This window comes from Manis javanica, chromosome 11 (assembly GCF_040802235.1).
Source record: "Manis javanica isolate MJ-LG chromosome 11, MJ_LKY, whole genome shotgun sequence".
NCBI lineage: Eukaryota > Metazoa > Chordata > Mammalia > Pholidota > Manidae > Manis > Manis javanica.
In genome coordinates this window covers 55,258,993-55,547,350 of record NC_133166.1, presented here as the reverse complement: position 1 = coordinate 55,547,350, position 288,358 = coordinate 55,258,993, and the positions used below count along the sequence as shown (strand labels likewise).

At 40.5% G+C, this 288,358-nt stretch overlaps 1 protein-coding gene and 1 long non-coding RNA gene across 7 annotated transcripts; one reads left to right on the top strand and one right to left on the bottom strand.

The window, feature by feature from the left end:
- The first annotated feature begins 83,896 nt into the window (after positions 1 to 83,896).
- Positions 83,897 to 128,937, top strand: LOC140844426 (uncharacterized). The gene is made up of 3 exons (XR_012122680.1): positions 83,897 to 84,156; positions 121,222 to 121,261; positions 128,370 to 128,937. It is a non-coding gene; the product is annotated as an uncharacterized lncRNA (long non-coding RNA).
- TRIM44 (tripartite motif containing 44) lies at positions 88,526 to 238,909 on the bottom strand. Of its 6 annotated transcripts, XM_073216407.1 has the most exons (7): positions 237,706 to 238,909; positions 199,213 to 199,290; positions 157,137 to 157,379; positions 154,402 to 154,478; positions 142,817 to 142,836; positions 96,960 to 97,016; positions 88,526 to 93,044 (listed from the first exon to the last, which is right to left on the bottom strand). In XM_073216407.1, the coding sequence occupies exons 1-6, from the start codon at positions 238,804 to 238,806 to the stop codon at positions 96,994 to 96,996; spliced, it is 1,542 nt and encodes a 513-aa protein (XP_073072508.1). In that variant the 5' UTR covers positions 238,807 to 238,909; the 3' UTR covers positions 88,526 to 93,044; positions 96,960 to 96,993. The 6 variants fall into 6 exon arrangements, with proteins under 6 accessions (XP_073072508.1, XP_073072507.1, XP_036875924.2 ...); XM_073216406.1 differs by lacking the exon at positions 96,960 to 97,016 and having other exon boundaries at positions 237,706 to 238,907; XM_037020026.2 differs by lacking the exon at positions 96,960 to 97,016 and having other exon boundaries at positions 92,959 to 93,044; positions 154,402 to 154,483; positions 237,706 to 238,904.
- Positions 238,910 to 288,358: the final 49,449 nt, after the last annotated feature.

Sequence of the window (288,358 nt, the reverse complement as noted above, 5' to 3'; positions counted from 1 at the left end):
ATCACCCCATGCCCCTTCCTATATAACCCAGAACCTTTCCCTAATAAAGCGGATTTCTCCAGTGAATTGCTCTGTGTGTCGCTCCTTTCCTTTCACTGGTTATCTTCCCTTCTGGACAAATAAAACAGAGAGGTTCCATATCATTCAAATAAACGTGTTTGGACACACATCCCTGCACCATCACAAGAAAGAATAGGTGCCAAAGAAAGAAATGAAGAACTAGTTCATTTACCCCTGTATCTCCTTCCCCATATTTTTCCAACTACACCCTGGCCTTCTATAGCTCCAGAGAAAAGAGGTCACAGCCAAAAGCAAAGAGTGAGTGAAGAAATTAATTTTGGCTTGTGATTCCAGGATATTGTTTTAAGAATAATTTTGATCCTTAACTTTAAAGAAATCGCTCCTTAAGCGTTTACTTTAAAATCTGTCACCTCCCTGTCCCATAGCCCCTTAAGACCTAAACTAAAAAACAGAATTCTTATTACTCTCTTAACTCCAGGGCAGAAGGCCTACAGATTGAACATTGGCATTCTCTGGCTGCTAGATCACAGACCCTGTTTTGTAGTCTGACGTCTTTGACATCAGATACCAGACCCCTACAAAGAGATTAGAGCTGACATGGAAGTTCTTGTTCACCAAACCTTATTAAAATACCCTAAGTGTTTCTAGTTTTTTCCACCTGATTTACATCTTTTCTGCCCATCAGATTTAGGTGGTCATCCCAGTGGATAACTATTGTCTCTGAAGCTATATCCTTCATGGCACCTAGAGATAAGAATTTTCAAGGATGAATATCCAGTTTAACAACCATCACTGCCAACTGCATGCTATCACTATTTGCACAGTTTTTTCTTTAATGTGACACATTTATTTTCATTGCATTTCATTACAGTGTCAATGGACAATGGCTTAGCAGAGTGGCACGGTCCATCCCAATGCTTGCTTAGTGATGTGCTAGGCCAAAACTTCCCAATAGAATTTTTGGGATGATATATATCTTCTCTATCTGCATTGCCCAGATGGTAGCTACTAGCCACCTATTGCAATAGCATATGACATGTGACTGGTACCACTGAGGGATGGAATTTTAAATTGTGTTTCATTTGAAGTGATTTACATTTAAATGTAATTGTCATGTGTGGCTATTTGCCACCATACTGGACAGCACAATGCTAGACACCACTCACTTACAACTTGTGCTAGATCAGTGCTGTCCAAAGGAAACAATGTGAATTGCAAATACAATTTAAATTTTTCTAGAAGCCACACTAAAAAAAAGGAAAAAGAAAGAGAGGAAATTAGTTTCAATATTTTATTATTTTTGACTATTCAAAATTCTATCATTTCAACATATAATCAATAAAATATTAATGAAATATTTTCTATTCTTTTTTTATATTGTCTTCAGAATTCAGTGTGCATTTTATAATGATAATACTTCTCAGTTCAGACTAACTTATCTCAAGTGTTCAACAGCCATATGTGGCTACTGGCTATCATACTGGATATAATGCCAATACTAGTTACCCTGTGGCTAACTTTTCCATCTTTAACACAGGCACGTTTACAGCAACTATAATAAAAAATACACTTGTGTTTAACTAGGGATGCTAAAGAATCTTCAACACAAAATGTTAAGCATAAACACTGAACTCACTATATTTTACCAAAGGATACATAGTTATGCAAAATATTTGGTGTTTCCTTTCCTGTCTAAAGACGTTTCTTGTTCTTTTGCTTTGAATTAAATTAACAATTTTGCCAACATGTCAATATTTACTTCTAATTATACAAGAACAGTTTTACAACTTAAAGAAATGCAATGTGATTGTGTATCATAGAATTCTTTAGCTCAGTGCCTAGTAATTTCCATATCAATCATTTCCATTAGTGCAATGAGTCACAATAGAAAATGCCCCTGGAATGAAAAAGGCAAACATAGGGAATCATTTGCCAGCAGAGTAGATAACCAATAAGTCAATGACCTGATCAGTGGATATTAGATACATTAAATGCAAAAGATGTTTCAGAAGTGCCCATTAGCAGAAATTCTAACATATAAATTAGATAAAAATAATCAATACAGCTAGCTGAGAATGTAACCTGTAACAGTGGATTCAGAAGCAATTTCAAAGATTTGCATTGCTCACACTTCAATGCCTTTTCCAGTTTCCCACTGCAAGCTACACCTCCTCCCCCACCTTAAGCCCCTTCTTTAATGCTCTTTATAAATTGGCTTGTTTCATCCTTACCATGTAGTCATGAAAAATGGATAAAGACAGTCAAGTGGATTTTCTGTTTCTCCAGGACACACCTTGATGAAACATGCTCAATATTTGCTAATGGCTTTGGAGGCAAAAGCTATAGTACAGCTTTTCCTTTTGAAGGCAGAGGCAGAGAGAGGAAAATTGAGAGGGAGGAAGCATGGGGAGAGAGCTGGGGGACCAGTTGTAAAGACAGGATGGATGCCTTTAAACTTGGACAGGAAAATTGTTTTGTAATGAATGTCCAGAATGTGAGCCTGGCTCCTGACTGGAGAAAAGGAAGCAAAGTACAATTGCTGTGGCTTTGTACTCTGCCAGACTAATCAGAATCATTCCTTCCACTTTACAACAGTTAATGTAGTTTGATTTTGTATGTCTGATAAGCGTTTACACATTACAAAGTTAGCTGACTGGGAGAAGACAGGATAATGATACAACTATTATGTATTATTTAACTGGTACTAAGCTTTCATTTGCTTCTCTGGCAGAAGCAAGATATTGCTTTGCTTGGGAAAGTGAGCAGGAGTGGGCTACGAGCCATACTCACTTAGGAATAAGTTGTCCTGCTTTTAAGGAGTTTGATCCTAGGGTAGGGGCAGGGAATCCAGGAGCCTCCTAGTCTTTTCTCTCTTTGCTCTTCATGGCAGGGCAGGAAAGGAGACAGAGAGCTGCCATTTGCTGAATACTATGCTAAACACAGGTAGGTAGTAACAAATTGCATTGACTTTTTTTCCACAAAGTCATTACCAGTGGAAGTGCATTATTTTGAACATAGAGAGGAGAAAACCCTCTGCCCATCCCAGTAGCAAAATCCTGGAAGCCCAAGATTCCAAGAGAAAGTGTCAGCAGGGCCCATTGATACGTTTTGTTCCTAACAAGGAAATTAATCTAGGGACAGTGAGGCAGGGCTGTTACCTGCCCTTCTCTAATGCTAAGGCAATGGTTGTTGTGTTACTGGGTGCCAGGATTAAACCACTTAAAGTGCGATGATGAAAGCAAGAACCATTGCCCTGTCACAGCAGCAAATAGTATTAGGTCTCAAGAGGCGCAATTTCAATATTTCCTAGGGGTAATTTCTGGAAGAGGGAAAGAGCCAGTTAGTTACGCATGTAATAGTAACACACCTGATGCTTTGAAGAGAAATGACAACATCAGCATTTATATAAAAGTGATGATATTTTTAAAGGTATGATGACTCATACAGATATAAAATGAACATGTGTCAAAGATTTTATTTAACTCATTTATTAATTAAGGAACCAGTAAGATGATACAACAGGTTCAAAGAAGAATGCAAAAAGCACATACACACACATATAGGCTGATACCAATTTGCCTAATAGATGCAAAACTGGCTTGAGGGAGGATAGTGGGGATGGTTTTCAAAATTCACTTGCATGTTGTGGTAGGCAGAGTTGTGAGATTCCTGCCTCCTGGTGCATCCATCCTGTCTAGTAATCCCCTCCACTTGAGTATGGACAGGACTGTGAATACGGTGGATTTCTTCTCATGATTGGGTTACATTAGGTGACAAAGGTGAAGCGATTTTGCAGGAAAATTAAATCTCTGAGACACTGAATTAAGGGTGTGACCTCAATAGAACCCTTGAAAGTACTGGACCCTTTTTGAAGGAAGGAGTTTAAAGTATGAGAGATTCTGTTGGCCTTTGAGAAACAAAACTGCCAAGTTTTGGAGAAAGCCAGGTGGCCTCTAGAGCCTGAGAACTGAGAGCCAGCAAGAAAGCAGAGACCTTAGTCCTGTAACTGCAAGATGAAGTCTGCCAGCCCCCAGTGAGCTTGGAAGAGGAATGTGAGCCACAGATGAGACCAGGCCAAAACCCTGAAGCCAGCCTGCTGAGACCCTGGGCAGAAGACCCAACCAACCTTTGCCTGGATGCCTGGCACACAGAAAATATGAGACAATAAATTTTCACCCTTGTGGTGGTTTGTTAAGCAGCCATAGAATGCTCAGACACATACGGCAAAGAACGCTTTGCATTGCTATGGGTTAGTTACAACTCACAAAGTTGTTTACAAAGCTCAAGGCCATGAGAGTGCAGCAACCTCACAGAATCAGATAACCCCTAGATTTTCATTGAATGTACCCAGTAATCCATGTGGTCCCTACCATGAGAAATGTTCATTTGGTAACGTGCCTGTGTCACAGACAGTACTGCTTGATTTTATTTTGTATGTAAAGGAAACCTTTTATTCTTCCCTCGAATGGATTTAGACTACACTTCAATTTGCTTTCTGGATATATGAAGGGGTGAGCCACCAGGAGTGACACAGTGGAGACCTAAGTCGGCTGCAGAAAAGTACCTGCAGGCTTGAGCCTCACCACGCACCAGACACTGCTGAGCAAATGGAACTGGGCAGAAGCCAGCCTGGACTGTGAGGCTGATATTCTCTGCTTAGTGGAAGTTAAGGCTGACTCCATCGGTTTATCCACTGATCTACGAAATAAGCCAGTCCAGAACCCAGCTGGTTCTAGACAGGGATACAGAGGTGAACAAATGCCATACAGTCCCCGACCTCACACAGTTTACATCCTTAAGTGGGGAGAAAATAACCCAGATTAGGAGAGCTATGCTAAAAAGTTCTAGATTTGGAGACCTATACTGATTGACCATTGTAGTTAGCCATGAAGAATTTTCTGAAGGTAAAGGTTGAGACTATACCCGTGGGAAGAGCTTCAGAGAGAATTCTGTTGTTCATCAGATCCAGGTACAAAGAATGAGGGGGTGGTACTGGGTCCTGGCCTGGGGTGCCATGGCTGTGCAGATGCTCAGAGCCCCAAGGAATGCAGACTTGATAAGGAACTGCCCTGGGGCTGAGACCAACCTTCACTGGCCACGTGGAGGCTGCCCGTGCCCCCAGATAAATAAATATAGGACATAGGAGTTAGTGAATTTATATTACGTTGCTATGTTTATTCTGTGGTTGGTAATAAGAATAATAGCTAACACAAGCACTTACTAAGCGCTAGTCATTGTTCTAAACACTTTACATGCAGTAATTTATTCAGTGTTCACAGTAACCCAAGGAAGTAGGCACTATTATTATTTCCATGTTACAGAGTAGGCAAGTGATGCGGAGAAGATTCAGCGACTTCTTCAAAACCCCACAGCTAGTAGTGTGAGAGTATTTTTGCAAATCTGTCACTTTCTTAAAAACGTCTTTCTTCATCTCTGATCCTCATTTCTGCTTTCCTCCTGCAGAAATGTGGTTTCCCTCCTGCCTTAGAAAAGTATACTGCTCATCTCCCCACTAGGATTCAACCCCCAGGCCTGAGCTTGGGGATGGGGATGGCGAACCCCCTGCAGCTGCCCTCAAACAATAAGTAATATACAAAGGGCTACTGCCGGTTTCAAGTTTCCTGTTTACAGCCTTCTTTCAATGGGGATCTCTCTGGGAGAAATGGAAGGCTGGCAACAAATTAACAAAGGTTCAGTTATTTTACAAGAGAGAACAATGGTTCCTCTGACCACTTTTGATTCATTCCATTCCTGGTTTCCATGGAGCATCATAAAAAGATCTATGTGCGCGTGGAGAGAGCGGAGGAGAGCAGCAGCCCAGGCAGAGCAGGGAGTGGCGCTGCGGAGTCTCCCGCCCACCAAGGGCGTCCCCAAGGCTCCCTCTCCAGGTCCTGAGGCCCCGGCCTGCTGGTCACTCTGCCTGGGGAGACAGCGATGACGACATCGGACAACACAGCACCTGTCAGGCGGCCTCACCCTTCCCTTCTCAGGACATCCTTGCCTCTGGGTTCTGGTCCCTTCATAGGCTCTCCCTTGCCTCGTCTTTCCCCGTTTATCGCTAGTAGTTGGAAAAGCTGCGGAGGAAGTCAGATGTGCTCACTGAACAGCCTTTCTAGGGGAAACAGTTGAAGAATTTTCTGGGGCTGACCCTGGAAGTTAACGTACTATTGGAGACACTCCGGGCTTTTTGGCTGTCAGGAAGCCATTCCTCCTTCTTTGGACAATTCCACCATCTCTTTCACCTACTCAGTCATGTGAATCTGGAAGGAGTAGACCCCAGCTCAGGAGAGCATGTGATTTAGGCCTAAGCCGGACTGTCGCTTTCTGTGATAGCAAGACAGTTCCAGCGACTGCAGCCTCGCACCTCTCACTCAGGTGCAGCCAGAAGAGAGGGAGAGTCTCCTCGCCCACAGAACACCGCGTAGCTCAGCCGCCAAAGATTGGCTGCCAATGTCTGTCCTTGGCTGCCAGCGATTGGCTCATTGACGATTACGTGACGTAATTAGAGCCATTTGGGGAGGCACTGAGAATTTTGCTGCGAATCCTGGGAAGGAGACCGTCTCTCTAGCCTGAATGCACTTCAGTGAGAGGTGGGAGGCCAGGGACGCTGGAACTGTCTTGCTATTAATAGGAAGCGCCAGTCTGTGAATCCCGACAAGCCCAGAGGAGGACAAGAGAAGCGGGGCCCTGAGCCCCTGGGGTTTGAGCCCCTGAGTCAGTTTATGTCTGAAGCAAGTCTTGTTTCCAGATGCCTGGTTACGTGATTCCATAAATGTTCTCCGGGCCTGTACTATCTTGGGTTGGATTTGTTTCTTGCCCCTGAAAGAGCTGTCAGTTTGCCAACGGGAAGTTGAGAGTAAGCTCCAAGAGTAAGAGCCGCCCATTCAGCTAGGAAAGCGAGTCTTACCTGAGGGTGTTTGTCCCTTTCCATTTATCATGCGAAGCAGAACCTGCAAAGTATGCTTTTAGAGCCATTAGCCTTTCCATTCCCTTCCATCTAAAACTGACACTTTTATGGAGGAAAACCTGTCCAGTTTATTATTCAAGTGATTACTGGGCCTGCTTAAAGTGAACACGGACATGGGTTGAATTCTTCAGTAAAAGCCATGTCTTTTTTTTTGGTCACCATGCCTTTTAGGTGCTTACATTGTCCCCTCAATTACACCATCTTTCTAGTTAAGGGAGGGCATGTGGGGACATTTGCCAGGGACCGGAATCACCTGAATCCTGCCTTGGCCTACCAACCCCACCTCTTTATAGGGCCTCCTGCGGGCAATAAATAGCACTTTATTTTTAGAGAGGCCTTTGGTCCAAAACCTTAATGCAAATTCAGGTAAGTAAGGGTGGACCTCATGTTCTCTTTCCTCATTAGTCAGTTGATTCTCATATACAGCTTGTTTGGTTGTCGAGGTCCATGTCTTCTGGCACCAGTTGACATGTTTTGGATCAGGGGCTTTGTTGCTGGTTTGGTGTGCTAATTTTTGGTTTTCAACATACATCAGGGGAGGATAAAAGAGCTTTTTGCCACCTTTCCCCAGAATATTTGCCCAAGAAGCTGCCCAAGTCCTATGGTGAAGAATAAAATTCAACTGAGTAAATTTTAAAGATCTTACAGGCTCTAGTCAGCCATTCATGAATCAGGCAGCATCTGATCGAGCAGACAGAAAGAAGCTCCAAACTGCTCTCCCACAGCAAGAACAGGGAGTTATGCTGGGCATCTGCTCATTGGTTAAAGTAGGGTTACTTTCCTTACCTGGAGCAAAGGGAAATCTTGATTCAGATCAGGTCACTTGTGCTGAGCAGGCAAGGGCTGATTGGTGGATGGAGGCCTTCTTTTTCTGAGAGCTGAGTCCAGAAATTTAGCTAAGTTCTGGTTTGCTGACATGGGGCTTAGCTTGAGGACGAACTGGGCCCAAACTAAATTACTTCAGTATTTACCAGGCTGAGTCAAGAACTCTGAACCTGCCTCCAGGTGGGAGGATAAATGTGTGTCCAAGGTGAGATCAAACACAGGAGTGGGGAGAGGGGTACCTAGGATTGCCCTGCCATTCTGGCCTCAAGGAACAGAGAGAAGACGAGACTATACCTATGTTACACGTGCCATAACCTTATTTCTGTTGAAATGTCCACCTTTAGAAAAAATGTGAACCAGTAAGTGTCTTGGAACTAGATCGATACTCTTTCTCAGAAAAGAACAAGGTAGGAAATAAAAAGAGAATTTCTAAAAACCATTCTTAAGAGTTAACATTATTATATCAAAATAATGCTGGCTATGATAACAAATCATCTCCAGAATTTCAGCAGCCCTAATGCAACAAACAGTAACAATGCTGCATACCTACACTTAGGGTTCCTTCTGTCCTAAGGCTCCACTTTAAAGCAACGATTTTCAACCTCTACTGCCCTTTGTACTTGCCTAATGAGCTTTAAAAATGCTAATACGTGGGCTGCACCCAAGGAGATTCTGATTTCATTGGTTTGAGTAGCATCTTGGGCATCAATCTGTTTAAAATACCCCCAGGGGAGTATAAAGTCCAACCAATATTTCACTGGGGTATTGTTCTAGGGCATTGTTCCCAAAGCATGGGCCCCAGACCAACCGCAGCACCAACATTTGGAAACTTGCATATCTTCAGATCCCAAGCAGATCTGCTGAAACTCTGGGGCTGGGGCCCAGCAATTTGTGTTTTAATAGCCTTCTGGATGATGCTGATGAATATTTGAGTGTGAGAATCGCTGCTCTCAGGCCCCAAAGTTCTGTATATCCAGGCAGAATGGGAGAAGAGAGCTTGAAGGGGCCCATGAGCTTCTTACATTGGCCCTGCAAGAGGCAGAGAGGACTAGGAAATGAAACCCTGACTGGGAGTCTGGTTCTGCCACAGTCATGCACTTTTGAGTTGTCTAAGCTGACCCTGAATCCCACACCGATTCAGGAGTGAAGGAAAATGCAAAGCAACATGAAGTTCTAGGTGCAGTATACATGGTCAGGACTCCCAGGTATTAGGAGAGTGAGGCTAAGCAGAAACCTGTAAGAAGACATACCAATTACTTATGTTGATGTAGACTAGAATGGGCTCTTTCAGATAGAAAAATTAACACACAAAAATCGCACAATCTATAAGCAATATATCATGCCCTATAATAGTAATTTTTCATCAAAGTGTTAAAAATCTCTTGAGTTCCCATTCTGTCTAGATCTCTTTGTGCTCTGCCTCCTTCCAATTCACTTCCCCAAACAGCTCAACAAGTCTGAGGCAAAGATGGGAGATTGTGGATCTGTAGACAGGAGATCACTCAGGAGCTAATGCAGAAGGGATCCCCCTACCCAAGACTCTGCTGCACTAAGATGTAGAAAACAGAAACCTTAAAATTAGGCAGATTAAGGTTCATGTCCTGGCCTTGCCATTTTTTCCTGTGTAACCTCTGGGCCTCAGTTTCTTCCTCTCTGAAAGAGACGAAAGTCCTGGCTTGTCAAATTATTGGGACAACAACATGAAATAACATAGGTAAAGATGTTTTTAAAACCTTAGCTCTCCTAATCCTTGCCTTTCCCTACACTCAGGGTGAGAATAAATGCACAGAACACATGCAGATGGCATGGGCCAAATTCTGGTTGCCGTTCCAGGAGAATACCATTTGGTTCAGTTTGGGCTGCTTTGCAATGACAGAAAGAATTCAGGCCATTCTTGTGTTCAACAGTCCACATACTGGAGAAGCACCTACGATGCTTTGAGATTGTCTGAGGATAGTTAAATACAACCGATTCTTATTACAGCTATTTATAGTGAGAAGCCATTCAGGTCAGGCCTGCCTTTCCCATCTGCTTCACTGCAAGGTGTGGGCCCCAAGCTCTATCTGTTCCGTGTTCCTTGAAGTTTCTCTCTGCTCTGGTATGGAGGTTTGTTTCTGTCACACTAGATGCCAACGGCATGATGAGGTCCAGTGAGCTAAGGAACAGCCTGGATACCTGGGGACCTTGTGCTGTCTGTGACACTTCAGAAAGTGACTCAATTAGCTAGTGGTACAGACACAAAAAAAACCTGTGGACCCTTTGTCCATTTGAGAACAGAGGCAACTCTGCCCATTTGAACGCTTGAAATATATACCAATCCGTTGAAAGCTAAAGGCTGATTTGGGCTCCATGATTCTTCACAGAGGTGGGAGGGGTGGGAGTGGGGGTCGGGGCTGACACCAGGAAATTACTGGCATTTGCAATTTTGTGCATGCAAATTAAAATGGACAGTCCCTAAATGTTTTCCGTTTTAATATCTGGATCTCAGAGTCAGTTCAGAGTTCATAACTGTACAGTGACAACTGTAATAAACTCTCATATGTATAGTGCTTTCCGGTTTACAGAACATTTTCATACACTGTAGGAAAACTGATGCTTTCCATTTCCTGAGAGCACATAACTTATCCCACATATTTGTCTTGGTCAGAGATCACTTGGTGGCATGGAAAGCAAACCCACTACAAGGCATCAGTTGCTTTCCCTTTCTAAGTACAACAGCCCTGCATCAAAGTGGTGTTTTTCTCCTCTGTCTCGCCTGAAGCTAAAGCTTAGCAATCAATTCCTGCTGCCAAGTTTACAGCATGGTTGGGATGGTGTGAGCTCTACAGAATTCATGTGAAAGGTTATCCACATTCCCCCTCTTGCAGCTGCCCTGAAATTTATAACACGTCCCTACATGGAGTCTCTGGATATTGGGCTAAGATTGCCACATGTCAATAACACAGTTCAATTCTGCAACTTAGCTGATTAGAAAACTTGATTCAATTGCAAACTTGTTATTTGGCAACTACATCAGCATCTTCCCAAAATATATTCGAGTTGCCATTGACAGATGGTCTGAGATGACCCAGGGAGGCTGCTGATAGATATCTCAAGATGGATCTTATTACATTGAGTATCTGAAGAATGTCCCATGGGAAATGTCTTCACAGGCCTGGATACTGACAGAACAAGACGGAAGCTTCCAAGAGAACTGCCAATGAAGAGGGTGAAAATGGGCACCGCCTTCTAGAGGTAATTTGGCAGTAGGTACTGAGTCTTAAAACATTCATACCCTTTGACCCTGTATCTGCCTTCTCAGGCGTTACCTGTAAGTGCTGCTCAGACATGTGTGCAAAGATTTATGTATAGAGATTTTCACTGTGCATTAAATGTAACAATGGTGAAGAATTGGCGATCACCTCAAGTCCCACAAAGGGGGACAATTTGAATACACTAGGTATATTTTATCATTCATACTGTGATAAAAAACACCCATCAGGGTAAAGAACTGTTTGTGTAGGGTGATCTAAGGTTAGTAAAAGGAAGAAAAGACTGGAAAGGGAACATTTTCTAAATGTTAATAGTGAGTATCTCTGGTTAGTGAAATATCAAGGAAGTTTTTGTCATTTTGCTTTTCTGTATTTTTAGTGAAGTTCCTGGGACATGTTACTTTCCAGGTCAGAAAAATATAAAATTAAAACATTTTTAATTTATGTAAATGACCATCTATGAAAAGTTTTGGATAGGGAAAAGGCTTGGCTATAATCAATGCAACTATTTACATTTTTATATTCTAGGCTTCATATCTGTACATGGAAATCTTTTTAGACAGAGAATACCTATAGTTTTGTGTTGTATGTTTACAATCTAAATAAGAATAACACACAAAGAAATCTGATGAACCTAGAAGGTATTGTGTGTATGTGTGTGTGTGGTGTGTGTAAAGGAGAGAGTATACATGTATACATATTACAATATAAAATATTAATTTAATTGTTTGAAAATTGATAATCAACACATGTAGGGTAATTCTAGTCAGAAAATCAGCTTATCTGATTATAATCAGGTATATCACAGAAATACCTCTGTAGGCTTTAAATCAGGGATATAAAATTAACCCCCTGAATTTCACCAATTTAGATTTTTGAAAACTTTGAGATTTCAAAATATTTAAGAACATCAGATTTAAATGTAACTCAGTCCACAGGAGAGAGGGAATAATTGATTTAAAAAACCAGTGGGGGAAAAATCAATTAAACGTTAGGGAGCAGCAACAGTGGTAAAAATATACATGAGGCAGATGCAGATGTGAAATTGAGGAAGACGTTACATCACAAGAGGCTGCAGCTGAGGCACTGACGTGACGTGACGTCCACGATGACACTGACCTCAGGGAAATTTGGGGAAATATGCAAATTCAGTATTTAAAACCAAGATCAGGACTGATGCAGAAAACGAATCTACTGCCTTCCACAATGTGAAGCCTGCAGTTTTAGTTCAACAAGGTCTGCCTCACACAGTTCGAGTCAAAATATTACTTTCATCAGAGAATTATTTTTGTTTTTCTATGAAACAGCATAGGAAATATGTTACGAAATTCCTTGCCAAGGTCAAGAAAATTCATAATCTTGACAGGAGGGATAAAAAGAGAATAATTGGGCCTCCATCTAGACAGGTCGTTCTCAGCTGGGAGTGATGTTGCATCTTGGGGGGCATTTGGCCAGATTTGGAGACATTTTTGGTTGTCACAACTGCGGGGCTGGGGGAAGGTGCTACTGGCACCTGGTGGGTAGAGGCCAGCAATGGTGCTCAGCATAGCACGGTGCCGCCCCAAATGTCCATGTGCCACCACTGAGCACTCCCGGTCTGGACAGTGGCAGATGATCTAGGAGGAATCACCAATACAGCATACCTCCTGTTCTGTTCTCTGTTTGGTGGGTGAAGACGGTAGGGCCTGCAGGGATGGGACTCACTTCTCCTCCAAGCCCGCCTCTGGTCTGAGGCCAGAAAGAGAAGGAATGGCTCCCAGCTTCTGATGGCTGAGGCCTCAGTTGTATCTTTCATTAGTACTAAATGAAATAATTTAACCCTGGTAAAACCTTGATGTAACTGAAATTTATGTGGCAAAACTCCCAGTTTAGTGGATTTTTTTTTCAATACAAGGAAAAAGGGGCAAAGAGCATGGAGGAAAAACTTGTTTAAGGAACTTCAAAAAGATATCCTAGGGTCAAGTACAAATTCTGCCCAGTCTCCTGTTTTGTTTTCTGGACAATGGAAATGGGGTTCTGAATGTTTAGCCTGAGTTCCAGCCTGACCCTCAATGTCAGAGAAGCATTAAATCTTATTTGGAGTAAACTGTCCTTCTTAAGGCAGGAAACTTGATTCATACCTTTCAGTAAGATTTTCAACATCAAGGGTTGATGTTAAAAGGATTTTCTGGTAAACTGTTGAGATAACCTGGAATCTCACATTGCCTTGGCATTTTGACTAATTGGAGTTTTCCTGTAGTTCACATTCCTTAAGATGTTCTCGACGTTGGCAAGGTTTAGAGGAAGGGCTATTGACAGTATTAAGAACTGCCATCCAGATTTTCTTTTTCTACATTTTATGTGTGTAACGTTGGAATGCATTAAAATTAGTGTGTAACATTTCTTTGAAATTAAGAAAAACAAGTCAACTGCTTTGTTGACTATATAAAACCTACATAAAACAAAGAAAACATTCAATAGGTAGAAAAGAGTTAACTGGCCTGCAGGACAGCAGTGGGACAGGATAACATTTTGGTTTTGACTAACAGCATATTCCAAATCGGCAGCTCTATGGTCTCAGTCAGTTTTGAGGAGTTTGGAAAGTTTGATTTTAACAATGCTTGTCTTGCCAGGAACAAACCACATTAAAGTGACTGGTTTTGCCTGAATGTATCATTCTGACAGTTCCTATCCAGGCTGGGAACAGTCAGGACTAACTCTTCCCCAACATTGTTGCCGATTGGCAGTAGTAGACAGTATGTGAGTTTGAATATGTGAAAGATGGGAAAAACAAAAATGAAGCAAACTCTAAAACTCCAATCAGTTTTAATTAGTCCAGAAAAATCAACAGCTCTAGAATGTACACCTACTGAGATAGTGGGACCCAGATGGCTACAGAGTGTGTCTAGGTCCAGCTAAGGATCTTGCACTCAGCACTTAACCTTCTCTAGCTTTTGGTTTTTCCACCTTTATATATAAGGTGTTAAAAGATTGCTACCCTCTGTTCCTACTAGATGTAGCAAAGCTTAATTTAGAAAATGCAGAAATATCCTTCACAGGTCTGAGGCTGGGAGGTCATTCTCGTCCTTGTGTTTTTCCCTGAATATACAGAATATCCTAGTGCACATACTAACAGTCGGAGTCAAAAGTCCATTAACCACAATCTAGCTAACAGGACATCCAATCGAGGCACTTTTTAAAAAAATGTGTAACAACATGGAGTAGTAAAACCATCATAGCTTTGGTTTTCCTTAGACCTGGGTTTAAAATCTTCCTCCATGGCTTTCCAGCCATGTGAAACATAGCAAAATCTCTGAGACTCAGCTTCTTCTTTGGTAACATGGTTTTATAGTGATTGCTGCATAGTAGGTGGTGAGGATTAAAGTAAACAGTAGATGAAAAGCAAATAGTTGGAACTCAATATATGTATCAGTCCCATTCTCTGCCCCTGTAACATGCAACACAATATACAGAACTCACAATTATTCATTGTTTTTACTGTTGAGTGTTTTGCTTAAAGGGAAAGCAATTAAAGCATTAGAAACTGAAGCAATAGCAAGGATTAAACTGAACAAAGGTAATTTTTGTACCAAGTTCTGGGGTAAGCTTATGACAGGTCTGACTCATTGTCTTCTGTTTTCTACACATGGAGTTCTGACTAATATGAACTGGAAGTTCTTAATGATGACCCTAAAATTCTGCAGAATCTTCAGTCATCCCTGAAAAGGGACGCTGTGTTTTCATATATCAGGTAGGATGCTTTGGTTGCAAATAATGTGACCTCCCCCACGTGAGCCTGGATCTGTATTTGGATATGTGTGTGTTGGAGAGGGAAATTGTAAGGTGCTTTAAAGAGCCAAAACTCATGTCTACTTCTCTCTGTATATATCTATCTCATCTTTACCTTCCCCAACATCAGCTTGTGCTTCACATTCCAAATGGGAAAAAACAGCTGCTTGACAGTTCTGAAGATTTTGTGTTACAGGCCCAAGCATGTGAAGGTACTGATGCAACCAGATGGCACCCTCCGTTCACATTCCTGGGAAGAGAAGCTGGTTGGTCCAGTTAGGGTCTGCTGTGCACCTCCACTGCCATCATCTATGACCAGTGAGGCAGGAGCCCAGTACAGACACAGCTGCCAGGGCTTACTCCTGCCATCCTGAGGATGGGGATAAAGGAAGACATTTCAGAGGGCAGAAGAGGAATGTCATTATGTGAAGATATACCAAAGATGTCATTCCATTTTACATGGTGGGTGGTGGGTGGAGGGGAGAGTGAATTAATACATTTACAACAATTTTCCATAGCCAAGGTCAAGATCTAAAAGATTTTCTGCATGTTCCATGGTTAAGCCAGAAATTCAGTTCAGCCAGCTTATTTTGCTCTGCATCCCAATTGTAGCAGACACAGATGGTCACCTACCTAAGAGGCTGTTCCCCTTTCTTCCTAGGTGGCAGAATCCCATATTTATTTGGGTGTTCAATCCTCTGTCATGTCAGTCATGGAAAAGTGACCCTGTCCCCGTGGTTAGAAGTACATTGGTCTAATGGTTGCCTTGTGATCCCCTTTGTCTTTCTAGTGATTGGTTTAGGCATAGGTGTCTGACACAAAACTGTGACCAATGGAACATGATGAGGGATCTGCTGAGAGGCCCTCTGCACAGATTTTGCTTTCCCCACTGATAAAAAGAAAATCAAAGGAACACTCTTTTCTTTAACACTTTAGTATCTGGGAATGATGTTTGGAACTCCAGCAGCTATGTTATGACCATGAGGGGATTTAGCATGAGGATGGAAGAGAGGAAAGATGGAAAGAACTTGGGTCTTTGATGACCCATTGAGCTACTGGGTGAATCCCTCTGGTACTGCTTTACCTCTGGATTCTTATGTATTTATTTTTAAAAATTGAAGTATAATTGACATCTGTTACATTAGTTTCAAGTGTACAACATAATGATTCAATATTTGTATGCATTGCAAAATGATCACCACAACAAGTCTAATTAACATCTGTCACCATATAGTTACAGTTTTTCTTGTAATGAGAACTTTTAAAATCTAATCTCCTGGCAACTGAAATATGTCATACAGTACTATTAATTATAGTCACCATGTTGGACAATACATCCTAGATTCTTGTTACTTGATAAAAGAAATATTCTTATTATTTAAACCAGTTGAGTTGATTTCAAATTTTTGTTACTTGCATCTCTAGATATCCTAATTAATATGTCATGGAGCCACAAATAAGACATGCTTTAATAAAAGCTGACTTAATAGCATGGAGAATAATTCTGCAAATGCTTAGGAGATGTCCCTTAGGCAACACTGACATGACAGCGAGATCATAAATAATGTCTAATGTTCCTAGAGTCTTATCAAAACACAGCAGTTTGCAAGCAGAACATTATTTTTTATATTTATAAAAAACAACTTTTATGAAAAGTAGTTTTTTTCTGTTTCAAAGTCCTTGTTCCTTTGGACAGGGAGTTGGACAAGTTTAAAGTGGTTTCATTGTGCGTTCAGCTTGCTCGGGTTTGATAGGCCATGTTCTCATGACAGGTCTGTCCCTGCATTGAGTGTCTGAGATGCTTTGATGTGGCTTGCATTCGGAAGGCCTAATACTTAGGGGAAAATGTGCTGAAATTGAACAAGATTGCTTTCTGCCCAGCTGTTCTCCAAAGGCTCAGACATTTTTAGCATTGAGCAAAGAAGCTTGTATTTGTTTTGACAGTCTTGGCAGAGAGAACAATGGTTGATTATCCCAGCACTTTACTAACAAATAAGACTGTCTCCAGCAGCGATAAAATATGGGTCTTGACTTGATTGCATTTCATGTCCAAGGGAATTATCTTCTATTCATTCTGATGCCCCTTCATTATGCTGTGTATCTTTTTCTTTCTTTATTCTTGCCCCACAAAGTAACCCATCGCTTTCACTCTGAGAAGACAGAGTCCCCAAATCACCATGGGCTCAGTGGTTTGATTATCATCTAAAACATGTATTTGCACTTCTTCAATTTGATTTCTTAGAAGCTAATTTTTTTGTTTGTTTTTGGTTCTCCAGATGTGTATGGTTAGTTTCTTCTCTGATTTTCTGCCTGCTTGCTTGTAGTATTTGTTTATGTTACTGATACTGTTCCAGCATAGAAGTCTTGGATTTTATGCCCTTCCTACATGTGAAAGGGCTGTCCCAGAAGCTTTTCTTCACCCACACAGTGAGGTGTTTTAAGCAGAACAATTAGGTTTTCTTTAAAACAAAGGGATTTATAATATTTTCATGAAAATGTTTCTTTTTTTTCTCTGTTGGTCATCCAAAAGATTTTAAGAATTAAACATTTTTGTGAGGATAACATATATACACATAAATATACAGCTCAATGCATTTCACAAAGAGAACATAATACCAATTTAACCACTGCCCTCTCACACCCCTCCCAGTCACCATCTCCTCTTCTCTTGTCACTACCTGTTCCTCCCCAAAGGCAACCACTATTCGTCATCACAGATGTGTTTTGCCTCTTCTTGCTCAATATTATGTTTATATGATTCAATTGTGTTGTCATGTACAGTGGTAATTTCTTCATTTTTACTGCTGCATACTATTCCATTGTAAGATTATACCACAATTCATGTTGATGGACATTTGGTTTTTACCCACTTGGGGCTATTACAAATAATACTTCTATCTCATTTTTGTGCCTGTCATTGGGTGAATACACACACACACACACATACACACACATATGTATATATATATATATACACAAACACTTTTTTTTAAAGTTATATATACCTAGAGGCAAAATTGCTGGGAAACTGGGTATTCGTATGTTCACCTTTGGTATACTGTCCCAATTTACACTCCCACAGGAGGGTGTGGAAGTCCAGTGTTAATTCAAGCCCTTGTTAGTGCTTGGTATTATTGGCCTTTTAATTATAGTAATTCTGTTAAATGTCTAGTGACATCCCATCATGGTATTATTTTGCATGTTCGCAACGACTAATGAAATTGTGTATCTTTTTATGTCTACTGGCTATTCAGATATCTCTGCAAAGTGCCTTGAACAATTTTTGTCCTTTTTCTATTGAGTGTTATATATATTTCTTATTAATTTGCAAGACTTGTTTATATATTATGGAAACACATTCTTTGTTGGGTATATGTGTTGTAAATATCTTCTGTTCTGTGGCTTGCCTTTCTACATTCTTATGGAATCTTTTGATAAACAAAAATTGTTCATGGTTTTAAACTTTTTAATTTGAAATAATTCTAGATTTGTAAAACCATTAGACTTGTCAACATAAGAGTATCTCCTTCACCCAGCTTTCCCTAACAGTAGCATTATATAACCATGGTACAGTTACTGAAGCCAGAAAATTCATAGTACCACCGTGCTAGGACCTAATCTGCAGACCTCAGTCTCATTTTACTGAAGGTCCTCTACTATCTTTTCTGGGGTTCGGATCGCTACCTTCGAGGATCCCTACATCGCCTTACATTGTCAGGTCTCCTTCATCCCCTCCAATCTGTGAAAGTTCCTCTGTCTTTCTTTGTCTTGTGTGACCTGGACACTTTTGAAGTTATTTTGTAGAATGTTTCTCAGTCTGGGTTTGTCTGATGTTTTCTCATGGATATCAAGCATTAGTAACTATTAACTGCTGAACAGTTAGTTGTTCAGTTAGTCCTAGTGGATGTCTCTTTTATCATTATGAAACATCCTTTCTTTGTAATGTTTAATATACTTAGTAATATTTCATCATCTGATATATCTATCTTTGTTTTCCTTGATGTTTGTATGCTATATGCTATGATTTTTTCCATTCTTTTACAGTCAACATTTTGATGTCCTTATATTTAAGGTGTGTTTCTTTTGAGAAGTATATAATTGAGTTTTTTAAATTGTCTCACCATCTTTAAATTTTAATTCAAGCATTTAGTCCCTCTACATTTAATATTGAAATTACTATTTATTTGTTTCAAATCTACATCTTATTCTTTTTTAACTTGTTCTACTTCTTTGTTGCCTTCTTTTGGATTACTCGAGTGTTTTTTCTTTAGCATTCAATTTCTACTCCTTACATTCTTTTCAGATGTTACATTCTTTTAGCACTTTTTTTTTAGTGGTTACTCTAGAGATTATACCATACGTGCTTGACTTAAAACAGATGAATATAAACACTTTCTCTACTTCCTGGACAGTACAACAATTTCAGTAGAATACTTAAATTCATTTATTCCCTCTACCCAGGTAGATTGTGGAAGGCAGTTATGAAGATATTACTAGTTTGCCAGGTAAAAAACAGGGGGAATTCATTCCAGGTAGTGACAGCAGCAAGCCTGCGTGCTCTCCCCTCTCTGACCCATTCTCTCTTTTCTCTGTGACCTGTAAGGCTGACCACTATGTCTGTGTCCCCAAGTGGTCTTTCCCCCTGGCTTTCTGTTTTGTATGCAGCCAGTGGAAGGTTAGAGCTGTTAGACTATATATTCTCATCCTCACCTGCTCCTTCTATGCCTACCATAGTCCTCTGATAGCAGCTGCACCCCCACCCCACCCCCATCACAGGGCAGCCCCTCTGTTGCTGGTCCCCAGGTGATTCTTCACCGTCCTTGCTGGTCCCCTGACCTGACCCTCGCCTCTATCTACAGTCCCTAGGCTAAACTTCCTGCAAGGCTGGAAGTTTTTTCGTGCTGTGATCTTTGATGTTGCTCTACCAAGGAAAGAAAAGTAGGGGGTACACAGGAACAGGAACACAGCTGAGTGTACTCTGACCATGGAGCTGAGATGAAAGAGGCCCAGGGACAAGCCTGGAGAGCTCGGCAGAGTCCTCATCGTGAGACTGGACTCCACCATGCGGGCTGTGGGAGTAACTGGTAGTTCTTAGAGTTAAAGTGACATGGCCTGGTGTTCCATTGACAAGGGTCACTCTGGTGCAGTAGAATAGTGGGGGATTGGTAAGGAAGAGACTGAATGCAGGGAGATTGTTCTGGAAACAGTTGTAATAACTACACCCACTGGCTTCCCAGTGCACAGATAATACAATCCAAACAAGGTCCTAGTTGATTTGTCCTCTGCCTGCCAGTCTGATCTCAACTATGCTTCCCCCTTGTTCGTTGAGTCTTTGTCAAACTGTCCTTTCCTCCCCTGTTCAGTGAACAAGTCAAGCTCTTTCTAGCCTCAGAGCTTTGCAATTGCTGTTCCCCTGCTGGGACACATTTCCTTTCTCATCATTCAAGTCTCACATCAACAGTTACATCCTCAGGGAGGACTTTGACAGGCATCCTCTCTAACACAACTTCCACTGGAAGCCATATATACTGGAGGTTTTCTACCCTAGATTTACTACTGTCTGAAATATTTTCTTTACTTAATTGATTTATGTATTATCTTCTTCCTGCTTTAGAATGTAGAGTTCACCAGGCAGGGACCTTGTCTTACTCACCAATGTATTTTTGGCTCCTAAAAGACTGCCTGGAACATACTGGATGCTCAGTCACTATTTCTTGAATTAATGAATTAATGAACCTATCTTTCTGTTTGGCTCCCAAACATTTATCCCCATACATATCCCCATCCTTTATGATCTCTACCACATTCCTACCTTTCACTCACCAATAAAATAAGGACTTTTTCAGCAAAGATTATCACTGCTAATGAGAAAAGATGACTCATTTGGGGGAAGCTTCCTGCAGGAAGTGGAATTTGATGTGGATTTCAAAAAGGGCAGGGAGCTTCTATGTGAGGAGCCAATCAGCAGTGAATTCAAGACAGAATACCAAAATCCAAACCTAACCAAAAATCCAGACCAAAACACTCAAAACTCGAAAGCACTTAGATATGGTTAGTTTTCTAGTGCTATGTAACAAACACTTAACAGGTTCAAACAAAATCCACTTACCCTCTCACAATTCCATAGGTCAAGAGTCCAGGCAGGTTGTCCTGGGCTCTGCTCAGTGGGCCTCAAGGTTGAAATCAAGGTGTTAGCCACCAGGGCTCTTATCTGAAGGCTCTGGGGAAGATTCTACTTGCAAACTTATTCAGGGAGTTGGCAGAGTCCTTGAGTTTGAAAGACTGAGATGCCAGCTGCTGGCTGGATGCCAGTGGGGGGATCTTTCTCTCAGCATCTTAAGGGCACTCATCCTCACGCAGCCCTTCCATCTCCAAGCAACAAATATTCTCTGACTTCTGCCTCCCTTTTCTACTTTGAAGGTCTCATGTGAGTGTACTGAGCCCACCAAGTCAACCCTGGGTAACCTTCCTATTTTCAAGTCAACTGATTAGTCACCTTAAATATAACTGCGAAGTCCATTTTCCCATTTAACATAACATATTCATGGGTATAATGCCAGAAGAAAAATTCACAGGTACCAAAGTTCCGTCTACTACAGATATAAACAAGAAATAGACAAAAACAGCTCTTGGAAGGGATTGAAGGACCCCAGAGAAAAGCCAGCTCTCGGTAAGGATGAAAATGCAACTGTTCTTTTGATTTTGTGGACAAGTTTTACCTTCATCTCTCTTTTTAGAACTTCTTCATCTTTGCAATGGAAAACAAAATTTTATGTTTGACTGGTTAGAGGTAACCAGTCTTAATAATTCTTCAAGGTGTGATAAGCATGAATTGAGCCCCCTGACTGGGCTGCTTTTCTTGACTGCCCAGAGCTTTTGTTAATCCAGGGCTAATGGATCCATTCTAAATGGCAATTTTCTTTCAGCTTCTATGAGTGTAGTCAGCACATGGCTTACACATGCAGATTCACTGGAACACTGAGGGAATTGGAATTGCTGGTGTGAAACAGGAGTCTGTATTTCCAACTCATTCTCCTGGTCATCTTTAAGCCCTCAAGATGAACCACATAGCTCTCTTCTTGCCCTGGTATTACGGCGAAACTCAATCATCCCAAGTGTCAAGAGGAAGTCCTAAACCATATCCTTAGAGAAATGCAAGGAGAACTAACAGATTTTAGCTCACAAGGAAGCCATTGTGACTTCTATGTTAAGGCAAGGGGATATGTCAGACACTGGGATGAAGGGGCAGAAGGGCCCGAGGAGGAGCTAAGATGGATGTGTGCATGCTATGTACAGGAAGGAAGGTTCCCACCTACACAGGCAGAGACAGGCAAGGAGATAGGTACACAGTACCAATTTCCCTCATTTCACGATTTGTCCTGAGGCTAGCTGTCTGAATTCATAGATGGGACTCTTTCCTCTCCTGACAGACAGGAGAGAGCTTTCTCCCCATCTCTTCTGACTTTCTGCTGCATCCCAGGGAGCCAAGTCAAGCCCAGTGGCAGGTTCAGCCTCAGGGATATCACAAGGACAGGTGCCTCTGGGTTTAGGGAACTTCTGCCTTGAAGACGGAGCAGCTGGGGTTTTTTCCATCCCATTTATCCTGCTTCCCCACTGCCTGCTTTGCTCACTCCTCGCTTACCCAAGGCTTGTGGTAAAGTGCATTGGCATAAACTTGGGTGCAGGTAACAGCTGCCTGGAGGGGCTTGGGAATGTGTGAATTCAAGGCTGCCACCTCATTCCCTATTTAGGCAGCCAGCCAGCACCTGGGTGATTTTTCTGGATTTGCCAAACACACATCTGAGAGCTGAGAGCCGGTAGAGGGTGGCAGGCACAGAAGCAGTTGGGTGCCTTGGAAAGAGGGCTTTGGAGGGCACATGCCTGCCGCTTCCTGTGTGGCCAGGGCAAGTCATTCAAATGCCATGGCCCTCAATGTTGTTACCATTAAGAGACAGGGCTTTGATCTATTCCTTGCAGGTTTTTTGTGGATTACATGAAGTGTCCGCTAAAATGCCTTCATTTATGTTAGGGCATTCTTCCAATATTAAAAACCTGTTTGGCAAGTTAGTTAACAGCTCAGTGCCTCAGTTTCCCCATTTGTAATTCAGGGAGAATAATAGGACCTGACAGGGTTGTTGTGAGGCTTAAATAAACTAATACATGCAAAACTCTTTAGAACAGTGCTAAGCACATAGAAAGTTTTCAAGAAGCATGGTTGACGAATTACATGCTTACACGGTGTCTCCATCTCATTTGGGGTTATAAGGAAATGCTCTGGAGAAGGCTGAAAATCCAGAATCCCAACTGTCTCGGTCTCCCAGGCATTAGAAAGTAACTACCATTCTGATTTTGTTGACAAACCCTCCTTTCCTTCTAGTATGGAAGAACCTTTCCTCTCTGAGGAGGCCCTGCTAACTCCCTTGTCTTACTACATAAATTCAAGTGTGCAAAGTATATTAATTATCTACTGCTGCATAATTCACTACCCCAAAATTTAGTGGCTTAAAATAAACAATTTATTGTTTGTAGGTTTCTTGGGGTCAGGGACCTGGGAGCAGCTTAGCTAAATGGTGGTGGCTCAGGGTCTCGCATAAGGTTGCAGCCAAGGTTGTGGCCAGAACTACAGTCATCTGAAGGTTTGACTGGGAAAAATGGATCTATTCCCAAGACAGTCACTCATTTGGCTGTTGGCAGGAAGCTTGAGTCCTCACCATGTGGGTCTCCCCACAAGCTTCTGGAGTGCCTTAAAGCATGACAGCTGTCCTCTCAGGTGGGAGCAAGGTGGGGGAGAGAGAGAGGAGGAAGCTGTAGTATCTTTATCTCTCATGGCCTCACCTCAAAATGAACACATGATTTCTGCAATACCCTGTTAACTTGAAACTTGTCACTAAGACCAGCCCATACTCAAGGGGAAGAGAATCTGGCTACATCTTTTGAAAGATCATTGACAAAGAATTTGAGGATATTTTTTGAAACCACTATACCATCATACCGATAATGATAGGTGCATGTTAGATGAGGGAAGGAGGTTGATTCCCAAAAGAGCCATTGTCATTGTTCTTTGTTGCTTTAATTACCCAGTTTACCCCCCCTGGAAATAGATTTGGAATTTCCATTTTCCATCAGAGTTGAAAATATTCCCAGAAATAGAACAGAAAATGATTATGGCTCATACCACAAATTCTTATTAAGTGCCTTTTGTATGCCATATCCTATATTGGGCATTAGAAACAAAGAAGTGATTAATACAAATCTCTGCACTCAAGGAAATTGCTGTCTCATAGAGATACAGAGGTAAAGAGGAAGTTAAAGTAGCATAAGGTAGTCTTCACTTCTGATTTTCCATTTCTATATCTTCTTTCCAAGTACTTATTACAAATACTATTTCCTCATTTATTTCCTTATTTTGCCTGTTTATTACCATTTCCTTCCACTGTATCCCCAGGATCTAGCACATGGCTGCTATGTGAACATGCTCAGTAAATGCTTGCTAATGAATAACTTTGATGTGGTAAGCCTAGTGAACTAAGGTGGCAAGTAGGAAGGCCAGCCAGGCCAGCCTTGAGGGAAGGCTCCCTGGACAAAGCAATCCTGTGCTGAGATTTGAAGTATGAACAGGAGTCAGCAAGGTGCAGGATGTGTGTACTGTCCCCATTCCCAGAAGTGACATCCTGAGCTGGAAGGGGCTGCAAACATTTCTGTTTGGTGAGAAAGTGGTGGTGGCCAGAGAGGGGAGTGGAGGGCAGATTGTAGAGGGAGCAATGAGAGATCATAAAGATGCAGTAGAAGTCTCAGTACATATTGACAACTGACCTTGTGAGAAACTCTAAGAAGTACGGACTTTATCATAAAAGCAACAGGTGAACTATTGAAGGTATTGAGGTAGGGGATTAAGGAAAGGCACCAGAATCTTTGATGTTCATGCAAGGATGTGAAGGGCCAGCCAAGGCCTGAGAGTGGGGGCTACACGTGCCCCAGAAACCCAGTCCAGAAGATGGAATTGCAGAAGCTATTTCTGGATCATCTTTCTGCAGAGTGCACAGGCCCCCACCCAGCAGCCCTCAGAGCTTAGAAAAGGCAAACCCTGCACTTCCCCGTTCTCTGGCTCCTTTTCAGAAGCAGCGATGGAGTGGGTGCCTCAAACCCAATCACTTGAGCACAGAGACAATGAGTTGGAGAACACATTTTCCCTGGAACATGAGAAAATATGCTGCTTCCTAAGATTCCCCCCACTGGAATCATGCATGGAACGTGCAGAATAACAGGAAAACCATTTTCTTGTAGAGTCATATGGCAAACAGTTTATTTGCTTGGAAGAAAATCATAACTTGTTTTTTTTCCCCCCAGAGGAAAATTAAAACTCTCACACATTTAGTCTCTTCAATCCCTTGTTTGTCTTGTGCCTTGAACCAAATGCAGGCATGGGGAAAGTGTTTGTTGGTGAACCGAAAATCTTAGTAGGAGGGCTGGTTCCACAGGTCAAACTATAGGAGTTCCAAACTCAAATCACCCCCTGAGGGTCTCTAAGGCAAGAAAGGGGTCATCAGGCCACAAAGCCAAAGGAAATGTCTTTCATAGAAGACAAGAGGGCATAGATCACATAGTGTGTGTATTGTGGGGGCAAAATAACAGATAATAGCAAACTGAAAAATCTGAATGTAATCCTCAAAGTAGTCTTGAAATAATCCTTCCTTTAGAGGCCTGATCTTCCCAGTCAAAATGAAAACAAAATAAAATGACCTGTATTTCATTTGATTCATTGATCCAGGAAATGGGTCCCAGGAAGATGAGGCAGAGCTGGGTGTTTGAGGGAAATGAAAGGAGCTGGGAAGCATTTTTGGAGGATTTCTTCTGCCCAGAGCCTCCTCCACCTGGTCTTTCCCTCCCAGGAGACCCCTGGAGCTGCCCTCTCCTTCCCTTCAGCAACCCTCTTTGAACAACCTCAGAAGCTCTTTTCTTGGAAAGATGAGAAACCACGTACAAGACTTCAAGGATACATTCTGGATGATGACTTATGTTAGGTTGTTCACAGCCTCCCCTCCCCACCAGTAATTCTTCCAGAGACCATTTAGCTGATTTGGAAAAAAAAAGTATACCAAATGCCCCAGAGAATAGTGCATAATAACCGTGGATGAATATAATTCTGATCATTCTCCAAATGCTCGAAGCTTTACAAACTGAGTAACACAAATGCACAAAAAATTGCTTGCCAGCTTGTGAAGAGAAAGTTGATTACCCCTGAGGGGAACTGGGAGAAGGTGGAGAGATGGAAATGGACTCTCTGGATAGGCCACTTGAATAACCACCTGGGTAAGTAAGACTTAAGTGAGCCAAGTTAATTATGCCTTCCTCCTTAAAAAACATCTTACTAAGCACCTAATATGTGCCAAGAGCTTTACTCAATGCTTGTAAAGATTTCCAAAAAGCATGGCAGGGAACCCTGAACAAAGGAAACATAGGGTGAGCCCCACATTCAGTCTAGCTTTCTGCCAGGGCACACCTTCCAAATGGCAGCACAAGCAAGTGGATCCCAAAAGACAGCAGTGATTGCACTGGGTGGAGTAAACAGCATTCAGAGCTCAGGCTGCTGATGGCTGCAACTTATGGGGTAGCGTATCAAAGAAGAAAGAACTGAACAGAGAAGGTGCCTCAGAAGTCTACATTCAGGTCTCCTTCAGAATGAAGGATGATGGGAAAACATGAAGCTGTATAACACATGTGTAAGGAGAAGAGAGGAAAAACTGAGGCAAGAAAAAAAAATGGAAGAAATATCCAATATTTCCCCAAATCAGCTGAAAAAAATATCTACATACAGGTCTAATAAATTCAACAAAACTTATTCAAGGTAAGTACAAAGAAAACCACACCTAGGGAAATCGTACTTAAGTGACTGAAAAACAGAACATTTTAAAGCAGCCAGAGGAAAAAAGATAGGTTACATACAAAGGAATAATGATAAGAAATACTCCTGATTTCTCATCAGACATAAAGCCAATCAGAAGATAATGGGATAACATATTTGAAATGTTGAAATAAAAAACAAACAAAAACAGCAAAAGATCCCCAGCCAACCTAAAATTCCATATCCAGCAAAAAAGCTTTACTAAAAACAAAGGTAAAATAAAGACATTTTTAGGTAAGCAGAAGTTGCAGTAACACCAGTATACATGCATAAGAAATGTTAACGGAAGTTCTCCAGACAGAAAGAAAATGACTCCATATAATATCAGATCTAATATGAAGAAGAGTATTAGAGATAGACAATATGCACGGTATAAATATTCTTCTCATTCTTTAGTTTCTTTAAAAGACATTTGACTGCTTAAACCAAAAATACTAGGGAAGTATTGTCAGGCTATAATGTATATAGAAGCAAAACATATGGCAATAATAGCACAAAAGGTGAAAAGGAGCAAATGAAAATATAGTGTGTAAGGTGGTTATATTATATATGAAGTGATACAAAGTTGATTCAAAGTAGACTGTGATAACTAAAGTAAGCTCATTTTAATCCCCAGAGCAACCACTAAAAATTAAAGCAAAGAGGCATAACTAGAAAGCAAATAGAGAAGATAAAGTAGAAGGCTAGAAAACAGTTATTTAATCCAAAAGAAGTAAGGAAAAGAGAGAAATATGAAACAAAGCATGAATGGGACAAAGAACAAAGAGTGAAATAGCAGAATTAAACCCAACCAAACTATTAATTGCATCATATCTAAATAGACTAGACAGTCTAATGAAAGAAGTAATACTAATAAAAGAAGTAATACTGCTTTAAATACTGGATTTAAAATACTTTTTAAGGATTAAAAAAATGAGACCCAATTATATGCTCTTTCTAAAAGAAACACTTTAAATATGAAGACACATACAAGTTAAAAGTAAAAAGAATAGAAAAAGATAGCCATGTAGTGATTATTGTAAAACATGGCTATATTAATATCAGATCAAGTCAAGGATAATTACAAGGGATAAGGAGGGACATTACATAATGAGAAAAGAATCAGTCCATTAAGAAGACATACAATTTCTGAATGTATATACACCTAACAACAAGCTTTAAAATACATGAATACAAAATTTATAGAATTGAAATGAGAAATAGATAAATCCTTAATAAGAGTTGGAGAGGTTTGCCAGCTCTCAAGAATTGATAGAACACAAAAGCAAAAAATCAGAAAAGATATAGAAGATTATCAATGAACATAACTGATGTTTTAGCAAACACTATTCAACAATTGCAGCATATGTATTATTTACAAATGTACTTGGAACATTCACCAAAATAGACCATAAACTATTTTGTACTGAACAGACCAAAACAGGTCATAAAACACATCTCAGTAAGTTTCAAAGGACTGCAGTCATAAAGAATGTATTTTTTTGACAATAACAAAATTAAAATAAAACTCAAGAACAAAAAGATTTATAGCAAAAATTAAACCACATACTTCTAAATAACCCATGAATAAGACATCACTAGAAAAATGAGAATGTTTTGACCTGATAATAAAACAACAACATATATAAATTTGTGAGACTGTGCTAATGAAGTAGAGTAAAATGTATGGTCTTAAATGCCTGTATCAGGAAAGAAGAAGGGTTACAATCAATTTTCTAAGCCTTACTTAAGAACTAAAAAGAGCAAATTATACCCATAGAAAATATAAGGAAATAACAAATAGTGTAAATCAGTAAAATTAAAAGTAAACAAACAATAGAAAAATTTAAAAAAACCAAAAGTGTTCTTTGAAGAGAGTAATAAAATGGATAGACCTCAAGCTATACTAATCAAGAAAAAAAAAGAGAGAGAACACAGTTACCAATATCAGGAATGAAAGATGGGACACTGCTATGGATTCTGTAATAATTAAAAAACAAATAAAAGACTTTATCTAATAACATCATATCAATCAATTAGAAAGTTAATTAGATAAAAGTAACAAATCCTTTAAAAGATGCAAATTACAAAACTCACAAAATAAGATATAAATAACTCTATATCTGCTAAAGAAATTAAATTAGTAATTAAAACCTTGCCACAGGAAACTCCAGGCCCACATGACTTCCCTGGTGAATTCTATTAAACATTTAAGGAAGAAAAAATAACAACATTACACAAACCGTTTCAGAAAATAGTGAAGGAGGTGACACTTCCTGACTCATGAATCATGCGTAACTCTAACAAGGAATTAAGGACATTACAAAGCATTGCAAGGAAGGAATCACAGATGGGTATCAATCTAGTGCTTATATGCAAATTCTTAACAAAAAAGAAACAGACTATTTCGAAAGAACATAATATATCATTACAAAGTAGAGTACGTCCCTGTTATGAAAGATTGCAAGATACTAGCTCAATATACAAAAAACAACTGCATGTATATAAAAGAGCAACACAGTTGGAAAATAAAATGAAAAACTCAGTATCACCACAGCATCCCCAAAATAAAATACTTACAAAGTTAATGAAAGATGTAAGACCTCTGTGCGAAAACTACAAAACACTGATGAAAAACAGTAAAGATCTAAATATATAAACATTTCATGCTCAATGATGGGAAGATTCAACATTATTGAGATGTCAGTTCTCCCCAGAGTAATCTATGGAAACATCACAATTACCATTCCAGCAGTTTTTTTATTTCTATTTTTGGTAGAAATGGACATGCTGATTCCAAAATTTATATGGAAATGCAAAGGTGCTAGAATGGTCAAGTAATCTTGAGACAGTACATAGTTAGATGACTTATGCCACCTGATTTCAAATCTTACTCTAAAGCTATAGTAATCAAGACAATATAGTATTGGTATAAGAATAGACAAATAGATCAATAGTGAAACAGAGAATCCAGAAATAGATCCACACATATGGTCAATTAAGTTTTTATACCAGAGCTAAGGCAATTCAATGGGGAAAGGAAAATCTTTTTTTAAGGTGCCAGAATAGCTGGGTATCCATATGGCAGAAAAAAATGAATCTTAATTCACCTTACGTCATACCCCAAAATTAGTTCACTGTAGATCATAGGCCTAAATTGAAAAGTGAAAACTATAAAGCTTCTGGAAGAAACACAGCAGAATATCATTCCTAATTTGAGATAAGCAAAGATCTTAAAAAAGACACAGAAAGCACTAGCCATAAAAGAAAACTTCAATTGGATCTTATAAAACTTAAAACTTTCACTTATTAAAGATACATTTAAACAGTCAAGAGGCAATACATACACTGGAAGAAAGTATTGCTTATATATATATATATCAGATGAATTCAGAAAATATAAAGAACTACAACTCAATAATAATAAGACAATCAGCTATAAATAATGGCCGAAACACTTGAACAGTCACTTATAAATAATCAATAAACACATGAAAAAAGTCTCAACCTTCTTAGTGACCAACAAAAATAAAACCATAATAAGAATAGTCCACTACCACTGTGGCTAAAATTTAAAAGTTTGACAGTACCAAGTGTTGATATAATTTTGGAAAAGTGGTACTCTCATCCATTCCGGGTAAGTGTGTAAAATGGTACAAACATTTTGGAAAACTGTTAGTTTGAGAACTTTAGGTAATTTCTCCTGGCTTCTCCCTATTCCCCCAAACCTGCCCACCTTACAGACACTCTAGGATGAGATTTTTAAAAAGGAATTTTGATAGTGTAACTTCCCTACTTAAAACATTTCAAAAGACTCCAGTGCCCTTAAGATAAAGTTCAACTTAATAGGCTTACAGGGCCTTTCATGATTAGGTCTCTGGTTTCCTTTCCAGTCCCTTCTCAGGCTTCTCACTGTTCACTATATCCCTCAGCCCTTGTCTCAATAATGCAGCATAACAAACCACCCCCAAACTCAGTAGTTTTAAACCAGCAATTGTTTGTTCTCATGATGTGAAGGTCAGCTGTAGCAATTCTGCCTCAGGCTGTGGCAGCTGGGGTTGGGTGGTCTAGACTGGGCTCAGCTGAGTAGCTCTACACATAGATGCAGTTCTGTGGACTGGTGTGAAGGCTCTGTTTCATGTCTTTCACCCTCCTGGGGCAGGCAAGTTGGGGCTTGCTTTTCCTATAGCAATGGCGCAATATCTTGCCTGAGGGTTTTGGCTCCAGGCAAGTTCACTGTGTATTCAGTGAGATGGAGGAGGAATGACAATGGAACGTTCTTGGGGTAAAAGTGTTTATCACCCAGCTTTATTCTGCCTGTGATAGGAACACGCCCGCGCTGGCAGTCTACAGGTCCCTAATCCACCTCTCCTTGCCGCTCTGCAGAGCACTGGGCAGAGCTCTTTATGTAGTGACTCAGACAATAATAGTTCATTGCCTAGGGTGTGGGAGCAGTAGTAGCCAATTACATCATCATATAGTTTAGGTTCACGTGAGGATCCTGGCCATAGAAACCTCCATTTTCCCCACACAGAAACACAGGGATGTGAATGTAACATCCAGTGCCTGAGACCTAGTCTCTAAAGATGCCTCTTAAGATTGACATGTCTAAAAAATTTCATGGTCAAGTGAAAGCCAGTGCAGAAAGAAGCACTCTTCACCCTGCCATGGCAAGGCTGAGCCTGCAGAGTGGTGAGGAACTGGGGCCGACTGTCTGACCTACTCCAAACCCCTATGCTCCTAGCCAAATGAACCGCTTCCAGCATCCCCTTCTAGGTATCATATACTTTTCTTCCTGCTTTCAGACATCCCACTCTTTTTTATAGACTGCCGACTTCTCACCCACCTTGACTCCTCCTTGACCCTTGCTGAGTCAAGGTCAGGCGAGGTGCCCCTGCTATGTGCTCCCATAATACCCTGCGCTCCCTATCATGGCTCTTCTTACACTGTGCTTGGCTGTTCACTTGTACATTCTTTCTACCCCTTATCTGCTTTCAAGGTTTAGGGGATCTTGTCCTTGACGTGTGAGGTAGAGATGGGGTAAGTTTGTTCCTATGTATAATCTTTAGTTTCTGAAAATAGAATACTGGCTGTTTAATGTGTTGGACCTGAAAGCTTTGGAAGGGCACAGTTTCACCTGGGAAGGCTTGCACTTTTCTTTGGGTTACAGACAGAAACTAAAGCATAATGAGTATCTGTTCCTTTTGTTTCCCCACATGTTGATGGCCTTTCAAATATAATAGCAGCTGGCATTTGGGGAATAACTCCTGTGCTACTGTATACAGGCTTATCTGCTGTGTCCTGCATCCTCTGCCTAGGTCAAGTTGAGCTAATTAGATGTTTTTCCCCAGCAGTTTGAAATCAGGTTTAGCAATCTGATGAGAAAATAATTTGAACATTTTCTCAAAGGCAATTCTTTGATGTGACTGTCCATTCACTAGTAGCTACTGCTACCCAGATTCCTAGAGCTACTGAGGTTCCTACTTTTGATGAAGTTAAGTTTAGTTTTTCCTAGGATTCTCTGTGCTGTCATAAAACCTTTCAATAAATGACTGTAATCTCATTTTAATTAAATTAACCAGAGTCAATTTCTATTATTATTAAAAATTATAATTGATACTACAACAAGATGCTCAGCAACTTCAGACCCCATTCTGTATATTTTCTTTTTCTGTCCACTAGGAGGTGGGAAGAGCGGCTACCAGCTCTTATTTAGGGTAAATTGACCTTTGAGCTCTTGGAAAGCTCACTTTGAGAGGCAAATCTCTGGAAAATATAAGGCTGTCAATAGCTGAGAATCTCTACATGTAGGCATCTTTTCTTTGCCAAAGAGGAAAAGAAATGTCCTCTGGCAGCTGGAATAACAAGTGGCTACAGTGTACCAATTCCTGCACATTAAAAATGACACTTGCAGAGCAGTCTTTTCAGTATTCTTAGAGCTTTGGGAAAGGAGATGGTCACTAGAAATTACCAGGGTGGATGAGCTAGAAGGTGGTCTGGGAGCCACCGTGTTCCATATCCAAATAAATCCCCCTACTGAGGACCTGCTCATTCATTCATTTATCCCTATCTATCTATCTATCTATCTATCTATCTATCTATCTATCTATCTATCTATCTATCATCTATCTATCTATCTATCTATCTCTATCATTAGACTTGAGTGCATGTTCATAGGCTGTGAGCATTTTCACATTTTCCATAAGCTAGACAGCAAGTAGCCAGATGCCCTAACATGGTAGTTAGCCTGGCTTGATGAAGAGAAGGCCCGAGGTGCAGCTCACAGTGGGCTGGTCCTCACTTTGTGATTAAGCTCCCACTTGCTGGATAACACAGGAGAATATAAGCACCCCACCCATAGTTCCCACTTGCCAGAAACTTACTCTATCCATGTAAAAATAAAGTTTGGAATCCTGTCCTAATTTGGGACAAATGACACCTTTAGTTTATTCTTAATTGTTCTTCTATGCAAATTTTTCTTTTCCTTCCTAATTTGTCATGTGAAAAAAGTTAAATTAGCCTGAGCATGTGGGAACAGACTCTACTGATTTTGAGCTCTTCACTTCCTTCCCTTAGGCATTTAATCAGTTCTATTTTTTGGACTAGATTTGTTTGGCAAGTCAGAGAAGGTAACAAGACTGGGGGATGGGGAAGCAGATTTTTAAAGACAGAAGTACAAAAGGAGCTGCCAACTGAGGTCTCAAATTAGTATGGAAAGCACATTCTCTACAGCTATATCTTACCATAATTGAAAATTTAAACAGAGTGGATTTTATTTGAATCAGAAGACTGCAATCAAATTTATTTTTCTAAGAAGTGCACTCTTAGTATGTGATACAGTCTTAATGCTTGTTCTTCAAAACTAACTTGGAGAAAAGGGTATACTTCATTGTGAATATATTTCATTTTAAGAGTATATTTCATTTCAACATAAGGATTTTTGAGAGGCAGTGAGGTACAGTAGGAAATGCATTAGGTTCTCAGAAGACCTGAATTCTTCTCTGCCTGATGCTTATCTACTGGGGTGATTTTACATAAGCTCCTTACCTCTCTTAGTTACAATTTCTTCTTCCATAAGAGAATAACATCTGCCATACCCTGTCTAACCTACAGGGCCCTGAGCTACATGAAGGGAAAGTGCTTGGGAAATGTGAGCTACTCATAGGATTCGCGAGCCATGTTAATTGTGAGTAGGACCCACCATTCCCAGCAGACTTGGACAGATTCAGGGAACTGGACTAATCCAGAATGTGGTAAGAAACACAGCCTTAGAGTCACCTGGGATCGACTTCCTGACCACAATTCTGATATATGTCACTATGTATACTGTGGGAAGATAAGTTGGCATAGCTTCTGGAGGACACTTGGCATTCTCTGTTAAAATTAATATACTTACATTTGTACTTCCATCCTGCTGAGACAACTGCACAGGAGCATAAGAAAATAATGTAGTTGTTACTATTACTGATTGCCAGGTTCTATCTACATATTAATTCATTTTGTCCTCAGAACTACCCTCTGAGGTCATTATCCCCATTTCACAGATGAGGGAACTGAGGTGCAGAGAAGCAAAGTGAACTTCCCTGGGTCACAGAGCTGGTAGATGACTCTCAGTCTATTTGGACTGCTATAACAGAATTCCGTAGACTGGATGGCTTATTAACAGCAGAAATTTATTTCTCACAGTTATAGAGGCTGAAAGTCCAATATGCAGTTTCTAGCAAGATTGATTTCTAATAAGGACTCTCTTCCTGGTTGATGAATGGCTGTCTTCTGGGATTGACTCTCAATGAATCAGTTCTGTGCACATGTCCATCCCTGAACCATTCACTAAGGCCAGAAAGATGAACTAGATTCAGATCACCTCCGGATTGGAAGGAGGAGTCAGTTTCACCCAAACCACATGGGGTAAGCATTGTGGGTGGAGGGAAAAGGGATTCAACCAAGGAAAATCGAGGTGCTATTACTTGAAGATGAAATAAGGGACAGTGGCTGGCAAGCACAGCCATCTACCACACATGCATTCCATTTACAATTTTAATGGGAGAGAGAGTTTCAAAAAGAAACAGTGTGCATTGTCAGGGGAAAAAATCTCCAAGCAAGTGAAATATCTTACTCTTTGCTAGTAAAGCAAAATAAAAACTATTGACGACAACAATTGAACCCACAGTAGAGAAAATTATTTTCTGCTACCTTTCCAAAAAAAAGCTATAGTTGCATTTGTTTGCTGGAAGAATTAGGCTGATTGAATAATTAATGGTTAATGTTGGGTTGAATTAAATAAATTACGTATATCCATATGATGCCGAATAGGCAGCTTTTAAAATGCTGTAGTAGATGACTGTTAATATGAAAAAATCTCCCATAGTTACCTTTAAGGCAAAAAAGCACACTGCAAAATGATATCGACAATACAATCTCACACTTAAGAAAATATGCATGTATGTGTGTATAGGAGAAAGACACAGAACTAACATAGCAGGGTATCATCAGTGGGCTTTTCTGGGGTGATATGTTATGAATAGCTTTATTTCATTCTCTTTCTGATCTGTATTTTCTAAGCTTTTTCCAATGAATATTTATTACCTTTTAAAACAGTTTAAAGTTTCATCAAAGTTATTACATACTCTAAAAGGTCAACTAGTTCTATGAAGCCACAGTGTGCTCACTATCCAGTCGTGTCTTCTCTTATCCTCATTTCCAGATGCAACCACTTGGACCCTTCTCAGTGCTTCTTCTAGTATTTAGTTCCATTTTTCTAAAGAACTTGTCTATATTGCTTTTCTTGATTTTTCAGATTTAGGGAACATATGTTGACTTCCTAGTAAGGAAGATGAAGATTTAACTTGGATACAGCACCCTCATACATTTAGTGTCTGATGGACATCTAGGAGAGAGGCATTACACTGCTGCGTGGAAGTTCTCTGCTTGTTGGTGTGACTTGTCAGCTGCTGGACTCTCCTGTAGACACACTGGGCAGGACCTGGCTGTTTCAATGGGGACTCCTGGTTGTTAATATTATCAAGCTACTTTTCTGGGCTTATTAGAACCTTCAAGGCTCCTGCCTAGGGTGAGATGGGTTAAGTCTGGCAGCCAGCTTTATGAGATGCAAGTGGAGGCCGTGTAGGAGGGTACAACTTTTAGAATGTAAGTTCTGTGCTTTAACAGGCATCTTCCTCCATTAGCTGTGCCCCATGCCTACAATTTACCCCACCAGGAAGTAAATCCCCCATCTCTGCCAGGGTGAAGGGGTGGTTGCTGGACGACAAGAGCTGAGGTTGGAGATCAGGACATCTAGAGCTCCTTTGTAAAGGTCAATCGTTTAATTGGACACTGTGTATTATGTTTTAATTTAAGAAAAAAAACCACATTATTTTAATGGGAAAAGGCAATTACACTCCACTTAAATCAAACTTAACCTCATTAAGACCAAATTATTCCAAGAGCACACACACCCTGGCACTGCAAGATATCTATTGCTCACCAAGAAAATGTCCAGTAAGCAGAGAGCCATGGCCAACTTCTTGAACTCTGGGTTCAAAAGAACAATGAAAATAGATTCCCTGAAGACATCATATCCCCATCATCACTGAAGTTGCTTCATATATTATCATGGCCCCAACTTCCTACTCCATTATGTCAGCCAAAGGCTACATAGTTGTCCTTCTGTGAATTAAAGGTGTGATTAACAAAGCTGATTTCTGGCCACCATTTATTCAGCACTTGCTAGATGTCAGGGGCTTTTAACACATTATTTCATGACTGTATTACTACATTTATGCCCTGCACAATCTGTGGGCTGTCACTTACTTTGTAGCTTGTATCAGTGGTGGCCCCCTCAGTGTATGCAAGTGTACAACCTGAGCAGTAATACATGGAGGCTCTGAATTAAATCCTCCCAATAATTCAGATTCTACAATAATTCTGAGTTATAGTCCAGATCTTTTGATAGATGGTGAAACTGTGGTTCAGAGAGACTAAGTAATTTGCTAAAGTTCTCACATTTTCTGAGTGATGAGGCTGAGATTCTAATCCCCAAACTGCCTGATTCTGAAGTGGGTGCTCTTACCAGGATATTTTCACTGTGTTCTCAAGCTTCAACCACTTACTGTTTTTCCAATAGCAAAATAGCTTCTGGTTATATATTTCCTGCTCTAAGTCAGACACTGTGCTCAGCCCTCTACACGTGCTATCTCACTGACCCTTCCCAGAAACCCAATAGAATAGATATTATAGCCAATTTACAGGTAAGGAAATTGAGACTCAGAGAGGTAAAGTAATAATATACCAGGGGCTTCCTTGTTTCTAACTGGTCAAACACACATGGGCTCATTTAAATGTATTCATTAATTCAACAAATATTTTATTGAGCACCAACTAGGTTCTAGGCACTACTCTTATTGATGGGGATATTGCAGTAAATAAAATAGAAAAAAATCCCTGACTTCATGAAGCTTACGTTCATCAGGGGAAACAGATAAACAAACAAGTTAACTAGTAAAGTATATCAAGTGTAAACAATAATCAAGGATAAGGAGGAAAAAATAAAGCAGGAAAGGAGCATCTAAATAGTAGTTTAGAGTAGCTGAAACTCCAGATAGGGTGACCAGGGAGCACATTGTGGAGAAGGTGACATTTGTGTAAAGACCCACAGGGAGTGAGGGGGCAAGCCATCCCTCATGCTGTTATCTAGGGAAAAGGTGTTCTAGGCAGAGGAGACGCTGCAAAGGTTCTGAGGAGGGGCATGGCAGCTGGGATCAAGGACTATTGAGGAAACCAGCCTAGCTGGAACAGAGGCCCCTCGGGGAGACCCATGAGTACCATGCGGCTTCTGCTGATAAAACAAAAATCTGTGTATTGTCATTGCTGTACTTCTGTCCAAGCACTTTCACCCTACAGCACATTTCTGGCATCTTTCCCTAAAGTCTATGGAGATTGGAAGTTGGGTTTTGCCCCTAGCAAAGGAGGGAAGGAACCTCTAGAACTGCACTGACGTCCACCTCGGCTGAAGGAACCTTCGGGGTTAGAGGGTGGGCGGCAGGTCCAGTGGGGAGGGAAGAACCTCAGCCCTCTCATTGCCACGGTGTTGCCCTCAAGTACCTTGGCCGCCAGCCCGGGAGCAGCCTGCAGGTCTCGCACAGTTATACCTCTGTAGTCCTGCCTTTCTCCTCTTTGTCGGAGTCAAAGAGAAGCCCTGTATAATTCTTAAGACCGCATATTTAGCTAACCTACTCCGGCCTAAGTGCTATTTTATGAGGAATTAATCTAATGGCTGATCATCTTTCACACTCTGACAGTGGCTAAAGCGTCCTGGGGAGACCTCGCTGTGAGCGAGCCTCTCCGCTCCTGGCAGGCCTGGGCCTGGGGAAGAGAAACAGCCCACATCTTGGCTCCAGGCACAAGCCAACTCTGGAGGTTCTGGAGGACTTAAGGAAATCAGGGCCAACCCAGAGAGAATCAGACACAGAAAACAAAACAAATTAAATTTTTTGAGGAAATTGTTTTTTGCCTCTCATGTCTAGTTTCCATTTATTTGATTTTGGGCCTCTATATGAGTTAGTTATAAGAAATCAACTCAGTATTATTATTTCCATTAATATTATTAATTAACATTATTGATATGAATTATTAAATTAATATCATTTACATCAATCAATAACTATAAAGAATCCAATTTTTGGATGGCTGGTGGGCCTGGATAGCTGCAGTTCCAGCATACCTGCTATGCCCCCCAAAACCTTCTGGGGTTCCTTCCCCTAAGCTGTGCTGGAGGCACCTGTGACTCCCATTTCTCTGGTTGTAGGGGATTGGGCCCCTTGCCTAAGGACAACTGTCCAGACATTGATCATTAACCTCTGGGGTGGTCTTGAGTCTGGTAGGGACAAGGGTGACTAATCTCATTCCCTCAGTGGGAAAATTTGCCCTCAAAACCTGGGGACCTAAAGGCACAAAGAGAGGCAAAGACAGAGTTGCTGAGGCTTGATAGAGGGTTAGGGTAGCTGGTTACAAAAATGTGCTGGATCCTGGAGGACCTTGGGCTCTCTTCCACTCCCTTTCTTTCTAATCCTTTTGCTATCTTTTTTCCTCCACTCTCCAAGCTCTGCTTCCTTAATGCATTCATACCTTCCAGCAGCAAAAAGGAGGAAAAAGAAGAGAGGACTGGTCCCAAACCATATAAGCTCTAGACCCACATGACTGCAGTTGGCAACTCCAGAAGAAGAAAAGAGATTCTCTCACCTGGAGCCCATGTGTAAAATCCCAGGGAATACCCCTGAATGGTCTGTGGATCACACACCCCTCTCACTTGGAAGATTACTATGGCCGGGGGATGGTTATTTGATTAATTTGGTTTAGGTCACATGCCTGGACTCTGGGCCAATGATGATAGAATGGTAGCCTGACCTGTGTGGGGGTGGAGTATGAAGAAATGCCTCCATGAACATGGGCTCAGTGGTCAAAACAAACAGGGATCTTGTTCAAGGGGTAGTGAAGTAAAGACACCCCTAGCCTGGACAGCCCAATTAGTTAGACCACTAACTGTGGGCCCCACTCTTAGAAATAAGGGCTGAATTGATGGTAGGGTCATGGCTTCCGTTGTAGGAAGGGCAATAAAGCAGGCGGGGTGGGGGAGGGGCCCAAACATGGTTTGGCAAGCTCCACCCTTGGAATCAAAGTTGAAAAGAACTTCAAGATATCGCCACAGAGGCTGTCAGGAACTAAGGCCTAGAACCAGAAGACAGAGGAAGAGAAGGGCTCTGAAGAAGATAATGCAGCTCTGTACTGAATACATTAACAGGAGAATAATGGAGAATAATAGATGTCCCTTTGACTCAGTGAGGGCCTCTGGATTACAAAGCACCCAAATGATAGAAGACAACGGTATCCAAATACAGTTAGGAGGAAGGAAGTTTATCCAGGTCTAGGATGAAATGGAAGAGCCACTTGAAAGTGGGAGAATTGGGAGTGAGGAAGCCTGGCCCACAGACCAGTAGGTCTTTACCTGGAAACCTAAAACAGGAACTTTTATGGGACTCTTTTATGTGCCAAGTTCTTTATACCTTCTAATCAGTGTAAATGTGGACCTCCTGTACACAACCTGGTCACTGCCCTAGGTGATGGGGCAGCAGTGGGGAGAAAGAGGCCATGCAGCACTGGGGTACCGGGGATAAGGTGCAGGCAGATGAGAACCTGTCCTGGGAAGGTAGGAATGTGGTGGAAGGGGGGACCATGTGTGAGCTGAGGTGCCAAGCCTCATCGAAGTGGAAACCCATTGGTCTTCACTTATAAAATACAAATTAAAATATGAAATTATCAGGAATTTCAAGAGAGTGGCTAAACAGCATTACCCCAGGCCTGGCCCTTCCAGGTATGGGTTGTGTGTAATTACACTGGTTGCCGGCCTGGGAAGCTGCCCCCACTCAACTGTCACAGAGGGGTGAATTTTAGTGCCTTAGAAGCTGGCCCTAGAATTCCTCTTTGAGAATGAATTATATTTGACTTGAAGGCAGTATCCCAGGAACACAGGTGTAGGCAAGAATCAAGGTGACAAAAGACAAAGCTAGACTGCTCTGAGTGAGGCCAGGAGAGAAAGTCTGTCCGTCTGCTCATCCACCCGCCCATCCATCCATGCTTCTCTCTCCTGTTAAAGTACACTACCTCTCAAACCTTTACAGGGCTCAAACATTCATTCTGTTCCATCTTTTCCACCTGCCATCGACCCTTGGAAGTTCACTTTCTCTCCAAGTTCAAGCAAATTATAAGTGTGTAAAGTGGTGCAGATATGAGCAAGCTTGTGCCTGCCTCTTTTTTAGAGAGAAATTTTTGCTCTTGCTTTATGTCCTTGCTGTGCTGCCTGAAGTAGGAGGGTATTTTTTTCTCCCCTTGGATTTGAGCTTTCACAAGTGTTCAGAACAAAATTAAACCAAATAGAGAATTAAACTCTCCTCCTTTTTCTTGGAAATATCCTGCCATTGGGCCATGCTCCCTGGGAATTAAATAAGTCTTCAAAAGGAGATTAGAAATAGACTTCTCAGTGGGGCCTCTAGACGCCAGTAAATGCATTTACGGAAAATGTGTTAGGTTTGGCAAATTCTAGACTGTGGCTGGGTAAGTGTGCATTATGTCCATGCAAATAACCTTCTTTTTAGCTTTCTCCTTCTCCATATTCAATTGGAATTCCTCCTCCTTAATGTCCTGCTTCAATTGTCCTTCCTTAATTTACCTAAATATCTCCTCCTCTTGAGGCTGTGGATTAGAAAGGGGGAGGGGCAGATCACCAATGTTTATTGTGCTAAATGCTTGAGGTATGTAACAGCATTTATATTCCTTATTTCAGTGGCATATATTCCATCATGTTCTAATAAGAGAGCATTATTGGATGTATAAACTCTGAGCCTCGGTTTTCTCATCTGTCAAAATGGGACAAAATGTCCCTATCCTCTTCTGCTACCAAAATGAAATGCCTTCCAAGGGGCTGTCAAGGACCTGACAGCACCCCACACTGGTGCCACCAAGGGAATGACCACTTTGCTAAAATGTAAATGCTCCCTAGGAGTTCTTCCCTCCCTCATCAGCTTTCCTTACTCACTAATTAATGTATTAGTCAGGTTAGGAGGCCCAGGAGGCTGTGGAATCCAGAGGGGCTGGGTTTGGATGGAGTCTGCGGAGCAGAGGAAGGTGCACAGAAGCTGCAGGAGGGAACCCGGAAGCCGGGCCCAACGCGGGAGATCCTGGGGACTCCGGGTGGACCGAGGGCCGGCTGGCAGGGGGCGGCGAAGGAAGAGAAATCCCTTCTCTTCCATCTCTAGACCACTTGGCTTGCTGCGTTCACAGCTGGAAGCCTTCTGTGACTGTGAGACATGATGGTGTGCGGAAAGTGCTTCTCCTCACCCAGGACCCTCGGTCTCCTTTCCCGTCAGGTAGAGCTGAGCGAGGGAGTCGACAAGATGATGTAACCGTGCCTGTGTGGGTGTCTGCCTTCTCTGAGGGGCAGTCAGGCTGAGTAAGGCCTCTCCTGATGCCAGGACTGGAAGGCAGAGAGAGGCTCATACCGCCGGCACCTGGTGCGAGGGCAGGACGGTGACCTGTCAGCCCTGCTCACCTGCTGACCTGGAGGAAGTGTAAGTTCACAGCAGCAGCAACCTCAGTGTTTACTTGGGGCCCAGCACTTCACATGCAATACTTTGAATAACCCACTGGAACAGGGACTCTTTTGAGTCCCATTTTATAACCTGGAAGTGGAGGCATGCAGGAGTTAAGTAATTTCCCCAAAGCCCCAACGAGTGGGGTAATAAGGATAGAGTAGGGGTGACAGTGGACAAACAGCCTGCAAAGCCTGCAGTACTTCCTGTTCAGTCCCTTACAGAAAACAGTGCACCGACTGCTGCAGCAGAACAGAGCTCCTGGCCCTGATCTCTCTCCCCAACCTGGTTTCGTTTTTCTTCAGAGCCCTCAGCCTAATCTCATGGTATACATGTTTTGTATGCACACATATATGTATTTTATATATGTATAAACACACGCACATACATAGTATATACATATGCATGTGTGTCCATACACATGTACCTATGTATTTGTTTATTATTTTGCACCCACCCTGTGGTCTTACTCATTACTCTATCTCTTGTACCTAAAACACCAACCTGCTCAAGTCAGGCACTCAAAAAATGCAGGTTGAATGAATGAGTGAAATCATGTTAGTAACTCTTAACAATTTCTTTGGCATACCCCCATTCAGACAGAATGTTTGTATCCCTCCACAATTCATATGTTGAAATCCCACCCCCCAGTATGATAATATTAGGAGGTGGGGTTTTGGGGGCACTTTCATGCAGGGGATGAATGCCCCAAAAAAAGAGGCCCCAGAGAGCTCCCACCTTCTGCCACTTGAAGACCCAGTGAGAAAATGGTTGTTGCAGCCCAGAGGGGGGTTTTCACCAGAGACTGATACTGCTGGTACCCCAGTCTCAGCCTTTCTGGCCTCTGGCATTCAGAAATAAACTTCTGTTATATAGGCCACACAGTCTACGGTGCTCTGTCACCGCTTCCCGGAGCGCGGCCCCTGCCGGCGCAGCCAGAATAGCACTTTCACCCCAGACTGCTCTGGATGAATGAAGGTGTTTCTGGTGCAAGTTTCTAATAAGCAGAGCCAGGATTGGGATCCCTAGCCTGGGAAGGGCCCCCGATCCAGCGAAATTGATGGCATTTTCCCCACCCCCACGCGCTTGGCTCTGTCCCCCACCCTGGGTTTGCTCCCGCTTGCAGTGAGCTCGCCCTTCTCATTTCCTCTCCCAGGGGCCTCAGGTGGCAGGTGTACGGGACCCAGCAGCTGCTCCGCTGGCTAGCACCACAGCAGGGGAAATACGTGCAATTTCCTCAGCAACACACAAGGAGAGTGAGAGTCATAAAGAAAAGGAGAGGGGAGTTATGAAGCTGGCTGGCAGCTTGCTGGCTTCATTTCCTGGGGACTCCAGCAGCTGGCAGAGAACTAGTGAAACATGATAAAGGAAAAGTTCCTCTCAGGCCCTGTGACTGGACGTGTCCTGGGTGAGAACTGATGACTGGCTCCCAGAAGGGCAGAACCATCCGTATCTTTCAGTGAGGCTTTCCACAGCTTCTGCTGTTCTTAGGGCTCCACTAGAGGACACCTCTGCATCTCAAACAGCTTTTTCTAGCTAGTGCTTGAGGCGACAGGCCTAACACAGGTGTAGCCAGGCCCCAAATTACCCACACTTCTTTTGAGGGTGCAAAGAAAATGTAATTTCTTGATTTGTTCAGAACTAGTCTAATTTCCCTGTAGGCCACTAGCTGCTGGGTAAAATATTTTCTAGTTCAGTCCTAAACTTAGTTGATACAAATTTTTAGAAGTCACAGTTAGACTCTTTAAGTAAAACAAGCAAGCAATAAAAGAAAAAACCTCTGGGTCTTCCATACTGTCCTCCTGCTCCCCTCCGAGGCAGTGCCCAGGTGTGTGGAGAAGGCATGTGGCCCTCATGTGGCAGTGGGGACAGGGTCCTGGCTCCTCTAGGCTGCTCCTTGCACTGGGCCTAAACTCACTACCTCAGAACCTGACTGCACTTGGAGACAGGGTCTTTAAAGAGGTTAAAAGGTTAAAATGAGGTCATTACAGTGGGCCCCGATCCAATAGCCTGTGTCCTTATAAGAAGAGGAAATTTGGAGACACAGGGAGACAATACCACAGGTCGAGGCACAGAGAGAAAACTATACAAAGACAGAAACCAAAGAGAGTGGCTTCAGCTGAAACCAGCCCTGCCAACACCTTAACCTTGGATTTCTAGCTTCCAGAACTGTAAGGAAATAGATTCTGTTGTTAAACCATCCATTCTGTGCTCATCTGTTAATGCAGCTAGAAAAATAGCACTGCTATAGCAGAACAAAGCTACCATTAGAAGCTCAGGAAGGCAGAGAGGGAGTGAGGGGAATAAATACTGTGACTGGTTTTTCTTTGCATTGCTGATCTGGTGCTGGTGACCCCCCTTTGCTGGATGCACCCAGAAACCAGTCAACACAGAAGTCTGGGTGATTCAAACAATCAAGATTAGCCTCTGAGGGTGTAGAGCAAGGCAAAGACAGAGGATGGATCTAGAGGCAAAAAGCAGAATGACCAGCAATACACAAACAAGTTTGGAGAATGCTATGATGTACCCATCACCCACCTTCAGCAATTACCACCATTTTCCATTACTGGGTCATCTCTATCTTCCCACTTTTTTTTCTAGAGTATTTTAAAGCAAATCCCAGGAATCATATCACTTCACCCAAAAATAGTTCCGTGTGCATGTATAATAGCAAAGGACTTTTTAGAATATGTGGCAATGCCTTATTACACATAATAAAATTAATAAAAATTCATTAATGCCATCCTCCTCAACACTCAAATTTCCCCATTGTCTGAAAAATATCTTTTAACAGGTGGTTTGTTCTAATCAGGAGCCTAAGTTCACACATCACATTTGTTTGTTAAAAAACTGGGTTATTTGTCCTGTTGTAAAATTTCTCACATTCTGGGTTTGCTGATTGCATTATTGCCTTGTTGCTTAACTTGTTCCTGTATCCCCTAACTTTCCTGCAAACTGATAGTCAGATATAAAGGGGTGATTAGGCTCAGTCTCCACATTCAAGAACATGGCCTTACTCAGCTCTCTGCAATGTTGAGAATGATCACTGGGTTCAGACATGTCCACCCGATGATCTCTCCATTATCAGGCCTTTTATCTGATAGGCCTTCCCTATCAGCCTTTTATCTAATCATGTTAGATATCAGTGTCAACTGATAGTCATTGTCAAAACTTTTATTTCATTCAGGTTTGTAAAATGGGGATGCATCAGGGTTCTTCAGAGCAATAGAACCAACAGGTCTCTCTCTCTCTCCCTCTCTCTCTCTCTCTTTACACACACACACACACACACACACACACACACACACACACACACTGTGAGATTTATTTATTATGAGGAATTGGCTCACAAGATAACAGAGACTGAGAAGTCCCATCATCTGCCATCTGCCACTGGAGACCCAGGAGAGCTGACAGTGTAATTCAGTCTGAGTCCGAAGGCCTGAGATCCATGGAAGCTGACGGTGTAAATCTCAGTCTGACGGCAGGAGGAGACCAGTGTCCCAGCTCAACAAGTCAGGCCCAAGAGCAGCAGATTCTTCCTGCCCCTGCTTTTGAAGGAGGGCCCTCAGTGGACTAGATGACGCCCACCCACGCTAGGAAGGTCAACCTTCCTCCCTTGGTCTACTGACTCACATGTTGATCTCGTCCAAAAACACATTCACAGACACATCCAGAAATAATGTTTAGCCAGGTCTCTGGGCACTGCAAAGCCTGATCAGGTTGATAAAATTAACTATCACAGGCAAGTTTCTGAATCTATCACTCCTGAATTTATTAGGTAGAAATTCTTCCATAAAGAACTTTCCATCATCAACTATTCAATGCCCCTGAAATATAATTTTTACAGAAAAGACTGAATAGATACATAATTCTTTTTCTTGATTAGCTTTCAGAACTGAGTTGGCAAACCAGCTACCAATGATTTTTTTTTTTGTATCCTTAAGAACTCGTGTTTAAAAACAATACTGGATCTATTTAAATCTATTTCCAGTCAATATTCCTTTTGATGCCTAAATTGTCCTGTCTTTGGCCAATGGCAACCCCTTCAAATTGGCTCCTGTGTCTTTTAACATGAGACCTTTAGTATTTAATAATTTTCTTGCTTTCTGACAACACGATGTCCCAGGCTGATTGTGTGTATTTCTTTCTCAGACCAGCAATCAGCCATTTTTCCAAGAAGCCTTGTGCCGAGGCCCCACCTCACTAGGAAACAGAGGCCGAGGGAAAAGCACACATGCTCACACTTACCTGGGAAGGGTGCAGGGAAATGGGGAGGATGAACAGAAGTAAGTGATGCAGTGGCAGTGGGGTGAGAGGAAGCTGAGGTGAGGTGTCCTGAGCTTCACAGGAAACAAAAGCAATTGCCTGGCTGGACAGCACCTCTTGAGATGGGAGGTGTGAGACTGCTGTATCTCACAACAGCCTGTTGTTGGTGAGGGAAGGAAGAGTGACAGTCCGTTTCTGTGTTTTTCCTGTTTGCTCTCTCCCATGCTGTGACTCCCCCACTCCCCACCCCTGACACATCCCCGAGCTGTATTTTCTGGCTCCTGTCACAGGTGGAGGGGAAGCAGAGTCTCCATATGTCAAGTGTGTAGTCAGGGTGGTCTCTCCTTGTCAGTCACAGCTGTGCCCGGGGACTTCTCAGTGTGTGCTGAGGGCAGTGGTCACAGGCAGTTTTACAACCAAGACAATGGTGTAGGTTACTGTTAGGGCTGTGCTGGCCAGGAAGCACGGCAGTGTGCGAAGCCCATTGTGTAGGTGGGCCAAGGAAACGTGCCCTAGTACATTAACTTGGTCTGGTACACCCAATCCTTCTGCCTCTAAGACACATAACTCTTACAAGTTTCAGATCTTACAAGGAATAAATCACCCTCACTTCTTTCCTGAGAGGGGAGGTACAAGTCCAGTGGTTTCTGGTAATGTTCAGTTTCACTCTCCTAAAAAAATCTAAAGAGGTTTAGCAAACCAAGCTACAGTCCACAGGGAAACAGTGGTCTGTGAGAAAAATAATATATTCACCAGCTAACTCCTTCACCACCCAGTGTGGTTCCAGTCCAGTGGACTCCTTACCATAACCTTTGTGAAAGCTTCCCCGTCTGGGTTCCCAGACCCCTAATCCAACATAATCTATGGTGGCAGGAACAAGAAGCTCAAATTTTGCATGTCTATTGGGAGTGAGGGTGAGCAGGCCAGTGCTATTGTCAGTACTTGGTTTCTGGACACATGCATTTTAGCACTGTGTATTGGCTTGATTCAGTGTATGTACTACACTCACTGTTGCAACCCTGCAGTGTATCCTGAGCCAGCCTTCTAGCTGAAACTTCACCAGACCTTGCCACCATTTTCTTTTATCAGGCTGGTTGCCCCTGGTGATGAGGTACATGGAAGATTAGTGATTAGTGATCTGTGGTTTGAGCCCAGTGTGTGAGACCTGCTTGGTAGTTAACTGTGTTCTTTCATCTGTGACACTCTAGTGTAGGATATCATGTCAATAAATAAAAGGTTAGGACCCTAGAATGGTATATGGACTACCAATAAGCTGAGCCATTTGCTACTGACAAGGAGTCAATATTTCTATACATTAAGCCCAAGTACTGATGGCAACTCTGCTTGCTGGGAGGATTTCCTCCACTTTCTGGGGGGCCCTTTCTAAATGGGGCTGTAACATGGCAGCAGTACACTGCTGGCTAGAGTCAACCTTGTATTAACGCTTCTAGAGCCAGGCCCAAGTCCTACTGGGTGACTCAGAGGGATGCCAGTTTCAAGTGGGGTTCAGAGCAAAAAAGGGCTTCTCTTCACATCCAGGCAGTAGTACAAGCTTCCCTGACTCTTATGCTGTAAGACCCAGCAGATCTGATCATACCAGAGGCTTTACGGCAAATGATGCTGTGGGATTTCTAACAAACTTTAGTAGGAGAGATGCAGCACTAGAGTTCTGCAGCAAGACCATCCCTTGATTCTTGGCTCTATCAGAGACCAAATGCCTGACCACAGGACAAGAAGTGATTGGAAATGTTCATTATGATCCGAGTATGAACAGGTCCAGTGAGTCATGAAGTTGAGTGGATATAGCAGTAATCCACTGCCTGATAGAAGTGATAACCTGGGGATTTGGCCTGACCAGACCCAGATAGCACAAGTAAGTGACACAAACAGGTGGTCTGGATTCCCATGGCACCTACCACTTTTGCACCAATACATCTTTCAACAGAAGACCAATAGTGAGGGTCTGTTGCTTTCCTTGCCACATAAATGAGAACTGCTTTTGACCTCCCTATTATTAGGGAGAAAGAAAAAATAATCCACCATAGCAACAGCCCCATATCAAGTGTCAGAGATACCACAACTGGCATAACAGCTGTTCTACAACTGGGGCTACCACCTGATTAAGCTCACAGTAACCCACCACCATTCTCTATGATGTGTCTGGTTTTTGCAAAGGCTCGAAATGTGAATTGAGTAGAGATGTGATAGGAGCTACTATCCTTGCATCCTTTAAGTCTTCCATGGTAGCATTAATCTCTGTGATCCCTCTTGAAATGACATATTGCTTCTGTTTTACTATCTTGACTAAGATAAGGGATGGTTTCCACATGGACCTTCCTATCAAAACGACTTCTACTCTATCAGCCAGGGAACCAATGTGGAGGATCTGTTAAGGACATTCACCCCATTTATGCACTCTAACTGGAGTTATAATTGGGATACAGAGAGATAGGGGGTAGGTCCACAGACTTTTCCTCCAGCATACATTTCCCCTAGCAAAAAGCAACAGGTCCTTTTGGAGAAAAACTGGTGAACTATGATTTACTCTATATACTTGAAATGGCATTACAGGGTCCTTATTCAAGGTGTTCCAATTTCTTCTTCTGTGGCCTACTGGTTTGTGAACTTACTTAGATTTGGAAACTGGATAAGGGACAGGCCCTTCCCACTATGACTGCTGAAATCAGACTTCTGCTCTTAAGCTGTAGTATTTTTTTCATTATAAAAATTGAGCAACACTCTTATCATCTCCCTAAGCACTAGAAACACCATGGTCTATTAGCCAATGTCACAAATCCCTGCAGGTTAAGGCACCCCGAATGCCACTCTGGCCCTCCTGACAATTACAGTAATCATGTCTCTTGCCTCTGGTGCTGCTGTGTGGTTTTGCCATTCCAGAACCCATCATTCCTAACATATTAGAAAGCCGAGTTCCATGGTGGCCTCTCATTGTCAGCCTGGCTTTCAAAGAGGCCAGTGCACTTCTCACTAGTGAAATCTCTGTTGTCTTAGTGAATGAACCATTGTCTGTGGTTTCCAGGAGCACATAGTCAGGCGATGGGTTCTTGGGTCTTTTAAGCCCATTCAACCATTAGTATTTTAATGAATCTATTGATTTCTTTAATATTCTGCCAAGGAAGTTCTGACATCATTACTGTATGCCACTATCATATCCTTTTTCACTGTATGCCACTGTCATTTCAAGGAACCGTTCTAGGTAACTAAACTGGCTCTATCTATGTCAAAACTTTGGGTCCTAAGTCACAGGAAGTCCTGAGCTTATTAGTTTCCCTTTTCAAAGTTTCCAATGCCCTCAAAATCAGTTACTCATGTCACAGTCTTTGTAATTTCATCACCCTTTTATTAATCTAGTGCTGCATCCACCTGATAATTGAAAACACCATCTCACAACAATCAGCCACAGGTGCAGCTTTAGTAATTGTATCATACTTAGCAGGGGGTCCACTACCCAGGAGCAATGGCAGGCTTACCGCCTTCGCTCTGGCAGACAGGCCAACACCAAATTCCCGTCCTGAGGGGCTGCTTTTTGGGAGCCACTTCTTGTAACAACTCTCTTGGCCTGAGTTTGGTAGAAAATAGAATGTATGCAAACATTTATACTCTAACAATTTACTGGAGTGAGCAATCCCAGGAAAGCAAGAGAGTTAGAAAAATGGAAGAGAGGCAAGAAAAAAGGGGAGTAATCACAAAGGGATAATTACTGAGCTAGTCTGAGCTTTGCAAGAACAAAGCACAAGACTGATGGTTGCCTGGTGTCACTGGACACATCAGAAACTGCTGCAAGTCTGAACAGTCCACCAGGAAGAAAGGCAAGCAATTTATATTGAGGCTCCTTCTCACTTCTTAATCTTTGTTTGAAATGTGTGCTGACACATCTAGGTAGTGGGTCCCTCCAAACAGCCGATGGGGAGGCTATAATGTCCATGGGTCCAATTCTGGCGGTGCATAGATCATCACTGTCTCTTAATGTCAGTCGGTGCTGCCCGTCAGCTGGCTGTCCCTGGGCGATAAGGCCTGTGCAGGCTAGTGTGTCTTTGCTAGAGTCCAGGGCACCACACCACAGTCAGTGCCGCCAAGGGCTCTCCTCACTCTGGTGGACGTGGTAGCACCAACAGTGAGTGTATCTTTGTAACCACAGAAACGGTAGGTGGGCGTCTACACAGGGATGCCCTGGCCAGGAAGCGAGGCCCGCAGCTGAGGCCCAGAGTACTGCGGGTAGACAGGTTTGAGCAGGTCGGGGTACACATAAACTAAGTCAGGAACACCTGGTGCCTTTTAGAAGGAAATGGTATTTAAACCACAGTTTAGGCACTGGATGCTATCATTGCTCCAAGGTTGCCATTGCTTCTGTACCTTTTTATTAGACAGGATATTTTCATCTTTGTTAGAAAGATAAATCATGAGTTTATATTGGTATTTCCTATTAAAATGTAAGATATCAGTCTTACTTAGGTTTATAGTTGTATCTTTTGTCTTTTATACTGAAAATCCTGGTTTGTAACAACATCCATGAAAGTCCTTGTTTGTTGATCCTACAATATGCACGGGATGGTTTCAAAATAAAAATATTAGTCATCCTAGCCTCTGGGCTGAATTCTATTATTGTTCAGAGATTATTGGTGCCAATCTCTGTAGTGCTTCTTGCTGAGAGAGGATTATATGTCCTTAACCTTTTGAATTCAGATTGTGTGACTTTCTTTGTCCAGTAAAGTTAGAGTGGAGTTGGAGTGCTGGTCACTTCCAGGAGTAAATTCAAGAGCCTGAGTATCTTTTCCTTCTGCCACAGTGACTGGCTAACTCTTTCAGACATGCACTCTTCACTCACTTAGACACCTGAATTGTTTTACTACTACAATTATTGACAATGGATATACTTGTGTTACATTATTTTACATTCTTACCAGTTTATTTTTTTGAGACAGATTCCTAGAAGTGGGATTGCTGTATCAAAGGTTAGGAAAATACATAATTTTGCCAGGTAGGCCAAATTCCCTTCCATGGCATTGTACTGTTCCACCAGCAACTGAGGAGAGAACCTGTTTTCTGGAAGCATTTTAACAGCTCTTGCTCTCAGACTTGGCAATTTTGCCAATCTGATAGGTGAGAAATGATACCTCAATATCGTTTTAACTTGCCTTTTTCCTGTTCTGAGGAAATTGAGTCTCTTATCGTGTACTTAGTGCTCAGAATTTGCCCCCTGCAAACCATTCATATACTCTGCCCATATATTTCTGTAAGACTGCTGTTTTCTTCTCAATTTTTGCAAGTTCTTTATCTTTTAGAAATACTTATCTTCTGTTTCTGATAGAAGTTGTATTTTAGAGGATGCAAAGTGGTATGACCCCTATGCAGGGGAATTTGGGAACATCTAGCAAAATTACTAACGCATCTCCCATTTGACCCAAAAACTGCACAGAAACATGGGACCTGATGTTGCTAAGCTGCTGACCCAGTGACGGCCTACCTCTGGGGTTCTGGTTATGTGAGAAAAAGAAATCTCTTAAGTTACTGTACTCACTTTTTAACATTTTCTTGTTACTTGAAGATGCTTTCCTCCTTAAATAAATACCTCTGTTTTCCTATGTATCAGTCTATTGTAAATATTCATTTAAATGTTTCTTCCTTCCACTAGGCAGGTCAAGAATATCTATTTTTTTTCTCCCATCACTCTGTCCTCTCTCACTTATCTCCTATATTTTCTTCTATTTTTTCCCACCATGATGTTAACCTTATCCAGTGTTCCAACTATGAAAAAGTAAGATCTGATGCAGCGTCTAATGTAAGGAGGCAGAAAGGGGACCTGAGTGGTTTAACCTTTCCTCCTTCCTCTGGAATGAGCACTCCAAGGCAGAGTGGAAACCTCAGCAGTCAGGGCAGCATGCTTGCTGAGCTGTCTGCGCTCTGGAGATGTCTGAAGAAACTGCGAATTGACTGTGACATGTGCCGAGGCCGGGCCCTGTCTGGCCTCCTCTTGGGCGAGATCAGGCCCCTCTTGGCTCTGTGTCATCTTCGGCTACCATCCATCCCCTTGGGTCTATAGATGGTGTATCTTCTCTCTCTGACTTCAGGAGAGATCACATATTTCAAGAGCATGATACTTTGGTTTAGCTTATGGCTGTGCTTATCATTGCATATGGAGGGCTCCAGATTCAGCACTAACGTCCGAAGACTCCATGCCGTAGAAATAAAAGCACTAGTACCGAAGGATTTATATTCCAGGATATTTATTGCTACAACATGTGCAGTGGCCAAAAAATGGAAACAACATAAATGCCCATCAATACAGCCAGTAAATGATGGTATATTCATACAATGGGGCATTGTGTTGTTCCTAAAAAATGAGTAAGGGCTGGCTCTACTGGCCTGGAGAGATGGCAGTGATACACTATACTTGAAAAGCTGCTGCAGTGGAATGTCTACTGTGTCCCACTTTTTCTATACATATTTTTTAAATGACCAAAAAAACCCCCAAAGCTTCCTTTGTTTGTGTGTTTGTATTTGTTTATATTTTTGAATTTTTTATATATGTTGGGCTTTAGCTTCTTCATGTGTAAACTGAGAATAGCACTAGTATCCCCCTCATAAAGATGTTGAGAGGATTAAATGAGCTACAGGAGGTGATGTGGTAAAAACAAGTATTAAGTGAATGCTTGCTGTTATTATTACTATTATTATTTTAAGTGAACACAGAAAGATGAGATGTTCTCAGGTTGTTCATACTGGTTTTATTGTGGGGAAAGAGAGATAAACTGTGATTTTCACAAATTGGAAATATTATTTATGGTGAAAATTAAAACAAAAATGTGGACATTAACGTTCTAAGTTCTATCTATAATAGCACAATGAATATGAGAGAACCCTATATGTATAAATAAAATAAATAAAAGTGGATTTAATTAGGTGACTGGAGTGTAGGCAATTTTTATCTTACATCCTGTGGTTATTTCAATGTTGTTTTTCCTATTAGCTATTTTAAAAGAGGGCCTCATAGAGCTTCTGGCACATAGGTGCTCATGAAGTGCTAGCTATTGCTCAAATCATTTGAAGAACTGCTTCCCTAACAGCTTCCCATCATTGGGCTCCCTCCAAGCACCTGGGCCCCTCACAGAAGCCCTGAGCCCCTCTCTGCCCCACTGCATATCTGTGACTATTACTGTTTGCACAGTTGTTTGGTCCTGTGACACTAGGCTACCAGGAACCACAGCTCACACTGTTGTAATGACTGAGCTGCAAAAGGCAGTCATGCCTGGTGCTGAGGTCCTGCACCTACTAGAGTCTCCTCATCTGCCATGGACATGGAAGGGATAGCCTACTTAATTTTTTTATACAACTTAGAGACAATTGTCCAGATTGGAGCTCCAACCCCAGGTAAGTCACTGGAAAAAAGATACAATTTTGGTGTCAAATTGTTGTCTCCCATTTACCAGGTGCAGCATACTGAGGTCTAGGGAGGTAGAAGTGCAGGCCAAGGGCAAGGGGAGCCTGGAATGGGTGGTAGAAGAGGGAGTGATGAATGTCAGCTATGGCGTGGGGCCAGCACGCTGGGGAATGTAGCCTGTTCTATTAATCTTCTTGCCTTTGGTTTTACTGGAAATTCAGACTGGCCGTGACCATGGAGGGACTGTGATGGACTAGATTTTAGCCTCACCCTCTCAGGGAGGAGTGAGGACATCTTGTTCTCAAAAATAGAACGGCATGCTTCCGACTATAATCTAGAAGAGGAAACAGTGGCGGGGGGGCGATGGATCTGAGGCTTCAGTGCTGAAATGTGTTGGTGCATCTAAGTACTTCCTTGGGTCTTCTTCACTTTGCCAGCTTTCTTAGATTCTGTTGGTTTCACCTGTGATCTGTCTTGGCATCACTTCCAGACTCATATACAACATCACACAAACAGCATAGGATCAGGCTTTCCAAATAACGCTCAAAGGGGCCCAAATGATGCCATCCAGAAATGTGCAGGGATTACCTCCACATGGGGCAAACTTTGATCAATGAGAAGTAAGAACTGGGAGGGAACCCAATGGATAAATCCTGCCTCATTCCTCCCATCAATTGACTGCTCCAAGAGACAGTTTTTCCATAAAAGCTGTCTGGAGACTTCCATGTGGCTGAACAATTCACCTGCTGAGCAACTTGCTTTTCTCAGTTCATCCCAAGGCAGCAGTCAGCTCAACAATCATCATCTTGCATTTCTTTGCATTCTTGCTGCTATACTTCTCTTCCCGGACCCCTCCCCATCTTACTGCTGTAGGTTAATATATACAAAAATAGTAAAATGATCAGTACATAATCCTTACCTCAGGAGCCATGTTCTAGGGTACTGTGGTAAGCAGAGTAGTGGTCCTGAAAGACGTCTCTGATCTAATCACTGGAACCTGGGAATATGTGACTTTACATGGTAAAATGGATTTTGCAAATGTGATTAAGTTAAGCATCTAAAAACAGGGAAGACTAGCCTGGATTATCCACGTGCACCCAACGTAATCACAAGGGTCCTGTGAGAGGGAGACAGGAGAGTTAATATTAGGAGAAGGTAATGATGGCAGAAGCAGAGACTGGAGAGATGTGCCATGAGCCGAGGGATGTGGGAACATGTAGAAGCTGGGAGAGCAGAGGAACTGCCTCCCCTGGAGTCTGCAAAAGGAACCCTAATACCAGTGTCCCATAAAACACATTCCAGACTTAGGATCTCCAGAACTGTCAGAGAAAGAATTTGTTCTTTTTTTTTTTTACTATTTCAAAAATTTATTTAAACTGAACTGGTAGTCAATGCTCAGGAATCTTTTTTTTTTCCCTTGGTATCATTAATATAAAATCACATGAGCAACATTGTGGTTACTAGATTCCCCCCATTATCAAGTCTCCACCACATACCCCATTACACTCACTGTCCTTCAGCATAGTAAGATGCTATAGAGTCACTACTTGTCTTCTCTGTGCTATACTGTCTTCCCCATGCCCTTCCCTACGTTATGTGTGCTAATTGTAATGCCCCTTTTCCCCCTTATCCCTCCCTTCCCACCCACCCTCCCCAGTCCCTTTCCCTTTGGCAACTGTTAGTCTATTCTTGGGTTCTGTGAGTCTGCTGCTGTTTTGTTCCTTCAGTTTTTGCTTTGTTCTTATGCTCCACAGATGAGTGAAATCATTTGATACTTGTCTTTCTCCGCTTGGCTTATTTCACTGAGCATAATACCCTATAGCTCCATCCATGTTGTTGCAAATGGTAGGATTTGTTTCCTTCTTATAGCTGAATAATATTCCATTGTGTATATGTACCACATCTTCTTTATCCATTAATCTACTGATGGGCACTTAGGTTGCTTCCATATCTTGGCTATTGTAAATAGTGCTGCGATAAACATAGGGGTGTATATGTCTTTTTGAAACTGGGTCCTGCATTCTTAGGGTAAATTCCTAGGAGTGGAATTCCTGGGTCAAAGGTTATTTCTATTCTGAGTTTTTTGAGGAACCTCCATTACTGCTTTACACAATGGTTGAACTAGTTTACATTCCTACCAGCAGTGTAGGAGGATTCCCCTTTCTCCAAATCCTTGCCAGCATTTGTTGTTCCTAGTCTTTTCTATGTTGGCCATCCTAACTGGCATGAGGTGATACCTCACTGTGGTTTAAATTTGCATTCCCCTGATAATTCGTGATACAGAGCATCTTTTCATGTGCCTGTTGGCCATCTGAAGAGAAGTGTCTGTTCATATCCTCTGCCCATTTTTTAATAGGGTTATTTGCTTTTTGGTTGTTGAGTCGTGTGAGTTCTTTATATATTTTGGATGTTAACCCCTTGTCAGATATGTCATTTACAAATATATGCTTCCATACTGTAGGATGCCTTTTTGTTCTGCTGATAGTGTCCTTTGCTGTACAGAAGCTTTTTAGCATGATGTAGTCCCATTTGTTCATTTTTTATTTTGTTTCCCTTGCCCAAGGAGATGCATTCAGGAAAAAGTTGCTCATGTTTATATTCAAGAGATTTTTGCCTATGTTTTTTTCTAAGAGTTTTATGGTTTCACAGCTTACATTCAGGTCTTTGATCTATATTGAGTTTACTTTTGTGTATGGGTCAGACAATAATCCAGTTTCATTCTCTAGCATGCAGCTGTCCAGTTTTGCCAACACCAGCTGTTGAAGAGGCTGTCATTTCCCCATTGTATGTCCATGGCTCCTTTATCATATATTAATTGACCATATATGCTTGGGTTTATATCTGGGCTCTCTAGTCTGTTCCATTGGTCTATGGGTCTGTTTTTGTGACAGAATTTGTGTTGTTTTAAGCTGCTATGTTTGTGGTAATGTGTTACAACAGCCTTGGGGAACTAATGCAGGAACTTTGGCTAAAAAATGTCCTAATACCCTGGTTTCCTACATCATCATATTTTGCATGACAAAAGCTGAATTTCACATTGTACTTTCTCTTTGCATTCCTTCTGTGAACAAATTCTAATCTCTTCTCAGGCAGATAGATGCTCTGGGTGCATTGGGGCAAACACTGATTTGCAGAACGGCAACTGTTTGCATATATGTGTACATATACACAAACAACAAAACAGGAAGACAGGAAGGAGGTATTATTGACAGTGGCAGCAGGTGACTTATTGTCTTGAACTTTTGTGGATTTTCTAAATTATCTCTTACATATTTCTCACATTTCTTTGACAATAAAGAACATCATTTTAAGTGTTTAGGTATGAAACAGTCTAAGTATTTACATCATTTGCCAGTACTCTAGAAGTTAGTATAAAGGACAGACCACCACAATCTGGGGAGTTTAGGAAGGTCTCACAGAGGAGGGAAGAATCTGTGCAAGACTGAAATGATGGGTATTGGGGAGGGAGAGTAGCAAGAGGAAGGAGGCAAGATGTGAGCCAAGAAAAGTGTATTTTCCTAGGTTAATAAATAAACTCATTTGACTTAGGGGGAATGTTCTGTAGAGAATATAACAGTACAAGGAAAAAGTAATTTATCCACCATTTACTTTTTGTTGGATACTGTACAAAGGCTTTAGCTGGATTATCTCACTTAAGCCTCCAAGCAATCTCATGAGAAAGGTTTAGAAATATCCTAAAGATATGGATAAGGAAGTGGAAGAACACGGAAGCCATGTAACTTGCCAGCAAGTGATAGAGTCCAGATTTAAACCCCACAATCACTCTGGAGCTTATGTTTGACAGGTGGATTGGAGGAGTAGGCTGAATAAGAGCTCTTAAAGCCTTGAAATATCAAATGCATTAATTGACTATCGCTGTATGCAATGGACTGAATGTATCTTGCCCCAAAATTGGTATACTGAAGCCTAATCCCCAACATGATGCCACCTGGTGATGGGGCCTGTGGGAGGCAATTAGGCAATGAGAATGAGAGCCCTTGGGAGTGGGACTGGTGCCCTGGTAAGATGAAACATGAGAGCTTTCCACCGCGGGGGACACACCAAGACCTCCACCTGCAAGCCGTGGAGAGGTCTGAACCGGTGGTGCCGGCACTCCGAGCTTGGACTTCCCAGTTCCCATAACCATGAGAAACAATTTTCTGTTGCTTAAGCCACCCAGTTGATGGTATTTTGTTAAAGTAGCTTGAACATTCTGTAGCAAATTATTTAAAATTTAGCAAATTAAAATGACACCCATTTATTACATCATAGTTCTATAGGTTTGGGGCCTAGCTATGCTCATCTGGGGTCTCTGTTTAGGGTATTACAAGGCTGAACTCACAGTGTTGGCCAGACTGGGCTCCAATCTGGGGAAGAAATCAGCACCTGAGCTCCTTCAGGTTGCTGGCTGAATTCAGCTCCTTGTGTTTGTGGACAGAAGTTTCTGCTTCCTTGCAGGCTGCTGTTGATCCTCTTCATGCCTCTAATCTCTGATTTCCAATTCTGCCAGCTACAGAAACTTTTTTGCTTTTAATGGCTCATCAGATGAGATTAGACCCATCTGGATAGTCTCCCATTTGCTGTATTTCATAATTATGGGAAGGACAGCTCATCCTATATTAATAGGTTCCACTCCATTCAAAGGAGAATGGATTGCACAAGGATGAGTGTCACTGGGTCATTATTAGAATTCTGCCTAGTACTACCAGGCTAAGAATTTTGGTTTTTGCTCTATTTAAGGAGAATCAGTGGAGTTTTTGTAGAGGGGTGCACCTTGCTGAATAGTGGGCTTTCAGAGGATTACTTGGCATTAGTGTATAGTTGGGACTGAGGTGAGAAAAGAGTGGAAACAGAGAGTCAGGAAGCACAGGGGTGAAAGTTGATGGCCTAGATTAGGGGAGGCTCAAGGGAAGCTGAGAGAAGATAGATGAGAAAGAAATTAAGAAGAGAGGCTTACTGGGGCCTCGTGATTCATCCTGTAAGACTTCTAACCTTTTGGAACACCTTTGCATTCGTTATTTCATCTGATCCTCATCACACACCTGTGAGGGAGAAGGCATTATTCCCTCCATTTTACAAATAAAGAAACAGGCAAGTCCCAGAACATCTTTGTGTTTCAAAGGTCACGCTCTGAATCTGTGGTCCTGGCTACTGAGTCAGCCCTATGCTTCCTGGAGCACAAGAGTTAGAAAGTATGTGGGAGAGATTTATGGTCTTATTATGTGCCACCCCTGTACCTGTCATCAACCCTTGCTGTGCCCATGGGCAGTTACTTCCCAGTGAACCATGTAGGGGAATGTGATTGACAAGCATGTGGCTGAGGACAGTAAAATTCCTTTCATACTCTCGGACCCCCAGATTCTCAGTGAGGCTGTGAGGAGGCAGGAAGGAAGGGGAGAGAGGGCAGCAAAGGAAGGATTTTCCCCATACCTGTTAGGTAGAGAGAAAGGACAGAAAGAACTTTTCACATTTTTATATTTAAAAAATCATCACTTTGAAAAGGGAATGAAAGTAGAAAGAGAGGGTGGAGGGAATGTGGAAAGGGAGTGAAAGTGGGTATGGACTAGTCCAGTGACACCTATTGATTCTAAGTAGTACAAGCCTATAGAAGAGAAAATGAGGTATTACAGAGGAACAAAAAAGGAAAAAAAGCCAGCCACTCAAAACCTCACCAGGCAGAAATAACCCCTTTTAAAGCAGTTTCCAAGTTTGTATGTGAACATGTGTGTCCGGTAACAAGTACCTACTGTTCTAGTCATTTGCTTTTGTGGTTGGGTATGAGTTATGACAGTTGTCAGGGTGGGTCCCTGGGGCCAGAGTGGGTGCCTCTCCACGCAGATTCCTGCAGGGCCTACACCCCAACACTCTTCCCCCATGACAGTGGGCAGGCATCAGGCAAGCCCTCTCCAGGAAAGCAGTCCACTTAACCCGACCTAGGCTGCCTATTCTTTGGAAATAAATCACTTAAAAAAAATCACTCCATTAAGAAATTCAGCCCAGTAATCTCAGCCCTCAAATGCTTGCTTTTTCTTTACTCTGCCTGAATAGGAGAAAAGCCAAAAGAATTTTAAATGGCACATATTGATTGGCTGGCTCACCAAAAGAAGGTACTTTTACCAGCTTTTCAAATTATAATTTGTTCAACAGTGAAAAAGTAACTCAATTTGAGAAAGAGCTGTGACACCCCTGAGGGGTTGCTTTCTCACCACTTAAATTATCTCATTATCATTGTTCACCTCCTCATTCTCTGGAAGCCACTGAGCAAAGCACAGTTGTTGGCACCTAGGAGGCAATCAATAACTGAAGGGTGGTTGAATTAATGAGACTATAACTGGCAGGAAGTTCAAAGTCCAGAGACTTGGGAAATTCAATGTAGGATGAAATGAGGTGAACTTGCAATGTTTATCCCCTTTGGTCGGTACTGGGAAGATCACAGGGTTGGACTGAAGGAACAAAATTGCAGCAGACTCACAGACTCCGAGAAGGGACTAGCAGTTCAAAGGGAAAGGGTTGGGAAGGCTGGGTGAGGAGGGAAGGAGAAGGGGATTAAGGGGCATTATAATCCACAATCGCAATATAGGTGGGTCATGGGGAAAGCAGTACAGCACGGAGAAGATGAGTAATGACTCTATAACATCTTACTATGCTGATGGACAGTGACTGCAATGGGGGGCGGGTGAGTGCTTGATAATATGGGTGAATGTGGAAACCACAACATTGTTCTTGTGAATCCTTCATAAGACTGTATATCAATGATACTTTAATTTAAAAAAAAGAGAGAGAGATCACAGGGTTGGTTAGAATCAGCCCAACTTAGGTTCAAATACTGCCCCTTGTTATTTTTGTGAATACATATCTCTGAGCCTTGGCTTCCTCATCGGATAGGGTAGACATCTCTGCTGCATGTTTGTTGAGAGGCTTCAAATAGATGCTCCCCATCAAATGCAGCTGCAGGACGAGGTCAACTACCTTTGGAGGGTGATGCCTCTAGATCCTGTTTTGCTGGAGGCTGGAGTTTGACTTCCCAAATGGGAGGCGGTTGTATCATGAGTCCACTAAAATATTTGCTGAATTTTTAAAAATGTTGGTTCTCTTTACTTCCAATTTCCTCTTCCTTGGCTGCAATTCTAGAAACTGCCACCAGGGCGAGAGCGATGTGTCAACTCAGTATTGCTGAACTACCCTTGGCCCTCAGTGTGCAGGATGTTTTTAGACATTCTCTTCCTTTCTTTTCTATCTTCAAATGATCTGAATTTCTTTACCCTCAATAAAAGGATGCATTTGCAGATTAATTTCTCAATTATAGATCTTCCTTGACTTGTGATGGTGTTACTTCCTGATAAATCCATCATAAGTAGAAAATATTGTTAAGTCAAAAGTGCATTTAACGCACCTAACTTCCAAAGAATATCGTAGCTAAGGCTAGCCTACCTTAAACATGCTTGGCACACTACATTAACTTACAGTTGGGCAGAATAATCTAACACAAAGACTTTTATAACAGGTGTCGATTAGCATGTAACTTACTGAAAGTGAAGGACAGAATGGTTTATGGGTACAGAATGATTGTAAATGGATTGGCTGTTCACCCTCGTGACTGTGTGGCTGATTGGGAACTGTGGCTCCCTACACATGCCCAGTATTGCGAGGGAGGATCACACTGCGTATTGCTAGCCCAGGAAAAGCTCATAATTCAAAATTAGAAATACGGTTTCTACTGAATGTTTATCACTTCTGTACCAATATAAATTTGAAGTTGTGTTGAACTATTGTAGGCAGGGAGCCATCTGTACTTCATTGTCAAAGTTGGGGGCATGCATCTTTGCTTGGGGCTGTCAGTTGCAGGTGAGAAAGAGGAAAAAACCCTTGAAAATTTTTGGGGTCCTGCATTTGGGAGCAATTGATGACAGTTTGGGAAAGATATTCTGCAAAATGTTCTGGGATGCTTAATTAGTCCCCAGATGTAAAGGGTTAGCTCTCAGGTCAAACATTAGAATTGAAAGGTCAGAGTGGCCTGAAAAAGGATGTTTTTCTTACTTGCATAGGGCTTGCTTTCATTTTTAATCTTCTTTCATTCAACTCATGTCATTCCATTTTATTTCATTTCTTTGTTCATTATTTTCATTTATTTCAAACATTCATTGGGTGCTATTTTGTGTGTAGCACCGTTATATTTAGATCCTGGGGATATACCTGGGAACAAAACAAATGAAGTCTTTGCCTCATGGAGTTGATATTCTAGTGACGAGACACACAGTTGAATGATAAATAAATACAAGATAAAGGCAGACATATAAAAATGTTCCAAAGAAAAATCAAGCAAAGTGTAAAGCTAGACCATTATGGAGGCAATATTTGGGCCAATTAACAGAATACAAAGGCAGAGTAAACCTTTGTACATATCTAGGGATGAAGGACTGCACCAGGTAAAGGAAACAGACAGTGCAAAGGCCTGAAGGCAGCAGCGTGCTTTGAGGGTATAAGGAGCCAGGAGGCTGGTGGGACCACAGCACAGTGAGCAAAGGGGAGGGCGGAGGGAGAGAATGATGGAGACGTGGCATGGCCCAGATCACATGGTACCTGAGAGCATGTGGCAGTGACTCAGGACTCTATTCCAAGTTTGCTGTATAAGGTGCTATAAAAGGGCTGAATTGTACCACCCATAAATTCCTGTGTTGAGGCCCTAACTCCAGTACCTCAGAATGTGACTGTGTTTGGAGATGGGGCCTTTAAATAGATGATTAAGTTAAAACGAGGCCATTAGGGTAGGCCCTCATGCAGGGGACATTTGGACAGACGTACCTGAGATGCAGGTGCCTAGAGAAAAGACCACATGAGGACACACTGAGAAGGTGGCCGTCCTCCAGCCAGGGGGAGAGGAGGAGGAGGAGGAGGAAGAAAAGGAAGCCGAAGCCGCCCACCCCTTGGTCTTGGGTGTCCGGCCTCCAAAACTGTGAGAAAGTGCATTTCTGTTGCTTCAGCCACCCAGGCTGTGGTATTCCCAGCAGCTTTACAAACTAATAAAAAGGGTATTGAAGAGTATATTGCCATACTCCAACTCTGATTTTCAAATGATCGCTTCTGACAGGAGAAGAAGGCCACAGTGGGGAAGAACAGCTAAGCAGACTGGCGAAGAGGCTGCGGCGGTGGTGCCGGTGGTAAAAGAGACTGGTGGGTGGGGCCGGACTAGTGGTAGAGAGGTGGTGAGAGGTGACAGGAGTCCAGAGAGATTCTGTAGGCAGTGCCACCAGGTGTGTGGGAGCAAGAGGAACTAGAGATGCTGGCAAGGTCGGGGTTGTCCAAATGCCCACTCAGGCCCTGGCCAGAATCATCCAGCCCTGGTCCCGTAAGAGGTTCTGGATACTGTGACAAGGTCCTTTTTAAAAAAGGTCCTAAGATTTTGGAGCCAAACCAGTCTTAGAAGGAGCAAGGAGCAGAGGAGATGCTAGAAGGGACCCCAGTATGGTTCTGCAGTCGGCATTCTTGGGCTCACATCCTGGATCCCCATCTTATGTGTGCTGAAGGGCAACTTATCTCAATTGTCTCAGTTTCTTCATCTATGAAGTGAAAATGACAGTATCTACTTCATGGGCCTGTTGTGAGGAATTAAATCAAATATTTATGTAAAGCTCTCAGCACAGATTTGGCCTATAGTGAATGTCAATAAATGTTACGCATTAGTTAGCCTTGTGTTAACAACCCTTTTCCCCAAACCCAGTAGCTCAAAATAAGAAGCATCTCTTGTGGCTCACAAATCCACAGATCAGCTTTTTTGGGGGGGCTGGTAAACAAGACTGAAAGACATAAGCTCTGTTTCTAAAGGGCCTGTAAACCAGGCAAATAGTGGGAACACACACACAAAGTTGACAAATCTTTGCACAGGTTATGGGGCTTTGTAAGTGTGGACTAGGACTGGCTGGGAGACAGGAGCTCTGGTTGGGTGGTGTGGTTTGGGACAAGTTCCGTCCCTCACTGTGCTTCAGTTTTCTCATGTGTAAGGGAGGGATTTGGATCAGATGATCTTGAGGGTTTCCTCCAGATTTGAATTCTCTTGAATATATATAACATTACTTACCTACATATGGCCTAAACGATAGGGGGTTGTGTTATACAAATCCAGAGTTAAGCAGTCCGGGATCTACGTGGCAACTCAATGATCATAAGAAACAAGCCCTTTTCTGTCTGTTCTGCTATCTTCAGTGTTGGCTTGTTGTCTCATGGTCCCAAGGTGGCCACTGGGCCTCCAAGCATTACCTCTTCATTCTAAGCAGATAAAGGGAAAGGGCAGAAGAGAACGAAGGTTTATACCAGTGGAGTCTGTCCCTGTTTATAAGGGAAGCAAGGACTTCCCTGGGAGTCCCATCCTGATGATTTATGCTATGTCTTCTTAGCCAGAACTATTCCTGATGGCTACCAAACTGGGAGGTGGCCAGTCTGAATGGGCGTTCAACCAACTCATGGTGTCAGCTACGAACACTAGCTACAAATTCATGTAGTCCTGAGGGAGCACTTGGCCTTTATACTCACAGGGAGCTCTGGCCAGTCAGCTGGCTTCATGATAGCCTGCAAAGAGGTTGGCTCTCTGCTAACATTTCCCACATGATTCCAAAAGGCCTGTAAATTCCAAAAAGACAAGGACATTGTTTGCTTTATCTCACCTGGATCTTCAGGATCTAGTTCAGGTCCTGGTATATTATCGCTGCATGACAAACATTTGTGAATGAACAAATTGCCCATTAGTGTGTATGGATTTCAAAGGATTGGGCACTCTGGAATGAGGGATCTAGATAAGTGGATTTTTTGACAGCCTGAGGGTGAAGCAGAAAAGCTTATGATTTCAAATAATCCCAGAACACTGAGAGCCTTCTACATCCAAAGCACCAAGGTACATGTGTATGATGGTCAGGGACTCGGCAGGGACGGTGGCGCAATCAGGGAGACTGAGGTGAGCTTAATGGCAGACTACTTACAAAGGTGTGGCAGGGTTAGGGGAACTCTAAAGGGTGGTGCAGTCCCCTGGGGCTAGCGATGCTGTGATGCTGAGGAGCCGTGGGACAGCCCCTGGCTGACTGAGGAAGGGAAGAAAGTGGGTCCCCAAAGAAGACGAGAGCAACAGCTAGAGCTGGGTCCCACAGACTGCCTGGGGGAGCTGTGGCCGTGCATAGAGGACACTGCCTCTGGCCACAGCCATCATCCGTGGGCCTGACACAGAGGGAGCAGGAGAATGAACACCCAGCCCTCTCTCCCCTTTTACCCCCTGCTTACCCACTGGTGCATCTCATTTGCTGAACCCTACTGGGGACCAGAGCAGGGCAATCTACTGAGATCAGACTCCAGGGCTCAAAGCAGGAAGAAAGATCTGGGGTGAGGTAGATGGAGAATATCCAGCATGGTGTATGATTTTACACTCTCATGATTACTCTTTGAGGTGCATATTATTGGTCTACTTCCAAATTGTAAAACAGAGGCCCAGAGTAGTTCAGTCATTTGTTCCAGTTCACACAGCATTAGTGGCTATGTCAGGACTAGAGCTTAGACTGCCTGACTCCCGTTCCAGTGCTCCTCCTGGTTCCATGCTACCTCCTACACCAGCCTACTAGGGAGAGAGCTTGCCCATTCTTTTGGCTTCTGAATTCTTTCTCAGAATTATGAGACCAGGGTGGGAAAGAACTGCCTTTTGTGTAGGAGAATGAATTCTGCAAAGTATGTGACTGGAATCTGGATGTCAGGGAGGTGGGTTTCTGTTTAAGCCTTTTTAGAGTGGAAAGAGAACAGGGTCAGCAGTCAGCAGGGCTGGATTCTTAGGTGGGCTCCCACTATCAATAGGCATTATTTATTGAACCTCTGTTATGTGCCAAGAATGTGCTACATACTTCATATACATCATTGGTAACCCTTAAAGGAACTTATTATATCCATTTTACTGGCCTAAGAAAAGAAGCACAGAGAGGTTAAATTACTTGTTAAAAGTAGAAATAGGGTTCAAAATCCAGATTGTCTGGTTGCAAAGGCCAAGCCATTTCCTTTACTCTAGTGGTTGCCCTCTGGAGGCCTACAGGCCAATTTTGAGCAACTAGGATCCCAATGAAAATTGGAAAAAAGAATGAAATCAGTATCTAACATCATAAAATGGTGCAATTTCACATAAAAACCTGCATTTCTGACTTCTATTAAAAACCTCAAAGGTTGGAAACTATAGGCCTGGATTCTTGTATGGCAATGATTGGCTGAAGCTAAGTAACAGCTGCCTCTTTAAATGGGGGATTTGTTTGCATTTTGCCACAGTCCCCACCCCTCCCTACTGTGCCCCAACAGTGAGGCTGAGAACCAATTGCCATTTCTCATCTGTTTGTATCATTGCTTCTCTTATGTTCAGTCCAACCCACTCACTTATGTTGCCTGCTCAGCTCCAGCTAGGTTTGTGTCTCCAGTGTCCATTTCATTGATGGTTCAAGATGACCTACTGGCGGGAGAGAAGCAAACATCGAATCTTCTATTAATTGCATCATCCACTCCTAATGTTTATTTTTGCATTTTATAATAAACTTAATATATTAATGCAATAGTCATGGTTATATTTTATAAATAAATTATGCATATACATTGAGGGTATTTGCTCAAAATCATTTTTCTGATAGGGCTCTGAGATAGAAAATTTAAAGATCACTACCTTGATAATAGCTATGAGACATTGTAAAAATCCCTTTAACTTTCCAAGCCAGGTTTTTTTTCATCTGGAGAATACAGATACTGACACTTGAAGAGTATCCACCTTGAAGAGTTGTTGAAAAATTCTAAACACCCAGAAAACTGTAATGTGCTGAGCATAAAAGCAGAAAGCCACCCTGGGAGAAGTCACTGGGCACAGCCAGCCATGCAGTGACTGCTCTGCTTATGTTAATGTTGACCTGGAAGGGGGATTGGAAGATTCCCTGTATGGGTGAGTCATGAAGCCCAGACTGCCTAAGGACCAGTTCCAACCCCCTGGGCAGGAACAAGATTGATTTTCAGGTTCATTAGTGCTGTTGCTGTGCTCCTGAGGAAGATGACAGCTCTGCTCTCATTAAAAAGCAGCAGCTGCCCCAAATCTCTTCACCTTCCCTTCACTCCCAGCCTATACCTGGTGTCCTGGAGAGAAGTTACCCTATTTCCTTCAGCCTCACTGGCTGCTTTTGTCTTTGGGTTCATTCTGGGTTGGGAGAGTCAAGATTCAAATGGGGACTTAGAAGCACACGGGAGATGACAGTGGGGTGCTGGCCCTAGTGTGGTCGTGTCGGATTTCCCTCCTTACTGGAAGGGAGAGATGATCCTGGGACCAGGCACCTCATAGCTTCCCCAGGGCAGCTCAGCCTGTGAGTAGGGGCTGAGGCCTCCTGAGGGGTGGGCCATTCAGTGGCCTCAGGGGTCAGGCAGACCCTGAATGTTGACTAAGTTCTTTGGGACAGGGTGCTCCAAGCACTCACTTCTTTGTTTCCAAACACCAGGGATGACTGCAGAATTGCTCAAATCTCCATGGTATGGAAAGTGGAGCAAGGATGAACAATGCCCTACCTTACCTGTTCTGAGAGGTTTCCTGGGATGTGGGACTTTCAGGGCTAAAACTGGGACAGTTCAGGACAAACCGAAAAGGCCTGGACAGCACAAATGGAGCCAGCATTCAAACCCTTACAATCTGTCTCCAAATCCCATGTGCTAAACTGCTTCTCTCCAGTGCCTTGAGGGAGGACAGTGAGAGCCAGAGGTGGGGGGCAGTATGTGTGGCGTGACAGGCAGTGAACATCTGGAGGAAGAAAGAGAAAAAGCCTCAAACATAGGAACACATTCTCTACTGTTTCTCTGTCTTGGAGTGAGGCAGGAGAGGGTAGAAATGCTAGCTCCATACCCTGCTTCCAAGAAGAGATTCTAAGCCAGAGCCTGCACAGATCCTAAGAGCTACTGTTTATGGAGCATCTTTACATTTATAACTTTAGTCCAAACACTTGTGAAGTAGGTTTCCACAGATGAGGAAACCAGAGCTTTGAGAGGCTTGGGAATCTGTTCAATTCCCACCTTAGTCCCTTGGGTCTGCTGTAACAAATTACCACAGACTGGGAAGCTTATAGACAAGAAAATTACTGCTCACAGTTCTGGAAGCTAGAAGTCTAAGATCAGGGTGCCAGCACGGCTGGGTGAGGGCCTCCTTCCGGCTCACAGACTTCTCACCGTATCCTCTGTGATGGAAGGAGCTAGGGAAGTAGGTGGATGTCCTTTTTAAGAATTCTAATCCCATTCACAAGGGCTCTACCCTCAAGACCAAATCACTTCCCAAAGGCCCCACCTACGAACACCATCACCTTTGGGGGTATGGATGTTAATTTCAACCTTTGAATTTGGGGGGTGAGGGGGATGCAGTCATTCAGACCACAGCAGCCCCCTACTTGAAAGTGGTAGAGTCTGCACTACACATTTGGTCTGCTTGCTTCCAGTGCCTGTATTTTTAACCATTAGACAACACTGTCTCTTTCAGGAGGACTTTCTTACAACATCAAATCATTTCATATTATTATTATAACTCAGGAACTGGGCAGGAACTGCCCAGTTCGTGGGTGGGCATTTTGTTCAATATTTCTATCCTTTTTGAGTATTCTCAGCTTTCCACTATTGGTTGGCTGGGGTTAAGGCAGGGAGAGTGTAACTTGGAGGGGGTGGGGGAGAATCCCAGGGCAAAATACCTTTGAAGCCAAAATCAAAGGGAGAAATAAAGAAACCCGTTTATTTCTTACAAGCAGTCCTCCCATCTCTCTCTGGACCAGGCTGCAGCAGAAGAGAGCTCCACCCAACCTCTCCAGTCCACATAAACCCTCACAAGCCCTTACAATTACCTATTAATATGTAGATGCTAATTTTCTCCACCCCTTGGAAACACCTATTGATATGCAGATGCACTAAAGCCAGGTGAGAGATTCTGGAAATAATGCAATTTTACCCCCAGAGAGTGAGCCCAACTTCAGTGTCTCATACTTCCAACTTCTTAACATCTGGTCAGGAGAGAAGGTCAAAGCTGTTAAGTGCAAAAAGGTCTTGGAGGTGTCTGTGGACTTCAATTTAACCCCTCCCACTCACTCCCCACCACTGGGGCCTTGTCAGGGCCCTTCAGGTGTGGTGGGAGGTGTTGCCACAATGCGAAAACTCTGGGTTTAATTTATCAGTGTTACTGATTGAAAAAAAAAAGGTTAGGCTTTGCAACACTGCTTATGGGCAAGCACCAAAATTAAAGTGTTACTTTTAAAATACATGAGAGAGACCGACAGTTATTTAAATAGCTTTAAAAGGTATGAGACCCCATTGACTGCGTGGGAGGTCCATTCCAAATAAAAGTTTTTTCCCAGGTCCTGAAAATCCATGCAGCTGCAGTCTTCTCATGTCTGAGCAAAAGTAATGCATTTATTCATTTATTCATTTCACAAGCATTTATTGAATGTATCCTATGGGCCAGGCCCTATGCTAGGTGCTCTGAGGATATAAAGATGAGATTTGACTATGATCTTTCCCTCATTAAATCCCCAGGTCATTAAAGGAGGTAAAATACAAACATTAATATGCTACTGGGTAGAAATGAAGAGAGAGCATTCCACGCAGGAGTGGCCTGAGCAAAGATCTAGAGGATGGCCAACTGGTACACTTGGGACAAGGGAGGAACCTAGTTTGGTTCTCAGGAAAACGAAGGAACAGAGAATGCAGCTCTGGGCAGGGAAGAAGTACCCCCTGGGGCCAGACCTCATTCCTGAGGATATGTAGATGATAAACCAGAAACAGGCTTCAAGAGGACCTGACAGTCAACAGTAAGAGCTAAATGTTGATAAATCAAAACCCAAAAAATGACACACACTCGGGGAATCGCCAAACCTAGGACGCGGATGACGGGCGAGCAGTTCAGCGCTGGGAGCCTTGGTACTGGCGGGAGGAGATGTCCAGCGTTTCAAGGGCAGAACAGGAATTCAACCTAGAGATGAGCTTTGGAGGATCCAAAGAATTTCCTGGGTGGGAGAGGAGAGCCAAGGGCATTCATTGTGAGCAGAGGAACTGCCAAGAGCAGTGGGGAGTGGGGAAGGAGGTGTACCTGGGCTTGGTGAATCTTCGGTTCGACCAGTGCAGAAGCGTCCTGCTCTAACTTGTTCCCCTTCTGGACAAGTGGCAGACAGGTGTGATAAAGGGTTGCCCGGGTTTGGGAGGCAGGCTGATCCGGGTTGGGGTGACCTCCAGCTCTGTCACTGATGCATTTTAAGGCACCCCTCTGCATATCCTTCAGCCTTGACTTCCTTCCTCATTTGCAGAAAGGCCTTTACTAGGCACCCCTGGTGGGTCTGCTGGGAGTGTTGGAGCCCTATGTTGGAGCCCTTTGAGCGCGAATCACGGTCTGTCGCAAGTTGCCTTGCCTTCTGCTTTGCACCCCCAGGTTGGCTTTCTCCTCAGGAGCCTGGGTCACATCCACGTGCCATCTGGGTAAAGAGGAGAGACAGGGCCTTTTCCCGGCTTTCCGGCAGGCGTGAGGACATCTCCCAGGAGGCCACACAGGTGAAGGGCACAGTCTGAGCCCCTCGCTGCTGAAGGGGGCGGGGCTTCCTGGAGCCACTGGGGCAGGCTGGTCTGGGCGTGGGTCGGCTGAGGGAGGGGGGGCTTTTCCCAGAACAAAAGGGGGCAGATGCAGGTGCAGGCCCAGCGCAGACACTGACACAGTTTGCAACTTGCCCGCATAGACATCTGGTTCAGGCCACAGAGGTCGCAGAGGCCGCAGATAACAGGCTCAAAGTGCTTCCTTAATTGTGTCTGGGTCATTAAACCTAGAAATAAAGGAGGGGGAGAAATGGAGATTCTGAGAGAACTCAGCAGCCCAGAATGGCTGGCATCAGAATTATAATGTTGTTTATAAAGTTCTTTTAAATCCATATTTCGTAACTTAAAAAAAATCCATATTGCCCACACCGCCTCCCGCCCCTCCACCGCACCGCACAAGGTGTAACATACCCCTTTTCCTGTATTCCTCACAACCATCCCGGCTTCCGTGGGGTGTTGCAGATTCTTTCTGTTACCTCTTTGTGCCATCTGAGGTCTGCTGTTGATGCTCATAGTGATCTGTGAACCTGCTGGGGCCCAGGATACCTGGGTACAAGTCTCAGCTCCAGGGCTTCACGGTTGTGTGTGTGGGCAAATTGGTCTTTCTGTGCTAGTTTCCTCATTCGGAAAAGTAAAAGTACCTAGCTCTTTGGGTTGTTATGATGGTTCAAAAAGTTTGGTCTTGTCTGGCAGAGGTGGCCTGTTGAAGATAGGGAGAATTTGTGAATCCTGCGGGACTGGATTCTTGCCACTTCCGCCAGCTAATCAAAGAGGCAAACAGAATCGGGCTGTGTGAGGGAAGCAATGTGCGACTTGATGAAAAGCATGTCTTTTCATCATGGAAACTAGTATATTACTTTCCAGCATAGCAACACTATAGAAACGGATACTAGTAAGTAAAATTAGGTTATCTGCTGAAAAAATTACAATTCATAATAGGGCGGCATTATATAAATGTTTGCACATGTAAAATCCTTTAATATACATGGACTTTAGTTCCTATGTTGGCATGGAAAATTGCCAGCTCAGCCTTTACTCTCTCTGTGGTCTCAGGCAACTCTTCTCACCTTTCTGAACCCCAATTTCATTGGCTATAAATGAGACTTCTTTCTTGTAATAAAGAACCAAATGAGGTAATGTGTAAAAGGGCTTTGAAATACTTTTGAAAGCACAATATTTTCCCTAGTATTTAATGATTTTTGTAACTAATTATCATCCACAATAAAAATATATTCAAGGAAAACAAAGACTCATCATTTGAAATACCAACCTTAAAAATGATCCAGAAATACTAAACTCATGCTTTTCTTTATCCTAGTGTCTATAAATTGGAGACATCTGATTTACGTTTTAGATACAGTCTTTTTTTTTTTTTTTTGAGAGGGCATCTCTCATATTTATTGATCAAATGGTTGTTAACAACAATAAAATTCAGTATAGGGGGGTCAACGCTCAATGTACAATCATTAATCCATCTCAAGCCTAATTCTCGTCAGTCTCCAATCTTCTGAAGCATAACGAACAAGTTCTTACATGGTGAACGAATTCTTACAGAGTGAATAAATTCTTACATGGTGAACAGTACAAGGGCATTCATCACAGAAACTTTCGGTTTTGATCATGCAATATGACCTATAAACCATCAGGTCAAATATGAATATTCATTTGATTTTTGTACTTGATCTATATGTTGATCCCACATTTCTCCTATTATTATTATTATTTTTATTTTTAATAAAATGCTGAAGTGGTAGGTAGATGCAAGATAAAGGTAGAAAACATAGTTTAGTGCTGTAAGAAGGCAAATGTAGATGATCAGATGATCAGGTGTGTGCCTATGGACTAAGTATTAATCCAGGCTAGACAAGGGCAGCAAGACATCCACGGATGCAGAAGATTTCTCTCAAAGCAGGGGGGGTGAGGTTCTGAGCCTCACCTCTGTTGATCCCCAAATTCTCACCTGATGGCCCCCCTGCGACTGTGCCTGTCTTAGGTTGTTCCTCCCTTGAGGAATCTTACCCGTCTCTGGCTAACCAGTCATCTTCCGGGGCCATACAGGGAAATGTAAAGTTGGTAAGTGAGAGAGAAGCCATATTGTTTGCAAAGGTTAGCTTTTTACTTCTTTGCAGATTTATGCCGTGTGGCTTCTATGCCCAGCACTTGTCTCGAGGTATCTTTACCACCTGGAGGAATTATGATACTCGGTAAATTCGATATGAGGCATGAATTCTATTTAAGGTTTGTAATTAGGAAGGAAGAAGAAAAGCTATAGATGTAGCATATGAAGGAAACTTGGGAGGATTGATTATTTCTTTGACATATCTTCTTGTATAGTACCTTAAGTATGTATAGGTTTTAAACTACTAACTAATTTGCACACACATATTAACATAATAGGAATACGGTGACATAAACAAAGCAAATCTATAATTACCAGCCATCTCCAGTGAAGCCAAGAAAACCATTTAGGCACCCTAGGCATTTGTGAAAATTTATCTATGATACGATGGATATTTTCCAACTGTACTTGAACCATCAGACAAATTAAAGCAGCCCATTTCTGGGATCTGTTCACATCCCATATGTTCTTTTAACCATAGATAGTCTATAGTCATGAGATTTTGGGGTGCTACAACTTGCACCCCTCCCAACTCCTGGTTGAGTTCCAACAGTACAGATCCAGTCAAATTCGTTGTCTCACTGTATGCACATGCCAGCCTAGACATCTCCCTCCTCCTTCTTATGGCAAGTCCAGGAGACGGTGGGCTGGATGCAGCCACAACCGCAGCATCATCCGGATCCCTGTGGAGGCTTTTTGATGATCATCCCCCGGCACGAGTCCTCCAGAGAGTGCTGATGCCGGAAGCTCCTCCTCATATCGTATCTTAGTTCATTTTCTGGGTATCCAAGCTAGGCCTTGATCTTCTGCGTAGAAACAAACAGACCCTTTGCCCACACTTTGACATGCCCTCTATACCACTGTGCAGAACTCATTGGAGGTCAGCACACAGTAACTGCTTTTTTTTTTTTTTTAATTAAGAGAAAGGAATATTATCAGAAAAGAGTACCTCCATAGCTGATCATCTGACACCCTTTAAGTGATCAACATTAAGGATATTTAAAGCATGCGTTGATCTTTGATTTACCAATAGTTTTATCCTGTTAAGGAGTAATCCCCCTTTTCTTTCTTTCTTTCTTTTTTTTTTTAAATTTTTAATCTACACTTACCTGAAGAATACTATGTTTACTATGCTCTCCCCTATATCAGGTCCCCCCTAACAACCACATTACGGTTACTGTCCATCAGCTTAGCAAAATGTGGTAGAGTCACTACTTGTCCTCTCTGTGTTATGCAGCCCACCCTCCCCTTTCTCCCTCCCCCCCATGCATGCTAATCTTAATACCCCCCTTCTTCTTCCCCCTCCTTATCCCTCCCTGCCCACCCATCCTCCCCAGTTCCTTTCCCTTTGGTACCTGTTAGTCCATTTTTGGGTTCTGTAATTCTGCTGCTGTTTTGTTCCTTCAGTTTTTCCTTTGTTCCTATACTCCTCAGATGAGTGAAATCATTTGGTATTTCTCTTTCTCCGCTTGGCTTATTTCACTGAGCATAATACTCTCCAGCTCCATCCATGTTGCTGCAAATGGTTGGATTTTTCCACTTCTTATGGCTGAGTAGTATTCCATTGTGTATATGTACCACATCTTCTTTATCCATTCATCTACAGATGGACATTTAGGTTGCTTCCAATTCTTGGCTATTGTAAATAGTGCTGCGATAAACATAGGAGTGTATCTGTCTTTCTCAAACTTGATTGCTGCGTTCTTAGGGTAAATTCCTAGGAGTGGAATTCCTGGGTCAAATGGTAGGTCTGTTTTGAGCATTTTGATGCACCTCCATACTGCTTTCCACAATGGTTGAACTAATTTACATTCCCACCAGCAGTGTAGGAGGGTTCCCCTTTCTCCACAGCCTCGCCAACATTTGTTGTTGTTTGTCTTTTGGATGGCAGCTATCCTTACTGGTGTGAGGTGATACCTCATTGTAGTTTTAATTTGCATTTCTCTGATAATTAGCGATGTGGAGCATCTTTTCATGTGTCTCTTGGCCATCTGTATTTCTTTTTTGGAGAACTGTCTGTTCAGTTCCTCTGCCCATTTTTTAATTGGGTTATTTGTTTTTTGTTTGTTGAGGCGTGTGAGCTCTTTATATATTCTGGACGTCAAGCCTTTATCAGATCTGTCATTTTCAAATATATTCTCCCATACTGTAGGGTTCCTTTTTGTTCTATTGATGGTGTCTTTCACTGTACAGAAGCTTTTCAGCTTAATGTAGTCCCACTTGCTCATTTTTGCTGTTGTTTTCCTTGCCCGGGGAGATATGTTCAAGAAGAGATCACTCATGTTTATGTCTAAGAGGTTTTTGCCTATGTTTTTTTCCAAGAGTTTAATGGTTTCGTGACTTACATTCAGGTCTTTGATCCATTTTGAGTTTACCTTTGTATATGGGGTTAGACAATGGTCCAGTTTCATTCTCCTACATGTAGCTGTCCAGTTTTGCCAGCACCATCTGTTGAAGAGACTGTCATTTTGCCATTGTATGTCCATGGCTCCTTTATCAAATATTAATTGACCATATATGTTTGGGTTAATTTCTGGGGTCTCTAATCTGTTCCACTGGTCTGTGGCTCTGTTCTTGTGCCAGTACCAAATTGTCTTGATTACTATGGCTTAGATACAGTCTTTTTGATTAACATCACCTTCAGACCTTATGGCACCTCATTTAGGGCGTGAACAACAATTGCTGAGTTGTTTTGGACAGAAAAATCTGGATGGTCCAGGCTCCTGGATTAAGGTAGCTCCCTTTATGAATGTTTTTCCTGGATAAACATGAAAACTGGGTGAAACCAAGCACTTCATTGTGGATAAGAAAAATCGATACCCTGTGGGTTGAACTGTTTTATAGTCTTACTACAGAAATGGATGCACTATTTATACCTCAGAGTTCCTTACTTCACCTTCATTCATGTAAGCCATCACGATGTTGTCAGTCATTGTTGGCTGAAAGCAACTAATGTCAGACCCCTGCTGGCCTAGTCTGGCACTGCACAGGGAAACACAATATCCAGCTCCTGTGAACGGGGTGATTTGCTACAAGGGCAAGAGAACTGAAATGCTAAGAACTCAGTCTTGCCTCACTTTGTATCTAGGTGTCAATATTCATTAAAAGAGTACCAAAATGGGAGCAAGAAGAAAGGCGGGACTTGACTTACAAGGGAGAACAATGGCTCTTGAGGGGTAACCACAGATCACAATCTCCTTTCAGGGCATTTTGGGGCTTGAATCTGCCTGTCCCACCAGTGTGCTCTTCATTGCTAACAGCATGTATAGAGTGTAGTATTTGTGTTTTAATATACTTTTAAACTCATTGTTGGTCACATACTCTAACCTCTAGGGGGACAGAGGCTTTCTTCCCAGTTTTTTCATTCTGCCTCTCAGAATCAAGGAGGAACAACTTCAAAGCGTCAAGGTCAAAATGGAATGCTCAGAGATACCCATGGTGGGTTCACCGTAATTGAGGTGGAGTTTGCAGGTATGAGGAGTTCCCAGAATTACAGTTCTTTTGCTTCCTGTGGTCTGTGCTCTCTCCTCTTCTTTCATGAAACTGAAATGAAATGTGGCTTGCCCCTGCAAGGAAAATGGGGACCAGGGAAAATGAAGCACAGAGCAGATTAGGGATAGAGAGAAGAAACCTGAGCAAAACAAGAACCTCAGATGAGGAGAGCATGCTCTTGTTTTGAGAGAAAGGATCCTGATTAATATTCCTGGCTGGTAGAAATCAGACATAGCATGAAAATTCACTTTGGAGGAACATTTTGGTAAGTGGCAAACTGGCTGATGTGCTCAGATCAACTTCTAACCCACTATTTTTGGCTACAGTGAATATGTATACCCAGGGAGTAGGCCAAGTGCTTAGGATTGGGGAGCTACCAAGGATGGGAAAGTCATTCCACTTTCCCTACTTTAACATGACCAAGGAGATGAACTTCTCTTGTTCCTCTGGTAGTCGAAAGCTCTGAGAGGGTTTCCAATGGCCAAAAGTCAGGGCCTTGATTCACTTGGTCCACCCTAGTGGCCCCCTGACTTGAATGTCACAGGAAGATGGGGTTGTAACGGGAACCAAGTTATCTTTCAGGCAAGCCTATTCATCTCTTCCTCTTTAGGGCTGTGCCTTTTTAATTTGGCTTGAGCGATGCAAATCCATTCCTCCCAGTAAAACAAAATCATCACCTCATTAGCATCCCAAAGAATGTTCTGTGATTGTAGGAAGGGAAATTGTGATTGCGAATTTAAACATGAAGACCTCAGTGATATTCAAAAGCATTGTCGGCTCTGCTGAGCAAGCAGTGAGAAATCCATCTTTGATTTTCTGCAGAAAATCTGTAGTGTCCCTTTGCATGGATGGACTCTAAGATACTTAGGTAGTCTCTTTTTGACAAATAGTTAGGTGTTTACCATATTTTTGCCTTTAAAAACAATGCTACATGAACATTCTTGAGCAAAAAGCTTTGTACATGTGTCATATTTCCTTCAGTTAGAGAGATTTCTAGAAATAGGATTGCTTGGAACCAACAAAACCCTTTTTTTATACATTATCAACTTATAATCAAATATAACTATTTTATTTCTTGAGGGCTGGCTTCCTATATGCCAGGCACTGTATTAAACACTTCTCATGCATTATCTTATTTGGTCATCTCATCAATCCAGTATGGTAGGTTCTATTATTATCCCCATTTTAGAGATGAGGAAATGGAGACACAGGGTATTCGTAAGCTACTTACTTAAAGTGACTTAATAAATGCCAAACCCAGGATTCTGATCCATTATGTCACTCAGAAGGGAACTCACCTCTATTTCTGGAAGAGAGAGCTTGGTTAAAAGCTTGGGAAGTTGGCCACCAGGGCCTAGGAAAGGAAGCCGATTGGAAGTTTATTGTTGGATGTGCCACCATCTTAATTCTTCATGAACAAATCTTTGAATTTAGTGCTGATACAAGGACCTTAAACTCAAAGTCACAAGAGGATTTCACTCCAGCTGTGCCTACAAAACCTCTTTTTTAAATGAATAATTTGATGAAAGTAGTAGTTGTTCTATTTAACTTCTGCCAGACACTTTGCTGAAGTGATTTTTCCCCCAGTGTCAGACTAAGAGAATGTAAGATGGGATGATGGATAAATCCCATTGAAGGCCATATGTGTTATGCATTACTAGAAACAGAGTCCCTCAGTAGGTGCGGAACATCGTGATGGGAACTGGGAACCACTCAAGCGAGATACCCCAGGCATGTTTGTGTCCTGAGCTAGCTCCTTGGATGATGTGCCTTTGCCACCAGAATAGAAAGGCCCAGAGGCAGCTAAGGAAGCAGGTGGGAAGGAGGAGGTGCAGGGAAGACAGCTGTTCAAGCAAGCTGGGATATTTATTCCTTACCATTGTTACATTCCAGTGGATCAAATAATCTCCTAAGAAATTACCACCCTGTGTCTCTTCTTTACTGGTAAGGGCATAAACTCTGTATGAGACAGCCCATGACCACATGGAGGGTGACACGCACCCTGTTCTATTTAAGGAAGAGGGTCATCACTAAATCACCAGCATGTAGATACACACACATACACATGCACATAACACATGACCAGCCTGGGTGTGCATGTGGGGAGTGTTATAAAAACGTCACTAACATTTTAATGAGGTGGAAAATTATACTTTTAAGAACTCCTTTGAGGGAAATAACTGTGGGCAGTTGGAAGAAATACTTTGAAAGCTACTTGGAAGTGGGTGGGGTGAGACCCCCAAAAGGGTAAGCTGGGGTAACAACAGATGGTCGCTAAATCATCTTTTCTAAAAAGTGGGGTCAGAGCTTTTGTATCTGAGTGTGGTATGCTGATGGGGGCACAGCCTCCCATGTCCCTCCCACAGCCTGCATATCACACTCCCAGAAAGGTGCGTACCATCCTATCCTCTAAATAAATGTTGACCTAATTTTGGAAGAATAGTAGCTTGGAAGCACACCAACTTGTTCTTGATGTGCTCACATTTCCCTCTGGTGTCACACACACACACACCCTCACTGGCACCTCCCACCCGTGCTGCTGCCAGCCACACTGATGCCCCCATGAGTGCATGTGAACGATCAAGGCTTAAGTCCCAGGAAGGCGCTGGAGAACGGTCCATGATCAGCTGTTAGAGGCAGACACAAACTCCCATTTTTAATGACCTCACATTTCAGCTTCCTAGACCAGAAAATGCATTTAACAATTGAGCTGGAATAAAGAAATCTGCCTACATACAAAGCCTAGGAGGCCCTTCGCCCTGGTGCCTGGGGTGCTGCTGGGTAGGGGTCTGGATGAAGCATACCAGCACCATCCTCACTCTCAACAGGAGTCTCAGGTTGCAGCCTGGCAAAGAGAGTGGCAGTGCGGATAGGGGCAGGAAGGGAGAGAACCAGAGAGAGAACAACAGACAGAGAGACAGAGAGCCACCAAGCTCTCAGAACTGTGCCCCACATCCGATGGTGTCAGTCGGCCAAGGACACTTGCACTTGTGTTGAACTCTGTGTCTGTGCAGGCCCTGAGACTGAACTCCAGCCTAAGGAATGCTTCCCTTTAGTATAAAAGAAGGGACTTGGGGGTGTCTTCCAGAATGTTCTAATGTGGGTTCATGGGTCACTAAACAGGCTTTCTCTTCTGGGAGACAGTGGCCAATTCTGGAAAAGAACTCAGGTTTCCCAGTAGCTATATGACCTTAGGCAATTCACTTAATCTCTTTGGGTCTCCAGTTTCTTCACCAGTTAAATGAGGTCAGTTGGACTCATCTCTAAAACAGTGTTTCCTAAAATTGTTAAATGAGTCACCAGAAAACCACACCTCTCCCCTTCTGAAGTTCCACAATGTGCATGAATATATTAAAAGGTCCAAGAATTCCCACAGAGAAGAAACCTGTGCAATGTAGAGTAGCCCAGTTGCACTTCCACTTTACTTGACTACAGTGTATTTTTCATGGTTTATGCACATTTGGGGTCTTAGTCTGCTTGCACTACTATAACAAAATGACATGAACCAGATAGCTTATCAATAAACATTTATTTCTCACAGTTCTGGAGGCTGGAAGTCTGAGGTCATGGTCAGGTTCTGGTAAGAGGCGTCTTCCAGGCTGCAGACTGCTGACTTCTCACTGTGTCCTCGCATGCTGGGAAGAGGGTGAGAGCTCCCTCTGGGGACCCTTCTGTAAGGACACTAATCCCATTCATGGGGTGCCCACCCTCCTGACCTAATTACTCCACAAAGACCCCACCTCCTCATGCCATCACACTGGGGGTTAGGATTTCCACAAGTGTTTTGTGAATATTTATTTTGTGTCAAACAAGTTGTCAGCATTGGTAATGGAGCAGTGAACAAACCACACAACCTTCAAAGAGTTACAGATAGTAATCACCTGAATGTGAATATTGTGCCCGAGCTGCTTGGGGAAAGACTGCTGTCCACCAAGTCTACGGAGGAGTCCAGTTCTCCTGGCATAGCCCCAGCACACAGACACAAACACACCTGTGCACTACATGCACGCGCATGTTCAGCCATGAACCCACACACAGACCCGTGCCTGCACATATGCAGGTGCACACACACGGGAGGAAGAAGAGTTGGGATTCCTAAAGGAACCATCTTTCCTTCCTGCTGTCACTTCTTACTTTGTGGAGATCTTACTGTGTTAGAGCCAGAAGAGACCGAGGAATCAATGTGGTTGATGCCACCCCTCATTTCAGGAGTATGTAGAGAGGGAAGCTGGCCTACCAAATGCTGCCCAGCTTGTTGGTGGCAGAGCAGGGGGGGGCAGGCAGCTCGGTTTCCCAACTCTCTTCCCTCTTCTCCTGGGAAAAGCAGGGACTTTTTGGTGGCCCACTTACCTTGGACACTCATGCTGGGGTAGCTAAAGGTTATCTCCTAGTTTTCTGCATCAGGGTGTAATATCTGGTGTAACTCTGGGTATGAATGCTATTAAGATGTCAGTTAACAAGTCCACAAACGTTTTTTGAACAGACAATTTTTAGGACACTGGTAATACAACAGTGAACAAACAATGCAACTTTCAGAGTTACAGGCAGTCATCATATGAACAATTATGTATCTTTTGAGATGCTTATAATTGATATGAAAGTATGAAGGTGTAATTGGATGGGGGAGGTGGAGAGGGCTATGAAGTAGCTTGTGAGGGGGGTATCCAGAAGCTGAGGAGAGCCAGTGTGGGGTAACATGAGGGCAGGCTCCATCTATCGCAGCCCTAAAAGGATCCCATCTTGATGAGTGAGGGTCCTCCCAATCAATAGTAATCATAAGCTATGACCTACTAAGTGCTCCCTATGTGTCAGGCACTCTATTAGACCCTGTATACCCAGCTGCTCGTTTAACTCCTCAGGGTTAAAGAGAGCCAGTACTATAACCAAATCTGTGTGCTTCTAGAACCCAGTAACAGGAGTAAGCTCACTCCGTTTTCCAAAGACAAAAGACTACACATTGCTCTTTTTCCTGGAGATGCAACACTGCAATTAAGGCAGTTCATGTTAACAGCTTGTCTCTTAACAATTAGGCTGAATTTTACTTTTCATTCATTCCATCACTCTTAAGGTCTGTTCTCCAGAGATCTTCCTCCCCTTTCCCAGTAACACACACACACAATCAATTTCACTGTATTATCCAATGCTAATTGTGCTTATTTCAGAAGGGAGAAAAGTATGTCTTTTAACTGGAGATTTTTGTCCATTCTGTTCCTTCCCAGAGGGGATCTCAATATTTTTTTCTGAAGTTAGACACTGGTGTGGGTTTTGAGCATGACTATACACCACACCTTATTTATTTTATTTTCTGTGGAAGGATCTCAGCTGTTTTTCCTCCCAAGTTGCATTCTCTTACTTTTGAAGAATGACCCAAGCAGAGAAATTTCCCAAACATCTAAAATCTGAGAATTTGTGCCTGGAATCCATGAGGCTCATGGTTTCCAGATGGAGAGACAGGAAGAGGAGGCAGAGAACTAGAGAAGGAGGGTGGGAGGATAAAAGGCAAGGGGGAAGCCTGAACTCTGGGTCACTTCTGCCTGCTGTGTGAACTAGGCCAGGTCTCTTATTTGCTCTACAAGTTTGCCATTTGACAACACGCCAGGCCCGAAGAAGTGCAGTGGTTGTGCACATCCTCATGAGACTGCTCTGGGGATTATTAGGAAGTAAGTCATCATGAAACTGTCTTTTCTGAGGACAGTGACTGACCTCAGTAGCCCAATATAAAAGAAAGTTTAGGGCTTAACTAGCAGGAGGGGCATAAACCCTGCAGGTGGATTTTCTCACCATCCCAGAAATGGCAAAACACAGACACTTCTAGAAATCTTGGCTTCTTCTTTGCACCATTTAACCATATGTAACAGTGGACCCCCAGGTGACCTGATTCTTCCTCCACATGTCTTGCCCTTATGGCAGAGGTGAGGGAGGGGGCTTGACAGGCAACCTTGTTTGGAGTAAATCAACAGTCAAGTGCAGTCTGTTCATAAGTGGGCTAGTTATGATCTCAGAAAGAATGTTCTTGTTTGATCAAACAGGTTGTATCTTCTAGGGGAAATAGGAGTTTGGGGAAAAGAGATCAGCATCCACCTGCTAGCAAATGGGAAAATGGTTTAAGTGTTGGGAAAATACCCATTTTTGTTGTTATCAATGGTTTCTTTATTATCAGCTTCACCCACAACCACCCCACTGACATTCGCTACGACCACCACCACTACCAAGACAAAGAGCAGTCTTGCTCTGTTATCATGGTTCTTCTCATGGAGAACAGGATGAATTTGATACTAGGATATAGCCACCCACTGGGTCCAAAAGGTCCCAGAAGCCTGAATGTGTGGAGAGAAACCAAATCAGAAAAGTTACTTGCAATTCACACCTGCCATCTCCAGATATCCTAATAAAAATGATGAGGCAGCAAATGGCCACCTTCAAGCCACACTTGGACTCAATGTTTTCAGGAGCTAAGCAAAGTCTTCAAGCTCTTCTTGACCTGATCTCCTGGCCTGAGACTTATAAACATTTTTATCTCTCTTCTGGCTTGGGGAAAACAAGCAAGCAGATCTGAACATATTCTGTAATGGTATGACTTCAGCAGACTGCTCATCTCACCAAGATATGAAGGGATACTGCCCGACTCTTTAAGCTGAGCAGTGCCCAGAATTTATGAACTTCTCAAAGTAAGATGTGAATCTGGGTCTGAGCCAGGAATTAGCATTGGGAGAATGTGGACAATTTCTTTCTCCCTCCCTGCTCCTTTTCCTATTGCTGACTGTACTGTTCAGAAATGAATTATGATTTTCCCCTCTGCTAAGGATGTTACAAAATGTTGGTTGCAATGAAGTCATAAAAATTTTTACATAAAAGGAAAAGACAGAAAGGAAGAGAGGAAGGAAGGAAGAAAATATGGCAAATGACAAAACTCATCATCACAAGCGAAGATGGATGATCATGGAAAAGTCCTGGTCTGTATACCCAATGAAATGCAGTTAACTAACTTAGATCATTTCTACATGTAATCAGTGTGGCATGTGCTTTTATAGTCGGGCAGTGTTGAAAGTAGTGCATCATGGGATAAAGGATAGTTCCAGTCACATACTATCGGTTTTCTTTATCTTAGGTTATTCAGATCAGGGCCAGGTTGCCACAAAGTACTCAATGATCCATGGGAAATGAATCATGTCTTCATTCCAGGGCTTAATATTTGCATTACAGCACTCTTAGAAAAGTGACTCTGTGATTGATGATGTCAACATGATAAAGGTCAAAAGTGGCCCCGGAGACAGAATTCCCTAGGGTTTGCCACACAATTCCATGTGTATTTTGCCTCTGAATTCTTTCTTCTCCTAGCAACAACTATTAAACACCAGCTCCCCAGGCAAGTATTATGTCTGCAGAACGTTTATTTTTCTTACAGCAAAAAACTGGAGAAATACAAATGAGAATCTGTTATTACAGGTTAAATTGTGTTATACCCAAGCTGTAGTGAGGGTCCAGTTTCTTTTTATTATACTCCAATTTTGTTGTAATGACTATTGCTTGATATAAATGGGCAATTGACAGGGGTTTAGAGATAAGAGGGATGCTTAAGTGATTTTTATAGTGGCAGTATTTGTTGTAACAGAATTTGACCTGCATTCTAGTTATTAGTTTTATTCATCACATTGGAAACTTAGCACTTCCATTGTTCATGCCATTATATGTGAAGCATTGTAGCATGAAAGTCACTTATAAAACTATGAAATAAGCTCTCTAAAACACAAGAGGTTCATGGAGCAGTAAAATCTCAGGTGGGGAATGTTTTGTCTAGCTAAATGTTCTGGATAATCAAAAGTTTGTTGCCTTTAACCCCTAAAAGGTGTTTGTTTTGGTTTGCTTTGCTTTTCACCATTTGTGGTATAAACATTTCTGAAATGTTTGCTATGCTATGCAAATCCTTGCTTTCTTCCGAGCATAATTTAGTTTCGTTAGATGGGATGCTCAGGGCCATCTTACTGAATTTAATAACACTATCCTATACCACAGAGGCTTTTAGGTATTGAGATGTGCAGAGAGCTGTTCAGGGCACTATTTGACCTCCTGAAAAGGTGTGCTTTTTAAGCTCTTCACTCTACTTAAAATGTCTTCTCTATTGCTGTCATCTTATTTTCCCCTTGACCTAAGTTTCCTCTAGAAGTCTGTTTCTCACTTGTAAATTTAATCTGCTGCACCCTTGGAAACCAAACATTAAACATTTAGAATTATGTGTCAAGCAGGAATAAACAGGTTCTGAGTAGGTGCTTGATGGGTAGATATATGGCCTTTCTCTTACATGTTTGCCTCAGAATGTTTATTTCAAGAAGGCTTGTTTGCTTACTTCTAGTTTTCAGTCATTTTTCAATGGGTCCAGCAGAGGATCCACATTTTTCCAGTTCTAGGTGAAGCCTACAGGTGGTTAACCCAGGTAAATGAGCTACTACTGATTCTTTAAAATGATGTGAAGGTTATGGGCCATTTTTATGAAGCAAATGGTTGCTGTGGCCATGATGGCTAAACTCAGTAAATGAGCTATAAAGTAGACAAGCTCCTTTTACAGTCCCTTTCCAAGAATATGAAGCTGGCCTAAAGTTGAGCTGTGGGAGACACCTTCAGATTGGTTAAATTAAATGACAGATTTAGTGTCAGAGTTGACTCACTTTCAGGATTCGAAGACTACGGAAAAGATGCCATAGCTAAACACCTAAGAATAAACTTAACCAAGGAAGTAAAAGACCTATACTTTGAAAACTATAAGACACTCATGAGAGAAATTAAAGAAGATACTAATAAATGGAAACACATCCCATGCTCATGGATATGAAGAATTAATACTGACAAAATAGCCATCCTGCCGAAAGCAATCTACAGATTCAATGCAATCCCTATCAAAATACCAACTGCATTCTTCAGTGAACTAGAGAAAATCGTTCTAAAATTCGTATGGAACCACAAATGATCCAGAATAGCCAAAGCAATCCTGAGAAGGAAGAATAAAGTGGGGGGATTACACTCCTTTACTTCAAGCTCTACTACAAAGCCACAGTAATCAAGACAATTTGGTAGTGGTACCAGAACAGACCCATAGACCAATGGAACAGACTAGAGAGCCCAGATATAAACCCAAGCATATATGGTCAATTAATATATGATAAAGGAGGATATACAATGGGGAAATGACAGCCTCTTCAACAGCTGGTGTTGGCAAAACTGGACAGCTACATGCAAGAGAATGAAACTGGATTATTGTCTGACCCATACACAAAAGTAAACTCAAAATAGATCAAAGACCTGAATGTAAGCTGTGAAACCATAAAACTCTTAGAAAAAAACATAGGCAAAAATCTCTTGAATATAAACATGAGCAACTTTTTCCTGAATGCATCTCCTTGCGCAAGGGAAACAAAATGAAAAAGAACAAATGGGACTACATCATGCTGAAAAGCTTCTGTAGAGCAAAGGATACCATCAGCAGAACAAAAAGGCATCCTACAGTATGGGAGAATACATTTGTAAATGACATATCTGACAAGGGGTTAACATCCAAAATACATAAAGCACTCACACGACTCAACAACCAAAAAGCAAATAACCCTATTAAAAAATGGGCAGAGGATATGAACAGACACTTCTTCAAAGAAGAAATTCAGTTGGCCAACAGGCACATGAAAAGCTGCTCCACATCACTAATTATCAGGGAAATGCAAATTTAAACCACAATGAGGTATCACCTCATGCCAGTTAGGATGGCCAACATAGAAAAGACTAGGAACAACAAATGCTGGTGAGGATGTGGAGAAAGGGGAACCCTCCTACACTGCTGGTAGGAATGTAAACTAGTTCAACCATTGTGGAAAGCAATATGGAGGTTCCTCAAAAAACTCAAAATAGAAATACCATTTGACCCAGGAATTCCACACCTAGGAATTTATCCTAAGAATGCAGGAGCTCAGTTTCAAAAAGACACATGCACCCCTATGTTTATCACAGCACTATTTACAATAGCCAAGATATGGAAGCAACCTAAGTGACCATCAGTAAATGAATGGATAAAGAAGATGTGGTACATACACAATGGAATATTATTCAGCCATAAGAAGAAAATAAATCCTACAATTTGCAACAACATGGATGGAGCTATAGGGTATTATGCTCAGTGAAATAAGCCAGGTGGAGAAAGACAAGTATCAAATGATTTCACTCATCTGTGGAGCATAAGAACAAAGCAAAAACTGAAGGAACAAAATAGCAGAAGACTCACAGAACCCAAGAATGAACTAACAGTTGCCAAAGGGAAAGGGACTGGGGAGGGTGGGTAGGAAGGGATGAGGACGGGGAGTAAGGGGCATTACGATTAGCACACATAACGTAGGGAAGGCTATGGGGAAGACAGTATAGCACAGGGAAGACAAGTAGTGACTCTATAGCATCTTAACTATGCTGATGGACAGTGACTATAATGGGATATGTGGTAGGGACTTGATAATGGGGGAAACCTAGTAACCACAATGTTGCTCATGTGATTTTATATTAATGATATAAAATAAAAAGATGCCATGGCTTTGTCTCTTCTGGGATTACATTATTTTGGGCCTTGGAATAAAGGAGATAAAGAAAGCCTAATAGTTCCCTCCTTCCAAAAGTTCAGTTCCAGGTCAGAAGAGGCCTTCACTGCTTTCATTACCCTGCCTTCCCTCACTGTTCACTGTCCTTTGCAGACTATACAAAGCAAGGTCTAAAAGGGGGCAGATTCCTTTTGCTCAAAGGCTATCCAATATATGTGTATGGGAGAGGACAGTCATGTTATTCAACAATACAAGGTGGAGTCAGTACAGCTAGGAAAGAAGAGATTAAAAGCAGGGGTTGTGAAGTCGGCTAAACCTAGGCTAAAATCCTGGCTTCCTGTTTATGAGGGTGTGACTTGGGCACAGTAGTTAAGTGTCTAAATCTGATTCCTGATTTAGGAATATAGAAAAATAAGAATTATGAAAACAGGAGATGTTAATATCAGGGCTATGAGAAATAAATAATGCAATTTGAAAAGCAACTAGGACAGTGCCCAGACCAGGGTAGGAGCTCACCAAATGGTGAGCTATTATTATTATTAACACAAGTTCATGACTCAGACCTGGAGACTACAATATTTTAATAAGTACAGTTACTCAGCATAGCCAATTTTCAAGCAGTCTTTTATGTTTTCTCTTTTTGTATGTGATATCTTTCTTCTCTCTCTCTTTTTTAATTAAAGTATCATTGATATACAATCTTACGAAGGTTTCACATGAACAATATTGTGGTTTCAACATTCACCCATATTATCAAGTCCTCATCCCTCTATTGCAGTCACTGTCTATCAGTGTAGTAAGATGCTACAGAGTCATTACTTGTCTTCTCCATGCTGTACTGCTTTCCGCATGACCTACCTATATTGTGATTGCAAATTATAGTGCCCCTTAATCCCCTTCACTGTCCCTCCCCACAGCCTCCCCAACCTCTTCCCTTTGATAACCGCTAGTCCCTTCTTGGAGTCTGAGAGTCTGCTGCTGTTTGCGACATCTTCTCTTAATGAGACTGGCAGCCCAACTTTCTGTTGGGTGTATTTACCTCGGATGCCTTGTTAAAGCCAGGATATATTCCAGACAAGCTGCAATTTCACCCTTTTATGAGTGTAAAGGAAATTGGGCCACTTATAAGTCAGACCAAGCAAAGATCAATGAAATAAAATAAAGAGTTGTAGCTTTCAAAAGGAAAGACAATAAAATGAGAAAGGGCTCCGGCAATGGGATGTGGTGTTGAGATACTGGCACCAGGAAGTAGGGAAGAAAACCTCCAAACACACTGTGGTTTGTTAAGACAGTGAGACTCCCAAGTGCTACAGTGCTTGGCAGTCCATCCCACAGGCAGAAGTATCCTCAGCAAACAAGGAGGGAGGAAGTGGGGCCTAATGATTGCTGCAGGAGACAGAGAGTCTGCTGTCCTAGCTTCTCCTGCGTGGCTCACTAGGTGACCCTGAGTGACGGACTCATCTCCCTGTCTTGGACAATTCCTCTAAAGATCACACAGTCCCCAACTAACTCCAGGGGTCTAATAAAGATAAATTTGTTTAAAGGAAATTTAGAGCAGGGTTCATAAACTCCAGCTCCTATGGACACACCTGGTGGTGGGTTTTAGGATGGATTTTTAAAAACTCAATTTTAATGCCTTTAGGCAGAGCTTGCACTTTCTAATTCATATGGTATCCACTATCTTGGGTTTTCACATTTTGCCTCTGGTTTCAATGCAACCAGTTACAAACTGGACTGGAATTGTTTCATTTACAATCTAATTCTCTCTCTTCATCAGTTTTATCAAATATGTACTTCTAAGGTTCCATAAAGATGACTTTGCTGGCCTAACTATAGTTTGCTCTACAAAGATATTTTTTCTAGAAAATGTAAAAATTAAAACATTATGTTCCCTCTAGTTAACTCAAATTGAAAGCTTTAAAGTTACTTGAAAACATCATTCAGGATGTTTTAGGTTATAATCTCCTTTACTCAGGAAACTTAACCTCGGCTTGGACCATCTTACTCTGAGGAAAAGAAGTATCTCTAAATAATAATGACTTTAAGTCTGTCCTTCTGTCACTTCCCCAAGGATCTCCTAAGCCACTCTAGAGACATGACGAGTAAATGAGACCCCCACATCTAATAGCCAAAACACATCATCTCCAGCATTACCGCAGTTAAGAATGCAGACCATCATGAATATCTACACCCAGCAGGGTCCTTTGTGCACAACTCTGAGAGACAAAATGGTACTTCCAGTATTAGTTTATTGATTTCCAAATGCACAGGGGCACTGAGTCCAAACATCCTGGGATAGCAATAAATCTCTCTTACAAAATAATTTATAGTATGAAAATGATATACTGAAGCATTAACTCCAAATGTATAATTCCCTTGAAAGATTGAGGGCTCCCTTGTTTAACGTACAGGGTGAAGGGGGAAGATGACTAAGGAGGGAATGTATCTGTGCACAGGAAAATAGGGAAGAGACAATGGATTCACTGGTTCTTCCCATCCATGCACTGTGGTCTGTCACTATAGAAAGACTGGTCAGGTTGAACTCTAGTTAAGTACAAATCCACTGTCCCCTCAAGGTTATATCAAGCCCAGATGGGCTCTGCAGCATTTTCTGTACCAGTATACCCATAAGTGTCTCCATTTATTTTCATTTTCCTACTCTGGCACTTGTTCTGCTGCCTCTGGTGTGTCCTCTGCTCCAAATGCCACTGTTTTACCAGGAGGCCCCCATGGGACAGCAGCTACCTGGGCCTATGGCTCTTGGAATTGGTTGTGGGCGGAGGGCTTCAGAAACACTGCTCGGTAAAAGCAATATTAATGAGAACTGAGGTCTTCCCTATGGGCCTTCTTTTTTTCTTCAGGCTGGACTCTGTTCATAATGAGATTTGAATTTTAAACAGAAAATTCCAGATGTACTAGGCACACAGTAAACATGCAACTGATTTTCTTATGAAATAGTATGTATCAAAATCAAACAGCTATTATGTGAATGTGAACTTTCAGGTATTGGCAAAAGAATATTTCTGAGGTCCACAAGAGGACTTCCTAGGCCCACCCTGCCACTGCTACAAGCTGTGAATTTTACAGCTGTGCCCTCGTGCCTGCCTCGAGGGGTCAGACTTTCAGGTCACCAAGATGGCTGGGTATCCCAGTTTTCCCTATCATTAGACATCGTGGAGTAGGGCTGGAGTGCTGTTTCTTTCAGGGTTGTCACCTTGGCTCAATGCTTTAGGAGCCGACAACCTTTGCTAAGGAGCTGCCCTTCTTGTAAACATCTTGCAAGCAAGCACTAAGCTCCAATTATCTGCTGACACTTGTAATCATGGCTGGCAGGAACCTTTGCAGTTTTTGCAGTGGGATGCAAGATAACGAGGGGGTTACTTTGAGTTTCCCTTAGTTCTTAAATTGTGTGTGTGTGTGTGTGTATATCAGGTATCAGCAGCAAAGTCTAGATTCACTGGACTCTGTATTACCACACCCTCAAAGCACCTGGATTTACACAAACATGAAGATTTCCTTTTCTGCAGCAGTGCAGCAGCATTTTCAAACAAAGTTAGAGAGCAGAACACCCTTCACTTTTACTATTTCTGAGAAGTTCAATATTCTTAAAGGCCTAGAAACACTTTGTGGGGGATGGCACCAAAAAGGAAAGACTTCCCAAAATCCTGGGGGCAGGCTCAAGTCAGCAATGTGTACTTAATGCATCCGCATCTGCATTAAGTCTGAAGAATAAGACTAACTTGACACCATTTCTTAGCCCAAACTACAGCCACAAAATGTAATTTTGAAAAAGAATTCATAAAGTGGGATAATCTGCCTGCAGTAGGGGAACATGAAAACGTCTTTCTCCTTCTCCCTTGGTATTTTAGGTGTACCATGGGTTATAAAGTTAGGGACAGCTGGGTTCAAAATCTGGCTCCAGTATTTCCTAACTGTTTAACTGTAGGCAAGTGACTCTTCTATTCCAAATATGTTTTAACATCTGAGAAATGAGGGCCTAGTACAGAGAGTGGCTCATAGTTGGTCCTCAATATAGGTCATTTCCCCTCCTGGGATGTCAGGACTGAAACTCCAAGCACTTCTTGCAATTGCCTTGGATTTAATGACATCAAACCAAAGTAAAAACCCCTCTCAGCTTCCAGATAGCCAACACTTGAGAGGTATTGCTATGAGAACCCAATTCATTCTGTAGACATCCATTAACTGCCTCCTTAATGACTTCTTCCTTGGGATTTCTACATACTCTGCAGCCAGTAGGACACAATTCTGAACACACTAGCTTGCGCTGACCTGGGAGGAGGGAAGCCTCGTCATGCTGGGGCTTAAGGCCGAGCAGCTCCAGCTTTGGAGGAAGCCGGTGCCACTGCAGCAAGCATCCTAGTTCTTACATTGATAAATGCTGCTGGCAGGAATTCAGGGCCTAGGCAGAACCTGCTGCGTTGTGTTTAATGCTTCCCTGGTTAAAGTTTTATCAGGTGCTGAATATAGCAGGAGTCCATAAGGCAAATCTGAAATCCTAAGTAAAAGCAAAAGAGCTTCCCTTTAGGATTACAGAGTTATGGTAGTGTATTAAGAGACTGGCAGGAATTTTCATATTTCTGTTTAGATCCACTGCATAAATGCTTGGGTTTCCCAAATACTGATATAAAGTAATAACACAGTATCAGGTATGGAGGAGCCAGTGAATCTGTCCATTGCTAAGAAAAGACTACTATTTGGAGATGAAACAATAATTACTGGGGGAAGACAATACAAACTTCCAAATCCTAAAGTCTTCTTAATCTTCTAATTTTTAAACTCTTGTAAGAGTGGCCATTGGTCCTTATTTAAAAGTAGTCTTGTTGGATATAGTTTGGGGTTATATTTAGTGGTATGCCAAATTCCTCCATCTTTATGGGCAGATAGGTTAAGCATTGAAATTGTCTTGGCCATTTGTTGGCAACCAGTTTGAAAGAAAAAAAAATACATTTTTTTAGCACTCCAAACTACTCTTAGCTCTAACATCCTGATATATTTAGTGAGCTATGGTAATCCTAAGCCAGAAGTATGTATGTCCTGGCTTCAAAGAAATAATGACTTCATAGCATGCACAGGATTGAACAATGATATAAACAGATTCCTATAGTAAGTATTGTTTCTGCCTCAAAACCATCCTGCATACACACAAATCAGCTGGCCCAAACATTTTGTGGTAGGTACACAGGCAGGCGGGAGGAGAGGGCTTTCTCCCAGTGCGGGCTCCTTGCGTTCTGCCTCAGAGACACTAGAAGCCTAGACCCTGAGTGAGCGGCATCGCAAGGTTGCCTGGATATTATAGTTTCAATTGTACTTCGCAAAAGTGAACACAATACCACTAAAGGCAGTGGAGAGGGAACACATACCCACTTGCAAGTAAGAATTCTCTGTGAAGTTTTATCTTAACTATTTATGTATATGAACATTCTATTTCATAGTATAATTGTTTTATCTAAAATATAAAGTTATCCCCAGCTTCCAAACCACTTGTTAAAACTGATGTTTAAGAAGATGCAGGTTTTTTAGCTTCAAGTTTTTGTATTCCCCTAGTACATCACTGCTTACTTGGGAGTAAAAAACCTGGCTGTAAGAAAATTTGATTTGGGAATGGAGAAGCCAGAAATCCAAACATGGCATGTCTCTCTACTTGCAAGGAGAGAAGCAGGGTGTGGGAGATGATCTGAAGGTCTGTGGGTAGGGAGTGCCATGGGAAGAGGGGTCCCAGCAGGAGTAGAAGGAGGGTATACCTACTAGGAGACGGAGCTTGGTTCCTCATACCACAGCATGACAAGAGTTCTCCCAACACTGCATTTAAACCAAATCAGGCTAACTGGAGGCAGGGGGTAGCAAAAACCGACACTGAAAATTCCCATTTGGTAATATACATTCCAGCCTTTTATGTTGTGACAAGACCCACAAAACCTGCAGAATTCACCCACATAATTCAAGTTCCATCAGATTCTTTAGTGACTATTTTGGAAACGCAGACAATTTGAGTTCAAAAATACTGATTTCAACTTTTAATCAGATCTCTTTGGTCCTTTTTTTTTTCTAAAAAGTCATTTCCTTTTTACCTCTTCAATCACTTTTTTCATTTCCACAGCACTGAATTATGAATCGGAAGGCCTGGATAACCTCATGTACTAAAAATATCTCTATATATTTCTTTTAACTCTTTCTCCTACCCCATTTTCAAACCATCCATCTTACTTCACAAAACCACATTTTCACAAATGTATAATCAGACTTTTAAAGACCCTACTTTGATTCGGCCCTACTTTGCCTTCATTTACTTCATTCTTCAATATGTATAAAGTGGGGTTTTCTTAGCAGGTAGGGAAAAAAACTGTGACTGCTCTTCAAGATTATTCCAGATCCTTCCTAATGAAGTGGTAATGTTTAGGGGCTGGCTTCCCTAAGTTCAAAGCAGTCACAGAGGGAGCACCTGAAGGACCCCTCTTAATTCCTCCTGGCTGATGAAAGGGGCACTTTCCTTGAAATACCATGACAGGAGAATGAGAAGCACATAGTGAGGAAACAATAAAACTGGTCATCCCTTGGAAAGGTATGTGCCTGCAGTGGATTTGGGGACGTATCTGGTAGAAGCACGTTTGTTGCTGGGCAGCTTTCACAGAAATCAGAAGCCATTACATACACACTCTCACATACACACAAGGGGAGGATGATTTTCCACTGGGTGGCAAGCCTTCATGTGTCCTCTTCTTCACTGGCACCACTACAAAAGAAAGGAGGAGCAGGTTAGTTAAGATATCACAGAAGGGAGACAGCCTAGTTCACTGGTTGAGGCATGGGCTACGTTGTCAGGCATACCTGGATTCTAGTCCTGACCCTACCACTGGTAGGCACTGTGGAAATGGGCGATTACTTAGCCTCTGTAAGTTCTGATTTCTTTATTTGATTACAGGGATAATGATGATAATAAAACTTACTTTCTTGCATTATTGGAGGATTAAATAATATGTGTAAAATGCACAATGCCTCGTACACAGTAAGCGAATAGCTATTTAAAGGATAAAGTGAGGGTCATAATTTTTTGCTTTTAAGGGTCATAATTTTTTTAATTTACTTGACAAAATAAATTGCTGGTAAAAATCAGGAGTTTGACTTGCCCTAAGCCTTAAGCCATCTATTGTCAGGATAGACAAAGAGAACCTATAATTCTGTACTCTCTGTGGCACTTCTCATTTGGAATAAAGCCAAAATTTCAATTCATGCCATAGGGACAGTCACTGGATTCAAATGTCACTTCTTCAGAGAAGGTACTCTATCTAAGTAGGACTCCTTGGATATTCTCCATATGTTTTTTTCATAGCCCTTAACACATCCTATAAATTATCTGTTTGCTATTTACTCTCTCCTCTAACCTCGATTATAACATAAAAGAGTGTAATACTATTTTTTTAACTAGTGCTTACCTAGTACTAGTGTTGTGCTAGGCACGTGGAAGTGTTAAATAAGTAGTTGTTTTTAAAAAGAGAGTGAGAAATAGAAACAGGGAGGGAGTTAAAAGAAATAGTCAGTCATTACTGCTCTGACCAGAGTATCCAAGATTTCAATGATAGTTCAGTGGCCAAAAAATGAGTTTTGAGTCTCAGAGGCACAGGTAGGACCTCAGATGCTCAGGGTTGGAGCGCCCTTGGTGCGGCCCTGAGAGAACACTGTTGATGCAGACACTGAAACAAGAAAAAGGCGTGCCCAGAGAAAGATGGTGCAGGAGCGGGCACACTAGAAGGACAATGCTAGCAATCCTCCTGTCTACTATGCCTTACAACAATCGTAGGATACAGGAACTATTATTATCATCCCCACTTTGCAAAGGAAGAAAGGGAAGCCCTGAGAGATATAAAATCCTCCACATTTAGTAAGGTCTGTGTCCTTAAAACTTAAGAATTAAGTCTTGGCTAGACCAAGTCTCAAGTAGTCAAACTGGGGTGCTTGGAAACGGGGATAAGATCTTCCTCACGTAGAGACAAGCAATAAGGAAGAGGAAGGCCTGGCGTGCATCAATTCCCAGCTGTGACCTAGAAATTTTTTATCTTGCAAGGAATTATATATAAAAAATCTGTGTATCTATATAAAATCTGCGCATTTTTGCATCCATTTGGGAAAGATTTTAAGAGAAAATACCTAGGCAAGACTTGCAGTACTTCTGCTCAGGGCAGAAACATTTCAAGACAGAGCCTGAAAGTAGTGTAAGTGTACTTTAGGAGCCCAAAGAGCCAACTCAGCAACCTTCTCTATCCAAAACGCTGCCCTGTTTCCAGTCCTTTTCCTGCCTGGTGTCCAGTCATGGGATGAAGGGTGCATGCTACTAAGAGCTAGACAGTGGACTGTCATTAAGGAGCAGTGTTTGGTGGCCTCTGTCCCAAAGGGAACAAAATGTCTTTTATGAAAGCATATCACCAGAATCAAGACACATTTGGAACTGGTGCCATGTTCTCCCCTTTGGTATTATATACAAAGCCAGCCCTTACTGTTTGTTCTCTTGTTAATGTTCCTTCAAAAATGAGAGGTCTAGCATGGTGACTGTGCCCTTTCCTTAAGCTGCAGATCATTGTTTATGTTTGGCATTCTTAGCTTGAGATACATAGTTCAAAGGGTTCATGAACTGACTGAAATTGTATATAAAATTTTGCCTGTGTGTTTCTTTGTCTGAGACAGGCCAGAATTTTCATCATATTCATAAAGCAGTCAGCAACCCCTCTCCCAAAAATTGAGTACAATTATAAGTAAATTAACATTCTTTTTGAGTCACTATGTTTTTTATGACTTGCAGAGCTGGCTTAGGGAAAAGATTAGAAGCCATGACTGATAAAACTGTTTCTCATTACCCTAAGAGAGATCTGTTCTTGGGCCTGGAAGATACAGCTCACCTCATAGTTTAAAAGCAGGAGACCCTGGGATTCTGGCATATCATTCAGTAATTTTTTTTTCATTTGTTAAATATTTATTGACTGTCTACTATGTGTTAGACATGATGCTAAGCACAACAATGAAAGAGATGGGCATAGTAGATGTCTTCATAGACTTTCTATCTTAGTAGGGGGAAGGAAGACAGAAAGAAGGAGGGAAGAGAAGGAGAGAGATGGGGAAAAAGATTTTTCCCAGAATAGAACTGTCAAAGTGTATTCACTTCCATAATTAGTTAATAACCTGTTTTTTACAATAAGAAAGAAAAAAACACCTTAACTGAATCTATAATATAGATTTGTCTTGTGTGTGGTCTCTCCTGGAGGGCTACACAATATAATTAAGGATGAGGTATCATCTGAATGCTGCTTCAGTTTGTATAGAAGCTATTCTGTGTTCATAAAGTTTTACCATAAATAATCTATAAAAATCTTTACTTTCTTCAAGGGAAGTAACACAGCTTTTAGCCTCAGCCACTCCATCCTCTGAAACATCTACCAGTCATGCTGAGATTTGTAACTGGAGTAATATTCAGAGGGTATTGAAATTCTTTGTAATGTCTTTCTGATTTTTGTTGCTGTTTTGAGAATGAACTAAAGGTGTTAGACAGGCAGACATAATGTAGTAGGTGTTTACCAATGAGAGAGGCAGCATTATACAATGGCTTGAAGTCACCAGTCTGTACTTACCTGGTACTAATGAGCTATGGGACCTTGGGTAAGCTACTCAGCCCGAGTCTCAGTTTCCTCATGGTAATTCTATTTATCTTACAGGCTTACTGTGAAAGTTTTATTATTTTATGCAATATATATGATTACAAAAGTTGGCTCCCTTCCTCAACCTATCTTCCTTCTTTTTATTTTATTTTTTATTTATGTTGGTATCATTAATCTACAATTACATGAGGAACATTATGTTTACTAGACTCCCTCCATCACCAAGTTCCCCCCACATACCCCAGTGCAGTCACTATCCATCAGCTTAATAAGATGCTGTAGAATCACTACCTGTTCTCTCCGTGCTGTACAGCCTTCCCCGTGCCCCCCCAACATTATGAATGCTGTTTGTAGTGCCCCCTTTCTTTTTCTCCCCCCTTAACCCTCCCTTCCCACCCATCCTCTACTACCTTCCTTCTTGTCCTGAATCAACACCTGCCCCCTCCTAACTTTCCTTCAATGTTCCTAGTTTTGGCATCTGAAACATTATGTTCTAGAACAAGTATGTTCTATCCCAAATGCCCTTAAATTTCTGGAAAGCAACGAATCCCTTTGCTTGCCTGGAGAGTTTTTCTTTTCTTTTTTTTTTAAATGGCAGCTTCAGACCTAATGAAATATGGGTATTGAAGAAAGGCTGAGTTCCATGGTTCTGATCCTTCTACTTGACAGGTCTCAGGGAAAGTCAGCCCCTACCGAACACTGGTGAGGATGAATTTTGAGTGAAGCCTAGTTAACTGGCCTCAGTCACAGACTGGTCTGGTTTGAGAGTGCTGATGCATCTAAAAGCAGTGGTTTTAAAACGAGGGTACACATACTTTTGTGGTATATAATGGCTTCCCAGGGGATATTAGGGCATAGGTCATTTTAAGGAAATAAATGTCCAGATCCTAAACTTCCACAGATGCCCTTTCTTAAACCCGACCCTTCCAAGAACATGGCTGAAATCTTCAGTCACTCTCACTTTTACAACCATCCTACTTCCACTTCAGAAAAGAAATACGTACCTCTTACCCTCCTGAATCTTACCATGGGACAACTTCAAAATGCCTTGCTTCTAAGTCCTATGGGAGCAGAGCAAGAAACAGTAGAAGAGATAATCCTTTAATTCATCCAGGATATAAACTCTTCACAAGGTTGTATGACCTTAGCTGCCTGTTCATAGATCTAAGAATTCAGGTTTAGAAGTGAGATGGTTGCCATGAGGTATGTGCCAATGTTCATTTGAAATTAAAAAATAAAATCAGACTTGGATCTGACAGAAAGCAAGACTGAGTTTGTGGTTTGACCATAAAAACCATCTTTGCCAATTAAGATTGTGTAATGAATCTTGCCTGTAAATTTAATAAACTAAATCTGCAGTTTTGACAAAAACATATATAAAGCTCATACTACATAATATGTCAGAAATCTTATCCTTTTAGTCTTTCTAAACTTAATATATAATTTTAGGAGTTAATAATAGGCAAGGAGGCACAAAGTATTTTCTAAATTATTTTAGAGGGTATAAAAACACAAAGTTTAGCTAAAGGAACTGAGAGCTCCTCAGTCCTGATTGGGACAGTGGTGTGACATTTAACACTTCCCTGGCTGGGGCAGGAGTGGAGGTGACAGAATGGGACTAAGGAGCTCCAGCCAGCAGAATGTTATGTCTTCTCTGTTAGCCAGGCACACTGTCTAATAAGGAATCCTTTTTCTCTTGCGTGGTGCCTGTGAAGCTGAGGGAGTGGACAGAAGCATGGCACTGGCCCCACAGGCATATTCAGCCCCTCAACACCTGATAAAGTGACTTTAATCAAGATGTTTCACTGCCTCACAATTTTTTAGGTAGCCCGTATAGATAGGCATCTCAGCCTTTCAGCTTCTGTCCCCAGAGCTGGAGGCTTATAAGAGGAAGATAATAAATGAGGTGATAGGCACTCTGACCTTGCAAGTTTAATAGTTTCTTTTCCTGAGACTATAACATAATTTGATTTGGCATCACTCATAACTGCTGATTCCTTGACCATTTATTAATTAGTTATTGATGTAAAAGGATTATTCAACTTGAGAGGATACGGAAGCTAAGAAGAGGTATCAACAAGGGAGAAAGGCTAGATTCACTTGAGATTCAAAAGAACAGATTTAGTATTCTCCAGAAATGAAGCCGCATAGATATTGTACAAGCAGCTAACTGGGAGGTCTCGATTCACCATATGAGGTTGTGGCAGCCAAGTTACAGAAAGTATGTGATAGCCCAGCTTGGCGGATGGACCAACACCCAGATCCAGAAATACTCCTCTACTAGACTGAGCATAGCTACCCCTTTTGTCTTCCATGTCACTTGCCCAACAGCTTGGGCAAAAAGTCAGGGGGTAATTGTGCTGTAAGGAATCAGTACTTAAATATTTATTTGCCACCTATTGAACTAAGTGAGGTGTAAATATAAAGGAAAATGAAATGTCCTCAGTTTATTCTGGATTAACTGGGAAAAACTTGAGAGGCCTTAAGAACTGTAGTCTTGGCTTTGCTGTGTGACTCGGGGACCCAGTTTCCTCAACTGAGAAATCAGGATGCCTTGCATTATAAGTGAAGTTTAGGAAAATTCCAAACCAGACAAAAAGCTAAGCTCCTTTCCCCATTACACAGTGCTGAGCAAATTAATTAGCTCTCATTTATACTGTTTTCTGTCTTGCTTCCTGTGTACCTCTTTCTCTTTCCAATTCAATCTGAAGGCTGACCTAAATGTTCCAAGTTCTTTCACCTCTTTTTCTCACTGGGCCCAGACACCAGGTTGATGAATAGCACTGCCTGGTCAATATCATAGCTCTGCTATGAACAGAAGCCCCATGATTCCTCAGTTCATCATGGCTCTTAAAAGTCTAAGGTGGCTCCAGCCTTGTTGCATCTTCCTTCGCAAATCACAGGGAAGATAGGGATAAGGGATCTTCTTTTCCTAGATTGCATTCTATTTTATCCTATGAACCTCCTCTTCTCCAATAAAACCACTGTTCACAGAAGGCTAATGTTCTACACACCATGCTCAGCAATTTATACACACAGTCTCACCAAGCCCTAATGGCAGCCTTTGGGTAGACATTATTTCCATTCTACAGATGCTAAAATTGAGGCCAGGAGAAGCTTTATGACTTGCTCCAGGTACAGAGCTTATACATGGTAGGTCTAGATTTTGCAGACTCCAAAACGCTCAGGTAGGAAACTGGACTTGGGTAAGAGGAGAGACATGAACCTGTATCTTCTGACTCCCAGTTACCAAGCAAATAAGTGACAGCCATTTAAGTCACTTCTCTGAGGCTCAATTATATCATTTGAAAAATGGGATAGTAATACCTACCTCCAAGGGTGGTTGTAATGAGATGGAAGGTACATGTAAGCTCTTTTCTAAGATGAAGAAATGTAGATAATGGTAGGAGTGTTACGGAAGAAGGAACTAGACACTGGATTTATCTCTCAGCCCTCACAGCTGCGGCCACCTCTACAGACCTGTGCAGATGCCTCCAAGAGGCTTCAGGGCCATACTCTGGCCACAGGGCCAAGTTTGATCTCCATTGTGCAATCTGTTCACCATTTTTATAGGTGGCTGCCTTTCTTACGTCCCACAGGGGCTGTGTGGGCAGTGGCCTGCTTGGGCAGTGCCCCTCTATGGGGAGATGCTAATGCAGCAGTGATGGGCAGATTTCTCAGCCTGCTGCTGACCTGTCTCTCTCACAATTCCCTTCTTCAAGACTAAGTCTCCTGTTTCTGCTGTTGCTGTATCTAAAATTGAATAATTTCCAGCCTTGTGGGTTTTTTAATTCAAAAAGTAACTTTTCTTTTTTTCTGATCTGTACTTTCTGCAACAAACAAGTATTGCTTCTATGAAAAGAAAAAAATCCATAGCATTATCCATAAGTGATACTCACCATTAATACATTGAAATATATTTATCTATACTCCTTCTATGTATGTATAAAAATATATGCTTCATAGGCTCTTCCATAATCTGCTTTTTCCATTCAACTAGCAATTATAATACTTCTCCTTATCAAGAAATATATTTTTATGTGATTATGCTTCATAGTTGAGTTGAATGGATTTTACCAAACCTAATATTCAACCCTTAAATTACTTCTACCTTTTCACTATTATTTACACCTCTGTGACACACCTTTGTGGATGAATCATTAGGTTCATCCTTAATTATTTCCAAAGAAACATTCCCAGAAGGGAAAATCCTGGGTCAAAGGGCATTTAAAAAAAAAACTTCATTTTTGAGAACAGCTTGAGGAATTTTAAGAGGAAATGCCACAGGGGTATAAGTTTCCCTTTTTCTCTGCCTTTCTATTGGCCTTCCCCAACTTCCCTTGCTGCCCGCTCCCCTAGCACTGCTGGATTTCACATGACTAATGACCTCGTAAGGCAAGGGGTGAAGGGATCCTTTCCTAAGCCTCTATCAGGGCCCAAGAAACCCCATAGCGTGTGAGGTTAGAAGCAGAAAATAGCCCAAGGGTTTACCTTCCCTGCTGCCTGCACCTTCAGGAAATCCACCCAACCCAGTTTTCTCATCTTTTCTTGGCAAGTGGATAATGGAAATCAAATCTCTCTCAAGAAGTTTCCTTCCACAGAAATTTTAAACATAAGATTTAATAAAATACTGGACTTCAAATTTCCTGTTGCCTCAGCTGCTGTATCTTACAAGTTACTAAAAGGAGAGGGAGAAAGGATCAATACATAAAAAATGCTCTTGACACTAATCGCTAATCTCTGTATGAATAGTAGGCTTTTTTAAAGTGTCCCAGATTAGTTCTCAGTAGTTTTTGAGTCCCAGGATGACCCTGAACTGAGGTCTGGAAACTGTAGAAAGTTGGAAATTGGAAGCATCACAACTCTCAAGACCTACTGCTACTGCTCATTTGGCAGAGGATTATGGATGTGGATTTAAGAATTAGAAACACCAAGTTTGAGTCACAGCTATGCCATTTACTAGCTGTGGGTTTGAGTTCAGTTTTCTTACCTGGAAATGGAAGACAATTTAGTACTTATCTGGAAGATTTGTGGAGGATTAAATGAGGACTAATGTACATAGATTAGTCCAGTATGTATGTATGTATATACATATGTATGTATATATATAAAGAACTTCAGATTGTACCTGGCACACAGAAAGTGCTCAATATATGTTATAGTTACAGATGAGGAAACCAAGGCTAAAGAAGCTCAAAGGCATTCAGTTTGTTGATGGCAGTAAGATTAACTGGAATTCAGTTTCTGGTTCTGGTTCCTGAATATACCATCATTTTCTGTAAGCTCCATTTTCTCTAAAATTACCATTTATTAACAAAAGAGAAGAGCTAACATTGTGTCATACATGTGTTGTAGGCATCATGTTGTCATTTGAATGGGTTCAAGATTGCTTCTTAAGCCTGTTCTCGTGGTGTTTGATAATAGGCTGTTTGTTAATAATGATAGTAAATAGCTATAATTTATTGAGTGGTTTAAATGTGCCAGTCATTGTGCTCAAAACATAAGAAGCACCATCTCCCTATCCCACAGAGTTCACCAGCAAGTTCTGTCAACTCACATTGCACAGCCTGACCCACGTCTATCCACTCCTCTTCTTCGCTGCCACAACCTTCTCTTGCTTGAACTACTTTAGCTGCCTTTTGACTGGTCTTCCTACTTGTACTCTTACTTCACTACTGTTTAGTTTTCAAACTGCATTCAGAGTAATATTTTTTTAATGTATAACAGATTATGTCACTGCCCCATTTAAAATCATTTGATGGCTTCCTATAGCCTTCCTATAGAATATGGCCCATTTATTCCTATAAAATATAGCCCATGGCCCACAAATCCCTAAGTGATCTGTCCCCTGCCTAACTCTCTAACCTATTTTGTGCTACCTGCTATCCACGCTGGCTTTCTTCCTGCTCCTCCAATAAGCAGAGCTTGTTCCTACCTTAAGGCTTTTGCATTTGCTGTTTTGTCTCAAAAGTTCTTCCCTTTGTGGATTGAATGATTGGTTCCTTAACATCTGGGTCTCAGCTCTAATGTCACCCTCTCAGAGGCTTTCCCTGACCAAGCAATCTAAAATAGCCACTCCACCTTTGCACTATTATATTAGACTGCTGTATTGTATTCACAGCAGTGATCACTCTCTGAAATCATTATGAGATGGTTAACAGTCCTTAACTATTTTGTCTCCTGTAATATGACCAGTACCTGATAATGTGCCTGGCACCAGGGAAACCTCAACAAATATTTTTTGAATGAATGAATGGGAAAATGATCAAAACTATTCCAGAAAGTACTATTATTCTAGAAACCTTCCAAGTTTTCTCAGGCAAACTGTGGTCTTGCTTGCTGGTCTTAGAGATACTGCCCAGGAAACTCATAGACAGGTGCTTTCTATAGGTGAGAACAGGCTCCATTTCTTTTCTAATTGTCAGCACAGTCACCAGGCACATATAACCACAGGGGGCAGCAAGTATGGATAAAAATGTATTATCATAAACAGTGATTACTCTTACAAATGACTAAGACTTACTGGCAAAGAATGGGTGTGGCTGGTGGACAAGTGCTGTGTCACTGAGGGCAAAGCTGAAGCAAGCTCATGCCCAGTCCTCCCCAAGCAAGAAACCTGAAGAACAATTCACTTCCATGAGAAAATGTTCTTATCTGGCTTCCTTATAAAATGACTGTACATTTAGCAACTTCCAGCCCTCCACAAGCCAGCTGTGAGCTGTCCTCAAAGCAGGCTTGATTCTAAGACTTTAACCAACCACTCCTCACCCTAATGGTCTATGGAGGGAGAGTGTCAGCCAAGCCAACATGGAAGTTAAGGGGTGCCTATTCATTGCTCCTCTCCTTCTCTCTGATGAAACATCAGCTGAGCCATGGATCTAGAAACGGGAGAGCTGGCTTAGTTATTGTGGTGGTAGTGACAGAGTGGAAAAAGAACACAATTAAGGGTCAGACACATGGCTTCAAGACCCCATTCCTGCACACGTTAACAGTATGACCATAGGTAAGATGCCTCTGTAAACTAGTTTCCACATTTGTGAAATGAGGATAATGATACACATAGATACTAAGTGGATTCTATTATTATTATTTGCTAGCCACTGAACTAATTATTTCACCGACATTTTCACATTCAGTTTGCATAATAATAACCCTGTGTAATAGCATTAACACACCATTTTACAGAAGGAAAAAATGAGACATCTCAAATGAAGAACAGAAATGAAATGACATCCCAAAGTCCCACAGCTAGGCAGAGCTGGAACTACAACCAAGGCCTGGCCCTTTTTTTTAATCTCTGGGCAGGGGGACTCAATAATGAATGAAGGCAGTATATGAGGGGGCTTATGAAGTCAGTTTGGCTACATTTATCCCATCAGGTTACTGGTAATTTACCAGTAGCATAGGTGGTAACCTCTGTTTATTGCTGAAGATTTTTCTAGGCCTTGGCAGATTCAAAATCCAGTTAGACAGCAATTGCTAGAAAACCCCCTCCCTGTTACAGGGGTTCCCAGTAGTCTCTTAGGCAGAGAAAAAAAAAGAAAAAATACAGTTAGATGTTATCAGTTTTTACAACTGCAGCCAGTCTGTGACCTTCCTATAGCAACCTGGCTACAAGTCAGCCGTTTCCCTCACATTTGCACCTTGGTTCCTGTGGGCTCCAGCAAGAGAGTCCCGAGCCATGCAAAAGGGCCTGCTGCCAGGACACTGTCCTGTGGACTTGGGATGGAGTCTGTCTGTGTCAGACACTTTTTTCAGTTTCAATTTCTTCATTCAATTTTTCAGTAAACAAGTATTTACTGAGCATTTATAATATATTAGGCACTATAACAGTTGCTGGCATTATAGTAGTGAACGAGACTAACAAATGTCCCTGTTCTCATGTCTCTACTAATTTTAGTAAAGGAGACAACTAATAAGTAAGTAAACTATTTCAGATAGTGGAAAGTACTATGAAGAAAATAAAGCAGGATTCTTGGGGGCATGGGTGTTGGAGGGCAAGTCAGGAAGGGGAAAATAATCAGGATATGTCTCTTAAGAGTTAATGTAAATACTACATGAGATAATGGGTGCAAAGTACTTAGCACACTTCCTAATGAGTAACGAGCACCCAACCAAATTCAACTTTTTATTTTACCTCTATTCCCAAGTAAGTTGCTTCTCATTCACCTCATAGTGGCTGAGCCTCTATTATATACCAGTGATAGGAATATAGGGAAGAATCAGATAGGTGCTCGTAGTCTGTGTGCGGTGAGAGAAGGAAGAAGTGGTAAATTCCAATTATAGAGTCAGAAAAGACTATCACTAAATGTTGACAGACAGATTGATATTCTCCAAGACTAGAGGGCCAGAAGGAGGACATGCCAGGTGGCACAAACAGCTTGAATAAACTCTTGGAAATGTGAAACAGCTTGGCATGTTCAAGGAGCTGTGAAAGGTTCAGAATGGTTAGAGGTGAAGTGTGAGGGGGCACACTGAGGAGAGCACCTCAGCAGCAGCTCCTAATGCTTATCTTCATGGGTCATGTTTTAAGTGTGTCCTAAAAAGTTGGGGGGATGTGGATGGGAAAGAACAGGAGATGAGTTGGGTGTCAGGGATCCATATGGCGTCTACCACACTGTCGACACTCCAAAACGGGCACAAGGGCTATGTTTAAAATACTCAGCCTGGGTTCTATGTGACACTCCCCAAGGCAGCACAGATATTTTAGGAAAAAAAGAAAAACAAACACCCAGTGGTAACTCAGTATAAAGCCTGCATGGGGAGCAGGCAGGAATTAAGCTGCTCAAATGTGATTATTTCATCCTCCCAAGAGTAAGACTCCCTCAGCCTGGAAGAGCAGTGCAGGTGGCAATTTATGATTTGGGGGTGTGTGGAGTGAATGGATACTTGTTCCCAAGCAGAGTCAAGGACTTCCTCTTTGCCAAAGCCAGGCTCACTTGTCTAAAAGAGTATAAGGTGCACACCAGGAACAGTAAGAGGGCTCTGAAATTGATAAACAGCAAACTCCAAGGAGGTCTCTGGTACCTAGTTAATAATCAGGTATCTCTGCCAGCAGGTCTCTCTGAGATGACTGTAAGTGTAAAACAGACATTTGTGAAAGGGACCATTCAGACAAAGGCCTGCTTCCCTGTCTACTTATTACTTTGGTCCTATCTCTGCCCTTGCAGTAAATACTCTCCTAGGAAATGGAGTAGGTAAGAAAGCTATTCCCACCACACAAACTCCAAAAACTCAAGATACAGCCAACATATCTGAACTGTAGGAATCTGCCCTTATTGGGAGGAAGGCTGCCTGATGCAGACAGTTAAGGAGAGGAACATCACATCCAATTTGTATTCAGCAGTCTTATCAGAGGCTCTCCCTGATTCTAAGTCAGTGCTGTCGGATAACAGAGCTACTAGTCTGGCCAGAAAAGAGGAAGATTACCCAAAACACTGGAATACGCCAAACAGAAAAGCTGAAGCAAAGAGAGAAAAGAGGAACTGCGAACTGCAGGTCTCCATCCTTTGCATGCCATCTTCCAATCTCAAGGTTGAACAAAGCCCACGGCTCTGAATCAAAGGGCTGCCCTAGGCACTGGAAGAAGTAACAGGTACACATCATGGCATCATGTAAAAAGCAGCCATCTTTCTCCCGAGTGGCTAGCTGAAATATTTATTCTGTTATCATTCTCCCCCTCCCACCCCTTTGCTATGCTGAGTGAAGACAGCAGTGGGATGTTCTAAGTAATGAGGGGTGAGTAGGTGGGGAAAGCAAAAGATCTGCATACATTTTAACTTCTTAAATGTGAAAGACAAGATGATTACCAACTTAGTTCTTATTCATTTTGATTGGCATTAATGGTCATGACATGGCTGTAAAGGTCACTCCTGCTAGGTGGTCAAACCAGACTCAAATTAGACCTAGCACAGGAATATAAAACTTGTCTGGAGGAGGAAAGTAGAGTGACTGCATGAATCTGACATAACTCCAAGGCTCACTTTCATTCCAACTCCCTGCTCCCCTTCCCTCTGGTAAAGAAGAGTATGGCACTGAAATCAACAGATAATCCTTAAATCACTGTGGCAGCTTCAGTTCTAAACTCCTCCTTCACACTGACAGTTTTAACAGCTATTAACAAGTCAAAGACCCCTCTTGCTCCAGCCTGGAATATCGATATCCTTTCTTTTGCCCTACCCAAATCATAACCAGCCTTCAAATCTCTATATTCAATGAAGGCTGTGATGACCACACCAACCAGCCTACAGAGACTACTTATCATTTGCCTTTCTGACTTTCAGAGTCTGGGTCCTGCTTGTAGCACCAACAGGAACTTACTGGTTACACTGTGCAGGGAGGAGCAGTAAAAAAGGGGAACACAGTGGTTATACTGTTCATGGGAGCTGCTGAGATCAGGTGAGCTAGCACCAGTCCAATTAAGAGAATATGCATGAACGATTGCCTTGGAGTCAAGGCTGGCGTAAGGGCTGGCAAGAGGCAGAGTGGCAGCCTGAGCAATGAGCTGTGTCCATAAGCAGGATAATTCATTACAAAGTTCAAACTTCAGAAGGTTCAGAAAGGCTAAGAAATGGAGTGCAAGGTGAGCAGGAGTGACGAGTTCAGTATGGAGGCTGTGAATAGTGGTGGGCACTGGACACCTCTTTATGAAGCTCTGGCTGTGTGGTTTGTGGCAAAGACCATAGAATATAAGAGAGTCTCACAAGACTGGTTATGCAGCACTTATCACCTGCTATCACAGGTGTCTCTGTGGTGCTATTAATCCACATGACTTTTGGCTTTTCCTCCTCTAGATAGTGAGCTGCTGCTTGAGGACATGTATTGTGGCTTGTCACAACCCTGATTAGTAGCTGTGTGTATAAGATTTGTGAAATGAAGATGTAAGGGATCTGCATTTTTCCTCCACTTCCAGTATCTCAATCACCTTCACCTTGGTGAAGACAGTCACAGTTAGAAGGTAAAAAAAAAAAGGGAGGCAGCCTAGACCACCAGGAAACAATGAATGGTTGGCCCTAGTGTATGCAGGATGCTACTAAGGTCATTGCATTCTTCTTTACAGTGGTAACACAGAGACTCTGCTGAAATGTATTTCTAGCTGCCCTCTCTTTATTATCTTTATTTTCATTTTGTTTTTGGTTAGTGTTGTGTAAGAATGTGGGAGTTTACTTGTACCATAGTCCTCTACAATTTATACTTCCAGACATACTGGTGAGAGAGGAGACAAAAGGTGTACAAGAAATCTTTGGAGCCACTCCTCCAGTTGCCTGCCAGATGCTCAGGGACCCATCATCTTGCTTTGCTGGAGCAGAGCCTGGCTCCCTCCTCCAGTTCCCCACCACTTTCCCAAAGGTCAGCCACAAGTTTACATCAAGCAACAAGCAGTGATTACAAACTGAGTGCCTGCTGGGAATGTCTTTCTAGTGTCAAGCAACCATTAAAAGTATTTAAGGAAATCACAAAAGGGAGGTGAGAGAATACTTCAGGGAGAGTTATAAACAGGGATGGAGAAGAAAAAGCATCATCCCTCCTCCTACCTTGGAGGGAAAAACAGGCCTTAAAAAGCAAAATTTGTTCCAAAAAATGGACCTGCCTTCAGGAAACTGAAGAACACTAACCACTCTCCTGCTGGAGCCCAAACACTTCAGGATGCCTGGGAAACCCTTTGCTAACACAAACAGAATAAAATGACATTTTAAGCAACTATGTATTTTTAAAATATTCAGGGAGCAGGCATTACAACAGGTTACTTATATATAACCTTTCACCCAATTTGGACTGCATCTCTGTGAAAAAGACATTATGATTCCCTGTTTGACAGATGTGAAATCTGAGGTTCAGAGGGATCAGTGACTTGACCACATGTGGAGCCCAGATTTGTCTGATTACAAAGTCAATCCTCTTGCCACCAAAAAGAATATTGTTCAATGCTGAGAATCCTTGTTAGGTCTGTATCATTCTGACCTACCTGCTGGGAGCTGCTGTCCCTGGGTTAATTAGGTTACTAGAGTGGGTGGTCTGCAGAGCACAGCAACCTTTCCCATCTACCTGATAAAAGGAAACATGGGCCTGTCTATCTTAGGTGGACTAATGGAGTCTCTTTGATGGACTTTCTTCAATCTTTCAGTTGTCAGTAACCATCTAAAAGGGCAGGACTGAGCTCTCTGAGTAAATAATGTAACCTTGGGAAAGTCACTGTTTTCTCTGAGTTTTAGTACCTCTTCTACAAAATGGGTCCAAGAAAACCTGGGTAGATAGAGGAGTTGTGAACACTAAATAAGATATCTTATTAAAGTCCTTAATATTATATCTGGCATGAGGCAAATATAAATGATACCTATTAATAACTCCTGTTTTATTTCATATAGTTTCAGAAAATACACAGGCTTTTCATCAACTTGTTCTCATTCAGTAGGTGTTACATATATTTTTGAAAAAAATTTTGAAATCTGGGGTTTGTTTCCTGGCTAAGAACAACTATAACAGAAGAACAGCAGTTGGAAGCACAGACAACTTGAGTTCAGGAAAGAGAGTCACATTCTCTCTGGGGATGGTCCTCTCCTTGCTGTTCAATCACCTTAGGGCAGACTATAAGCACAGCTATTTGGAGACCAGAAACTTACACTAGTTTGGTGGGATCCTTGAGCATTTAAGGAGGTGAAAGACATGTGTAGGATAAATTAATGCAGATGGCTTTGCTTTTAGTTATATAGTCCCCTGAAGGCACATTTACTAGAGGCACTCTCTTAAGATGGGCAGCTCCTCTGGAGGGCATTTAGGGCTGGTTTCCAGGTTTGCTGCCAGCTTAACCAAGTAGGTAGCAGGGAATGAAGAAGAACCAGGTGGCTACAGGGTCCCTGCCCCTGCTCCTCACTCTGACCACAACAAGGGCACAGAGACCCAGAGGTTCTTCTAGGGGTTAGTCTCCTGCAGTTCTGATTCAAAGCTGCTCTTGATTCAAAACAGCATTCTCTTTTGCTCTCTGGCCAGGGAAACCTGAAGCCTTTGCTGCATGAGGAAGCTTCTATCTGCCTTATTTCTGCACCCCTTTCAGAGAGGCTTTCTAGGTTAAAGCAAGACTAAACCTGCCCCAGGGCAAAAATAAACTGTGCTTCAAATCACTATTCCTGAGAACATGGTGAACAGAGGGGCAACTGCCCAGACATGTACAACTCTGAAAGTATCTGCCTCTTGCTGTTTTCCTTTAGAGGATACAGAATGCACTATTGCCATTTGAATTTGTAAGAATGGAGAATGTGGGACTCAGAGATTCCACTCAGAGCTAGATTCATTTGTGTTTCAATTAATCCCCAGTTTATTTGGTTCTCCAGAATTTCACATAAAACAGATTTTTCATTACAGGACATGTGTTAGTAGCTTTTTGGTATGAAGGAAGCAAAGAACAGTAACTTCCTTAAGGTTATCCACTGGTCTTACCTGGGTTTATATTTCTAGGTAGATTTGGGAAAAGTAGTTCTTTCAAGTCTTTCAGGTATTGACAGAAGAGTCAGGTGATGCACTGTATAAAAATTAAGGCTCCAGAGACTCAGAGGAGAAAGCACTCCTTATGAAACTGAAAAGGACAGATATTGAAATTCCACAGTCAAGTTTTTGATAGGAGATTTTCAGCACTAAAAAGCTGGCGAGATTTAAGATTACTTAGAGATACAGAGAGAAAATTTGCTCACTCCCAAGTCAAGTTTTAGAAAGGGTCTTGACCTTTTTTTGTTAAAGGTAAAACAAACATCTCCAGATCTCCCAATATCTGTGCATATTACATATGTGTGTGTACAATAATGAAGAAAACCCCATTCTAAATTCAATTTGCAATCTCTATTTTTTCTTTAATTTGCCTTGTAATTACTGAGTCAGTAATCCTAAACTGAACAAGCAATTTTATTAAGGGACAATTCCTGCATATTTAAAAGATTTAGCTGGAATAGGTGTGGTATAAAAATAAAGGATTTTATAGAAATTTAGGATGCTTATATTCTGTAAGCTACCACATGTCCTCCTTTTGAATTGTAGAACTCTTGACTGAGGATTAGTAATATTGGGTGTCACAGATTTCATTCCAGATGCCCTTTAACCATAGAGATCCCAAGCCTTAGAAAGGTTATGTTTAGCACAGATATACTTAAAAATATACAGACATACAGACTAAATGTCTAAAGCTTTATGGATGGTCCACATATTGTTTCAAACATACGGCAGGCCATTTCTTGGATTACTGAGTGCCCCAGCCTCTCTCCACAGGAGCTATCACAATCTGGCATTTCAGACTCTATGACTATTACCATCATTCTATCTTACAGATAGACTCTTACCATAAATATCAGTTCCCATAACTAATCCCCAACTGAGTGCATTCTCCTTTCCAGTGGGCCTGTCTCACTATTCACATTCACCCTCAACATCAGAAAAAGACTGTGCCAGTGCACGGCTGCCTGATGGAGTGATTTGGGGCCACCAAGCATATCAACAACCTTGCTGGCCATGCATGTGAAGGCAAGATCTTGAGGTACCCCAAAACCTGAATCCCTCAATCAGCAAGGCTTTCCCTCTTCCCACTGTAATGAAATCTGACTATAATTTGTTTCCATTAAGTAAACCCAAGCACCCACTCACAAAGAAAACTGCTTGCACAGGCTTGCTAATAGTGCAACAAATTACTTCCAATGTGCCCTTCCAGGAAAGGGCCAGACTCTCATTTCAGGCACATAATTCATTCTGACCAAAATATTCTATCTGCTGCATGAATGCAAAAACATATGCGCACATATAGGGTGTCCCTCATTTCTTCTGGAGTAATGGGGGTCTAGGCAATACTTTAAATATTAATTTTCCAACATAAATTAGAATGGGGCATCAAAAATGTCAGTAACATCTATACGGATACAAAATGTGGTCATAATGGTAGGTGTTATTACAATGAAAGGAAGTGCATTCCTAGTGGCAGAACATTTGAAATACAATGGTGCTGGAGTCTGTTTATACAAGCAATAATGAAGAAAAGGAGTATGTTAAATAAATTAAAAGGAGTCTGGGGAGCAAGGGGTGGGTTCTAGAGCTTTGAGCAATGTCAGTGAGATGGCACATTCACTGGACCCATAGGGAGAAAGTTTAAAGGTAGAAGAGGCAAGAAAAGCCTTAGGCGAGTACTTTGGAGAACTTAAGGTTTGAAACTTGGTTCTGCTATACGCTAGCTTTGTAATCCTGGGCAAGTTACATTAGTATCTCCTTACACCTCAGATTGTTCATTCATAAAAAGAGAAGAGTCTACCTTACAGGACTGCATGAGGAGAAAGTGAGAGAACATACATAAAGTGCTCGCATATAGTCTCGTGTGTAACAGGCATACAATCAGTATCAATTTTCATTTTTCTTTTTGTTATTGCTAAATAAATATATAGCTGTGTGATTTTAATCATCACCCAGCTCTCCAAATCCCAGTTTCTTCTGTAAAGTGGAGCTAAGAACACCTCTCTGCCTACTTCAGGAGCTTATTATGAGAAGCAAGTGAAATGACGTGTTTGGCAGCTCCTGATTCTATTGGTTGGCTGACTTAGTCACTCCCATCTTGCTCTCCTTGCTGCTTTCTACTCTGGAGGAAAGCAGCATGGAATATTTGCATATAAAGCTGTACTGCAGTGTGTGTGGGGGGGGCATGTAGCCCAGTTCAAGCCCATGACACAGAAGGATAAGCATTCTGGTTTGTTTGGGGGACACAACATTATTCCTTGGAAAAGTTTACTCTTCTGATTAATAGAGACATGGCCCTTTTGACCCCTTCTTCATGCTTGAACATGGATATGACACTTTTTCCTTTATTGAAGTATAGTTGATATGCAATATTATATTGTTTTCAGGCATACAACATAGTGATTCCACAACTATCTACATTATGAAATTCTTACCACAATAAGCTAGTTACCATCTGTCACTATATAAGGTGACACCCTTTAACTACTCCCCCCTACTTCCCCTTTGGTAACCATCAGTTTCTTTGTGTCTATGCACCTATTTCTGTTTTGCTCATTTGTTTGTTTTGTTTTCTATATTCCATATATAAGTGAAATCATATAGTATTTGTCTTTCTCCATCTTGTTTATTTCACTCAGCATAATACCTTTTAGGTCCAACCATGTCACAAATGGCAAGATTTCATTCTTTTTATGGCTGAGTAATATACCATTGTATATATGTACCATATCTTCTCATCCATTCACCTATCAATGGATGTTTAGGTTGTTCCCATATCTTGGCTATTGTAAATAATGCTGCAGTAAACATAGGGGTGCATATACATCTTCTCAAATCAGTAATTTTGTTTTCTTTGGATAAATTCCATAAGTGTACTTACTGGATTGTATGGTATTTCTATTTTTAGTTTTGTGAGAAACCTCCATATTGCTTTCCATAGTGGCTGCATCAATTTACATTCCCAACAGTATATGAGGGCTCCCTTTTCTCCATATCCTCACCAACACTTGTTACTTCTTGTCTTTTGGGTAAGATCCATACTGACTGGTGTGAGGTGTTCTCTCATTGTGGTTTTGATTTGTATATTCCTGATTATTAGTGATGTTGAGCACCTTTTATGTGTCTGTTGGCCATCTCATCTGTATGTCCTCTTTGGAAAAATGTCTTTTCAGGTCCTCTGCCCATTTTTAATCAGATTATTTATTTTTTTGGTATTGAGTTATATGAGTTCTTTATATAATTGTTGATATTATCTCCTTATCAGATAATTATTCAATCACAAGACAACAGGCATGAGGAAAAGCTCAGGGAGCCTCAGAGACACATGGCAGCACTAACATCATTAGCCATTGAACCAAAGCCAGCAGCCACTTCCCTCCAAACTTCTGTGACATAAATAAACCTTTGTTTACTTAAGCTACCAATATCAGAATTTTTCTCTGACTTGAAGCTGAACACAATTATGATATAATACATAAGTACTCTAGAGAATTAAAAGCCCTATATATATACGTATATAATCTTTCCTCTGCCAAGAATTTCATTTCCTTAGATCCATCTGGCTAATTTATATATGTCCTTTAAACTTAGATTTAATAACATTTCCTCTAGGAAGTTTTCTAAGACCCTATCCCTAGCATTTCCCCCACCCTTTGGACTTCTCAAAGTACTTCATAAACACCTCTAGCAGTACATGTTATATTGCTTTGTAATGATCCATTTACTTGTGTCTTTGCTCCACCAGATGGTTAAAATGTCTCAACAGCAAGGATCCCTATTTTATCCATTTAATAAATTTTCTAGCATTTGGCATAATACCTGGCACACAGGAGATAACTCATTAAGCATTTGCTGAAATACTGAATAACCAATGAGAGAATAACCTGAAAGGGTGTGAAGTAAGTGATAGCTTATCTAAACACTTTCAAATAGCTTTCTAATTCTATTATTACTTTTGGAGTATCAGGTTGGCAACACAGGGGTGGGCAGTGATTCTGACTTGTTTTAAAAATTATTCCACTTGATTTTTGTTTGAGTTCATGACATTCACCTACTCCTTTCTAAATTATTTTATGCTGTGTATTTAGTCCATACATATCCACACAAATAATTTTATTTCCTTGTTTGTTGTTTTAGAATTTACTTCTTGTGATAATTAAAGACATCCTGGGAATAATCCATTTGGAACCAAAACAAATGCTCATATCATCCAGTGGTTCCCTAGGTGTCTGAGCTCTGTTTGTGTGACTGGGGTTTCTAGAGGCTTCCTGGTGATCCTGCCATATCTGGGTCCTTACCATTCTTGAATGCAATGTGCAGCTCCTCACAATGAGCCCAAGGTATGTGGTTCTCTGCCTGGAAACACATGCAAACTTTCATGTTCTCTCTCTTCTTATAAAGCCGGCTCATCTCTATGACTTATATAGCTTACAACCTCCTTAAAGTAACATTAATAGCCACATTTCAAAATACCCAGAAAAATGTCAAAAGTGTAATATTATCATTCAGATAATAAATAAAAAACATACTCTACTGTTAAATACATCACATTAAAAAAAGTCTAAAAGGTGAAGTGGTCTTCCTATGACTTACCAGTGGCCAGCTTCAAGTATGGGCTCCCTGTTCCCTTTGCCTTTAATATTCCCCATGCCCATTTTTGCTGAGCTGGCTCCCTTGTTCTATCAGGTTTCAACTCACAAGTGACCTCTTAGCCCTTCTTTGAACACCTTATCTATACTATCTTCTCTAGTCTCCTTCTGTCAAACTGCCCAGCAACATTCCTTTCTAACATTGCTATTTGAAATTATTTTGTTCATTTAGTGGTTTACTAGGTTTTCTGTCCATCTCTTCCCACCAGAATTAAATTCCAGCATAGAAGGGAATCTCATCTATTTTTTTCACTCTGTATCCTCAGCAACAAGAGGTGTTTCTGGTATAACGTAGGTGTGTAATAAATATGTTTTGAAAATGAGTATGAAGAAAGTATGCATTCATTCAGCAAGTCCATTTTGATGGCCTTTGAGTTTCCTTTTGGTAGTGGGGATAAAGATGGGGTTGATGGCCACCATGAATACTTAGAGGTGGTGAAGTTGGCTATGTGAGGCTATGTGGAATTAAAGAAAGAACTAAGTCCTCCCTACCACTTACAAGATGTAGGAGCATGTCCTTTAATCTTGTTGAGCTTCAGTTTTGTCATCTTTATAGTATATAGTTTATATGTAACAATTAAATGAGACAGTGATGGCACACAGTAAATAAGTCAGCTCCCCTCTGCTTGTTCCTTAAGGCTGTAAAAAGAGGAAGCAGTCCAGGAGTCCCAACAAAGTGGTCTAATGCTTCTTCCCACTCTAGCAGACACCTTAGCAACTGTGATGGTTCTTCATGGAGACAATGTCAACTTGCTGTATCAGGAAGCATAGCCCACAGACCAGTTTTGAAGCCCTACATGCATTCCCAAAATATGGAGCATGCATGTACCTTAAAAGATTATTAGAGATTGCAGGATTCAAGATGGCGGAGTGAGAGGTGAGACAGAGAACTCCTCCCAAAACCACAAATAGTATGAAAATATAGTTAATTAATACAACTAACCCTAAAAAAGCAACAGGAAAGAAGGCTGAACCAGACTGCATACAGACCTCACGAACAGAGCAGACCTCATGAAACATGGTAACGTAGGAACGCCTTGATCTGGCGGGACCTGAGCCTTCCCCCACCCCAGCTCACAGGTGAGAGGGAGAGAAATGAAGTGGGAAGGGGGGGTGGAAGGCTGGAACTGCTGGAAACCCAGCCTTGGAGGTCTGCTTTGTGAGCAGAAACCTACACTGTGTGGTGCTCAGGAGGTTGGGGAGCTGAGACAGGTGGAGTGCTTGACAGACTGAGATTCCAGCCGTTTGTGGAGGACGGGATCCACATCTGGCCACTATGGGACAAAGGAAAGGCAGGCGGTCTGAGAGGCTTCCTAGCAGCGAGAGGGCTGCTGAAAGGGCGGGGTTTGCATGGAGCTTGCTGTGCGGGAGAAGGGAGAGCTGGACAAGGTTCTCTGGGTGCCTCTGCCCAGTAGGCTGGGAACTTTAAGGAGTTTCAGGCGCTCCATCCCCCTGGCTGGCTGCTCAGCTATAAGGCCCCCCACTGTGACACACAGCCTACTGAGCCTTCCTCCTGGCCTGACCACACAGTCTCACAAACTGGCAGTCACTGTGCTCGTATGAGGCCAGTCAGAGGGAGGCCCTGTCTACAGCAGCTAGAGATGCAAAGCACAGAGGCTTCTACCTGTGTGCTTGGCCCACTGGCTCTGATCCTGGAGACAGGCACCGCAGATGGGAATCAGGAAACAGATCTTTCCTCCCCCCAGGCACCAGCTCTGCTCCCCTACGATCCCCAACCTCACTCTAGGAGCTGAGCAGCTCCAGAGATTGGAGCTTCTGAAGTGGGCTCTGAAGCACTAGTGGCTCTGAAGCTTCTGAAGCACTAGTGGGCACCACATAGAAATATGAAATGTCAAAAGAACCTGGTTCAGACCAAAATCTCACAAACCCCAGAAAAAGGGCCAAATGAAACTGAACTCACCAATCTTCCTGAAAGAGAGTTCAAAATAAAAATCATAAACATGCTTATGGAGGTACAGAAAAATATTCAAGAACTCAGGAATGAATTTAAGATGGAGATTCAATTATTAAGAAATTCCATATCTGAAATGAAACATACAATAGAAGGATTTAAAAGCAGATTGGATGTAGTAGAAGGGACGGTATATGGAATAGAAATTAGAGAAGAGGAACACAAAGAAGCTGATGCACAGAGAGAAAAAAGAATCTCTAAGAATGAAAGAATATTGAGAGAACTGTGTGACCAATCCAAATGGAACAATATTCACATTATTAGGGGTACCAGAAGAAGAAGAGAGAGAAAAAGGGATAGAAAGTGTCATTGAAGAGGTAATTGCTGAAAACGTCACCAATCTGGGGAAGGAGATAGTGTCTCAAGCCAAGGAGGTACACAGATCTCCCAACACAAGGGACTCAAGAAAGACAACATCAAGACATATAATAATTAAAATGGCAAAGATTAAGGATAAAGACAAACTTTTAAAAGCAGCTACAGAGAGAAAAAAGATCACATACAAAGGAAAACCAAACAGGCTATCATGAGATTTCTCAACTGAAACCTTACAGGCCAGAAGGGAGTGGCATGATATATTTAACGCAATGAAGCAGAATGGCCTTGAAACAAGAATACTCTACCTGGCAAGGTTCTCATTTAAATTTGAAGGAGGGATTAAACAAATTTTTGATAAGCAAAAGCTGAGAGAATTTACCTCCCACAAACCACCTCTACAGTGCATTTTGGAGGGTCTCCTACAGATGGAAGTATACCTAGGGCTAAATAGATGTCATCCAAGGGATAGACAAAGAGTACAGAATATGATACATAACATACAAAGAATCGAGGAGGAAGAAAAAGGAGGAAAAAAAAGATGAACCTTTAGGTTGTATTTGTAATAGCACATGAAGTGAGTTAAATTAGACTGTTAGATAGTAAGGGAATTACCCTTGAGCCTTTGGTAACCACGAGTCTAAAGCCTGCAATGGCAATGAGCACATACCTATCTATAATCACCCTAAATGTAAATGGTCTGAATGCACCAATCAAAAGACATAGAGTCACTGAATGGATAAAAAAACAAGACCCGTCTATATGCTGTCTACAAGAGACTCACTTCAAACCCAAAGACACACACAGACTGAAAGTAAAGGGATGGAAAAAGATATTTCATGCAACTAATAGGGAGAAAAAAGCAGGAGTTGCAGTACTTTTATCAGACAACATAGACTTCAAAACAAAGAAAGTCACAAGAGACAAAGAAGGACATTACATAATGATAAAGGGTCAGTCTAACAAGAGGGTATAACTATTATAAATATCTATGCACACAACACAGGATCACCTACATATGTGAAACAAATACTAACAGAATTAAAGGGAGAAATAGAATGCAATGCATTCATTTTAGGAGACATTAACATACCATTCACTCCAAAGGACAGATCAACCAGACAGAAAATAAATAAAGAGACAGAGGCACTGAAAAACGTATTAGAACAGATGGACCTAACAGACATCTACAGAACACTCCATCCAAAAGCAACAGGAAACACATTCTTCTCAAGTGCACATGGAACATTTTCAAGAATAGATCATATACTAGGCCACAAAAAGAACCTTAGTAAATTCAAAAAGACTGAAATTGTACCAACCAGCTTCTCAGATCACAAAGGTATGGAACTAGAAATAAATTACACAAAGAAAATGAAAGAGCCCACAAACACATGGAGGCTTAATAACATGCTCCTAAATAATCAATGGATCAATGACCAAATAAAAACAGAGATTAAGCAATATATGGAGACAAATGACAACAATAATTCAACACTGCAAAATCTGTGGGATGCAGCCAAGGCCGTGCTAAGAGGGAAATATATTGCAATACAGGCGTACCTCATGAAAGAAGACCAATCCCAAATGAACAGTCTAAACTCACAATTAATGAAAGTAGAAAAGGAAGAACAATGAGGCCCAAAGTCAGCAGAAGGAGGGACATAATAAAGATTAAAGCAGAAATAAATAAAATTGAGAAGAATAAAATAATGGAAAGAATCAATTAAAGCAGGAGCTGGTTTTTTGAGGAAAAAAACAAAATAAATAAACCCCTAGCCAGACTTATCAAGAAAAAAAGAGAGCCTACACACATAAAAAGAATCAGAAATGAGAAAGGAAAAATCACTACAGACACCACAGAAATACAAAGAATTGTGAGAGAATACTATGAAAAATTATATGCTAACAAACTGGATAACCTAGAAGAAATGGACAACTTTCTAAAAAATACAACCTTCCAAGGCTGGCCCAGGAAGAAACAGAAAATCTGAATAGACCAATTACCAGTAAAGAAATGGAGTTGGTAATCAAAAACCTATGTAAGAACAAAACCCCTGTACCAGATGGTGTCACTGCTGAACTTTATCAAGCATTTAGTGAAGACCTAATACCCAACCCTTCTTAAAGTTTTCAAAAGAGTAGAAGATGAGGGAATACTCCCAAACTCATTCTACGAGGCCAACATCACTCTAATACCAAAACCACACAAAGACACCACAAAAAAAGAAAATTACAGGCCAGTATCCCTGATGAACATACATGCAAAAATACTCAACAAAATATTAGCAAACCAAATTCAAAACTACATCAAAAACATCATCCATCATGATCAAGTGGGATTCATCCCAAGGAAGCAAGGATGGCACAACTTTCGAAAATCCATCAGCATCATCCACTGCATCAAAAAAAGAAGGACAAAAACCACATGATCACCTCCATAGATGCTGAAAAAGCATTCGACAAAATTCAACATCCATTCATGATAAAAACTCTCAACAAAATGGGTATAGAGGTCAAGTACCTCAACATAATAAAGACCCTATATGACAAACCCACAGCCAACATCATACTTAACAGCGAGAAGCTGAAAGCTTTTCCTTTAAGATTGGGAATAAGACAAGGATGCCCAATCTCCCCACTTTTATTCAACATAGTTCTGGAGGTCCTAGCCATGGCAATCAGACAACACAAAGAAATAAAAGGCATCCAGACTGGAAAGGAAGAAGTCAAACTTTCCTTGTTTGAAGATGACATGATATTGTACATAAAAAAAACCCTAAAGAATCCACTCCAAAACTACTAGATCCAATATCTGAATTCAGCAAAGTTGCAGGATACAAATTAATACACAGAAATCTATTGCATTCCTATACACTTAACGATGAACTAGCAGAGAGAGAAATCAGGAAAACAATTTCATTCACAATTGCATCAAAAAGAATAAAATACCTAGGAATAAACATAACCAACGAAGTGAAAGACTTATACTCTGAAAACTACAAGACACTCAAGAGAGGAATTAAAGAAGAAACCAATAAATGGAAACACATCCCGTGCTCATGGATACGAAGCCTTAATATTATCAAAATGGCCGCTCTGCCAAAAGCAATCTACAGATTCAATGCAATCCCTATTAAAATACCTACAGCATTCTTCAGTGAACTAGAGCAAATAGTTCTAAAATTCATATGGAACCACAAAAGACCCTGAATAGCCAAAGCAATCATGAGAAGGAAGAATAGAGCAGGGGGAATTACACTCCCTGACTTCAAGATCTACTACAAAGCCACAGTGATCAAGACAATTTGGTACTGGCATAAGAACAGATGTACAGACCAATGGAACAGACTAGAGAGCCCAGATATAAACCCAAACATACATGGTCAATTAATATATGATACAGGAGCTATGGACATACAATGGGGAAATGACAGCCTCTTCAACAGCTAGTGTTGGCAAAACTGGACAGCTACATGTAAGAGAATGAACTCGATTATTGTCTAAACCCATACACAAAAGTAAATTTGAAATGGATCAAAGACTTGAATATAAGTCATGAAACCAAAAAACTCTTAGGAAAAAACACAGGCAAAAATCTCTTGGACATAAACATGAGCAACTTCTTCATGAACATATCTCCCCAGGCAAGGGCAACAAAAGCAAAAATGAACAAGTGGGACTATATCAAGCTGAAAAGTTTCTGTACAGCAAAGGACATCATGAATAGAATAAAAAGACATCCTACAGTATGGGAGAATAAGTGACATATCTAATAAAGGGTTGACATCCAAATTATATAAAGAGCTCATGCACCTCAACAAACAAAAAGCAAATAAGCCAATTAAAAAATGGGCAGAGGATCTGAACATGCACTTCTCCAAAGAAGAAATTCAGATGGCCAACAGGCACTTGAAAAGATGCTCCACATCACTAATCATCAGAGAAATGGAAATTAAAATCACAATGAGATATCACTTCGCACCAGTAAGGATGGCTACCATCCAAAAGACAAACAACAAACGTTGGCGAGGATGTGGAGAAAGGGGAACCCTCCTACACTGTTGGTGGGAATATAAATTCATTCAACCATTGTGGAAAGCAATATGGAGTTTCCTTAAAAAACTCAAAATAGAAATACCATTTGACCCAGGAATTCCATTCCTAGGAATTTACCCTAAGAATGCAGGAGCCCAGTTTGAAAAAGACATACACACCCCTATGTTTATCACAGCACTACTTACATTAGCCAAGTTATGGAAGCAACCTAAATGTCCATCAGTAGATGAATGGATAAAGAAGATGTGGCACATATACACAATGGAATATTATTCAGCCATAAGAAGAAAACAAATCCTACCATTTGCAACAACATGGATGGAGCTAAAGGGTATTATGCTCAGTGAAATAAGCCAGGTGGAGAAAGACAAGTATCAAATGATTTACTCATCTGTGGAGTATAAGAACAAAGCAAAAACTGAAGGAACAAAACAGCAGCAGACTCACAGAACCCAAAAATGGACTAATAGTTACCAAAGGGAAAGGGACTGAGGAGGATGGGTAGGAAGGGAGGGGTAAGGGGGAAAAAGGCGCATTACGATTAGCACACATAGTGTAGTGTTGGGAGGGCACAGGGAAGGCAGTATATCTAACACAGAGAAGACACGTAATGATTCTATAGCATCTTACTATGCTGATGGACAGTGACTATAATGGGGTATGTGGTGGAGACTTGATAATAGGGGGAGTCTAGTAACCATAGTGTTGTTCAAGTAATTGTACATTAATGATACCAAAATAAATTTAAAAAAAGATTATTAGAGATTTATTTCTCTCTTCTCTACCTTGTAGCAAGCCTGTATTAGACCGGGGTTGATGCTATTCCACAGAGGTAAGCTTATAAATCTGTTTTAAAGAACTTCAGGTGCAGCTTCTGCCATAGCATGTCCTTCCCCTAGTCTCATCAAAACCAGAGGATTGAAAGCCATAAAAAATCTGTGGCCTGGTAGAAACACTTCTGACAATACCACTCTTGACAGTTATTTGGAACACATTTAATTCCTTATGTTCAATTTATCCTACCCACTCATTTGTTAATGCAACAAGCATGAATTGAGTGCCAACTGCACGTATAGCTCTAGTAATAGGAGTCACCATACACTGGCAGTTAGTAAAAGTTAAGCATGGTGCCTAACCCATTATAAGAATCAGGTCACTCAATCCTCATTTCATCCTACAGTCATCACGATTATCTCCATTTTATAGACAAGAAAACAGAAGCCGAAGAGCTCATGTAAATTGCTTAACTGGTTAACAAATAGTGGGCCAATCCTCTAACCTAGGTCTTTCTGACATTAAACCTTGTTCTGTTAATTACAACGTTCTAGCAAGTAGGTTTTGACCATGTACTTGGTAGTAGTACTTATCAGGGTGCTAGCTGTTTCATGAATTAAGAAGAAAGAAAACTTTGAAATATACTATAATCTTCTTCAGAGCAGGAGCTCCACTTTGTTCTTCTCTGCATTCCCAGTCCCTCAAACAATGCCAGTAGTATTTGTTGAATTGGTGAGAATGTGGCTCCTGTCTCAAAGATATAGTACAGCTAAAGAGATGAGTTTGCATAAAGCCTTAAAATAACAACACAAGAGGAAAACCAAGACAGAAAACTCTATAGAAAAAAAAAGGTGTGAGTGACTACAACCAGGGACTGGGTAGATAATGTGAATTTTTAAAAATGATTGAATTTTGGGCCAGGTGGAGACTGGTAAATTGGAAAGTGCATGTCCCATCTAATGGGCCAGCAGGTCAATATTATGGCAAAATATAGATCCACTATTGCCAGAACTTTTGAATTTTCAAAACTTGAAAGAAAAATCCTTTTTGATGTAAAGACTGCCAATTTTTAAATGCTGGTAATTCATAAATTGAAAAAATACTTTATAAGCCAAACAAAATACATCCGTATAGATCCAAACAAATGACAGATCAGCTTGCAATCTTTGGATTAGACTATATTTCACAATCTTTTACTACCAAGGAATCCCATATACTTTCATGGGCTTCAGAATTTGAAACTCTGTGTCTAACAAATAGCATTTCATAATATATTTATAAATATTATAAAATTAAATAATCAATAACTGACGACAAATTAGATCACAACGGGGGGAGAATAGCTAACACAACTTTGTCCTTTTGCAGTTAAACGTAAGATTTCCCATTACAATTTTTGAAATATTGAAAATAGTTCCAGACTTTTATTTCTTCCTTCATAGATCCCCCCAGTATATGAGGACTCTAATTAGAAATTACTAGACTAAACAAGTGGGCTCTAAAATCTGGTGGTGTAGTGGGAAAATATGGGATTTGGAGTCAGACAGAAATGGGTTGAATCCTAGTTCCTTAACTCACTAGTTGAGTGTCTGTCAACAATTATTTAGCTTCTTTTACTTGTCTGAAAAATGGGAATGATTTGTGATCCATATTTTTCTCTCACCATCACCATCTAATTAAAAAAACACCTCAGATAATGACCCATTTAATAAAATTATAGATTAAAACTGTTTCAGCTCAAAAATGAACAAAAGGCCCTCTATCATGAACAGGATCCCTGAGGATATGCACATGATGGAGGAACATACCCCTATTCCCTTCCAATAAACCTTTCAACCAAGGATGACAATTTGAGATTTAGAGCTGGAGAGCCAGAAACTTGGTGTGTTATGAGTCTTGCCTAAATCCATGCTCTGCCTTCTGTAAGTAGATGTCAAAGGGTCTATTTATCTTAATACCTCATGCTAAATGTCAAACAAAACACTTTATCTTTGTTCCCATTTTACATAATTAGTAATAACTGAATTAACCTGTATAGTGCTTCACTGTTCACAAAATCACTCAACACACAATTATCACATGCTACTCACAGCACCCAGGGAGGCAGGTGAGGCTGAAGTCAACCCCATTTAGTGAATCAGGAAACAGATTCTAAGAAGTTGGAATTAGTTCATGGTCACCAAGTTAGCAGGAGATGGAAATAATTCCAGTGACTTAAAATCATGGTTTTTCTCATATACTCTGAGATGCCATGAAAAATGAGAAACAGGGATGCTATTAGGAGCCATTTGCTGGTTGAATGATCACTATTCTGTTTATCTGTGAAATGCTAGGTGTATAAAAAAATGAAACATGTTCTTTGATGGATATTAGACATGGATCCTCAGGGGAACTCTGTTATCTAATTATTAAAAAGAACTGTTAAAAACTATAAATTGTCATCTTAGATTATACACGATTTTGCCTTTCTAGGGTAGCAAAGGAGAATATCATTCAGTTTTGCTTACTGTTCTCAATTTCCCTTCTGTATTGCCCCTACCTCGGGAAAGAGAAGTTCTACAAAGCACATGACTCTTTTCCCCACCACAAACAATCTTTGCATCATAGCTGTGGCATGATGAAGGGCAGCTAATTAATAGACAGATGAACTGGCTGGGTTTTCTCTTGAGACTGTGGTGAGGCAATATTCAACCCTGAATGCAAAAACTGCTATACAGCTGGGGCCAAAGTGGTACCACGGCAAGCTGAAATTAGAAGGGAAGAGGAAAGAAGTAGTAAAGGCTTCTCTGTGAGGTGGACACTGAAGCAACAAGGAGAAAGAGACAAAGAAAAGAATGGAGACGGGGAGAGCAACGTCTGATCTTAACCAATTCCCACTCCTATCTCTACCAGGCTCAGAAATACTTCCTTTGACTGGGTCCTGGGAAATGCATCATATCTTTTCTATACCCCACAGTGTTATCTGAACTAGTTTGGGTGGATTTCTAGTCCTTAGAATCAAACAGTCTCAGACAAATAAAGTAAGAAACAGGACCCATATTTTTAACAGAGAACAAATGAAAGAGTAGGAAATGGTTAAAAAGAAACTAAACTCTCTTTCCTTTAGATTGCACAGAAAGAGAGGGGGAGAATGAATGAATGAAACTTCAAACAAAGGGCCCCAAATTATAGCTACCTCAAAATATGTCGTTTATTTCTATTACATCAATGCTCACTTTAGAACCAGAATGTCAGCAAATCTCTCTTCTTACAAAATAAAGCACAATGCTAACGATTTAAATAGTGATATACCACACACTTTCCCATTGTGAATTATCATTCAAAATCCCTTTGTAACCAACATAGCTTACTATTTTGATATTCATTCTCCATCTTCCACCAATCAGCTTCCTGCTCTCTACCTCTCTTTAGGTCACTGGTTTGAATGAGTCAACATCTGTGAAATCTTTTCTGGTTCCCTAGGAAGAACTGGTTGGTTACCTTTTACTCTGTTTCCCATAGTACTTAACACTTTTCTCTACGTGGGTTCTCATACTGGTATAATTCTTTGCTCATGAGTTTCATTTCTCAACTGGACTACAAATGCCTTGAGAGCAGGGTCCATGGCTCATTCTTTATTTCTGTTGTGCCTCACACAGTGTCTGGTACACATGCTGGTAGAATAAATCAATGCCTATTAGCTGTGTCACATGGGAGAGTTCCTGGAAACAGTAATTAAAATTTAAAATTTTTCTGTAACAAATCAACTGGAGTTACAACTATGCACACAAATTGGCTTAACCATTTCAACTGAGTTTGCTTATATTTTAGTTTTTTTAAAAAAAGGTACCAATATCATGTCAGAATTTAAATAACTACTTGTTAAAAAGTTGTATTTCAAAACACTGCATGGGGCTGGAGACAGGAAAGAGGTTAAAAATCTCACAGTATAAGTACAACTCTCATCTTTGGTGAGCACAGGCTGAATTATAAATTAAATACTGAAAAGTCAAAGTGATTACTTAACTGAATAACCATATGGAAAAAGTACCAAACCCAGCATTTTGGCTGAAGCAGTTAATATGACAGGATACAGAGCTGGACTGAGTTTCCTAACACAGTTTATGGGTCAAGCAGACACTGGTTGATGGCAACTCAGATTTGTAAACTACTTCTTATGGTGCATAGTGAAAACAGTCTCTTCTCTAATAATGGCACTTTTCTATTGGCAAAGCTGAGAAAGGGGGATAGAAAGCCATTAACAACTATGATGTGATGCTGAAAGGGTTCTGCCAAAGGTCAGAGTGTCACTTATTCACTGTGTTCACCTATTTCAAACAAAGAGTTGAGTCTTAAAGAGCTAAACTGTGATTGAAGTACTTATTTAGCACCATACTAAAGTATGGTGCTAAATAAGATGGACTGGTGTCTGAGGCTGTAACAGGTACTTCCTGCCACCTCTCCTACTAAATTAAAGTTATCTGAATCCCAGGGAAGGTGTTACTTAATTTATTCATCTAGTCATTGATGGAAAAGTTGGAACAAAGACCCATCAGAGGCAGTTCCGTTCTAATCAGTTTACTCCACTGGAGAGCCACAGAGCAAGAAAGGCCCGTCCAGCCTGAACAGAACGATCCAAGAAAGCAAAAGAGTAGAGGCAAAGGTATGCCCTGCTGTCTTTTCAGTGCAGTGATTGTTCACATATTAACACTGCACAGCAGAGAAGAGAGGCCAAATGACTGCCAAACATTTTCCATCAAACCAGTTACTCCCCTTCTCAAGGAAAAGCACAAAAGAGAGGCAGAAGCATGCCCTTGAGAAGGAGGAAGAATTGGCAGAAGTTTCTTGTTATATGGATATGTGAGGGTGAGGAAAAATAAGGTTTCTTTCTAAACGGACTCCCCAAACAGGCTGACATTGCAAAGATGTTATAATGTAGAATACGCTAGAGGAAGCATATAAAGATGCCAGGACACCAAATGATGCTAGAGAAAAATTGTGCACAAGGCTCTACATTAGTTCCATGGCTTAAGGCCCTGTGTGCTTCCAAGGGTCCCACTTCGGAGATTAAAAATAAGTTCTATCTCCTTTATGCATTCAAAACAAAGCCAAGGAAAAAGTGAGAAGAAAGGCATACAACCCAATAGCCTGAGAGAAATACAAAATGAAGTTATTTTAACATCTGTCTCTCCAAACCAAACTTCTTTGCTAACAGTACCTCTCCCAGTAGTCTGTGGTCTCCTAAGAGAAAGACCTTGAATTCTTAAAGCCATAGAGGGATAGAGCTGGAAGAAACCTCAGGGATGACATCAATCTTAGGCTTCTCATTTTATAAATGCTCAAATCCATTTTATAAATGTTCAAACTCAAGCCCAGAGAAGTTCAGTGACTTGTCTGACTTCATGTAACTAAGTAGTGGCAGGCCCTTTCATTCATCCTCAAATCCTGGCCTAAAGAACAGCTTTCCTAAGCCATATGATTCCCAAGTGACTATGAAATGATGCTTATACATCATAATTTTTGCTTAAAAACCAACTAATATAAAGCATATCTTTTCATACCTTACCTAAGGAGCCATATTGTTTCTCCTCTGACCAATGTTGGTGTTCATAATTCTGAACTATTTCTTTCTCAATAGAAGCTGACAGGTAATGCAATGAAAGTTCTACTTGCTATAAGCTGTGTTATCACTTGTAGCATGGATCCTATAGTAATGAAAGTTTCTTATAAATAACTAAAATCTAGTCATACACACAAAAGAAGAGCCAGGTGATGGTTTATTCATGAAGTAGAAGGACAGGACTATCCTAAGAGGCTAACCTGCTGTTGCCTCTACTCCCAGACTGAGGGAAGGGACGTATGGAGGGACAGGAGATGTTACCTGTTCCTGGAGACACAGACTGAAGGCTGAGACAGACTGTAGGACCAAGAGGTGTTTCAGTAGAGGCCACTATGGGTGTGGGGCTAAGAGAATCATGCCTTCCTGCCTCCACTTTCAGTCCTTTAGTTCTTTTTGAATTGAGTCAAATTACAAATGTTGGTTCTATGTTAAGACAATGAATGGGGAGAAAAGAACTAGTTTTCTGTGATGGTAATGAAATTAATAAATGTTAATTAACAAAATCAGAATTCACTTACTTAAAACTTACTAAATGCCTAGTAAGTGCTAAGCACTTATATGGGAATATTGGCCTGGGCCTTGAGGCTTTGTGTTAGTGGTAGTCTGTCAGCTGCATAGAAGAAAGGTATGCTAATATTACCTCAGTTACAGAGAAGTTATTTTAAGAATGCTCAGGTAAGTAAAGAGGACAGGCAACATCATTCCAGCTCTAGTGCCACACTGACAGCAAATGTTCATGATGCCTCTTCAGTAGTGGCTTCTGTGGCTGTCCTTCTAGTGCTCTGCTATTATGGAGATTCAGCTGTCTGCTTTTTAACCTGTACAACTTCTACCTTGCCTTCAAAGTCCAACTCAGTTCCTCCTTCTTCCAAGAGTTCTTTAATTCTCTGGTCTTTATAGTTCGATTTTGGACATAACCATTTCTTCTCTATTTTATGTCTATGCTGGATCATACCAACAGCCTGTGAGCTTCTGAATGGCAACATTTGTACTTAATTTTTCTTTCTCTCAGTAACACTTAGCAGGTTTTTTATACTATTTGCTAACAGTACACATGAGCAATACTTTGCCATGTTCCACACTTGCAAAATGACTGACTCGGATTCATGAACCCTTGGCCATTTGTTGAATAATAATGATCCATAATAGCTAACACTGATTTAGGACTTACTATGTGCCACAGTGCTGATCTGAGAGTGCTCTAAGAATAATAATTTCATTGAATTTTTACAGTAACCCCCTAGGGGTAGAGGCTGCTACCATCCTCATTTTCCAGATATGGAAATTAAACATGGAAAAATTAAATAACTTGCCAAATGTCACACAGCCAATAACTGGTAGAGAACCAGGGTTTGAACCAAAGTCATATGACTGCAGAGTCTATGTTCTTAGCCACCTCTCTCTACTGCCTTCTCAGATCACCACTGTAGGCTTGCACTGAAATTAACTTAAAAATATTTAATAAATAAATATTAGATAAATGAAAGTTTTCTTGCACACATCTCCTGTAAAAACGGGTTTTAATCTGACTATTCAAGGCTAATTTCTTTGGTATTTTCAATTGCAGCTGCACATGTGCCCTGTCTGCTCTGTTTGAGTCTTCTGAGAAGGGCCGGGATGCAGAAGGGAGAACTTTGGAAGGAGTAAACTGTGCTCTCAGGACTGTGGTAGAAAAACCCTGGAGAGAGATCTGGGTGGTGCTCTTTCCAAGTTCTCAGCAAGTAATGGGCTACACAGGCGCTTTCATGGCAGCGACCATCCTTTTTTCATGCCTTGTGCATGATGAGATTGGAGAACAGCAGCTTGTCTGAGATGCAGTAGAGCTGGCTGCTGTCTGGAAAAGCCAGTGTGAACCCAAATGTATTATCCTGAGATATTTCCTAAAATAAACATGCTTTTTGTGCTGATTCCTACTTTCCCAACCGATGCCTGACTTTTTCATCTTTCTCTATTAATTTAATTAATGAATTAAGGTATCATTGATATACAATCTTATGAAGGTTTCAAATGAACATTGTTCATTTGTTAATTATTACATCCCCCCTATTATCAAGTCCCCACCACATACCCCATTACCGCCACTGTGCATCAGAGTAGTAAGATGCTACAGAGTCACTACTTGTCTTCTCTGTGCTATACTGTCTTCCCCATGCCTCCCTATATTATGTGTGCTAATCACAATACCCCTTAATGCCCCTCTCCCTCCCTTCTCAGTCACCCTCCCTCCCAAACCCCTTTCCCCTTGGTAACCGCTAGTCTATTCTTGGGTTCTGTGAGTCTGCTGTTGTTTTGTTCCTTCAGTTTTTGCTTTGTTGTTATACTCCACAGATGAGTGAAATCATTTGGTATTTGTCTTTCTCTGCCTGGCTTATTTCACTGAGCATAATACCCTCTAGCTCCATCCATGTTGTTGCAAATGGTATAATTTGTTTTCTTCTTATGGATGAATAATATTCCATTGTGTATATGTACCACATCTTCCTTATACATTCCTCTTTCTTCATTTAAAACAATCTTTCTAGAAGATGTTTCTCTTCCTCGTTGCCTTTGAGTGACAGGGTTGACATCTGGGAAGAAGGAAGTCATCTTGTTGTAAAAGGTTATGTCTCCATAAGACCTTTAAGTTGTTTCAAATTCAGTCGTTGTCTCTGGAGTTCTGAATCAAGATAAGAAGTACTCAAGCCAGAGGAATGGAACTAAGAAGGGTGAGCTCTGCCCGAATCAACCATCATCATCAGCTAATAAACAAATCATTACTGAGCCTCTACCAGATGGTTAGGCTTGCTGACAGTATGGAATCTTTGCCTGTGGGTTGCTTATGATGAAAGGGGAAATGGCGGAGGATAGTCAAGATTATAACATACAAAACAATCAGATAACAACAGGATAACACACAATTAAAAACTAAATGTGTGTTTCAAACTCCAGAAGTTTGAAGAATCAGTGTGATACAGTGGTTAAAGAATATAGGCTTTGGGGTCAGAGATTCTGGGTTGGAATTTCAACCTCATCACCTACCAGCTATATAACCTTAGCCCCACTATTTAAACTCTCTAGACCTTGGTTTTTTCATGTGCAAAATGGAGATGGTAATAGTGTCTAAAAGGTTACTGTGAGGATTGAGATGATTCATTCATTCAGCCAATAAAAAGAATACTTATTGAGTGCCTTCTTTCTGTAAGGCACCATTCTAAATGCCACGGGACATGCAGATGCCCCTGAAATCTCAATGGCAAAAATGAACATTGATTTCGTTCACATACTACATGTCCACTGTGGATCAGTTTTAGCTCTGCTCCTTTCTCTTTCATTCTAAGACCAAGGCTAAAGAGCAGCCCCTAGATGGGACATACTAGCAAAGGGCATAATAACAAAACTGCAACCCATCCCAGTAGAGCAGGAGGATCACTGTTGAGGCAGAGTGAGAAGCAAATTCCAGACATGATATAATTCATACTGGCATTCTAAATGGAAGAATTATGTGATCTTCTTTGTATCCAAAAGACCTTTCTAGTATCTATGTGAAGAATGGAATGGGAGGGAGAGTGGAGGGGGAGGGGGAGGATGAGTAAGAGTTGCAACAGGGGAAGGCAGTAGGATTCCTGGAGACAAATTATGTGACCAGCACCAGGTGCAGTGGTGGTGGTAAGTCCTTGGATTTGATGTATACTTGAGGGGCAGTCCCACAGAATTTGCTGATTAACTGGATATAGAATGTTAACAAAAGAGAGATATTGAGTATGGCTCTTAGATTATTTGCCAGAGACATGATGATGCTATTTACTGAGGAGGAGAAGTAAGGATAGCAGCATGTTGGAGAGGGAGGAATTTGAACACAGGCAGCTAAGACAGCAGACACAGGATATACAGAAGAAGAAGGCCTCACCTCAAATCTTGACTCCTGCCACTTCAGCTATAGCTGGGCAACCTTATACAAGTCATTCAGTTTCCTCATCTACATAATAAGGGAACCACCTCTCAGGTTTTGTTAGTATAAGGAAATGAAGTGTCTGTGCGCACCCTGTAAATTGTACAGGTGTCCAGTCAAGGTCAATTTTCTATTTTCTTTGTAATTTCTGGTAAATGTTTGTTTAAATGACTCATATATGACCTCATTTATGAACCTCAGAGTAGGCAGTACAGAGCTACTGCTCCTACATGACTGATGAGAAAACTGAGGGGTGGAGAGGTTCTACTGAAGGCCTGGCATCCTGGTCTCACTGCCTTTGTGCCTTGGCCTTCTAAATCAGATCCTGGTGTATAATTCACTTGGCATTGCCTGGCCATATCAGGGCAATCTCTGACACACAGAAAGCTGATCACCTCCATGATCATGAAAAAAACAACTATACCTTAGATGCAGCCCTTAACAGTTTGCAAAATACTTTCATATATATGTTATTTTCTTGGTTCCTCCTATACTACAATAAGCATGTGGCAGCTACTAGATATGAGGCACTATCCTTTGATGAAAGGATAAGCCTACTTTATACACTGACTTAAAACTAGAAAGATGCCATTGTTCTGTATTGCTTTGTATTTAGTAATATTCCTTATCACTGTCTGAGTCACTCAATCAATATTTGAGGGTCTGTTCTATACTAGGCAATGTGCTGAATGGTTGATATATATTTGTACCACAACTTTTTCATTGGTAAAAAGAAGGAATAAGATGAAAAGAAGAAAAAACTAATTTATGATGGATAACTTATTTTCTGAATGGAATTTAGACATTCAAGTTAGATTTTTTTAAAATGTCAATTAAAAAAAATATCCCAGTGGCCCTTTAGCTTCCTTTTCCCAGGAAATGCATCAGTTTCAATTTGTAGCCCTGACAGCTATACTTTCAATTGTGTTGGAAATAAATTACATAAATAACAATAGAGAAATGGTTCAGAAATCTTGGTTATTTGAAGTAGAGTACAATGAGGAGGAGATTTCAGCCTCAGAGATGTGGACTCTTACCATATTGCCTTATATTTCTTATACCCTCTTTTGGATGCAAGTCATCAGCAACAGGTTTCAACATCTAGTGGAGAATGAACTGTATTCCTTCAGTTGAGAAATGCTGTTTCTAAAGTACATTTATATGACAGGGGTTAAAAAAGCCTTATTGTGTCAATGAATTTGGGAATTCTGGATTAAACAAAGTAAATAGGTTTCACTATTACAGAGCTGCTCAAAGCCTTTATTATATATGGTACATGTGGAACTCCAAGAGGTGGATAAGTAAGCATTTGTCAAACTTTCTGGACCATGGAACCCTAGTTTAGAAGAGGAAGTCAATGATTCAAATAATGAGTGTTCCATCTAATACAATTGGGAAGCTCTCAACTGGGGGATTTCCTTTTATAACTACATCTTTTTGTAGGCATACATCTTTTTGTAGGCTGCTGATTCTTTAAGCTTGTGGAGAGTTGAGCAGACACACAACAGATATATGTGAAATGTGGAGGACAGACCAATCACTACATAGCAAACACTGTGAAAACAATGGTTTTGGTTTTGATTTCTATAAAACTCCAATATCTAGCACTTCCTGCACATAAGAGACACTCAATAAAATTTGTTAAATAAATGGATAAAGGAATGAAATTTGCAGAAATGAAAGGTTATGGTGATTTCAGAATGAGTGGCCACAATTTTTGTGTTTTTAATGATTTCACTTTTCATATCTAGATTTCTAGACAGTGCTTACTTAATTTTCTTAGAACAAAAGAGTGACAATTATTCCAATAGCTTTTTGCATCATGATCCTGCACTAATCTAATAAGAGAAAGGTTACATGGCTCTTTGTTGATGAACAGCACATTAATGAGATCTCCCTGAAATAATCCCACCTCTATTATACAGGCAATATTACATTTTCCAGCATAATTATTGTGTCAGTTGAGCTTCCAAATTTTGGTATTAATTGTTTCACTTGCAAAGGTAACATCAACTTATTTGTTTGTCAAACCTTTGGAAAATCAAGGGGAAGTTCAGTTTTAAGTAGTCATTATTAATCTATACTACTCTTTTAATTATATCTTCTGCATACTTTCCCACCAGGAAATAAAACCGGCAAGTTTTATTTCCTAAAATAGGTTTTAAGAGAGGACCTGACAGGTTTTTCAATCCTTCCTGGAGACTACAGAATGTAATCTCTTTAAGGGCATAGATCTTAATGGTTTGTTGAAAACTGTATTCCTAAGCACCAAAGACAATGCCTACAGCAAAGCAGGTGCTGCATAAATACTGCTGATTGAATGCTGCTTCTCCCCGAGACTCCCCACTTTAAAGTAAAACCAGTCTCTCCTTTTCTCTCTTTCTCATGTGTGCACACACACAATAGAATACAGGGAAGTCTAACTATAAACTATGGTATTTTGTCCATGAAACATATGTAAGCCATGGAAGTTTGGGTAAAATATATCATTATGGCAGTTTTGGACAGTCTGTATGCACTATAAATGACACAAGTCACTTCTTCTCCCAAGCCTTAACCCAACACCCTGAGCCACAGAACAAGTTAGGAAGGCGAAGGCGTCATGATTCACAGTTATTCATCTGATCAGTCAGAGCTTGGAACATAGGGCTAATCTGTGAAGTATAAGTTGGATAGATCTCAAAAGTACAAAAGGACATTGTTCAACATTGCTCATTCAGTAACTTTTTATTTTGTAGCTTACCTTACTCTACTAGAAAAATATTATTTTTATTTTTACTATAAATAGTTTGTATCTACTTAAGTCTGATTTTATTCTAGATTGGGACCATGACTTTCCTATAGAGTAGTATAGGATTTATCTTATAAATACAAATCAAGAGGATAACAGATTTCAGTTCATTGACATACTAGCCCTGGGACTTTGGGCTAAGTGCTGAACATATATCTAAGTCTGACATGAAAATAATAAAGACTCCTTCCTTCTCAGTTGTTGTAAGGATGAAATGAACTGGATAATCCATGTGCAATGCTTAGTTTACTTGTGTTATTTCCATCTCTGAGGGATGACAGAATAATAACCATGAGGATCAATTACCTAAGCAAGTTCATGAACTCTGCAAATATGCTTTTATTTTCTTTCAAATAAACCATCTTCCCCATTCCATCCACAGACATAGAAACTCACAACAAATATGCTTTGTGGGTCCTGTTTCATCCCCAAGCATGAATTCTTCCTACATAATTTAGAAAGCATATCTGGATGGTTTCTGACTGGGTGATGGTGATGTCCTTTAGAGTAGTCATTCATCTGGCCTCTGTATTTCTTCTCATAGCCAATGTGATGTTTCCCTTTCCTCATTTGGTTCCTCAGAGTCTTGGTTGGCTGGGAACTCGATCCTTCATTTTAGTTTACCAAAAATTCCTAACCAGAGGGGATGAGAGTTGAATTCTAGGGGCATACTGGCCTGAAGCATCTGTATCTGGCCTTTTCATCTATGCAGCTTTAGTGGTAATTGCTATGTTTTCCCTCCTGAAACAATTATCCGCTATTTCTCTCCCTATCTCCACTTCACCCCCCGGTTAATTATCAGTTCTGGAATTAAACTGCTTGCCTCTCCTGCCATTGCCATGACAACGGTTGGCCTGCACCTGCCACTGGGTGAACAGTGGCTCTTTCAGAAGAGGCAATGGCAGTTGTTAGCTTCACAAAAGCCAGGGAGTAAACAAATGTTTACCTGTCTGGGGAGAGAAGTTCCTGTTCCCTCCACCTTGGCATCCTAGCAAGTTCCACCTTAGCTTCTGTCTCAGACAAACTGCTTGTTGCCATTCAACAAAGGAAATGAAAAAATTTCTCTGATAAAAATGTCAAATCTCCGTTGGTTTGTCACAGTTGCACCCATTGACTTTACTTATGAGTCTTCCATCTCCTGAGAAAGGCTGTACAGTGTAGCAGCTGAAAACACAGACCTTTATGCCTGATAGATTGGGTTCTAATCCTAGTTGAGTTACTGTCTAACTGTGTGGCCATGGCTTACTCATGTAACCTCTTACAATATCAATTTCCTTATCTGTAAAAAGAGAATTAGAGTAACTATACCTCACAGAGTTGTTTTAAAGCTTTGAAATAATACATGTAGGTCTGTTCAACACATAAGCAGGGATCACTATTACTGCTGTTTAGCTGTTAATCTTGAACAACCCTGAAAGTCAGGGCAAAGCTGGCAGCTTGGTCAGTTTTAACTGGTCCTATCTGAGTGGCAAAGTCTGTGCAGGTGAAATGAACAAGCACACTACCCACAGCAGCTACACCTAGATGTATCTACTAGCCAGGGGCAGCTGAGAAACATTTCTTTCTGCCTTCACTGCAATTCTGTCAGCTCCTCCTTCTCTGTACTGTTTTTCTCATGCTCAATCTCACTTTCCTTTAAATAGAATTGATGGAACCAGAGGGGAAGGAGACATGTACTTACCAAGGAAACAAAATGCTTTTCCGTTTTACAACCACAATGCGATCTACAGGAAATAACTGGTAGTGGTGCTAGTAGGTGAGGGGGTAAGAGACCTTTATATAAGGAAGTGTTTTTCTTCTCTAAAACTCCTGCTTATGGATAAGGAAGTATTTCTTTTATGAATCTACAACCACTTATAGTTAGGTGGTACTGGGACCAAGTAAGCATTGACACATGAATATTGGTCTTTGGCAAAGACCTCACCAGTTAGGGTACCCCAGTTTTATCTTGGCCCTTGGCCACCTTTCTTAAACTTCTAGAGTTACTCCTTGCAGTTCTAATTTGAAAGAAACCTGCACTCATTGACTCTAAACTTCTCACCATCTTGAAAAGAAAAATGAAAAAAATAATAAAACAGCAAACACCAAACCAAAACAAAAAAACATGCCAACTTCAGCTCGCAGCATCTGTTACAGATGCCTGCTGTGGGTTTCTGGGTAAAGATGTAAATGCAGTTCAGCTACACAGAGCTGTACAAAAAAGCAAAGAATTCTTGGAAGCTGTTGGGAAAATGGAATTATTGACCTCTTGCCTGCCTCTCACTGGGAAGAAGTGAGAAGAGTCTGGAAATAGCAGGTTTCTCATAAAATGAAAAAGACACCATTAATAACAATTTTACTGTGGCTGCCATAGGTGAATGGGGCATAGCCCATGACATCAAATTTAGTTATTCTTAAAACACAGATTGGAGATTTGTGACTTGCTAAAATCCATTATGTACAATGCCGGTCCAAAATGGCTACGAAGTCAAGGAAGGAGAGAACTAGGCTCCAGCTAGACTCTTCAGCACCAGTTCTAACTCAGTGACAAATGAGACATCAATTTAATTCTTTGACTAGCTTTTCAGAAACATCTATAGTCTTAAATCTATTTGGATAATGTTGGTGCTCTGGTTTTCCTTTTCTCCTCCTTAATTTAGAAGGAATTAGATAACTACTTTCTAAACTTGATTATTTTAATTAGAGGAAGGCTGGAGCTGTCAAAATAGGGGTATAAATAAGATACAAATCAAGCAATTTACTTTTACAACTACTTCTCAGTTGCTTGTTTCTTCATCTAAAAGAAACTGAAAAGGAGAATACTTTCAATGCTTCATACTTTATTTGTCCTTTAGCATAATATGCTATTCTGATGGGGAAAATGAGGCATAAAGAAAGCAAATGATTTACCCATAAAAATTATGAGATGTGACTACAGGAAGAAATGTAAGATTCAGAAGTCTGTCCATTTCTCTTAAAAAGAGAACAATCACATTACCCATAAATAGGATAATGCTGTAGTCAACAAGTAAAGTCTAACAGGAAATGGCATAAACCTTTTGGCATCTCAACATGGAATACAAGGCATATAAGACTCCTGACAAGGTGGACTCACCCACCTTTTAGTCTTGTCTCCTGCCACAAAACAGTTATGAAGTTACCATTCCTCACCTGCATTTTCACTCCTCTGAGCCTTTAGACATGCTGGTCTCTTTGCTCAGATGGCCTTCTTACTCTTCCCATCTGGAAAAGCCAACTGCTATCTACCCTTCAAGGTCCAGCACAAATCCTATCTTTTCTGATTCTCTTTTCTACTCTACATCCGACATATTTATTATAGAGGACCGTTATGGTGCAGTGGTTAAAAGACCACATTCCGGAGTCAGATTAGTTGAGCTTGAATACTGGCTTTACCACCTTTTAGCTCATGCATGTATAACATCTCAGCCATTCAGGTTTTCCCATCACAGAGAAGAAAAGAAAATAATGTACACTTATTAAAACTGTTGTGAAAAATAAATGAGATAATGTACTTCCTGTCACATAACTGGATTTCAATAAGTGTTTATAACAATTTATAATTATTATATTGCACTTAAATGTGACGTTAAAATTACTTAGTTCTCTCTTTCAAACTAGACTTTGAGATCTTTAAATGCAAGGCAGTCTTTATCACCTTCATACCATAATGCCTAGCATGAAGTCTGGCAACACAGCACAGTCAAAAATGTTTGCAAACAAATGAATGAAAGAATTCCTCTTGCAACCCTTCTTGCTTGAGAGATTAGGAAACAGATCTCCTGGAGGTGACTGTTATCCTGATAAACTCTGAGGTCAAAGATATGAACAAGTTTAACCTGCCAAGCATCATAAATACTGTATTGGATGGCAAACAGAAGCTGATTAGAGTAAAACCACAGCATGCAAAGTGACATCCAGGCTCTTTCCTATTATGTCTTTTCTCTTAGCATTACAAAGCCAGAAAAGGCAGACAGATGTGTGTCAGAATACAGGCTGTTCCTAGTCAGCATTTCTGGTGTGAGGCAGATGGAATAAGCCAGCAGCACCCTGGCTGAATCTTCCAGCTGTGAATGGATTCTCTGGTTATATACCAATATGTAGAAAATAAAGTGTCTCTTGCAAGCAAATACCTGAAAATCAGTTACTTTAGCACAGAGGCTTGCTTTTATTATAGATAGGCAGCATAATACAGAGCATGGCTTTATCCTCCATTGGGCTAACTAAAGGAAAAACAATCCACATCAGCAGGGGAAAACCAAGTCAGCTCAGGCACCACAACAGGGAAATGTGACTGGTAAGAAATCCTCTATGCTGAAGGCCAATTTAGATGTTGAAACCCACTTTTGTATAATAAGTAGTCCTGGCAATTCCACTCCATGTCATAGTATCAGAGCCATTTTTTTTTGGCTTCTAGCTAGAGGTCTTTTGAAGCAAAGATAATGCAAAAACCAAACCATGAATTTGCAATCAGAGAACAAGAAAAACCTAAGTGTATCACTGACTTGTCTTCCTCTTATCTCCACAAACTCAGTCATCAGGAAGAGAAGTGCCATATCTAAGAACATAAGGTTATTACTTTAGAGAGGGGAAAAGACTGCTTACTATATAGCCACAAGAACATTTCTAAAGAAATAAAAACTGAGAAGATTTTTTTCAAGTCTACCAAGTTATAGAATCTATAAGCAGGTTCTTCCTACTCCATGTCTGATATAAGGCTGTATTCCTCCACACAACTATATCCCAAATAACTGGGTAGGGAATAAGAGAAAGAATGGCTAGTATTTATAGTAAAATAAAAAACAGACTACAAAGAGGCAAAGAGGTTAAATGACTTGCCCAAGGTCAGTCACCGGCAGACCAAGAATAGAAGGTGGGTCAGCTGACTCTCCTTGAGCTCCTACTCCTTCAGAACTTGTTGCCTGTTTGATCACAGAATCAGCATGGGTCAGATTCACACTGATCTTAGCAGGAACTTTTTGCCTGAATAAGAGCCAGCTCTTGAGATAGTGTGGCTGTTACTGTGAGAAAGCCATTTTTCTCTTAGTTAAAAAAAGTCACAGAGTATCTAATGGCAAATCAAAATTTAATATTGATCTTGATCTTTTCTCCTCTGAGCCCAAGAGTTTAAGGGAGCTTCCCTCTCTGACTTCCTCCTACTACACAACCTTTCAAGGCAGCAGATCCTATTGCCACCCCCGCTCCTAGAATATATATGTATTCCTTCTCAACAGGCTCTGGCAGGAATAGAGAAGGAGCCAATCTGTGAGGGAGTGAACACAAGATCTCCCATAATAGCACAGAAAAAACAGAAAATTGCTGCTGAAAGTGTAAATTGCTTTTTTTTTTTTTTGCTTGAAAAAAAAAATCACTCTGGGCTTCAAAGACACCCTCTTAGAAGATGACTCCACAGTGGTTAATATCCATGTTTTACATATTAGGGTTTTTGTTCCTCCAAGCTTCTAAGTATCCTTTCCATCTATATGACTATAACATGGATATGAAGAGTGAACTACCAGATAGATGGGCAGTAGTAAACTAATTCTGTGGGGTCAAAGGAAGGCTTTGTTGCCATGTCTCCAGGGAGTCTAAAAGCACCTCCTTGCTAACAACCCTCAGAGGACACCGCATAAGGAGAAATGAAGACATATCCACTTATAATGAGAGCCTAAAAAAAAAAAAGTAGTTTTCAGAAAATAAAGACCCTTGTAATTCAATGTCAAAGCAAGTGAGAACTCTCAAGGTAGAGGAATAAGACAAAGGTGATCCTTTAAGGAGTATGTATGAACCCTCAAGGCTGTCATTCAGGGTCACAGAGAAGTGCATTGGCCTCTTGGAGAGAGTCTGAAGGGCAGCTGATGGCGTGAGCTCTTAGGCCAGGCTAGATTCAAGTCCTAGCTCTGCTCCTTACCAGTTGACCCCACAGAATGACTAGTTATGTAATCTAAGGCAAATTAACCTTTCTGAGCATTAATTTCCTCATTTAACAAGGGGGATAATAACTACATCATAAGCTTTACATGAAGGTTAAATGAAGAGATGCATCTATATCCATATATAGTAGACATATATCCATATATATATCACATTACATAGGAAACCTTCAATAAATGGTAGCTATGGTTATTATTGTTATTAATTAGCAGGACAACTACACAATAAAATTCAGGGCAAGGAATACACATAACCAAAGCATAAATATTTGGCTTCCTTATGCCAAACAGGTTGGGAAGGCAAAACTGAAAAAAAGAAAGAAAGCACTAAGAATACAGCTGGTAGAAAGGGAGGAACACATAATTTATTACAAACAAATACATTTCAATAGGACAGGGATTCTCCTTTGTTCCTGCTACCATGGAGTTTGATTGTAATTCAGTTCTCCCTGGACTTTTGTGCAGGTAGTGGGGGAAGTGGCTGTGTGGACAGAATGCAAGTAAAGGAGACACGGGTGTAATAACCCAAGCAGACCTGGGACACAGGGCCTCCAGATTAATTTCTCTTGCATCCTCTATGAGGGCAAACCCACACTTCCTTTCTGCCTCCCTTTACACATCCAACTCTCATTTAATACTGTCGGCAATACAGAAGTCTATGGAACAAAACCGTTTGGCTTATTGAGATGGTAAAATGTGTATGATAAATGAGAGAAATTTCAGATCAAAGGCAATCTGCCCTGATGTGTTAACTGGAATTAATTGAGCCAAATGGTAGTTCAAGGCAAACTGAATGAATACAAAAATAGAAATTTAAAGGGTAAAAAGAAAATCTGACTCCTCTTCCCACCAAATTGGAACATGTTCTTCAAGTGTTCATTGTACCGAAAAAGGGTTCTCTCAAGGCCTAGTTCGACAGAATTGCTGTTGACATCCACAGAAGCTTGACTTGAGGGAGACAGCCTGACATCCTGGTTGCTAGTATAGAAACTCAATGCTTTACCACTGTCCTGCCAAAATGACATGAAGGTATCTGCAATTAAACTCTAAAACCAGTATCTTAACACTGAATAATACCTTTAAGGGAGTTAATCTCATCATAAGGTTTCTACAGTCTTCAACATGACTCTGGCATGTAGCCATAAAGCAAGGTAAGCATGTTCATCTTAACCAGGCTCTCCCAAGACATAAAGGCCATTTCTACCCTGTGGAGTCTGCACATTACATATGCTCAGATGTGTTCCTTATATTGATCTTGTTTGAACTATCTTTCTGGGGAAGAAGAAGTTCTAGGGCTCCACTTGGCCTGGATTTTAAGGAGTTAGAACTATTCTTGAGAATAGAAAAAGGAGTGCCAAGGAGATAATTTAAAGAGTTTATCTAAACCAAAGGTTTGTGCAAAATGGTGAAAATTTTGTCAATAACTAGAGAATATGTTGATTTAGGCTCTCATCATCACTAGCCTCATCTGACTTGTCTTCCAGGCTCTAGTGTTGATCCACCTCCAATTAATTTTCTATTCTGCAGGCAAGGGACACTACCAAAATGCAAATCTACTTAGGTTGATTCCTGTTAAAATTCTTTAATACCTTCCCACTGCCTGCAGGATAGAACTCAACTACCTTAGAGAGGCCTATGAAGCCCTACATGATCTGGAATTTGCTTTCTTTTTTCCACTCTTCCGTTGTCTAGAGCTTTTATACAAGTTGTTCCCTCTACCTAGAACAACCCTACCCCTGCTCATCCTTTGCCTGCCTTCTCAGCTTTGAGACCTCTGTTTATATATAACCTTTTCTGGTAAGCCTTCCCTTATCCTCCAAGACTGACTTAGAAGCACTTCCTAAAGGAGTCCAAACATCATTTAATTACAGCACTCCCCCCAGTAAAAGTGCCTGGTTATATGCTTGTCTCTCCCACTAGACTTAGAATCCACAAGGACAGAAGCCATGTTTGGCTTAATTATCATTGTATGTAGCACAGTGCTTGATATATAGTAGGATCAGAGGAAAAGAAAGAGAGGGCAAGAAGGAGGAAGGGAAGAAAAGAAGGCAGGAAGGCAAGAAGGGAGGAAAGAAAGATAGAAAGGAGGAGGGAAAGAAATGAATTACGACCCAGAGGGAGCCTGTTTCTGAGAATGGCTGAAAGATGGAATATGAAGAGATTTCCTGAGGCTCTATTGGTTTAAAGGAGGGTGGCTGATGCACAGTAGACAAGAAACTTGATCTAAGCTGAGAACCACAGTTCCCAAAGGAGGGAAGCTGGCAGAGATGCAGATGCAGGATAACATTTGGCACTAAGGAAGGGTCTCAGGATGTGTAGAGGTGGATGGAAAAAAGAAGGAACTGTAGAAGAAGAGCCAAATCCTGGCTCTAGTAAGATAACCTTGGACAATTAATTCTGCTTCTTTCAAAATGAGAAATTTGAACTCGGTAAGTAATTTTCAAGCTGAGTTCTGAGAAACCCTAGGTTTCTGCAAAAGCCCCTCAGGGTCTATTTTAATCAAGAAAGAAGGTTTACCAGTGGTGTGACCCCCCCCCCCCCAACTTAACCAGATAAAAACTGTTTCTAGTACACTGAGATTCTACTTAAAGCCCATTTGATATAAAGGTGCCTCTACTAAAACTAAAGTTTGAGTAGTGGTGGCCTGGATTATCTTTCTGATACTTTCCAGCCTTAACAGTCCTTGTGACAGAGGGGACCTGTCTGGACAATGCATTTACTTTGTACAAATGGCTCTTGATTGTGTTGATGGAACAGCTGCAGCATTTCCTAGAGCCTGTTCTCACTGCCTGAGCAGAATGAGAGCAAAGGAAAGTCCAAAGTCCAGGTTCAATGCAAGACTGGGACAATCATGAGAGGCACTTTTAAATTATGTGTGGTGATACAGAGGCAGAAAGGAGCATTTTTTTTTTCTCAACAAAATTTTGTGTATCTATGACCTAGGATTCACTAAACAGGTGTCTTGAGTCAGACACAAGGATAAGGTCAGAAACAAATACTGGAACCAGAGCCCATTAAAGTGCAAAAGTTTATCTAGTCAGTCCACCTGATAACCTAATTACTATTCAAATATAGTGCCTACTCTTCTTAACAAGGTATTCTGAATGTGCTAAAAAATAAAGCAAAGTTACTGTTGTTACATATTTCAAAGTCTACCTTTATCTGAAGTTTACAGGCAGGAAATGGCATAGATGGGGAGGGAGTTGGGAGACTTACAAAATAAGATCTTCAAAGCTCTGGCTTAAAATGGAGATCCCTTTTCTGTGCAGTTCCTTGACTGTCTGTATTTTATAGGGCATTAAAAGGCCATAAATGTCACTCTACTTCAGTTCTGAGAACAGACAGCAGCAATAATATGGTCTTACCTGGGTCCTTCCTCGAAACCCTAAAAGAAACAGAAAGAGCATTAGAAATCAGCATTGGTAGAGACCAATTTAGAACTTTATTTTCCCTCTCCTCTCCCAACCTGAAAGCAAGGCTTGCGCTTTTATTTTAACAGAGACAAACCAGTATGAATCTAAGGGTTACGACAAGGGCTAAAATGCCCAGCAGAGTTGGACTGATAATTTGCCCATGCAAGCAGAGCAGCGAATGCACAGACCTAGGGGGCCTAAATAATAGCCTTGCTTTTTATTTGTATGGCTGGCAGTATTTAGCTCTGAGCAGACCGAGAGCCCAAAATAGCATCGGGTCTTAAGTAAAAACTGACCTTCTCCAAAAGCACTAAGTTGTTTTCCTCAAAGACTCATTTCTGCTTTTGTCTACGAATTTTTTCTCCAAACACAAACCAGTACTTTAATACACAGCACACTATGGTAGAAAGGGCACTGAACCAGGACTCAGGAAATTGGGATTCTAGTTCAAGTTCTGTTATTTCTTAGCTATATGCCCTAGGGCAAGCTAATTAATTAATCTGGACCTTGGTCTTCTCCTTTGTAAAATGGTAATTCTGGCATTTGATGATCTACATCACTCATCAAACAATGAGTTTTCTCTTTTTCTCAGCCATTCTTTGCAAAACAATGTATGAGGATTTTTTTTCCAGGTACTGTGTTCTTTGAACCTAACTTTATCAATGATCACAGCAGATTCCTTTGAGCCTCTTTCTGTGACCAAACAAAATTTTTACAGTAATTCTCAAGCCTCTTCCAAGGGACTTCATTCTTCCTTTCGGTGACAGGGTATCCTTTATATTCTCTTGAGCCATTCAGAGTTGGTCTCAGTCGAGAATGTTTTCCCTAGCTGCTGTTAACTCCTTAGAGAATTTATTTGATTGCTGATTGTTTCTATAGATTATTAAGGAGAATAAGCCCTGGAGTCAGATACTCTGGGTTCAAATCCAGCTCCCTCAGTTGGTGTATTACCCTGGTTAAGTTATTTTGCTTCTCTTAACTTCAATTTCTTATGGGGTAATAACTGTTCCTGTGTCATAGGATAGTATGAGGATTAAATAATGTGCACAAATGTCAAGCACAGTGCCTAAGATACAGGATGCACTTACTAGGGATTATTATCAATATTAGTGACAATTCAGTATGATTCATTAAGAAGCTACATGTGGGCACTCAAGGTAAAAGATAAATAAACCATTATGATCTAACCTTCTAGGAGCTCCCATTAAGGAGCAGGGGAAACAGACAGAAACAGACAGAAAATGAACTATGACTAAATAATGTGTTCAAGGGCTCCACAAAGACATAAGCAATGCTTTGAGAGGCAAGGGAAGTGGTAAACACTGCCTCTACTGGCAAAGCATTGTGGGAGGCTTCACAGAGAAGGTAGCATTTATACGACCCTGTGAGGGGTAAGCAGGATTTTCCCAGGATGACAACAGAAGATAAGAGGGAAAGGCACTGGACTAGCAAGAGCAAAGGCACAGAAGTTTAAGAAACTGTATGTTTATAGAATTTTGAGTTCTGTGAAACTAGAGAAGGAGAGGTGAGGGTGGCAGAGGTGTAGAGTGGGGGGTTGGGAGGGCAACTGAGGTAAAGGGAGACTGCCAGGGCACAAGCCTAAAAGGAAAGCTGCAGCCACAAAAGTGATTAAATTCAGATTACACACTGCAGGTTGGATTAGAAGGGCATTTTTAGCAGACTGTTAAGGATTTGCCATACTGATAAGGGTGCTAATCATCTATACTCAATGTGAGAGAAGTAGAACAAGTGGAAGGAGGGAATAGGGATGGTGATGGTGAAAGCTTTCTTTGCATTTTGATCAACTAGCATGACTTTATGGGGACTATAATCTGGTAAGAAAAATTCATATAATTTAAATTTGAGTTACATAACTATCAATGACATAATTAAACCTTAACACAATTTTTCAATTATCTTTGGATGTTAAAACATAATTGTTTAAGAGAACTTTTTAGAAAAAAGTATCCAAACTTTCTCACATGATTCAGAGCAAGTCCTCCTCACAATCACAAAACTTGGTGCAATGGCTAAGAGATGGGCTTTCTGAGTTAGAGAAACATGGCTTCAAATTCTGGTTTCTCAATTCCAACAGTGCAGCTTTTGTCAATAACTTTACTTTTCCAAGGTTCGGCTTCCTCATCAAAACAGGGAGATCCTAATTCTTACCTCACACGGTGGCTACAAGGATTAAAATCAGTGAGAAAATGTGTGTAAAACACTAAGCAAGTGTCTACTGCATTGTAAGTGTTCAACAAAAGGTGGCTATTACTGTATTTTTCCTGAATTGTTAATTAATAACATTTTTAGGGAGGTTGGGGAAGGACAGAGAAGATGAGACACAAGATTTTGTTTTACATTAGTCCATTTCTGCTGCTTACGGGTATGCAGTTCTTTACAGAAACAACAATGACTATCATAAAGTATGGGTATGATCAGGGTAAGAGTTTCACTGTTGACCAAATGAATAAATAAATGAACAAAAAGAGAAAATACGAATCACAAAGCAATTGTGAATAGATCAGCAGACATTCGGAGGATTGCTCATCTTGCTAGTAAAAAGTGTGCACATGCTATTCCTGCTGCTCAAAATGCACATCACTATTCTAAAAGCCTAGTGAATTCCTATCCATCCTTAAAGATCAAGCCTCACTCAGAAATTTTTCCTCACTGAAAGACTAAGTGGAGTAATTCTACTCTGTCCTCCACATACATATGGATCACACTTCTGGGGCTAGTACTGAAAGCAGAAAACCAACAGTGACAGCACTATACAGTGTCTCCCTCTTTGGATTTCAAATCTTTGAGAATAGAAACTGTGTGTTGTTAACCTCTTTGTTCACTGCACCTAGCACAGCATAAGGCACATAATTCAGGAAAGGAGACGAGGGAGATATAAGTAGGATTTAAGGTTAATTTCTCCCATTATGAGTGAATTCTGGTTTCAGAGAATATTAGAACTGAAAGCCTGTTAAACACCAACTTTCATTTAAATGACGTGTTAGATTAAGCAATGCTCTCAAATCCCTCCATAAAACATTCTCAATTCTCTCAGCTGTTGGGCTACACTTTAAAAGAAACTTTCAGTCCTACTTCTACTGGTGGAAATGTATGTTCATCTAGAATTGAACAACTTTGATTCTAAACTTGTTTATATCAGTTGAACTTATAATTATGATGGCACATGCTATTAAATAACAAAAAATGAGTGCAAGGGAGAACTGTTGCTTGAGTTGTTGATTGTTGCTTCCATGAAAACTAAGTTGAATACTTCCAAAGTACTCAATAATGGTGAGTTACTTAAAAATTGCTACTAATTTTGATGTAGGGAAGACATACGCAAAATATTAGAAAAAATAAAGTTCAAAAGCCTACATTCAGTTCACTTCAAATGTTATCCTCCTCACTATAAAGTGACTGAAATTGGACCTTATAAACAATGCAATATGGGTGTGGTTTATGCCAGAAATATACTCTACTTCCAAACAGCAAACCTATATTTTCAAAGAAAAGGCCTTGACTCAGAATCGAAGACATATGCAGAAACATATTTCAAGTTTAAAATAAATTTTTAGGGTATTAATGTATTATTTTTAATGATTTACTCATTTGAACTAACTTTTTCTAAGATTATCTTACTGCAGCTCAGTACTCTTAAAACTAGACAAAAGATGGAAATACTCATGCAAACAAAAAAGATATACCATTTTTAATATTTGATTTTGGCAAAGACTTTTATGAAAGATATAACTAAATTCAGGCAAAAAGTGAGATTTTCAAAACTGATGATGAAAATGTACACAGAAAAATTATTCTGTGGACAGTTTACAACTATGCAGAAGAGCCTAAAAAATGTTCATACCTTTGACTCAATCAGTAAGTACTTGCAATTTATAAACAAAAACATTTACTACAGGATTACAAATGAAAATAAGAAGCTGGAAATAACTTAAAATGAGGTAAAAGTTCAGGATTCAAACATTATGTTCATGAAGATTTCTAGTAATAGGAAAATTTAAAATATGTTAAGAAAAAATGTGAAGAGATGACAAGTGTTAATTTTATTGTGGTAATAATCTTGTATGTATCAAATCATCACATTATATACCTTAAACTTACAGATGTTCTATGTCAGTAATATCTCAATAAAGCTGGAAAAAAAACCCCAAACACACACAAAAAAGAAAAAATGGGACAAATAGAATATCCAGTGATAACAGTTAAGTGTGCTATGTTTACTTTCTGTTGTGTCTATAAGTTTTAACCATTCTATAATGATTAAGAAAGAAATAATTTTATTTAGTTATTTGAAGAGGGAATGGACTACATCTTATTAGACCTGTGGGACCAGTGCTGAAACTCCTCCCTTACCCTATATTTTATAATATAAACAAAAAAGATTTATTAAAAATACATTATTAAAAAGAAATGTCACCAGGAAACCTTGTAGTCTTTGGTTTCTTTCAACCAGAAGCTTTGTCATTCCACTTGATCTAATTAAACCAATCTGAATTGAAGTTTTCTTAAATAACACACTGTGTTAATGGACTGTTTTTAAAATAATCTTCATGAATCAAAGGCAAATAGCACTTTGGAAGGTGGGATATCTAGACTTTTTGTTTCTGACAGCTTTATTGAGGTATAATTTATAATGTCACAAAATTACTTCTTTTAAGTTTATATTCAATGACTTTAAGTAAACTAACAGTTATACAATTGTAATCACAGACTTGCTTGAAAACTGTATTTACACATACATAAAATTATGATTGTCTTTTCCTTCTTAATTTCCTAAAAGCATATGAATGTTTAAGCTGAAATTATAACTATCCTACAGTGTTTTTAAGATGCATATTTTATACATATGACAACAATAACATGAAGGACATGGTAAGGGGGTAAACTGGCCTATGCAGTTTCAAGGTATCTACATTTTAGGTGAAGTGGTATGATGTTAAGCAGACTGAAAATTCAAGGATATATAAAACCACTCATAAAAACCACTAAAATAATACGAAGTAATAGAGTGAAAGTGCCAATAGACATACTAAAATGGAACTCAAATAATTATATTCCCAAAATCCAAAAAAGACAAGAAAAGGCAATGAAAGGAACAAAAACAGAGGGACAAACATAAATCAAATCATGACATGATAGACCTAAATTAAACCATATTAATAATTTAAATGTTAACAGACTGCATGCTTCAATTAAAAGGCAGAGATTATTAAAATGGGCAAAAGAATAAGACACAGCTATATGCTGCCTATGAGAGACATGCTTTAACAATACAGATAGACTGAAAGCAAATGGATGGAAAGAGATATAACATGAAAACAGTAAGCATAAGATTGGATTGTTTCTACTAACATTAGATAAAATAGACATCAAGACAGAGTATTAACAGAGGAAAGAGAGACTTTTCATAATGATTTAAAGATCAGTTCATCAGGAAGACATAAAATCATAAACATGTATTTTCTTAATGATACAGCTTCAAAATACCTGAAGAAAAGTTAACAGAATTAAAGGAAGAGATATATAATTCCTTAGTCATATTTGGATATTTAACACCACTCTCTCCATGACTGATAGAACATCTGGATACAAAAATCAGTAAAAATATATATTAGCTGAAGATCTAATTATTTTATAAAATACTACACCCCAAACTATAAAATACATATTTTTTAGGTGCATATATGCATTCACCAAGACAGACCATATTCTAGGCATAAATCAATAAACAGTAAAAGATTAAAATCATTCAGAATATGTTCTTTGACTGAAATGGAACTAAATTACAAATGAATAACAAGATATGTAGGAAAATCTTTAACATTTGGGAACTAAACAACACTCTCATAATCAATGAGTAAAAAGAATAAATAACATAATAAAAAAAAGTCCAAACTGAATGATAATGAAAATACAACATAACCAAAGTTGTAAGATTTAACTAAAGCAGTGCATAGAGGCAAATGTATAGCTTTAAAAGTTTACATAAAATCAATGATCTATGAAGCCAACAAAAAGAACAAGGTAAACTCAAAATAAGTAGAAGAAAATAAAAGCAGATATAAACAAAATAGAAAACAAAGAGTAAAATTAGCAAATCAAAGTTAGTTCTTTAAATAAGACCGACCACTAATAAAATACTAGACTAATAAATGAAAAAATGGGAGCGAATCACAAATTATCAATAACATAAGTGAATGAAGGGTTATCATTCTAGAGGCTACAGTTAAAAAATAATAAAAAATTATGAATAACTTTATACTAAGAACTACAATTAGATGAAAATGACAAATACCTTGAAAATTAGAATGCAAATTATAAACAAATTATATCAATATAAGGTGACAAAAAACTGAACTGGTTATCAAAAACTTTCACATAAAGAAACTCCAGGACAGATGGTTTTGCTGGTAAATTATGACAAATATTTAAGAAAGAAATAAATCCTACATAAACTTTTTCAGAAAACAGATGAGGTAGGAATAATTCTCACCTTGTTTTCTGACACCAGAATAACCACAATATGAAAGCCTCACAATATTATAAAACTATAAAATTACAGAGGAATATCCTTCATTCAAATACAGACATTATTTTTTATATGTCATAATATATAATTTAAAAATTAAAACATTAACAATTTATAACTTATAATTATACTAATAAATACTGATGAATTATAAATTATAGTAAAATGATTTTAATATTTAAAATATTAATAAATTGAATAAGATATAATGACCATGGGGATGTTTATCTCAGGAGTGTAAGGTGGACTTACTATTGTAAAATTAACCAATGTAATCAATCATTATAATAAAATAATGGAGAAAACACATATAATCATGTCAACAGATAGAGAAGAAACATATATCATGCTCATTCAAATTACTGTTCCCATAGTTCATGTGTCATTTCTTTCTGCCTACTCTGCTTTCAAGATTTTTGCTTTGTCCTTAGTTTTCAGAAGTTTGATTTTGATGTGTCTGGGTATAGATATCTTAGTTTATCTTGCCTAGGTTTACTCAATTTCTTCTATCTCTAGGTTTATGCCTTCAGTCAGATTTTAGAAGTTTTGAGTCATTATATTTACAATTTTTTTTCACCCCCACCTTCCTTTTCTTTCCATTACTGGACATGGATGACATATATGTTAGATCTTTATCGTACCACAGGTCCCTGAGACTCAGTTCAATTATTTTTCAATCAATTTTTTTGTGGTTGTTCAGACCGAATTGGTATCTTCAAATCTATGGATTTTTTTCCTCTGTTATCTGCAATTTGCCACTGAGCCAATCCAATGATTTTTAAGTCAGTTATTTTACTTAACAGTTCTAAAATTTTAAAATTTTTATTTTATAACTTTTTAAAGTATAGTTAATATACAATAGTATGTTGATTTCAGGTATATGACACACTGATTCAACAGTTACACACATTATTAAATCCTCACACCAACTAGTAGCAGTTACTGTCAACATAGAAAGATGTTACAGAACCACTGACTATATTTTCCATGCTGCACTTCTATACCCATGACCAACTTATATTATGATTAAGATTTTGTGTCTCTTTAAACCCCTCATCCATCCCACCACCTCCCCCAAGCCCTCCCCCATGGTAAACAACATTCACTTTTCATTGTCTTTAAGTTTACTGCTGTTGTGTTCATTTTGTTCTGTTTTATTTTCAGATTTCACATATAAGTGTAATCATATGGTATTTGTGTTTATCCACTTGGCTTATTTCACTTAGGATAATACCCTCTAGGTCCATCCATGTCATAAATGGTAGGAATTCTTTTTTTTCTAGGGCTGAATAATATTCCATTGTGTATATGTACTACATCTTTATCCATTAATCTACTGACGGACACTTCAGTTGCTTCCAAATGACACCTTGGTTACTGTCAATAGTGTGGCAATAAACATAGGGATGCATATATCTTTTGGAATCAGAGATTTTGTTTTCTTCCAGTAAATTCCTAGGAGTGGAGTTACTGGGTCTTATGGTATATCTATTTTTAGTTTTTTGAAGAACTTCCATACTGCTTTCCATAGTGGCTGGACCAATTTCCATTCCTACCAACAATGTCACTGATTGTGGTTCCCTTTTCTCCACATCCTTGCCAACACTTGTTATTTCTTGTCTTTCAGATAGTGGCCATTCTAACTGGTGTGAGGTGATACCTCATTGTGGTTTGATTAGCATTTCCCTGATGATTAACAATGTGGGGCATCTTTTCATGTGCCTATTGGCCATCTGTATTTCTTCTTTGGAAAAATGTTCAGGTCCTCTGCCCATTTTTTAATTGGGTTATTTGTTTTTTTGGTGTTGAGTCATATGAGTTCTTTTTATTTAACCACTTATCAGATAAATTGTTGACCAGTATATTCTCCCATACTGTAGGCTGCCTTTTTGTTCTGTTGATGGTGTCCTTTGCTGTACAGAAGATTTTTACTGTGTTATACTCCCATTTGTTCATTTTTTATTTTGATTCCCTTGCCTGGGGTGACGTGTCTAGAAAAAATCGTTCATACTTATTTATGTTCAAGAGATTTTTGCATATGTTTTCTTCTAAGGGTTTTACGGTTTCATGTGTTACACTTAGGTCTTTAATCCATTTTGAGTTTACTATTGTGTATGGAGTTAGATTATAAACAAGTCTCATTCTCTTGCACGTAGCTGTCTAGTTTTCCCAACATTATTTATTGAAGAGGCTGTCTTTTTCCCATTGTATATTCATGGCTCCTTTATCATATATTAATTGATCATATATGGGTGGGTTTATTTCTGGGCTCTCTATTCCATTGATCTATTGATCTGTTCTTGTGCTAGTCCCATACTGTTTTGATTACCATAGCTTTAGTCAGAGAGCATAATACCCCCCATCCTCCCCTCCCCTTTGTTCTTCTTTCTCAGGATTCTTTTGGCTATTTGGGGTCTTTTGTGGTTCCATATAATTTTAGAATTATTTGTTCTAGTTCATTGACAACTGCTGTTCGTATTTTGATAGGGTTTGCAATGAAGTTGTTAATTGCTTTGGGCAGAGTGGCCATTTTGACAATATTAATTCTTCCTATCCATTAGCACAGTATAGATTTCCATTTATTGGTGTCTTCTTTAATTTCTCTCATGAGGGTCTTATAGTTTTTAGAGTACAGGCCTTTCACCTCCTTAGTTAGGTTTTTCTCTAGGTATTTTAAAGTTCTTGATGCAATTGTAAATGGAATCGTTTTCCTGATTTCTCTTTCTGCTAGTTCATTGTTAGAATATAGGAACACAATAGATTTCTGTGTATTAATTTTGTACTCTGCAACTTTGCTGAATCCAGTTATTAGTTCTAATAGTTTTTTAGTGGAGTCTTTAGGGTTTTCTATGTATAATACCATGTCATCTGCAAATAGTGGTAGTTTTACTTCTTCCTTACCAGTTTAGGTAATTTTTATTTATTTATCTTGTCTGATTGCCGTGGCTAGGGCTTCCAGTATTATGTTGGATAAAAAAGTAATGAGAGTGGACATGATTGTCTTGTTTCTGATCTTAGAGGAAAAGGTTTCAGCTTTTCACCATTCAGTATGATGTTAGCTGTGGGTTTGTTGTACATGGCCTTTATTATATGTTCCCTATATAACCATTTTGATGAGAGGTTTTATTATGAATGGATGTTGAATTTTGTCAAATGCTCTTTCAGCATCTATTGAGATGATCATATAGTTTTTATCCTTCCTGTTGTAGGTTTAGTTTCACTGAAGAAAAATATTTAAGAACATATCCATCTACAGAAGTCCTTTTAATTTATCCTGCAAGGCCAGTTTAGTGGTGGTGACTTCTTTTAATTTTTGTTTATCTGGGAAGCTTTTAATCTCTCCTTCAATTCTGAATAAATGATAACTTTGCTGGGCAGAGGATTCTTGGTTGTAGGTTCTTCACTTTCAGTAAATTAAAAAGTTCATGCCACTCCCTTCTGGCCTGTGAAGTTTTTGCTGAGAAAGCTGCTATAGCCTATGGAGTTTCCCTTGTAAGAAACTATCTTCCTCTGTCTTGCCATTTTTAAGATTTCTCCTTATCTTTAATCTTTGCTATTTTAATTACTACATATCTTGGTGTTGATTTCCTGGGATTCCTTTTCGTAGGGGCTCTCTGTGCTTCCAGGACCTGGGTGTCTACTTCTTTCCCCAGATTGGGGAAGTTTTTAACTATTATTTCTTCAAAGAGACTTTCTACTCCCTTGCCTCTCTCCTCTCCTTCTGAGGCTCCTAGTATGCAAATATTGTTTCACTTGGAGTTGTCACACAGCTTTCTTAGCATCTTCCCAATTTTAGAAATTCTTTTTTCTGTCGGTTTCTCAGGTTGGTTGTTTTCTCTATTCTCCTTCTCATTGATTCTTTGATCTACTTCTGTCAGTCTACTATTCATTCCCTCCATTGTATTTTTCATTTTAGTTACTATATACTTCAGCTCTGAGTGGCTCCTTTTCAAATCTCTGCCTCTCTGGCACACCTCTCTCTGGCACACTGCCCACTGCTGGTAAATCTTTCAAACTGCTGTTTCCATGTTAGGTCTCAGCAGGACTGATGGAGCATGCCTGTCCTCTGCAAGCAACAGGAGTCTCAGTCTCCCAGAGTGCTCCAACTCTCCCTGGAATCCAGCCCCATTAATCACCAAAGCCCAATGCAATGTGGACTCAAGTTCCCAGAGAAGATCTCCAGGGCCACATGAGCAAGATTCCTGAGTGCTTTCTCTTCCTGCTTAATTCCTCTCCCTTGTGGGCTGGGATGTGGGAAGGGCTTGGGTCCCAATTGAACATGGCTCTCCCACTTCATCCTTCTCAATATGGTTTTCTTTTCTTTACCAGGTGTAGATGGTCTGTTCCACAGTCTTCAGGGTTAGTTATATATGCTATAGTTACCTCCTTGTTGTGTACATGGGAGGAGGTTTCTTCCTTGCAGTCCTACTATGCCACTTTTTCCCTACCTCTCAGTTCTAAAATTTTTATTTGATCCTTTTTTATATCTTCTATTTCTTTGCTGAGATTTTCTAAATTTTTAAATTTATTTCCAGAGTATTATTGCTCATTGAAACATTTTTATAATAGTACTTTCGAAATCCTTGTCCGATAATTCCAAAATCTGTGTTACCTTGATGTTTATATCTACTGATTGTCTTTTATCATTAGAGTTTTTACTGGTTCTTGGTGTAATGAGTAATTCTGGACTGCATCCTGGACATTTTGAGTATTATTAGAATCTGGATCCTATTTAAATCCTAGCAGGCAGTCAACCTGTTTAGGTTCAGAACACATCCTAGATTGCTTTTGTGGACTATGGTTCAAAAGTCAATTTAGTTTATAAAAAATCCACAGTGCTATTCTAGTCTGTACCTGCTCAGATGACAGGACTCCATTCTATAGCCTCCATAGTGCTAGCTGCAAAGGAGGAAGGGCACCAACTTACTACTATAGGGCAAGAGTGGATGATATGATTCCACCCACTGACTCAGTTAGAGAGAGGCATTACCTAGTTGATGTGGGGTGAGAGAGAGGAGTTAAAGCTCCATCAGTGGCTTCCACAGGGAAGGGGTGCAGTTTTTCTTCCTGTACTGAAGGCAGGGGTAGAAGTTAGAGTTCCACCTATAGGCTCCATGGGAGATGGGCACCACTCACTACTGAGAGGGGCAGGGGCAAAGACAGAAGCCACACTTTTATCTAAAGTCTCCATGGAGAAATAATGGTAACTTATTACTGTAGAGCAGTGTATAAAATAGGTTTTCACCACACTGGTTCCATAGCCAGCTGGGGCTGAGAAGGGGTACAGCTTTATGAAGTTTGTCTCCAGAGTAGGCAGGTATTGTCAAAAAGTTTCTCTACAGCAGAACTATCTTTTTCCCAGTGCTTTGGTTAGAGAGAGAAGACTTTTCTTGGAGATTTTCTTTTTGTCTGTGCCCATTAATGCTTCCAATTTGCAGGACCCTCAGGCCAAAATAGACAGGAAGCGAGAAAAACCCCAGAGAACTAATTGCCATGCGGTTCCTCAAATCTCAAGGTCCCTGGTTAGTATGCCAAGTTTTCTCTACTTTTTAGAGCCTTCTGGTGAATAACTTAGGCATTTTGTCCAGGAATTCTTGCTGTAATTAGTGGAAGGAGTAAAAATGAAATGTATTTATACTCCATTTTGTTTAGAACCAGAAAAAAATGTTTTTAAATGCATCAAAAAATAAGAAGCATTGAGGAGTGAAAGGCTGGCAAGTTGACTATGTATATATATATGAAGTTTGTATATATATATATATATATATACAGTGAATTAAGTATAGTAAAATGTTAATGGTAGAATAGAGGTAGAGGTATATGGATATAATCTGTAAAGTCCTTTCAACTTTGCTGGAATCTTTTGGCCCAATTAAAAATGTAGGTAATTAAAAAAAATTCATACCATGCAAAAGGAAAAAAATTCCTCTGTTGAGTGAAAGAGAAGTCCTGGAGATTTGCTCCGATCAATAAGTTACCAGATTAGTTGGAACAAGAGGCTATTAGATAATAACAGTTCTCTGTAAAAGCTCTAGCCAGCTGAATGGTACTTTTTGTTTTCAATAGCTTTTTTTATCCACAGACTAGTCCTTAGGCTTTGTCAGCTTTGTATCCCTAACAGTAATTCCATCAGAGTTAACAAGCATAGTGCAGTTGAGAAGCTGAAGTACTTAAAGAATAGTTAATACTGGGGAGGGACTAAATTAATTGTTTGAAATAAGAATAAAAAAGAGGGAGATGTCTCTCAAAATTAAACCTTTATTTTTGAAAAACAATCTAATCAACACATAGAATAAATGTGGGTTCCAATTTGCAGGGTATTTGGGACAGAGTTAGGCCATTGGTCACTTTGGTTAACTCTCATCGAACTTTTTGTTTATTAAAATACAAAGTGACCATCTCTACAATATAAATGGTCTTAGGAATGCTGTTGAGGACTCTGGTTCTCCTCATTCTTCCAACAGGTATCAGTGTGACTCTTAGCATATATGGGCATGAAGTAGGGAAGAAGCGCAGACACTGGAATAGAATGGACTTAAATTTGAATCCTGGCTCCATTTTCTACTAACTAAATGACATTGGGTCAGTGTCTCAATGGTTCTCTGCACCTCAATATCCCATTTGTAAAACAGAAATAATGAACGCTGATATGAGAATTAAATGAAATGATGAATATCAGGTACTCTGCTGCCTGTCTAGAAACCTCTTTTGGCATACTCGTAATTCTGGGGAAGATTAAATGAAAAGAACAAGAGCTATTCTTTCACTGATGAAAATTAATCAAAAGCCTTTGATGAGGGAAGCAAATAACTGCCCAGTGCTCTCACATTTCTCGTCAGGATGGCTTATACAGTATCTGCCTCCTGGATTATACCTTGGCTCTTCTGTTGGCTGGTTTATTCTGTAGCTAGGCTTTCCTGGGCCAAGGCAAGATTCCTAGTTAAGGCTGAGTTCACTGAGTCAGCAGCAGTCCTGGAAAGTCCACTGGACCACCCTAGGTTTTCTTCTAGAAGGGACTACCCTAAACCTGTCTGGCATAAGCTTGACCAGAATTTTGAACACAATGCTATGAAATCTGATGAATCATAGGCTCTCTCCCCTCTGGCTGAAATACAAATTTATAATTTTTTAAATGACTGCCTTAATTTTTAAAAAAATATATTTGAAAATCCTGAATGTGTTGTTGGCAAAATGCCTAAGACCCTTTTATCCCTATTACAAAATAATGATGAATATAGTAACTAACACTTGTATAGTGACTCAACATTTATCTTGTGTTTCATTCAGTATTTTGATCCTCACAATGCTGTTGCCCATATGCCCCTCTTAATCCAACAGTTATTCCCCCAATTTATGCAGTTGGCTCCATATAAAAACCAGCCTGAGGGTCCTTCTCACTATTTACAACTTGAAATCTGTCATTTGCCCTCTTCTCTGGCTCCAATATCTGGCTTCCTTCCTTAACTGTCATTGGAATTTGCTCTATTGACTATACACCTTTAAGTCATGGTGGACAAATATTTTGGCAGACTCAGTTGCTAGGTGTAGGCCCTAGTAACTGATACTTCCATACTGGTTCACATACCAGTCTAAACTCTTACACATCATCTAAGCTTTTAACACATGCATGTTTAGAAAACACAAGGGAGGATTCCCAGAACTAACCAACATGCAGCCAGTTTTCTATTTCCCCTGCTATTAATAATTGTAGGCATTCTCTTTTACCTCTAGAGCCTTTGGCTCAGCTGATTCATTAGAGGTATCAAGTTGTTCCTTGGCTTGGGCCATCTGAGTCATCAACCTATCCATGTGGGATTGGATATCTGCCAGTATCTCAGTCACATGAGCCGTGGCCATCGCTTCCTGGATGTCCACTAGATGAAGGGCCTTCTGTTCCTCATCAGCAATCACTTTCTGAACTTTCTTAAATTCCTGCTGTATAAATTCCTTCATCTGGTCCTGGGTTACCTGCAGAAACAGACAAGTAAGAATAAGTTGGAGAATACAAAGAAATGGGAGGGTAGAACTTTTACTATAACTGCTAGGTAGCCCTGGGCAAAAAAAAAATAAACTACAGTTCTTGTCTGATCCTGAAGTTTATAAAGAATATCCTCTCTTAACATTTTGCTTTTTTCATTCTTTAGAAAGTAGTTCCTTGTCTACCCTGTTTGCTTTTCCTTTTGTTCATTTTTATACCACTAAAGCATGACTACTTTTTAAAAATGTAATAGATGAATGTATATTGTAAAAAATGAAATTCCTCTTCTTTTTCCATCCCAATACTATTTTCCTTTTCAGATGGTAATAACTATTAACAGTTTGGTATGAATCCTTCCAGTCATTTTTTTATCTAGTCATATATATATATTTATATAGACGATTCTTTTGTTTTTATATAAACCGATCAGAACATACAGTTCTGTGTCTTATTTTCTACCTAAAATATGTTAGTACATATAGATCAACTTCATTCTTTGTATCATATTTAATGTCTACAGGATATGGACATATATACATATGCATATTTATATATAAATAAAAGGATACATATACATTAAATATTTCCCTTCTAAATGGAAATACAGGATATTTCCAAATTTTGCAATTACAAATGACACAGCAATGAACATTCTTGGACATACCTCTTAATATTTGCATATGAGTTTCTTTACAGACCTCTGGAGTCACTGAGTCAATTTATATATACTCTAAAAATGCTGACTGATAATGCCAAACTATCCTCCAAAAAAGATACATCAAGAATATTCTCACAACAGTGTGTGAAAGTAAGCATTTCTCTACACCCTCACTAATATTGGATAAAATCAAGCCTTTGAATTTTTACACTCTGATGGGTGAAAATACTATTTTATTTTGCAACAACTGGGCAGAGAGATAAAATGTGTGAAGGCTCTATTTGGCTAGGGTATTAGGCAAACAAAGTGGGAATCTACCAAAATAAGAACTTCCTGTATTATCAGTAGGTACTTATTGATATTTCTTCATAACCATGTTTATTTTATGACTATTTTTAAACAGCTATGCATATTGAGTAGCTGAGGTAGAGAACAGATAAAAGGTAGAACAGTAGATGAAAAGAGAAAGGCCAACAGAGAAGTTTAGAGCTGAGAGGGAATGCAGATGTCATCTAAGTGAACCCCTTTCTTTCACAAATAAGGAAACAGATGCAGCTGCAAACTTGCAGGGGATTCAGAGGACCTCAATCTTCTTGTTCCCAGTCTGGGGCTCCGTTCATTATTACAGTCTGTCACAAAAGAAGTCAAACTGGGAAAACCTAAAAAGGAGACTGAAGAAGAGAAAGATGAAGGGACAGGATAAGATGAGGCCATTTTTAGTTAATCTCTTAAAAATGAGAAGAGGCTTGACTTGATAATAGGGGGAGTCTAGTAATCATAATCTTGTTTAAGTAACTGTACATTAATGATAGAAAAAAAATTATATATAAAAAAATGAGAAGAGGCTTGATACTTAAAGCAGCTTTTCTAACATTGCCATAAGAACGTCAATGCAAAATACTGTATGGCATGTACCTACTCACACATATCAAGTGACATAAGCTCTCAGGAATTCATATGCTCTCTGCAGGTACTCTCCTTGGTGCTAAATAAAAGGGAAGGGGAATGTTAAATGTTAATGTTCCTGCAAATTCTGTATCAGATTGAGAACTGTAATTTGTGTTTATGTAATTTCTTTTTATTTTTGATGTGTATATTAGTGTGTATATTGTAAACCTATTATGTGTTATGGTGATCATTTATCAATCTATCTCTACACTTGGTATAAATTAGGTCTTCTGAGTCCTAGAACCTTCTTTTACAGACTGAACCTAGGAAACTTTAGCTAAGAGATGAATTTTTCTCAATGCCTGAGAAAATCTCTTACTAGCTCCAAGTGACCATAAATGCAGATCATAATAAAAACTGACTTGCAACCTATTTTACTAGACCTCACATACACATGTAGTTTGAAGTTAGGAAGCGACATCACAGTCAGGAAAGGTATGGAACAGAAGACAGTAGGTGACTAATTCATGGTTTTAAAAAATTAAATTCACTATTTCCTATTGCTTCACATAGGTTTTTCAACCTTTATTTTATACAGATTAGGCCCACAAATGAGAAATGAAAGCAGGATAATCTACTCTATAAATCTTTATGCCTCCTTCTTACTCCTGTTCTCTACTAATCAACAAATAAGTATTCTCCAACTTAGTTCAAAATAGAAAGAACAAACTTACGGGTCATGGCATCCATTCAAACACATGTTTTCACTTTTATGTGGAATCTAATGAACAAAACAAATTAACAAACAAATGAATTGAAACAGACTCATAAACAGAGAACAGACTGGTAGTTACAATAGGGCAGGGGGGTTGAGAGGATGCATAAAATAGGTGAAGGGAAAAAAAATTAGTGAGAATGTTTGATATGGTGATCTTGGCAATGGTTACACAAATGTATACACATGTCAAAACTCATCAAGCTCTACACTAAGATTTAGACATTTGATTGTACGTTCCACAATATAAAATTTTTTTAATTAAGAAAATAAATTCAGAGCCAAAAGGAGAGACACACTGGGGTGCTGGGCATGTGGTGGGTTGAACTTCACAGTTCTCCAAGAGCAGAAGGCCCTTCACATCAGCATGTGCTACCCGGAAGCCACTGATATCATTTCTGAGTAGGTTTCTTAGAACTTCTTCAACCTCTATCCTGCAGCTCCCCCAAGATAACACTGATAGTCTTATACTCTTGACTACACTACATGCAGTGTTACATGAGAAGAGAAAATCCCACATACACAGAGAAGAGAGATGGCTGCATGTGCCACAGAATGATCAAACTGGTGATGTAAAAATGTTTCTTTTTTAAAGGATCTACAGTAATTGTCAGACATTTTTAAAGCCAAAGAACTTCCCTCATCCCAAATAAAATCTTAATGTAGAACCCCAAAATATAATAGAGCCAAAAGTAAAACTACTCTGGTTAAAAGAAAAATATCCCCTTCCTTCTTGAAGTACTTCCTAGGGCACTGGTAATGGTCTCCAGGAATTCTCACCTGAGGGATCGAGGTCCTCTATGAAGGGTCCCCACCAGTAAGATGGCGAACTTCCGGCTTCTTTTCGGGGTCCTCGGTTCCCGCCGGCGCCACCTGAAGCCCAATCACCTCTCGCCCCCCTCCCAATCCCAGCACCTAGCCAACAGCCACCAGCCCCGTAGAAGTAACACCACAATCACCCTATGCCCCATCCTATATAACCCAGTACCTTTCCCTAATAAAGCGGAACTCTCCGGTGAATTGCTGTTGTGTGTCGCTCCTTTCCTTTCATTGGTGCCGAAACCCGGGAGACGGGACACCCCAACTGGGCCCCGTCTTCCCCCAACACCAGCAGCAGCTTGCCCTCGTCCTCTTTTTCCGGCGCTGGCTCATCACACTCACCACTCCTCTCTGGCCTTTAGGTAAGTTTCCCCCCCCACCCCCACCCCCCGGGGTGGGCCACTCTTCCCTGAGCTATTGCAGTGCCATTGACCGTGATCATCCGGCAAGGCCCTGACGCTCGGGGACGAGGAGGGAACGCTCCCCGCCTCAGGCCTTCACAGCTGCGGCGGACCCTCAGGCCCCTCCTCCAAAAGCCATAAACCCCCGCCTCAGCTGAAACTTTTTAAGCAAAATTTCCCCGGGCTGGGCCACTCTTCCCTGAGCTATCGCAGTGCCATTGACCGTGATTGTCCGGCAAGGCCCTGATGCTCGGGGACGAGGAGGGAACGCTCCCCGCCTCAGGCCTTCACGGCTGCAGCGGACCCTCAGGCCCCTCCTCCAAAAGCCATAAACCCCCACCTCAGCTGAAACTTTTTTAAGCAAAATTTCCCCGGGGTGGGCCACTCTTCTCCGAGCTATCACAGTGCCATTGACCGTGATCGTCTGGCAAGGCCCTGACGCTCAGGGACGAGGAGGGAACGCTCCCTGCCTCAGGCCTTCACGGCTGCGGCGGACCCTCAGGCCCCTCCCCCGACAGCCATAAATCCCTGCCTCAGGCCTTCACGGCTGCGGCGGACCCTCAGGCCCCTCCTCCAAAAGCCATAAACCCCCACCTCAGGCCTTACAGCTGCAGCAGACTCTCAGCCCCCCCCCCCAACAGCCATAAATGAGGTGACTCCTTTGCGGATGAGAACGCTCCCTTTCCCGCCCCCTCCTCCTTCTGTTCCGTCCACCGAAACCTGTTTGGTCTGCCGAAAACGCCCAGCGCTAGGTACCTCGTGACTCCGGCACTCTGCCTTCTTAGGGAAGTCTGGGTGACGACCCACACTTCCCAAGAAATTCCGACTCGTATACGAGTTTCCGCAGACCACCAAGGATCATCGGGGACGCCCTTTGTCTCCTTGTGGTCTGCCTCCAGTCCGAGGATCCCCGTTCGTCTTCCCCTGTTTGTCTCCTTCTCTGTCCTTTAGCCATTTTGTCTCCTTGTGGTCTGCCTCCAGTCCGAGGATCTCCGTTTGTCTTCCCCTGTTTGTCTCCTTCTCTGTCCTTTAGCCATGGGAGCCTCCTCATCCCTCCCTGAAAGTTCACCTCTTGAATGCCTGCTTAAGCATCTAGCTACCCTCTCCCTGACGCCTGATATAAAACCAAAACTTCTCCGTAAATATTGCTCCCAAGATTGGCCGACATACCCCCTAGACAATAACAACCAATGGCCCGCAGGGGGAACTCTTGATCCTAACATCACTCTCAATCTCTTTAACTACTGCCAGCGCCTGAAAAAATGGAAGGAGATTCCCTATATCGAAGCTTTTCGCCTCCTAGCTCAAAATCCCAGCCTCTGCACCACCTGCTCCCCGCCCCAAGTTCTCCTAGCCTGCAAGCCGTCTCCCTCCCCTCCACACACTCCCAGTCTCTCTTCAATTACCTTTGACCCGGCCTACGAGCCTCCACCATACAGACTTCCCCCTTCAGCCCCTCCCCCTCCTACAACCCCTCCACCCTCCGCCGCGGCTGCCGCCTCTTTCCCCATGGCAGAAGCCTCCCGTCCTCTCCCTTCCCCTTCTTCTCCTACAACAGCCCCTCCCCCTTCCTCTACCGCCGCCACCGCTGCCGCTTTCCCCGGGGCAGAAGCTTCCCATCCTCTCCCTTCCCCTTCTCCTCCTACAACAGCCCCTCCCCCTTCCTCTACCGCCGCCACCGCTGCCTCTTTCCCCTCGGCAGAAGCTTCCCATCCTCTCCCTTCCCCTTCTTCTCCTACAACAGCCCGTCCTCCTTCCTCTATCGCCGCCGCCGCCGCCTCCACCCCCGCAGAAGCCTCCCATCCTCTCCCTTCCCCCTCCTCCACCATCTCCTCCTGCACCTCACCACCTCCTCCTCCGTCCCCCTCACCTTCCCCCCTCCTGCAAATCGAGCCTGAGCCTTTCAGCCCCCCTCTAACTAAGTTCCAAGAGCCTCGTCCGTCCTTGCCCCCTCAGATTCGGTCCCGAGAGCCTCCCAAAATTATCGCGGCTTTGCCCCCATTACCTGTTTCCCCTGCACAGACTGAGCCAGAACCCTTCAGTCCCCCTCAGACTCGGTCCCGAGGGCCTCCCAAAATTATCACCCCGCTCCGGGAAGTAGCAGGATCCGAAGGCATCTTGCGCGTTCACGTCCCTTTCTCCTTAGGAGATTTAGCCCAACTAGAGAAACGCCTAGGTTCCTTTTCCACTGATGCCACGACCTACATCAGGGAGTTTCAATGGACCCTCCAGTCTTACAGCCTCACGCATCATGACATTTTCATGCTCCTGGCCAATACTCTCCTCCCTGAGGAGCGTAGACGAGCTTGGGACTTCGCCCAAATGCATGCTACCGAAACCCACAGGACTGACCCCACCTGTCCCCCTGGTCCCACTGCTGTCCCCGAACAAGACCCACACTGGGATTATAACACCGCTGTGGGTCTCCACTCTCGAGATATTTCTGCCTCCTGCTTAATAGCAGGTCTAAAAAAGGCAGCTCGTAAAGTAGTCAATTTTCAAAAGCTCCAAGACATAATTCAAAAGAGAGACGAAACCCCCTCCGAGTTCTTAGATAGACTCACTCAAGCCCTATTACAGTATACCAGCCTGGACCCAGAAACACCTGAAGGAAGACAGGTCCTTATGACATACTTCCTAGCTCAAAGCTACCCCGACATTAAAGCTAAACTCAAAAAGTTAGAACAGGGCCCCGCTACCCCACAGACTGAGATCCTAACAGTGGCCTTTAAAGTCTTCCATAACCGGGAGGAGGAGAAAGAACGCCGTAAACAAAAAGCTGATCAGGCCAATTTCCAGATGTTGGCCCAGCTGATAAAACCACAACCTGGGCGCCCCTCTACAGACAAGTCCCCCCCAGGAGCTTGTTTCAAGTGCGGAAAGGAGGGACAGTGGTCAAGGGCGTGCCCCTCCCCCAGATCTCCTACCACCCCATGCCCCAGATGCCACAAAAAGGGCCACTGGGGGTCTGATTGCCCAACCACCCGAAGGGGAGGCTGGACGAACAACCCCCATCCTAAGCCCACCATAGTGGGGCTGGCAGAAGAAGATTGACGGGGCCTGGGGGCTTCTCGCCCGACCATTTCCATCACCAAACAGGAGCCCAGGGTTACTTTAACAGTAGACGGTCGCCCCATCTCCTTCCTCCTAGATACAGGAGCCACCTTCTCAGTCTTGCGAGAATACCGGGGCCCTACCACGCCAGCCATTACTCCTATAGTCGGGGTAGGAGGTAAACAGATTTTCCCATTAAAACCCCCCCCTTTTATGCACAATCCTAGACAGTCCCATACCTTTCTCCCACTACTTCCTAATTATGCCCCAGTGTCCCATCCCTTTACTAGGATGGGACATCCTTTCCCTCCTCCACATTTCCATAACTATATCCACTCCCACAGCCCCCAGTACTCCCTTTCTGATGGCCCTCATAGCCGACAACCCCCTCTACCCAATGAAAGCTCCAGTTCTGCCCTTATACACCCTGTAAATCCCAAAGTTCGGGACATTACAAGCCCCTCCATGGCCCTATGTCCCCCTGCCTCTATCAAATTACGTGACCCCTCTCAGTATATCTGTCAGGCCCAATACCCCCTAACCACTTCAGCCCTCATAGGCCTCCAACCCATCATTCAAGATCTCTTAAACAAAAACTACCTCAGACCCACTCACTCCCCATTTAATACCCCCATATTAGCTGTTAAAAAATACAACGGATCTTTCCGCCTTGTCCAAGACCTTCGCCTCATCAACATAGCCGTTGTCCCTATCCATCCCTTAGTTCCAAATTCATACACCCTTTTATCGCAGATCCCTGCTTCTGCATCCCACTTCTCAGTCCTAGATCTCAAGGACGCATTTTTTTCTATTCCTCTAGACCCCTCTTCCCAAGATTTTTTTGCCTTCACCTGGACGGACCCATACACCAGACATTCTGTACAGCTTACTTGGACAGTTTTACCACAAGGCTCCCGAGATAGTCCCCATATTTTTGGACAAGTCCTAGCTCAAGACCTCAAACAGTTTCACCATGATCACCCCGAGTCCACTTTATTACAATATGTAGATGATCTTCTGATCTGCAGTCCCTCATGGGAACAGTCTCAACTTGACACTGCGTCTCTACTTAACCTTCTAGCTTCCAGAGGTTACCGAGTATCCCCTGTCAAAGCTCAAATCTCTTCCCCTTCTGTCACTTACCTTGGATTCCTTCTGTCTCAGGAAAGAAAGTCCATTACCTTAGACAGAAAACGACTCCTCTCTGACCTGCCCGTTCCCAAAACCAAGACAGAAATCCTTTCCTTTCTAGGCTTGGCTGGGTATTTTAGAGCGTGGATCCCTAACTTCTCCCTGTTGGCAAGACCCCCATACGACCTCAGCAAGGGCCCCCCTGAAGAACCATTATCATCCTCACCCCGACACTCCTTCATTAAGCTCCGTCAAGCCCTTGTAGAAGCTCCAGCTCTCCATCTCCCTGATTTGTCAAAACCCTTCTCATTATACATTCATGAGAGGTCCAGTCAAGCTCTAGGAGTCCTAGGCCAATATTATGGCCCATCCTTTGCCCCAGTAGCTTATCTCTCCAAGCAATTAGACCCCACAGTTCGGGGATGGGCCCCCTGCCTACGGGCATTAGCCGCTGGACAGCTCTTGCAGAAAGAAGCTCATAAACTAACATTCGGAGCGCCCCTTACCATTCTGTCCCCACATCACCTAAAAGATCTCTTAACCTACAAAAGTTTACAGACTCTCCCCCCCTCCAGACTCCTGACCTTACTGTCCTCTTTCCTCCAAAATCCAAACATTTCTTTCCTCCCCTGCCCGCCCCTAAATCCGGCCACTCTTCTTCCTCTGCCCTACTCTCCTCATACTCCCTCGCATGATTGCCTGGAAGCCCTTCACAACTTCCTTCCGTTCCACTCCACGATCTCCGAAGGAGCCCTCTCACACTCCGACCTCATCTGGTTTACTGATGGGTCCTCCTTTAAACATGAGGGCACCCACTACTCAGGATATGCAGTAGTCTCCCTCGAAGATGTCATTGAGGCATGAGCCCTACCCCCTGGTACAACCAATCAGCAGGCTGAACTCATTGCAGCCACCAGAGCTTGCACTCTGGCCCGGGACACGTCTCTCACATTGTACACTGACTCCAAGTACGTATTCCACATTCTCTTGTCCCACGCGGCAGTATGGAAAGAACGAGGCCTCCTCACCACAAAAGGGAATTCCATAACTAATTCAGCCTTAATTACTAAACTTTTAGAGGCTTCACAACTCCCACACCGACTAGGCATAGTCCACTGCAAATCACATCAAAAAGATGACTCCCCCATTGCAAGAGGTAACAAGGCTGACAGAGTAGCCCGGTCAGTTACCCTATCAGAAAACGCACCAGATAACAATCCATCTGCCCTTGCAGTTTTAGCCTTATCACAAGACGCCCTCTGCTCTCAGGACAAAGAGTCTCTCTTCCGCCTCTTACATGACCTGTTCCATCCCAGCCCCCAATCCTTAATCCATTTTTTACAATCTTTTTTTCCTCTCTCTCCTGAAGACAAAACACTACTTAACCAAATCACCTGCAAGTGCACCATCTGCCAACGCACTAACCCTAATACCCCCCTCAAAGCTCGACCCTTCCCGGCTCATCAAGCAAGGGGTAATGTCCCCGCTGCAGATTGGCAAATAGACTTCACTAACATGCCCCCTGTATGACGTACCAGATACCTACTCGTGCTAGTAGGTACATTTTCAGGATAGGTCGAAGCTTTCCCCACCACTAACAAACGAGCATCCGTAGTTGCCTCTATCCTCCTCACCCAGATCTTTCCTAGGTTCGGGATGCCCACTTCCCTCCAATCAGATAACGGCCCTGAGTTCACTGCCCAAATTATCCAGAACCTCTCCAAGTCGCTCTCGCTCCCCTGGCATTTACATTGTCCTTATCGACCACAAGCTTCAGGAAAAGTAGAAAGAGCCAATAGGACTCTAAAAGACATCCTGACCAAACTATCTCTAGAACTACACCTTGACTGGGTTCACTTACTTCCCTTAGCTCTACTCCGCATTCGAGCCCTCCCAAAGAAACCTTCCTTCTTGTCACCCTTTGAGATCATGTACGGCCGCCCGATTCTACCCCCGGGGCTCCCTTCCCACAAAGGACCAATTCCTCCCAATATAGCCCTTCCACTACTCTCTCTCCTCCACACTGAATTGTGGAAATATCAGGATTGGCTCCTTCCTGATCCACCCGCCTCCTAAAATCCTCCTGTCTTACAGCCCGGCCAACTAGTGTTTTATAAGCCACCAGAGGATCAGCCCTATCTCACCCCAAAATGGGAAGGTCCACACCCAGTTATTCTCTGCACCCCCTTGGCCGCCAAGCTCTCACTGCCTGATAACTGTGTCACCCCTTGGATTCCTATCTCCAGGTTGAAACCAAATACCCAAGACTCACCTTCTCTGGACACCCAAGACCCATCAGTCACAATCCAGAGTCCTTCGGATACAGCCCAAGACGCTGTCTACTCTACCACGCCTCATCCCTCTGATCCCTTGAAGCTCCGCATCTCCCGTGCACCCTCTTTGCCATCCATACCTGAATCATGACTTTTTCCTCCTTTACTGCTCTCTCGCTTTTTTCCCTCATTCCTATTGTCTTCCCTGCCGCCCCACCCTCCTTTGTATGGCGATTCAAAGTCAAGCACACTTACACACAGCATCAAACAAAAGTTACTGCCCTCATTGTCACATCAGACTGCCCTCTGAAAGGCTGCTCTGAGCCTTTGTACCTCCACTTTCCTCCCTCCACTGAAGTATTCATTTACAGCTACTTTTATTCTCCCTACCTCTGCTTCCTCTATGACCAAAGACAAGCCTATTGCAGGCGATGGCAAGACACCTACGGGGGATGCCCCTACTGGTCTTGCACCATTCACTACATGGGTGACTTCCAGTACCCACAGTATTACTCCTCCAACCGTTTCATGAAATATCCCAACGGCTCATTCTCCTTATCAATCCCAGATCCCTGGGACTCTCGATGGGCTGCTGGAGTAACAGCCTCAGTTTACTACAAGGGGTCCTCGACCCCCCATGGTACCCTTCATATCTCTCGAGAGTATGTTCCCTCTCACTCCCAGATCTCTCAAGTTGCATCAGATATCAGACATTCCGAAAAAGTCATTATCCAAACTCTTGACGGCGCCTCTTCATCTTCTTATTCCTCCTACTCTTGGTTACAGCTCATTCAAGACACCACCATCTTTCTCAACCACACCCTCAACACCACCAATTGTTTCTTGTGCACATCACTACAGCGCCCACTGCTGGCCGCCGTGCCCCTTAATATTTCCAACTACTCCTTCCATGCAGAAGGACAACCCCTCCGTCCCCTGGCAGACATACCCCTATGGGAACCAGAATACCCAGATAATCTCACCATCCACCACTGTGTAGGCCCAACTCCACCCCCCTCCAGTGCACTTCACTGCCTCTCTATCTACACCCCTACCTCCGGCTCTAAGACTTTTACACAACTGGGACACTTCTTTTGGTGTAATGGCAGCCTTTTCAACTCACTACCTCTCAACTCCGATACACCCTGCATTCTCGTCACCCTAATCCCACAGCTTACACTTTACAGCATGGCAGAATTCCTTGAGCTCCAACCTCCCTTGCACTCGCGCACAAAAAGGGCTGCTTTCCTTCCCATCATGGTCGGTATCTCTTTAATCACCTCAGCCATTGGGGTGGGGTTTTCGGGAGGAGCCTTGGGTCACTCTCTATGGGCAGTTAGAGATCTCGACGCCAAAGTTGAGGGAGCCCTGACATCCACTGCCGATTCCCTAGCCTCTCTCCAAAGACAGGTCACTTCGCTAGCTAAAGTCACCCTTCAAAACCGGCGGGCCCTAGATCTGCTTACAGCCGAGAAGGGCGGCACCTGTGTCTTCCTCCAGGAAGAGTGCTGCTATTACATCAACGAATCCGGCATTGTAGAAACTGACATCACCAAACTCACTGACCTTGCCTCCAGCCTCCACTCTGCTTCCAATTCCAACCCATTCTCTTCAATACTAACAAACCCCCTCCTCACCTGGCTCTGGCCCATTGCAGGCCCCATAATAGTCATTCTTCTCGTCTGTCTCTTCTTACCCTGTATAATAAAGTTCATCAAATCCCAAGTCGGAAATATCTCTAATCAAGCTTTCAACCAGCTTTTACTCAGGAACTACCAGCTTCTGGCCACGGAAGACCCCTCACCCTCACGTGACCTCCTCACCACATGCTGAGATGGACCCCTCTCTCCGCTGGAAACTGTTCCTGGAAACAATGGCCGCAGACGCCTGGCTCCTGACACCCATATCCTCTTGGCACCATTGGAATCAACAGGTCCTCAACCTATGGTTACAGGGAACCTTCATTGATTTCCAACCTGAAGAAGTCCACATCTACTCATCCTTACTGTGGGGAGTCCTATCAACCCTTTCCTCCCAATCCTCAAACCCTCACTCCCTTCTCCGCCCCTGTTCAGCAGGAAGCAGTCAGAGAGAAAGCAACGTCCACAAACCCATAGAGGAGAAAGGGGGGAATGAAGGGTCCCCACCAGTAAGATGGCGAACTTCCGGCTTCTTTTCGGGGTCCTCGGTTCCCGCCGGCGCCACCTGAAGCCCAATCACCTCTCGCCCCCCTCCCAATCCCAGCACCTAGCCAACAGCCACCAGCCCCGTAGAAGTAACACCACAATCACCCTATGCCCCATCCTATATAACCCAGTACCTTTCCCTAATAAAGCGGAACTCTCCGGTGAATTGCTGTTGTGTGTCGCTCCTTTCCTTTCACTCTACACAAAAGAAACCCTAAAAGGAATTTTCTCTATTTGGTCAACTTATTGGTCCCTAAGCTGTTAAATCCTTAAAGCCCTAGGATACAAGCAAGTTGATATATCTTTGTTACAGCTGAATAAAGGTGAAAAGTTATATTATCATTTAAACATAGCATTTTACTAAAAATTACTTAAACAGAGCATTGTAATTTTAAAAAAATTGATGGCTTATTTGTTAATAGTTAGAACTAACTTTATAGGTGAAAAATAAAAAGGCCCCAGAGAAATACAGTAATAAAGTTAAGTTTAAAAAGCAACTCTCCTCTGGTCCAGCCCAGTGTACTTTCTGCTACAACATATTGACTTGAATAATCCCTTCTGCTTCAGGTTCTTCAAATTTATTTCTTCTTAATCGAAATGTTTCCTCAGTTAATAGGCCACTTATATTTTTATCCTCATTGGGATGTTATTCCCGCCAAGTGAATCTTGGGATAAAGGATGTACATCTGAGGAGTTAAGTCTCACCCATGGTACTTTCTATACTAGCAGTTTACACACACGTAATTAAACACAGAGAACCTTGAATTAAGAGCTTATACTTTAAAACACCACTAAGACAGGGACCACGGATGTAGTCAGAGTAGGTGAGGGCCCCTGGAGGGGGCAGGGCAGGATATTTGCAGTCAGAGCAATGTAACTACATGCAAGGAAACCCCCCTGCTAAAACTCTATGTTAAACATTGAGCTCTAGAATCATTCTTCAGTGAAATCAGTTAATGTTCCCCAGATAAAGAAGAGGAGCACATGTTTTATTATGCTAACCATTTATAATCATGTGTAAGGTTCTCTTTAGCATACTAAAAGGCCCAGGCCTATGTGCTGTCTTTCCTCCTTCAGATCTGATGAAGTGATTTTGCAAGCTGGGCAACTAATTTAGCAAGTAAGCCCAGGCATAAACAATACAGTAAAAGGCAGGAAGGATTCCACCTTAAAGATAAGATTGCATTTTAATACCTAAGAAGTTAAGAGGGTAGAAATTCTTAACTTAGTCTTTAGCAAAACAATACCTCAGCCCACCTTGGGGGCTGAGCAGGTGGCCTTGTTTCATATGCCCCAGACCAAGATGCTGGTATCTCACGGAGAAATCATCAGAGGAAGTTACTTGTGTTAAGTTAATTCTAAGTATTCAGAGACCACTTAACAAGTTCACACCCCTAAGTTTTTTGATGTTCTTGAAAAATCCTCAGCTGCCTATAAACCCCCCTAGACAATGCACCACTACGGGGTCTCTTGTCCCCTCCTGGCTTGAGCCAGGAGCTCTAGTCTCTCACTTTATTTCTAAATAAAAGCCTGTACCTCGCTCTCCTACCTTGACTGTTTGTGAAGCTCATTCTTCGGCTCCACAAACAAGAACCCCGGCATCACCACCATTCAATGTGCTTGACATGGGCTTGAAGCCATTCACTTGTAACTGTCTGGCCTGCAGGAAACCAAGTTTTATTTACTTTCCTATTATAGACAGTTTATAAAAACAAGCACACTAGCTAGAAAGCATCATGGCTTAAGAAAGATTTGTTCCAGGAAAGTGTGGCTGAGATGAATTGAGAATGATGGAATAGGGTGAAGTGCAGTAGGCTACATAAATGAAAGGCATATAGTCTACATTGACTGAATATTTCATAAATACTTGTTCTATTACCCAAGTGTTCCACAAGTAAATTTAAAGGAGCCTACTCCAAAAATTATTTTTAAAAACTGTACACTGCATGAAATAGAATGTGAAGACTCTAAATACCTCTCCAAAAGGTCAAGAAGTCCATTTTTACTCCCCTTTTCCTCTTCTGAATGGCTACTATTCTAAAATGAAAAAATTAAAAAGAAATGAATTTTTTCAGATGCTGCAAGCTGTCATCACTTGCACAGCATGGTGCCTACTCAGCATGCCAGTGTCGATGGAAACTTTCATGTTGGGAATCTCAAAGTTGAAGTTTCTGTGTAGCCTTCAGTATTTAACGCGGCATTTTACTCTAAAAGAGAGCTTCTTCCAAACCTCTGCCAGGCTCCAGTGAAGGCAGGTGAGAAAAGCTTTATCAACAAAGGGAAAGAATCCTTTGTCAGTGGATGGCTAGCTACATCTCCCATTTCCGGTGTCTTCTGTGTATGAGTGGAATAGCCACTGTTTTTGAATAAAACAACTGGCTATTCCTAAGACTTGGAAAATTATTCAGCAGCCTAAAAACACAGCAGACATGAACTATGAACTACATTCCATTACTAACATTCTGAGTGTTGTCAAACATTTTCCTGACTACCTAGTTAAAAGCCTGAATTGTTCAGATTTTACATGGGGTATGAAGAAGGGTAGAGAGTAAAGTGGACCTTTAATCTTTTCCTTTAACCATTTTTCTCATTTTTAATACAGGCCTCTAGACAAAAAGCAGTCATTTATATATACTTTTTACTTCCTTTCTTCACCCTTATTTTGTTAATAGAGCACTACAGGAAATCTTTATCAGTTGTCACTTAGTTACTTCAAGTATCCACTCAATGAACTAACAATGTTATTCACTGCTGTTGCTGTTGTTACTATTTCTATTATAAAAGTCTATAGGAAATACACTAAAATATTGGAGAGTGGTCATATCTAAGTGACAGGATTGAGTGCTTTTCTTTTTTTCAGTTCAAATTTTTTATAATAATGTGTAACACTTTTTCTTGAACAATATTTTTAAAAAAGAAATGTGGCTCCAAGAAAAAGTTAAATACTCAATAAGACAATAGCAAATTGAATCCAACAATGTACATAAATATACACCAGGACCAAGTGGTATTTACCCCAGGTATGCAAAACTGGTTTAAAAATTCAAAAATCAGTTCATATAATACCGACAAGCTAATGAAGAAAAATTGCACGATCATATCCATAGATACAAAAAATATCTAAACTTATGGTAAGAATTCCCAGCAAACTAGGAATGGAGAAAAACTTTCTGAACTTCATAAAAAAAATCTACAGTTAATATCATACTTAATGATGAGAAACTAGAGTTTTCCTTCTAAGATCAGTACCAACACAAGGATGTCTCTCCTCACTACTACTTTTCAACATCATACTGGAAATCTTAGCTAATCCAGTAAGATAAAAAAAGGAAATAAAAGATTTACAGATTTGGAAGGTAGAAATAAAGTTCTTTTGTTCACAAATGACATATCAGCTATGTAGAAAATCTAAAAGAATCAACAAAAAAACCCCTCCTGGAACTAATAAGCAATTATATAGCAAGGTTGCCAGAAAAAAAATTAACAGACAAAAGAAAATCACTTTACTATATACTAACAATGAACAAGTGGGATTTGAATTTAAAAACACAATATTATACACAGTAGCACCCAAAAAATAAAAGACAAGTATAAATTTAATAAAATATGTAACAAATTTGTATGATGAAAACTATTAAACTCTGATGGAGGAAATCAAATTAAAACAAAATAAATGTAAAGAAGTCCCATGTTCATGGATAGGAAGACTAAATATTGTTCTTCCCAACTTTATTTATAGATTCAGTGAAATTACAATCAAAATCACAGCAAGTTAGTTTGTGGATATTAACAAACTGATTCTGAAGTTTATATGTTGAGGGAAAAGACCCAGAGCAGCCAACCATATTGAAGGAAAATAAAAAATTGGACAAATGACACTACTCAACTTTAAGACTTATTATAAAGCTACAGTATTCAAGAGAGTGTGGTATTGGTGGAAGAAAAAGGAAATATATCAATGGAACAATAAGTAGCCTAGAAAGATATACACAAAAAATAAGGTCAACTGATCTTGAATAAAGGAACATAGGAAATACGATGGAGCAAAGACAGTTTTTTTAACAAGTGGTGCTGTAAGAACTAAATATCCACATGCCAAAATCAGTCTATCCAGAGACCTTACATGATTCACAGATACTAACTCAAAAGAGTTCACAGACTTAGATGTAAAATGCAAAACTATAAAACTCCTGGAAGATAACAGAAGAAAGTCTAGACGACCATGGGTATGGCAATGACTTTCTTTTTAAAGTTAAAAGTATTGTTAATACACAATCTTTTGTTGATTTCAAATGTACCTCACAGTGGTTCAAAAGTTCATGTGATCAACTTATACTGTGATTATGAATTATTGTGTCCTTTTATCCTCATTTCCACTCCACCTGCACCCATCCCAACCCCTCACACTTGGTAATAACACTAATGTCTATGAGTCTACTGTTTCTTCTGTTCCTTCCATTTCACTTTGTTTTCATACTCCACAAATGAGTGAAATCATTTGGTATTTGTCTTTCTCTGCCTGACTTATTTCACTGAGCATAATACCATCTAGATCCATCCATGTTGTTGCAAAAGGCAGGATTTCTTGTCTACGGCTGAATAATATTACATTGTGTATATGTACCACATCTTCCTTATCCATTCATCTATTAATAAACACTTAGGTTGCTTCCATTATCTTGGATACGATAAATACTATGACAGTAAATAAGGAAGTGCATATACCTTTTTGAATCAGGAATTTTGTTTTCTTCAGGTGAATTCCTAGGAGTGGATTGCTGTGTCACATAGTATTTCTATTTTTAGCTTTTTTTTTCTTTTTGAGAGGGCATCTCTCATATTTATTGATCAAATGGTTGTTAACAACAATAAAATTCAGTATAGGGGGTCAATGCTCAATGTACAATCATTAATCCATCTCAAGCCTAATTCTCGTCAGTCTCCAATCTTCTGAAGCATAACGAACAAGTTCTTACATGGTGAACGAATTCTTACATAGTGAATAAATTCTTAAATGGTGAACAGTACAAGGGCAGTCATCACACAAACTTTCGGTTTTGATCACGCATTATGAACTATAAACAATCAGGTCAAATATGAATATTCGTTTGATTTTTATACTTGATTTATATGTTGATCCCACATTTCTCACTTTATTATTATTATTATTTTTATTTTTAATAAAATGCTGAAGTGGTAGGTAGATGCAAGATAAAGGTAGAAAACAGTTTAGTGCTGTAAGAGGGCAAATGTAGATGATCAGGTGTGTGCCTATGGACTAAGTATTAATCCAAGCTAGACAAGGGCAGCAAAACATCCACGGATGCAGAAGATTTCTCTCAAAGCAGGGGGGGTGAGGTTCTGAGCCTCACCTCTGTTGATCCCCAATTTCTCACCTGATGGCCCCCCTGTGACTGTGCCTGTCTTAGTTTGTTCCTCCCTTGAGGAATCTTACCCGTCTCTGGCTAACCAGTCATCTTCCGGGGACATACAGGGAAATGTAAAGTTGGTAAGTGAGAGAGAAGCCATATTGTTTGAAAAGGTTAGCTTTTTACTTCTTTGCAGATTTATGCCGTGTGGCTTCTATGCCCAGCACTTGTCTCGAGGTATCTTTACCACCTGGAGGAATTATGATACTCGGTAAATTCGATATGAGGCACGAATTCTATTTAAGGGTTGTAATTAGGAAGGAAGAAGAAAAGCTATAGAGGTCTCATATGGAAGAAAACATGGGAGGATTGATTATTTCTTTGACATATCTTCTTGTAGAGTACCTTAAGTATGTATAGATTTTAAACTACTAACTAATTTGCACACACATATTAACATAATAGGAATACGGTGACATAAACAAAGCAAATCTATAATTACCATCCATCTCCAGTGAAGCCAAGAAAACCATTTAGGCACCCTAGGCATTTGTGAAAATTTGTCTATGATATGATGGATGTTGTCCTACTGTACATGAACAGTCTGAGAAAAATCAGACAAATTAAAGCAGCCCATTTCTGGGATCTGTTCACATCCCATATGTTCTTTTAACCGTAGATAGTCTATAGTCATGAGATTTTGGAGTGCTACAACTTGCACCCTTCCCAACTCCTGGTTGAGTTCCAACAGTACAGATCTGGTCAAATTCGTTGTCTCACTGTATGCACATGCCAGCCTAGACATCTCCCTCCTCATCCAATGGCAAGTCCAGGAAACGGTGGGGTGGACGCAGCCACAACCGCAGTATCGCCCGGATCCCTCTGGAGGCTTTTTGATGATCATCCCCCCGCACGAGTCCTCCAGAGAGTGCTGATGCCGGAAGCTCCTCCTCATATCGTATCTTAGTTCATTTTCTGGGTATACAAGCTAGGCCTTTATCTTCTGCATAGAAACAAACAGACCCTTTGCCCACACTTTGACATGCCCTCTATACCACTGTGCAGAACTCACTGGAGGTCAGCACACAGGGACTGCCTTTTTTTTTTTTTAATTAAGAGAAAGAAATATTATCAGAAAAGAGTACCTCCATAGCTGATCATCTGACACACTTTAAGTGATCAACATTAAGGATATTTAAAGCATGCGTTGATCTTTGATTTACCAATAGTTTTATCCTATCAAGAAGTAATCCCCCTTTTCTTTCTTTCTTTCTCTTTTTTTTTAAATCTTTAATCTACACTTACATGAAGAGTACTATGTTTACTATGCTATCCCCTATATCAGGTCCCCCCTAACAACAACATTACAGTTACTGTCCATCAGCTTAGCAAAATGTTGTAGAATCCCTACTTGTCCTCTCTGTGTTGTGCAGCCCACCCTCCCCTTTCTCCCTCCCCCCCATGTATGCTAATCTTAATACCCCTCTTCTTCTTCCCACCCTTATCCCTCCCTGCCCACCCTTCCTCCCCAGTTCCTTTCCCTTTGGTACCTGTTAGTCCATTTTTGGGTTCTGTAATTCCACTGCTGTTTTGTTCCTTCAGTTTTTCCTTTGTTCTTATACTCCTCAGATGAGTGAAATCATTTGGTATTTCTCTTTCTCCGCTTGGCTTATTTCACTGAGCATAATACTCTCCAGCTCCATCTATGTTGCTGCAAATGCTTGGATTTTTCCACTTCTTATGGCTGAGTAGTATTCCATTGTGTATATGTACCACATCTTCTTTATCCATTCATCTACTGCTGGACATTTAGGTTGCTTCCATTTCTTGGCTATTGTAAATAGTGCTGCGATAAACAGAGGGGTGCATCTGTCTTTCTCAAACTTGATTGCTGCGTTCTTAGGGTAAATTCCTAGGAGTGGAATTCCTGGGTCAAATGGTAGGTCTGTTTTGAGCATTTTGATGAACCTCCAAACTGCTTTCCACAATGGTTGAACTAATTTACATTCCCACCAGCAGTGTAGGGGGGTTCCCCTTTCTCCACAGCCAGGCCAACATTTGTTGTTGTTTGTCTTTTGGATGGCAGCTATCCTTACTGGTGTGAGGAGATACCTCATTGAAGTTTTAATTTGCATTTCTCTGATAATTAGCGATGTGGAGCATCTTTTCATGTGTCTGTTGGCCATCTGTATTTCTTTTTTAGAGAACTGTCTGTTCAGTTCCTCTGCCCATTTTTTAATTGGGTTATTTGTTTTTTGTTTGTTGAGGCATGTGAGCTCTTTATATATTCTGGACGTCAAGCCTTTATCGGATCTGTCATTTTCAAATATATTCTCCCATACTGTAGGGTTCCTTTTTGTTCTATTGATGGTGTCTTTCGCTGTACAGAAGCTTTTCAGCTTAATGTAGTCCCACTTGCTCATTTTTGCTGTTGTTTTCCTTGCCCGGGGAGATATGTTCAAGAAGAGGTCACTCATGTTTATGTCTAAGAGGTTTTTGCCTATGTTTTTTTCCAAGAGTTTAATGATTTCATGACTTACATTCAGGTCTTTGATCCATTTTGAGTTTACCTTTGTATATGGGGTTAGACAATGGTCCAGTTTCATTCTCCTACACGTAGCTGTCCAGTTTTGCCAGCACCATCTGTTGAAGAGACTGTCATTTCCCCATTGTATGTCCATGGCTCCTTTATCAAATATTAATTGACCATATTTGTTTGGGTTAATTTCTGAAGTTTCTAATCTGTTCCACTGGTCTGTGGCTCTGTTCTTGTGCCAGTACCAAATTGTCTTGATTACTATGGCTTTGTAGTAGAGCTTGAAGTTGGGGAGTGAGATCCCCCCTACTTTATTCTTCTTTTTCAGGATTGCTTTGGCTATTCGGGGTCTTTGGTGTTTCCATATGAATTTTTGAATTATTTGTTCCAATTCATTGAAGAATGTTGCTGGTAATTTGAGAGGGATTGCATGAAATCTGTATATTGCTTTGGGCAGGATGGCCATTTTGACGATATTAATTCTTCCTAGCCATGAGCATGGGATGAGTTTCCATTTATTAGTGTCCCCTTTTATTTCTCTTAAGAGTGACTTGTAGTTTTCAGAGTATAAGTCTTTCACTTCTTTGGTTAGGTTTATTCCTAGGTATTTTATTCTTTTTGATGCAATGGTGAATGGAATTGTTTTCCGGATTTCTCTTTCTATTGATTCATTGTTAGTGTATAGGAAAGCTACAGATTTCTGTGTGTTAATTTAGTATCCTGCAACTTTGCTGTATTCCGATATCAGTTCTAGTAGGTTTGGAGTGGAGTCATTAGGGTTTTTTATGTACAGTATCATATCATCTGCAAATAGTGATAGTTTGACTTCTTCTTTACCAATCTGGATTCCTTGTATTTCTTTGTTTTGTCTGATTGCCGTGGCTAGGACCTCCAGTACTATGTTAAATAACAGTGGGGAGAGTGGGCATCCCTGTCTTGTTCCCGATCTCAGAGGAAATGCTTTCAGCTTCTCGCTGTTCAGTATAATGCTGGCTGTGGGTTTATCATATATGGCCTTTATTATTTTGAGGTACTTGCCCTCTATTCCCATTTTGCTGAGAGTTTTTATCATGAATGGAAGTTTAATTTTGTCAAATGCTTTTTCAGCATCTATGGAGATGATCATGTGGTTTTTGTCTTTCTTTTTGTTGATGTGGTGGATGATGTTGATGGATTTTAGAATGTTGTACCATCCTTGCATCCCTGGGATGAACCCCACTTGGTCATGGTGTATGATCCTTTTGATATACTGTTGAATTCTGTTTGCTAATATTTTATTGAGTATTTTTGCATCTACATTCATCAGGGATATTGGTCTGTAATTTTCTTTTTTGGTGGGGTCTTTGCCTGGTTTTGGTATTAGGGTGATGTTGGCTTCATAGAATGAGTTTGGGAGTATTCCCTCTTCTTCTATTTTTTGGAACACTTTAAGGAGAATGGGTATTATGTCCTCTCTGTGTGTCTGATAAAATTCCGAGGTAAATCCGTCTGGCCCCGGAGGTTTGTTCTTGGGTAGTTTTTTGATTACCGTTTCAATTTCTTTGCTCATAATTGATTTGTTTAACTTTTGTGTTTCTTCCTTGGTCAGTCTTGGGAGGTTGTATTTTTCTAGGAAGTTGTCCATTTCTTCTAGGTTTTCCATCTTGTTGGCATATAGGTTTTCATAGTAGTCTTTAATAATTCTTTGTATTTCTGTGGAGTCCGTCGTGATTTTTCCATTCTCATTTCTGATTATGTTGATTTGTGTTGATTCTCTTTTTCTTTTAATAAGTTGGGCTAGAGGCTTATCTATTTTGTTTATTCTCTCAAAGAACCAGCTCTTGGTTTCATTGATTTTTGCTATTGTTTTATTCTTCTCAATTTTGTTTATTTCTTCTCTGATCTTTATTATGTCCCTAGTTCTGCTGACTTTAGGCCTCATTTGTTCTTCTTTTTCCAGTTTCAATAATTGTGATGTTAGACTATTCATTTGGGATTGTTCTTCCTTCTTCAAGTGTGCCTGGATTGCTATATACTTTCCTCCTAAGACTGCTTTTGCTGCATCCCACAAAAGTTGGGGCTTAGTGTTGTTGTTGTCATTTGTTTCTATATATTCCTTGATCTCTTTTTTGATTTGTTCATTGATCCATTGATTATTTAGTAGCATGTTGTTAAGCCTCCATGTGTTTGTGAGCCTTTTTGTTTTCTTTGTAGAATTTATTTCTACTTTTATACCTTTGTGGTCTGAAAAATTGGTTGGTAGAATTTCAATATTTTGGAATTTACTGAGGCTCTTTTTGTGAGCTAGTATGTGGTCTATTCTGGAGAATGTTCCATGTGCACTTGAGAAGAATGTATATCCTGTTGCTTTTGGATGTAGAGTTCTATAGATGTCTATTAGGTCCATCTGTTCTAGTGTGTTGTTCAGTGCCTGTGTGTCCTTACTTATTTTCTGCCCGGTGGATCTATCCTTTGGGGTGAGTGGTGTGTTGAAGTCTCCTACAATGAATGCATTGCAGTCTATTTCCCTCTTTAGTTCTGTTAGTATTTGCTTCACATATGCTGGTGCTCCTGTATTGGGTGCATATATATTTAGAATGGTTATATCCTCTTGTTGGACTGAGCCCTTTATCATTATGTAGTATCCTTCTTTATCTCTTGTTACTTTCTTTGTTTTGAAGTCTATTTTGTCTGATATTAGTACTGCAACCCCTGCTTTCTTCTCACTGTTGTTTGCCTGAAATATGTTTTTCCATCCCTTGACTTTTAGTCTATGCTTGTCTTTGGGTTTAAGGTGAGTTTCTTGTAAGCAGCATATAGATGGGTCTTGCTTTTTTATCCATTCTATTACTCTGTGTCTTTTGATTGGTGCATTAAGTCCATTTACATTTAGGGTGACTATTGAGAGATATGTACTTATTGCCATTGCAGGCTTTAGATTCGTGGTTACCAAAGGTTCAAGGTTAGCTTCTTTAGTATCTTACTGCCTAACTTAGCTCACTTATTGAGCTGTTATATACACTGTCTGGAGATTCTTTTCTTCTCTCCCTTCTTATTCCTCCTCCTCCCTTCTTCATATGTTGTGTGTTTTGTTCTGTGCTCTTTTTAGGAGTCCTCCCATCTAGAGCAGTCCCTGTAGGATGCCCTGTAGAGGTGGTTTGTGGGAAGCAAAATCCCTCAGCTTTTGCCTGTCTGGGAATTGTTTAATCCCGCCATCATATTTAAATGATAGTCGTGCTGGATACCATATCCTTGGTTCAAGGTCCTTCTGTTTCATTGCATTAAGTATATCATGCCATTCTCTTCTGGCCTGTAGGGTTTCTGTCGAGAAGTCTGATGTTAGCCTGACTGGTTTTCCTTTATAGGTGACCTTTTTCTCTCTAGCTGCCTTTAAAACTCTTTCCTTGTCCTTGATCCTTGCCATTTTAATTACTATGTGTCTTGGTGTTGTCCTCCTTGGATCCTTTCTGTTGGGGGTTCTGTGTAATTCCATGGTCTGTTCGATTATTTCCTCCCCCAGTTTGGGGAAGTTTTCAGCAATTATTTCTTCAAATAGACTTTCTATCCCTTTTCCTCTTTCTTCTTCTTCTCGTACCCCTATGATACGAATATTATTCCTTTTGGCTTGGTCACATAGTTCTCTTAGTGTTGTTTCATTCCTGGAGATCCTTTTATCTCTCTCTATGTCAGCTTCTATACGTTCCTGTTCTCTGGCTTCTATTCCTTCAATGGCCTCTTGCATCTTATCCATTCTGCTTATAAATCCTTCCAGGGACTGTTTCACTTCTGTGATCTCCTTCCTGACATCTGTGATCTCCCTCCGGACTTCATCCCATTGCTCTTGCATTTTTCTCTGCATCTCATCCCATTGCTCTTGCATTTTTCTCTGCATCTCTGTCAGCATGTTCATGATTTTTATTTTGAATTCTTTTTCAGGAGGACTGGTTAGGTCTGTCTCCTTCTCAGGTGTTGTCTCTGTGATCTTTGTCTGCCTGTAGTTTTGCCTTTTCATGGTGATAGATAGTTTGCAGAGCTGGTACAAATGGTCGCTGGAAGAACTTCCCTTCTTGTTGGTTTGTGGCCTTCCTCTCCTGGGAGAATGGCGACCTCTAGTGGCTTATACTTGTCAGCTCTGCGCAGGCAGGGCTTCTGCTACCTGCCCGTTTGCTATGGAGTTTATCTCCGCTGTTGCTGTGGGCGTGGCCTGGCTGGGGCTGCTCCTCCAAAGTGGCGGAGCCCCATTGGAGGGGGAGCGGTCGGGAGGCTATTTATCTCCGTAAGGGGCCTCTGTGCTCCCTGTTGCCCAGGGGGTTAGAGTGCCCAGAGATCCCCAGATTCCCTGCCTCTGGTCTAAGTGTCCTGTCCTGCCCCTTTAAGACTTCCAAAAAGCACTCTCCAAACCAAAACAACAACAGCAACAATGAGAGAGGAAACAGAAAAAAAAAAAAAAAAAGGGAAAAAACACGCGATTTTTTTTTTCCTCAGGCGCTGGTCCCAGGCACCCGCTCACTGGTCCTGCTGCCCTACCTTCCTAGCACTGGGGTCCCTGTCCCTTCAAGGCTTCCAAAAAGCACCTGCCCACCGGTCCCGCAGGGAAAAACACGCAATATTCTTTGTCTTCAGGTGCCGGTCCCAGGCACCCGTTCACCGGTCCTGCTGCTCTGCCTCCCTAGCACTGGGGTCCCTGTACCTTTAAGGCTTCCAAAAAGCACTCGCCAAAAAGAGAAAAAAAAAGGGGGGGAAACGTGCGATTTCCTCTGTCCTCAGGCGCAGGTCTCAGGCACCCACTCACCGGTCCAGCTGCCCTGCCTCCCTAGCAACAGGGTCCCTGTCCCTTTTAGGCTTCCAAAAAGCACTCGCCAAAAAGGGGAAAAAAAGGGGGAAAAACGTGCGATTTCCTCCGTCCTCAGGCGCCGGTCTCAGGCACCCGGCCACAGGTCCCGTAGGGAAAAACGCGTGATAATCTTTGTCCTCAGGCGCCGGTCCCAGGCACCCGCTCACTGGTCCCGCCGCCCTGCCTCCCTAGCAATGGGGTCACTGTCCCTTTAAGGCTTCCAAAAAGCACTCGCCAAAAAGAGAAAAAAAAAGGGTAAAAATGCGCGATTTCCTCCGTCCTCAGGCGCCGGTCTCAGGCAGCTGCCCACTGGTCCCGTAGGGAAAAAAGCGCGATAATCTTTGTCCTCAGGCGCCGGTCCCAGGCACCCACTCACCGGTCCCGCCGCCCTGCCTCCCTAGCAACGGGGTCCCTGTCCTTTTACGGCTTCCAAAAAGCTCTCGCCAAAAACAAAAAAAAACCGCTCCGGTTTCTTTCCACCCACCAGGAGCCGGGGGGAGGGGCGCTCGGGTCCCACTGGGCCGGGGCTTGAATTTTACCCCCTTTCGCGAGGCGCTGGGTTCTTGCAGGTGTGGATGTGGTCTGGATGTTGTCCTGTGTCCTCTGGTCTGTATTTTAGGAAGAGTTTTCTTTGTTATATTTTCATAGCTCTATGTGTTTTTGGGAGGAGATTTCCACTGCTCTACTCACGCCGCCATCCTGGCTCCACCCTCTATTTTAAGCTTTTTGAGAAACCTCCATAATGCTTTCAGAGCAGTTGCACCAATTCACATTCCCACCAACAGTGTAGGAGGGTGCCTATTTCTCTGCATCCTCAACAGCATTTGTTGTTTCTTATCTTTTGGATAGTGGCCGTCCTAACTTGTGTGAGGTGATATCCTTTGTGGTTTTAATTTGCATTTCCCTGATGATTAGCGATGTGGAGCATCTTTTCATGTGCCTGTTGGCCATCCATCTTTCTGCTTTGCAGAAGTGTCAGTTCAGGTCCTCCACCCATTTCTTAATTGGGTTATTTGTTTTTTGGGTGTTGAGGCATATGAGTTCTTTATGTATTTTGGAATGTTAACCCCTTATTGGATAAAGCATTGACAAATATATTCTCCCATACTGTAGGGTGCCTTTTTGTTCTGCTGATGGTGTCCTTTGCTGTACAGAAGCTTTTTAGTTTGATATAGTCCCACTTGTTCATTTTTTATTTTGCTTCCCTTGCCTGAGGAGATGTGTCCAGCAAAAAGTTGCTGATGCTTATATTCAAGAGATTTCTGCCTGTGTTTTCTTCTATGAGTTTTATGGTTTCATGACTTACATTCAGAAGGTCTTTGATCCATTTTGAGTTTACTTTTGTGTATGGAGTTAGACTATAATCCAGTTTTGTTCTGTTACATGTAGCTGCCCAGTTCTCACAACACCAATTGTTGAAGAGGTTGTCTTTTCCCCATTGTGTATTCATGGCTCCTTTATCATATATTAATTGACCATATATGTGTGGGTTTATATCTGGGCTCTCTATTCTGTTCCATTGATCTATTGGTCTGTTCTTGTGCACGTACCAAATTGTCTTGATTACTGTGGCTTTGTAGTAGAGCTAGAAGGCAGGAAGTATAATCCCCCCTGCTTTGTTCTTCCTTCTCAGGATTGCTTTGGCTATTTGTAGTCTTTTGTGGTTCCATATGAATTTTAGAACTATTTTTTAGTTTGTTGAAGAATGCTGTTGGTATTTTCATATGGATTGCATTGAAACTGTAGATTGCTTTACGAAGGATGTCCATTTTGACAATATTAATTCTTCCTGTCCATGAGTACAGGATGTATTTCCATTTATTGGTATCTTCTTTAATTTCTCTCATGAGTGTCTTGTAGTTTTCAGGGTATAGGTCTTTCAACTCCTTGGTTAGGTTTATTCCTAAGTATTTTTTTCTTTTTGATGTAGTTGTAAATGGAATTGTTTTCCTGATTTCTCTTTCTTATAGTTCATTGTTAGTATACAGGAATGCAACAGATACGTTGTATTAATTTAGTATCCTGCTTCCTTGCTGAATTCACTTATTAGTTCTAATAGGTTTTTGGTAGAGCCTTTAGGGTTTTCTAAGTATAATATCATGTTGTGTGCAGATAGTGACAGTTTAACTTCTTCCTCACCAATTTGGATGCCTTTTATCTCTTTGTGTTGTCTGAATGCCATGGCTATGTTGAATAAAAGTGAGAGTGGGCATCCTTGTCTTGTTCCTTACCTTAGAGGAAAAGCTTTCAGCTTTTTGCCATTAAGTATGATCATGAGAGAACAAAGCAGGGGGGATTATGCTCCCTGGCTTCTAGCTCTACTACAAAGCCACAGTAATCAAGACAATTTGGTACGTGCACAAGAACAGACCAATAGATCAATGGAACAGAATAGAGAGCCCAGATATAAACCCACACATATATGGTCAATTAATATATGATAAAGGAGCCATGAATACACAATGGGGAAAAGACAACCTCTTCAACAATTGGTGTTGTGAGAACTGGGCAGCTACATGTAACAGAACAAAACTGGATTATAGTCTAACTCCATACACAAAAGTAAACTCAAAATGGATCAAAGACCTTCTGAATGTAAGTCATGAAACCATAAAACTCATAGAAGAAAACACAGGCAGAAATCTCTTGAATATAAGCATCAGCAACTTTTTGCTGGACACATCTCCTCAGGCAAGGGAAGCAAAATAAAAAATGAACAAGTGGGACTATATCAAACTAAAAAGCTTCTGTACAGCAAAGGACACCATCAGCAGAACAAAAAGGCACCCTACAGTATGGGAGAATATATTTGTCAATGCTTTATCCAATAAGGGGTTAACATTCCAAAATACATAAAGAACTCATATGCCTCAACACCCAAAAAACAAATAACCCAATTAAGAAATGGGTGGAGGACCTGAACTGACACTTCTGCAAAGCAGAAAGATGGATGGCCAACAGGCACATGAAAAGATGCTCCACATCGCTAATCATCAGGGAAATGCAAATTAAAACCACAAAGGATATCACCTCACACAAGTTAGGACGGCCACTATCCAAAAGATAAGAAACAACAAATGCTGTTGAGGATGCAGAGAAATAGGCACCCTCCTACACTGTTGGTGGGAATGTGAATTGGTGCAACTGCTCTGAAAGCATTATGGAGGTTTCTCAAAAAGCTAAAAATAGAAATACCATGTGACACAGCAATCCACTCCTAGGAATTCACCTGAAGAAAACAAAATTCCTGATTCAAAAAGATATATGCACTTCCTTATTTACTGTCATAGTATTTATCGTATCCAAGATATGGAAGCAACCTAAGTGTCCATCAATAGATGAATGGATAAGGAAGATGTGGTACATATACACAATGTAATATTATTCAGCCGTAGACAAGAAATCCTGCCTTTTGCAACAACATGGATGGATCTAGATGGTATTATGCTCACTGAAATAAGTCAGGCAGAGAAAGACAAATACCAAATGATTTCACTCATCTGTGGAGTATAAAAAAGCGAAATGGAAGGAACAGAAGAAACAGTAGACTCATAGACACTGAGAAGGACTAGTGGTTACGAAAGGGGAAGAAGTGTGGAAGGTGGGTGGAGAGGCAGAAGGGGATTAAGTGTGCTATAATTTGCATCACAACATAGGTAGGTCTCTGGGACAGTAGTACAGAATGGAGAATACAATTAATGACTCTGTAACATCTTACTATGTTGACAGATAGGGACCGCAAAGGAGAGGGTTAGGTCTTGATAATATGGGTGAATGTTGAACCACTGTTTCGTTTAAGCATCATAAGAACAGAATATCTGTCATTGGACATTCTCTTGTCTTTTAATCCATGACAAAGACAGGGTCTTATGAAAAATGATAATTAAAATATTAAGAGCTACCATGTGCAGACAGTGTTCCAGATGCTATCATACATGTGTTTCTGATTTAATCCTCAGGTAGGCAATAATATTATCATTTTGTTAGGGAAAACTGAAATCCACAGATGTTAAGTTACTTGCCCAGTGTTATGCAATGGGTAAGCAAGCTGTGGAGCAAAGATTCACCTCAGGTCAGCCCTGTTCCATGTCAGCACTTTGAAAGCAACTCCATGTAGTATTCTGCTACTGAAAAAGAAACTGAGCCACTGGGAACCAGGATTAGATCACCGGAAAGCAATTCAGCACAAAGAAGAGTACTCCCTGAATGTTAGTAAGTCCTGTGTTTTGGAACCAACCAGCTGTGTGACTTCGGGCAAGTCACTGAATCTTTCAGGGCCTCAGGCTCCTGAACTATTAAAAAGGAAAAGCCAAACTCATTTTTTCTTATCTCTAAAATGATACAACTGCATAAATTTTACCGTGTTGGAGCATCAATTCACCAATCTAAATTTTCTCTAATCACATTTCCAGACAAAAGAGGGAGGTTTTAGGGGACTAGGAATCTGACTTAGAAGTGTTAGGGTAACAGAGTTAAAAGAAGAAATGAAAGAACAGCACAGAATAATATTTTTCCTTTGAAAATGCTGCTCTGTCAAGTGATTATTTATTCTCCTTTTAATGCCAACCTTGTCTAGAAAGTCACATAAAACCTGCTGCCCTGTCTCTTCAACCACTGGAGTCCACAACTAGAGTCACCAATTCCATCTGACCTCAGTATTGACCTGTCTGTAGCATCTGGTACTACTGATGCAACTCAGTCTTTAATTTCCATCCTCCCATGGTTTCTGTGACTAGACTTCTCTGGATTTCTGTTTATTGGCTTCACTGCAAATTTTAACACTCTTTCCAGGTGATTTGACTGAGAATTTTATACTCTTTCCAGGTGATTGTGACTGAGAAACTCTTCTACACCATGGTTTTCAACCTTGGCACTACTGACACGGGAGCTGGTAATTTTTGGTTGTGGGGGAAATGTCCTGAGCAGTGTAAGACATGTAGCAGCATCCTGGCCTCTTGCTATAGCTAAGAGTAGCATCACCTCCCCCCAACCCCCACCAACTGTGGCAAGCAAAAGCATCTCCAGACACTGTTAAAGTCCTCTGGAGGCAAAACTTTCTCTCTGTGCTCTCTCAGCCTTAGCAATTCCATCCCATCTTTTCAATTTAACTACTGCCTCCATCAAGATGGCTCCTAAGCCTGGATTTTCTCTCCAGGTCTCAACAATTTTCTTGCCTTCTGATGTGTATCCCCACCTGAATAATTTTCTAGTACTCAAACCATTAAGCCTCAAACTGAATCCTCTCCTTCTTCATTATCATTGCTAACTCTCCTGAGCTCCCACATATTAGTCGCTAATCTAAGCACTTTACATGTATTACTTCAATCAGTCATCACAACAATACTATGAGGTGGCAAGTATTATTATATCAATTTTACAGATGAGGAAATTGTGGTACAGAGCAGGTAAGAAACCTGACCAAATTCACACACATAGTAAGTGGCAGAGTTGGAGTTTGAATGCACATAGTTTGACTACATTATCTGCATTCTAATCACGTTATTCTTCCATATCTTCCCTTCAAACCTGTCCTGTTCTCCCTCTCTCTCCTTAATGATACCAAGTTTGGGTGATCCCCCAGGCTCTAAATTCTGGAGGCAAGTTTTATTTTCACCACCAGATAACTGGTCTCTTAATACCTGCAGGAGAAACTATGCGTTTGCTTAGAGTCTGGAACATAATGGTTATCACTACATTCTGACTGAATGTCAAGAAGCCATCCCACATCTCTCTCTCCACCCATCAGGCTTAAGTCTGTTCCTATATTCATGAAACCCCCACCTTTGCAGTCCTTTCCCATTACTCTCCACTAAATATCTAGACCTCTTCTCTAGATCCAAATGCTCCATTTTAGCTCTACCTCCCTACCCCATTTAGGCCCATTAACCAAGTCCCACTCTCCCCTAGACCAGTAATTTCCTGAAATAAAATTCTAAGTCACAATGAAGTTCTGGGTGATTTGGAAAAACTGTTTAGGATCTTGATCCTATCTGCAGTTTGTCTGAGACCTTCTCATATCCACTTAACCCTAAATTTTTGGCTTTCTAATCTTGATCTCAAATGCCACGTCTGGCTCCTTCGGACTTAGTAACTATAGATGCCCCTCACTCCCTCCTTCTTAGTGTTTAGACCTTAGATTTGTCTTACATAGTTTTTGGCTTGGCTTGTACCTTTCACTCTCAGAATCACACTCTCTCAGACAGGAAGCCCATATTTCAGTCAGAATATTCCAGCCTTCCTCTATTTCTGCCAGAGTGCTTCTTCTTAAGAATATACATTTTGGTATTTGAAAAAAGGTACTCTATTTTTCTTTAAAAGCTTCCTGCATACAACTGTGCAATATACTTCTTCTGAATCTCCTCCCTTTTGTGATTTTTCCCTTCCCCCAGATATGAACATAAGTATAAATGTACATGCACACATGCACATATTCACATTATTAGAGGCTCAGGACCATGTTTCCTAGAGGCTTTTTACTTGAAAGATCCTAATAAACACTTGAATTGAATTTGCTAGTCAGCTGTGAAGCAGATAGTGACTGTGTACCCCCAGTCACCTGAGTAAGATATAGTCACAGCAGACTGACAAACAGCCCTTAGCATGAGAACTAGAGATCTACCCACTACGGTTATGTCATCACTGCTGAGCATTCTCTCCTTTCAGGAATGCTTGCTCGTGCTGTCAGCTGCACTTTATTGCAATGACAACTTGAGTGTGACCCAGTGTCATGGCACCGAACTAGATGCAACCAGAGCACAGTTCAACAGAAATGCTGGGCTCCCTGTGAATTAATACAACTGCTTGCTCTTAAGATGTTTCTCTCTTTGCCTGACCCCAGGGTAGCAATAAAGAATGCAATCACAAACTTGTGAGCACCACTTTTCTTCAGTGAACAGAAAAAAAAATCTGACCGACAACCCCATAGAAATGTGAACATAGGAGTCCCCAGAGACATGGAAGACCTGTAACAAACAAGAAAAAGAGTGAGTGCTTCTATTTTACTTTATTTTCTTGCTTTCTTTCCATCTTAACCTGAGCATAAATTAGAGAACAGCTGCTGCTGCAGGAATTGTCCTGTAGGAAGTGGGAGGTGGAAACTGACACTGGAAGTTTCAGGGGGCAACTACCCAGAAATTATACTGTTTTTAAGCCTCTTAGATTTGAACATACAAAGAAAGCCTATTTTATCTGCTGAGGATAAAAGCAATTTTAAAATAAGACTCACCCCTACCACCATTCCAGTTCTCTACCCCAATACCTTCTTCACAAAGTCACAGCTATCTGTATACTATTCAAACCACAAAACCAAAAAAACTTCAGAACACCAGAAATACTCTGGAAAGAGCCCTGAGGTGTAGGTCTCATGTTTTCCAAGGTTGCTTTGCTACTGAGAGTTAATATGGTAAAGCTCATGGACTTTCTTGTGGTAGAGAAAGAAGTCTGAGTACTAGTTCTGCTAACTCTACACTTCTGAAGCTCAGAAAGGTGACAGGTGAGTTTCTTCATTTGTAAAAAAGGGGTAATAATATCATTCTTACAGATATTTTGGTGAAGCTCATGCAAAATAATTCATGGGAAGGAAGTACTCTCTGGGCACACAGGGACATCAGCAGAATTGTTCTGCTGGTCCCAATAATAGTAACCAAAGGAACACAGGAAGGTCCTGCTCACACATCCTAGTAAAAGAAGAGTAAGGATGTCATAATCAGAGGTTCCTTGCCTCAATTTCAGTAGATGGCCACAGGTTGTCAGGGAGCAATGGCGGCCTTTTCCAGTTAGATAGGATCAGATACAGTCTACATCAATGATACAGAAGCAGAGCACAAGAAGGACAGGTCACATCCTGCTCCTCACCACCCACACATTGTTTATAGGTATAGTTAGCTCCTCAATCTCACAACTTACCTCTATCATATTTTCTGTTGCGGACTGAAGCCCTAGTACAACCCCTTGAGCAACTAACAATCTATTTACCTAAGAACCACAGGGCTTGTTAACTAACTACAGTTGCTAAAATATTTTTTGCACCCCCAAAGGCCATGGTACTATCATCTTCCATCATTTCCTATTTCCTCCTCAAAAGTCCCTGTTTTCAGGTAATTACTCGAATTTAATGAAAGAAACCGAAGGTTCAGACAAATCAAGGGATATAGGTAGTAAATGCCAGTATGTGGACTCAGGTCACCTGATTCCAATGTCTGTGTTCTTTCACCATAAAAGTAAAGGAAAGTAAAAAATTACTCAATGTAATTTTTCCCCTGAAAGTCTGAACAAACTCTATATTGGCATACTAATTCCAACCCATCATTTATAAGTAAAAAGTTAATAACTTCCTATAACTACTAATAATTCTATATAGCAATCATAGAAAAGCAATTTATTGGTATCATTAGCCCTGTGGCCTTGGATAAGTCATTAAACCTTTAAATCTTTGTTTATGATGCCTTATAAACATTATATGTATTATATATAATGCAAATAATGTCTAATCAGGTTGAGTTAGGAATTAGAAAGATATCATGGAATCTATTTTACTTGCTACAGAAGTAAACAAAACCCATTTGATAACAGCATTGATTATCAACCAGATCACTGGGCTGAATGGAAGTTTTCTACACAGCTGCAGAGACCTGATAGATTCTGCCTTTGGCCAAATGCAGAATCATTCAGGAGAGAGGTGTGGTTCTCAAATTTAATGTTTTAATATATACACAAGCATCTACACACATATCTGAGGTAGACTAGGAGCTGCATTCTCTGGCTTTAGCCTTAATATATCAAAAGAAAATACCTTTTCCTTGAGCAAACTGGAATTTTATTCCCTAGTTGAGTGAGAGTTTGAACAGAAAAGGGGAGGGAGGTGGACAGCAGATAAGGAGGCTGTTAAATAAAAATTGGGGTGGTTCTTACCACTACTATCACAGTGAAGTTTTATATCTAGGTACCCAGGCTCCTAAACTGAATGCCAAATAAAATCCTGCACTGGAAACATGAAGTGTGGCTTCTATGGGGGAGTCCTGACAGCTCCACTGCCCTCTCTACACTGCTACATACTAAGTCCTTCAAGCTTTAGCAGAGAGTGTATTTTGAAGTCTCCCATCAGTGAAGAGAGGAGCTGGAACAGGGGGGAAAAGAAACCACATTGTGTTAATCATATTAAGCCATTTAAAGCTCAATCCTTTTGCTTTCTAACAATGCTCCAGCCCACCAGGCAGTTCAGAAACCATGCCCATCCAGTTTTAAAATGCCTAGAGTCAATTTGCATTGTTCTTCAATTAGGGGTTCTGGGACTCCAATAGGAAGAGGATGGCCAAAGGGTAAAGCTGCCTGGGAAGAAGGAAGGAGAGGTAGAAACGCAGCAAGAATCTCAGTGGTGTTTAAAGTGGGGATGTATCTCCTCCTGTGTCTCTTAAATGTGACAGTTAATTTCTTTTGTGACTCTTTAATTTCTTTATTTTTCTTTTAATTTGGCACCAGTTTTGCTAACTAGAGAGTTTGTTCTATGACAATAAACATAACTGCCTCTATGCATTGATTTTTCATTTCTGTTGGGAACAAATGGACACACAGCTGCACACTCCCAAGGCAGATACATCTGCCTTGACTTGAACTGGCTGTAGAGCTACACTGAAGTGACACCCAGCAAGGCAGACATGCAGTACCTACGGGGTTAGCCAGCTGGCTAGGCAGCAACACCAAGGGTTCTAACTATGAAGGTTCAACTCAGTTTATTTGCATGTCATTATTGCTCAAAGAGGTAGCAAAAGCCTTTAAAACCTGCAATCTCTATAAGTGTCACTAACCCTGGGAAATGTTAATTGATCAAAGTATAAAATCTAGGTAGGTACAAACATGGCTTATTCTTCTCCGCAAGGACTGAAGTTCTCCTGAACTCTGGGGGTAGGGGCGGTGGAAGCCCTTCTGCTGAAAGTAGTGGTGGTTCTCAGGACTAGGAGAAAGTTGGCAGCAGCCACCATTTACAGGATGTTGATACTTAGCACTTTAAATGAATTATCTCATTTAACCTTCCTAACAACCCTATGAAATAGTACTAATATTCCTTATTTTGTAGCTGAAAAAATAAAATGGAGAGGTTAAACATAGGATCTGCCTAAGATCACACAGCTATCAATGCTGGAGATGTCCCTTTGCAGTGTGACTCTGAGTTTGAGTTTTGAATAACTGTAGAATACTCCCAACCCCCGCCTGAGGCTACATCAGGTTTCTGACCCTCATCTCTGTCTAGAAGAGGACAGGAGAAAGAAAAAGACTATTCATTGCTGCCACTTCAAGTTGAAGGGCTGAAAAAAGTGATTCAGACACTAATCTCTTTCTCTGTCGCTTGCTCAATAGCTTTACTGAGATATAATTCACATATAATGCACCCATTTAAAGTATACAATTTAGTGTTTTTTTAGTATATTCATGGAGTTGTACCATCATTACCACGATCAATTTTAGAACATTTTCATGACACCAAAAAGAAATTCCATTCCCACTAGGAGTTCCCTCCACACCTCCCCACAAACTCCCTCAGCCACAGGAAACAATGAGTCTAGTTTCTATCTCTACAAATTTGTCTATTGTGGACATTTCATGTAAATGGAATCATGCACTACTTGTTCTTTTGTGAAAGGCTTCTTTCACTTAGCATAATGTTTTCAAGGGTTATATCCAATATCAGCTGATATATCCTTATATCAGCATGTATCAGTATTTCATTTTTTTATTGCCAAATAGTATTCCACTCTATGGATAGACCACATTTGATTTATCCATTCATCAGTTGGGTTGTTTCCACATTCAAGATAGTATGAATAATGCTGCGATGAACACTGGTGTGCAATATTTATGTGGACATGTTTTCATTTCTTTTGGGTATATACCCAAGAATGGAATTGCTGGATCATCTGGCAACTCTATGTTTAATCTTTTGAGGAACTACCAGAACTTTCCCAAGTGATTGCACCATTTTACATTCCTACCAGAAATATATGAGGGTTATTATTTTTTTACACTTTTGCCAAATGGAAAAAACTGCTTTTTATTGGGAAAACTACAGAGCTGTAGTCCTAAAAGATGTCAACCTACTCCAGCTTTACTTATAACTACCTGGGTGATCTCAGGCAAGAACCCTTACCCTCTTGGTGCCTATGTTTCTCATCTGTAAAGTGGGAGAATTGGAACAGATGGCCTTAGACTTCTCATTGAGTCCTACACTAATTTGTTCAGTGACACCATGTGAGACACTCTGACCAGGGGGGCAGTAGATGCTGTTAGACAGATAGCTTGGGGCCATCTGCATGACTATGTACCTGACTTCGCATTAATTCAGTTTCCACTGTGCATGAATAAACCTTAGACTGTAACTGTCATTCCTGCCTCAAAAAATACAAAAAATCCATTTGGCAATCAAAAAAAAAATCCACTTGGCAATCAAAGATTTTAGTTTTCTAGTTTGGAAGTGGATTCAAATGATAAAAATGTATGCATTTATAATGGATATGTTAGATGAAAAAAGGAGAACACACACATATACAGTATATAGGATTATATATAGTTACATAGTATTATGTATATAAACAGAATAGCTACATATATATATATTATATAAAAATATATTATATATATATATATATATATATATATATATAATTCTAATTTTCTATCTGAAAAAAGCAAAGCACCATAACATTAACCATTTTTTTCATAGGTGTGTCTCAAAGTGTGGTATGTTGATCACGTGCATCAGAACCATCCAGGCTGCATTTTAAAAAGGCAGATTTCAGCACTATTAAATTCGATGCTCTGGGTGAGGTTCAAGAATCTGCTTTTTTTCTTTTTTCTTTTTTTTTTAAAGAAAGGTACTCAAAGATTATACTGCAGATAGCAGAAAAATGGCTAATGTTTTTCTTTCTTAATTATATTTGTATTTTCCACTCTTTCTATGGAGAACATGTATTACTACTGTAAATGCAGGAGGTGATAAGGGGAAAGTTGTTTTGTTTTGATGAACACAGGAGGACAGTGAAGGAAGGCAAACAGCCTCCTTCTCTTTCTGCTGTCCAAGTGTCTAAGTGTCTATAGAGGATGAAAAAGGGCCACATTTGCATGCCCGAGAGATGAGATCAGACCTGAGAAAGAACAAGTCCTGGTCCCATAATTTCTAGCAAAAGCTATTTAACACTTCTGAATTTTGGAATGCTCATTTACAAAACAAGGCAAATAATATTTCTTTTCATAAGGTTACTGAAATAGATGATGCATATCCATTACTATGAGCCAGGTACCATGCTTCAAGGTAGAGAGATAAGATCAACACAATTCATGTCCTCCAAGATTACTACTTACATATTCTTTCCTTATGAAAAGTACAGAAATAAGTCAATAATTTTAAAAACCCTCCAACCAAGGAACACTTTTGAGTGAATCTACTTGGTAACAGGCATCTCAGTTTTCTGCCCCTGTTGTTAAATAAACACTGGCCCAGTTGATGCTTCTGTCTTGGTACAGGGCAAGGACCAGCCCACATCCTGGCTTGCCCCAGTGAATAACAGCATGCTGACAACAAGAATTCAAGTTAGGTTTGCCTATATCCAGTACAGAACCTATCATTTTAACAAAAGCCTGAATAGCACAGGAGAGAAAAAGACTTGGCTGTGCTCCATGTCAATGATATCAGCTACTAAAAAGGACTGTAAAGTTTCTTTTTAAAAGATTATAATTATAAAATGCTATGTAAATGCTAAATAAAACTAAGAAAACAATTTTCAGATCTATTTAACTAATATTATGTTGCTGGACAATTCTTTAGTTTCACACTTGAGTAAGAACACCTTTAGAGATTAGAGAAGATAAGGAAGAAAAACCTGATATATTTTAGGTAGTCTTAATATGACTAGATCCCATGTTTAATTCAACTCCAGTCAGACAGAATAATGTGAGCCACTTGGCTCAAGTTTAAGATGCCTTTTCTTTTTTGAGAATAATTTCTTATAAGATAAGCATCAGTTTGACATACATAACTGTGTTTCCAACTGTCTCAAGCACACCACTATAGGAAACAACGAACAGTGCATCTTAGACAGAAAGAAAAGCAATTAATACATAATAAAGAGGCTGTTATTAACTGCATAAGGTTTGTCTGATTGGGCTTGGCATGATTTGCTTTCAGTTGAATGCTTTTGAGAGACAGGCAGGGGTTAGGAAGAGAAGAGAATCAATGTTTTTCTAAGACTCAGTTTTCTCTGGGTAAACTATACAACTAACCGCATACTCATTACAAAGGAAAGCTGTAAAGAACTCAGAATGCTTCAAATTTCCTAATTTGAAGGTAGAGATATATACACACCACTGATTAATTGCATCTTCTAATTTCCCTAAAGCCTAGCCTAGCATAAATACAAGAAAAAAATCCATAAACAAAAATTCTGCTTGTGTAATAGATGCTTCTGAAAAATTTGGCTGAAAAAAATGTTTGCAAACTGAATCATGTCAAACACATTAGGATGTCTTATTTAAAAACTACTTCCAATTAAAAAAACTAAAGATTGTTATTAAAAATAATCTCTTTCCATTATATACAAAGTTCTAGATCCCTGGAGGTATACAGCCTTTTAAAACAGGGCTCACCATAGCAATATTCCTGCACACAACTTTTGGTCCTGTGCCTTATTTACTAACCATCACTAGCTCTTACTTCCTGTCCTCAGGCTCACCTCTAGTGGCTGGGATTTGATGTCTCCTGCTGTTCCTCTGGTTTAGAATTCAGTGCATCCCTGGACCATGGTATAGGCTTTGCTCATCTTGCTGAATCCTGACCAGGACTACTTTCCGTCTTTTTGGCTTTGCCATTTCTCTGTTGGACATGATGGTTTCAAGGAATCCTGTCCTCTCAGGCATGCTGAACTGACTCCTCAATCCACCTCCCTTTCCTCTCCCTTACATCCTTTGCTACTTGGCTCAATTTGTTTTAGTTCTAAGCCTGGATTTTTATGTTTTTTTTTTTCAAAGTTGAAATCACTTGGATTTGTTTACAATGGCTTTTCTGGCTTTTTAATGAAAGGAATGAAATATCAAAACAAAAGGGAAAAAATAGCCAAGGTCCAACCAACACAGTCTATAGTCACCCCAGATACACAAAATCTGAAACTCTAGGGGTAGGCCCAGCATCTGTATTTTAATAAGTCCTCCAGGTGATTTTAATGCATACCAAAGTTGAAAAACCACTGGTCTAGAAGAAAAGAAGATGTTGGATAAAATGAGGCATCTCATTAAGAAGTAGTAAGTCTAGATTATTGACACACAAGATGTCTAATATATTCTGTGTTAATGAAACCATAGGTATAGTATAATTTTTATAAAAAATCTTAGAAGCACATTTCCACATAGAAAAATGTCTAGAAGATTATACACCAAACTGTTAATGGTGGTTAACTTGGGGAAAATTCATTTTACTAATCTTTTATGAATATTTTTATTTTTAAATCTATAAGCATATATTATTTTATAATTTTAAAAAATGGTTAATCTAAGCATCTTCCACTCCTCTCTGGCAAAACTCAGAGGTAAAAATTAACTCATTTCCCAAAAGACTTCAGTGTCTGGACTAATCAAGCTTTGTGATGTTTTAGAGAATTCTAGAGGAAGTGAGGCAGAGATAGTGCTCAGTGCTCCATGACTCAAATCATTGCTTCTATGTAAAGCTGCTGTGCCAGAAAATGACAGGTCAAAAAGCGTGAGAGATTCTGCTCTCCTTATATAGGCCAACTTAGAAAAGGGATGATGGGGTTCTGAAGGTAAACAACAGACTAAAAACCTAGGGGTTTCTTGGAAGACACCACTTTATTTCTGGAAAATTTTCTTTATTGCAGAAATTGTGCATTTAAGTGTCCCGTTTTTCATCCCCACTTTGTGATCTGGCAGTCATTCTGTAATTATGTTGGTCCTCCTTCAAGCTGGCTTCAGGTATATATAGCATATGCATATGACAGACTAGAAAGGAGCTTGAAAATAAAATAGATTGGTTGGAAATAATCCAGGGCAAGATAAAGAGAAGATAAAAGAGAGGTGAGTATCTATGTACACATATCCAAGATCAGGTCAGGTCCTAATGAATATCCCTTAGATTATGATGCATCATGGGAAAATGGCAAGTTTTTCATCAGAAGCACTATATGCATAAAGGATCCCAAGGCACTTTACTTGTATTATCATCATGCACAAAAGCCACTCAATGTAATCTGTATACATCCTCTTGTCCTACCCTGCCTACAAGTATGTGTGTGTGACAGAAAGAGAAAATATAATTGTCTCTTTCAGGAGAGCTGTTGCCCCAGAAACCAGAGAAATTCAGTTAAAAAAAATTTTCAGTAAGTTTAATAATTAATTATTAATTCATTAAAAGGAAAGCTACTTATAGCAGGGGTATTTTTACTTTTGCTAAGCAAATTGATAAGGATTGCTCCAATTTTTTCTATCCAGATACTCTCTACCTCTGAAACCCTAACTGTACCAGAAGACAAAAGTCTTTACCAATGTCCCAGTACTTTCATTGCTGTATGAGGAGAAAATAATTTTGTAAACTGGTGTCTGCAGCCGCCTTTTGAAGAGCCTATCATTGTGGCTCTGCCTCATATACTGTCCCAGATTAGAAAACAGAGGCACAATGTGATTATATGGTAGAAAGGAGATGAAATCCAGTTGGTCTGCAGCGTGATATAAAAGAGTACAGATACTGAAGTCCGAGTTTGAATCCTAGCTCTAAATTACATTAGACTTGGGGCAAATGGCCCTACTTACTAAACTTCAGTGTCCTTATCAATAAAAAAGGAACAGTAAGCTAATTTACAAGGTTGTTGCAATAATCACAAGTATGTAAAGAGAAGAGAGGGAATATAGAGTGAGTGTTTAATAGATACAGAATTTCAGTTTGGGATGATGAAAAAGTTCTGGAGATGGATGGGGGTGATGGTTGCACAACAATGTAAATGTACTTAATGGCACTGACCTGAACTATCACAAATGGTTAAAATGGTAAATTTCATTATATATATATTTCACCACAATTTTTTAAAAGGTGTGTAAGGCTCCTAGCATAGTACCTGGCTCTCAGTAGGTGCTCAAGAAATGCTAGTCTTATTTCCCTTACGAAGAACTTCAAATTAAAAAAAAAAAAAAGAAGATACAAAAAGTCAAACAAAATCATGCTCCTTTTCCTATTTGTGAAAGGCTTGGCTCTTAGGCAGAGCCAGCAGGCACCAATATCAGGTGGTGCCACAGTAAGTATCAGGATAGAAGGGAGGCTGTATGTGTAGTCCATATCCCTCCAGCATTTTCAGTTCCCAGTCCACCTCCAACACGGTATGGCATCTCCAAGAATACCAATCCTGCAGCCCCCATGATCTTACAAAGAAAGCTGGGAAGCTTAAATCATTTCCCAAACTACACCCCAGCTCATAAGGATTTACATATTTACATGGCAAAAGAGCATTTGCCATGGCAGCTGGCTCCTATAAGTGGGGGAGAGACAAGACATCAGTACTGAGCACCAACTGGATGGGTCTGGAGCGTACTCCAGCTGCCAGCATTAGGCTGATCAGCACTGCAGATACCTTTAGTGAGATTTAATGGACACTGAGGAGAGTAGTCTCAAAAGCCTGTTAAAGGAAGATTAAAAATGCACTTGTCTGCAGTTCAGGGAAAACAATTAACAAGTACGTGTTGTACGTCATAAAATAGAAAAGGAGAAAAATAGACGACTTTTCTCTAGGCATATCAGAACACTGCTTCTGATGGGCAGGCTTAATTAGACCTTGATACAATGTTCAGAAAGACGATCATTAATATCCCTTGAACTTAGCTCAAGGAAAAAGGAATACTTGGGGTACCAATGCCCAATTATTCCCAAACAATACTTACTTTAGGGTCTGAGCTCTTGAACTTTAACCTTTCCACCAACTCTATCATAGCTGCCTTCAGTCCACCTGAGTCTTTGCTCTAGAAGAAAGAAAAATCAGGGGTCATTAGCATTTTGTTGATCTCTTGAACACAAACAGCATTTCCTAGGACAATGAAATGGAGAACAAATTTTCTTCTTACCAGTCAAGAGAACTAAATAACTAAGGAAAGCTGGATTACCCCTCTTCTTCTTCTCTGTGAACAAAGAGGGTAGGGCCATAAATTGCCCAGTGATCTGACAGAACTATTGGAATGAAAATTAAATGAATTTTATACAGTCTGACTCACTACTTCATCACAGGGCTCAAGTGTGCTGGTGTTCACTGAGGGCTAAGACTCTGCAACAGGGATTTCCATTTGGGATGTCTATTTTATGACCTACTAATTTTTATTTTGAACTTCTACATACTAAATACATAAGTATGCAGTATTAAATATTCTTATAAAAGTAAAAACAAAGAAAAAGCCCCAAGACTAAACTGGAAATAGTACTACAATGTGTTGGTTGAGTATAGGTTTTTGAATTAGATGTAAGATTTCAGATTTGGGTTCTGTCATTGATTAGCTTACTAACCTCAGGCAAATTACTGACTTTCTTAAAACCTTCCATTTCTATAAAATGGGGATAATAAAAAAGGTTATTCTGAGGCTTAACTGAAGTAGTGTTTGTAAAGGTATGTGTTTGCACAGTATGTGGCACATAGTAAGTACTCAGTAAATGTCACCTATTATTATTATTATTGTATTGTAATAATTTAAAGTAGTACAGTCTAATAGAAATATAACATAAGCCACAAATACCAGCCACACATGTAATTTTAAGTTTTCTGGTAGTCACAAAAATAAAGTGAAATTAATTTTAATATTTTACTTAATTCAGCATATCCAAAATATCACTATTGCTACATGTAATTTCAACACCAGATAATTTATATATATTTTTTCACACTAGGTCTTTGAAATCTAGTATTTCACACTTACATACCAACACATTTCAAGTGTCAAAAGCCACATAAGGAGTTAGTGACTACTGTATTTGTCAGCACTGTTTTAGGAAATAGACACTAGAGCCACACTGCCTGAATTCTAGCCCCAATTCAACCACTAGCTGTGTGACCTTAGGCAAGTCACGTGGCTTTTCTGCACCTGGATTTCTTTATCTGTAATATAAAGCTAATAACAGTACCTATTTCACAGGTAGTAAGATTAAATATGTCAAGGTGCTTAGAACAAGGCCTGGCACATGGTGAACATAACAGATGAAACATTTTTATTATCATTGTCTGTCTTCCTTGAAATGTTTTAAATATTTAAGGGTAAGAACTACAACTTTTACTATATCTTTTATCTTTTTACCTGTGCCCATGCTCAGCAGCAAGGGTTTCAGAAAGTTTACTGAGCAAATGAATGAACACACACACAATCTTTAGACATGAATACCCTAATAATAAGAATAACAGTCCAATCTAAAAATCACATGAATAAGTTTATTTTCTTATTTCAACTCTTCTATGGACTACGGTAGGATACCCCTAATTTTACAAGTGATGAAAAGGAAGCAGGAAGAAGTAAAATGACTATTATTTTTTATAGGGGAAGAGACAATAAGGAAGTACAATATAAATGAACAGTATAAATATCTATTACTCAAAATTGGCCTCAGTATCAGTGATATTTCCCAAATTTGAAGAACCAATTCTAATTCTTCAAAACAGGAATAATTGAGTAAGACTCCATCATACAGTTTAAAATAGACTAAAGGCTAAATCTTTTTTTCCCTCTAACTTTCTTTTCCTCCCAAGCCTATACAATAAAAGTCTGATGCAACATGACTAAGACTGATACCATTCTAAATGAGCTCTCCACACAGCTTAGTTTCCATTTTAGCTGTTGTTCTAAGTTTTTAAAATTTATATTTTTAAAATTATGATTTACAACTCTCCAAATTTCTTTACCAGTTTAAATCTTTACTCTCTGTAGTCTTACAGCAGTTAGGAAAAGGAATCTGGAGGTCACATACCAGGGAATGGATGAGACATGAAGTACCTAAAAAAGGGTTAAGTTGTCAGACACAATCCTGCTTTTATGAGATGATCAGACAATAAAGCCTGTCTGGTGCTCTCATTCCTCTAACTTGCTTCTCATTGGCTGAACAAGCAGGTCATTTGTCCCTGGAAAGCTCGCTTCCCCCATATTCCAGCTGCCAGCACCCATTTTAAGCTCCTTAGCAAGAGCCCTGATATATCATGACTTTCCCCCTGGCTCTAGAGAAAAGAAAGGAATGCACAAAACTGTGCCTTAAAACATTCAGAAAAGAAACAAGACAATGAAGGAATCCCTAAGAAGCACACAGCCTGTTTGGAGGCAGATGTGCCTTGTGTGGACAGATAAGGGGAACCCTTAGCCTTCTTTCATAAAAATACAGTGTGTCAGCAGAATCCTTCTTCCTTTTCACAAAATATCAGCAGCCTTGCATACTCAAGGGACAGACAGGGAAGAGGCACAGAGACAGCAAATGTCCCTTCAGAAATTCATCCATTTCACCTCCCCACCCTAGCTATACAGAGACTCTAAATGGGTGGTGAAGAAAACCTTCTTCAATGCCTTTTTTAACCTGTAAAATAAGCAGTTGGTCAGAAGGAAGAGGCTTTTCTGGGCAGACCTGCTGCTAAGAGCTGCAGGGCTGAGGCAAGAGTACAAATGGAGGACCCTGGCTTCAAATCCCCCTCCTTTCTCTTTCCCTCCCATTTGTACCTCAAGGGTCTTGTATGCAGGTGTTCAAGGTAGTACACTCAGACTCGGGGAACATCCCTCTTAAGCAGTTGCCCTTGGTCATGCCTGGGACCTAAGAATAAGAATGCACATGTCAGGGGTAGAGTCTAATGGCTTGATCTATCTTCGGGAGGATGGAGTCAGAGGTTTTGCAGGCTGTTGAAGCAGGTTCAGGACATTCTGTCAGGTAATTCTTGGGTCCGGGCACTTTAAGAATGGTCTAGAAGGGGATGGGCATGGCTAAAGAAACAGCTCTCTAAAGCATGGAGCATAGGGCAGAGAGACAGAGTTATCTAGATCTAAGGTGGTTTTTGAGTATGAGTGTCCCCAAACCATAGGTGTTATCATCTTTTAGTTAATTGTTTGCCAAGGCCAGTCATCAAACAAAAAGTAATCAGAGCAGGAGACTATACTCCAATATTCCCCCACTATGGTGGAATAGAATAGCTGCCTCTGTACACTGGATTCTAATTGAAAAGTGGACCAGGCTAGTAAAAAAAGGCAGGATAATTCTAACCTTGTAGATACATGGTTCTATAAATGGCCAAATTCTACTGTCAGTTCTTGGAGCAAGCACTGTAAGTGGTAAAGAAGTGAGATTCTTCTGCTATTGCTCTTCACCTCCATCTCACCTAATGCATTCCAAGAATTCAGGAGTTCAATGTGAATCTATCTTGTTTATGCATCTCTTTCATTTCTCAAGAGAGTGTAGAATAGAAAGTGCCAAGCGCTGCTATGTTGTGATATCCACTCCCAAGAGTTCGATCAATCTGTGGAGAATGTGGGATGCTTCACAAAAGCCAGCTCCTAGGGATAAGTCATAATAAAGCCAAAGAAGGGACAAAATGCCTTACATTCAAAGGTATTCTTTACTTTCCAAAGCACTTTCATGTGCTCTTTCATTGATATCTCACAAAAAACTTAAATGGTAGCACTTTACAGCTATAAAATGGCTGGCAGAAACCAGATGAGAACCCCCAAACCCCACCAAATCACAGAGCTCATACACTATTTAATTGGCATTTCATAGTAACACAGTAACTAAGAGGTAGTGTATTCTCACGTTACAAGGGAGAAAAATGTTTCTGTGAAAGTCAACATCCCCCAAATCACAGAGCTAGTCAGTAGCAAAACCAGGATGAGAAAGACACAAATGAAAAAGACTTATAACATAGACAACAGAAAAGGTTAGTATCAAGAATACAAGAGAAAACAAGTAAGGGATCCCTATAAATAAGAAAAGCCAAATAAGCCCAAAAGAAATCCAAAAAAAGGATTTGAACACAACAGAAATGTGAAATGGCTGGTAAACAGATGAAAAGATGTAAAAGATGGTCAAACTTACTTGCATTAAGGTATCATTTCTTACCTATCACTTTGAAAAAGAAAGTTTTAATCTGATAATATCAAGTGATGAGGGACTTTGGGGAAATTGGGGACTTTCAGTTATTGCTGATATAAAATGATTAAGCACTTTGAAATCACATGCTTGGCCAGTTCATTGCTCTCTTTCTCCCCTTGAGAAACACTAGCACATGTGTCAAGGAGGCATGCACAAAAATATTTATTGCAACACTGTTTGTAGTACTGAAAAACTGGAAACATCCTAAGTATCCATCAACAGTGGGTGGCTAAATAGGCTACAGAATTAACAAGCTATGGATTATGATATAGCAAATAAGAAGAATGAAGTAGATCTGTATGTACCTGAATACAAGGCAAAACATGGTGATTAAAAAAAATACTTGCAAAATGATACACATGATAAATACCATGTACTTTAAAAAAACACACAAATGTCCCTATCGGTGATATATATGTGTAAATGACTAGAAAAGCAATGATTAGATGGACTTACATGACGAACAGAAGTACAGAGAGTCATAGACTTAAATGTATCATTATGGTCTAATTAAGATTTAGTATACAAAAAGAAAGGGAGGGAAAAAAGGAGATGAGGCCTACAGCTTTTGCTTCCAATAACTCTCTCCCTGAGTTTGCCTAAGCATGAATAATGGGGCATAGTATGCCCTTTGTAGTGCAAACACAAGAACCAGCAGGGACAAAAGAAGGTTCTTTATCTGGTGCACATGATGAATTTCACAGAGTCTGAAATCCCCAAAACTGTATGCAAAATTTGGAATGTATATTCACTTTTCTAGGGAAAGGAACATTAGCCTTCCTCAGAGTACTAAAAAAGTTTAACTTCTTAGCATTGCACAAAGAGAAAGAACACCTAGGTTTTATTCTTAGTTCTGCCACTAACTGCTATGTGAGCTTGAAAATGTCATTTTATATCTCTGCATTTATATTTCTCAATCTGTACATGAGAAAAATGGACTAAATCAGAACCTACAAATATCAGTCTGCAAATTCTTCTTTCCTTTTTTTTGGCTGAGTGTTGTCCCACATAGCATACTGGGAAATTTAAATTAACTGCCAGCATTTACAAATCAGGGAATATGACATAACAACAAATGATTGATTTCTAATGTCTTTTGAAAGTCTGAAAGGTATGATTGCACATAGCAGCAACTGGCTAAAATTGATTAGCAGCTAACTCACTTTAGGAAAAGCAAACTCCCTCCAGTTTGCCATAGTTACCGTGGCTTCCTTCTCTTATTTACATTACTTCTCTAGTCCCTGTAGACATGTGAAGTTGCTACCCACAGAAACAACTCTCTCTGAAAGTTTCCACCCTCTAAGGGTCCTTGTACTTAAATACTAAGAATGTTGGGACCTCTTTCTTCAAAGGGGTTCAGGATACCCGATAAACACAAGTGCATCTATTCATGCCAAGATACAGAAATAGTATAGTTCATCTAATGTAAACATCCTTTGAAAATGTGCAAGGGGAGGGAAAAAGATAGTGGTGTGAGAAGTGAGGCAGAAACTTCCTCCCAAAACCACATATGACATCAAAATACAACAAATATGACTAATCCAAAAGAGAGACTGGAAAGAAAACAGCAACAGAAGGCCTGCTACTGGAAAAAAGAAAAGATCTTATGGAAAAGAGTAAAGTAGCAAAGTCACGATTCAGCAGGGCCCAAGCCCTCCTTCCACCCCAGCTCAAAACGGAAGTAAGAGAAACAGAGTCGGAAGGGAGTAGAAACCCAGGACTGCTAAATACACACCCTGGAGATCTGCTGTGGGAGCACAAACCCACATTACATGGTGCTCTATAGATTAGTGGGGTTGGAAAGGAAAGACAGGCAGAATACTCAGAGAGACTGAGATTCTAGTTGCTTGTGGAGAACAGGTACCCACAACTGGCTACTCTGGGGAAAAAGAAAGGTGGGCACCTTGAAAGACTTCCCAACAGCTAGAGGGGGCCTTAGGGGCAACGATTACAGAGCTTGTTGCTGAGGCAAAAGGACAGGTGGACAAAATCATCTCAACACACTCACCCCAGCAGGACTTTCAGGAGCTTCAGTTGTTCCATCCCCCTGGTTGGCAACAGAGCCCTAAGGACCCCGACTGTGCAACTGTGATACACAGCCTGTTGTGCCTTCCTCCTGGCCAGCACCAGGTTGCAAACCTGCTGCCCCTGCCATTGCACAAGAACAGTTGGAGGACTGGCCTGCCTACAGCAGAGACAAAGGTATAATGCAGAGGCTCCACCCTGTGTGCTTGACCCACTAGCCATGGCAGTGGAGGCAGGCACTGTGTCTGAGAAGCAGGAAGGGACTCTTTCCTCCCAGCAGGCAGCAGTGCTGCATGCCTATAATCCCCACCATCGATCCAGGTACTGGGAAGCTCCAGAGTACAGCTTCTGGGCACTAGATGGTGCTGCCTACACAGTTATTATACCATAATAATCATTAGAAATATGAAATAGCAAAAGAATTTTCTACAAACCAAAATGCCTCAAACACCAGAAAGAGGGCTAAGTGAAACTAAATTACCAACCTTCTTGAAAAAGACCTCAAAATAAAAATCATAAGCAGATTCACAGAGCTACAAAAAAACATTCAAGATCTCAGGGAATACTTCAAGAAAGAGATAGAAACTTAAAAAAACAATACAGTGTCTGAAATGAAACATACAATGGAGGGACTTAAAAGCAGACTAGATGAGATAGAGAAGATGGTAAATGAAATAGAATTTAGAGAACAGGAGTACAAAGGACCAGAGGCAAAGAGAGAAAAAAGGAGCTCTAGGAATGAAAGAATAGTAAGAGAACTGTGTGACCAATTCAAACAGAAAAATATATGCATTATAGGGTTACCAGAAGAAGAGAGGGGAAAAGGGATAGAAGGTGTTGTTGAGGAAATAATTGTTGAAAACTTCCCCAATCTGGAGAAGGAGATAGTCTCTCAAGCCATGGAAGTGCACAGATCTCCCAACACAAGGGACCAAAGGAAGATAACACCAAAACATATTATAATTAAAATGGCAAAGATCAAGGACAAGGACAGAGTATTAAAAGCAGCCAGAGAGAGAAAAAAGACCACATACAAAGGAAAACCCATCAGGCTATCATCAGACTTCTCAGCAGAAACCTTACAGGCCAGAAGGGAATAGCATGATATATTTAATGCAATGAAACACAAGGGCCTCAAACCAAGAACACTCTATCTGGCAAGATTATCATTTACATTTGAAGCAGGGATAAAACAATTTCCTGATGAGCAAAAGTTGAGGGAATTTACCTCCCACAAACTGTCTCTACAGTGTATTTTGAAGGGACTGCTATAGATGGAGGTTTTCCTAAGGCTAAATTGCAATCACCAGAGAAAATAAAACCTTAGTAAAGAAAGTATAATAATTAATTACTCAGCAAATGCAAAATTAAACCAACTACCCACAAAGTCAGTTAACAGATAACACAAGGAGTACATAATATGACACCTAATATATAAAGAGTGGAGAAGGAAGAAAAAGAAGGGAGAAAATTAAACCCTTTAGACTGTGTTTGAAATATTGTAATAAGAGAGTTAAGTTAGCCTGTTAGATAGTAAAGAAGTTGTCCTTGAACCTTTGGTAACCACAAATCTAAAACCCACAATGGCAATAAGTACATATCTACTGAAAATCACCCTAACTGTAAATGGTCTGAATGCACCAATCAAAAGACATAGAGGCACTGAATGGATAAAAAATCAAGACCCATCTATATACTGCCTACAAGAGAGTCACTTCAAACCTCAGGACACATACAAATGAAAAGTGAAGGAATAGAAAAAAGATATTTCATGAAACTAATAGGAAGAAAAAAGCAGGAATAGCAGTCCCTATATCAAACAAAATAGACTTTAAAACAAAGAAAGTAACAAAAGACAAGGACATTACACAGTGATAAAGTGGTCAGTCCAACAAGAGGATATAACCATTATAAATAAAGATGCACTCAATATAGGAGCACCTAAATATGTGAAATGAATACTAACGGAACTAAGGGGGGGAAATAGAATGCAATACATTCATTTTAGGAGTCTTCAGCATGCCACTCACTCCAAAGCACAGATCAACCAGACAGAAAATAAGTAAGGAGAAAAGGGATTTTTGGAAGATGAAGGCATGAGTAGGGCAGCGGAAATCTCCTCCCAAAACCACATATATTTTTGAAAATACAAAAAATAAAACTATGCCTAACAGAGAGACCAGAGATTACAGTACAACAGCCAGGCTACATCTACATCTGCGAGAACGCAGCTTCTAATGAAGGGTGTAAGATACAAGCCACAGCCTAGCGAGACCCAAGCGCTCCCCCAACTCCAGCTATCCAGTGGGAGGAGAGGAGTCAGAGCAGAGAGTGAGTGGAAGCACAGGAGTGGTAAATAACCAGCCCTAGTAATCCTCACCAGGAGCACAGACACACATTGCACAGTGTGCTGGATATTAGGGAAATGAAAAAGTAAAATCTGCGAGCGGGTCCCCGAGCCGGCTACCCAGGGACAAAAGGAAAGTGAGTACTTTTGAAAATCTTAAAGGGACAGGGGCCTCACAGCTGCCAGAATCATCCCAGCACACTCATCACAGCAGCTGGGAATCCCAGAGAACTCCAGGCACCCCAGTCCCCTGGGAGACAATGCAGCCCTGAAGCCCCTCACTGTGATAAGCAGCCTGCTGTTCATTCCCCCTGTCGCACAGCCCCAACAGAACAGCATGGGAGTGGCCGTGCCCACAGCAGCTGCTCAGAGCCTCCTCCTAGCACGCAGCCACCCAGGCAAGACCTGGGTCCACTGCTGGCATGCAGCTGACTGGGGCAGGGTGTGAAGAGGTGCTATTCTTGCACCCAGCATGCCTGCCTCTCCCCACATGGCTCTGGGTTGTCCTGAGGGCTGCTCCCAGAATGTGGGTAACCAGCACAGGTAGGGAAGAAGGGCAGGGTGACCATCAAAAAGGAAGGGACTTTGTTCTCCCAGCTAACACACGTGCTACCTGCCTATGACTACCTCTATCGCCATGAAAAGGCAGAAGAATTTGGTCCAGTCCAGAATCACCCAGACAATGCCTGAGAGAGGACCTGGGGAGATAGATTTAACAAATCTTCCTGAAAAAGAATTCAAAATAAAGGTCATAACCATGCTGATGGACCTGCGGAGAAATATGCAAGAGCTAAAGGAGAATACAGAAATAAAACAATCTCTGGAAGGACTTAAGAGCAGACTGGATGAGGTGCAAGAGGCCGTTAATGGAATAGAAGTTAGAGAACAGGAATAGAGAGAAACTGAGGCAGAGAGAAATAAAATGATGTCCAGGAATGAATGAATATTAAGAGAACCCTGTGTGACCAATCCAAACGGAACAATATTAGCATTATATGGGTACCAGAAGAAGAGAGAAAGGGATAGAAAGTGTCTCTGAAGAAATAATTGCTGAAAACATCCCCAAACTAGGGAAGGGAAGTCTCTCAGACCATGGAAGCACACAGATCTACGAACACAAGGGACCCAAGGACAACACCAAGATATATAATAATTAAAATGGCAAAGATCAAAGACAAAGATAGAGTATTAAAGGCAGCCAGAGAGAGAGAAAAAAGGATCACCTACAAAGGAAAACCCATCAGGCTATCATCAGACTTCTCAACAGAAACCTTACAGGCCAGAAGAGAATGGCATGATATATTTGATGCAATGAAAAAGAATAGCCTTGAACCAAGAATACTGTATCCAGCATGATTATCATTTAAATATGAAGGAGGGATTAAACAATTCCCAGACAAGCAAAAGTTGAGAGAATTTGCCTCCCACAGACCACCTCTACAGGATATTTTAAAGGGACTGCTCTAGATGGAAGCACTCCTAAGGCTAAATAGATGTCAACAGAGAAAATGAAATCACAGCAAAGAAAGCAGACCAACGAAATACCAACTAAAGGCAAAAAATAAAACCAACTATCCACAAAAGCAGTCAAAGGAAACACAAAAGAGTACAGATTAAAATACCTAACATATAAAGAATGGAGGAGGAGGAATAAGAAGGAAGAAAAATAAAGAATCATCAGACTGTGTTTATAATAGCTTAATAAGCGAGTTAAGCTAGATGATTAGATAGTAAAGAAGCTACTATAGAACCTTTGTCAACCAGGAATCTAAAGCTTGCAGTGGCAATAAGTACATATCTTTCAATAATCACCCTAAATGTAAATGGACTGTATGCACCAATCAAAAGACGCAGAGTAATAGAGTGGATAAAAAAGCAAGACCTATCTAAATGCTGCTTATAAGAGACTCACCTCAAACCCAAAGGCATACACAGACTAAAAGTTAAGGGATGAAAAAAGGTATTTCATGCAAACAATAGGGAGAAAAATGCAGGTACTTCAGTACTAGTAGCAAGACAAAATAAACTTCAAAACAAATAAAGTAACAAGAGATAAAGAAGGACAACACATAATGAAAAAGGGGTCAGTCCAACAAGAGGATATAACCATTCTAAATATATATGTACCCAATACAGGAGCACCAACATATGAGAAAGAAACACTAAGAGAATTAAAGGAGGAAATAGAATGCAATGCATTCATTCTAGGAGACTTCAACACACCATTCACTCCAATGGACAGATCCACCAGACAGAAAATAAGTAAGGACACAGAGGCACTGAACAACACACTAGAACAGATGGACCTAATAGACATCTAAAGAACTCTACAAGCAAAAGCAACAGGATACACATTCTTCTCAAGTGTACATGGAACATTTTCCAGAATAGACCACATACTAGGCCACAAAAAGAGCATCAGTAAATTCAAAAAGATTGAAATTCTACCAACCAACTTCTCAGACCACAATGGTATAAAACTAGAAATAAATTCTACAAAGAAAACAAAAAGGCTCACACACACACAGAGGCTTAACAACATGCTCCTAAATAATCAATGGGTCAATGACAAAATTAAAACAGAGATCAAGCAATATGTGGAGACAAATGACAACAACAGCACAATGCCCCAACTTCTTTGGGATGCAGAGAAGGCAGTTCTAAGAAGAAAGTATATAGCAATCCAGGCCTATTTAAAAAAGGAAGAACAATCCCAAATGAACAGTCTAAAGTCACAATTATTGAAATTAGAAAAAGAAGAACAGATGAGGGCCAAAGTCAGCAGAAGGAGGGACATAATAAAAGTCAGACAATAAATAAATAAAATTCAGAAAAATAAAACAATACAAAAAAATCAATGAAACCAAGAGCTGGTTCTATGAGAAAATAAACAAAATAGATAAAATCCTAGCCAGATTTATTAAGAGAAAAAGAAAATTTACACATATAAATAGAGTAAGGAAAGAGAAAGGAAAACTCATGATGGACCCAATAGAAATACAAAGAATTATGAGAGAATACTATGAGAATCTATATACTAACAAGCTGGAAAAACCTAGAAGAAATGGACAACTTCCTAGAAAAATACAACCTTCCAAAACTGACCAAGGAAGAAACAGAAAATCTAAACAGACCAATTACTAGCAACGAAACTGAATTAGTAATAAAAAAACTACCCAAGAACAAAACCCCTGGGATAGATGGATTTACCGCTAAATTTTATCAGACATACAGAGAAGACATAATACCCATTCTCCTTAAAGTTTTCCAAAAAATAGAAGAGGAGGGAATACTTCCAAACTCATTGTATGAAGCCAGCATTACTCTAATAAAAGAGTAATAAAAGTAATAAAAATATTAAATAAAAATTAATAAAAGACCCCACCAAAAAAGAAAATTACACAGCAATATTCCTGATGAACATAGATGCAAAAATACACAACAAAATATTATTAGCAAACCGAATTCAAAAATACATCAAGAACATCCTACACCATGATCAAATGGGATTCATCCCAGGAATGCAGGATGGCACAACATTCGAAAATCTATCAACATCATCCACCACATCAACAAAGAGAAGGAGAAAAAGCACATGATCATCTCCAAAGATGCTGAAAAAGCATTCGACAAAATTCAACATCCATTCATGATAAAAACTCTCAGCAAATTGGGTATAGAGGGCAAGAACCTCAACATAATAAAGGCCATACATGACAAACCCACAGTCAACATCATACTTAACAGCAAAAAGCTGAAAGCTTCTCCTCTAAGATAGGGAACAAGACAGGGATGCCCACTCTCCCTACTGTTATTCAACATAGTACTGGAGGTCCTAGCCATGGCAATCAGAAAAAACAAAGAAATACAAGGAATCCATATTGGAAAAGAAGAAGTTAAACTGTCACTATTTGCAGATGACATGATATTGTACATAAAATACCCTAAAGACTCCACTCCAAAACTACTAGAACAAATATCTGAATTCAGCAATGTTGCAGGATACAAAATTAATACACAGAAATCTGTTGCTTTCCTATACACTAATGCTGAACTAGCAGAAAGAGAAATCAGGAAAAAAATTCCATTCACAATTGCATCAAAAAGAATAAAATACCTAAGAATAAACCTAATCAAGGAAGTGAAAGACCTATACCCTGCAAACTACAAGACAGTATTAAGAGAAATTAAAGAGGACACTAACAAATGGAAACTCATCCCATGCTCCTGGCTAGGAAGAATTAATTTTGTCAAAATTGCTATCCTAAAGCAATCTACAGATTCAATGCAATCCCTATCAAAATACCAATAGGATTCTTCAATGAACTGGAACAAATAGTTTTAAAATTCATATGGAACCACAAAAGACCCCAAATAGCCAAAGTAATCCTGAGAAGGAAGAATAAAGCAGGGGGGATCTCGCTTCACAACTTCAAACTCTACTACAAAGCCACAGTAATCAAGACAATTTGGTACTGGCACAAGAACAGACCCACAGACCAGTGGAATAGGATAGAGAGTCCAAATATTAACTCAAACATATATGGTCAATTAATATACAATAAAGGAGCCATGGACATACAATGGGGAAATGACAGTCTCTTCAAAAGATGGTGCTGGCAAAACTGGACAGCTACATGTAAGAAAATGAAACTGGATCATTGTCTAACACCAAACACAAAAGTAAATTTGAAATGTATCAAAGACCTGAATGTAAGTCATGAAACCATAAACCTCTTAGAAGAAAACATAGGCAAAAATCTCTTGGACATAAACATGAACAACTTCTTCATGAACATATCTCCTCAGGCAAGGGAAACAAAAGCAAAAATGAACAAGTGGAACTATATCAAGCTTAAAAGCTTCTGTACAGCAAAGGACACCACCAATAGAACAAAAAGGCATCCTACAGTATGAGAGAGTATATTCATAAATGTCAGATCTGATAAAGGGTTGACATCCAAAATATATAAAGAGCTCACACACCTCAACAAACAAAAAGCAAATAATCCAATCAAAAAATTGTCAAAGGAGCTGAACAGACAGTTCTGCAAAGAAGAAATTCAGATGGCCAACAGACACATGAAAAGATGCTCCATATTGCTGGTCATCAGAGAAATGCAAATTAAAACCACAATGAGATATCACCTCACACAAGCAAGGATGGCCAACATCCAAAAGACAAACAACAACAAATGCTGGTGAGGACATGGAGAAAGGGAAACCCTCCTACACTGTTGGTGATGATGTAAACTGGTTCAACAACTGTGGAAAGCAGTACGGAGGTTCCTCAAAAGACTAAAAACAGAAGTACCATTTGATCCAGGAATTCCACTCCTAGGAATTTACCCTAAGACTACAGGATTCCAGATTCTGAAAGACATATATACCCATATGTTTATTGCAGCAATATTTACAATAGCCAAGAAATGTAAGCAACCAAAGTGTCCATCAGTAGATGAATGGATAAAGAAGATGTGTATATATATATACAATGGAATATTATTCAGCCATAAGAAGAAAACAAATCCTACCATGTGCAACAACATGGATGGAGCTAGAGGGCATTACACTCAGTAAAATAAGCCACGTTGAGAAAGGCAAATACCAAATGACTTCACTCATCTGTGGAGTATAACAACAAAGCAAAAACGGGAAGGAACAAAACAGCAGCAGACTCACAGAACCCAAGAATGGACTAACAGTTACCAAAAGGAAAGGGACTAGGGAGAGTGGGTGGGAAGGGAAGGATAAGAGAATTAAGGAGCATTATGATTAGCACACATAATATATGGAGGTGCAGGGGAAGGAAGTATAGCACAGAGAAGCTTACTATGCTGATGGACAGTGACTGTAATGGGGTATATGGTGGGGATTTGAAAATAGGGGGAATGTAGTGACCAAAATGTTGCTCATGTGAAAACTGAGCATAAGATTGCATATCAATGATACCTTAATAAAAAAAATATATTAGCAAACTGAATTCAAAAATACATCAAAAAGATTATCCATCATGATCAAGTGGGATTTATTCCAGGGATGCAAGGATGATACAACATATGAAATCCATCAACAAAAAGAAGGACAAACACCTCATGATTATCTCAATAGGTACTGAAAAAGCATTTGACAAAATTCAACATCCATTCATGATAAAAACTCCTAACAAAACGAGTATAGAGGGCAAGTACCTCAACATTAATAAGGGCCATATAAAGCAAACCCACAGTCAACATCATATTTAACAGTGAAAATCTGAAAGCTTTTACTCTAAAATCGGGAACAAGACAAAGATGTCCACACTCACCACTTTTATTCAGCATAATACTATAGATCCTAGCCATGGAAATCAGAAAACACAAGGAAATAAAAGGCATCCAGGTTGGTACGGTAGAGGTTAAACTGTCACTATTTGCAGATGACATGATATTGTACGTCAAAAACCCTAAAGAATCCACTCCAAAACTATAATAACTAATAACTGAATTCAGCAAAGTCGCAGGATACAAAATCAATACACAGAAATCTATTGCATTCCTATATACTAATGATGAACTCACAGAAAGAGAAATCAGGATAACAATTCCATTTACAGTTACACCAAAAAGAATAAAATACCTAGGAATAAATCTAACCAAGGAGCTGAAAGACCTGTACCCTGGAAACTGGAAGACACTCATAAGAGAAATTAAAGAAGACACTAATAAATGGAAATCCATCCCGTTTTCTTGGATAGGAAGAATATTGTCAAAATGGCCATCCCCTCTAAAGCAATCTACAGATGCAATGCAATCCGTATCAAAATACCAATGGCATTCTTCAACATACTAGAACAAATGGTTTTAAAATTCATATGGAAACACAAAAGACCCTGAATAGCCAAAGCAATCCTGAGAAGGAAGAATAAAGCAGGGGAGACTAAGCACCCCGACTTGAAGCTCTACTACAAAGCCATAGTAATCAAGACAATTTGGTACTGGCAAAAGAACAGACCCATAGTCAATGGAACAGAATAGAGAGTCCAGATATAAATCCAAGCAAATATGGTCAATTAATATATGATAATGGAGCCATGGATATACAATTGGGAAATGACATCCTCTTCAATAGCTGGTGTTGGCAAAACTGGACAGCTACATTTAAGAGAATGAAACACAATTATTGTCTAATTACATACACAAAAGTAAACTCAAAATGGATCAAAGACCTGAATGTAAGTCATGAAACCACAAAAATCTTAGAAGAAAACATAGGCAAAAATCTCTTGAACATAAACATAAGCAATTTTTCCTGAACACATCTCCTCAGGCAAGGGAAACAAAAGCAAAAATGAACAACTGGGACTACATCAAACTAAAAAGCTTCTGTACAGCAAAGGACACCATCAATAAAACAAAAAGGTACCCTACAGTATGGGAGAATATATTCATTAAAGACATATCTGACAAGGGGTTAACATCCAAAATATATAAAGAACTCACAGGATTCATCAACCAAAAAGCAAATAACCCTATTAAAAAATGGGCAGAGGATCTGAACAGACACTTCTTCAAAGAAGAAATTCAGATGGCCAGCAGGCACATGAATAGATGCTCTACAACACTAATTATCAGGGAAATGCAAATTAAAACCACAATGATGTATCATCTCACACCAGTTAGGACAACCAACATCTAAAAGACAAGGAACAAAATATGCTGGCAAGGATACAGAGAAAGGGTAACCCTCCTACATTGTTGGTGGGAATGTAAATTCGTCCAACCATTGTGGAAAATACGAAGGTTCCTCAAAAAACTAAAAGCAGAAATACCATTTGACCCAATAATTCCACTCCTAGGGATTTACCCAAAGAAAATAAGATCACAGATTCAAAAAGACATATGCACCTCTATGTTTATCGCAGCACTATTTACAATAGCTAAGACATGGAAGCAACTAAGTGTCCATCAGTAGATGAATGGATAGAGAAGATGTGGTACATATACACAATGGATTATTTAGTTATAATAAGAAAACAAATCCTACCATTTGCAACAACATGGATGGAGCAGGAGGGTATTATGTTCACTGAAATAAGCCTGGCAGAGAAAGACAAGTACCAAATGATTTCACTCATTTGTGGAGTATAACAACAAAGCACAACTGAGGGAAAAAAACAGCAGCAGACTCACAAAATCCAAGAATGGACTAACAGTTACCAAAGGGAAGGGGTATGGGAGGGTGGGTGGGGAGTGAGGTAGAAGGGGATTATAGGGCATTATGATTAGCACACACAATGTAGGGGGTTCACGGGGAAGACAGTATAGCACAGAGAAGACAAGTAGTGACTCTGGCATCTTACTAAGCTGATGGACAGTGACTGCAATGGGGTGGGGAGGGGGACTCAATTATATGGGTAAATGTAGTAACCACGATGTTTCTTATGTGAAACGTTTTTAAGATTGTACATCAATAATAAGTTTAATTTAAAAAATTATAAAAAAGAAAATGCACAAGGGGCAGAAGAAAGGTAGCATATAGTATGTCAAAGGGGCACCAGAAAAGAAGTATCTCTTGACAACTAGTCTTTGTACTTTTATGAGAGTCAGTTTAGTCTAATGCCAATAACCAGCTATGTACCAAAAGGAAAGAAATGTGTCAGTAGAAATGTAAATGTAAATCACTTAAATATCCTAAACTGATCCTAAATATTGAATTCTATATTATAAAAAATCAGAAGATGCTGAATTCAGAAAGAATATTGGCTGTTTTGTTTTTTTCCTGTTCTTCACGCTTTGTGCTTAAAAAAACAAGTCAATCCAATTTTCTGTCACTTTTAGAAATTGTTTTGTTTTGGAGAAAGCGTAGAAAAGATTGGAAGATAGAATATGTAAGAAGTCGTTCTAAGGAATCATGTCAGAAAGCAAAGCCTTGCCAAAACGAAATAAAACTAATTTTTAGTATCAACATGCTATGTACAAAAACCCTTTACCATCTTCTCATTACTTGATTTTCTATTTCCAAATCCATTCCTGTGTAAGGCAACCTTCTTTACCTAGTTACTCAGATCCAAAATCATCACCTAGTCTTTTTATACCAAACTCTAAAACATAAGCCAACTATAAACATATCCAACTATTCTTCATCATCTCTACATTCCTAGTCCAATAGCAACAATGCTCCCATTCCTGCTCTCCCACAGACCCTTGTCCACACAGAAACCACAGTGCAATTTTTTTTTTTGGGCAACAGCTTTATTTGAAATATAATTCACATACCACATAATTCACACATTTAAATTGTACAGTTCAATGCTTTTTAGAACATGGAGTTCTGCAATTACTATTATAGTTAATTTTAGAATATTTTCATCATGCTAAAAGGAAACCATATACTCTTTAGCTACGGCCACATTTTCCCATAACACACCCAACCAGACGGAGGCAACCACTAATCTACTTTCAGTATTTATAGATTTGCCTATTGTATTTCATATCAACTTAATCATATAATACCTGGTCTTCTGAAACTAGATTCTTTCACTTAGTATAATGTTTTCAAGGTTTGTCCATGTTGTAGCATTGTAGCTTCATTCACTTTTATGGACAAATAAAATCCCATAATATGGATATGCTACATTTTGTTTATTCATTCACCAACTGATGATGATCAATCCACCTTCTGAATACTACAAACAATTCTGCTGTGAACATTTTTGTCCAGATTTTTGTTCTCACTTCTCTCGGGTATATGTCTAGGAATGGAATGGGTGGGACAAATGTTTAACTGATTGAAGAACACCCAGACTTTTCCAAAGTGGCTGTACCATTTTACATTCCCACCAGGGGTATACGAAGATTCTCATTCATATGGTTAGTCAAACTCCTGGTCAACATTTATTAGTCTTTTTTACTACAGTCATCCTACTGGGTGTAAAGTGGCATCTCATTATTGTTTTGATTGGTATTTCCCTGATAGCTAATCATATTGAGCATCTTTTTGTGTGCTTATTGGCCATTTCTATGCCTTCTTTGGAGAAATCCTTATAGGTTGTTCACCCATTTTTTTTTTTTGAGAGGGCATCTCTCATATTTATTGATCAAATGGTTGTAAACAACAATAAAATTCTGTATATAGGTGACTAAATGCACAATCATTAATCAACCCCAAGCCTAATTCTCAACAGTCTCCAATCTTCTGAAGCATAATTAACAAGTTCTTACATGGTGAACAAATTCTTACATAGTGAACAAGTTCTTACATGGTGAACAGTGCAAGGGTAGTCATCACAGAAACTTTCGGTTTTGATCGCGCATTATGAACTATAAACAATCAGGTCAAATATGAGTATTTGTTTGATTTTTTACCTGACTTATATGTGAATCCCACATTTCTCCTTATTATTATTATTATTTTTATTTATTTATTTATTTATTTATTTATTTATTTATTTATATTTTTTATAAAATGCTGAAGTGGTAGGTAGATGCAAGATAAAGGTAGAAAACATAGTTTAGTGCTATAAGAGGGCAAATGTAGATGATCAGGTGTGTGCCTATAGACTAAGTATTAATCCAAGCTAGACAAGGGCAACAAAACATCCACAGATGCAGAAGATTTCTCTCAAAACAGGAGGGATGAGGTTCAAAGCCTCACCTCTGTTGATCCCCAATTTCTCACCTGATGGCTCCTCTACGACTGTACCTGTCTTAGGTTGTTCCTCCCTTGAGTAATCTTACCCGTCTCTGGCTAACCAGTCATCTTCTGGGGCCATACAGGGAAATGTAAAGTTGGTAAGTGAGAGAGAAGCAATATTGTTTGAAAAGGTTAGCTTTTTACTTCTTTGCAGATTTATGCCCTGTGGTTTCTATGCCCAGCATTTGTCTTGAGGTATCTTTACCACTTGGAAGAATTATGATACTCGGTAATTTCGATATGAGGCACAAATTCTACTTAAGGGTTGTAATTAGGAAGGAAGAAGAAAAGCTATAGAAGTAGCAGACGGAAGAAAACATGGGAAGATTGATTATTTCTTTGACATATCTTCTTGTAGAGTAACATAAGCATGGATAGGTTTTAAACTACTAATTAAATTGCGTACACACATTAACATAATAGGAATACAGCTACATAACCAAAGCAGACCTACAATTACCAGCCATTTCCAGTGAAACCAAAAAAACCAGTTAGGCACCCTAGGTATTTGTGAAAACTTATCAATGATATGGTGGATATTGTCTACCAGAATTTGAATAGTTTGAGAAAAATCAGACAAATTAAAACAACACATTCCTGGGAACTGTTCACATCCCATATGTTCTTTTAATAGTAGATAGTATATAGTCGCAAGATTTTGGAGCGCTGCAACTTGCACTTCTCCTAATTCTTGGTTGAGTTCTGACAGTATAGATCCAGACAAATTTGTTGTTTTACTGTGTGCACAGGCCAGCTTAGATGTCTCCATCTTCATTCCAATGGCAAGTCCAGGAACCAGTGGGATGAATGCAGCTACAACTGCAACAGTGCCAGGATCTTGGTTGAAGTTTTTTGATGATCATCTTCTGGAATGACTCTTCCAGAGAATGTTGATATTGGAGGTTCTTCTTCATATCATATCTTAATTCGTTTTCTGGGTAGCCAAATTAGGCTTTGATCCTCTGTTAGTCCATTGTTGGGTTCTGTATTCTGCTGCTGTTTGTTCCTTCAGTTTTTCCTTTGTTCTTATACTACACAGATGAGTGAAATCATTTGGTATTTCTCTTTCTCCGCTTGGCTTATTTCACTGAGCATAATACCCTCCAGCTCCATCCATGTTGTTGCAAATGGTAGGATTTGTTTTCTTCTTAATGCTGAGTAATATTCCATTGTGTAAATGTACCACATCTTCTTTATCCATTCATCTACTGATGGACACTTAGGTTGCTTCCAATTCTTGGCTATTGTAAATAGTGCTGCGATAAACACAGGGGTGCATCTGTCTTTTTCAAACTTGAGTGCTGCGTTCTTAGGGTAAATTCCTAGGAGTGGAATTCTTGGGTCAAATGTTAAGTCTATTTTGAGCATTTTGAGGAACCTCCATACTGCTTTCCACAATGGTTGAACTAGTTTACATTCCCACAAGCAGTGTAGGAGGGTTCCCCTTTCTCCACAACCTTGCCAACATTTGTTGTTGTTTGTCTTTTGGATGGTAGCCATCCTTACTGGTGTGAGGTGATACCTCATTGTGGTTTTAATTTGCATTTCTCTGATAATTAGCAATGTGGAACATCTTTCCATGTGTCTGTTGGCCATCTGTATATCTTTTTTGGAGAACTGTCTGTTCAGTTCCTCTGCCCATTTTTTAATTGGATTGTTTTTTGTTTGTTGAGGTGGGTGAGCTCTTTATATATTTGGACGTCAAGCCTTTATCGGATCTGTCATTTACAAATATATTCTCCCATACTGTAGGGTACCTTTTTGTTCTATTGATGGTGTCCTTTGCTGCACAGAAGCTTTTAAGCTTGATATAGTTCCACTTGTTCATTTTTCTGTTGTTTTCCTTGCCCGGGGAGATATGTTCAAGAGATCACTCATGTTTATGTCTAAGAGGTTTTGCCTATGTTTTTTTCTAAGAGTTTTATGGTTTCATGACTTACATTCAGGTCTTTGATCCATTTTGAATTTACTTTTGTGTATGGGGTTAGACAATGGTCCAGTTTCATTCTCCTACATATAGCTGTCCAGTTTTGCCAGCACCACCTGTTGAAGAGACTGTCATTTCGCCACTGTATGTCCATAGCTCCTTTATCAAATATTAATTGACCATACATGTTTGGGTTAATGTCTGGAGACTGTAATCTGTGCCACTGGTCTGTGGCTCTGTTCTTGTGCCAGTACCAAATTGTCTTGATTACTAGGGCTTTGTAGTAGAGCTTGAAGTTGGGGAGCGAGATTCCCCCCCACTTTATTCTACTTTATTCTTCCTTCTCAGGATTGCTTTGGCTATTTGGGGTCTTTGGTGGTTCCATATGAATTTTTGAACTATTTGTTCCAGTACGTTGAAGAATGTTGCTGGTAATTTGATAGGTATTGCAACAAATCTGTACATTGCTTTGGGCAGGATGGCCATTTTGACCATATTAATTCTTCCTAGCCACGAGCATGGGATGAGTTTCCATTTGTTAGTGTCTCCTTTAATTTCTCTTAAGAGTGACTTGTAGTTTTCAGGGTATAGGTCTTTCACTTCTTTGGTTAGGTTTATTCCTAGGTATTTTATTCTTTTTGATGCAATTGTGAATGGAGTTCTTATCCTGATTTCTCTTTCTATTGGTTCATTGTTAGTATATAGAAAAGCCACAGATTTCTGTGTGTTGATTTTGTATCCTGCAACTTTGCTGTATTCCAAAATCAATTCTAGTAGTTTTGGAGTGGTGTCTTTGGGGTTTTTTATGTACAATATCATGTCATCTGCAAATAGTAACAGTTTAACTTCTTCTTTACCAATCTGGATGCCTTGTATTTCTTTGTTTTGTCTAATTGCCATGGCTAGGACCTCCAGTACTATGTTAAATAACAGTGGGGAGAGTGGGCATCCCTGTCTTGTTCCCGATCTCAGAGGAAAAGCTTTCAGCTTCTTGCTGTTCAGTACAATGTTGGCTGTGGGTTTATCATATATGGCCTTTATTGTGTTGAGGTCCTTGCCCTCTATACCCATTTTGCTGAGAGTTTTTATCATGAATGGATGTTGAATTTTGTCAAATGCTTTTTCAGCATCTATGGAGATGATCATGTGGTTTTTGTCTTTCTTTTTGTTGATGTGGTGGATGATGTTGATGGATTTTAGAATGTTGTACCATCCTTGCATCCCTGGGATGAATCCCACTTGGTCATGGTGTATGATCCTTTTGATATACTTTTGAATTCTGTTTGCTAATATTTTATTAAGTATTTTTGCATCAACATTCATCAGGGATATTGGTCTGTAATTTTCTTTTTTGGTGGGGTCTTTGCCTGGTTTTGGTATTAGGGTGATGTTGGCTTCATAGAATGAGTTTGGGAGTATTCCCTCCTCTTCTATTTTTTGGAAAACTTTAAGGAGAATGGGTATTATGTCTTCTCTGTGAGTCTGATAAAATTCCGAGGTAAATCCGTCCAGCCTGGGTGCTTTGTTCTTGGGAAGTTTTTTGATTACCGTTTCAATTTCTTTGCTTGTAATTGGTTTGTTTAACTTTTGTGTTTCTTCCTTGGTCAGTCTTGGGAGGTTGTATTTTTCTAGGAAGTTGTCCATTTCTTCTAGGGTTTCCATCTTGTTGGCATATAGGTTTTCATAGTAGTCTTTAATAATTCTTTGTATTTCTGTGGAGTCTGTCGTAATTTTTCCGTTCTCATTTCTGATTCTGTTGATTTGTGTTGATTCTCTTTTTCTCTTAATAAGTTTGGCTAGAGGCTTATCTATTTTGTTTATTTTCTCAAAGAACCAACTCTTGGTTTCATTGATTTTTGCTATTGTTTCATTCTTCTCAATTTTATTTATTTCTTCTCTGATCTTTATTATGTCCCTCCTTCTGCTGACTTAAGGCCTCATTTGTTCTTCTTTTTCCAGTTTCGATAATTGTGATGTTAGACTATTCATTTGGGATTGTTCTTCCTTCTTCAAGTGTGCCTGGATCGCTATATACTTTCCTCTTAAGACTGCTTTCGCTGCGTCCCACAGAAGTTGGGGCTTTGTGTTGTTGTTGTCATTTGTTTCCATATATTCCTTGAACTCTATTTTAATTTGTTCATTGATCTATTATTTAGGAGCATGTTGTTAAGCCTCCATGTGTTTGTGAACCTTTTTGTTTTCTTTGTAGAATTTATTTCTAGTTTTATACCTTTGTGGTCTGAAAAGTTGTTTGGTAGAATTTCAGTATTTTGGAATTGACTGAGGTTCTTCTTGTGGCCTAGTATGTGGTCTATTCTGGAGAATGTTCCATGTGCACTTGAGAAGAATGTATATCCTGTTGCTTTTGGATGTAGAGTTCTATAGATGTCTATTAGGTCCATCTGTTCTACTGTGTTGTTCAGTGCCTCCGTGTCCTTACTTATTTTCTACCCGGTGGATCTATCCTTTGGGGTGAGTGGCGTGTTGAAGTATTATCCTAAAATGAATGCATTGCAGTCTATTCCCCCCTTTAGTTCTGTTAGTATTTGTTTCACATATGCTGGTGCTCCTGTATTGGGTGCATATATATTTAGAATGGTTATATCCTCTTGTTGGACTGAGCCCTTTATCATTATGTAGTGTCCTTCTTTATCTCTTGTTACTTTCTTTGTTTTGAAGTCTATTTTGTCTGATATTAGTACTGCAACCCCTGCTTTCTTCTCTCTGTTGTTTGCCTGAAATGTTTTTCCATCCCTTGACTTTTAGTCTGTGCATGTCTTTGGGTTTGAGGTGAGTTTCTTGTAAGCAGCATATAGATGGGTCTTGCTTTTTTATCCATTCTATTACTCTGTGTCTTTTGATTGGTGCATTACATCCATTTACATTTAGGGTGACTATTGAAAGATATGTACTTATTGCCATTGCAGGCTTTAAATTTGTGGTTACCTAAGGTTCAAGGTTAGCCTCTTTAGTATCTTACTGCCTAACTTAGCTCGCTTATTGAGCTGTTATATACACTGTCTGGAGATTCTTTTCTTCTCTCCCTTCTTATTCCCCCTCCTCCATTCTTCATATGTTGTGTGTTTTGTTCTGTGCTCTTTTTAGGAGTGCTCCCATCTACAGAAGTCCCTGTAAGTTTCCCTGTAGAGGTGGTTTGTGGGTGGCAAATTCCCTCAACTCTTCCTGTCTGGGAATTGTTTAATCCCTCCAGCATATTTAAATGATAATCTGCTGGATAGAGTATCCTTGGTTCAACGCCCTTCTGTTTCATTGCATTAAATATATCATGCCATTCTCTTCTGGCCTGTAAGGTTTCTGTTGAGAAGTCTGATGATAGCCTGATAGGTTTTCCTTTATAGGTGACCTTTTTCTCTCTAGCTGCCTTTAACACTCTTTCCTTGTCCTTGATCTTTGCCATTTTAATTATTATGTGTCTTGGTGTTGTCCTCCTTGGGTCCTTTCTGTTGGGAGTTCTGTGTATTTCCATGGTGTGTTTGATTATTTCCTCCCCCAGTTTGGGGAAGTTTTCAGCAATTATTTTTTCAAAGACACTTTCTATGCCTTTTTCTCTCTCTTCTTCTTCTGGTACCCCTATAATATGGATATTTTTCCTTTTGGATTGGTCACACAGTTCTCTTAATATTGTTTCATTCCTGGAGATCCTTTTATCTCTCTCTATGTCAGCTTCTATGTGTTCCTGTTCTCTGGTTTCTATTCCATCAATGGCCTCTTGCATCTTATCCATTCTGCTTATAAATCCTTCCAGAGTTTGTTTCACTTCTGTAATCTCCTTCCTGGAATCTGTGATCTCTCTCTGGACTTCATCCCTTAGCTCTTGCATATTTCTCTGCATCTCCATCAGCATGTTTATGATTTTTATTTTGAATTCTTTTTCAGGAAGACTGGTTAGGTCTGTCTCCTTCTCTGGTGTTGTCTCTGTGATTTTGGTTTGCCTGTAATTTTGCCTTTTCATGGTGATAGAAATAGTTTGCAGAGCTGGGACGAGTGACGGCTGGAAGAACTTCCCTTCTTGTTGGTTTGTGGCCTTCCTCTCCTGGGATAACAGTGACCTCTAGTGGCTTGTGCTGGGCAGCTGCATGCAGACAGGGCTTCTGATTCCTGCCCGGATGCTATGGAGTTTATCTCTGCTGTTGCTGTGGGCGTGGCCTGGCTCGGGTTGCTACTCCAAAATGGTGGAGCCGCGTTGGAGGGGGATTGGCTGGGAAGCTATTTATCTCTGTGAGGGGCCTGTCCAGGGGGTTAGAGTGCCCAGAGATCCCCTGATTCCCTGTTGATGGACTAAGTGTCCCAGGATGCTTCTGTCCGGTTTTGGGGTCCCTGTCCCTTTAAGACTTCCAAAAAGCACTCACCAATAAAAAAAAAAAAAAAGCCACTTGCTTTTCTTTGACCTAGAGTGCCGGCCTCAGGGACCAACTCACCGGTCTTGCTGCCCTGTTTCCCTAGTATCCAGCACCTCACGCATGCACTGTGTCTGCACTCTGGTGCGGATGGCTGGGGCTGGGTGTTTGGCAGTCCTGGGCTCCGTCTCCCTCCCTGCTCCGACTCCTCTCCTCCCGCTGGGAGCTGGGAGGAGGGGGCGCTCGGGTCCTGCCGGGCTGGGGCTTGTATCTTACCCCCTTCACGAGGCGCTGGGTTCTTGCAGGTGCGGATGTTGTCTGGATGTTGTCCTGTGTCCTCTGGTCTCTATTCTAGGAAAAGTTGTCTTTGTTATATTTTCATAAATATATGTGGTTTTGGGAGGAGATTTCTGCTGCTCTACTCACGCTGCCATCTTGGCTCTACCTCCTGTTCCCAGAGTTCAATTTTAAGAAAATAAATCAGATCACTCATTCCCTTGTTTAATCAGCCAATGGCTACTCAGCATAAATCCAAAACCCTTATCCTGGCCTACTTGGTAATCTGACCTCATCTACTGGAAATGAACTCAGAATAGAAATTTCCATGGCTATATAACAGTAATAAGAATAAGAGCCACAAACTGCCGAGGGCTTATTATATATTCCAGGTACTGTGCTACACTCTTTACATGTATGATCTTGTTTCTTCCTCACTATAATCCAATAAGGAGAAACAATTATTATGCCCATGTTACAGATGAGGAGACCAAGACTCGGAGAAGCTGAGTGAATTATCCAACACAAACCAGCTAATAAGTAGTCTGCATGTTGGCCTGATCCCTATCACAGTCACTCACTCACTCACTCACTCACTCACTCACTCACTCACACACACACACCAGAAACAAAAGCAAAACAAAGGATTTGTTACAAAGAATTAAATTTTCCAAGGCAAGAGTTCTGTGTTTCTCATCCCATTCTCTTCTCTACCCCTCATATCATTACTAAAGTTTTTTTTGGTATCATTAATCTATAATTACATGAGCAACATTATGGTTACTAGACTCCCCCAATCATCAAGTCCCCACCACATACCCCATTATAGTCACTGTCCATCAGCATAGTAAGATGCTATAGAATCACTACTTGTCTTCTCTGTGTTGTACAGCCCTTCCATGCCCCCCCACACCTATGTCTGCTAATTGTAATGCCTGTTTTTTCCCCCTTGTCCCTCCCTTCCCACTCATCCTCCCCAGTCCCTTTCCCTTTGGTAACTGTTAGTCCATTCTTGGGTTCTGTGAGTCTGCTGCTGTTTTGTTCCTTCAGTTTTTTTCTTTGTTCTTATACTCCACATATGGGTGAAATCATTTGGTACTTGTCTTTCTCCACCTGGTTTATTTCACTGAGCATAATACCCTGTAGCTCCATCCATGCTGTTGCAAATGGTATGATCTGTTTTATTCTTATGGCTGAATATATTCCATTGTGTATATGTAGCACATCTTCTTTATCCACTCATCTACTCATGGACACTTAGGTTGCTTCCATTTCTTGACTATTGTAAATAGTGCTGCAATAAACATAGGGGTGCACATGTCTTTTTCAAACTCGGCTGCTGCATTCTTAGAGTAAATTCCTAAGAGTGGAATTCCTGGGTCAAATGGTATTTGTATTTTGAGTTTTTTGATGAACCTCCATACTGCTTTCCACAATGGTTGAACTAACTTACATTCCCACCAGCAGTGTAGGAGGTTTCCCTTTTCTCCACAACCTCGCCAGCATTTGTTGTAGTTTGCCTTTTGGATGGTGGCCATCCTTACTGGTGTGAGATGATATCTCGCTGTGGTTTTAATTTGCATATCTCTGATGATCAGCGATATGCAGCATCTTTTCATGTGTGCCTGATGGCCATCTAAATTTCTTCTTTGGAGAAGTGTCTATTCAGATCCTCTGCCCATTTTTTTATTGGATTATTTACTCTTTGTTGAGGTGCATGAGCTCTTTATATATTTTGGATGTCAATCCTTTATTGGATATGTCATTTATGAATATAGTCTGATATAAATACTGCAACACCTGCTTTTTTCTCCCTGTTGTTTGCATGACATATCTTTCTCTATCCCTTCACTTAGTCTGTGTATGTCTTTGTGTTTGAGGTGAGTCTCTTGTAAGCTCATGTAGATGGGTCTTGCTTTTTTATCCATTCTATTACTCTGTGTCTTTTGATTGGTGCATTCAGTCCATTTACATTTAGGGTGATTATCAATAGATATGTACTTATTGCCATTGCAGGCCTTGGATTTATGGTTACCAAAGGTTCAAGGGTAGGTTCTTTACTATATAACCGTCTAACTTAACTCTCTTATTAAGCTATTATAAACACAGTCTGATGATTCTTTATTTCTCTCCCTTCTTATTCTTCCTCCTCCATTCTTTGTATGTTAGGTGTTTTATTCTGTACTCTTTTGTGTTTCCTTTGACTGCTTTTGTGGATAGTTGGTTTTATTTTTTGCCTTTAGTTGGTATTTCGTTGGTCTGCTTTCTTTGCTGTGATTTTATTTTCTCTGTTGACATCTATTTAGCCTTAAGAGTGCTTCCATCTAGAGCAGTCCCTCTAAAATATCCTGTAGAGGTGGTCTGTGGGAGGCAAGTTCCCTCAATTTTTGCTTTTCTGGAAATTGTTTAATCCCTCCTTCATATTTAAATGATAATCATGCTGGATACAGTGTTTTTGGTTCAAAGCCCTTCTGTTTCATTGCATCAAATATATCATGCCATTCTCTTCTGGCCTGTAAGGTTTCTGTCTGATAATAGCCTGATGGGTTTTCCTTTGTATGTGATCTTTTTTCTCTCTCTAGCTGCCTTTAATACTCTGTCCTTGTATTTACTCTTTGCCATTTTAATTATTATATATCTTGGTGTTGTCCTCCTTGGGTCCCTTGTGTTGGGAGATCTGTGTGCTTCCATGATCTGAGAGACTATTCCCTTCCCCAGCTTGGGGAAGTTTTCAGCAATTATTTCTTCAAAGACACTTTCTATCCCTTTTTCTCTCTTCTTCTTCTTCTGGTACCCCTATAAAGTGAATATTGTTTCATTTGGATTGGTCACACAGTTCCCTTAATTTTCTTTCATTCCTAAAGATCCTTTTATCTTTCTCTGCCTCAGCTTCTCTGTGTTCCTGTTCTCTGATTTCTATTCCATTAACAGTCTCTTGCACCTCATCCAGTCTGCTCTCAAGACCTTCCATCACTTGTTTCATTTCTGTTATCTCCCTCTGGACTTCATCCCTTAGCTCTTGCATATTTCTCTGCAGGTCCATCAGCATGGTTATGACTTTTATTTTGAATTCTTTTTCAGGAAGATTGGTTACATCTATCTCACCAGGCCCTCTCTCTGGGGTTGCCTGAGTGATTTTCGACTGGACCAGATTGTTGTGCCTTTTCATGGGGATAGAAGTGGTCGCAGGCAGGTGGCAAGTGTGTTAGCTGGGAGAACAAAGTCCCTTCCTGCTTCTTGGTCACCTTGCTCTTCTCTGCTGCCTGTGCCATCTACCTGCACACCAGGAGCAGCCTCTGGGATAACCTCCTGAGCTGCCATGGGCGGGGCAGCCCTTGGGCTAGCCTAGAGCACTGCAGGGGGTCGCAGCCGCACCGAGTATGCTCTCCTGTGAGAATGGCCCCTTTGTGCCTTCCAGACCTTGCTCCAGCTTCCGCTGCCTGTGCCAGTTACCCACACACCAGGGAGGCAGCCTCTGGGATAATCTCCTGAGCTGCCATGGGCGGGGCTGCCCTTGGGCTAGCCTACAGCACTGCAGGGAGTTCGCAGCCATGCCGGGTGTGTTCTCCTGCAAGAATGATGTTCCTTCTTGCCTTCCGGATCTTGCTTCAGCTTCTGCTGCCTGTCCCGGTTAGCTGTGTGCTGGGAGGAGACTCTGTGTGGTTGCTGTGGGCAGGGCTGCTCTAGGGCTGCTCCACAGCTGTGGTGGGTCAGCCGGTCTGCTTACAGCATCGGCTGGAGGGTAATGAATGGCAGGCTGCTTATCACCTTAAGAGGCTTTGGGGCTGCTTTACCCCCCAGGGGGTTAGGGGGCCCAACATTCCTCAAGATTCCCAGCCTGCTGGGCTGAGTATGCTGGGATGATTTTGTTCAGCTGTTGAGCCCTTGGCCCTTTAAGACTTCTAAAAAGCACCCACTTTTCTTTTGTCCCAGGGGAGCTGGCTGTGGGGACCTGCTTGCAGTCTCTGTCTTGGACCCTACCCTTCCGTTTTTCTAATATCCAGTTCATCATGCAATGTGTATCTATGCTCCTGGTGCAGATTACTAGGGCTGGTTATTTAGTAGTCCTGTGCTTCCACTCTTCCCCACTCTGACTCTTCTCCTCCCACCAGTGAACTGGGATGGGGGGAGTGTTTGGGTCCTTCCAGGTCACAGCTTTGTATCTTAACCCCTTTGTGAGATGCTGAGTTCTCACAGATGTAGATGTAGCCTGGCTGTTGTACTGTATCTTCTGGTCTCTTTTAGGAATAGGTGTATTTGCTGTATTTTCAAAAATATATATGGTTTTGGGAAGAGATTTCCACTGCCCTATTCATGCTGCCATCTTGAGCCCCTCCTCGTGCTCTGTCCAGTACTAAAGTTTTTGTTCCACCCATTCTTTGCCTATACTTTGTCCCTTGTTCTGAGAGGTCCATGAACATCTGTGCTTCTTTCTGCCACATAAGTTTAATTCTTAGCTCTGGATATTATAACAACTAATCGAACAGGAACATGAAACTGAGCTAGTCATCCCAGACTGAACTGTCAAGGAAAAGACACACTGAGCACTAACACAGATTAATCTCTGACTTCTCAGTCTTGGGTCAGATGAAAGGGAAAAGAAAAGATGGTATATGAACAAATGGGCAGGGCAACGTCCATGTTATAGGCTATGGTCAGGAAAGGCTGGTGCCAGAAGCACATAGTCCTTTATCCCCTAAGGGGCTTAAGAATAAAAAACCTACTGCATTGGCAACCTTACACTGAAAAATAATCATCTAATAGTATAAAATAATCATTTACCCATTCTATTTTGATTGAAAGGTCAGGGAAGGGAAAAAGGCACTGGACTTTTGGAAGAGAGCCGGGAAAGCTTGGACCTTTTCTCTCAAGTCAGTTGTTAAGACCCCTGGGAAGCTCTGCCACTTTCTAATTGTATGAACCCTGGGCAAGCTCTATGACTGTTTCCTTCTTTTGTAAAACAGGTAATAATAAAATGTACCTTGTTAGGAGGATCAATGAGTTAATATATACAAAGAACTTAAAGCAGTGCCTGGCACATGGTAAGTGCTGGCTATTAATATTATTAATTTTTCAAGAATCAGGAATGTTGACCAGTTGTCCAGTGAGTAAGGAAGGACAAGGAGACATTTTCCAGGCTAGTGCATGGGATATCACATGATCCTCACTCATGGGATAACATAGAAAATAGGGCCAGAGAACTTTCTGTTCTCCCAAATCCCGTATCTCCAAGACATCAACCTTAGTAAGTCATCTTGATATATATATATATATATTCTTAACTCTGGGATTTTCCTCCCAAAAATCAGTAACTTCATGAGATAAACACAAGACAAATCTCAATAGGAAGACATTCTACAAGAATACCTGACCATCCCCAGAGATTCTGAAGATTCTGATATACCTGGCTGGAGTGGAGCCAATCACAAGGTATTTTCTAGAAAACAAATCTCCCTCCACATGTGATTTAAAAATGTGGTGGTAAGGTGAAAAACACCCTTTTTACTTCACTGACCTCATCTCCTACTCCTTTTTCATGCCACTCTAATCCATAATGACCTTTTCACTCTCCCAACAGCCCAAGTTCACCTCTACGTTAGAGCCTTTGCATTCACCATTCTTTCTACCTTAACCACTCTTCTCCAAGACTTTTTCTTAATTCTTATAAGGTATAATTTTAATAATGAGGGTTTTGGGAAAAGACCATACCCTTAACTAGACACAGTTAGATGGTTTTCCCCTCTATTTAATCCTGCAGAAACCACCTAGGCTCTCTTTAATGGAGTTCCATCACAAGGAAGGTAGAATCCTCTGGAAAACAGAACTGCTATAAAAGGGATCCCTCATGTTCCCTCCATAGGGTATTATTTTCACCTGTGCTAACAGTACATTATAATTGCTAGAACTACATTATTCTCACTTTAAGAGCCAAATAATCCTTTTATGAAGAGTTGTATGTACCAAACCAATCATCTCTACTATGAATCACTGGACTTTGCACAGCAGCACTGAATGGTAACACAATAGGAGGGTTTCCCTAGACCTTAAAAGATTTCACAATTTGGGTCTCTGACCAAATTAAATATGCTCAGAGATACCTTCCATGACTGCCTTATCAAAAAGTAATCTTCTCTTGCCACACCACTCACTCTTTCATTACTATGACACTGTTTTCATTGCACACTACCACCCCAAATTACTCTACCTCTCTCTCCCCACAGAGAAAAGGCAAATTCAACCTAGGGCCCTGTCTTTCCTCTTCACTGCATACTTCCAAGATTTATTACAGGTTAACAAAATACATTTTGAAGGGTAGACTCAAATGGGATATCCCAGAACTGCAGGCCTCACATTTGGGATGGCTCCAACTAACACTAAGCCATTCCCTTCACTTGTCTTAGTTTTTGTCTCATTCTATAGAAAAAAATAAGACACTGATTGAACCACTGCATAGCCAGTGCTTCATGGTTTTATTAGAAGGTACCCCAAATCCTTTCAGACAAGAATAACTAAAACTCTAAATAGGTACATCACAGCAGACCCTACCAGAGCTTCTCCTCATGAGCTGACTAAAGAGCCAGAGCGATTGACCACTATGGGATTCGGCAATGGCATACCTCCATCTTCAGAGCCTCTAGAGTCACATATTTGACAACATAAGAATTGTCAAATGTGAAAAAATTCATAGGCCAAATCAAGCTCTTTTGTCACACCCAAGGACCCATTTTGAATATATGCCTATATTCTTACAACTTTGTTACTAATACCCTCTCACTGGCTCCTGCCTGCAGGTGTTCCCAGTGTCATTTAACCAAACATTCTTCTCCACAAATACCAATCTTAAAAGCACAATCAAAGGAGGAGGTATGGCTTCAAAACCTTCGGGTCTATCCATAACAAAGCCATGTTAAAAACTCTACAGATACTCATAAGTACTTACTGAACTAAAACCACCACTTCTTCCTTTGCCATTTTAAAAGACTCCATCTTTTATTCAGGTGACCTTAGAATGAATTAGACAAGTGCTTTTCAAACCACAGGACATGAACTATTGGTGTGCAATGAAGTTAATTTAGGGGGAGAATCCAGGGATTTCTTTGAACAGGATAGAATAAAAACAGAACACAACCGTATGCAGTAAACAGTATTCCATTTGAGTTATTTAAAGTTATGTCTGTGTGCATGTGCAAATGAGGTCATAATATTAAATACAGTTCTCCTACTATAGATTATATTTAAAATAATTTTTTAAACTAGTGGTCTAGGGTTCCAAGTATATCTAATTGCATTTTTATTGTTCAACAAAAATGATTCACTACATGTACCTATGAATGCAAATTCCCTTGACAACATAAGAACTGCCAAATATGAATAAATTCATAGGCCAAATCAAGCTATTTTGTCACACCCAATGGCCCATTTTCATGGCCAGAAATTATGCTCACTGCATATCTGTGATGAGTGGTTATGACCCAAATGAGAGATCATAACTTGGGCTTTAACTTTATTTCTATGTTAAATCTGCAGCACAGGCTCGATTCAATTTTGGACACAAAAACCTTTTGTGAGATTTTGGTCTCCAAAATCCTTTGGAGACCAAAATCTTCTGGAGCATGGAAGAAAAGGCAGAACTTCAAAAGTCACTTCACTGACTTAAGTCTTAACCTTATCCTTTCAAGGTATTCACCTTAGTCCTTTTGGCCTTACCTTCAGGTTGCCTCTGCCCTGATCCCCTCTTGCTGTACAGTCACTCTAGTTTTCTGTCCATTCTAGGCCTAATTTGATGTTTGTTAGTGTCAGCAGCCCTTGGCAAAAATTTGGCCTTTCACCACCAACACCAGCCATTCACAACCTGGTTTGGCACTGAGGTAACAAAATATATATTGTACAATTCCTCTCAACTCTAAACTTATATGTTCAACTAAACTCCTCATACTAATAATAAAAACACAGCTAACATTTCTTAATTACTGACAAGATGTTAAGCACTGTTAAAGTGTTTTATCAAAGTAAGTCATTTTATTCACACAAAAACCATATTTTATTTATTTCATAACTATACACCCATTTTAGAACTATGGAAACAAGGCCAAACTATTACATAACTTGCCCAAGGTCAAACAGCAAGTGTCAGAGCTAGGCTCTTCCTGTCCCTCTCTAATCCTACATTACGTTTTACTTTTTCTTTCTAATATTTATTACATGTTTATTTGAATATTTATTCTTTCCTATTTCCTTTACAATGTAAGTTCCAGTAGAAGTATGCAGTTTTTCCATTTTGCTCACAGCTACATACCCAATGCTTAGAAAGAGCCTGCCTTGGAAGATGCTTGCTAAGTGCTTCCTGAATGAATAAATGAATACAGTATAACATCCTGTCAAGCCACTTTTGATATTCCAAGAGATTTACTCTCCTGTCAACAAGCAAATGTACACCGCTTCAAAATATCTGAAACCAGAGGTGAACTGAAACTAATTAAAGCTGTAACCAAGCTCTGACCAAGCTCAAATCTTTATTGGATCAAAATGATCAGCCCCTCATCCTAGCTGACTAATACAACAAATGGCATGCCCTTACTGAGGGAGTAAAAAGAAAATATTACTCTAGTATCTACAGTTCTTTGAAACACAATGTCTAGTATTGGATGAAAAATTATGAGACAGGAAGAAAATTGTGAAAATGTGACATATGATCAAGACTTAGACCCCAAAAGATTTAGAAAAATGGATCTTTAAAAATTAACCAAAAAGACATTCTACAATTGAAAAATTGTATCAAAATTAAGAATTGAATAAATGACACACAATGGAATATTTGCAACTGTAATAAATAAATAAATAGGCAGATTTATGGAGTGATTTCTGTGACATATTGCTAAGTGAAAAGAGCAAAACATAATTTGTATTGCCCCAAAACCCATAATTCCAGTTGGAACATGAGAAAAACAAATCCAAACTGAGAGACCTTCTGCTAAATCTCTGACTAGCACTCCCCAAACAATCTACATCATCAAAAACAAGAAAATGTAATGTGGCCATAGGACCCTGATACAAAAGTCATTATTAAAACCAGTGAAATTCTAATAAGGTCTACAGGTTAGTTAACACTGTTCCAATGTTAACATAAGCAGAGTATAAGGAAGCAGTTCATGATCTGAGGACATCAGCTGATTACAAGAAACTGGAATGTGCCTTTGATTAGGGGCAGAAAGTGTGTGCAGGGGCAGGGGTGGTGGGTGGTGGTGGGGAACAGTAACAGAAAGCCAAACCTATGGAGTGCTCAGAGTGGAACATTTATACGACACCGTTTCTGTATTTCTGTACAGACTCGGGACTCTCCCACCCCTGCCGAAGAGCAAAATTCTAGAGTGAAAACAAACCAAAGTAAACTTGCCACTATTTCACCCTCCAAAGGGGAGTGTGGGAAGCCTTGTATTGGAGCTGAACAGAAGTGGGGGTATAGTAGGGTGGGATGAAAGAAAAATCTAAGAGGCTGTAAATTTGGGCAGGCACCTCCTTAAAATTTGGTTCAAGAAATCTCAAGCGATTAATTTAAGTTTAGGAGGTTCTAAACACATTGTACTGGGGCCTTAGCAGAAGCAAACTCAAATTCTTTTTTAAAGCATAATGTCATTCCAAGGCTTGGGAAATGCTCACAAATAATTTTTTTAAAGACAATGGGAAGCTACACAGTCAAACATAACAAAGCACAAGAGGAAATATACATGAAAAACAATAGTAGAGAAAGATCCACAAAGTCCACATACTGGAATTATCAGAGATGTTACAAGTGAACCTGTTTGTTGTTCTTTAAGAAATAAAGAGGATAGCTATAGTATGGAAAAAAGACAATAACAGGATATGATTCACAAACTTGCACTAGCACATTTGAAAAAGTTAGACAAAAGTGCCAAACTTCCGGGAAAGTATAATTTATCAAAACTGACCTAAGAACAAATAGACAACCTGGACAGACCTATAACTATTAAAGAAATTGAACCCATAGTAAAAAATACTATACAAAACAAAATAACAAAAAAATACTCTCTTTTCAGGTCCAGATGGTTTCCATGGTCAGTTCTACCATTCTAGGAAGAGTCCAATCTTTTACAAACACTTCCAGAACATTAAAAGGCAGATAAAATATGTGAGAAGCAGTACACCTTGACTCATAATGTGAAGCCAATATAACCTTAATAGCAAAATCTTAAGAGGACAGTACAAGAATGGAAATTTACAAGCTAATTTCCTCCATAAATATCAGTCTTAAAAATCCTACATAAATTACCAGTAAGCCAAATATAAATACATATGGATACTTCATCATGACCAAATTGGGTTTATTCCAACTTGCTTTAATTGTAAAAAATAATAATGATGATGTAAAAGGATATAAATAAGACCATATATGTGCACATGCATGTATTTGCAAAAAGAAGCACTTGAAGAATAAGCAAAAAACTCATAAAAGCAGTTACCAATAATTGTTAGGGAAACCAGGTGAAAGGGCAAAAGTGAAAGAGAGGCTTTTGAGACACATTAATTTAAAAGTAATCAATTAATGTAATTCATATTAAAATACTGAGTAAAATCATATGAATATCACAATAGATGCAGAAAAGACATTTGATAAAATTCAGTATCCATTCAATATTAATAAAAACTTCTAAACTAGGACTAGAAGGTAACTTTCTTAATCTGATGAACTACAGTGAAAAAAAAATTATCACACTTATTTGTAAAATATAAAGCATTCCTCAATTATAAGCCAGGCCAAAATACACACTATCACTTCCATTCAACATTATACCTGAGATCCTATTTGAAACAAAGTAAAAAAACAAACTAAACAGATATGAGGATTGGAAAGAAACAAAAACTACCCTCTGATGTATATAGAATGAATCTATAGATTATTAGAATATGTAGGAGAATTAAACATATAACTTAATACAAAAATCAATACATAAAAGTTAATCATATTCCTATATACAATCAGAAAACAAAAATTTAAATTCATTTTTTTACAATCTTACAAAATTGTAAGTATCCAGGAGTAAATTTCACAATGATGAAGTCTTTCAGAAGAAAACCATAAAATTTTGTGATGCAAAAAAGACCTAAACAAATGAATGAGAAGACTTCATGTTGTAATGGTATCAATTCTCCATATACTGGCTTATATAAAAACAAAAAGTTTTATGATTCTAACATAAAAGGTGAAGACTGGTCAAGACACTCTTCTAGAAGAACGAAATAGAAGGACTTGATCTACCAGATGTTAAGACATGGTACAAAGCTATGAAAACTGAGAAAACATGTTGTTCACACAGGGATATACTAACAGATCGGTGGTACAGAATAGAAGAGTGAAGAAACACATTCATGCACATATGGACACTTGATATATGACAGGTGGCATAGCAGCATATCAGAGCAGAAAAGACAGGCTTTTCAATAAATGCTGCTACAGTAACTGGTTATCTGTGGAAAAAATTAAGTCCCTACTTGCACTGCACAAAAATCAATACTAAGTGGAACAAGACACAAAAGCACTAACAATAAAGAAAAATAATTGATAAATTCTACTACCTTAAAATGCAGACCATCAAGACAAAATTTTTTAAAAAGAGAAAGAAAAAGCAGAGTAGAAGAACAAATTTGCAAACCATGTAAACAACAAAGAAGTCAGAAATAAATGTATAAAAACTTCTATATACTAATGAGAAAAAGATAAACCACTAGAAAAATGAGCAGAAGACCTGAATGGGCACTTCACAAAAGAAGAAATACAAAAGATACTTAAAGTCATCAGTAACAAGAGGAATACAAATGACAAATCAGTAACAAGAAGATACAATTACACATTCATGAGACCAACAAAAATTTAAAATTCTGTAATAGCAAGTGTTGGTGAAGAAACAGAGCGACAGGAACTCACACACTTTTCATGGCAATGCGAATTGGTACAACTGCATAGGAAAACAGTTGGCAACATCTAGTACCACTGATGGTACATACAGTCTAGGACCCAACAATTGTCCATCTAGGTTTATATTCCGTATGAATGTATATACATGTGCACCAGAAGACATGAACAAGAATTTATACCAACATTGTTTATAATAGCCAGAAGCTCTAGAATCTGGAAATCCAATGTTCATCACTGACAGGACACCTTGTGACAAGTCATAAAACTAGAATTCTATACAACAATGAACATGTACAAACTGCCACTGAGGACACACCTTCTTGGACTCATTTGGCTAAACCAAGGCTTACCATGTTTTCAAACAGGCAAAGACACTTCTTTATCAAGAGCCCTAAGTCAAGGCACTAGTCTCAACAATGGTGATGATTTGGGAATTGGCTTAAGTGGGGTCAAAACTCCCAAGGAATGCTTTATTTGGGATCCAGACATCAGAAACTTGAAAATTTTCAAAAACTGTATACTAGATTTTTGAGTGCACACAGTTTTCTGTCAGAGTCCAGAACATTCATCCGATTTTCAAAGGCTTCAACCACAAAGGGTGAATAAGCACTGTTCCCAACAAGTTGAATAGACTAGCTTTTAGACACAAGGTCAAAGTGAATGTGGCCACAACTAGGCCACCTGAGTTGAAACCCAGGTGTCCTGACCTCTAAACCTATGCTCTGAATGCCCAATACTTACTCTTAGTTCCTCAAAGGCTTCGTCTAAGGTAGAGAGTTGGTGGCCCTGGTGAGCCCCAGTGACTGGGCACAGGACACAGATGAGCTGCTTATCTTCCTGGCAATAAGTGCTCAAATCCAGCCCATGGTCCAGGCACTTCCTCTTGGCCACTCTCTCTGCTTCCATTTCTATTTCTGGGTCAAATTCGCTTTCTGCCTCAGTTTCTCCCTCAGCCTCAGATTCTCCTTCCTGGTTGTCTTCATCTGCTTCACTCTCTTGTTCATCTTCCATTTCTTCCTCACTGTCTTCTTCACTCTCTTCATCGCTGTCATCCTCACTCTCGCTCTCTTCTTCCGACTCGCTGTCTTCCCTCAACTCACTTTCTATATCCCTCTCCTCCTCCGCCTTAGCCTCCACGTCTTCCGGACCCTCCCCGTTCCCCTGGGCCCCCGAGGTCCAGGGCTGGGCTGCGCCATGGACATAGCCGGCCAAGTGGTGACTGGGGAATTTCTGCCTGTGCGCCTCTGCGTGGCCGCGGCAGTAGCAGAAGCCACATTCTCGGCACACTTCATCGGCTCCCGGAGCCTCATCGGGTTCGCACTCGTCACACGTGCCGTCGTGCGGCAGCTCCTCGACGGCCTCGTCCACTCCGGAGGCCATGTGAGCGCTGGGAAGCGGCCAAGGCCTCAGCACTCCGAGCTGGCCGCTTTGCCTTCGCGCGGCCCCCTTAAGTCCTCCTCCCGACCCGGGTCCCGTCCCGGGGAGTCGGCACCCGCGTGGGCCGCGCCGTATTCCAGAGCAGGCCTGGGGCCCGGCGCCGCTGCCGCCCGCTCCTGGCAGCCCCCTCCCGGCCAGGGGGGAAAGGGCCTTCCACCGCTCTGCCGCTTGGTGCCCGCGGCGCTTCCTCTGGCGGCGCGGGCACTTCCGGCGCCGCGGCCCCGCGCCCCCGTCGGCCCCCGCGCCGCGCTTGTCTCCCGCTACCGGCGGCGAGACCGCGCCGTTGCCGGTCCGTATCGCCCCGGTTCCACTTTCCCTTTGCCTGTTAGGCGGCCGCCTTTCACTTCCTGAGTTATTTAAAGTGGCAGTGGCCTTTTTTCTGCGTTTCCCGCGGGGGCTCAGCATCCCCGGAAGGAGTGGGAGGATGAATGAGGTCGCCAGCTTACTCCAGAGGCGGGAACTGCGCCTCGCCTCCAACACTCCCTCCCTGGAGATGTCAGCCAGACTTCCGGCTGCCAGGCCGGTGTGCGTGTGCACCTCAGTCTCCTCCAGTCTGTTGCTGCCTGTCCCAGCCCCTGCTGCCCCGTGTTCCGCAAGGTGTCAGCGCGGAGTGTTTATCAGACAGAACCTGACCGCTTGGGATTTCCAGAGGGCCCCGGAAAGGGTTGTGTTTGTTCTCCCAGGCTCACGGGATCTCAGAGTCAGGCTGAGCAAACAGACATTTTCGATCCAAAGCAATACTATACTTTGTCCATTTGGAAAGTCTGTTTTCATTTCTTCCTCGGAGGGGCTCAGAACCTCTAAAGGGGCAACCTCTATGCCTTTTCCTGCAAGTTTGTCTTGGGTTTGGCTAAAATGTCAGGTGAAGTAAATGGGAAGAGGCAGTGTTTGTCGAGGGAGAGTTCCAGTGTGCATTTTCTTTCATGTGAGGAGATCACCTAGTTTCAGATTGTGTTCAAAGAAAAAGGAAGGGGGCTGTTATTTATTAAACAATATTAAAGTGTCAAGAATCAGGCTAGATCTTTTTGCGGCTCTTTAAAAACCAGTTTTGGAAGATCCACTGACCAAGGGCCTCCAAATCCTGGTCCTACAATTTACTGGCTTTGGAGAAGTTAATTGATCATTCTGATTGCCACTTTAAAAATATGTATTAGATGTAAAGTGAAAATAATGGAAATACCTACCTCATGAGGCTGATTTGGGATGAAATGTAAAGGTGTGGACCTTGTAGAAGTACTCACTACATTTTAACTATTCTTTGTGGCACATATAATATTTAGTGCACATAATAATCCTTTGAAGAAGGTTTTAACACATGGAACGTTTTTTGGCTAGCTGCTGGTAGTGTAAGCAACCTCCTACCTCTACTCCATACCTATATCTCTCTACTCATAGAAGAACTTCTGCTTTGGCGGGAGGAAAAGGGCATTTGATCTGGTCCACGGAAAGGCTGAGGTGTGATTGAGAAGAACGAGAAGAGAGAGAATGGTGTCTGTTTTCCATTGATTCCCTTAGATAATTTTGAACTAGGATTTTTAGATGATCTTCTAATGCCATGAGATGGGAGTTATTAATCATCTTAAATAGTTTAAATGTCTACATAGAATGTATGCTTACTTTCTGTGCTGCTTTTGACAGGTTTATTTTTTTTAACTTCAAAACAATTCTATAAAATGCTTTTGTTTTGTTCCAATTCCATACACACTTCTATTTTTCTCCAGTTCATTTCTCTGGAAATCATTTCTGTGTCTGCATTTAAAACAAGATTGATGGACCATTCTGAAAAAAGAAAAACAAATGTCAATTCAACATTTGTATACCTAGTGAACAGTGTTTCTTATTTGGTTATTTCCACTTCCCCAGGCTTAAAAGGAAATAACTTAGCTTTTACAAATATAACATTATCACACTTAGAAAATATTTTTCCAAAGAAAACAATTTTAGAACCTTATAAGAACATTTTGTGTCCAGGGTCTTTGGTGGGGAGGGGATATGTGTATTTTCCTGTTGTCATTATTATTGTTCCTAACTTTATCTGACAGAAGGTTAAAATATCATGCTGTGTAGTTCCATATCTGATACTCCACAATCCTTCTTGAGCCCTCTGTGGTGAAAAGGTGTTAGAGGCAGAGGTTGATGGAACTGTTAAAAAGGAATTTCATAATGGGCTGAAATCAGAATGGGCTGAATTATGATTCTCTAGGAATTGGAATCTTTGGGAGCATCAAGAAATAGATACCTTATTATATTAATTTATTATTGCATAAGAATTACCACAAAACGTAGCAGCTTTAAACAACAAAATTTATTACTTCATACAATATATGAAAGCCAGGAATATGGAAGTGGCTTGGGTGAGTGGTCTAACTCAAGATCTTTTAAGAGATTTCAGTGAAGATGTTGGCTGAGGCTATAGTCACTTGAAGGCTCAACAAGAAATGTAAGATTTGCTTCCACAACAGCTCACTCAAATGACTGTCAGCAGGAAGCCTCATCACTTTCTGTTGGGCTGCTTGAGTCCTCATGGCATGTCAGTTGAATTCTCCCAAAGCAAGTGATCCTAGAATGTGGAACGTGCAATGCTTCTATGGCTTCAGCTCAGAAAGCACACATAATCATTTCCAACATAGCCTATTAGAGATCAGCCCTATTCGTTTTACAAGGATGTAAACACCAAGAGGTGGAAGTCTGAGGCTGGTTACCATGTTCTGCCCCTTGGTCCCCAATGATTCATCTGTCTTTTAAATGCAAAATACATTCACTTCCTGCCATGGTCCCCAAAAGTCTCAATCCATTCCATCATCAGTTCAAAGTCCAGAATCTTATCACTTAAATCAGGTCCAGGTGTGGAATAGGCTTCTAAGTACAGTGTCTTAAAAACAGCTCCTCAAGTTGTAGTTCCTCTCCATCTGAATACCCATGTGCCCCTCACACTCCCAACATACAATAGTTGGAGGACTCGGGATAAGTCATACAGATACTCTTGTTCAAAAAGAAGAAAACACTGGAAGCACAGAAGAGTCACTGGTCCATAGCAATCCTGAAATCCAGTGGGATACATTTATTAGAAGTTCCTCAATTAAGGCTCAATCCTACTTCTGCCTGGGAATGACTCCCCATGGCTTTTGACTTCAACCTTTGGGCTCCTGATTCCACTCTCTCAGTTATCCTTCCTTTTTATGAAAAGTAACCCATGTTTGCAGCTATGTAATTTGTCACTCTGCTTCCTGACAGAATTTAAGGTGTCTAAAGGCCCCTTCCCATTTTGTACTGTCTCTGTCCCATTTAGCTCATGCTGGCAATGTTCCTGACAATATAATTCTTTTAAAAATTTTGTGAGTCTCCTATGAATCTAACTGGGACACCAACTCCATTGGACAAAAATCATACCCACAAATCTCTTTGAGATAAGTTCCTCTCTACTCTGGAGAGAAATTGCTGAGGTATAACACTCATAAGCTTCTTTGAAAAAAGCTTACTATTTGAATGATTCTCTGAATCATTGCTATGTATCTTTCTAAGGTCTGAACAAAGGGTTTACAACCATATGCTCAGTTTCATCATTTGATGATGTTTTCCTTGCCGTGGCCTAGAGTTTATTTTTGACTGGGAGCCATTTCTTCATTTTAGCACTATTGGCCATCGAGAGAATATGGCAATTTTCAAATCTAGCAAGTTCTGGGTTGTTTTTTTAAAAAGTCCTTTAGATTATCTCTGTCTTCTCATATTTTGCTATAATCAGGAATAAGACATCAGGTAGCACCTTCAACACTCTACCTGAAAATGTACTTAGCTAGGACACTCAATTAATTAGGCACATTTTCTACTTTCCACATTACTACAGGTGACAGTGTTGCTAAACTTCCTACCACTACATAATAAAGACCCTTTTCCTCCAGTTTCCAATAACATTTTCCTCATTGCCCTTTAAGCCTTCATCTACAGTCTCTTAAAAACCATCAGGATTCTGCCAACAGTTTCATCCAGGCTCTTTAGGCTTTCACTAACACTCTCCTCTGAGTCCTCCCAGAGTCTCCCACTGCCCAGTTTCAAAGCCACTCCAACATCTGAGGTTTTTTGTTATGGAAGCACCTCACCCTTCATAATGAAATATATGTTTTATTATTATGCATAATAAATTACCACAAAACTTTGAATCATCTTGAGGACTGACTACTACACTTGGCAATGGTATTGTCTTCTCACTGTGGTTAGCAGCAGCTGCAAGGCATCTCCAAGGTGCTCAGTAGGCAGTCAATGTGGAGACAAGGCAGTTTACATGTGAGACTGTTTTGTGAGTGCATGTGGGATTTAGAGAAACAAATGGTATGTTCCTAAAATAAATGTCTGCTAATTATGTAGGTTATAATTCTTAAATCATTGGACAGTTGAACTCTATACACATGAGGAAACCTAGATTCAAACTCAGGTCTGACCCCATCTTACCATATTTACCTGTAGTGTAAATAGGTGATACCCCCAAATTGCCTAAGGGCTTCCCAGTAACCTTACCTCTCTTTTCCTTCCAGCTGTGAAATTAATTTCTATCCCCTTTACCTATTTCAAAAAGATGAACTGAGTTTAGCAAGATTCATAACATAGTACATTTAATTTCAGAAAAACCCTTTGAAGTTGGAAAAATAACAGGGTAGAATTTCAAGGAACGTATTTGTGCCCTCTCAGCTCATCCCCTTATTAGGCATTTTGACTGTCACTTTAGTGACTGATTTGATTCCCCACCTCCTAACTCCCAAGCTCTACCTCATCTAAATCTCATCTCTTGCTGTATTCATATTAGCCAGCATCTTATCCTATTAAAGTCAGTTTCTGAAATACAATATCCCCTAGCCAATCCCAATCTTGCCAAAATATAAAGAATGAAGACTTCGTGGCTGGGCCTCTTTCTGTTCTTCAGAAGCCATTGAAAATGAATACCAAAAAGACTCCTTGGCCCAACACCCTTGTGAAATTTTCACTTCGTCCCATTCTTACAAGTGAATGGTTCACTGCTTGTTAATATTATAATGCTCTGACACACCTACCCCATAAAAAATAAGCATATGTAAAGATAACCCCAGATAAACTCTGATCAAGGTATTTCAATTACATTCATTTAGTACATTATTTGCTAAATAGTGTTAAATACTTTCTGCAACCACAACAAATAATAAAAATACCTTATTTTCATGACCACTATTTCACTCACCCAGGAATTCGAAAGATTCCTTTCATACTTGTTTCAGTTTCTTCAGGTATTTTCTACAAATGTGCCTGACAGTGGATACCTCTGTTTTAAAAGTATGGAAACTAAATGCCAAGAGAATCATTTAAAAGAACATCCAGTCAAATGTGAGTTAATCTCTGACCTCCTCCCTGGTCCTCAAACCAGTTTCCTAATCCCAAAGTGAATTCTTTTTGGCAAAAATGGTGGTTTTCAAACTTCTCTCACTGGAATTGCTTTTTTAGGGGTAGTCTTGGCTTTTATCTGAGTGCGTGGGCTGCAAGTAATAAGGGCAGATACTTGATCATCTGTAAGATCAGTACTCTTTGGGAGTGAGAGAAATTCCTAAATTTACATTCCATTTCTCAGGTTAGAAAAGCAGTCACGCATGGACAGGAGCTAATTAAAGACTTTGTGTTTCAGCAGCTAGAGCAAAACCCTTGTAAATCAGGGATTATGAGGGAGAATCTCCGTGAGCCTTGTTCTCTCCATTTATTTATTTTTTTACAACTCAGACACAGATAGGCTAGTTAATCATAATACTCAGATTGTAACCTGTCTTAATCCATACAGGGCAGCTTTCTTGTTTCATTTCATTTTACTTTATTTTTCCTTTATCTCCAACCCCCACTCCCACTTCCTCCAACTTTCTGCAGAAACTCTCCCTGTGTTTGATAAGTCCTTGAATATATATGTATCTTAAAGAAGTGTTCTATTGTTCTGTATGTATGTTGAACTTTAAAGGAATATGACTCTCAAGAATGTTTTCTGTTTCATTCATTTTTTTTTACCTGATACTATGATTATTAAAATCTTGGATATCCACTCCTTGAAATTTGGTATTATCTGAGTTTCTTGTTTTTGTCGATCTAATAGGTGTTAAGTGATAACTCATTGTGGTATTACGTTTGCATTTCTTGGGTTTCTAATAAAGATGAATAGCTCTTCATACTCTTGTTATGTGATGTGAAATAACAACTAAAACAGTTTAGTGATGAGTTTGGTGTTCTTTATTCAATAGAAAACAGTCTATGAATGGAGGAGCACAGTGCTACTCAAACAGTGGAATTTCGGGCAGAAGCGTAATTTTAAAAAACATTAGAAGCAGCATCTCATAAGCAGGGCATGATTTGGCTGGGGTTGCATAAGGGACCTTACTGGGAAAGATCAAGGAATAAGGAAATAAATAGAGATTCCAGAGTCGGCTTGGCATTTGGGGATTGGCTGATTGGATTTACTCTGTTTTCTGGTCAAGTACGGTATTCATAGGAACGTGAAAGTTTGGTCTGCTGAAATGGCACCCCAGGCGGGAGTGGCTCCATCTTGGGACTAGAAATTAATTGCAACAGTGAATAGTCTATTATTAGCTTTTGCCTATTTTTGAATGAGTTCTCTGCCATTTTCATATTGTTTTGCAGGATTTTCTTGTACCTTCCAGACATTAACCCTGGTCAGTTTAGACATTGAAAATATCTTTTCCCAATTTGTCACCTATCCATTCACATTGTCTATAAATGGTATTGTTTTTGAATAGATGTGTTCAAATCCATCATGTTTAAGAAGTACTGCTGTACCCAAAAGCCATAAATATATACTCCAACATCTTTTACCTTATGGTCTTACTGTTCACATTAAGGTCCATCTAGAAGTTACCTTTTTAAAGTTTGAGGTAAAGATTCAGTTTTATTTTTTTCTGTAGAGTGAGATAGCTTTCTCAATATCCTAAATGAAGAAATGTGTTTTATGGAAGGTGCCATAACGAAGTGACAAAGAGTGGAGGGTGAGGGGCAGGTAACAGGTCCCTATTCCCCTTAAGTATGCTCCTTAAAAGTTGTATCTTTAAAAAAAAGTTTTATGGTAACATATTGCCACAGTATTTATTCAGACTATAATGAGGAGTACTAGGCTGAGCGGAACTGCTTAGAAGAAGAGGTTCCATTTCAGGAAAGACAGATAAACCAGAGAAGCCATAGACACAGTCAAAAGTGGCAGGAAACCTCTTGAAAACTCTTGAAGTAGACTCCTTTGATAAGGGGAGAGATGAAAACAGGTAGTTTCAGAATGGGCCATTCATTTATTCACTCAGTTATTCATTCAATAAGTTTTGATTGTTTGCCAGGGAGCACCGTCTTAGGCTCTGAGCACTAAACCACAAAGCAAGACTGATGAGATTGCTGCTGCCAGTGCACTTATATTTCTAGAATATAAGTTGACATGCTTACATTTCTGTTCCCCTTCTGCACTGCCACCAAAATAGTTCTTCCAAAATGCAAATTTAATAAAGGTATACGGGTCATACAAACCCTTATTGGTAGATCTCCATTGCCTACTGCAGCCTTGGTATGTTACACAAGATCTCCCCTGATTTGGCCATGTGCTCTTCCTTGTCAGCTTCATTTCTTCCTACTCCCACTCTACAGGCTGGTCCCCAATAGAACAAACCACTGAATGTGCTAAACTTCAGGTGACCTCAAATGTAAGGCAATCTCTCCATTATCTCATGAGAGAACCATCTAAAAATGCTTTAATGGCTAACTCGAATGTGTAAAGGTTTGGGGAAATAGCCGAAATATTTTAACGTCTACTTCTATTATTTAGCATGTTAATTTAAACATTTTTAATGAAATACTACATAAAATATTAATTTAGAGATATCAGTTCCCTTTGTCCCTCAGATTTCATGAAATAATTATATTCTAATTCTTCATTGGCAGCTCTGACAACAGCGTTTGTCTACATCAACACTAGAGCCAGTATTTGAATTACAGAAGGCAGCTTTTTAAAGCATATTGTCTGCACAGCTTTATATGTTGTTTATAATACACAACTTTTTGAAACTGTGAATGATACTGCCCCTGGAATTTTTCTCACAAATCACTGCCCCTTTGTAGAAAAATAGGACTTTTAAAAGAGTGTCCTCTGGGTGTAGGCATGTATTCTCCACAAGGTAGCCATGTGCTATTTTTTTAACAGTCTTTAAAAGGCCAGTTTATAATAGCATGTACTACTTAACAATTTTGAGGACATATCCTAGGCAGAGAATAATACTAAATATGAATTAAATCTTTAAATCTTTCTCTATCACCTAATTTAATCTTCTTCCCTAAATTGTAATTCATTTTATTTAAAACAACCAGAAGATCACATCAGAAAATGAGAAACTTTGGAAGAAATCAAACAAAGTGACTCTTTTTTGAAAAATAATTTGGGGGAGCATTAGGAACTATTGGTTTCTATGGTCCCCTAAACCATGCCTTTCCATGTCTTCATGCCTTTTCCAAGTGTTACCTCTGCCAGTAACGCGCAGCCTCATCTCTTCCCCCAGCTGCTGCCCACCAGTGCACCCAGCAGGGCTTTGTCACTGTGCTTCATACATCAGAAAGCTGTTGTGTGTCTCCTCTACTGTGCAGTGGACTTCTTGAGGTAAGGAGCTGTGTCTGTTGACCTGGAATCCTCAACACCCTTTGTAGCTTCTAGTACCTAGTTCTCGTCCATCAAACTGAAGTGGTGGGCTGAGAGTGAAACATGATATACCATATGATCTATCATCTAAACTGGGACACCTTGAGAATGAGAAGAAGCACAATTGACAATTATGGCAGGACCAGTGCTGTCCTGGATAAACTGAGTCCTAGTCACACTAATAAGGTGACCAAGGGAGGCGGCTTTAGGTTTCTCAGCCCCAAATAATCGATCAATATTTGACCTTTCATCTGTCCAAATTTCTTCCTGCTTATCTCTTCTTTTCCAATCTCTTTCCTTCCTTATATTCTCTGTCCTTGCTAGCAAGCTTCATACAAACTTGCTAAACCACAATGCTACAATTTTCATCCTTCACATCACAAGGTAATTTAAGGGTGAGAAGAGCCCATGAATGTTGATGTGAAGGGCATAGTGTGTTGGGGAAGGATGACAAGTGCCTTGATTATAGCTCTTGTGAGGGCTAAAAACTGAAGACTTTTTTTTTTCTCTCCTTATAAAGGGGCCTAGTGACCCTGAACAAATGTGCAATAAGGAAAAACATTTAGAATGATCTGAACATGTTTGCTCTGTCTTCATCCTGAAATCCATAATGACACAAAGGCACATTTAAGACAGATGCAGAGTTTGGATGAATGGAATCACTGCCTCATGCTAAAAAGATAAACTTGATTTGTTGGGGAAAATGACCTTGTGAGTCAGTGGAAGCTGTGTATGTATCATGACAATTAAAAGAACAAGCACTTCAGAACGTGACAGATATAGATTTCAATTCTGATTCCACCAAATATCTAGCTGGGTGTACAAGTTATTTAACTTCTTTGACCTCAGTTACCTTATTTGTAAAATGGGGGGGTTTCATCAGACCTACTTGATAGGCTCATTGTGAGAATTAAGTGAGAAAAGCCCATAGTAAACACTGGCTTGGCCCAAGCTATTACGTTATATACACATCAGCAAAAGTTGCAAATGCACTCATTTTTTCTATGTGAAAATAACTATGCTAGGTTTAATGATCAGTTTAATGAGCAGTGGATTGAGAATGCAGAAATCTGAGTTCTTGCCATGCCTCTGCCACTATTGAGCTCTGTGACTCTGAACAGGTCATTTAACTTCTTTGGTTTTTCAGTCTTCCCTGCAAAATGAGTGCACTGAAAATGATTACCTATTGCTATACTACACACCATCCCAAAACTTAGTGCCTTAAACCAATAAGGACTCATTGTTTCTCAGGATCTTGTGAATTGTCTGGGTTCTGCTGGGCAGTTCTTCTGCTCTATGTGGTGTTGGCTGTGGCGACTTCTGCAAGCTGCTTTCAGCTGTGTCCTCAGCTGTGACTGACACATCCAGAATGGTGTCACTCACATGGTTGGCAGCTTGATTTGTCGGTGTCAATTCCCTTCTGTGTGAACTCTCATCCTCCAGGACCATTCTCTCTCTACATGGTCCCTCCAGCAGGATAGCTGAGACTTCTATACATGGCAGCAGGCTTCCCAGAGGACAAAAATGGAAGCTTCAGCATTTCTTAAGGCCTAGACCAGATGTCATACAGTGTTACCTCCCCTGTAGAATGTTTGTCAAAGCAAGTTGGGGGCTAGCCAAGATTCCAGGTGAGGGGAAAAGACTCCACTTTCTGAGGACTTTCAAAGTCACCTTATAAAAGAACAGGCAGGGATCACGGGAAGATGGTGGTGTGAGTAGTTCAGAGGAAATCTCCTCCCCAAAACATATATATTTATGAAAATACAATAAACACAACTATTCCTAAAAGAGACACCAGTGGATGCAGTACAACAGCCAGGATACATCTACATCTGTGAGAACTCAACATCACACGAAGGGGGTAAGATACAAGCCATGGCCAGGCGGGACCCAAATGCTCCCCCACCCCAAAACCCGGTGGGAAGAAAGGAGTTGGAATGGGGAGGGAGTGAAAGCCCAGGACTGCTAAACAACCAGCTCTAGAAATCTGCACCTGGAACGCAGACACAAGGTGCACAGGGTGCTGGATATTAGAGAAATGGAAAAGCAAAACCTGTGGGCAGGTCCCCGCAACTGGCGCCCCTGAGACAAAAGAAAAGCGAGTGCTTTCTGCAAGTCTTAAAGAGACAGGGACCCCATAGCTGGACGAAGTTGTCCTGGCAGCTGGGAATACCGGGGAAACTTAGGTGCCCTAAAGCCTGGGGAGGCAGTGTAGCTCTGAAGCCCCTCATGGCACTAAGCAGCTTGCCAGTCATTCCTCCAACTGATGCGGACCCCGACACACTGACCCAGTAGCGGGAGAGTGGCAGGGTGTGCTGGGGACAGCAGCACCAGAAGGGACTGAGAGCAGATCCATGCGCCGCAGGAGAGGCTTGTGCTAGCCCGCAGTGGCACAACCGAACAGCCCGGGCGCGGCTCATGTGCACCTGCGGCAATGAAGCCAGAGGAGCCCAGTAGAAGCCTGCACGGAAGAGCCCCGCGCGCACCTGCAGAGGAGCCAGAGGGAGCAGGCATGCTCGCAGCAGCCGACCAGAATCCCAGACCAATGCACAGTCGCCCGGGCCACACCCAAAGGCTGCTGCTGCCACACAGCTGACCTGCAGGGTTGCTGCTAGTATAGAGGAGCGTACCTGGCATGCCTGCCACTCCCTGCAGGGCTCCGCACTGCTCTGACAGACACCCCATCCACAGCACCTTATGGGACTAACCCGGTGGCTGCTCCAGGAGTGCGAGTAACTGTCACAGGCAGCAGAGAAGGGCAGGGCATCCAGCAAGCAGGAAAGGACTTTCTTCTCCCAGCTGACACACCCGCAACCTGCCTACAGCCACTGCTATCACCATGAAAAGGCAAAAAAATCTGGTCCAGTCCAAGATAGCTACACCTGAGAAAGGATCTGCAGAGGCAGACCTAACCAGTCTCCCTGGAAAAAAATTCAAAATAAAAATCATAAACATGCTGACAGAGCTGCAGAGAAATATGCAAGAGCTAAAGGATGAAGTCCAGAGGGAGATTACAGATGTCTAGAGGGAGATTACAGAAGTGAAACAAACTCTGGAAGGATTTATAAGGAAAATGGATAAGATGCAAGAGGCCATTGATGGAATAGAAACCAGAGAACAGAAACACATAGAAGCTGATGCAATGAGAGATAAAAGGATCTCTAGGAATGAAACAATATTAAAATAACTGTGTGACCAATCCAAAAGGAACAATATCTGCATTATAAGGGTACCAGAAGAAGAAGAGAGAGAAAAAGGCATAGAAACTGTCTTTGAAGAAATAATTGCTGAGAACTTCCCCAAACTGGGGGAGGAAATAGTTGCTCAGACTATGGAGGCACACAGAACTCCCAAGAGACGGGATCCAAAGAGGACAACACCAAGACACATAATAATTAAAATAGCAAAGATCAAGGACAAGGACAGAGTATTAAAGGCAGCCAGAGAGAGAAAAAAGGTCACCTACAAAGGAAAACCCATCAGGCTATCATCAGACTTCTCAACAGAAACCTTACAGGCCAGAAGAGAATGGCATGATATATTTAATGCAATGAAACAGAAGGGCCTTGAACCAAGGATACTGTATCCAGCACGATTATCATTTAAATATGAAGGAGGGATTAAACAATTCCCAGACAAGCAAAAGTTGAGGGAATTTGCCTCCCACAAACCACCTCTACAGGGTATCTTAGAGGGACTGCTCTAGATGGGAGCACTCCTAAAAAGAGCACAGAACAAAACACCCGACATATGAAGAATAGAGGAGGAGGAAAAAGAAGGGAAAGAAATAATCATCAGACTGTGTTTATAACAGCTCAATAAGCGAGTGAGGTCAGACAGTAAGGTAGTAAGCAAGCTAACCTCGAACCTTTGGTAACTACAAATCTAAAGACTGCAATGGCAATAAGTACATATCTTTCAATAATTACCCTAAATGTAAATGGACTGAATGCACCAATCAAAAGACACAGAGTAATAGAGTGGATAAAAAAGCAAGACCCATCTATATGCTGCTTACAAGAGACTCACCTCAAACCCAAAGACATGCACAGATTAAAAGTCAAGGGATGGAAAAACATATTTCATGCAAACAACAGAGAGAAAAAAGTAGGTGTTGCAATACTAGTATCAGACAAAATAGACTTCAAAATAAAGAAAGTAACAAGAGATAAAGAAGGATATTACATAATGATAAAGGGTTTAGTCCAACAAGAGGATATAACCATTATAAACGTATATGCACCCAATACAGGAGCACCAATATATGGGAAACAAATACTAACAGAATTAAAGGAGGGAATAGAATACAATGCATTCATTTTAGGAGACATTAACACACCACTCACTCCAAAGGACAGATCCACCAGACAGAAAATAAGTAAGGACACAGAGGCACTGAACAACACGCTAGAACAGATGGAACTAATAGACATCTATAGAACTCTACATCCAAAAGCAGCAGCATACACATTCTTCTCAAGTGCACATGGAACATTCTCCAGAATAGACCACATACTAGGCCACAAGAAGAACCTCAGTCAATTCCAAAAGATTGAAATCCTACCAGCCAACTTTTCAGACCACAAAGGTATAAAACTAGAAATAAATTGTACAAAGAAAGCAAAAAGGCTCACAAACACATGGAGGCTTAAGAACATGCTCCTAAATAATCAATGGATCAATGACCAAATTAAAATGGAGATCCAGCAATATATGGAAACAAATGACAACAACAACACAAAGCCCCAACTTCTGTGGGACGCTGCGAAAGCAGTCTTAAGAGGAAAGTATATAGCGATCCAGGCACACTTGAAGAAGGAAGAACAATCCCAAATGAATAATCTAACATCACAATTATTGAAACTGGAAAAAGAAGAACAAATGAGGCCTTAAGTCAGCAGAAGGAGGGACATAATAAAGATCAGAGAAGAAATAAATAAAATTGAGAAGAATAAAACAATAGAAAAAATCAATGAAACCAAGAGTTGGTTCTTTGAGAAAATAAACAAAATACATAAGCCTCTAGCCAGACTTATTAAGAGAAAAAGAGAGTCAACACACATCAACAGAATCAGAAACGAGAAAGGAAAAATGACGACGGACCCCACAGAAATACAAAGAATTATTAGAGAATACTATGAAAACCTATATGCTAACAAGCTGGAAAACCTAGGAGAAATGGACAACTTCCTAGAAAAATACAACCTTCCAAGACTGACCCAGAAAGAAACAGAAAATCTAAACAGACCAATTACCAGCAATGAAATTGAATCAGTAATCAAAAAACTACCCAAGAACAAAATCCCCAGGCCAGATGAACTTACCTCGGAATTTTATCAGACATACAGAGAAGACATAACACCCATTCTCCTTAAAGTTTTCCAAAAAATAGAAGAGGAGGGAATACTCCCAAACTCATTCTATGAAGCCAATGTCACCCTGATACCAAAACCAGGCAAAGACCCCAGCAAAAATAGAAAGCTACAGACCAATATCCCTGATGAACATAGATGCAAAAATACTCAACAAAATATTAGCAAACCGAATTCAAAAATACATCAAGAGGATCATACACCATGACCAAGTGGGGTTCATCCCAGGGATGCAAGGATGGTACAACATTCGAAAATTCATCAACATCATCCACCACATCAACAAAAAGAAGGACAAAAACCACATGATCATCTCCATAGATGCTGAAAAAGCATTTGACAAAATTCAACATCCATTCATGATAAAACTCTCAACAAAATGGGTATAAAGGGCAAGGAACTCAACATAATAAGGGCATATATGATAAACCCACAGCTAACATCATACTGAACAGCGAGAGGCTGAAACCTTTTCCTCTGAGATCGGGAACAAGACAAGGATGCCCACTCTCCCCACTGTTATTCAACGTGGTACTGGAGGTCCTAGCCATGGCAATCAGACAAAACAAAGAAATACAAGGCATCCAGATTGGTAAAGAAGAAGTTAAACTGTCACTATTTGCAGATGACATGATATTGTACATAAAATACCCTAAAAACTCCACTCCAAAACTATTAGAACAAATATCTGAATTCAGCAAAGTCGCAGGAAACAAAATTAATACACAGAAATCTGTTGCTTTCCTGTACACTAACAATGAACTAATAGAAAGAGGAATCAGGAAAATAATTCCATTCACAGTAGCATCAATAATAATAAAATACCTAGGAATAAACCTAACCAAGGAAGTGAAAGACCTATACCCTGAAAACTACAAGACACTCTTAAGAGAAATTAAAGAGGTCACTAACAAATGGAAACTCACCCATGCTCCCAGCTAGGAAGAATTAATATAATCAAAATGGTCATCCTGCCCAAAGCAATATACAGATTCCATGCAATCCCTATCAAATTACCAACAGCATTCTTCAATGAACTGGGACAAATAGTTCAAAAATTCATATGGAAACACCAAAGACCCCAAATAGCCAAAGCAATCCTGAGAAGGAAGAATAAAGTGGGGGGGATCTCGCTCCCCAACTTCAAGCTCTACTACAAAGCCACAGTAATCAAGACAATTTGGTACTGGCACAAGAACAGAGCCACAGACCAGTGGAACAGAATAGAGACTCCAGACATTAACCCAAACATATATGGTCAATTAATATATGATAAAGGAGCCATGGACATACAGTGGAGAAATGACAGTCTCTTCAACAGATGGTGCTGGCAAAACTGGACAGCTACATGTAAGAGAATGAAACTGGATCACTGTCTAACCCCATACATGAAAGTAAATTCGAAATGGATCAAAGACCTGAATGTAAGTCATGAAACCATAAAACTCTTAGAAAAATAAGCAAAAATCTCATGGACATAAACATGAGTGACTTCTTAATGAACATATCTCCCCAGGCAAGGGAAACAAAAGCAAAAAATGAACAAGTGGGACTGTATCAAGCTAAAAAGCTCCTGTACAGCATCAATAGTATGGGAGAATATATTAATAAATGACAGATCCGATAAAGGGCTGACATCCAAAATATATAAGGAGCTCACACACCTCAACAAAGAAAAAGCAAATAATCCAATTAAAAAATGGGCAGAGGACCTGAAAAGACAGTTCTCTAAAGAAGAAATTCAGATGGCCAAGAGACACATGAGAAGATGCTCCACATCGTTAGTCATCAGAGAAATGCAAATTAAAACCACAATGAGATATCACCTCACACCAGTAAGGATCGCCATCTTCGAAAAGACAATCAGCAACAAATGTTGGCGAGGTTGTGGAGAAAGGGGAACCCTCCTACACTGCTGGTGGGAATGTAAACTACTTCCACCATTGTGGAAAGCAGTATGGAGGTTCCTCAAAATGCTCAAAATAGAAATACCATTTGGCCCAGGAATTCCACTTCTAGGAATTTACCCTATGAATGCAGCATTCCAGTTTGAAAAAGACAGATGCACCCCTATGTTTATCACTGCACTATTTACAATAGCCAAGATAAGGAAGCAACCTAAATGTCCATCAGTAGATGAATGGATAAAGAAGAAGTGGTACATATACACAATGGAATATTATTCAGCCATAAGAAAAAATAGATCCTACCATTTGCAGCAACATGGATGGAGCTAAAAGGTATTATGCTCAGTGAAATAAGCCAGGTGGAGAAGGGCAAGTACCAAATGATTTCACTCATCTGTGGAATATAAGAACAAAGGAAAACTGAAGGAACAAAACAGCAGCAGAATCACAGAACCCAAGAATGGACTAATAGTTACCAAAGGGAAAGGGACTGGGGATGATGGGTGGGAAGGGAGGGACAAGGGCGGGGAAAAAGAAAGACGGCATTACAATTAGCATGTATAGTGTGGGGTGGGGGTATGGGGAGGGCTGTGCAACACAGAGAAGACCAGTAGTGATTTTACAGCATCTTACTACGCAGATGGACAGTGACTGTGAAGGGGTATGTGGGCGGGACTTGGTGAAGGGGGGAACCTAGTAAACATAATGTTCTTTCTGTAATTGTAAATTAATGATACCAAAAAAAAAATCAACAGCTACATAAAAAAAAAAGAAAAGAACAGGCAGGATGGGAAGGATTGTTGTGACTGTTTTTCAGAGTAATCACCATACTCCCTATGTTGCATGCTGGCTCTGACACTCCATATTTAAATCTAAAGCTCTGTGGCAATCCCATGTTTCCATTTGGTTTATGTACTCTGTGAATTTCCCAGTGAGTGCCTAGTGTGCTCCAGAATTTGAAACCTTCTCTGCTCTCAATTGAAGTCTATTGTTTTTGCCACCCAGTGTCCTCTGAGTCTCTTTCCGGTAACCAAACTTCCCAATTTCCCACCAAGGACCTGGTGCAGACACAGCTGTTTACAACCCAGCTGCCACCCACCCCCCTTCTTCCTTACTAGCAGAACCTTGATTTTTCCAGATATTTAGAGATCAGTGTCCTCCATCCTGGGCATGAACTGTTATAGAGCTAAACACATGACCCTGTGCTGCCAGTGAGATATGAAATGGCAAATCTCGTGGGGAGCTTGAACAAAAGAAAGGGACTTGTATGAAGAAAGCCCTGTCTCTTTCTTCCTGCTTTAGAAACTTGTTGTGTGGAACCAGCTGGGAAAGCCACCTTATGATCACTAAGGGCAAACCTATGGGACCAAAGAGAAGCACCCTGACACCTGACATTTTTAAGTTTCAGATTTATCCAATCCAGAACAGCCCATCCTTGGATTTCTTGTTACGTGAGTTTATAAACCCTTATAAGTAAGTGAGTCTGTTATCTACAGTCAAAAGCGTTCCTCTCCCACTTCTCTGAGTCTATATGGGTCTAGTGATGCTGCCTCCATGCCTGACTCCAGGAAGGAGCACATAACCCTTAACAAGCAATCAGCACATGCATTCACGTGCCCACAGTGGTTATTCAAAGATGGACCAGGGATTCTGGGAGAGCCAGTGAGGTGCAATGCAATTTACCATGGAACTCTTGGAAAGAGGCATTCACTCTTTTCCTGTTGGACCTGCAAGTTGATAGGATACAGCAGGTAGGCTGCTGTGGCTATTTTGCTACCATCTCACTGGCTTGAAGAGTCAGTTCCGAGGAAGGCAGACTCAAAAGAAAAAAAAAAGAAAACTGATTCTTAATAAGAACATTCAAATCCAGGATCCAGCCATACCTGAAGCCCTAATTCTTTATTTTTCAGTTTATTTGGCCCACCCTATTTAGAATAAGCTGCGCTGGTAGGACTATCTGTCATTTGCAAAGAGTAGGCTCCCAACTGAGGAAGTGTGGATATTCATTATGCAACCATCCACTAAGCTGCTGCTGGGATTTTAGGGATCTCTCTGGAACTGTTATCTTGGACCTCTGTTCCTTATCCAAGTTCATCCATCCTATAGACATCATTGCCATTACCTGTAATTATATAGACCAGCAGTTAAGAATAAAGCCTTGGAACTAGGCCTGGTCCTGGGTTCAAATCCAAGTTCTACTACTGATTAGATCTGGGACCTTGAGCAGATCTTTTAAACCTCTGTGTTTTTTAGCGTTGGCATGTTTAAAATTAGGACTATCGTGGTTCCTGCCTCCTAGAATTATTATGAGGATTAAAGTAGGGAATACATGCAAAGTGTTTAACCAGCATAGTGCATGGCACATATAAAGCTAGTTTTCATGAAAACCCAACTTAGTGTGATAGGCAGAGTAATGCCCCTACAAAGATGTCCCAACCCTCAGAACCTGTGAATATGTTATGTTTCACAGAAAAGGTAAATTTAAATTGGAGATTGAATTAAGTTTGCCGATCCAATGACCTTATAACAGAAGCATTACCCTGAATTATCCAAGTGGGTCTAATGTATCACAAGGTTCTTAAAATGGAAGACAGAAGCAGAGGAGGTAATCAGAGTGATGTAAGGACTTAATCTGCTGTTTCTACCTCTGAAGAAGGAGAAAGGGGGCCATAAGCCAAGCGGTGTGGGAGTCTCTAGAAGCTGGAAAAGAAAAGGAAACCAATTCTCCCCTAGAGCCTCCAGAAAGGGATGCAGCTCTGTTGACACATTGGCTGTAGCCCAGTGAGACCTGCTACCGAGCTCCTCCTCTACATCTTCCTGCAATTGCTCTTATGAACTCAGCAATGAATGAGAAAGTCACAGGTCTACCTTCTTGGGGCTAACCCAGTATGTATTCTGTGGCACCAAGGGCTTTGTGAAATACTGTTTGATAACAAGCATGCCATATACCAGTGAGAATTAGAAGATGTAAGTAAGTTCAGGCAGCTACAAGGCAGAAATGTGGGACAGAGACCCATGAAGAGGAAAACCAGCTGTGCAATATGGCCTGTTAATTGGAATAATAGTTGAGACTAGATGTTTGGAGCTCCATTTAAGGTGGAAGTCTTGAGGTTAGACTGGTCTGGCTCCAATGTAGAGGTTAAGGGAGAAGAGACACCAGTATTGGTAGCAAGGGGGGTCTATAAGAAGAGGACAGGAGACATGAAGGTCACCCCTCCTATGTTCCACACACTGGTGCCTTCAGCCCTCACCACAACCTTTCAAGGAATTTTATTAGGTCCCTTTCATAGAGGAGAAAATAAAGGACTCATAGAAATTAAGTAGTTTGAACACATTTATATGATGAGTAAATAGTGAAGTGGAATTTTAAAAAATTAATTTTATTTTTTTGCTAATAAACCACAAATTCTCCCTGTTTCCATGCAGTGTTGACTTAATTGTTCCAGTGTTCTTTGTACACTTTCCACCTCACATTATAAATTATTTGGGAGCCAGCACTGTCTGGGCTTATTTACTCAGAATAGCGCACCAGAAAGCGTAATGTTTAAGCCTATATTTCATCAAATCTTAAATGCTGTCAACTGGAAGATGCATCATTATTCCATAAGGCACTAAGAAAGAAAAAAGTACTAGGGATTGTAAGACCTCCTGATCTGAGAGAGGTCAAAGTGTGGGAAAATATGCATTCTGGAATTCATAAAACAGAGTAAAAAAAATTTTTTTTAATGGTGATGTCAATGAAGTGTCAAATTCCTGTTTGCTGATCCACTCCCAGGCTTACTCATGATTTAGGTTTCTTATATTTTAACTCAGACGGTTTTTAAAATATCTCAAGTAAGTTCCCCTTGAACAGTTCATTTGGGAATTTTCCATTGTTCAAAATACAGTACTTTTAAGAAGTATCTCCACAAACTAATAATAAAATTTATGGTTTTTAATGTACTGGACATTGTGCTAAGTGCATTAAATGTACTATCCTTTTTGATTCCTCATGATCATCTTATGAAGAATTAGGTTTTTATTATTGCCATTTGCAGACGAGACAGTTGAAGCTTATAGGAGTTTAGATCCTTGTCTAAGGCCACCCAGCTTGCAAATGGCAGATATAAGACTTGAGTGTTTGCCTGGGACTTTAGTGCTGGCTCTCTTAATGGCTGTTTCTCATATAAGCAAAATCAGGTGGGAGGGGGATACCCTCTATTTTCCTTTATAAAAATTCCACGACCATACCCCTTTGCATCATATAATTAATGTCTGCTTTTTCTCAGCCTTTCTGAGCTGCTTACCCAGTTATCCCTTCAATAAATGCTTTTACCTCATGGTACTCATTTGTTCTTGTTCTCTTACAAATCAGCCTCCAGAATTTTAATCGTTCTTGGCTCATTTCTCTGACAACCTTACCAAAGACATGTGAAGGAATTGTAGTCAGAAAAGTGCCCTGAAAACTTAAAAACAAAAAACCAAAAACAACCAAACTTTTATAGTCCATCTGAGCTACACAGGAAATTAGAAAACACCACGTACTTAACTGGAAAAATACTTGAAATGAAATGAAAAGTGTGGTTTACTGTTATTTAGATTTTGATTACAAAATGTTTATCCCTTATCTAAGGCTGCAGGACCCTGGAAATGAAGGAGCTGAAAGCTCGTTTTATAGAACTTTAATGGTCTTCTCTTATTATGTTATATTACCGTTTCCTAAGCCTGTGGTCAAATACAATAGCTTTATTAAAGCTGTGATTCAGTTAGAAAGGGGAATGAATTTTTCTGCCACAGGAGCACTGGTGAGAGATGAGAGCAGATGATAGTGCTGTTGGTGAAGTAAACTCAACAAAGAAAGGATGGGTAAACCACCAGGGCATGGATATTCTTCTTCCCCCACAGGAGCCAGGCTTTTTTGAATTCACTGCTAGGCAGCCCAGAGGTACTTAGCTGTAGCCTGTTGGGGAAGGAAAACAAAACACAGAGAGGAGGTCTGGGGCTTTGATTTAGAAAGAGGGTAAAGCCTGTCTGAAATTCTTATGCATGAAGCATCTATGATGATAAACGCTCACATTTATCAAGCATTTACTATGGGCTGGATGCTGCTCTAGGCACCAGGCATTTGTTATATCATTTAGTCCCTTCAACATCCCATGCAGTGGAGGCTATTATCATTTGCATTTTACAGGGGAGGAAACTGAGGCATAGAGAGTCACTTATCCAAGTTCACACAATCAATAGTAGAGCCAGGATTTGAAGTGATATTTTGACTCCAGAGCCCATACATACACTTGACTGTGATGCTACACTGCTGAACACCCACCTGTCAGCTGGCCATGGCACCCTGGGGCTAGTTAAGAATGGGGGTAGGGCGTCTCTAGACAACGAATAATCTCATAGCAGCCTTAGAAAAGAGGGATTTGGAAGGAAATTGTTGTGGGGCCTCTTAACTGAAGCAGTGCTGGTTTCCTTTGAAGGGAGAAAAATGAAGCAATTTCAAAGAGTCAGAGGAGGTTAGAGGTCAAGACTAAGCCACCGTAGCTAAGCGATGTAGAAATGCAAGCCTATCATTGCTAAAGTGACAAAATAGAATATCAGGACACATTCAAAACAACATCACATAATTATTATGGACATTAACTGTTGCTATATCTGAGACATTTTTGCCAGCTGTGTAAGGAACATAAGACATCATGAACAATTACTGAGGAAAGGGAAGATGAGGAATTGAGACTTGAAACTATGCTATGACTTTGGCCAAGTTACTAAACCTCTCTGAGCTTCAGTTCTCTCATTTGTAAAATGGCAATATTAATAACATCTATCCCTTACCGTTCTCACAAGTATTAAATGATGATAATGTAGGCAAAGTGCTTGGCATCATGCACAATGCACAGAAAGTGCCCAATATTTGTGAATTCTCCCTTGTGCTCTCCTGTCAATTCCACCTATGGCAAAACTGAGTCCCGTCTGTCTGGGGGACATTTTTTTCCCCATTATTTATCCATAAAGGGGGAGGGCAAATACCAGTAAATATTTATTGAGTGTCTTCCATGGCCCAGGGAGAGTGCTAGGAGCTACAGATATAGTAATACTCTTGTCGGGCTTGACATTTGCAAAAAACCAGGAGACATTTTCTGATTCCCAGAATACAGTAGGCTTCATGCTACATACATCCACTGCCCACTCTCCTGCCCCTTTCTTACCTATTGTTTGTGATGCCTGACTCACACCAGACTGTAAACCTCCCTGAAAAAGTGACTAGTTAATGACTTATGGAGGAATATTAGCTGATTGAGGGGGAGGTCACTGAGGATAAGAGGCTCCCAGGAAGGGTAAGAGCTTCTGTAAGTCTCAGAGTCCATGTACAATGGGGCATGTCATGAGAGCTAAAATGACCCATTTTGACTGAAGCTCAGAGGGCAGGGGATGATTGGTGAGGTCAGAGAAAGAGCCTGAAGTGGGGTTATAGAGGTTGTGCAGCCCATTGTGCAAGCCAGTTCCTCAGGTGAGGCCTAGGGATTAGTAGCAGCCTCATTGCACTGATAAAAGTCTAGACATGAGGCCAGAATGGCAGAATTCTGTATATGCGTGTGTGTGTGTGTGTGTGTGTGTGTGTGTGTGTGTGTGCAGGTGTGTGTGTGTGTTTATTTTTATTATTCTGTCAGGAACACAAAGGCCACTCAATATATCCCAAGACAGAAGGGTTATAATACAGGCAGTTAGGGTTTTGCAAAACTGAGGTGAGGAGAGAGAAGATGATGAAGCAAAGGTCAGAGAAGCAACTGAGGGGTTCAGGACACACTACCTAAAAATGTGGCACCTTGACACACTGAATATCTAAGTGGAACGAATTTGAGAAAACAGCAAAACAGAAAGGTGATCTGACCTCTCCCCAACCTTCTTCCCTGAAACAGATCATAAAACTCCCATATGCAAAGTACCTTCCCTGTACTAGGAGGAAGAAAGATGTTCTTATCACCAGAGATGGGGAGTTGGGGGCTGAGAAATCTGTACAAACAAGCCTTGTTAAACTCACCTTTATGTTTCTAGTTACTTCTTCACCATTTACTTTTGAGCACAAACCCCTTTGCTTTGTTAGTTCTTCACTAGTGTGTTGTTTCTTTGTCTAAAAACTGTAAAAGCTTCCTGTTCTTGAGATTTAAAGATGATGTAAGAGGTGAGACAGAAACCTCCTCCCCAAACCACATACAATATGAAAATATAGCAAATACATCAGATCCTGAAAGAACAACAGGAAAGAAGGCTGTGGTGGACTGTCTACATCTGAGGAAACCAGCAGACATCAAGGAAAGGGTAAAGTACCAAAGCCATGATATGGAGAGACGCAAGCCCTTCCCCCACCCCAGCTCACATGAGGGAAGAAGAGAAACGGAGTGGGAAGGGGCTGGAGGCCTAGGACTGCTGAACACCCATCCCTGGAGACCTGCTCTGGGAGCACGAACCTACATGACTTGGTGCTCTGGAGATTAATGGGGTTGGAAAGCTAAGATAGGTGGAATACTTGGAGAGACTGAGATTCCAGCCACTTGTGGAAAACAGGGACCCACATCAGGGAGCTCTGGGGCAATGGAAAGGCGGGCAGTCTCAGAGACTTCTTAACAGCGAGAGGCTGCTAAAGGGGCAAGGATTGCACAGAGCTTGCTGCTCAGGAAAATGGACAGGAGGACAAAATAGTCTGGGCACACACTGCCTAACAGGTTAGGAACTATCAGAAGCTTCAACCATTCCATCCCCCTGGCTGACAACACATCTACAAGGCCCCACAATGCTATATGCAGCCTTCTGAGCCTTCCTCCTGGCCAGCACCAGCTCACAAACCAGCTGCCCCACCATTGTGCCAGGCCAGCCAGAGGATGGCCCTGCCTATGGCAGCTACAAGTGTAAAGCATAAAGGCTTCAAGTGCAAAGGACAGGGGCTTCTCCCTGCACACTTGACCCACTGGCCCTGGCAGTAGAGACAGGCACAGCAGCCTGTGAGCAGCAAAGACCTCTTTCCACCCTACAGGCACCAGCGCTGATCGCCTGGACCATTGCTCCCCCCACCATTGCTCCAGGAGCTGAGCAGCTCCAGAGAGTAGAGCTTCTGAGCACTAAAGGGCGCCACCTACAAATATGAAATGTCAAAGGAACCTGGTTAAACCATAATCCCACCAACACCAGAAAGAGGGCCAAGTGAAACTAAACTCATCAATATTCCTGAAAGAGATCTCAAAATAAAAATCACAAAAATGTCCATGGAGCTACAGGAAAATATTCAAGAACTCAGGGAGGAATTCAGGAATGAGATACAAATGGTGAAGAATACAGTATCTGAAATGAAACATACAATAAAAGGATTTAAAAGCAGATTAGATCAAGTAGAAGAGATAGTAAACAAAATGGAAATTAGAGAACAGGAATACAAAGAAGGTGAGGCACAGAGAGAAAAAAGGATCTCTAGGAATGAAAGAATATTGAGAGAACTGTGTGATCAATCCAAATGGAACAATATTCACATAATAGGGGTACCAGAAGAAGAAGAGAGAGAAAAAGAGATAGAAAGTGTCTTTGAGGAAGTAATTGCTTAAAACTTCCCCAATCTGGGGAAGGAGGTAGTCTTTCAGGGCGTGGAGGTGCACAGATCTCCCAACACAAGGGACCTAAGGAAGACAACACCAAGACATATAATAATTAAAATGGCAAAGGTCTAGGATAAAGACAGAGTATTAAAAGCAGCCAGAGAGAGAAAAAGGATCACATGCAAAGGAAACCCATTAGTCTATCATCAGACTTCTCAACAGAAACCTTACAAGCCAGAGGGAATAGCAAGATATATATAATGCAATGAAGCAGAGGGCCTTGAACCAAGAATACTGTTCCTGGCAAGATTATCATTTAAATTTGAAGCATGGATTAAACAACTTTTAGATAAACAAAAGCTGAGAGAATTTACCTCCCACAAACCATCTCTACAGTATATTTTGGAGGGACTGCTATAGATGGAAGTGTTCCTAAGACTAAGTAGCTGTCTCCAGAGGAAATAAAAGCATAGTAAACACTTAATTATTAAGCAGATGCAAAATCAAATCAACTACCCCCAAAGTCAGCAAAGGGATAGGCAAAGAGTACAGAATATGATACCCAATATATAAAGAATGGAGGTGGAAGAAAAAGGAGGACAAAAGAAAAAAGAACCTTTAGATTGTGTTTGTAATAGCATACTAAATGAGCTAAGTTAGACTGTTACATAGTAAGCAAGTTACCCTTGAATCTTTGGTAACCACGAATCTAAAGCTTGCAATGGCAGTAAGTGCATACTTATCAATAATCACCCTAAATTTAAATGGTCTGAATGCACCAATCAAAACATGTAGAGTGACTGAATAGATAAAAAAACAAGACCCATCTATATGCTGCTTACAAGAGACTCACTTCGACCCAAAGACATACACAGACTATACATGAAGGGGATGGAAAAACATATTTCATGCAACTAATAGGGAGAAAAGCCAGAGTAGCAATACTTGTAGCAGACAAAATAGACTTCAAAACAAAAAGTAACAAGAGACAAAGAAGGACATTACATAAAGAAAAAAGGATCAGTCCAATAAGAGGATACAACCATTATAAATATCTATGTACAGAATACAGGAGCACCTATATATGTGAAACAAATGCTAACAGAATTAAAAGGGGAAATAAAACACAATGCATTCATTTTAGGAGACTTCAACACACCACTCATTCTAAAGGACAGATCAACCAGACAGAAAATAAGAAGGAAGCACTGAATAACACTTGAGAACAGATGGACCTGACAGACATCTACAGAACACTCCACCCAAAAGCAGCAGGATACACATTCTTCTCATGTGCCCATGGAACATTTTCAAGAATAGATCATATACTAGGCCACAAAAAGAGCCTCAGTAAATTCAAAAAGATTGAGTTGTACCAACCAGCTTCTTAGACCACAAAGGTATGAAACTAGAAATAAATTACACAAAGAAAACAAAAAGCTCACAAATACATGTAGGCTTAACAACATGCTCCTAAATAATTAATGGATCAGTGACCAAATAAAAAGAGAGATCAAGCAATATACAAAGACAAATGACAACAATAACTCAACACCACAAAATCTGTGGGACACAGTGAAGGCTGTACTAAGAGGGAAGTATATTGCAATACAGGCTTACTTCAGGAAAGAAGAACAATCCCATATGAACAGTCTAAACTCATAATTAATGAAACAAGGAAAAGAAGAACAAATGAGGCTCAAAGTCAGTAGGAGGGAGATAATAATGATTAGAGCAGAAATATATAAAATCAAGAAGAATAAAACAACAGGAAGAATCAATGAAAGGAGGAGCTGGTTTTTTGAGAAAATAAACAAAATTGATAAACCCCTAGCCAGACTTATCAAGAAAAAAGAGTTTATACACATAAACAGAATCACAAATGAGAAAGAAAAAATCACTACATACACCACAGAAATACCAAGAATTGTGAGAGAATACTAAAAGAAATTATATGCTAATACGCTGGGTAACCTAGAAGAAATGGACAACTTTCTAGAAAAATACAACCTTCCGAGGCTGACCCAGGAAGAAACAGAAAATCTGAATAGACCAATTACCAGCAAAGAAATTGAATTGGCAATCAAAAAACTACATAAGAACAAAACCTCTACCTGTACCAGATGGGTTCAACGCTGGATTTTATCAAACATTTAGTGAAAACCTAATACCCATCCTTCTTAAACTTTTCCAAAAAGTAGAAGAGTAGGGTGTATTTCCAAACTCATTCTATGAGGCCTGCATCACTTTAATACCAAAACCAGACAAAGACACCACACACACAAAAAAATAGACCAATAACCCTGATGAACATAGATGCAAAAATACTCAACAAAATATTAGCAAATCACATTAAAAAATACATAAAAAAGATCATCCATCATGATCAAGTGGGATGTATTCCAGCGATGCAAGGATGGTACAATATTCAAAAATCCATTAACATCATACCCCACATCAACAAAAAGAAGGACAAAAACCGCATGGTCATCTCCATAGATGCTGAAAAAGCATTTGATGAAATTCAACAGCCATTCATGATAAAAACCCTAAACAAAATGGGTATAGAGGGCAAGTACCTCACTATAATAAAGGCCATTTATGACAAACCCACAGCCAACATACTTAACAGTGAGAAGTTGAAAGCTTTCCCTTTAAGATGGAGAACAAGACAAGGATGCCCACTCTCACTACTTTTACTCAACATAGTTCTGGAGGTCCTAGCCACGGCAATCAGAAAACACAAAGAAATAAAAGGCATTTGGATTGGGAAGGAAGAAGTTAAATGGTCACTGTTCACAGATGACATGATATTGTACATAAAAAAACCCTAAAGTATCCACCCCAAAACTACAAGAACTAATAACTGAATTCAGCAAAGTTGCAGGATACAAAATCAATACACAGAAATCTGTTGCATTCTATACACTAATGATGAACTAGCAGAAAGAGAAATCAGGAAAACAATACCATTTACAATTACACCAAAAAGAATAAAATACCTAGGAATAAACCTAATCAAGGAGCTGAAAGACCTGTACCCTGATAACTACAAGACACTCATGAGAGAAATTAAAGAAGACACCAATAAATGGAAATACATCCCATGCTCATGGATAGGAAGAATTAATATTGTCAAAATGGTCATCCCTCCTAAAGCAATCTACAGATTCAATGCAATCCCTATTAAAATACCAATGGCATTCTTCAGCAAACTAGATCAAATAGTTCTAAAATCCATATGGAACCACAAAAGACCCCAAATAGCCAAAGCAATCCTGAGAAGGAAGAATAAAGTAGGGGGGGATTACGCACCCCAACTTCAAGCTCTACTACAAAGCCACAGTAATCAAGACAATTTGGTACTGGCACAAGAACAGACCCATAGTCAATGGAACAGAATAGAGTCCAGATATAAACCCAAGCATATATGGTCAATTGATATATGATAAAGGAGCCATGGATATATAATGGGGAAATGAGACCCTCTTCAACAACTGGTGTTGGTAGAACTGGACAACTACATGTAAGAGAATGAAACTGGATTATTGTCTAACTCCATACACAAAAGTAAACTTGAAATGGAACAAAGACCTAATGTAGAGTCATGAAACCATAAAAGTCTTTGAAGAAAACATAGGCAAAAATCTCTTGAATATAAACATAAGCAACTTTTTCCTGAACGCGTTGCCTCAGTCAAGGGAAGCAAAAGCAAAAATGAACAAATGGGACTACATCAAACTGAAAAGCATCTGTACAACAAAGTACACCACCAGTAGAACAAAAAGGCATCCTACAGTATGGGAGAATCTATTTGTAAATGACATATCCGACAAGGGGTTAACATCCAAAATATATAAAGAACTCAGATGCCTCAACACCCAAAAAGTACGTAACTCTATTAAAAAATGGGTGGAAAATATGAACAGACACCTCTCCAAAGAAGATATTCAGAGAGCCAACAGGCACATGAAAAGATGCTCCACATCACTAATTATCAGGGAAATGCAAATTAAAATCACAGTGAGATATCACCTCACACCAGTTAGGATGGCCAACATTGAAAAGACTAGGAACAACAAATGCTGGCAAAGATTTGGAGAAAGGGGAACCCTCCTACACTGCTGGTGGGAATGTAAATCAGTTCAATCATTGTGGAAAGCAATATGGAGGTTCCTCAAAAAACTCAAAATAGAAATACCATTTGACCTGGGAATTCCACTCCTAGGAATTTACCCAAAGAGTAAAAGTTCTCACATTCAAAAAGACATGTTTTAAGGCCCTTGTCTAGCTTGGATTAACACATAGTCTACAGGCACACACCTGATCATCTACAATTGCTCTCTTACAACACTAAACTATGTTTTCTACCTTTATCTTGCATCTACTTACCACTTCAGCATTTTATTAAAAATAAAAATAAAAATAATAATAAAGGGAGAAATGTGGGATCCACATATAAACCAAGTATAAAAATCAAATGAATATTCATATTTGACCTGATTGTTTATAATTCATAATGCGTGATCAAAACCGAAAGTTTCTGTGATGAATGCCCTTGTACTGTTCACCATGTAAGAACTTGTTCATTATGCTTCAGAAGATTGGAGACTGACGAGAATTAGGCTTGAGATGGATTAATGATTGTGCATTGAGCATTGACCCCCCTATACAGAATTTTATTGTTGTTAACAACCATTTGATCAATAAATATGAGAGATGCCCTCTCAAAAAAAAAAAATCCCCATAATGTAAAAAAAAAAAAAAGACGTATGCACCCCTATGTTTATCACAGCTAACATAGTTACAATAGCCAAGATATAGAAGCAAACTAGGTGTCCATCAGGAGATGAATGGATAAAGATGTGGTACATATCCAGAATGGAATACTATTCAGCCATAGAAGAAAACAAATCCTATTATTTGCAACAATATGGATGGAGGTAGAGGGTATTATGCTCAGTGAAATAAGCCAGGCAGAGAAAGATAAATACCCAATGATTTCCCTCATTTTTGGAGTGTAACAACAAAGCAAAAACTGAAGGAACAAAACAGCAGCAGACTCACAGACTCCAAGAAGGGACTAGGGGTTTTGAAACTGGAGGGGTTGGAAGGTGGATGGGGAGGGAGGCAGAAGGAGATTGAGGGGTATTATGATTAGTACACATAATGTAGGGGGTTCACGGGGAAGACAGTGTAGCACAGAGAAGACAGGTAGTGATTGTGGCATCTTACTACATTGAAGGACAGTGACTTCAGTGGGTTATGGGGGTGAATGTAGTAACCACAATGTTTTTCATGTGAAACCTTCAGAAGACTGTATATCAAGGATACCTTAATAAAAAAATACAAAAAATAAAGCTTCCTGTTTTGGTCACTTCTTCAAGTCTTTCTTTTGGAAGGCTCCTATGTCCATGTAAAAATTCAATAAAATGTGTGTGCCTGTCTTTGTCAGTTTAATTTTCAGACCCAACCAGAAACCGTAAGAGGATGGAGGAAAACTTTTTCCTTCCCTTTGCAGCCTCTGACTGTCTGGTCCTGCTGCCCCAGAGCAAGGTCTGTGGTTGCCCATCTCCATCTGCCCGCGAATTTGCTTGCAACTACCTCAGGAAAAAAGTGGCTTCTCCTCTGCTGCCTTCCAAATGACTCCTGAAGGGCGTCTCACTGACCGTCGTGCACCTGAAACCATGCAGGAAAGGAAATCCAGTGCTAGCTTCTCCTTTGTGATTCAGAGAGAACATAACATGAAACATCTCACTGTTCAAGAGATGTACCTGTACTAGATTAAATCTAAGGTGCACTATTATTTTATATACCATGAGAAAAGGAAAGACGCTACCAATTACACCAACACAATACCTTCTTGTCATCAACAGTTAGGCATATGCCCATTTCAAAAATGTAAAAATGTGTGTGTGCGTTGGGGGGAACTCCATCTTAGAACTGATTTAAAACATGGTAGAAAAAATGTTAATAGCCATTGGCTGTTGTGAATTCTTCTCTTCCAAAAGAATGTGTACCTTAGGGAAACTGAGGCAGTTCTATAGCCTGCCTCAGGGTCAGGACTGAGGAGCCTCTGGGTGGGAGCTGAAAGGCTTGCCTTGACTCTGCTATACCTGATTGACCTCTTGGGCTTCCCCAAAATAACTGAGGAAACTGCAGAATCAGACAGAACCAAGAGAGTTCTTTACCCTTGCTTGCCTGAAGGCCAACATTCAGGGTTTATTTTCTTCACTTTTTACTTTTGTGAACTATATCACACAAACAAAAAGGCAGGTAAAACCACCTCCTAGTCAGGAAATGAAGCATTGCTGGTTCCCCCAGAGACTTCTCTTTGTATTTTCTCCTTCCTTTTTCACTGAAGGCAGTCCCCTTCCTGACTGCTCTCCCACAGAGCACTTCTGCCTACTTTAAAGCTGTGTGGAAATAGAATCATACACTAGGTCCTCTTTGGGGTTTGGCTGAAGCATTGCTTGTGAAACTCATCCCTGTGTGTATAGTTACATTTCGTTCATGCATGTTGCTGGTCAGGAGTCCATTGTACTGACATTCCACTGTTACGCTGGGCAATTTTGGGCAATATCTAATTCAGGGCTACTGTGAATAGTGTTGCTATCAAAATTCTAGTGCTTGACTTTTGTGAAGGTATATATGCATTTCTACTGGGTATATGCTAGGGGTGGAAGCGAAGGCATATCAGGCTTTAGTAGATATTGTCCACCCTTAAGTGTTGTGCGCAAGTCCAGCTTCTGTTGTTCCACCCATCAGTAATCACAACAGCACTGCTTAGTAACTTTTTCACAGAAGCTTCCAGCCAAGGACTTGAACTCTAGAATCAGTCCATGGAGAAGAAAATGACTTTCTTGATAAGCAAATGAAGAAAGAATGGAGCAGTCACCTTCTCTCCAGGTAGCAGAATTCATTGCTGGCAGATAATGGAGTGCGCATGGCTGCAGCCTAAGACGTTTCCACTGACCATGTCTTCTGGGAAGGTCCCTTCTTCCTTTGCCTCATTCAGTGCTTTGCAACCTAGGCAGAGCCAAAGTTACCGGCTCAGGAACTCTGTCTACATGCATCACTGGATTTTGCATCCATGGCAACGCATGCTTTACATACCATTTTATTTCAAACAATGGGAAATTAAACATTTGATGTGAAGCAATGTCAGGTTTCAGGTTGGAGGATGGGGGAGGGGGTGAGGTTGTGTCTCCAAAGGGCAGCTTGTCAGATGGAACACCTAATGCAATGCACTTAAAGAAAGGTGTTGATTGAAAGACTCCTTGCTCTGTGGCATGCATGAAAAATGCCTCTCACTGCCAGTTTCCCTCAGCCTTCCCTGCCCTTGCATGCTGATTGCATCTCAGAATGTAAACTGCATACACACACACACATTCATGCACACAAAGAGAAAATCTCTGGATGAATCAGAAAAATTAAAAAGCCTCCTTGACAATATAGGACTCTTTGGTGACAGGAGCAGGGTAGTAGGTGCTCACTAAATATTTGGTTAATAAACGAATGAATGATTGCGGCCATGGGCTCCTCAGCAGGGAAACGTTGACATTGGGAATCATGTTTCATCTTGTGTACCAGTTTCCTTATTATAACTGTTAATGACTTAATTCTGTCATTATCTTTATGCCCTAATAAAAGCGCTTTTAACAATTAGGGGTTGTCCCTCTGAAGTTGTATTTTAAATTAATTAGGCAGTGTACTTCCCAGCTTCCACTGTCTGTTACCACCAGCATGCCCTTGAGCGGCAGGTGGTGGGGGGTGCAGTCCTGTTTGTAGTGACAATGCTGCCTAGCTCTTCGGTTTTGATTTCTTTCTTTCTTTTGTTTTACTTTGTTTCCCACCGCCCCACCGCCCCCCCATCAACATCAAAAGAGAAGGGAGGACTGGCTATGGAACTGGCAGGACAAGATATGAGCTTCAGTGGTGAAAAGCCAATAGTGTGGTTCTCTCCTTGTCTCCTTTCATGTTGACTCACTGGCATTTGGTGTTAGAATCTCAGGTATAAGGAAGCTTTATGGCCCAAGAGACAGGAAGCCTTCCTCCTTGCCACAGCATTTGGTCGGGGAATAGAGTCTCAACTCCTTGTTACTTGAAGGGAGTGTTACATTTTGGGACATGTTCTTATTTTTCTAATAAACACATATGAAGACACCCACACCTGCAAATGTGTGAATGCCTAATATTTAGAGAGTCTAGTCTGGCAGGTAGAAATGAGTCCTTTTGACAAATCTCTCTATTTATTGTGTTGTTTCACGAACAAAGGCTCAAATGCTAAGTAGCTTTGTGAATAATTTGTGGATGGGAATGTGATCATTTTTCTAAGTCAGCCGGTGGGCTCAGTTCATTGCACTCCCCACCTAAAAATAAATTCTCCGGCTGACTGTGAACATACTGATACTTGCTTGCAAGTGAAGCAAACTTATGGGGACCATTAAAGTGCCAGGGCATTGGAAAATAACAGTGAAGTGAATGCTGATTTGCATTTGTGTCATAAAATAACTTGTCACCTTCAATTTATCACAGTAATTGGTACCAGAGGAGAGTGTGTGATGCTTATACTTGGTTCAAACCACCTTTCCTCATTTTCCAATGCCTGCCTCTCCGTCTCCTGAAATAGTAATGGGTCCACTTCTAAAGATAAACCATCTGAGACCTTTCCTATATCACTGGAATTTGAGAACTGAGATGCATCAGTGTATTCAAAGAAATTAAATCTCACAATAATCCAATGAAGTATGTGCAGTTATTATCCCCATATCACAAATGGAGTAACTGAGGCACAGAGAAGTGAAGTAACTTGCCCCAAGGTCGTATAACCAGTAAGCAGTAGAGCCACGATTTGTGTCCTGGCAGGAAGACCCCAGAGCTTATGATCTTACCCACTGTGTTATACTGTCTGGCTTGGACTATAATGTACATCCTAATATAAATATTGGGGGTTGCATCTATACCTGGGGAAAGATGTTCAAACTTTTTTTTATTTTGATATTGTTAATGTACAATTACTTGAACAACATTATGGTTACTAGACTCCCCCTATTATCAAGTCCCCCCTACATAGCCCATTACAGTCACTGTCCATCAGCATAGTAAGATGCTATAGAATCAAGATGTTCAAACTTTAAAAAAAAATGTAGTGGAAAATGACACATCATTACCATTTCAATCCAAGAGAGAGAGGAGACTTGACAGGGGTAAGCTAATCCAACTGGGTTTAGAAAAATAACCAGTGGTTTGTAGTTATTGCCAGTGCAGTTCAGGCATGGCTCTCTTGATTACAGTGGAGTGATTTGAATCCTGTGATTTTTCTTTCTGTGAGCCAAACAAAGCCGCACATGACAGATAGTTGCATCTTTACTAGGGAAATTCTCCAGGTGTCTCTCTACTTAGCTGTTATCTGAGTATCTGTATATTTCAGTTCTATGAATTATAAGTGGACCTCTTCTGCTGATGGATTCTAAAATGTTCCAGAGTTTGGGTCTCCCACGTTTTAGAGAGCAGGTGAATCTGGTTTCATCTGAGTGTCTGGCATACCAAAAGAGTGGTACTTTTTTTAGGCATTTATGTGAATCGTGCTGTATAGGAAGGCAGGCAGATCAAAGTCTAAATCCTCCCTCATCACTGCAGTGAAAGCTGGACAACTTAGTTTATACTCCTCTGAATTTCGATTTCCTCCTCTGCTACAAGAAACTGATGATTCTTCCTTGAAGATTAAGGTAAGGCAAGTGTGCACACTGAGCTGTTGGTAGGGCACAATACAGGTGACCACAAAGAATACTCACTTTCATTTGGCTTGTGCTTTGTAAGTACTCTAAATGCATATACTACAGATACAACCTACACTATACTAAGTATTTTCACTTTAAATTTGTGGTAAATTATACATAACATAACATTTACCATTTTAACCACTATAAAGTGTACAGTTCAGCAGCATTAAGTACATTGACATTTTGTGCAACTGTCACCATCATCCATTTCTATAACTTCTTCATTTTTTCCAACAAAAACTCTATACCATTAAACAGTAACTCCCCATCTCCCCTTGCCTCTGGCCCTGGCAACCACCATTCCACTTTCTGTCTATGAATTTGACTGTTCCAGTCACCTCATAGAAATGGAAACGCATGATATCTGCCCTTTTGTCTGGCTCCTTTCACTTAGCATAATGTCTTTAAGGTTCATCCATGTTGTAGCATGTGTTAGAACCTCATTCCTTTCTAAGACTGAACAATACTCCATTGTATGTATATATACCACATTTGGTTTATCCATTCATTAGTCAATAGACATTTGGGTTGTTTCCATCTTTTGGCTATTGTGAATAATGCTATGAACATAGGTGTACAAATCTCCACTTTCAATTCTTTTGGGTATATATCCAGAAGTGGGATTGCTAGATCATAAGGTAATTCTGTGTGTAATTTTTTCAAGGTATCTTCTGTATACATTATTTGGGGTAGAAAAGGTGTTGAGAGGTACCTTGGTGGATTCTCAAGTGTTCCTGCAGGACTGCCCCCATCATCAGTCCCAAGATTCGTTCAAGGACCTATAAGGTAGCTCCACAAAAACAATGGCATGCTACTCAGTCATTTAGGCTCTCTGTTGCCTGCCTTTCCTCCCCACTTACAGGTGACAGATTGCAAGAGCAGAGGAACGTAGTCCCAAAGATATTAGTATGCAAACCAGAACAGGGAACAATATGGTTTAAAACTGTTTTTCCACTGTTTTGCTATGGATATGTGTCTGAATGTGACATGCATCCCACTCCCATCCACCCCCTCCTCTCTCCACTAGAAGAGCTAAGGCAGGCACATTGGGGTGTGTTAACCCTTCCAGTATCAGCATCCGTGGCTTCCTCTAGGCATCCCATGTTTCAGCAGCCCTGCCTAGGGTTAGCCGAGAAACTGACAGTCACTTGATGACATCAATTGTTCCATAACTGACAGATACTGAAAAGTCTCATTATCACCAATAACAGGAGCACCTCATCCATATCATACCTGTCAAGGCAGTCAAGTTGGGTCGTGTATGCATCTGAAAAAGCCGACTCTAGCATCATACAGAAGAGGAATCCTGAACTCACCCTGCACCTCACCCATCCAGTCCAGTCTCCATAGGGAAGTTGCAGAAGATCAGAAGTCAGCACTATTCAGAAACCAAACTCATTATTCTTTTGGTGTTGCTTTTAACCTGTTGCTGATCTTAGCAGGAAAGCGAGCTTTTCAGGGAGAAAAATATTGTCTTAGTGGCTTATGAGCAAATGGCAGCATGTTAGGGGGGAGCCCTCTGAGCCATGCAACTGCAGTTGCTTTTTAATAGGCACTTGGCAGAGTTGCCTTCCTAAGTCACACAGACAGGGCTTTCTAGGAAAATCACCTATGGTTGCATTATCAGGGGTCTGCTCAAAGAGAGAAGCTGCTGGGATGGTGTGATGATTAGGGGCTTTGGCAGCAGATGGCTGGGGTTTGCATTAATTATGTTACACTGAACAAGTTACTTAACCTTTTCGTGTCTGTTTTCCCCATCAACAAAATGAATTTTTAAAACTCTACCTTGCTTTAACCATTTATTAGCTATAAGGGCTTTAGTGGATCAACTTTCCATGAGCCTTAGCTTCTTTATCTGTAAAATGGGTAGAATAACTCTTATCTCAAAAAGATTGTTGTAAAGATGTGGTAAAAGGTTTATAGTAGGTACTCAGTAATTGTTAGGTATTACTGTTTCAAGTTCCCTTCCATACCTTTGATGGGAGATGGGAGATGGAACACAGATATAAATAATCAGAACATACATACAGAAAGTAAAATTTGGACTAAAAAGAAATTTGTGTTGCATGTTTTCCCTACCATTTCTGCCTGGAGGTTTTTGAGTCTGATGCTACCTCCCCTACTCTAGAGGCCAGGAGCCTTTCATAATCTGATTCTCCGCATCAACACAGTGCTGTGGTTAAGCAATATGCCTCTGGAGTCAGTTACCAAAAATCAAATCACGGCACTTCAACTTACAAGCCTTATGACTTTGAACAATTTCTTATTCTCTTTGTATCTCAGTTTCTTGTTCTGAAAAATGGGGTTAAGAGTTGTATCTACCTCAGAGGTCATGATTAAACTGAGTGAGATAATGCTTGTAACATGCCTACAGTGGTATCCCACACGAGGTAAAATGTTTAGTAAATGCATGGAGCTTTCCTATGCAGCTGCCAGGATCCACAAGCAGGAGGTGGAGCTGACTCACACAGGCTCAGGAGCTGATGGTGCCCATCTCTTCCTGACTAAGCATTCAGTGGCAGTATATCGGTAACTTGAAAGTGGGAGTATTTCCATGGAAATAGGCAAAAAATGCAAATCAGTTCCTCTCCCTTCTTCCTACCCAAACTCAATTGTCAAACATTTACCAGCACACTCCTGGGTGCAAGAGGCCCTCTGTGTCACTAAGCTAGCCTCCCCACAGCTCCAGGGTCGGATTCAAAGACCACAACCCAATCAGGGCAAATATTCTCCCTACTGACCCTGCTGTGTCTTCAGTCCTATCATCCCTCTGATATTAGGCATTAGGTGAAATATCTCTTGTCAGAGAATCTTTCCAGACATCATTTCTACTCCTACTTTTTGAATAGTCTCTTAAGTCAGGGATCTTTAATTGTAAGCAACAGAAATAAACTTTAACAAGCATAAGCAAAAGGGGAATTTAATGGTAGGAAATGGTGCACTCACTGGCTTGAAAGGAAGTTCGAAGTAGGTGGCTTGGAACAGACAGCTGTAGAAAGTTCTGGTAGCAGGAACCCTTCAGCTGTCTCACCGGCTGAAATAAGTAGACTTTAAGCTTTTTATTTTTCCTTGCTTAAGAAGCAAAGTCTTAGGAGTGAGAATCAAGTTGACTAGGTTTAGAGCACATGCCCATTTGTGATCACATGTTGGTTCTATGGGAGCATCTAGATTTAGGACTCAGCAAAATTACTCACAACTCGGTAATTCCCAGAGGAAACCAGATGGTCTTGAAGAAGTGGATGCTGGGTGGCCACCATAATCATGACAAATGATCATTCTACTTTCTTAGTCCTCCTGGTGGGAAATGTCTTGTGGTCCCTTTCTGCAAAGGCGATGGTCATGCAACTGCAACTTCCCATGCATGGTCCTTCACAGAATGTGGGGGGGGGACACCTCAAAGCCCACCAGACTGCTGAAAATAACCTCAAGGGAAGAGCTCACTGCCTGTATCTTGAAATATCCCAAAGTTTCTTGACTTCATGAGCCTGCACTTCACAATGTTCTCCCTGGGGCATTCTCTGGGGAAGAACTTAAGAACTTAATTAGCCCTTTTCATCTCTAATTTCTCACCTGCCCTGGGTGATTAATGCCATGATGATTTTGATGACAGCTCCACAGGATCCCCCAGGGATCTATAATATTGGGATGGGATCCTAAGATGAGCTGTTTCCTCCAAGGCCCTTTCATGTTTCTACAGACACCAACTAAATAGTAAGAAAAGTCTTCTGTAAAACTGTCAGAAGTATGGCTGGGCCTTGGTATACCTTATCTAGTTTCAATTTCTTTTTCCTTCTATTCCTCATTGAGATCAATTTCAGAAAAAGTGGTTTTATCCTCTTTTGTTCATTCTTTTTTTTTTTTAATAGCTCTCTGAATGATGCTCTTGTTTCTTTGACACTGATTTCTCTTTATCAGTAGGTTTATGTGGCTTTCCTTTGAGGAGTATGCTAAGAGATTGGTTCAGGGAAGAATTAATAGCCAACCCCAAAGATACGTGGAACCTGCTTTTTACACTGAATCATGGGAAGGGGATCAACAAGCAAGCTTCTTATAAATTACTGACGTGACATTAACAACATTGGGTGTCTTTAAAAGGGATTATTAAACACAGAATATTTTACTATATAGCCACTTATGAATTGGTTGGAAATGGGTAAGAAAGAAGCCACTTAATCTGTCGGTGCCTTTACTTCATTCTTGTGCTCTAGTGGTCAGTTCTTACATTTCCTGTTTCCTAACTATGTCCTAGGTGTTTTTCTAAGTGCTTTCATGTGTTAACTCATAAAAGGTAGGTCTTATTATTATCCCTGTTCTAAGGTGAGGAACTGAAGGTTAGAGTAACTGCCCAAGGTCACAGAGCCAAAAAATGGAGCACCAGGGTGGGACCCAGACAGTCTCCCTCTCTAATCCAGCCCTTTACCACTATGCTATAGTGTCTCCCAAAGGACCAAGGGCCATGGTGTGCATCTCCTGCCCTCTAAGCCTGGCAGTTAGCAGATTCCTACTTACCTTTGCAACCTCAGATCCTGAAATTCTTCTGGGACCACACTCCAATTACACTGACCTTCTTTCATTTTTTGGACAGCAAGCTCCTTCTCTCAGAGCCACAAACATGCATTCCTTCTGACTGAAATGCTCCCTGCTCTCTCTTTTACCCTCTTTGCTGGCTGACTTTCACTCATTGTTCTAGTCTCTTTAAATGCCACATCCCTCAACCTCCAATGTGAGGTTGTCCCCCATTAACAGTCTCATAGAGCCATGCATTTTCCTGTCATCCCATTTATTACATTAATGATTTGCTTAATGTCTGTCTCCTCTACCAGATCATCAGAAACCATACCTCTCTAGTTTACTGACCTGTCTCTACCACTCAACACAGTGCCTGGCCTGAAGTAAGCAGCCAGGAAATATTTGTGGAATGAATAGATGCTTCATGTCTTCTTGCCAAATAAATGAAGGCTTTCAGTAAAGCAGGGGAACCAAAGCTGCAAGGTTTTAGGAATTTGAACCAATATACCTTATACATGGGGGATGTTATACAAATTATATAAGAAGAAATCAGAACTTACTATTGGTCTTAGTGACTTTTTGATGTTCTGAGGATTAACCTGTTAGTTACTGGATCATGAGAAGCTGTGGGATTGTTTGGGAGAAGGGCTGGGAGCTTGGAAAGCTGGTGAGGCACTCTGTGGACTCTGGGAAGTGGGATTTGTCAACTGAGCTGGAAGTATTTCAATAGCCTAAAATCAACATAGCTTCACTGATGTGTACTGTACATACCTGGGCCATGAGTAATCACTTGAAAATAACCCAATAGGGATTTCACAGGGAGCACCACCTTCTGAGTTGCTAAATCCAGAGACATTACAATAATTTGTATAATAGGAGTCACGCACCCAGGATCATAGCATCAGAAAAGATACTCACTTTATGTGGAGTTGGGTCATGAATGCTCTATTTTAGGGAGATGTTGGATGGGTCTCAGCTGCAAACAGATGGAGGAGAAGAGAACCATGTAGCAACTCTTTTCTTTGACGTTTTTTATTAGCTTGATGCCTTGAGAATCAAAGATGCTTAACCTTTTCCTTCATTAACATTTTTGATGTTGCTAATAGGTTACCCGAGATGGTCTGTCTAAATGATGGGCTGCGCCTGGAAGTGCAAGGTTGGGATGCATATGTGATGGCAAAGGCGTTGTTTTCTTCACCAGGTCAGCTGAGTCTGGTCTTCCATGTCAAGGGGCCAAACATTCAGTGGTAATGGCCAGACTTGGCATAGTTGGGAGCTGTGGGGGTGGCAGGAAGCTGACTACAGATGGAAAGGAAGTTTCCCTGAAGTTACCTGACCTCTCTTTAATCCTAAATGTAACCTTCCGGGGCACTAGCTCTTTTGCCTGCAATGTGGCACCACTTTTGCTGGCTCTGATGCTGACTGAAGGTCAGTCTGAGGGCTGGGTGGTCCAGAGGCACAGGCCGCCCCTTTGCCATGCTACTATATGTGATTCTTTCTACCAGTCCTTTCTTATTCCCCTTTCCTCTTGCTCTCAATCTTTTCTTTTCTTCTTCCCTTTTAATCATTTTCTTGGCTTATATCTCAAATGTGCTCGTGGCAAACAGAACAGAATTTGTTATTGACTCCTGGTTCATTTGTTTCATGGATCATTTCAGGGCAAATCCTATTAAAGTAAATGTCTCTACTGTGGGGAAATCTCTCTGAATAACCAAATAGGGCATCTAATCCTCAAGTAAGGGCCAGCTTATTGCAAGCAGGATTTGCTAGCAGGGTTTAGAAAGAGCTGAGGTGGACTTTGTTTCCAGCAATAAGGCAAACTACATGACCTAAAAACCTTCCATCTATAAAACACCTATAAATAATTTATAAAATATAACAAACATCTTTTTAAATGCATAGCTGTGCTTATAAAAATGTAAGGAAAATCCCCAGGGGTCCAAAATGAAGACAGAATCAAAATTAGAGTAATAAGTGTGAACTAAAATTGGGGCTGCACTGACTGTGTGTGTGTGTATATGCATGTGCTCTTTGTAATCAGATGATTTAATAGGAGTTTTAAATGGGGTTTAATGTGTCCCCAGCTTGGGGGAAAGGGGATTTAGAATTTGGACATTTCTAAGACTCTCCATAAAGCTAGGACCTTTAAAGGAAAATTCCATCCTTCTAGCAAATGAAGACAGGAGAATGGATTGCTTGTCTTAACCTGAACTCTAATTGGGGAAAATAAAATTCTCTGCCAAGGCTCCTCTTATCATCATACATGTTTAGAATTTAAATTTATACTACCTTCTAGGATCTCAACTTCCAAGCAAAATAATTAATATGAAAGTAAGCCAGTTTTGTCTTTAACCCTGAATTCCCTGACACAAGGAGATGAAAACTTCTTGGGAAGGACATATCTTCAACACAAAATGGGAGTGTCACAGATAAAAGCCAGGATGAACATGAGTTTACAATCCAAAATTACAAAATAGAAGGCTTCTGTGAGTGAGGTTGTCAGATATAGGAAAACAAAACAAAACAGGACACCCAGGTAACTGAACTTCAGACAAACAAAATATATTTCTTAATACAAGTATATCATATCTCAAATACTGCATACAACATAGTTACACAAAAAATATTTGTTATTTATCTAAAATGTGAAGTTAGCTGGGTGTCCTGTATTTTACCTGGCAACCCTACATGTACAAAAGTCAAGAGACATACAAATAGCAGGATTAGACCATCTAAGAACTCCAGATACTAGAGTAATAATATTTATAGTTTTGTATACTTTAATGTATACAAACAAATATATTAAATGATTGAATATATCTTGACAATATGAGGAAAGAAGAAAATATTAAAAAATGGCAAGTTTTGACAAATGACCAAATACTACTTTGGAAGACAGTTTGGCAGTTTTCTGCAAAAGTAAACATATTCTTACCATATGACTCAGCATTGTACTCCTTGGTATTTACCCAAAGTACCTAAAAACTTGTGTCCATACAAAAACCTGCACGTGGATGTTTATAGCAGCTTTATTTATAACTGCCAAAACTTGGAAGTAACCAAGATGTTCTTCAGTAGGTAAATGGATAAATGAGCTTTGTGGTACATTCAGACAATGGAATGTAATTCACAACTAAAATGAAATGAGCTATCAAGCCATAAAGATGCATGGAGGAAAATTAAATGCATATAACTAAGTAAAAGAAGCCTATCTGAACAGTCTATATACTCTATGATTCCAACTATATGACATTCTGAAAAGGCGAAACTCTGAAAACAATAAAATGATCACTGGTTGCAAGGGGTTAGAGGAGAGAATGAATAGGTCGAACATGGGATTTTTAGGTCAGTAAAACCACACTGTACGATACTGTACTAATGGATATGTGTCATTATATGTTGGTCCAAATCCATAGAACTTACAATACCAAGAGTGAATCTCAATGTATACATGGACTTTAGGTAATACTGTGTTAATGTAGCTTCATCTGTTGTAACAATGAACAGCTCTGGTGGGAAAATGTGGCTTGGAAATGCTGACAATGGGAGACTATGCATGTGTGTGGGCAGGGGTATATGGGAAATCTGTAACTTTTGCTCAGTTTTGCTACAAAACTAATATTCTCTAAAAAAGAAAGTCTCCTTAGAAAAAGAACCAAGTAGGGCTTTTGGAGATAAAAACTAAGTCATTGAATTTAAAAAGAAAGCTTCAGGGATGGATAAAACAGCAGTTTACATGCTATTGGAGAGAGAATTAGTGAACTTAAGACAGATCTGAGGAAATTATCCAGATTGCAGCATGAAAGGTTAAGAGACAGAGAATATGTAAGAGAATTAGGGCCATGGAGGATATAAAGAGATGGTCTAATATAGGCCCAGTATTTCTAGAAGGAGAGAATAGAAGCAATAAGAGAGAGAAAATATTTGAAAAGATAATGGCAGAATTTTTCTAGACTGAAAAAAAAGGTTCATTAGATTTAATAGTACATAATGTTCCTATCAGAAAAAAACAAAAATAAATTCACATCCAAATACATCATAATGAAATTACAGGACACCAAAGACAGAGAGAAGATTTTTAAAAAATTAGAAAAGGCTGATTTTTTTTTTAAAGGGAAGAAAAGGGGGGAGAAGTACAACCTTTTCTTTGGACCTAGATAGATCTGTCTTCAAGCCATAGCCCACATCTTCCAGTCATGTGGGTAGTTTACTGAACCTTGTTGAGTATTAGTTTCCACATCTGTAAAATAATACTCACTCCACAGTCATCATCACTAATTTTATAGCAACCCTGCAAAATACCTAACACCAAGGATTGCTTGTTAGTGTGTGTTAAGCAAAAAGGAGTTATTACTATTTTTGACAGAAGTAATTTCCCCACTATATGAATTCCCATAGCATGACTCTCCCTATGAACCCAATCTCAGGATGATTAATATTTAACTGCATGTCACGTTGTGGAAAGCAGATGCACCCCTGCTGCAAGAAAGCATAAACTCCTATCATGGGGCTCCCTCAACCCTCTATGACAAACACCAGCAATCAAATCTCCCTCTTGTCAGTAGAACATTTTCCGCACCACTATGAAAATCCCTCTTTTTGTAGCTTCCTTGTCTTTAATTAAAAAGCAAAATTCAAAGATAAACACAAGGCCAACTTGTAAGCCTACCTTGACCTCTCCCCAGACCAGCTTACCAAGTTCTGCTACATGGTTCCATAGTACTGTCCTTTCTCATAGCATTGATCACACATTGTTGCTGCTGGGTAATGTTCCATCTTCTCCAGTTAACTCTAAGCTCCTTAAAGGGAGGTACCTTTAAGGTATGAGGTGGTATATCATTGTGCTTTTGACTTGCATATTTCCCTGATGGTTAGTGATGTGGAGCATCTTTCCATGTACCTCTTGGCCATATTTCTTCCTTTTCTTGGAAAAATGACTGCTCCATTCCTTCACCCATTTTTTAATTGGGTTATTGCGGATTTATTTTGGTAGTGAGTCATACGAATTCTTTATATATTTAGGATGTTAACCCTTAATAGATACATAATTTACAAATATATTCTTCCATATGGTAGACTTCCTTTTTTGTTCTGCTGATGGTGTCCTTTGCTGTACAGAAGACTTTTGGGACTGTTTAGGAGCCACCTAAAAAGTTATTGAATCTTCAAGTAGAGAAAAAAAATGAAGTTAGGGATGGAATTCGTTTGTACAATTGCTGGAAATAAAAACATGGCATTTTTCTAGAGTTGAAAGGGATTCTAAAGAACATGTAGTTTTCCCACTGCTTTTCCAGATAAGAAAAATAAGGAGTTCATTCAACTGGTCTGAAAGTCCAGGGCTATTAAGTAGTGGAAATCAGATGCAAACCCAGTTTTGCAAGTTCCCAAATGATATTGCTTACATTCTATCATGTTTCCTCAAGGACTAAGATCATGGCTGTGTAAGTGAAAGAAGCCAGACACAAAAGGACAAATAGTATATGATTTCAGTTATATGAAACATCTAGAATAGACAAACAGAGAAAGACAGAAAGATTAGAAGTTACCAGAGGCTGAGGGAAGGAGGAAACAAGGAGTTGCTGCTTAAAGATGACACAGTTTTCATTTGTGTTGATGAAAATGTTTTGGAAATAGTGGTGCAGTTGCACAACGTTTATAGTTGAGTTGCATCTAATTAAATTAATTGTACACTTAAAAATGGTTAAAATGGCAAATTTCATGTCTTGTATATTTTATCAAAACAACAAAAAAAAAGGAAAGAAGATCATGGCTGTAGTTATTCCCCAGTCACCTTGCTTCTCCAGGCCTTTTGTAGGGTGAGGACAGTCTTATATTAAAAAAATCATTGAAGGTTAGGTATAAACAGGCAGAGACAAATGCATGATGTAGGACCATCAAATTAAAAGTGACACATCTCTATTATTAGCCCATAATTTTTCAGCAAAGTAAAATCTGTGAGCTGGTCCTGGAAAAATGCCAGTTCTATAAGCTATTTCATTTTTCTGAATAGGGTGTAAAATAACTGTTAAAACCATAAAAGATACCATATGGCACCAAAGAAAGGGAAAAAAGAGTTCTCTGTTGTTGTTACTTAATGAACAATTAGTTCTCTATTCCCCTAAAAAAAAAAATTAGGGTGCCATTATAAGAAAAATTTCAAAAGTGTCCAGAAGACATATCCAAAATGGAAAGCAAGTTGAAAAGATAAATAAAATGAACATTCCTTTAGCTATATTTGGTGGAGTCCTGCAGGGAAAAAAATTTCAGCTAGGCAGCATTGAGACATAGTTTATTAATGCAGTTTCCCCCACAGCAGGACACAGAAAGAGAAATTGGTAAAACAGTCACATTAAAAAATTATGACTCCTACATCTGATCTTTATGAATACATAGAAAAGAAACTGTCCTCTGAAGTCGTCCTTGGGCCATGTTAAAGCAGAAGTGTAGAAGATTTTGTTTTTCCTCTAAAGCCTCACAGCAGCATTATTTGCTCACATGTGACTAGAACAGTCTACAAGTTACTTCGCACATTTAGGGATTTTAAAGGTGTTTATAAAAAGACCCTATGTAGATTTTGAGCAGTTTTTCTAACTACATTTTGAAATAAGACACTTTAGACTTTGAGTTTTAAAGCATATGCTAAAATGAAATCTAATTATAATTCCTTTGGGGAAAAAATTGTAGTAGGTGATAAGCTGGTAATGAAATGGAATCTCCCTAGTATCTTAGAGCTGGAAAGCAGCTGATCCATCATCTAACCCAGTGTTTTGCATAGTATATAGTCTGTTCTTCACTGGTGAGTCATAGCATCAGTTTAGAGGGTCACAAGTAGCATTGGGAAGTAGAGGAGGAGGAGGAATAAAATAAAATGGAATGAAATATTAAAAGTGTGTTGCACTGCTGTTCTGTGAAACATTTGTTTCAGTTGTGTGTGTATATGTGTGTGTGTTGGTGTGCTGGTTTATAATATAAAGTGTGTGTCTTACTGTGAGTTCTGGTCCAAAAAATTGGAAAATTACCAATCTAATCAAACACCTTCTGTTCCAGTTAAGACACCTGGAGTCAGAGAAGGGAAATGACTTCCCCAAGTCCCACATGAGTCAGAAATAGCCTTGGTCTCTTGACCACTAATATCCTAAACATTTGACTCTAACAATCAAAGAATGCTTGGAGGTGGTAGTCAGCTCTTGCCCTGTGTTTCCATGCCACCATGGCAGCTGACATCCATTTCCTTCCTAAGCTTCTATATCAGCTGGACTCCCCTCTCCCCGCTAGTACTCCTGCCAACCTTACGTCATATGGGATTAGGGGTTCTGTGTGATGGGGCAGGTGTGTGGATGGCCAAATAATCAGTGCCTAGGTTTGGATGATCCATTACTTGTGGGTAGCTCAGAATGTGCAGAATTCCACAGCCCAGTGCTCCCTGGAGTTGATGAGCCACATGAGAAAGAGAATCACAGCCTCCCTGTGAAAAAGAGGGGGTACATATGATGACTCACAGAGGGTATTCTCAGAAAGGAGACAACCAGCTGACAACTGTGGGCTTTCGGTAATTCCTGCCAGACTCATGCACTCTGGCTGGTCTTCCTGAGCCAAAATAGAAGCATGTAGAAAGTGTTCTCTAACTGCAGAGATATAGCAGGATTATAAAAGATGATTCTGCCTAGGACTCAAGTGGCTCTGATTTTAACTTGAGAGGAGAAAATGATCTAACTCACCAATAAACAAACACTTATATTGCACTTACTATGTGCCAGGCACTGTTCTGAGAATATTACAAATATTTACTCATTTAATCCATATAATCAACCTCCAGACCTGAGAGAACTCTTGAAGCTGCAGTCATAGGCAGAGGGATGAAAAGTGTTGAGATATGTTAAAATAATTTTTTTCTCTTCCTGGTCAAAGACAGGAGGGTGAGTACTCTTAATAGAGTTTAAAACTATGTCATTGACAAAGTGAATTAATCAACAGTCAAATCCAGGGAGAAAAGGTCAACTGCCTACTCTCTTATGGCAGGAGGAAATGGGAGGAGGATTGTGCTCGCAAGGATTCATCACTTTTTGATCGTTTCCAGAAGTGGTGATGGATTTGCAATGAGACATTCACTCTTCTTTTTTAAAATAAAATCACTTTCATGTATTTGTAGTATAACTGTCTTGGTATAGGGCATCTGCTTGGGTCCTGAAACCACCCACTTAAGCCAATGTAGATACCGAACTTGTTTTCTTGGCCTTATGATCCACTATGTGCTTTGCATAGTGCTGGAAAAGCATCTTCAATACTTTGTTGAATTAGTTTATTACCACACTTTCAAAACTGAACCTGACCTTGGAAAACTGCTAGATTTGGTTTTGATGATGAAAATTAGAAGTTTACTGAAGTGTAAGAAGGGCAAAAGTTTTTTTAAAAGATGAATAGGGAGTGAGTTGTTTTTGTGTGTGGCATACCTATTATGTATCCTTATGTTTTATATGTTAACATTTAAATCCCACAAAGCTCTGATCGAATCTCCATTTCATAGATGAGGGAGCGAAGTTAAATGACTTGCTGAAAGTAAATAGGTGAGGGACAGAATTGAGAATATAGTGTCTGCAGAACCCATTACTCTTCCCACATCATCCTGCAGCCTGAAAGTTTCTTTTTTCCTTCATCTGAAAAAATGATGTGGTCCTAAAAGTACTCACTGACCATGGCAAAACTTTAATTGATCTTTCCATGCCAGAGCCTACCTTACCTATAAGGAAGAGCAACAGTTAAAACCTGTTCTCTGTAATTAAGTCTTGGTTCCCTTAACAACTCCACCATGTAATTAAACTTATTTCTCGAACAGGCAGATATGGTTCGCTAAAGAATCTGAGACGAGCCATTTAAATTATGCTGAGTTTCTTGCTCTGGGTTAACTATGGTCAAGTCTCAGCTTGGAACTGAAGTATAAGAGGAATGTAGAGAATGCTGCTGGCCCAGAACTCACCAGTGCCGAGGCTATCTGGAAGTCAGGATGTATTCTCGTACAATCCATGACACATCTAACTTATTTCTGCTCATCATTTTCCTTGATGCACATGTCGGGGAAAAATGCAAGGTGCTGAATTTTGGAGCAGCCTCCTTTGAGTAAGGCAGCAAACGTCACATAGTAAGCATCAGAAATGGAAAATGTTTCTGGAATCAGCAGAGGTCTCACACTAACAATCTCTTAAAAAAAGATGAATTTGCCAGGGTCAGTACTTTCTGTGGCTGCACAATGAAAAAGTTTGGCTTACACCACAAAGTTCACAGACTCCTTATCTCAGTTAAGATCTGGCTTCCCATAAGGCGCTGAAACATTAGGTTGACATTAAATAGTTAAGTTACACATTATGTTGTAATACAGTGAGAAGGGGAACCCACAGAGATTCACTATCTTTGTGAGTCTATAAAACCCTAGGTTTACAAATGCTAGTCAAATAAACATTAAAGTAACCAAAAGTTGCTTTGAATTAAAAGTCATTAAAAGAAAAAGAATAGGCAAGATCATTTGGACCCAGATATAAAATAAAATGCCATAATAACACCAGAGGGTTGTAAAATAAACCAACCCTCCTCCTCTCTTCTGTCAAAAACGAGTTTAAGACCATCCAGTAATATTTCCTGAGTTTGAGGACCCCAATAAATAAGGGTGCAAATATCACATAAAAAGTACTGTATACTTTCTTGGTCTTACAATGGCTGATCTGAAGGGACCATGCAATTAGTACCAGGAAAAACAAAACAAAACAGTACAATGTCTTAAGAGGATTGGATGAGTCCAGATGTTGGACATTATGATCTCCTGGATGCAATGGAATTTATGCCAGGAGATTAAAGAGAATTAATTTATGATTTTCTTACCTGGTTGCAGTATGTGCTCAGCTTATTACAGTACACATTATGATGCATGGTAATTACAATGCTTAAAATAATATGCAACATGTGACCAACTGCTTTTAAGTTTAAAAGGGAGGTTTTGTCATATTTCAGTCTGCACATCTGGTTCTATATTTGCCAAATGACTAATATAGGAATGTATTGCAGTGAAATCCTTTTATATCAAAGTTGTATTTGCCAGGAAATAGAATACTTCCTTCCTCTTTCTCCCACACATTCTATGCTGAACTTTGAAATTTCTAGCACTAGGGTTCAGTTGAATGAGCAGGACAGGGTATCTGTTCTGCCTTTGTTCAAATCTGTAAGTTCCACAGTCACAACTGGGATATATGTGCACCCTTTGTTTTAAAAGCACACCCACAAGGAGGAAACCCTAAGCTTATTCTAAAAGCAGGTAGGCATCAGGTACCACAAACCTTTAAAGCCACAAGAATTCTGAATTTAAAACTCCCTTTTATTGACATATAAGCTTGTTTAGTATATATTTACACTACACTTAATTGACATATATACTGAGAAGGCAAATTAAAACCACAAGAATTAAATCCTAAATTTTAAACCCCCTTTTATTGAAATATATAAGTTTTAGTATATTTACACCACATTTTATGCACATATATACACAGAAGGCAAATTTTGTCAAAAAAGTTTTTCTTAATAAAAAATTAAAATAAAAACAAAGTAAAGTGCATGAAACGGATTTTTTTTTTTCCCTCTGGTGAAAACATCATCATTGTCAAAATTTTGGTCGGTTGGTTGGGGAAGAAATTCATTATTTGACTCAGTTCACACAGCTGGCTCTGCATTTGTAAAGGCTTCAGGAAGAAATGAAGAGCGATAAGGGGCAAGTCAGATAAATTGTCAGGGTCTGAAGAATTCCCTCAGTTCCGGAGGTCCTGCTGTCTTTGTCCTACCAGAGCCGTTCCCCCCTCCTAACAGTGATCTCACCATCACCGAGCTGGAACAAAGGGAGAACACAGGAACGGGGCTCCACCAGCCAATGTCACAGCCCTCTCCGGGGCCACCAGCACTGCGTTTGGTAGGAAATTGAAGAATCAGCTTCGCGGCTGAAACACAAGTTTTCCTTTTTCGGAAAGGGAATGAGAGCGCCAAGGAATGGGATGCATCTCCCACAGAGACGGCCACCGGGGGGCCAAACTCCGGCAGCCTGTGTCTTCAGATCCAAACTCCGTGCAGGCACAGTGCAGAATCCTTTTATAGGCTGGGTGGA

Excerpts from the sequence above, each read along its gene's own strand:
- TRIM44 (XM_073216406.1), bottom strand. The coding sequence starts at position 238,806 with ATGCTGAGCCCCCGCGGGAAACGCAGAAAAAAGGCCACTGCCACTTTA. Across the intron at positions 157,380-199,212 it reads TCAAGAGCTCAGACCCTAAA|GTAACCCAGGACCAGATGAA; the intron begins GTAAGTATTGTT and ends CTGTTTCTGCAG. Across the intron at positions 93,045-142,816 it reads GGTTTCGAGGAAGGACCCAG|TGGTGCCAGTGAAGAAGAGG; the intron begins GTAAGACCATAT and ends TTTCTTTTGTAG.